At 37.4% G+C, this 210,343-nt stretch overlaps 32 protein-coding genes, 1 long non-coding RNA gene, 3 other non-coding genes and 3 pseudogenes across 47 annotated transcripts; 22 read left to right on the top strand and 17 right to left on the bottom strand.

Moving 5' to 3' along the window:
• Positions 1-6,009: 6,009 nt before the first annotated feature.
• LOC141847751 (UDP-glycosyltransferase 89B2-like) lies at positions 6,010-7,508 on the top strand. The gene has a single exon (XM_074735828.1). It carries the CDS (start codon positions 6,037-6,039, stop codon positions 7,432-7,434), a length of 1,398 nt encoding a protein of 465 aa, XP_074591929.1. The 5' UTR covers positions 6,010-6,036; the 3' UTR covers positions 7,435-7,508.
• Positions 7,509-11,837: 4,329 nt separating this feature from the next.
• On the top strand, positions 11,838-13,371 carry LOC141847769 (UDP-glycosyltransferase 89B2-like). The gene is given in 2 exon segments (XM_074735854.1): positions 11,838-12,280; positions 12,282-13,371. Coding segments are annotated over 2 exon segments (1,395 nt in total). The 5' UTR covers positions 11,838-11,842; the 3' UTR covers positions 13,239-13,371.
• A 419-nt stretch (positions 13,372-13,790) lies between these two features.
• Positions 13,791-13,863, bottom strand: TRNAR-ACG (transfer RNA arginine (anticodon ACG)). The gene has a single exon. It is a non-coding gene; the product is annotated as a tRNA-Arg (tRNA).
• Positions 13,864-17,550: 3,687 nt separating this feature from the next.
• On the bottom strand, positions 17,551-18,652 carry LOC141847739 (transcription factor MYB93-like). Its single transcript, XM_074735814.1, has 3 exons — positions 18,514-18,652; positions 18,287-18,416; positions 17,551-18,211 (listed from the first exon to the last, which is right to left on the bottom strand). Exons 1-3 carry the CDS (start codon positions 18,650-18,652, stop codon positions 17,551-17,553), a joined length of 930 nt encoding a protein of 309 aa, XP_074591915.1.
• A 4,110-nt stretch (positions 18,653-22,762) lies between these two features.
• Positions 22,763-27,067, bottom strand: LOC141847297 (O-fucosyltransferase 7-like). Its single transcript, XM_074735306.1, has 12 exons — positions 26,834-27,067; positions 26,025-26,102; positions 25,832-25,937; positions 25,684-25,751; positions 24,831-24,919; positions 24,574-24,754; positions 24,366-24,494; positions 24,136-24,269; positions 23,834-24,047; positions 23,472-23,656; positions 23,286-23,378; positions 22,763-23,209 (listed from the first exon to the last, which is right to left on the bottom strand). Exons 1-12 carry the CDS (start codon positions 26,996-26,998, stop codon positions 23,068-23,070), a joined length of 1,584 nt encoding a protein of 527 aa, XP_074591407.1. The 5' UTR covers positions 26,999-27,067; the 3' UTR covers positions 22,763-23,067.
• A 4,433-nt stretch (positions 27,068-31,500) lies between these two features.
• Positions 31,501-32,460, bottom strand: LOC141848014 (uncharacterized). The gene is made up of 2 exons (XM_074736125.1): positions 32,012-32,460; positions 31,501-31,936 (listed from the first exon to the last, which is right to left on the bottom strand). The coding sequence occupies exons 1-2, from the start codon at positions 32,263-32,265 to the stop codon at positions 31,552-31,554; spliced, it is 639 nt and encodes a 212-aa protein (XP_074592226.1). The 5' UTR covers positions 32,266-32,460; the 3' UTR covers positions 31,501-31,551.
• Positions 32,461-34,316: 1,856 nt separating this feature from the next.
• LOC141847837 (uncharacterized) lies at positions 34,317-35,396 on the bottom strand (annotated as a pseudogene).
• A 473-nt stretch (positions 35,397-35,869) lies between these two features.
• On the bottom strand, positions 35,870-37,581 carry LOC141847923 (uncharacterized). The gene is made up of 5 exons (XM_074736032.1): positions 37,357-37,581; positions 37,165-37,239; positions 36,549-36,619; positions 36,214-36,410; positions 35,870-36,115 (listed from the first exon to the last, which is right to left on the bottom strand). The coding sequence occupies exons 1-5, from the start codon at positions 37,551-37,553 to the stop codon at positions 35,999-36,001; spliced, it is 657 nt and encodes a 218-aa protein (XP_074592133.1). The 5' UTR covers positions 37,554-37,581; the 3' UTR covers positions 35,870-35,998.
• A 4,563-nt stretch (positions 37,582-42,144) lies between these two features.
• On the top strand, positions 42,145-43,540 carry LOC141846871 (E3 ubiquitin-protein ligase ATL31-like). Its single transcript, XM_074734896.1, has one exon. It carries the CDS (start codon positions 42,179-42,181, stop codon positions 43,382-43,384), a length of 1,206 nt encoding a protein of 401 aa, XP_074590997.1. The 5' UTR covers positions 42,145-42,178; the 3' UTR covers positions 43,385-43,540.
• A 614-nt stretch (positions 43,541-44,154) lies between these two features.
• LOC141847638 (cytosolic Fe-S cluster assembly factor NBP35) lies at positions 44,155-47,900 on the bottom strand. The gene is made up of 3 exons (XM_074735693.1): positions 47,648-47,900; positions 47,416-47,517; positions 44,155-45,257 (listed from the first exon to the last, which is right to left on the bottom strand). The coding sequence occupies exons 1-3, from the start codon at positions 47,688-47,690 to the stop codon at positions 44,356-44,358; spliced, it is 1,047 nt and encodes a 348-aa protein (XP_074591794.1). The 5' UTR covers positions 47,691-47,900; the 3' UTR covers positions 44,155-44,355.
• A 3,325-nt stretch (positions 47,901-51,225) lies between these two features.
• Positions 51,226-58,650, bottom strand: LOC141847263 (rhomboid-like protein 19). Its single transcript, XM_074735258.1, has 8 exons — positions 58,542-58,650; positions 54,950-55,074; positions 54,341-54,401; positions 52,672-52,838; positions 52,123-52,222; positions 51,834-52,036; positions 51,611-51,751; positions 51,226-51,435 (listed from the first exon to the last, which is right to left on the bottom strand). The coding sequence occupies exons 1-8, from the start codon at positions 58,542-58,544 to the stop codon at positions 51,345-51,347; spliced, it is 891 nt and encodes a 296-aa protein (XP_074591359.1). The 5' UTR covers positions 58,545-58,650; the 3' UTR covers positions 51,226-51,344.
• A 532-nt stretch (positions 58,651-59,182) lies between these two features.
• LOC141847258 (rho GTPase-activating protein 5-like) lies at positions 59,183-62,370 on the bottom strand. Its single transcript, XM_074735252.1, has 5 exons — positions 61,862-62,370; positions 61,291-61,411; positions 61,053-61,172; positions 60,113-60,343; positions 59,183-60,028 (listed from the first exon to the last, which is right to left on the bottom strand). Exons 1-5 carry the CDS (start codon positions 62,188-62,190, stop codon positions 59,402-59,404), a joined length of 1,428 nt encoding a protein of 475 aa, XP_074591353.1. The 5' UTR covers positions 62,191-62,370; the 3' UTR covers positions 59,183-59,401.
• A 627-nt stretch (positions 62,371-62,997) lies between these two features.
• LOC141847259 (sucrose-phosphatase 2-like) lies at positions 62,998-66,590 on the top strand. Of its 2 annotated transcripts, none has more exons than XM_074735253.1 (9): positions 62,998-63,087; positions 64,130-64,193; positions 64,281-64,580; positions 64,680-64,781; positions 64,893-65,087; positions 65,173-65,463; positions 65,781-65,967; positions 66,116-66,162; positions 66,238-66,590. In XM_074735253.1, exons 2-9 carry the CDS (start codon positions 64,134-64,136, stop codon positions 66,319-66,321), a joined length of 1,266 nt encoding a protein of 421 aa, XP_074591354.1. In that variant the 5' UTR covers positions 62,998-63,087; positions 64,130-64,133; the 3' UTR covers positions 66,322-66,590. The 2 variants fall into 2 exon arrangements, with proteins under 2 accessions (XP_074591354.1, XP_074591355.1); XM_074735254.1 differs by having other exon boundaries at positions 62,998-63,090.
• An 80-nt stretch (positions 66,591-66,670) lies between these two features.
• Positions 66,671-69,815, bottom strand: LOC141847261 (choline-phosphate cytidylyltransferase 2-like). 2 transcript variants are annotated; one of them, XM_074735257.1, is made up of 8 exons: positions 69,553-69,815; positions 69,255-69,368; positions 68,378-68,473; positions 67,808-67,850; positions 67,565-67,720; positions 67,366-67,446; positions 67,152-67,241; positions 66,671-67,083 (listed from the first exon to the last, which is right to left on the bottom strand). In XM_074735257.1, exons 1-8 carry the CDS (start codon positions 69,774-69,776, stop codon positions 66,943-66,945), a joined length of 945 nt encoding a protein of 314 aa, XP_074591358.1. In that variant the 5' UTR covers positions 69,777-69,815; the 3' UTR covers positions 66,671-66,942. The 2 variants fall into 2 exon arrangements, with proteins under 2 accessions (XP_074591358.1, XP_074591357.1); XM_074735256.1 differs by having other exon boundaries at positions 67,565-67,850.
• Positions 69,816-70,384: 569 nt separating this feature from the next.
• LOC141847038 (pentatricopeptide repeat-containing protein At3g29230-like) lies at positions 70,385-72,923 on the top strand. Its single transcript, XM_074735028.1, has one exon. It carries the CDS (start codon positions 70,385-70,387, stop codon positions 72,470-72,472), a length of 2,088 nt encoding a protein of 695 aa, XP_074591129.1. The 3' UTR covers positions 72,473-72,923.
• Positions 72,924-74,087: 1,164 nt separating this feature from the next.
• On the top strand, positions 74,088-81,845 carry LOC141847260 (choline/ethanolaminephosphotransferase 1-like). Its single transcript, XM_074735255.1, has 19 exons — positions 74,088-74,239; positions 74,521-74,657; positions 75,176-75,185; positions 75,291-75,341; positions 76,222-76,299; positions 77,626-77,701; positions 77,784-77,806; positions 77,897-77,997; positions 78,668-78,762; positions 78,910-78,978; positions 79,573-79,642; positions 80,011-80,074; positions 80,169-80,209; positions 80,292-80,376; positions 80,644-80,706; positions 80,874-80,932; positions 81,036-81,088; positions 81,279-81,351; positions 81,430-81,845. The coding sequence occupies exons 2-19, from the start codon at positions 74,521-74,523 to the stop codon at positions 81,449-81,451; spliced, it is 1,170 nt and encodes a 389-aa protein (XP_074591356.1). The 5' UTR covers positions 74,088-74,239; the 3' UTR covers positions 81,452-81,845.
• An 852-nt stretch (positions 81,846-82,697) lies between these two features.
• On the top strand, positions 82,698-86,148 carry LOC141847658 (double-stranded RNA-binding protein 2-like). 2 transcript variants are annotated; one of them, XM_074735716.1, is made up of 5 exons: positions 82,698-82,819; positions 83,218-83,473; positions 84,218-84,437; positions 84,604-85,776; positions 85,891-86,148. In XM_074735716.1, exons 2-4 carry the CDS (start codon positions 83,228-83,230, stop codon positions 85,716-85,718), a joined length of 1,581 nt encoding a protein of 526 aa, XP_074591817.1. In that variant the 5' UTR covers positions 82,698-82,819; positions 83,218-83,227; the 3' UTR covers positions 85,719-85,776; positions 85,891-86,148. The 2 variants fall into 2 exon arrangements, with proteins under 2 accessions (XP_074591817.1, XP_074591816.1); XM_074735715.1 differs by lacking the exon at positions 82,698-82,819 and adding an exon at positions 83,001-83,043.
• Positions 86,149-86,878: 730 nt separating this feature from the next.
• LOC141847207 (putative serine/threonine-protein kinase At1g54610) lies at positions 86,879-91,780 on the top strand. The gene is made up of 7 exons (XM_074735192.1): positions 86,879-87,412; positions 87,499-87,783; positions 87,869-88,186; positions 89,070-89,297; positions 89,599-89,699; positions 90,237-90,357; positions 91,208-91,780. Exons 1-7 carry the CDS (start codon positions 87,023-87,025, stop codon positions 91,511-91,513), a joined length of 1,749 nt encoding a protein of 582 aa, XP_074591293.1. The 5' UTR covers positions 86,879-87,022; the 3' UTR covers positions 91,514-91,780.
• A 716-nt stretch (positions 91,781-92,496) lies between these two features.
• LOC141847514 (acyl-CoA-binding domain-containing protein 6-like) lies at positions 92,497-103,817 on the top strand. Its single transcript, XM_074735572.1, has 18 exons — positions 92,497-92,696; positions 92,975-93,045; positions 94,544-94,607; positions 94,688-94,759; positions 94,886-95,089; positions 95,187-95,264; positions 95,936-96,046; positions 96,133-96,199; positions 96,301-96,362; positions 96,766-96,908; positions 99,195-99,321; positions 99,399-99,513; positions 100,341-100,429; positions 100,923-101,006; positions 101,085-101,270; positions 102,324-102,479; positions 102,571-102,630; positions 103,246-103,817. The coding sequence occupies exons 1-18, from the start codon at positions 92,535-92,537 to the stop codon at positions 103,432-103,434; spliced, it is 2,040 nt and encodes a 679-aa protein (XP_074591673.1). The 5' UTR covers positions 92,497-92,534; the 3' UTR covers positions 103,435-103,817.
• A 581-nt stretch (positions 103,818-104,398) lies between these two features.
• On the top strand, positions 104,399-109,121 carry LOC141847690 (CRS2-associated factor 2, chloroplastic). Of its 2 annotated transcripts, none has more exons than XM_074735754.1 (6): positions 104,399-105,092; positions 105,664-105,791; positions 106,877-107,096; positions 107,434-107,561; positions 107,707-107,860; positions 108,499-109,121. In XM_074735754.1, the coding sequence occupies exons 1-6, from the start codon at positions 104,399-104,401 to the stop codon at positions 108,957-108,959; spliced, it is 1,785 nt and encodes a 594-aa protein (XP_074591855.1). In that variant the 3' UTR covers positions 108,960-109,121. The 2 variants fall into 2 exon arrangements, with proteins under 2 accessions (XP_074591855.1, XP_074591854.1); XM_074735753.1 differs by having other exon boundaries at positions 106,871-107,096.
• Positions 109,122-110,500: 1,379 nt separating this feature from the next.
• LOC141847873 (ubiquitin-ribosomal protein eS31 fusion protein) lies at positions 110,501-111,262 on the top strand. The gene has a single exon (XM_074735966.1). It carries the CDS (start codon positions 110,574-110,576, stop codon positions 111,045-111,047), a length of 474 nt encoding a protein of 157 aa, XP_074592067.1. The 5' UTR covers positions 110,501-110,573; the 3' UTR covers positions 111,048-111,262.
• A 1,890-nt stretch (positions 111,263-113,152) lies between these two features.
• On the bottom strand, positions 113,153-116,369 carry LOC141847864 (uncharacterized). Its single transcript, XM_074735950.1, has 5 exons — positions 116,127-116,369; positions 115,419-115,598; positions 114,274-114,400; positions 113,997-114,110; positions 113,153-113,445 (listed from the first exon to the last, which is right to left on the bottom strand). Exons 1-5 carry the CDS (start codon positions 116,271-116,273, stop codon positions 113,330-113,332), a joined length of 684 nt encoding a protein of 227 aa, XP_074592051.1. The 5' UTR covers positions 116,274-116,369; the 3' UTR covers positions 113,153-113,329.
• Positions 116,370-116,773: 404 nt separating this feature from the next.
• LOC141847872 (uncharacterized) lies at positions 116,774-120,378 on the bottom strand. Of its 4 annotated transcripts, none has more exons than XM_074735961.1 (6): positions 120,238-120,378; positions 118,963-119,126; positions 118,617-118,731; positions 118,102-118,216; positions 117,623-117,830; positions 116,774-117,535 (listed from the first exon to the last, which is right to left on the bottom strand). In XM_074735961.1, exons 2-6 carry the CDS (start codon positions 119,061-119,063, stop codon positions 117,139-117,141), a joined length of 936 nt encoding a protein of 311 aa, XP_074592062.1. In that variant the 5' UTR covers positions 119,064-119,126; positions 120,238-120,378; the 3' UTR covers positions 116,774-117,138. The 4 variants fall into 4 exon arrangements, with proteins under 4 accessions (XP_074592062.1, XP_074592066.1, XP_074592064.1 ...); XM_074735965.1 differs by having other exon boundaries at positions 116,774-117,526; XM_074735963.1 differs by having other exon boundaries at positions 118,963-119,123.
• Positions 120,379-121,140: 762 nt separating this feature from the next.
• On the bottom strand, positions 121,141-125,570 carry LOC141847871 (putative protein phosphatase 2C 42). Its single transcript, XM_074735960.1, has 4 exons — positions 125,107-125,570; positions 123,709-124,076; positions 122,563-122,799; positions 121,141-121,622 (listed from the first exon to the last, which is right to left on the bottom strand). Exons 1-4 carry the CDS (start codon positions 125,411-125,413, stop codon positions 121,413-121,415), a joined length of 1,122 nt encoding a protein of 373 aa, XP_074592061.1. The 5' UTR covers positions 125,414-125,570; the 3' UTR covers positions 121,141-121,412.
• Positions 125,571-126,094: 524 nt separating this feature from the next.
• Positions 126,095-126,750, top strand: LOC141847792 (uncharacterized). Its single transcript, XR_012603427.1, has 3 exons — positions 126,095-126,261; positions 126,435-126,489; positions 126,581-126,750. It is a non-coding gene; the product is annotated as an uncharacterized LOC141847792 (long non-coding RNA).
• A 2,653-nt stretch (positions 126,751-129,403) lies between these two features.
• LOC141847660 (DNA replication licensing factor MCM7) lies at positions 129,404-136,113 on the top strand. The gene is made up of 15 exons (XM_074735719.1): positions 129,404-129,507; positions 129,599-129,666; positions 129,746-129,805; positions 129,880-130,109; positions 130,437-130,632; positions 131,321-131,443; positions 132,666-132,755; positions 132,899-133,041; positions 133,366-133,543; positions 133,862-134,053; positions 134,167-134,339; positions 134,421-134,624; positions 134,827-134,992; positions 135,118-135,339; positions 135,774-136,113. The coding sequence occupies exons 1-15, from the start codon at positions 129,468-129,470 to the stop codon at positions 135,876-135,878; spliced, it is 2,190 nt and encodes a 729-aa protein (XP_074591820.1). The 5' UTR covers positions 129,404-129,467; the 3' UTR covers positions 135,879-136,113.
• An 859-nt stretch (positions 136,114-136,972) lies between these two features.
• LOC141847255 (uncharacterized) lies at positions 136,973-143,027 on the bottom strand. Of its 2 annotated transcripts, XM_074735247.1 has the most exons (14): positions 142,763-143,027; positions 142,510-142,647; positions 142,213-142,294; positions 141,909-141,985; positions 141,063-141,169; positions 140,083-140,197; positions 139,723-139,839; positions 139,496-139,587; positions 139,221-139,287; positions 139,034-139,112; positions 138,867-138,958; positions 137,939-138,082; positions 137,110-137,235; positions 136,973-137,042 (listed from the first exon to the last, which is right to left on the bottom strand). In XM_074735247.1, the coding sequence occupies exons 1-13, from the start codon at positions 142,994-142,996 to the stop codon at positions 137,143-137,145; spliced, it is 1,437 nt and encodes a 478-aa protein (XP_074591348.1). In that variant the 5' UTR covers positions 142,997-143,027; the 3' UTR covers positions 136,973-137,042; positions 137,110-137,142. The 2 variants fall into 2 exon arrangements, with proteins under 2 accessions (XP_074591348.1, XP_074591347.1); XM_074735246.1 differs by lacking the exons at positions 136,973-137,042; positions 137,110-137,235 and adding an exon at positions 137,283-137,576.
• A 4,073-nt stretch (positions 143,028-147,100) lies between these two features.
• On the top strand, positions 147,101-152,091 carry LOC141847384 (DNA repair protein recA homolog 3, mitochondrial-like). Its single transcript, XM_074735424.1, has 8 exons — positions 147,101-147,268; positions 148,039-148,096; positions 148,368-148,585; positions 148,880-148,967; positions 149,164-149,336; positions 150,497-150,643; positions 150,873-151,007; positions 151,367-152,091. The coding sequence occupies exons 1-8, from the start codon at positions 147,215-147,217 to the stop codon at positions 151,757-151,759; spliced, it is 1,266 nt and encodes a 421-aa protein (XP_074591525.1). The 5' UTR covers positions 147,101-147,214; the 3' UTR covers positions 151,760-152,091.
• A 627-nt stretch (positions 152,092-152,718) lies between these two features.
• LOC141847887 (DNA repair protein recA homolog 3, mitochondrial-like) lies at positions 152,719-159,083 on the top strand. Its single transcript, XM_074735985.1, has 10 exons — positions 152,719-152,841; positions 153,620-153,683; positions 153,987-154,040; positions 154,333-154,386; positions 154,678-154,895; positions 155,190-155,277; positions 155,480-155,652; positions 157,082-157,228; positions 157,448-157,573; positions 158,495-159,083. The coding sequence occupies exons 1-10, from the start codon at positions 152,788-152,790 to the stop codon at positions 158,825-158,827; spliced, it is 1,311 nt and encodes a 436-aa protein (XP_074592086.1). The 5' UTR covers positions 152,719-152,787; the 3' UTR covers positions 158,828-159,083.
• A 512-nt stretch (positions 159,084-159,595) lies between these two features.
• On the bottom strand, positions 159,596-164,265 carry LOC141847551 (U1 small nuclear ribonucleoprotein A-like). 2 transcript variants are annotated; one of them, XM_074735607.1, is made up of 5 exons: positions 164,111-164,265; positions 162,836-163,008; positions 161,850-161,943; positions 161,274-161,368; positions 159,596-160,112 (listed from the first exon to the last, which is right to left on the bottom strand). In XM_074735607.1, exons 1-5 carry the CDS (start codon positions 164,214-164,216, stop codon positions 159,822-159,824), a joined length of 759 nt encoding a protein of 252 aa, XP_074591708.1. In that variant the 5' UTR covers positions 164,217-164,265; the 3' UTR covers positions 159,596-159,821. The 2 variants fall into 2 exon arrangements, with proteins under 2 accessions (XP_074591708.1, XP_074591710.1); XM_074735609.1 differs by having other exon boundaries at positions 159,596-160,103.
• Positions 164,266-164,616: 351 nt separating this feature from the next.
• TRNAI-AAU (transfer RNA isoleucine (anticodon AAU)) lies at positions 164,617-164,692 on the top strand. Its single transcript has one exon. It is a non-coding gene; the product is annotated as a tRNA-Ile (tRNA).
• A 127-nt stretch (positions 164,693-164,819) lies between these two features.
• Positions 164,820-164,893, top strand: TRNAI-AAU (transfer RNA isoleucine (anticodon AAU)). Its single transcript has one exon. It is a non-coding gene; the product is annotated as a tRNA-Ile (tRNA).
• A 768-nt stretch (positions 164,894-165,661) lies between these two features.
• On the top strand, positions 165,662-171,821 carry LOC141847296 (uncharacterized). 2 transcript variants are annotated; one of them, XM_074735303.1, is made up of 9 exons: positions 165,662-165,809; positions 166,768-166,829; positions 168,626-168,680; positions 168,944-169,042; positions 169,950-170,036; positions 170,407-170,523; positions 170,768-170,860; positions 171,266-171,296; positions 171,649-171,821. In XM_074735303.1, exons 1-9 carry the CDS (start codon positions 165,714-165,716, stop codon positions 171,819-171,821), a joined length of 813 nt encoding a protein of 270 aa, XP_074591404.1. In that variant the 5' UTR covers positions 165,662-165,713. The 2 variants fall into 2 exon arrangements, with proteins under 2 accessions (XP_074591404.1, XP_074591406.1); XM_074735305.1 differs by lacking the exon at positions 171,266-171,296 and having other exon boundaries at positions 170,768-170,874; positions 171,632-171,821.
• Positions 171,822-172,229: 408 nt separating this feature from the next.
• Positions 172,230-179,917, bottom strand: LOC141847295 (nuclear pore complex protein NUP98A-like). Of its 2 annotated transcripts, none has more exons than XM_074735301.1 (12): positions 179,834-179,917; positions 179,051-179,332; positions 177,683-178,252; positions 177,244-177,471; positions 176,155-176,774; positions 175,983-176,070; positions 175,832-175,892; positions 174,809-174,947; positions 174,596-174,712; positions 174,295-174,469; positions 173,708-173,770; positions 172,230-173,043 (listed from the first exon to the last, which is right to left on the bottom strand). In XM_074735301.1, the coding sequence occupies exons 1-12, from the start codon at positions 179,850-179,852 to the stop codon at positions 172,364-172,366; spliced, it is 3,042 nt and encodes a 1,013-aa protein (XP_074591402.1). In that variant the 5' UTR covers positions 179,853-179,917; the 3' UTR covers positions 172,230-172,363. The 2 variants fall into 2 exon arrangements, with proteins under 2 accessions (XP_074591402.1, XP_074591403.1); XM_074735302.1 differs by having other exon boundaries at positions 173,720-173,770.
• Positions 179,918-181,715: 1,798 nt separating this feature from the next.
• On the top strand, positions 181,716-184,654 carry LOC141847642 (pentatricopeptide repeat-containing protein At3g06430, chloroplastic). The gene is made up of 2 exons (XM_074735696.1): positions 181,716-182,283; positions 183,142-184,654. Exons 1-2 carry the CDS (start codon positions 181,741-181,743, stop codon positions 184,249-184,251), a joined length of 1,653 nt encoding a protein of 550 aa, XP_074591797.1. The 5' UTR covers positions 181,716-181,740; the 3' UTR covers positions 184,252-184,654.
• Positions 184,655-185,512: 858 nt separating this feature from the next.
• Positions 185,513-186,423, top strand: LOC141847037 (pentatricopeptide repeat-containing protein At5g65560-like; annotated as a pseudogene).
• A 9,308-nt stretch (positions 186,424-195,731) lies between these two features.
• Positions 195,732-199,516, top strand: LOC141847220 (gibberellin 2-beta-dioxygenase 2-like). Its single transcript, XM_074735204.1, has 3 exons — positions 195,732-196,114; positions 198,181-198,592; positions 199,159-199,516. Exons 1-3 carry the CDS (start codon positions 195,732-195,734, stop codon positions 199,435-199,437), a joined length of 1,074 nt encoding a protein of 357 aa, XP_074591305.1. The 3' UTR covers positions 199,438-199,516.
• A 572-nt stretch (positions 199,517-200,088) lies between these two features.
• LOC141847219 (neutral/alkaline invertase 1, mitochondrial-like) lies at positions 200,089-203,787 on the bottom strand. The gene is made up of 6 exons (XM_074735203.1): positions 203,012-203,787; positions 202,462-202,627; positions 202,167-202,378; positions 201,205-201,698; positions 200,761-200,809; positions 200,089-200,670 (listed from the first exon to the last, which is right to left on the bottom strand). The coding sequence occupies exons 1-6, from the start codon at positions 203,663-203,665 to the stop codon at positions 200,344-200,346; spliced, it is 1,902 nt and encodes a 633-aa protein (XP_074591304.1). The 5' UTR covers positions 203,666-203,787; the 3' UTR covers positions 200,089-200,343.
• A 4,250-nt stretch (positions 203,788-208,037) lies between these two features.
• LOC141848015 (uncharacterized) overlaps positions 208,038-210,343 on the top strand; it is a 3,598-nt pseudogene continuing 1,292 nt past the window's right edge.

Here is a 210,343-nt window from a genome sequence, read left to right as displayed (position 1 = left end):
GATGGAGAGATTGTAGAATCGAGTTGACCGGCTAGAAGGGGGGGTTGAATAGACGGTTAGAAAATTGAAGCAGAATGCACTCGTCTCTTAAAAAAACTTGGTTGCAACAGATCGTTGCTTCCAAGACAATGATGCTCAACTAATGAATACTCCTTATGGCAGAGAAGCCTTACAACTGAGAACTCAAAAACTTAGAGAGAAAGAGAGATTATAATTCAATGGTTGGGTGGTCGACCACATGTACTGTAGCCATGGCCGAGCAGTCAACCACACATGCAGCGATGTTCGGGTCATCGAGTGCGCATGGTAAATTTGATGAAAATCATTGAGGTAAATATCCTATTTTATCCATAAAGATATGTGTATTATTCAAATATTCATGGTATGATTCGACTCCAAGAATAAGTACTATACTATATTCAAATTACAATTTAGTTGAAATTCATACAAACAAGAGACTTAACAAGTTTGAACCCTTCATTTTTGAGATACAACTGGTCAAGTTACGTTTTCTATATTGAATACCCAACGAAAAGAAGAAGATTTAATGAATGGTTAGTAATTTGTCGAATGAAGGAATGCTCCACCATAGAAATGTCGAACTTAATCACGATCCAAAACCATGATGCATTTCAAAATGAGGAAGTAGAGCTACATTTAGTTTATTTATAAATTCAATCTACATTCCAGTTACTTATATATATAAATATTACTTACATGTAAATGAGGAAATAGATGATGGAGAGATTGTAGAATCGAGTTGACCGGCTAGAAGGGGGGTTGAATAGACGGTTAGAAAATTGAAGCGGAATGCACTCGTCTCTTAAAAAAAACTTGGTTGCAACAGATCGTTGCTTCCAAGACAATGATGCTCAACTAATGAATACTCCTTATGGCAGAGAAGTCTTACAACTGAGAACTCAAAAACTTAGAGAGAAAGAGAGATTATAATTCAATGAATGTCTATACTCTAAAACTCTAAGTCTATTTATAGCCCAAGATAATAAATCTAAATCGTTGATCATAGATGAACTTTTTCTTGGTCGTTGATCCGTTGATGCAATCTTAACCATTGATCAGAGATAGACTTTGATTATAACCATTGATTAAATAAAGATAAACTTTATCTTTAATAAAAGATAAAGAGAATTATCCTTAGTAATAATTAAGTATTTATCCTTTGTATAATAAAAGATAAAAACTTAATTATATTTTCTCCCTTTTTTTTTCTCTTCAAACGCCACGTCCAAGTCTAAGTCTTTTCTCTAGTCAAAGTCTTTTCTCTGGTCAAAGTCAACGGTCAAAGTCAACAGATTGACTTTTGTTAACTTTTTGTAGAATCGTCGGTTGGGTGATTTCTGGCCAACCGGAGTTAGGCTCACCCGAACCCGACTCCGGCCTTTCGCCCTTCGAGCGTGCTTCCTCCCAGCTTCTCGTCCTTCGGACGTCGCACACATCCTTCTCGCTCCACCGGCGTACTCTTCCATAGCTTTTGCGTCCCTCGGATTGCACCGAGCCCGTCGGCTCACTTCCCCGCACAATCCTTCTCGTCCGCTACGTCTTACGCTCGACTTCCTCTGTACCTAAGCTCCTGCGCTCTTAGTAGAGGGATTAGCAAAACACAGGACCTAACTTAACCTGGTCGATCACATCAAAACTAACTAGGGCACCAACAGAGATGTCAAATAGTGAAGAGCTAGCTTAATATATTAATAGAGTCTAGTGATGAAGATTTATAAAATGTTAATATTATTGATTCAAATTGTAATGATGATTAAATTTTAGAATTAATATTAATGATTCAATTATAAATATGCTTATTTTTTACCTGTAAATCTTACTAGTTCTATCATATAAGTCATTATTGTTCTAATTTGATTATTATTTAGAATGTGTATATGTTATAATGTTATTTTGTAGATATAATAATGTCAGATATTACAGCAGTATACACGGTGGTCAAATTATGTTGAGGATTGGTAAGTATTAATGTTATTAGTAATTAATATTCATCTAATCTTTTAATTATTATTTTAAAAATAAAAAAAAACTCATGTAGTTTTACTCTCGATAGTCATAATGTATCTGCTTATATAATCAAAAAAATTATACATGAAAGTTTCTTCATCTCCCGATTGTTAGACAAAGTAACATCTCTCATATGATTGACTGATCCAATGGATTAAGTTAAAAAAAATCATCTAGGATGAAGGCATGATCTCATAGAGGTCTCCCGGAAAGGATTAGTAGGGTATGTAAGGATCATTTGAACACCTAAATTATCAATAATAATAATAATAATAACACTCTAAATTCGGTCTACCACAAACTGTTTCAAAGGAATTACTTGAATGATTTATATTTGAGCAAGTTGGAAATGAAGATAAGGATCTCTTAAATAGGATTAGAGGGGCATCAACAAGGGATGAAAGGGCAATTATAAAAATAAAGGGCATCTGAATCTTAATGGATGTTTCCTCAGTGACCAAATGAAGGGTGGAGCCCTTCGCTCGATTAACCAATGCCCACTAATAAAGCATTAAGATGGATTGTCGGCCTATCATAGGACTTCAATTTGGAAGCCTAACTTAATGGTTTGTTATCACAATTAACTATCATAATTCATTTCATTCAAATATTTGACAATTCCCAACCCTATTTGAACTATCATATTAGCGCAATTTCAATTCCCTTCAAATTAGTCTCGTGCAAAGTTATATTTACACATACTCGAATTAGCACTCACATATTCATATCCATGGACTATGCTCATATACGAGTTATGCCCTCGTCCAATCATAAATCAATCTAGACCACAATAGAATTCCTAGAGTTTTCTCCGGCATTCGAGTGGTTCATAATGGATATTAATAAGGGAAGAGAAAACATTACGTGAACAGATCTTGATAACCAAAGCATCATGCTAGGGACGGAGTAGGGGAGCCCCCGGGGCATAGATGAGTTGGTTACGACGCAACAAACTTGCAGAAGAGGGCAAGGGTTCGAATCTTGGCGAAGCCAGGCAATACCCTCCTGCGTCGTAACCAACTGCACTTTCTCGATTTACCTCCTCATAGATGGTCGTGGGGCCGACCGTGTGTGGCCGCTAAGGTGGCGGATCCACCTTTTTGCAGAAGAAAAGAATAGGGACGGAGTAGGGGTATAGAAATAGAGGATAAATGAAAGATGAATAGGGGGCGAATGGACAACCATCCCCCCTCAACTTTGTAAATACTAATAAATTTTTTTTGCCTCTCCAATGTGATTTTCCTGGCTTCGTCCTTGGATATAGCCTAACATAAAACTCAATTGTTTTGGGACCATATGCCATTTTTACCTCTATAAATCATGTGTGTTTCTTTGAAAAAGATATGCTCATATTGTAGGTAGGAACATCAATCCTTGATCCATAACCATCATCTTTAAGTTGTGTTAATCTCACATGGTTGGGAAAAAAACAATGACAATTTAATCAACTTGATGCTCCTACGGCTTAGGTAATGATGTGAACACAAGGAGAAGGATGTATTATGAACCCACAACAAATTGAAGTAAAAAAAAAATTAAAGACTAAATTGATAAGATATTTCAAAAGGACCTCGATCCAATATTTAAAAAAGTACAAATCTTAGGTATTGAAAATGGAAGATGCCACAATTTTCAAATTTAAATTGATAAGTTTTTGAATGTCATAAGTAAATATCTTGATAAATTCTAGTTCAATAAAGAATGAACGAATGAAAATCTCACCATATTTTAGGTTGAAATAAACTAAAATTACATACGTGACCACCATCCCATTTATTTATAACTGTAGAATAATTTAAAAATCATAAAAGGTCGAAAGCAAATTGATTTAGAAAAGACTTAAGTACACTACATAATTAATTTGTGCTTAAATCACCATTGAATCCAAATAAAAGGTCAAAATTTGACTTACACATGAGAATTATCCCTACTACATAGAAAGAGAGTTAAGTGACTAATTAAGCTCATTTACAATTTGAATTAGATTAACTCAACCACCTAACTTGCTAATCTATTTCAATGAGCACATTAAATACTTCATCTTCAATTAACATGTTAATTAAGCAAATCTATATCAATTATAACTTTACCATTAACATCTTCCAATTAGCACGTTAAATACTTCATCTTCTTAGCCTTATCTCTTATAATTGAATATTCATTAATGCATAATGGATCATCAAAAATATCTAAAGTAAAATAGATCTTTTCTTCCATGATCTTTGTTGGGTTGTAAGGGTGCAAACATAGTCCCACATCTAAAGTACATGGAAAAGATCATGGGGTTAAAAGGATGGAAAGTATCTCCATTGGTATGAGGCCTTTTGGGGAGAGCCCAAGAACAAAGACATGAGGACTTAAGCCCAAAGTGGACAATATCATATCATTGTGGAGATATTTTGATTTCATCGGTACTAACAAGTGGTATCAAAGCGAGACCACTCTTCACCGAACTAACCGCCGGATGAGTCATGATCCAGATCTAACCATGTGGTTTGAACCTTAAACAAAGAAAGTGGGATCCAGATCTAACAATGTAGTTTGAACCTTAAACAAAGGAAATGGGTACTCCCGTATCTGAATCAAGAGGACCAGACAATAGGTAGGAAGTCCTAGTAGGTCGAGTGGACCGAGGGGCAAAAAGTCTTAGCTGCGGCTAGGTGGAAAGTCCTAGTAGGTTGGATGGACCGAGGGGCAAAAAGTCCTGGTGGGTCGAAGATTCAGACATAAAAAATGACGTTGAGGGGGGGCCTGTGGTCCTTTGTTTGAGGGGGGGATTATTGGGTTGCAAGGGTGCAAACAAAAGTACATAGAAAAGATCATGGGGTTAAAAGGATGGAAAGTATCTCCATTGATATGAGGCCTTTTAGAGAGAGCCCAAGAACAAAGTCATGAGGGCTTGGGCCCAAAGTGGACAATATCATACTATTGTGCTGGTGGGTCAAAGATTCAGACATCAAAAACGACGTTGAGGGGGGTCTGTGGTCCTTTGTTTGAGGGGGGATTGTTGGGTTGCAAGGGTGCAAACATTCCCACATCTAAAGTACATGGAAAAGATCATGGGGTTAAAAGGATGGAAAGTATTTCCATTGGTATGAGGCCTTTTGGAGAGAGCTCAAGAACAAAATCATGAGGACTTAGACCCAAAGTAGACAATATCATACCATTGTAAAGATATTTTGATTTCATCAGTATTAACAATCTTAACTTATATCTGTTGTTATATTATTGAGCTGCAACTTGTTCTCCTCTTTGACTCCATCAAGTAATAATAGAAAAAGATAAACGCTTTCCTCTAATTTTTATTCAAAGTCGGTTAGACTTTTGACGTGTTATAATAATATAGATCTTGATCTGTCTCATCTATTAAACTTAGCACGTTTTTATGACTTGAATGGGAATCAACCAAACATATGAATCAGATTATATGGGCAAAGGTTAAAAAAAGAAATTTTTTTATTATTGCAAAAAAAACCTTTCATTTTAAAAAAATATCACAAGTCACCTTATCTTATTTTTAACTTTGAAAATATCTTCATTTAATGTAATTGCTATATATTCTAATAATTTTAAACTAATATAATAGTATTAAAGTAATTTTATTCAAGTCAAGTTAAAAAGTATATTTTAATATAATAATTTAATCAAATTGAAATAATTTTTTTATCGAAATTATTAATACTATTACAATAAAGGTACTTTAAAATAAAATTTCCTTTTGATATTTTTTATAATAAAAAACGAAAACCATTTTTTTATTTTTGCCCTAACAACCGTTCCTAATCTTCTCAATTAACCATCTTAAATTAAAATTTAAAATACTTTTAATAATAAAAAAATCAATATATTTTACTAATTAATTGTTGACGTCAGTCGTGACGACACAAGAAGTCTCCCTCCACACCGAGTCTTTGGTTTCCTTTGATCACCAGTTCCACCACACAAGAAGTCTCCCACCAGAGAGAGAGAGAGAGAGAGAGAGAGAGAGAGAGGAGAGGAGAGAAAAAGATGGCGGCCGAGCGGCGAGTTCATCTCCTGTTGGTCCCGTTCCCGGCGGCGGGTCATATGCTGCCTCTTCTAGACCTCGCCCGCCTCCTCTCAGAAAGCTTCCACCCCGCCGTCATCGTCACAGTCGCCGTCACACCCAAAAACGTCTCTCTCCTCGCCGCCCGCTGCCCCGGCGCCTCCCCACTCGTCCTCCCCTTCCCCTCCGACCCAGCCATCCCTCCAGGCATCGAGAACGCTCACGAGGATCCCTGTCCCGACCTTCGCCTCTTTATGCGCGCCTTCGCCGGCCTCCATCTTCCCCTCCTCCGCTGGGCTAAGGACCATCGCCCCACCGCACTCCTCTCCGACTTCTTCTGCGGTTGGACCCACCGCCTCGCTGCTGAGCTTGGCGTTCCTCGCCTCGTATTCTCCCCCTCCGGCGCGCTGTGCCTCTCTCTTCTCCACTCGCTCTGGCGCCGGATGCCAAAGAGGAACGACCCTAATGATCCCGTCGAGCTCATACTCTTCCCCGATCTACCTGGTTCGCCGCTCTACCCGTGGCGCCACCTCAGCTCCAACTACCGTCGGTACGTCGAGGGCGACCCGCTGTCGGAGTTCGTTAAGGAAATGTACCTCGCCAACACCCGCATCTGGGGCTTTGTCTTCAACACCTTCGCCGAGCTCGAGAGGACTTACCTCCACCACCTCCGGCGTGATCTAGGGCACGCCCGCGTCTGGGCCGTGGGACCCGTCGCCCCGTTGCCAGGGCCCTCGGTCGGATTGGACGAGCGGCTGGCAGGTTGGCTCGGCGGATCCCCGGACGGATCCGTGGTATACGTAGCCTTCGGGAGCATGGCCGAGCTGTCGCCCGCGCAAGCGGAGGCGCTGGCTGCTGGGCTGGAGCGCAGCGGGGTTCGATTCGTGTGGGCGACCAGGGGGGCGGTGGCGATGCCGGTGGGGTTCGAGGATCGTGTGGCGGGGCGGGGCCTTGTGCTCCCCGGGTGGGCGCCACAGGTGGCGATCCTGAACCACGCGGCGGTGGGGGCGTTCATCAGCCACTGCGGGTGGAACTCGGTACTGGAGGCGGTGGCGGCGGGGGTCTCGCTGCTGACGTGGCCGATGGCCGCCGACCAGTTCTTCAACGCGAGGCTGCTGGAGGAGGAGATAGGCACGGGGTTGAGGGCGTGCGAGGGCGGCGAGGAAGCCGTGCCGGAACCGGACGAGCTGGCGCGCCTGGTGGCGGAGGTGGTGGGCGAAGCGGGGAGAGCGCAGAGGGAGAAGGCGCGGGAGTTAGGGAGAAAGGCGGTGGAGGCGGTGTCAGAAGGCGGCAGCTCGACCAGAGATTTGGCGGACCTGGTGGACGAGCTGTCGAAGATCAAACGATGGCAGAGCAGAGAGGCTGACAAGACAATCGTTTGAAAAACCCTTTCCATTTATTTAGCTCACAAGTATTTTACTAAGTCATGTTCTGTAGTTTTCTTTACTTCTTAAACCTGAACAATTGATGAATGAACATCAACCTCTAAGAAAAAGCTCATGAAATTGAAATAGAATGGCATGCACACAAAGTCTATGATGATCAAGAAAACCATACTGACAATAATTAGTAAACAAGTATATTACTTTCCTTCATCTGCACCCCAATTCTAGGGAGATTCATAGTGCATGACGTTAGCTCATCCATTTTGAATCTAACTCTTCGTGATTTTATTTTTTAAAATATCTGTATTTTATAATTTTAGGATTTTTTCTAATCTCATATTAATATAGATATCTCTATCTTATAATCCAACAATCTACCCCTCAAACAAAGGATCACTGGGAGCCTCTCTTTAATGGTCTCAACGGATCCCTTATTAGTTCAAATCCCAATAGATCCGTTCATTTAATGGTTCCAACGGATTTCTTACTGGTCCGAATCCCACTAGACCCACCTCCTTAACAGTCCCAATGGACTTCTTATTAGGAGCCCCTTCTTAATGGTCATAGCTAACAGACTCCTTACTGATCCGGATCCCAACGGACCTACTCCTTTAATGGTTCCAACGGATCCTTTATTGGTCCGGGTCCCAATAGTTCTGGTCCCCACATGATACTACAGCCATGAGCTCGCAAGGCCTCACGTTGAGCTCACGAGGTTGGCCATGGCCTCGCATTAAGCTCGCGAGGCTGGCTGCGATCATTACGCTGCTCTTGCAGGGAGGTTGTGCAGCTAGGCAGCTGGTCGTGCAACCGTAGGCTGCTAGGAGTCCTTGCCAGCCGGTCGAGCGCTTGCAAGCATGGTTGGGTGGTTGACCACATGTACTGTAGCCATGGCCGAGCGGTCAACCACATGTGCAGCGATGTTCGGGTCATCGAGTGCGCATGGTAAATTTGATTACTATGGTAAATTTGATGAAATCATTGAGGTAAATATCCTATTTTACCCATAAAGATACGTGTGTTATTCAAATATTCATGGTATGATTTGACTCCAAGAATAAGTACTATAATATATTCAAACTACAATTTAGTTGAAATTCATGCAAACAAGAGACTTAACAAGTTTAAACCCTTCATTTTCGAGATACAAGCTGGTCAAGTTACATTTTCTATATTGAATACCCAACGAAAAGAAGATCTAATTATGAATGGTTAGTAATTTGTCAAATAAAGGAATGCTCCACCATAGAAATGTCGAACTTAATCACGATCCAAAATCATGATGCATTTCAAAATGAAGAAGTAGAGCTACATTTAGTTTATTTATAAATTCAATCTACATTCCAATTACTTATATATATAAATATCATTTACATGTAAATGAAGAAATAGATGATGGAGAGATGTCAAATAGTGAAGAGATTAATATATTAATAGAGTCTAGTGATGAAGATTTATAAAATGTTAATGTTATTGATTCAAATTGTAATGATGATTAAATTTTAGAATTAATATTCATGATTCGATTATAAATATACTTATTTTTTACATGTAGATCTTACTAGTTTAATCAAAAAAATTATACATAAAAGTTTCTTTATCTCCCGATTGTTAAAAAGTAACACCTCTCATATGATTGACTGATCCAATGGATTAAGTTAAAAAATCATCTAGGATGAAGGCATGATCTCATAGAGGTCTCCCGGAAAGGATTAGTGGGGTATGTAAGGATTATTTGAACACCTAAATTATCAATAATAATAATAATAATAATTATTATTATTATAATAATACTAATAATAATAATAATAATAACACTCTAAATTCGGTGTACCACAAACTGTTTCAAAGGAATTACTTGAATGATTTATATTTGAGCGAGTTGGAAAAGAAGATAAGGATCTCTTAAATAGGATTAGAGGGGCATCAACAAGGGATGAAAGGTCAATTATAAAAATAAAACGGCATCTGAATCTTCGTGGGTGTTTCCTCAGTGACCAAATGAAGGGTGGAGCCTTTTGCTCGATTAACCAATGGCCACTAATAAAGCATTAAGATGGATTGTTGGCCTATCATTGGACTTCAATTTGGAAGCCTAACTTAATGGTTTGTTATCACAATTAACTATCATAATTAATTTCATTCAAATATTTGACAAATCCCTTCTGCAATATATTTGACAATTCCACTATTTGGGCTATCATATTAGCGCAATTTCAATTCCCTTCAAATTAGTCTCATGCAAAGTTATATTTACGCATACTTGAATTAGTGCTCACATATTCATATCCATGGACTATGCTCATATACGAGTTATGCCCTCGTCCAATCATAAATCAATCTAAACCACAATAGAATTCCTAGAGTTTTCTCCGGCATTCGAGTGGTTCATAATGGATATTAATAAGGGAAGAGAAAACATTACGTGAAGAGATCTTGATAACCAAAGCATCAAGCTAGGGATGGCGTAGGGGGTATAGAAATAGACAATAAATGAGGAACGAATGGGAGGCTAATGGACGACCATCCCCCCCCCCCCCCCCCCCCCCCCCCCCCCCCCCCCCTCAACTTTGTAAATACTAATAATTTTTTTTCGCCTCTCCAATGTGATTTTTCCTGGCTTCATCTTTGGATAGAGCCTAACATAAAACTCAATTGTTTTGGGACCATATGGCATTTGTACCTCTATAAATCACATGTGTTTCTTTGAAAAAGTATAGCAAACCATCAATCAATAGTTTTGAAAAAGATGCTCGTATTGTAGGAACATCAATCCTTGATCCATCACCATCATCATTAAGTTGTGTTAATCTCACATAGTTGGAAAAAAAGTGACAATTTAATTAACTTGAGGCTCCTACGACTTAGGCAATGATGTGAACACAAGGAGAAGGATGTATTATGAACACACAACAAATTGAAGTAAAAAATAATGAGATACTAAATTGATAAGATATATCAAAAGAACCTCGATTCAACATTTAAAAAAGTATAAATATTAGATATTGAATATGGAAGACGCCACAATCTTGAAATTTAAGTTGATAAGTTTTTAAATGTCATAAGTAATTGTCTTGATAAATTCTAGTTCAATGAAAAACCAACGAGCGAAAGTCTCACCATATTTTAGATTGAAATAAACTAAAATTACATATCATATGTGACCGCCACCTCATTTATTTATAACTATTGAGTAATTTAAAAATCATAAAAGGTTCAAAGGAAATTCATTTAGAAAAGACCTAAGTACACTACATAATTAGTTTGTGCTTAAATCACCATTAGAATCCAAATAAAGGTCAAAATTTGATCTACATATGAGAAGTATCCCTACTGCATAGAAAGAGAGTTAAGTGACTAATTAAGCTCATTTAAAATTTAAATTAGATTAACTAAGACACGTAACTTGCTAATCTGTTTCAATTAGCATATTAAATACTTCATCTTCAATTAACACATTAATTAAGTAAATCTATTTCAATTATAACTTTAACATTAACATATTCAATTAGCACATTAAATACTTCATCTTTTTAGTCTTATATAATTGGATATTCATTAATGCATAATGGATCATAAAAATATCTAAGGTAAAATAATCCTTTTCTTCCATGATCTTAACTTGATATCCCTTGTTATCTTGTTGAGCTGCAACTTGTTCTTCCTTTTGGACTCCATCAAGTAATAATAAAAAAAGATAAACGCTTTCCTCTAATTTTTTATTCAAAGTCGGTCATACTTTTGACGTGTTATAATGAAATAGATCTTGATCTGTCTCATCTATTAAACTTAATACTTTTTTATGACTTGAATGGGAATCAACCAAACATATGAATCGGATTATATGAGGCAAAGGTTAAAAAAATGATTTTTTTTATTGTTGCAAAATTTCATTTTAAAAAAATATCACAAGTCATCTTATCTTATTTTTAACTTTGAAAATATCTTCATATCCAATGTTAATGTAATTGCTATATATTCTAATAATTTTAAACTAATATAATAGTATTAAAGTAATTTTATGCAAGTCAACTTAAAAAGTATATTTTAATATAATAATTTAATCAAATTGAAATAATTTTTTATTTATCGAAATTATTAATACTATTACAATAAAGGTACTTTAAAATAAAATTTCCTTTTGATATTTTTTATAATAAAAAACGAAAACCATTTTTTTATTTTTGCCCTAACAACCGTTCCTAATCTTCTCAATTAACCCTCTTAAATTAAAATTTAAAATACTTTTAATAATAAAAAAATCAATATATTTTACTAATTAATTGTTGACGTCAGTCGTGACGACACAAGAAGTCTCCCTCCACACCGAGTCTTTGGTTTCCTTTTATCACCAGTTCCACCACCAGAGAAGAGAGAGAGAGAGAGAGAGAGAGGAGAGAAAAAGATGGCGGCCGAGCGGCGAGTTCATCTCCTGTTGGTCCCGTTCCCGGCGGCCGGTCATATCCTGCCTCTTCTAGACCTCGCCCGCCTCCTCTCAGAAAGCTTCCACCCCGCCGTCATCGTCACAGTCGCCGTCACACCCAAAAACGTCTCTCTCCTCGCCGCCCGCTGCCCCGCCGCCTCCCCCCTCGTCCTCCCCTTCCCCTCCGACCCAGCCATCCCTCCAGGCATCGAGAACGCTCACGAAGATCCCTGTCCCGACGTTCGCCTCCTTATACGCGCCTTCGCCGGCCTCCATCTTCCCCTCCTCCGCTGGGCCAAGGACCATCGCCCCACCGCACTCCTCTCCGACTTCTTCTGCGGTTTTACCCACAGCCTCGCTGCTGAGCTTGGCGTTCCTCGCCTCGTATTCTCCCCCTCCAGGGCGCTGTGCCTCTCTCTTCTTCCACTCGCTCTGGCGCCGGATGCCAAAGAGGAACGACCCTAATGATGCCGTCGAGCTCATACTCTTCCCCGATCTACCTGGTTCGCCGCTCTACCCGTGGCGCCACCTCAACTCCACCTACCGTCGGTACGTCGAGGGCGACCCGCTGTCGGAGTTCGTTAAGGAAATGTACCTCGCCAACACCCGCAGCTGGGGCTTTGTCTTCAACACCTTCGCCGAGCTCGAGAGGACTTACCTCCACCACCTCCGGCGTGATCTAGGGCACGCCCGCGTCTGGGCCGTGGGACCCGTCGCCCCGCCAGTGCCAGGGACCTCGATCGGATTGGACGAGCGGCTGGCAGGTTGGCTCGCCGAATCCCCGGACGGATCCGTGGTATACGTAGCCTTCGGGAGCATGGCCGAGCTGTCGCCGGCGCAAGCGGAGGCGCTGGCTGCTGGGCTGGAGCGCAGCCGGGCTCGATTCGTGTGGGCGACCAGAGGGGCGGTGGCGATGCCGGTGGGGTTCGAGGATCGTGTGGCGGGACGGGGCCTTGTGCTCGCCGGGTGGGCGCCACAGGTGGCGATCCTGAACCACGCGGCGGTGGGGGCGTTCATCAGCCACTGCGGGTGGAACTCGGTACTGGAGGCGGTGGCGGCGGGGGTCTCGCTGCTGACGTGGCCGATGACCGCCGACCAGTTCTTCAACGCGAGGCTGCTGGAGGAGGAGATAGGCACGGGGTTGAGGGCGTGCGAGGGCGGCGAGGAAGCCGTGCCGGAACCGGACGAGCTGGCGCGCCTGGTGGCGGAGGCGGTGGGCGAAGCGGGGAGAGCGCAGAGGGAGAAGGCGCGGGAGTTAGGGAGAAAGGCGGTGGAGGCGGTGTCAGAAGGCGGCAGCTCGGCCAGAGATTTGGCGGACCTGGTGGACCAGCTGTCGAAGGTTTCAATAGATCAAACAGTGGCAGAGCAGACAGGCTAACAAGACAATCGTTTGAAAAACCATTTCCTTTCCATTTAGCTTACAAGCTGTTTTACTAAGTCAATGTCTTGTAGTTTTCTTTACTTCTTCAACCTGAACAATTGATGAATCAATGAACATCCTCTAAGAAAAAGCTCGTGAAATAGAATGGCATGCACACAAGTCTATGATGATCAAGAAAACCATACTGACAATAATTAGTAAACAAGTATATTACTTTCCTTCATCTGCACTTCCTCCGAAGAACCCTACTGGTATACGTCTTTAGGGTTCCGGCTACAGAAAATAGGAAGAATCAAATAAAACAATGAACTTTCCAGCAAAAACAGCAATCTTTAACAAAATGGTGTAAGGCAGACTTCAGCTTTACGCAGCAAACTCCAATCAATCAGCAGCTCCAGCGAGTCCATCGATTTCGAGATCACTGATCTGGAAAAAGGAAGAGAAGGGAAGGGTGAAAATATAAAATATTAATTTATCTGGAGGTTTGGTTAATGTTTTAGAGATTGGGAGGATGGTAACATTAAAATATATATATATAGAAAGAATACACGACTCCACTGGGGATCGAACCCAGAATCTCTGGTTCCGTAGACCAGCGCCTTATCCATTGGGCCATGGAGTCTTGTTCGTTCACTGTTTTCCGTTTAATTTTATTATTAAGTAATTAATAAGGATTAGAAAATAATAAAAGTGTGAAAAAGAGGACGGAAAGGCATTATCGACAAACTACCCTCCTTTATTATATGTGACATATGTATTACTATATAAGTATCACTCATGAGCAAAAAAATTGATTAAATCAAATTAATCAATTGAAATTAACAGTTGGATTCCATCAGTTCAGAATATTTTTTAAAATATTAATTATTTCAGTTAAATCAATTCGATTTTGATTTTAAAAATCTAAATTCGATTTTAATAGAGTGAAAAAAGGAGTCATATATCCCTTATTCTAATCTAAAATAGGCTTAGTCCCACTTAACCTAAGATAACCTAAAACGCTTCACTTCAACTCATATATACAATCCAATCGACAAAATTATAACTAGTTAGACATATTGAAATTAACCAACATCAATTTGATGAATTCATCTCATCAATATTTCTCTAAACTCATGCAAATTTAACCATAAACCTAAACTATGTTTTGATAATAATCTTGTTACCTCCTCAGCCTTTTCGATAATCAAACCCCAATCTTTCATCTGATCAACATTGCTCCATGTGAAATTACTAAGCCTAACGACAGATTCAACATTTTTACTAAAGTTTTGACAACAATTTATATATATATATGCTTTTTTTTTTCAAAACAAATAGAATATTCTAGATTCTAGATTCTAGATTCCATACCCATCCAGATCTGCCCAAAACGAGCGTTCTTTGGGCCGCTTTCTCTCCACCTTCTTTCTCCGTTAATTGGTTCTGGCTCGGGATGAGTCTCGACTGTACCAGTTATGGCATACACTTCAGTAGATCTGAAGGAGCGCCAGCGGAGGACAAACGATTGCGGTGGGAATAGCGAGGAAGCACAGAAGTAGTAGGTCTACGAGGCTCTTCCTGCTCCGGCATTGTTCTGGCGAGAAAGGGATAGAGAGGTGAGTCTGGGAAGATCTTCATGCTTCGCTTCGAGACGTCGCCGCTGAATGATTCATCGCGCGTGCAAAGGAAATGGGTAATCTTCGGCCAACCACCGCTCTTTGGGAAAATGGTCTCACCAGTTTCATTCTTTAATTGTCTTTCAAGTCAAGCTTTCTGTTAATGACATCCTCATTTAGACATTCATGGTCCATAAAGAGAGGGAGGGATGATATCAAAAAGACAAGAAAACAAAAACGTTTGCAATTTTAGTTTTAGGAACATGACCTAGCAACTTCAACGTGATTGGATTTTGGTTCCTCTATCTTTGCCACTTCTTATCAGCAATACAGCCTGATTCCCAAATCATATGGATGTGTCATTCTGGAAACGAAGTGGTGTTTGTATTTGAGATTTGATTCAACCAACCTTTGCTCAAGAAGCCATGAAAGAGAGCTGTTGCTTTAAGAACAATTATGATGCAATCAGCAAACCTTGTGTTACCTCTCCCATTAGTGGCATGCCAGAAACAGATGCAAAAAGTATTTCACACACAATTGTTCTTTAGTGTAATCTATACAACCTAAATTGTGCCCAGGCACATCTTACTGACTTCATGGGCTGTACCTAGCATGGCCCATGACTGCCGGCCGGTGTGTCTGGAATGACACAGAAATGGACAAAAAAAGAAATCTTTGATGGATGGAATAGAGATGCAAATGCAAAACTTAAATCAAGCCATTATTGTTAATTACGATCAATACATCATTACTACTCGTAACTGATTATCCTATTGTATATTTCAGGATAGATACTTTGTTTTGCTTTTTTACATACTGTCTATTTCAGAGTTATTGAAGGAGCAAAATTTCATATTGCCTGAGGCCCTTGGCTCTATAAATGAAGTATTCAAATACCATAAAGTAATTATCTGAAAGAGATTGGAAAGATATTAACATTTCCAATGTGAATTGCAGAGAGAACTGATTTGTCTGTTAAATGCAAGCAATAATCAACATTTTCTTCAATTATAGAAACCTTAATGAAATACTAAAAGAGAGAAAACATTAGAGAGCAACAAAAACCTACTTAGACTTAAACAGAGAAAATTCATTTACAGTTCGCATAAATATTGGAAAAGTGACCGATATAGTGATGGTAAGCTAATTGATATCTTTTTTACTGAATCTTTGTTTGGAACATTAGGAATCAAGTAGCTGTTTTCCCCATTTCATTTGTGTAGTCATTGTAGAAATGCTAAATGTTTGAAATAGAATTTGACCTGCTTGACACTAAATTGTATCATTCAAAAAGGCTTATTGCCCATAGCCAAAAGAAATTGTCTTTAAAGTTCTTGCATTATGGAATTTTCATTTTAAATCTTCTTTGTGTGCACAATAAGTTGTTTGAATACGAATACCTCCTACCTTTTTAAGTTTTTTAGTCTCATATGCTTTCTTTCTTATGCTAATCACAAATATAATTCTAGATTACTCAAGAAAAGAAGAACTAATAGAAATAGCGATTAGCGAACATGACTATTGATTTTTTTTTCATATGCCTACAACTAGCTATCAATTTGTGGTGCCCTTCTGTAGCTACACATTTGTAACACTTCATGCAATATCTCATCTGGCATGTTTGAGAATCTATACAAATTCATTTTTTTTTAACCTCTGACATATGAGACTTCGTGCGGTATCCAACTGATGGGGCAGGTGATTAGGTAGTGGAAAGAGTTCCCCCTTTGATTGCTGTCATTTGCATTAATAACCATGCACCTTTTCTTTTTCTATTCTTTGCTGGACGAATTACTGAACTTAGCGAAACCTGCACACAACCTTTTACTAGACGTTACTCATACCATGGAAGTGTTCCATCAAGCAATTCAACTCTGTGACCTCTTCGTTTAGGTCCAGCAGTCAATCTCTTGTAAGAAAAGTCATCAACCCCACCTGCTCACTAATTAGATCCTGTGTCATGTCCTAATCCTTTTTAATCTAAGTTATTCAAAATGTTTGCTCATCAAATAGGAGACGATGACACATGGCCTTCAACTTTGCCTATCGCTTGAGTGAGGCTATCATTGATATCATTGTTAAGGAAATAGAAATGGCAAGCTTTAGTATTGTTCTATCTAACTGGTCCCTTCCTATCATTGTTACTAACTTGCATATGTTTTTTTACATGGCAGCCAAGTCAAAAGTTTAACTGCCTGAGATGGTATATTTCTTGCCTACTTAATCTAAAACAATCTATTTAATTTATCTAGAAGGTTATGTTAACTTTAAGATTCCACATATATATGAATGTGGAACTGACTACAAGTTTGGTTGACTAAATTATTCAGAAACATGTATTGATAACTACAGTTCTTCAAACATTGTGTCTATTCTTATGGGAATACGCATCTAATCTAATTGGGGAAGAGTTCAAAGTGACATTTTATGCGTTAGTTTTTTGCTGTTGAAGAACTGTAAAGAGAAAAAGAAGTGAAGTTAGAAACAAGAGTTGGATATATTAGCATCAAATCGCAATCCATGCATACATATGAAGGATATTAGATCAACCATGTATATATATTGCATGTTTGCATCAATGATACAAATGCAGTTCTTTGATGTCAACCAGGTACCATACAAAGGCTATTTCACAAAATTTGAACACTCCCCTCGAACAGAAGCAAAAACAAGTAAATACTGACAGAAAAATGCAAGATCATCGAAAAAGTTCAGGCAAAATCAGTTGAGAATTGTCCATCGAACAAGCTGTCAGACCATGAGGGAGGAAGGTCACTGCCAACATAGCTGTAGCTGCTACTAGCTTCCCCGAGGTTGCCAAAGTATATGTCGGTGAGTGGAGGCAGAGGTGAATGAGACAAGAACGGTGACCTGGGTGAGTTCTCTCTTTGGCTAAACTCGGTGAATATGGAAGATTGATTATCATTCTTGATGCTTACGGGTTGATCGAAGGAGCATGGAATTTGAGTCTCTGGAAATGTTTGAGGATGATTCAGATGATCGATATCTTCTTGGACAGGAATGGAGTCTGTGCCAGTGATATGGTTAATTAAGCCATTGGTATCTGCACTACTCGCGATGGAAGCCAACATCTGGAGCTGCTGCAAGTACTGGAGCTTCGTGGCCTGGTTCACATCGGCTTGGAGCCCTGCAGCAATACTGTGGCCATCCCAAGGCGACCGACCTTCAACAAAGTCACGCAGCTTGGCGAAGGCGATGAGCTGTTGCAGGGTGGCAAAAAAATTCGTTCTTGGGCGGTGCGTCATCGGATCAAACCCCATCTGGATGAGCTTCTTCTTCAGGTGAGTGTTCCAAAAGTTCTTAATCTCGTTGTCTGTTCTCCCTGGCAGCCGTGAAGCTATGGCCGACCACCTAAAGCATTCCCATTCGCATTAGAAACTCAATGCAAAGTCAATATGGGCATACCGAAGAAACACTGTATATTACTTGTTCCCGAGGACGGAGTGGAGATCAAGGATGGTTTGTTCTTCCTCTGGAGAGAACTTGCCTCTTTTGATATCTGGCCTCAAATAGTTTGTCCATCGCAATCTACAACTCTTGCCGCATCTATTTAATCCTGTTTACAACAAAAGATTTATTCATCATATTCACCAAAGTAATCATCTGTGTGTTTCTATATAATGATTCAGGAAAAGAAGAGGGAAATAGAGGACCTGCAAGTTTTGGAAGGGCTCTCCAACTGCCATGGCCGTGCTTCTCGATGTACTGCACCAGCTTGCGGTCTTCTTCAGGAGTCCAAGGACCCTTCTTGAGGCCATTGATCTTATCATCTCCGCAAGGGGATCTCCCCATTCGAGACCTGCACAGATTAAGGTACACAACTCCACCCCTTGAATTCCTAGTGTTATATTTAAAATTACATGCACGAGTTGAGTGGTGGCATGCTTGTGTCCCATATTTATACACGTTACTTCAGGTTTGTTTGCCACCCCAATAATTAAAATGATTAGTTCAAAATACAAATGTTAATTAAAAGTTGATTAATTTGATTGGCTGGAGTAGTGACGTAATTATTCACCAACATTGATGGCCCATGTACCTTGGAATTATAAGTTCAAGAAGGTTGATCACAGTGATTAAATGGCCGTGGGATGGGGATGGCCACGTGAATTGCAACGTGGGATCATTAGGCTTCTCCATGCACGCAACGTAATTTCTTTTTTTCTTCTTTTTAAATAATTGTTTGCAAGGACAATATACCTTAAATAAGACCGGTAACATGGCATATTAATTATTATCAAAAGTGTACTTCGTTATTTTGCATCCCTATTTATAGTCTAATTTATTGAAAAGTAAAAAAAATTAAAGAAAAGCAGCTGTTCATTATTTATTTATTTATTTACTTTCAGCTGCATGCTGCTCCACTTGGAAATAGACAGATTTCCTACCCTAACCAAACCCTTTCCTATTTGCTAGATTTGATACTTTCAGTACTTGTTTCTCTTCGCCTTTATTAATTCTATACATCAAAGGATCATTTGTAGATTGTAAATAAATAAATAATGCTCTTAAAATCATTCTCAGATTTTCATGTTAGTTCTCAGTTTGCCCCCTTAAGTTTTTCTTATTTTAGTCCCATAATTTCCCCCAAAATTATTGAAGACAATAATTTTCCTGGGAGCATACTGCCTTACCTATTTTTTATTCTCTCTGTTTCCCTCTTTAACATAGTTTTCTATAATGCATTTTTTTTTATAATTGCATCAAATGTTTGGGGAGTAAATTGAAAGTTGAATTGATATTATGTATAATTATCACATGGTTTACCAAAAATTATGGTTTGATGGAGAGTTATAAGGTCACTGCATATGAAATCTCAGACGCAACTGTCCTCATCTCCAACTACATAGTATATAATTGTATGGATATAATAAATGGATAATTATACTTCCATAATCTTCTCATTACCAACCATTTTGTTTCTAGATTCTAATATATTGTTGGGATTTGTTAAATTAAATAAAAAAATCTAAATTTTAAAGTACTTTCCAATCTATCTAAATGTTTCAATATAAACTTTTGTATTATTTCAATTTAACCTAATCGTTTGTCCACCTCCTATTTTAATATTTATTGATTATATAATAATGATTCAGAGTAAGAAGCATTCTTGTGCCAAAATTGAAAATATCTTGTTACAATAGGACAAGGCCAAAATAGCTTAAAAAGCCTTAGATATCAAATGAAAGTAAGTGAAACTTTTGAGTAAATTTGAAAATAACTTAAATGTTTGAGATGTTTTTATTAATTAACCCTCTTCGAAATTTGCTGATTATTCAATTGATTAAAACAATTTATTTGTGGAGGTTAACGGGAGGTTGAGAAGATGTAGGGATAGGAGATGGCTTATCTGACAATCTTAATATTTGAAGGATAAAAATTGACTGGTAGGAGAACCACTAAATATTGTAGCAGGTAAGGTTGAAGACCACATCCTCATTAAACATATATGAGCACCAAACAGAGCTTAGGTCCAGGTTAATTTTTCTCTTAGAAAAATTGTTTAATTTGAATTAAAATTTTGTTTAATTTTTCTCTAGTTTGCCATTGTTTAAACAACATTTTTAATTAGCAAGCTGAGTTTTTTTTAATAAGTAAACAACTGCTACATTATTAAGGTTAAGATCTTCTACATGACAAATCATATCATTATACCATCAATTCATATTGTTCTAACTAGGGTTCACCATGAGATTAGCTTCATGGAGTTTATTGTAAGACTAGATCATATTACAATTTTTTTTTCCAACTTCTCTTTTCTGCTTTATGATCAAGAAATTGTGTTTGTCCTAACTAGGATTGACTGTTTAAATTTGAACGTTTCATAAATTACAAATTTATGTGTTTCTCTTCGGCTTTGGATTTTGTACATAACATTGATTGAGTGACTATAAAATATAACTAGCTTCTTATCCACACTAGAAACCCAAGAAGGGTAGAGGAAGGAGATTAGGGCAATGTAAGCATAGATAGCTCTAGTAGGGGTGCAACAGAGAGGAGGCGAAGTAGAGGCGGTAGTGGCAATTCGGTTTAGCGTCAAGATGGGATGCTTGGGTCACTTGTCATGCGAAGATGGGCATACCAAGGTGATCAATCACCAGTGTTGAATGTTGATGAGTGCCACCATCCCGGCACCTATCACCGCCTATAGTGAACCTCACCTGGTCCTTCAACACTGCCGCTTGCAAACTTCGCAGCCCAAATTTGGTGATAGCAACTTCCACAATCTAAAAGTCATATATATTAAACTATAAATCTTTAATTTTCTTAAAGTATCAAATATCTTTTGCATTCAACCCAATCAGTCAAGTTTGGACAAAACATGATCAATGAGCTTTATTTCACTGCAAAACTACCCTCATAACAATAATTTGAAAGACCAACTACACCTTATAAAAAAATTAATAAATAGTTGGCACCACAGCATCACTGGCTGCAAAGAGCAAATGCAAGAGGACAATAGAAGAAAGGCTCTTCTCCTTCTTTTCTTCTACCTTTCCTTGCCTTTGCATGTTGCATAATTTGCATTGCATGACTTTAATAAACTTTTTTTTTCCACAGTTGCATCATTTGGTTTCAACTACAAGTTAAGTATTAATAAGTTACTAAAACACAATATCAGAGAATACTACTAACTCACTTTTTGAACTAAGAAGCTAGCTATTGTGTCTCATATTTTAGGGTGGTTGCTTCCTCAATTAGGGTTCCATGCTGCATGGACTATCTAAGGAATAAAAAATCATTAGGAAAAAAATATCATGCATATGCACATATATTGAAGAAATAATAATCAATCAAGTGATTAATTAACTAATCCTCTTAAGCCTATATACAATATATATGCACATGCATTTGGCAACTAGTCTGCTAAATTACAGATTTTGGTATGCTATTAATTGAAGAGGATTTTGAGATAAAGTAATAATGAGTTGACTAGGTTACAAATGAGATAATATTCCATTTGTCAGCTTCGAACCAATTGTGATGCACATGAATATATAAACAATTGTGGTGTCTATCCTGTTCTGCACAGGGTCCTGCAAATCCAATGCTAAGTTCATCAAATCTTTACCTATTCAATGAAAAGTAAAAGGCAAAAAGGTAATTGCACCTTTTTCATGGAGAAGTTCAACCCTCAAAGTTAATTAAGTTGGTGGTTATGACTTTTTAACTCTTCACTGTCATTAGTTGGATGCTAATTGCTAATACATCAGGATGTGGACAAAAGGATTAGGACATTAAATGATTCTGAATCAATTTATTTAGTAATAATAGAGACATGTAGAGACCATTAATCATTGAGATGAAAGACAATCCCTTTTTTTCCCTTCTACAAATGCTTGTGGGAATTATTGCATTGTCAATACATAAAGCAGCTTGTTTGATCTGAATAGAACATCTTGAGAGGAATAAGCTAAAGAATAAAGAAACTCTTCACTACTAATGCTAAATTACTTGAATGTGCTGTAATATTGATTTCTTCTCTGCAGAAACGTTTTCTGCATTGACATCCCAAAGTATGGTTTACTGGGGGAATGGTCTCATTCTTGTATCTTCCTTGCCCTCTAACAAGGGAAATGAACTGGAATCAAATGGAAGGCTTGCAGCTTACTTGCAAGTCATTGAACTCGTGAGGTTGATGAGTCTCTTGTGGCAATGGAGCTCGGCCGGCAAGGGCTTGAGATGGGGAGGAGGGTGGTGGGCGGTTGACTGGGGAGGGAGGTTGGTGAAGTCAGGCAACCAGCTGGGCCAAACTAGAGAGGAAGGGGCATGAGAGAAAAATTGAATTTTTTTCTCTGAATTTTAGCATGTCACTTTCAACAACATATCAAATCATCACATATTTTGCATTTTCACAAGATAATCTACGTGATCAAAACAATTTCAGAACATACCAAGAAGTTTGGCATTCAACAAGAGCCACAATCCTTCTTTCTTTCATAACATATTCATATATGTGAAATTGTCTTCTCTTATATATACACCTCCCGATCGCTTTGCTTTAGTTAAGATAAGAAAAAAAATTCCAAAAAACAAATTAAAGATATCAGGAAGGAATTGTATTACCTAAAGCCTAAAATTTTATCAGCTCTTGCATCAAAGTATATATACACAGGTAGCTTCAGCTCTGTTTGATTTTGTTCCTGCAACCATGAATCTGCTGCATTATCTACTGCTAGATAACTTACTCAAAATGCTTTTGTTGATCAGCTGTTGTTGGACCTAGATTCTGAGCGCTGGCATAAACAATCGGGTAAAGGATTCTCATAGAATGATTCCTCCGATCGAAACCTCTCCATCCCCCTTGTTCCTGAGGCAGGACCTTTTCTTTTACGAGGGGATCCTTGCCTGATGAAAGATCACAATGGTGATCAGCATCAAAGAAGGAATGTACTCCATGAAAGATTATAGTGAATCCGCATACCTCTTCTTATGGATTTCAAGAATTATACTCGGTAACTTTTCTCCTTGACGCAATCCTTGGTCGACTTTATCAAACAAACGAACAAGTGTTTTCCTGTGGGCCAAATAAATGGAAATGGAATCAAGATATTTGGAAGAGATATTGATTGGAATGTGTTAAGCAGGCAATTCAGAACATTGAACACACCTGTCAGGAGTGATGGTTCTTCGGTGGCCTAAGTATCGCCGATGACCATTAACTGCCCTTGCCATGTTTCCAGAGTAGGATGGAATGAACACATCACTCTCAACTGATACAATATAATCCAATGCTGCCATTTGAGCCGCATATGGTCTGAACGGTTCGAGCTCAGTGGCCGATGCTAGTTTATCCTGCAAAGACATGTTTAGGCTAAGATTCAAGGAAGAAGGAGAATATCTACTTATTCAAAACATTGCTTCTTCACTTATACTTAATGGGTCTTTCTTAAGTTATTCATATGAAAGGTTCTTTGCAGTTATAGTTCATGAATTTAAGGGCATGACTGTTGTAGTTTCATCCAGTTGTACCTTGCTCAATAGCACGGGGAAACGAGATCGGAGATCAGCCATGTGAGAATCACCACCATATATTTCCCCCGAAGCAATATATATCGGAGTATCGGACGGATATCCTAGAGAAGAAAGGAAAGTCCCAACCTCCTTTGGCGTCAAGGGGCAATAACCCTTGAGTCTTTGTTGAACAGGATCAATATCTTTCACCTTCCAGTAAGGCGTCGTTTCCCTAGAGTTAAAGAATAAGTAAAGAAGGATTAATGGTCCAGAGAGAAAGATTAGAAGGAAAACAGTAATTCATCGTAAAAATATTTTACCTGATTGTCGTTAGCTCTTCTGCTTCAGAAATATTCAGACCATATGAGCAACCACTAAAAGCAAGCATATCCTTCTCATAACGCAAGTGCAAAGCAATAAAAGGACCATATGATCTCATTCTCTCCACCAATGACTACAAAAATTAGGTTAAAATGTATCAGTGTGAAACAACCTACAACTTAATTTAGTACATTTACGAATATAAAGCATATGGTAGCTAAACTATTACTTTTCCTAGTGCCTGGATGCCAGGAACAAATCGAAGAGACTCGTAGAAAGCTCTACAACGAAGCTTCTGAATTTCTGCAGGCATATTATTGTTAGCGAGACGAGAATCCGATTTTGCAGATTTGATGACCTGACAAACAAGAATTTGGATTTGGCAATACTGCACCATAAAGATGTTATTCTACTTGGTTTCATGGAAGCAGCTGTACCTTGTAATCATCCCATAGTTTTGATATCTCATCCTGATAATACTCCAGTGGAGACCAACTTCTGAAATATTTCACAGATTTGGTAATCGTAGCCAGCTCCTTGGGCAGTTTTTTCACAATTCTAACATCATTCTCCAAAGAATGTATGAAGTACTCTTCGTCGAAGACATCGGAAAAATTGCTGCGATAAATAACACAGTTAAGAAAATTTACAGTTCTTGAATGATATGGAGAAATCTAACACATACAGTATGTACCTTAAGTCATGCCAAAATGAGCCCTTATCGAGCTTTGGAATCACAAGAGTGGCATTGATGATACGTGCAACCGCGACCATGTCGGCGATCTATCATGAAAAGCACAAACTTAAAGGAATCTAGGAAGCTTGATTGCACAAGAACTGGAACTTTCCGCGAGAAAAAGAATCATTTGGGATTCAAAAAGAATTTTTGTCAATTGCTGAATCATTTGAACTATTGACTGGTTTTTCTATTATTATTGTAGGTGTTGGTCTCTATGGTGTTCTGATGAACAAGTGTTTTCCACTTGTTGAAATAAGATGCCTTTTCTACTAGAAGATTTTATGGAGGAAAAGAGGCATATGCAAACGATATCTATCTTATAAAAAAAATAAAGGGAAAAAAAACATTTTCGTGGTACATGAAGACAAATCCAAAGGATAGATACAACAAAGAGTCCAAAGTTGAATTTGAAAGCCTTCGTTAGCAGTCAATTCAACAAGAACAGCTCCATTGGTCAATTGCCTATCACAAGATTCTTGAGTGCCAACCAAAGGGTAATTGGTCAGCAATTGTTATCTAATCATCCCGAACTACCTGCCATGCCTTCCATCTCCAAAACTGACTTTGACTTGTCAACCATTAACTGAGTAACTTGAAAGCGATTTAAGATATGATTTGGATTTCATCCTGCTCACTTTGTAGTAATTTCCGTATGAAAACGTTGGCTTATCTCACTAGTGTTGCATGCAAGGAGAATAAGCTTCTTCATTAGAATTAGTTGATTCTTACTATTTTCCCAATGCATCCAAATGGATTAGAATTCCAAACAACAACAATTTTTCTTTCTTGAAGAAAGAGAATTCCTTACCCCTGCTCTCATCTGGTTCAAGCCACCATTTGCGCTGACGAACAAGTAGCCTCTTGATGCCCCAGGAGCTGTAGTAGAAGAAGAGAGTTTCACAGAATGAAACGCTGAATTTTTTCATTTGCAAGTCAGTTAATGTCGATTTTCTTACGCGAAAATGTTGAGTTTGGCTTAACGCAAGGCACAAAACTGCGACTTGATGGAGCAATCCATAGCTTCGCGTAGTCCTCTCTTTTCTCCCCAGCCGAAGCATTCCACTGTCAGATTTAGAAGGGGTGATGAGAAAGGAAGAGGTGGAACGGTTGCTAAGTAATTGAGATCTTAGACTATAACCCGTCAGTGACCTTGGCGAGTTGAGGAGAAGCCTCCTCTTGGATCCATTTGAGCTCTGAAGGCCGTCTTATGTGCCCTATCCCATCCCTCTGTTTCAGGAAAGCGAGAATTACCATAATTCAGAAACTCTCGCATAAAAGTTTAACAGTGAGAATAAATTGAAAACTGAATAAGAACAGACGATCAGAAGAAATGAGAAAGAACCAGAACAGGATATGGCAAAAAGGGAAGGAAAGGATCAGCAACAAAAGCAACAAAGATCGAGATAGATTTTTTTTTTTAAAGCAAGGAAAATTTCATGCTGTTCAAACAGTTAAGAACAGCTCGAAGATTCCAAGTCTATTGAAGGAACACAATGATATATACACTTTATGTTAGCAAAATCCTAGAGCTGAAAGTCCAGGAAAGGATCGGCAATAAAAAAACATATTTAGGCAACAAAAGGTCGAGATAGATTTTACTTTTAAAAAAACAAAAAAAAAAGAGAGGAAATTTTCATTCTGTTCAAAGAGTTTAAGAACAGCTCGAAGATTCTAAGTCTATTGAAGGAACACAATGATATATACACTTTTTGAAAGGCAAGTTAGTTCCCCAAAATGTCCTACCGCTAAAACCCTACAAGCAAAATAAAGATGAGTATTTCACCATATAATCAAACCTTTGAGACATCGGGAATCGAGGAAAGTAAACGCCAAACAGTGAAACCAAAACCTCGAATGGCGAATCCACGGAAACAGACTACTGGGCTTTCGTTCCATAAACATCGATGACGATTAAGGAAAGGGGCAAAAAAAAAAGGAATCGGAAGGACAGGAGAGACCTGGGAGAGCTTGTAGAAGGAAGCGGTGGAGCGCGACGAGGGGGAAGCGGAAAAATCCACATTGGCGTCGAGCAGCGTTACGAGGAAGACGGTGGCCACGGCGAAGGCCAGCAGGATCGCAAAGATGGCCGCCATGGTGGGCCTCAACCTGCGCCTCTGCTGCATCCCTTCTCCGCCCTGCGACGACGTCGTGCGGAGAAAGGAAGGGATTCGATTCAATGCGTTGCCAGCGAGAGAGAGCGCAATAGCGTCTTCGTGTGCGTGTGAAGGCCTGCTGGGGATTTAAAAGCGAATCGGAATTGCAACTGAAACAGACGACACATAAAAAAAATAATTATTATTATATTTTTATTTTTATGTTTGCTGCATTATTACGTAGAGTGACGTGTATATATATATAACCATTTCAAAAAATAAAAAATATTCGTTTTATATTTTTAAGAGAAACAATTTATGATAATTCAAATGAGGCTTGAAACCTTGGGAGGCCGGCACTTTATTAAATTTATTCTCTTACTTTTCTAATTATTTTCTTGAATAATTGGATTTTTTTTCCCTTCGAATAATTATTTAATTGGTTTTCGTTGATCTCGTGACCGTGAACCACAAAAAGGAAAGCGAGAACGGTTGCCATTCTGCGTCTTCGCACCTCACAGCTTTCAATTCGACCGTTACGGTTGTTAAGATTAAACACTGCAATAAATGCGTTAAGGATCATTTTTAAACGGTTGTTAAGACAAATTATTGTTTAAATATTATTTAAAATTTTAATTTTTTTTAAAAAATGAAATATTTATTCAAAACAATCGTTTTTTTTCATGTGTACGTGTCTAATTTTGTATGCATCGCACGTGTCAACAGATACGTCGATTTAAATTCTAGTCTTGCCGTGCTCCATCATGCTAAGCATAACTCTCGCTTTTGGCCTAATTTGAGCATATATATATATAAAAGAAATAAAAATTTGATTGATTTATCATTTTATTTATTTACTTGTATTTTGACATTCCTAGAAGATTCGACACGTCAAATTGACCGATTGTCACTCGAAACTTCATGGAGTATTTTATATGCTAATTCTCACCTCGGCAAGAATCTTGACTTAGATTATATTCTCACGCGGTTGCAATTATTAAGATAGAATATAAAAGTTTCTTGTCTCCTTTTTTATATTTTTTTAATAACTCATTATTATGTTTTAATAAATTAAATTTTCAAATTGGAATTTTTCTTTTTATTTAAAAAAAAACGAGAATAGTAGTAAATAAACCACGGGAAATGGAGTAGGTACGAAAACATTCCACGAGCTAAGTGGAAACTCCACCTTTCCACTCCAACTAAAAGGGTTCCCGTCTTTTTAGTTCAAGGAGCAACTCCGTAATGCAAATAATTTATATGATGTTTAGTAATACATATCTATGAAATTTGAAATAATAATAGTCTCCTACTTCAGAAGTGAAATTCATCGAGTGTCGAGTTCCACACGATCAATCTCACGATCATCTATAAAAAGATAAATCAAAAAGTTATAGTTAGCTATTACGGGGAGGGCATTATCTCGACTTTGTTGAGATTCGATCTTTATTCACTTCAGCAAATCTGCTCCGTAATAACCAACTCAATCATATCTCGGGGACCAAGAGTAAAGCCACCTTATAAACTACCCGGGCTATAGCCTAGAACCAGACAACATCAAAAAAAGAGAAAAAAAGTTTGGATTTATGGGCAAAAAAAAATTTTGAAAGAATGAAGAAGATAGCCCGAGGTATGAGTCGGTGTAGTCCACAGTCCGGAATCAACCCAGCTAAATTACTCAAACTGACTCCGTCATTATCGGGGACAATAATTATAGTCTTCTAGAACTATGATGTGATGATAAAAGATGGACGAACATCCTAAGTAATAAAAGTCCAAACTTGACTTAGGATTTAAAAAGTTTGAAAAATTTAAGACGATGGACCGTCTGTTATGATCCATCAATACTATCCAATTTATCTGGCAAATGAAAAATTTTCGTAGGATCAGATTAATTATCTTCAAAATTAATTTAAATAATTAGATTATAAATAATAATAATGATTATTATTAAATTTAAAATATTTTTTAAATTATATATATATATACATATATATTGAAAGGTGGTTCATGTCGCACTTGAAGAAAGAAGGATGGATGCGTTTGTTCGCCTTGGGTCGCCATCAAAAGTGCCCTTAAACCTCTGCCCACTCATTATTATTATTATTGGGAAAATTTCCATTTCGCCCTCCTTTCAAACTTATCCTCCTTTTTAAAGACGTCCTTAAAATTTCATGAATATCATCAAAGTCCTTTTCTTAATGACCTTTAAAGTTCCTAAAATATTTTTTAAAAGGAGATAAATTTAGAGGGGGGAAATGAGAAGTGTGCTCATTGTTAATTGTTAAATTCCTAGGAAAAAAACAAAAATAAAGTTGGGAGATGAAGATCACGCGAAGCATGTCATGTTCACATCCATCTCATTGTGGATCTCCACTCCCACAATAAATAGTTGTGTACATCATTGTCTTTAGTCAAGCTTTTTTTTTTAAATGTTATATTGTATTGATAAATCATGAAAAATAATGACAAATGCTTCTCGACCAAACATAAAAAATAAAAAAATAACCGACTTTCATATATAAAAAAAAATAATTGGACGTGTTTTATTTATTTCCTTAAAAATAATATTTCTAACTTTTGGATTTTTTATTTTTCTAAACAATGGACGATGCTCAGCCTACGTTGATTTAGGTCATCTTCAATCGTTAGAACTTTAAATGAATTTTTTTTATAATCTCAATATGTCATATCAATTTTATTTTTTTCACAATAAAAAATCTCTCAATAAATTTTGTTAAAGATTCTACACTATCAAATCTTTCATTTAATATCTTATCATTAATTAATGCTTCATCAAATGGTCCCACCATATGAGAGAAAAAACAATTTTAAAATTTCACTACTAATTTCACAAACCTCTTCAAAATCTTATTTTGGAGATACCCTTACAAATTATTGTGGAACTAAAGAAAGACAAGATTAATTAAACTAAAATAAATGATGGTTTGTTGGTTGTTAAATTGTACACATTCCGAGAAAATTAATAATTTATTGATAAATAAGATAAGTCTATGATTGATGAATTATCAACTACTTAGGATCAATTATATAATAATTAAATTATATATGTTGACACTTAACTAATAGAAGGTTTTGTGTCTTGTCGATATTAAATATTTTAAAATAAAAAATAATATATTCTCAAGTAGATTAAAATCTTATATGGATGTTCACTTTGTCTTGCCATTAAATCATATTAATTTGTTTTATGAAACTTATCTTTTGATCAAATTTGAATTATATATTTATTACAAGTGTAGCATCTTGACTCTGGTTCAGATCTTAGATTTATTTTGCGGGTCAATGAAAATAAATTTTAGAAAATTTATTGAACACCAAGAGCGATAAGAAGAGAGGAGGATGAAAAAAAAATCAAGAAAAAAATATTTTAAATGAGACAATTTTAAATAACAGAAAAATTCTTTTCATATATAACATAACAAAAGAGTTCCTTTAAAAATTCTTAAGATAGAGTATTTTTCAATTCAAAAAGTTTAATAAAATTACATTTCTTAATTATTATTATTTATGTATATTCGATTTAGCATTTACTATATTTATATTGTAATTAAACTACGCTCGAATACAAGCTTTGCCCTTGTGTGATTGATATTTAAATTAATTAAATTATCTTTTATTGCAAAAGGCTGATCGTTGGGAGAGAAGTTAAAATCAAATACATAGAGACAATAAATACAAGTAGGTATCTTTCTATCAACTTATTTATGTTGATATTTCAACACACAAAAAAAGACAGAAAAACAACCAAAAAGCAAAAAATATAGAAATTAAAAAAAATCATATTTAATCCTTTTTATTATAATAACAATTAAGAACTTTAACTTTAAATCTTACAATTTCATTCCATAAGAAATTTAATTTGATTATTTAAGTTGGAAATATTTTCTAAAGATGGTCCATCCAACTTAATATCTACCTTAATTGATTGAAATATTTTATCATCGAGAACATGTAGTTAATCCATTTAGAGGAAATTACAATTTATTCATAGAGAAGATATTAAAAATGGATTCTTAGAATTCAATTTATTTATTTATATTTTTATTCTAAAATTACATCAACAAAAAAAAAATAGCCCGGCTTAAATGGGCCGGGCTTGGCCCGTGTAGCCCACGTTAATGTTGGTGGTGATTTAGATATCGCATAGAAGCTAATGTATTAATCATTTATTTATTTATTTATTTATCATAAACAATATAATTTAATTTTTTTGTTAATTAATAAATGAGAACCTCCAACACAATTTAAATCCGATCTCTCTTTCTTGTTAATATATGATAAACAAATAATAGCTCCGGAGACATAGCTGAGTTGGTTATGACGCAGCAGAGTTGTAGAATAGGATAAGTATTTGAATCCTGACGAAGTTAGGCAATACCCTCTTGTGCCGTGACCAATTGTAATTTTCTGATTTAACTCCTCACAAATGATCGTGGGACCGATCGTGTGCACTAAAATAACGAATTCTACTTTTTATAGAAAAGATAAGCAAATAATAAATCTACTATAAGCAATTATTATTATTGTTAATCAATCAATTAAGCTTACTTATACAACAACTAAAGCATGTATCGCCCCATAGCAAATCCAACTCCGGCGATCCCGATGCACAGGGCCAACGTCAGCCACCAAGCGGCCGCCGTGGCCGCCGCCACTACCTCCCCCTCCTCCTCTTCGTCATCGTCCCTCGGCTGCGGCGCTAATCCCTGTTTCCGCAGCACTGAGATCTCGGCCTCCAGCAGCATCGCCCACCGCCGGTACGACGACAGCCTGAGCGCCTCCTCGAGCAGAAGCTTGCTCAGCTCCTGCCTCCGGCGGCTCTCTTCCGCCGCCTTCTGCTCCGCCTCCCTCGCCCGCGTCTGCGACAGCTGCAGCGCTCTCAGCAGCCTCGTGCTCTCCGCCGGTCCCGATTGCCCAATATCCCACTGATCGGCAACCTCAACGCTGGCGTTCAATTAAGCGACTAAGCTCCTCGACTCATTAAAGCGCAAAATTTTCCCTATTTAATCATCAACTCACTTGATTTTGCGTTCCTCCGCCGCAGCTCTGTGACTGTGATCGCCGCCGCCATGGTCCTCGAGGGGGAAGATCAACTTGACTGGAGGGGGGAGATCGCAGTTCTGGAGGAGGTCGGAAACAGAGCGCTTGGAGAGATCGAAGCCGAGCAACATCTCGCCATCGACGTCGAGTTGCCCAGAAGAATCCCAGAACCATTTCTTGTCGTCGGACGGGGAGTGATCATGAGGGATTACTGATCGTTCGACAGCATCCATGCTCGATCGGATTGGAGATCGGAGGAGGAAATTAAAGAAGGCTGTTTAATTTGCTTGTAATCAAGCAGTTGACGGGAGGCTCAAGTGCAACAATGGCTTGGTGAAGAAGGAACGCGAGGAGGAAGCGTGCAGTGGAGGACAAACAAAATTACGAAAGGAAAGGATATGTAAAAATATTCCTTAGGGTCAATTTCTTCTCAGTTTTTTGTTTTTGTAAAACTCAAGAAGGCATTTTTTTAATCATAAAAGTAACGTCTCATTTTATTTTATTTTTATTCAACGAGTGCTCAATCCTCTTCTAAAATAATACGGTTATCCTTTTTCATTATTATCTCCTCTATATTTTTTTTATTTAAATCATAAATGGAACAAAAGTATTATAATAGTTATGATACCGTAATTATTATAATAATTATAGTTTGTAGTTGTAATAGCTTCTTATAAAAAGAAGTTTTTGAAAAGTCTTTAAATGAAATTTTTGATATAAAATTAAATCATTATGAATTATATTTGATAATAAATATAGATATATTGATTTGATTCAATTAGAAATAAAAATTATGACATCTTAAAATTTATTTAACATTTATAATTATAACATTTATGAAATTGCTAGTTATAATAGTTATAATTTCTTAACTATTGTAATATTTCTCTATAATTTCAAATTTAAATGGAAAATATAAAAGAAACTAATAATAAGAATAGTACAGTGAAGGATGATAGTTGGTTGAATAATTATGCATGGAATAAAGGACTCCTTTGATAAAAAAAAAATCGAGTTAAATAGAGCGTAGATTTCTTGATGATTTCAAAAAAATACTCACTTTTAATTTTTATCCATTTTTTAATATTTATGAGTCAGTAAAATCTAATCTATTTAAAATGACATAGCTAACCTTTTTTAATATATAAATTACAAAATCAAATTTTATATTTATTAAAATATATACTTATTTCATAGTATATATATATCTCTCTTTCTTAAGTAGTCAATTGAATCTTCATCAACATGTCGATTATTATATATCTAAGGAGCTTATGTCAAAATATTTCAAGATTACTATAAAAATTTTAAAAATTCATAACTCTTAATTTAAATAGTAGACTATAAAAGATGCGAGTGTAATTAACTTGATTTGAAGTGCTTATGAGATGCCTATAGATATCCGTGAGTTTTGAAAAAAAAATTATTGATGGACCTACGATATCCAGGTTTTAAACCAAAGGAGTCCTAAGAATCAATGGTGTTAATGAATAATTATGACAAACATAGACCCACTAATGAATTTATGTTAAATTATTTTAAAATTGTGAATATTTAAAAATTTACAATTCTCAATTTAGACGGTGGAATCTATGTCTAAAGGCATGATAATATTCAAGAAAGAGTACAATGAATTAGTTTAAAGTATTTATGAGATGTCTAAGGTCATAAGTGAGTTTTAATAAAAAACTTGATAAACCTATAATATCTAAAATTTCAGAAGCTTGATACGATTTAAACTAGAAAAGTTTTATGAATTTTTTGATGATATGGATGAATAAATTTGATAAATCTAAATTCTTTAATGAGTTTGTCTCAATATTATAAAAATTTTAAAAATACATAACTCTCAATATAGGCTATGAAATTCAAATGTTAAGCCATTGTTATACTTAAGAGACTTTCAAAAATATAATGAGCATATTTGGAAGCATTTTTTTTTTTGAGATAGTTAAGATTATAAATGAGTTTTGATCAAAATATTGATGATGACCTTATATATTTTAAAAATATTTTAAATCAAATTTATTACATTCCTCGTAGCTTCTCAAGTGTAATCATGCTATCGGATATGGATTGAAGTATTAAGATTATGATATTAAAATTTTAGACAAACATTTTAAATTAAATTTATTATACTCCTTATAATTATATATTTTTAATAGTTGATTGACCTAGTAAATTAAAATCTACACATGAAATATAAAAAATTTAGAAATCCACTAGGACAATTGTGTACACTTATAATGCGGTAGTAGGCGAATGCGAATGCGAAAACTGCGAATGCTGTAAAATAGGTAAATATGTTGATAAATATAAAATTTGAATATGTATTTTAATATTAAAAAAAGTTTGCCCGGGTCAATAAATTATCCTTGAGACAAAGAAAATGTCAACGCGAAGACTAACAGCGTACTTTCCATGTAATTTCTCGCGGGCACATGCTTTAGAACGAAACTAAGCATTACGACATTTTAAAGAAATTAACATCATTAAGGGGAAAAAAAAATAGAGCATTAATTTGGACAGAAACTAAAATTTGGGACTTAATTTATCGAAAAGAGATTGAAATCTGAAACTTATTCGGACCCCGTCGAAGTGGACCGAACCAAAATGGATCTGCAAAAATCCAAGCCGAAGGGTCAACCTCGGTTTGACTCTGTCGGGATTCTCCGGCTGTTGGATCGAGTAATGAACGCTCCGGGCCACCACCAGCCCCACGCCGGCGATGCCGACGCAAGAGGCCAGCGCCAGCCACCCGGCCATCGGCGCCGGCGTTGCTTTCTTCTTCGCCCTCGCCTTCGCCTCCTTCCGCTCGTCTTCCTCTTGCCCTTCCTCCTCCTCCTCCTCCTCCGGCCGCCGCGTGGTTAATCCCTTCAGCCGCAGCATGGAGTTCTCGGCCTCGAGAAGAGTCGCCCACCGCCGGTAGGCCGAGAGCCGGAGCTCGTCCTCCAGCAGCAGCCTGCTCAGCTCCTGGCTCTTGTCGCTCTCCGCCGCCGCCTTCTTCTCCGCCTCCCTCGCCCGCGTCTGCGACAGCTGCAGAGCTCTCAGCAAGCTCGCGTTCGCCGTCGATCCGAATCGTCCGTCCCATTCAGCAACGACGACCTCAACGCTAGAAATCGACGTCGAGCTCTGTTCTTGATATGTAACTAATTTCTTATCCTCCTCCTCCTCCTCCTCGTGGTGCTCGGAGAGATTCAGATCGAGCAACATCATCTCCTGATCTAACGCCATCCATTTCTCAGACGGCGAGCAAGGAATTAGATTCGACTCCCATCTCCATTTCCATCTCCATTTCCGATCTCCAATCCGAAGAAATCAGAAGAACATTGGCAATGGAAGGAATTCAGAGTTTTCAATCAGACAAAAGGAGCAGTAGTACCATATAATAATATTCATCTCCCATTTTAATAGGTTCCATCTCGACGTTTAATGGTGGACGAGGCGCCGTGATTGACCGGTTGCTGCGCAGAGGAAGCTGAATGGCGCAGCAGTCGACTTACAATTATTGTTTCAAAGAAGCAAAAAACACGCGTGTTTCCTTTTCCTTACACCAAGTCAATCCAAATTAAAATAATATATATTATAAATATTATGAATTATAAATGTTATTATACAATATTATTAGTATTGATTAAAATTAAAATATTCATGTTATAGTAATTTTATTATAATAATATAAAAAATAAATATATTTTTAAAACTAAAAATATGCTAAGATGGAATGCTATTTGATAATATATAAACGATTCTAATAAATTATAAATTATTTTTGCCCTTTAGATCTTTCTTATTTATATATATAAACAACACTTAATTTTCATCACATGCAGCTGGTTAATCTCTAACTCCAACATGCCTTTATTAAACACACATTAACATTCTTGTACAAACAAATTAAAATCAATTTAAACTAATCAATTAAGCTACAATGATCTGAATATCATGACTTTCACTTGTTGGCATTTAATTTGGTTGGTCGTCTTTGCTTCTCTGTTCCTGATCATCCTTCTCCATGGTCTTTTCTTCTCCATCAATTGCGGGCTTAACCAAGGCTTCTACTTCTTCTTTCACATGATCCACCTGTAGATATACATTACATTACATTACAGAATGATATCTGAATCCTTTTCAGCTACATGTGGAAACTCGATCTATAGAGTTTGTTTAGATCAATCAACCTGATGAGCAATGGCTTCCACAAGCTTTACATCTTTCTCTACTTCATGAGCTATTTTCTCAACCAGCAGGGCCTTGTCCTTGAGCCCTACTCCATCAGGAAGTGCATCGGCCACATCTGAAGCTACTCGTTCAGTCACCTCTGCAACCTTTTCCACTGCTTCCATAACATCTTCTGCTACCTTTTCTATCTCATCACCTGATATTAATATCATATCATTTTTCATTTTTTTTCAAGTTAAAAGAGATTAAAATTGTATATGAGTCCTTAGTCAATAGCTAATTAAATGAATAATATAATGAAGCAGAAAGATAATTAATTAGGTTAAGTATATACCTTTTTCGGTGAATATTCTCTTGTAGAAAGGTATGGCGAGGATGACTAGGGAACCCAAGGCCCACCCTACCCTTTGAAAAGATAAAGTACTCTATATCAAATGCAAAAACTAGGTGAAATATATAAAGTCATATTTATTTATGAGATGTTTTGACTGTGTTAATTTGTTTTCATTTTTTTTTTAAAAATTCTCATGGATAATGAATTTAACATAAGTTTTTTAGGGTTCAAATAACTCTTAGATTTGTTGATCATTGATCTGTGATGATGTACTGAAGACCAATGAATTGATCAGAATGGCACACACACACACAATTAAGAATGAATACAATTATTACACAAGCTCTGAAACCTTCATTCATCTATCACTCAATGGCCTAATAGGTATTGTTTTGACATGTATTCAGCTCTGATCATTCAGTTTAGTCTGAATGATGCAGTTCATTTACGATAAACTGGTTAGAAGAATGGTTTGATTTGCTAAACAATCTAAACTCAAAATTGAATGAACTAACTGAAATGGATCGACTTGAAATTTCAGAAGATCGAACTGAAGTTGCAATTAAAGTACAAGTTCTAGATAATCATAGGTAGTTTTCATGCAAACAAGTCCTACCATACTGGGATGTTAGCTGGAGGAACCGAAGCTCCAGAACCTCCAATCAGATCGCCAGAATAAGTTCTCCATCTCCTATAAAAAAGAAAGAAAGAAAGAAAGGAAGAAAAAAAAATCAATTAAGCACAAATTACTCTTCTATTTTCAAGCGATGTGCATGATCGATCAAGGTAAGAATCGATCCATACATACTTCACACTTGAAGCTTTGCGGCCTTCATCATTACTAGACGATTGCATTCCTCGATCGACAAAAAACCGATATCGTCCACGAGGCGATGAGCGCAGACTAATGAGCTGAAGAGGAAGAGATAGCTTTTTACAAGCCCCAAGATGGAAGAGAAAGGTGGGAGAAGAAAGGTTGCAAGAAGCAAGAGAAGGAGGAGCCATGGCTTCAGGGTGGGTCGATCTCCAATCAGCTAAGTTGCTTCCCAGGTCATTTCAGTATTTATTAATACATCAATTAAATATTAATTGTTAGGTGAGGGCGTGGCGTCCAAGTTAATCGTATCAAACTTAGGATTGAAAATTGCACTTCGTTTTGGAAAAAGGCATGGAAATTATGCACGAAAACTTAGAGTTGATAGTTATAGATGACTGATAGTTGTTCAAAGTCACAGAATGAGAACAGTTGGTCAAACATTATACAAATCTTTCATTTGACTTGGTTATTGCATTTTTATTTTTCTTATTCAACACGTTTTGCCATGGCGGTGTAAGACATTTCAATTCTAATTAACATAAAAAGTTATATTATAACAATTATAATTTATAACTACTAATCAACACTAATAAAATTGTATTATAGTAATACTTAGCTTTATTTCTGATCAACACTAATAAATATTTGTTATAACAATACTTTGATTCGGATCAATACTAATAATAATACTATATTATAACAATTATAATTTATTTATATTATAACAATTATAATTTATAATTTATAGCGCTTATAATATAGACACTTCATCTCTACAATATTAGTCAATATTAGTAAACAACGATCAACATTAATTATGTTATAACAACTATGAAGCATGACTACTATAACATAGATGTTATGGGTTAAGCATAACTTGAGCTAGAAGGTTAAGACCTGATCCGATTGGAAATGACACGTCGGATAGAAAGCTTGACTCCAGGGTTGACTAACTTGATCCCAAGGTGGTTGAACCCCGACTCCAAATAATTCGACTCTGACTCTCTACTTGACATCCCACTTGGCTCGAAATGCAATTCCCAACACTACAAAAGAATCTGGATTTACCGACCGATTTAGCCGAATAATTTTCCGTCGCTAAATTTAGCGACGGAATATCTTTCCGTCGCTAAATAGCGACGGAAATTTATTTCTGTCGCTAAATAGCGACGGAAAATTATTTCCGTCGCTAAATTTAGCGACCGAATATTAATATCCGTCGCTAAATAGCGACGGAAAATTATTTCCGTCGCTAAATAGCGACGGAAATAATTTTCCGTCGCTATTTAGCGACGAAAATAATTTTCCGTCGCTAAGGTCGCGAATTTAGGGCTCCGCCGCCCTTTTCTTTTCTTCCCGTGCGCGATTAGGGCTTCGTTCTCTCCTCTCCGGCGAAAAATCCTCCCTTCGGCGCTCTCCTCCTTCCGACACTCTCCTCCCCCGGCACTCTCCTCCCTCCGGCACTCTCCTCTCTCGCGCACTCTCCTCCGGCAGTGGGTCTTCTCGCGCGGCGATTTCTTCCCGTGCGCGTTTAGGGCTTCGTTCTCTCCGGCGAAAATCCTCCCTCCGGCGCTCTCCTCCCTCCGGCACTCTCCTGCCTCCCCCGGCACTCTCCTCTCTCGCGCACTCTCCTCCGGCAGTGGGTCTTCTCGCGCGGCGATTTCTTCCCGTGCGCGTTTAGGGCTTCGTTCTCTCCGGCGAAAAATCCTCCCTCCGGCGCTCTCCTCCCTCCGGCGTTGTTCTTCTCCGGCACAGTTTCCTCTCCGGTAATTGATGATTAGGTTAATTTTGGTATGGTTTATTGAAGATAGTTGATGATTGTTGATGGTTAATATTTTTATTATGGTTAATATTTAGGGTTAATAATGATAGTCCATGCTTCTTTTATAGTAATTGTTTCATGATGCTATAGACAGAACTCTAGATTGTTTATCATGTGTGGTAGGCACCAATCTTGCAGGTTGTTGTGTTCATGAGGATCATTCAGTGATCCTTCAGTTTTCACCAATCCATGTTTACAATACAGTTCACTCCAGAACAACGAACAATGAGATACAATGAAGATGGTACCTAACCATAAACCTTGTTGAACCAAGATCACCTTGCCTCCTTGCTCTAACCATAAAACTCAAATGACTGACAAATATAATCTTGGATAACATGTATGATGACAGAATGATAAAGGAACCTTAGGATTAGAGGAAATAGAATGCCTTCAACCCACAAAACATCCAAAGAAACCAAAATGGCACAAGGAAAGTGTATCAAGTTGAACCTATAGCGTGCCAAGTCCTTTAGTTAACTATGTGATTAGAGGAAATTTTAAGCAAATCTTTTGTTTGAGGAAGCAAGCATTTTTTCCCTCTTCTTCATTTATGATATTGCAGATAATTTTGATATGTGGTGTATTTTGATATGTTGGTGTATTTTGATATGTTGTATCTAGAGATTAATGTGATTGTAATATTGTATTTAGAGATTTTGATATATAAACAGGAAATTCAGAAAAATAAAATAAATTATACTAAAAAATAAATTAAATTAGCGACGGAATTTTAATTCCGTCGCTAATTAGCGATTTTTTTTAAATTTTTTTTCTTTAAGTTTGCGACGGAATTAAAATTCCGTCGCTAAAATGATTTTTTTTTAAATTTTTTTCCTTTAAATTAGCGACGAAAGTTTAATTCCGTCGCTAAAAATGATTTTTTTTAAAATTTTTTTCTTTAAGTTAGCGACGGAATTTTAATTCCGTCGCTAAAAATGTTTTTTTAATTTTTGTTTTCTTTAAATTAGCGACGGAAAAATTCCGTCGCTAAAAATGATTTTTTTTTAATTTTTCCCCTTTAAATTTAGCGTTCGATTTTAAATCCGTCGCTAATTAGCTCGGAACCCTAGCCGTCGCTAAATTTAGCAAACGGAATTTTAATTCCGTCGCGAATATTTAGAGACGGAATTAAAATTCCGTCTCTATTAATTAGCGACGGAAATTAATTCCGTCGCTAAGATGACGTCAGCGACCGGATTTTTTGCGACGGTCGATTTCCGTCGCTAATCGGTCGTTAACCTCGGTTAGCGACCGAATAGCGACGGAATTGGTCCGTCGCTATTTCCGTTAATTTTTGTAGTGCAACTACTCCACTTGGGTTCAACACTCAGCTCTGAGTCTGGACCTTCAACCAAACCTCCACTCGACCCCGAGCTCCATCTCAGACTGTCAAGGCTCCTAGTCTCAGGTAGCCTCGGTTCGGACTCTCTTTGCCACCTAAGCTCACTCCGCCCTGCTCAGTGTTCAATCAGTTCGATCCCTCCGAGCCCGACTCTTGACACTCCATCATTCAACTTGTCAAATCATCGCCAGAAGGACACGTGCTATGATATGATATTTGGGGTAGCTCACCTGCCCCATTAATTAATGCGCCATGATTTATGATGATATAGCCTGATACCGTATTAGGTGTGAGTGTAGAACCCTTTGTTATAGTGGCGACGATGATGAGATATTCTCTTTACCAGCGATGGGACATTTCCTCTGACAAAATCCTCCCTTATAGGATTCTTCTTTTTAATTAAGACAGGACATCTTTCTCTCTCGTGATTCTATATAACAATCCCGTCTCATAGGTGCAGGTACATACACATACGATCAAGAACCTCCTTACTTCATTTTTTTCATTTTCTCTTCTTGCTGCGTTTGACTTAAGCGTCAAAGTGGCTGAGCTAGGCATCCTTGGCTTCCGTTCTCACCTTCTTCTTTCTCCTTGCAGCTCAGCGCTTAGTGGTACGCTAGAACCCAGATCCTCCTCCTCAGCTAATCGTGGGTATCACTTTTGGTGAGTCAACATACGAGCCAGGTGTCCAGTAACTCATCTGAAGATGATCTCGAGCGGGAATAATAGATAACTTATTACTACTGATTAATATTTCATAGCAACTATGAAATCAATTATGTAATTTTAATAAATATGAAATCATAACTATTATAATTTTATAATAGTTAGAGATCTAACTGTTATAATAATATAAAAAAATAAAGATGTATAAAAGGGATGAGATGCCTAACAAATTAAAAAGAGACCCTCCTCACCAATTCCAATAAAATATTGCCCCAATGCTATTTTGTGTTGGTCAACCACTATACAAATCTTTCGTTTGACTTGCTTATTTCATTTTCCTTTCTTTCTTTATTATTCTACCCGTCTGCCACGGCGGCGAGATCTGCTGCAGGAGTGAGAGGCGTGAAGTGAGCTTGGCCGGAGTTGTGCTCGCTGCTCAATTCCTCCGCCGTCATCTGCATGCGCGCGCATGCATGCCCCATCAGTCAAATGCTGGAGTTTGATTATAAAGCGAGACTCGCAGAAGACTTCCTCAGTGCAGTGGTTCTGATCTAAACAGGTCTTCGGAGTTATTCTAAGATATCGTTAGTTGAGCACCGAATCCAAGGGCGTGTCCTCGATATGCTCAAACCCAATCATCCAACACAACGATAGCGAGGTTATTGACGAACGATCTCTTGACTGTGACGTTCCAACAACGCCGTTCCTTCCTCAATATCGACACTTCTCTCGACTCAGCAAGTGCATCACGCTGTTAATTAAATGCTTCCTTTGGCGTCTTCCTTCTGTTTCATTAGCTTGAGAAATTTGCTTTAATAATAATAATAATAATAATAATAAACGCATAGATGAGAAATTCTTCATTTGCACGCGCGTCTCACGTGCAGGAGTCGCACCGTTTTATCTTCTTCACGGTCACGGCTTCAGTGTTGATTCCGCTTGCTGTGCTCTTACTGTGCTTCTCCGGCGGGCGGTGAGTGATGGGGACGAGTCGCGGTGGCTGTCTGATTAAGATTCTGTGGCTTCTGGTCGCCGCTAGGTGCGCTTTGGCGCAGGCGCCGCCTCCCTCGACGCCGTCGGATAAGTATAACCCCTACTTCGGCTCGCCGACCTTCAACCCCACCATGGCCATCGTCATCGTGTTTCTCGTCACGGCCTTCTTCTTCGTCATCCTCCTCTCTATCTACATCCGCCGCTGCGCCGGCGGCAGCTTCGACGACCCGCGCGGCCCCTCCGGGCCGCGGCGGCTGCTGTCGCGGTTGCAGCAGAACAGGGGGCTGAGCGCTGACGTCATCGAGACGTTTCCGACGCTGCTTTACGCCGATGTGAAGGGGCTCAAGCTGGGCAAGGGCGCGCTGGAGTGCGCGGTGTGCCTCAGCGAGTTCGACGACGACGACGCGCTCCGACTCCTCCCGCCCTGCAGCCACGCCTTCCACCCGGAGTGCATCGACGCCTGGCTGGCCTCCCACGTCACCTGCCCCGTCTGCCGCTGCAACCTCGACGAAGAATCCGGCGGTGTCACCATCCACCTTTTGGATTCGCCCCCTTCCGTCGACCCCCCTGCGTCCCTCGAACCCCCTGTTTCTCCACTGGCGCCGGATCAAGTGACCGTCGTCGTCGATCCGAAGGCGGGCCCGGAGCCGATGGCCAGCTCGCTGACCGAGAGACAGAGGAGGGAGGTCGGGTCGCGGTCGTGGAGACTGCGCCCGCCGAAGCTTCTTCCGCGTTCATACTCCGCCGGGCACTCGGTGATACTTCCCGGGGAGAACGTCGACCGCTACACCCTCCGGCTTCCGGATCATATTCGAAGGGAGATCTTGGCCGCCCCTAGCAACCTCCATTTTCCGACGAGCTGCCTCGAGCTCACAGACGAAGGCACCTCCCACCGCGTCGCCGGCGGATCAACAATAGACGACGCGAGAAACCGCGCCGGGAGGGGCGTGCGTTTCGGAAGGTCAGACCGTTGGCCTTCCTTCTTCATCCGCACGTTGTCGGCGAAGGTTCCGGCGCGGGCCACGCCAAGGAAGTGGGAGGCAGAGGGGGCATCCAGCGGCAAATTCGAGGGACCCACGAGGGCTCCATTCAACTGCCCCAGCGCTGCAGTCAACGATGCGAAACGGGCAGCCGACCAGGACGAGCCGCCGCCGCCGGCCGCCGGAGGACGAGTCAAAACAGAACCAAACTGACCCTTTTTTTCTCGCCTCGATATTTCGCCAAATCTACAGATAATGAGGATCCTACAAAAATGTAGATAATATGAAAAATCAAAAAGCAATCACAAGAAAATTAAAGGAAGTGATTCCACAGACTTGTCAATGCCATGACTCGATGCGTTTCGATTATTCGATCGTCTGACCACTCGTTGAGCCAAGACAAGGTTAATTGGAAGCTTCTCAAGATGTAACCGAAGACAGCCAGTCCACCCTCCCCCACTCCATTGCAATGAGAAGATGTGTGACTGATATGATATAATAGACTACTGTACTCCATAATATCCATCCTCATCTTCATCATCAATTTTCATATATTTATTTCGGATATTCAGTTGGATATGTGTAATTTTATCAAACCTATCTACCTACTGTCTTTTTTTTTTTTTATGCACGTCATATCTTTGCTGCTAACAATGATTCCATTGACTTGTATGACAACATAAACATCAATCGCTTGTGGTTTGGAGAAGCACTGGAGAGATATCATTGAGAAGTAGTGTGCTGTGCCAGTGAGGAGCGAGCTACTAGGACACGTCGCATTGTCTTGCATGAGCAAGTTGCCTGCATGTCGTGTTTGCATCGAAACAGCAAAGAAAGTGGAGGCTTTGCTTTCACCAAGGGAACACATTCTCTTACCTTTTTTCTTGTCTATCGCGATCAAAGATTTCAACAGTTGATCATAGAAAAAGAATTCCTTAGAGATTTGCAACTGTGGCCACAATCAGTCGATACTAATCTAGATATAATGAATAAGATGAATAGGGATTTCGATTGCTGGAAATGATAAAGTCTCAAACTTATTCTATTTCTGAAAATAAATAAGGGTACAACACAAGCCACACTGCACTGGAAGAAAATACTCAAGGTTATAATCGAAAGATCCACAACAGAATAGCTAAAGTAGTTATCAGATGACTTCACGTGAAGATGTCAGTCCTTGGAACTTATTGGAAGGAAGAAACAAGATTTTGGATTATCTTCTTTAAAGCTGGAGCACTAACAGTGCATTTCTGATCAGTAAAACAGGAACGTCCTTCCTCTGCAGCCCTGCAAAGATAAGGATCCATCGGCACCTTTCCCAGAAACGGAACTCCCATTTCCATGCACATCTTCGCAGCCCCACCCCCCGTGGCATCGAACACCTCACTGCAAGAAATCACAGAAAGAAGCTCTGGTGCATTCGAGCTGATGTACCTTAACGCCCACTCAGTCACATCGTTCTCATCTCCCGTCTCATTCAACTTTAGAAACCTCATGTCTGAGATTGGCTGTCTCAAACCACTCATGTTCTCGACCACACCAAGAACCGGGATCCCTACCTTCTTGCAAAAGCTAATTTCCTTGCGCACATCGATCAAGGACACCTGCTGTGGGGTGGTCACGATGATGGCACCGTCTACGCCTGTGGCTTGCAAAAACTGTACGATAGAGATGTGCTCATCAGATGTTCCAGGAGGAGCATCCACAACAAGATAGTCCAGCTCACCCCAATCCACATCCTTCACAAACTGTTTGATGAGTCCATTTTTTCTAGGGCCTCTCCATATGACAGCTTCATCAGGGTGGGGGAGCATGAATCCAATGGACATGACACCAAGGTTCGACTCGACGTAGACAGGGGACCAGCCAAGGTTGCTCTGATGGATGTCCTGCCCTTCAAGGCCCATCATCTTTGGGATGCTGGGTCCGCATATATCTATGTCAAGAAGACCAACCTGGTTCTCCAGCTCAGCCAAAGCAAACGAGAGTTGCGCTGAGAATGTACTCTTTCCAATGCCACCCTTGCCAGACAGGATGAGTATCTTGTGCTTGATTGTTGCCATTCTTTCTGCTATAGCCACCAAGTCTGTCAAAAACATTACTTATCTGTCAGTAATTAGCAATTTGAGTTATTTGACCATATTAATGTATCTCAAGGTTTAGATGAAGTCATTAAGGATTTGACACAAACATAGTTCCTGGATGATTGGCCTGCAAAATAGGCATCAAGTATAACAAGTCAAACAAATTCTCAACTGTACACAGGTATTACTAAATTCTGAATAGAACAATGAAATAGCTCTTAATTTTTTGAGAAAATTAGCAGTTCTTCAAGTTGCTCAAGAGGGGGAAAACAGTTGTTAAACTGATATGCTTATAGGTCATGACTTTTTAACTAACACTTCTAAACCGTAAAATAGGAAATCTACAAAATGATGAAAGTGAAAATCCATGAAACTAGGAACCATTGAAAAGTCTTTAAGTATGTGGCAGCCAACAGAACTCTTCCTTAGAAATGCTTGATAAGAGTCTCTATCCTAGAAGAAACCAAATTGTAGATAACTGTAACATTGATTTGCCTCAAAACAAGCAGAATCTGATGTGGACTGGGAAAAAAAAATCAATTATCTTTATGATGAAGCTGCAGAAACTTCACCTAGTTGGCGAATTCTGTTAATAAATATGATTTTGAAAATAGTACATAGTATTCTTCATTTCTTTCTTGAAAAAATGTTGATAAAGACTTTCTAAATGATGGACGAAAATCACAAACATGGTCATTCTTCAGCTTATGTACCAAATTAAGTTCAGTTTGATGATTTGTTTAAAAGTTTACTACATGAATATCTGTGTAAATAGTATATTTAATTAAAGATTGATGGAATCAATAGTTTGGTTTAGTTAATAAAGATGGAACATATAAGGGCCATCCAATGAATCTCATTATCTGCAAATGTTACAAATTTGATCATGACTTTAAAGAGGAAGAGAGCTAGAGATCCTACCGAATGAACTCATTTTTAAATGAGCTCAAGCTCATTTTTCCTTAAGGGTTCACCTGTCAATTTAGTGAACGATAACTATCTTTTTGAATTGACTTGATTTCATACGTTTGGTGCTCCCTGATGTATCACCTCAAACACGGACTGTTTTATCGGCTCCCTTTTAAGAAGGGTCACCCTCTAACAGTTTCTGTCTGATGGTGGTTTTCCCCATCTTTGGTTGGAGATTTATGTGATCAATCAGTCCTTGTCTAGTAACCACACCAATGTAGAAAGGAAAAAAAGGTTCAATTAAAATAAACCTTGACTCATTGACAAAGTTAATACATGAAAACCACCGCACCAAAAACTTATTTTGTGTTTCACAATCACAAAAACTCTCTTTATATGAGGGAAAACAAAAACCACAAAATCCTCATTATTTGAGAAGGGCCTAGCATAATAAAAAAATTAAGATCTTTATTTGATTTGTTTCAATCTCAGCTAGTTAGAATGAGACACATTTTGATTTTGTTGGTTTCTAAATATGCTATCTGCTTAGACTGCTACCCCACTTACTAAAGCCAACAACATATAGGGACCAGTTATGCTATATGTAATGCAATTGCCTTCAACATACACATAGGAGATGATATATGCATTTGCCACTTTGCTTGGACTACTCTTTAAAACATTGATCAGATCAAGTGACAAATTTGAAGATTATTTGAAAATTCTTGCTTTAAGGAAACTATACTAATATTGGACATGTTCCCAGCATTCTAGTTGTAAAAATCTCATTGTTATTTCATTCTTTCATGGTCTTTTCTTGGTCAATTGTCTTTCCACATCATTATCTTACTAGCTCTTATGTTTGTATTGATTTATTGTCTACTCGAGCACTAGATGGATTGTCTTGAAACAACATTTTCCAATACTCAAAATGGTTTGGAAGAGTTTGTTTATATTTTCTAAGCTAGTTGCGCAATTAATCAAAGAAGACAAATACAAGGAAGATACATGGTTATCTTCGGAAATAATAATTCATCTCGTGTTGCATGAGTTCATCCAGCAAGCACATAGCAAGTACGAATTTGGAATCACATAGAAACAACAACTTGGAATCAATTTGAAAAACTTCAAAAGGAAATAATATTCTACTGCTAAACCCCATCATGTATTGCATAATCTACGATAAATATTTCTTCTTTCAGAAAGAAAACAATAGTGTCGGTGTAACTTGGAAAATTAAGAGGAAAATACCAGGGTCAGGGCCTTTGGGGGCAGTGGCACAAATTTCTTGATTAGGGCATCCAGCACAGGAATCAGCCTTCCCTGCTTCCTCGGATTGCGGGCCGGGGCAATCTGAACACATCCAAACCAAAAGGATTCATAGAAAAACAAGAAGATAGCATCAGAATATTAGCATGAATTATTATAATCTGCCAAGGATTAAAAAGGAATCTTTTCCCAAGTTTTCGAGATGAAAGCTCACGCTCGTTTGCATTCTCGGGAATGTCGTCGTTTCTGTTCTCCATATCGTCGACCCACCGCCTTTTCTTCGACGAAAAAAGGGGAACAATCGAAGATATATCTGTAGAGGGTGAGCACGAAGGTTGAAAGAAAAGCCTCGCCGAGGCAGGATGGTCTCGTCCTTCGATGAGGCAGCTGGAGAAGGAGCGCAGCGAGACTCGCAGGCTCTAGGCGGCCGGAGCTGGGCTCGCGTCAGGGAATTACAGGGGAAAACGTGCGGACGAAGGCGTTTACTTTTAAACCCTAACTTGCTCGTATTTAAAAGACCAAATCGGGTCCGAATTTAATTTGGATTTGAATGCCGAGTCATTCTATCTGGTCTAACCATTACCTAATACAGCAAGAAGGTAATTTCGTTTGTCTCAAACATCTTTCATCATCGATCCCAGGTCGAGTTGAAGAGAGATAAATTACAGGATTGAACTACCTCTTAAATAAGAAAATATAAATCCTAACCAAATGAATTTCGTAAAAATCAATCCTTACTCAATATAGTAAACCAACTCGACTACGTCGAGAAGCACTATCTAACAATTACCATATATATATATATACTAAATAAGAAGATATAAATCCTAATAGAGTGAATGCCGCAAGAATCCCTCTATCTGGTCTAACCATTACCTAATACATCAAGAAGGTAATTTCATTCGTCTCAAACATCTTTCATCATTAATCCCATGTCGAGTTGAAGAGAGATAAATTACGAGATCGAACTGCCTCTTAAATAAGAAAACATAAATCCTAACCGAATGAATTTCGTAAAAATCAATCCTTACTCAATATAGTAAACCAACTCGACTACGTCGAGAAGCACTATCTAACCATTACCATATATATATATACTAAATAAAAAGACATAAATCCTAATAGAGTGAATGTCGCAAGAATCAATTCTTGCCTAATACAGTAAATCAACTCGACTATGCCCAGCACTATCTAACGATTACCATATATATATATACTAAATAAGAAGACAAATCCTAACAGAATGAATTCTGTAGAATGAATCCTTACCCCATACAATAAACCAACTCGACTACGTCGAGAAGCACTATCTAACCATTACCATATATATATATATACTAAATAAAAAGACATAAATCCGAATAGAGTGAATTCCGCAAGAATCAATCCTTGCCCAATACAGTAAATAAACTCGACTATGTCCAGAGCACTATCTAACGATTACTATATATATATACTAAATAAGAAGACATAAATCCTAACAAAATGAATTCGGTAAGAATTAATCCTTGCCCAATACAGTAAACCAACTCGACTACGTCGAGAAGCACTATCTAACCATTACCATATATATATACACTAAATAAGAAGACATAAATCCTAACAGAATGAATTCCGTAATAATCAATCCTTGTCCAATACAGTAACCCAACTCGACTATGTCCAGGAGGACTATCTAACCATTACTATATATATATATATATATATATATACTTTTTAACCCTTATATATTTTTTAAAAAGGTATCTATTTATTAGGGAACAAAAAAAGGTGATGGGAGAAAAATAAAGAGAATTTGCTGTGTTCATAATGATCAATTCTTAATGTCAGTCAATATGCAGATTAGATTATCTTAATTGAGATAAACTTTAGTTTAGTTATAGTAGATGTTTTTATTTAATTATAGCATGACAATAAAATTAAAAGTAAACTTGTTTAATTATAATGTATGCCTTTGTGTATCTAAATAATGTAGATGCATTCATTTAGATACACCAAGTGCTTTCGTTTAATTTTTATTCGCATAGAATTTTTCACGGGATTATGCGTAAAAATATTGTTCACAAAATTTTTTTTTCTGATACAGCCGAGTCGAGTGGCTGAACCGCCGAGTGGCCGAATCGCCGAGTACCGAGTGGCCGAATCACTGAGTGCTGAGGCGAGTGGGCAAGCCAAGTGACCGAACCGCCGAGTATGAGTGGCCGAGCCGCCGAGTGCCGAGCCGAGTGGTCGAATCGCCGAGTGCCGAGTGGCCGAATCGCAGAGTGCCGAGCCAAGTGGCCGAGCCGCCGAGTGCCGAGCCGAGTGGCCGAATCGCAGAGTGCCGAGCTGAGTGGCCGAACCGCCGAGTGGCCGAACCGCCAAGTGGCGAGTGGCCGAACCGCCGAGTATGAGTAGCCGAACCGCCGAGTGCCGAGCAGAGTGGCCGAGCCGAGTGGCCGAACCACTGAGTGGCCGAACCGCCGAGTCGAGATGCCGAGAGGATGAGTGGTTGAGGCCTGCATTCAACGCAGTTTCCTTAAAATAGATTCTTCCGTCACGACGGTCGTCTATTTCCCAGGATACAACGACAATACCGGATCGTTTCCGACGAACTGACTGTTAGTACCGATAGAATCAAAATATCTCCACAATGGTATGATATTGTCCACTTTGGGCCTAAACCCTCATGACTTTGTTCTTGGGCTCTCCCCAAAATGCCTCATATTAATGGAGATACTTTCCATCATTTTAATCACATGATCTTTTTTATGTACTTTAGATGTGAGACTATGTTTGCACCCTTGCAACCCAACACTGACTACACCACAAAGCTATCACCATCAGAGAGGGGGAGCAGATGAAAAGGAAGCAGTGATCGAGAAAATGAATATCCTCCTACTGCCGTTGCTGCCTCTTTTATAACCTTGCACCGTATCTCCCATTAATTGGAGATTAATGATACAATTAATGGATTAATGACCTGACTTGATTCGAAACGTTTGTAATTACACTCAGACGTTTCAACGCCTACTGCCGTCCGTTTCACCACAGTCACGATTACAAAAAATGGAAGGAGATGCAAAAAGTTAATTAATCTGCTTGGGCAAATTTTGCCCTGGCCGGTCTGACATTCGACGTGCATAGATCGCGCTCACACACAAGTTACCTTGCAGGAAGTGAAATCCGGACCCTGGATTCACACCCCCTTGCACGCCCATGCGTGAAAGAGAGCCTCTCCCCATACATTTGTTCACAAAATCAATGCTTGTGATACAATATAAATCAACTAAATTATCTTCCAACTACCAACTAAAACTCTTCTATTTCATTGTTTCCATTCGTATTTCTAACAAATATTCCCATCTTAGCTATACGATGTGACTCTTTTGCCACTTGGATGGAACCGCCATGGTCACTCTTGTTAGTGCAATCATACTGGATTTGATTTTGAAATTTGATATTTAGATAAAAGATTTAAATTATGATTACTTTTATATGTGATATGTATATGAAATATTAACACAATAAATGATCAATAAAATTATCTAATTTATAATTTAATGAGAAAAAAGAATTACAAAACTTAACCTCTAGTTTGCTACGTAATCCTCGGGACTTGTTTTGGGCAACGAGGAATTGCCATTTGGACAGAGAAGTGTAATCTGAACATCGTAAATAGTATTTGTAAAGGTCTTCTCATGGAAACACAAAGCTAGAGTTTCAAGTACTTAGTTTAAAAACGGTTGATGAAAATTATTCTCATTTGAACTCTCATGGTTGCGACATAATTTGGTTGTAGTTCTTGAGAAATCTTGAAAGATTAAAGGATTGCCCCGACAAAAATATAACAGTCTACAAATAACAAGCACATAAAACGCATGGGATACCAAAGCCTAAATAAGTCGGCAACAGATATCTGCTTCCAGAAACTACACAGATTCGGTAGCTCCATCCGAATTTTCTACAGCAGATGCTTTCTCGGCAGCTAATCTTTGTTCGAGTGCCCGTGCTCCCCGTTCTCTGCAGCAACAAGGAGATTTGAATTCTAAACATCAAAGTTCCATTTAGTATAATACTATATAGAGATTTAATCATGAACCCGCTTGAAATAGTTGGAAAATCAACCACAGAAGTAACAAAAAAAAACAGAAAGTAACTAAATTCCCAAAAAAAAAAAACAGCACACAGAGCAAACCTCCTCCTGTTTGCTTCAATTGAATCAGAGCCCGGCAATGGAGAGCCATCAAGTTCATAACCTCTTGATTCACCAGAGCTATTGGATCTTCTTCCACAAAAAATCAAATGAAATAGAGAAGCAATAGGATCCAAAATCGGCCTGCGTGTACAATACATGGATCCTGGTTATAGATTAGAACAGATAGGGTCCAAAAATTAAACCATTGAAACACAAAGATTACCGTAAAAATTCAGGGAAAAAGCTAGAGAAAGAAAAATCATCACTTGGATCTCCCTTAAGGCTTGTCTCTACCCGCCTTTGGAAGTACCGTAGGTATATCCAACTCATATACATGCCAAACAATAAAGTTGGAAGATAAGAGACAGAGTTTGGCGTGAAGAAACTTGTGGCAACTGAGATCAAGCCAACAAGAGTTGGTATCCACTTTGGAAGTGAAGAAAAGATTAAAAAAAAAGTTAGCAATCACTAGGAAGAGCAAAGAAGTTGGTCGATTATAAAGCAGAGCTTACCTTTGCTTTGATCTTCAAAATCTCCTGATCTGGTAAAATTTGTTTAATGCCTACCAGAAAACCTGAGAGAATCCCATGGAAGCCAGAAAATGGTGTGTATCTGTAGAATAATGTTAAGTGAGGAAACTGATGATAACGAAGGACCAAGCTCAAACACAAACAAAACAAAAGCATTTAATTTACGATAAAAAATTATATTGTAGAATTACATAGCTGTTTAATATTCATCCATTCCAAATTTTCCAATCAAACATAAAACAATGACCTTTAAAGTTTTGACTGTATACCATGCTCAGCATCATCAAGATCATATGACATCAAATCCTTATGACAGAGCCATCAGCTATTATAGATTTTACTACTATAGCAATACTATATGTGGCAATTGTCATTTATGGTTTAATGGAAAAGGAACTCTAAGCTTCATTTTACTCATTGTCCTGAGGAAAGAAAAATGTTACTCATTTTCCTGAACTTAATTTTACTCTTGGTTAAAGTTAGGCATGTTGCAAATATAGCTTGCGCTAAGCCTTGAAAGTCCAGACTTACAGATAGCTTTCTTCTCTTGTTATGTAGTAGAGAGCAATAGCAGTTACAAAGACACAGATTGATGTCAGTAAATTCACCACTATGATGAACTTCAAGAATTCCTTTGAACCCCACAATGGCTCCAGTAACTTCCCAAATGAAAGAAGGCCAACTGTACTGATAGCCACCTAAAAATATAAGTCTAATCAGAACAAATGCCACATGGCAAAAATTATTAGATAACCCATAAGATTAGATTTGATGCTTATGCAGCATGCTACTTTGTGAAATTAACTATTTTAGTTATCGAAGTAAAGCCTTTCTATAGAACCTTTTTCATTTATCATGTGTTTAATTCAGAACAAATTCTGACAGTAGAATGGACAAAAATAGCTTTTTCTATGCATGGAAAGAATTGGACCTTACAAGTTGCAAGACCAGCCAAAATGCTTATGTATCATCAAGTAATAAAGTTGGTTAATACCAGTTTATTTTTCTTTCTTAAGAATGAGATCACTGGGGAATTCAATTTCCAACAATGCCCTTGAAAAAAAACTCAAAATAAAATCTAAATGGATTATCAAAAGAAACTCTAAAAAATTATTATTATTATTGCTTTGGTACAAAGGCACAATACAGAACTGAAATACAAATAGGTAATTGACCTTCGTAAAGATCAAATATGATCAGATGGAACTCAAGACAACTAGGTAGGAGGATCGAAGAAGAAAGGTAAGGTGAGATGCAGGTGAGGTAGGGGATGCAAACAAGGCGAGTGGAGGTGAAGGCAAATAATGCAACGAGGAAGGAAGAGATGGGGCGAGGCATGGAGAGGGATATAGATCACAAGATCAATGGATAAAGGGAACAAATTGACAGGAAATGTGAGTTTTGAGGAGAATTCCGACATAGACAGCAAGAGTACGGTGGGCAGAAACAAAGAGGACAACATAGCTCAAACACCAGAATGAGCAGAAATCTCTACTATTGTTATGCCCAAAAGAGATAAAATCCATGTATAATAGCCTCTAATCCTAACGAATTAATCAACAAATAAGTCACAGCCTACACCAATAGTTCTTATTATTTCTAACATACGAGGTTTCTCCCAACCATGCATTAGATGAAATTGAAATGGGTTTGCTCATTTTTATCATACTCCAATCCTAAAAAAAGTACAAAAGGATGATTAACCTTATTTGGGACAATTTGTTTCCAGAACATATCTATAACCAACTGTGATTTTTCACTCTCTTCTTCAATGAGGTTACTTCATTTTTGCCTACGATCTTATTATTTCCATGCAAAAAGCCAATGGTGCATATGGTCATATATCTCCGTATGAACACTTGTTAGCACAAGTATCCATAGAACAATTATAAATGATACCTGACATTGCTGCAGCATAAAGTTTTTTTTGTTAATTTCACAAACAGGTGCAGTTACAGTAATGCAAGTGACAAAGAAAGGCCCTAAAGTTTAGGGTATCTGATGGATGGAAAACAATGCTAGACGACATAGGCAACAAAATCACCACCATGTAATCATAACTGTATTATGGAAAGAGAAAAACATTGGTGCATGGCATGAGATAACATCACCATTCTCAAGTGCAAACAAGATTATTATGCAAAGGTAACAAATTGCAAATAAAGGCAACTAAACAGGAAAAAAGAGGAAATGCATATACCCCTAAAATTGATTGTTCAATGTAACCAGCAGTAATGAGATTCCAAGCAAATGGAATTGTCCTACAAAATGGTAATTAGTCAACATCCATAACCATGATACTTTTATAAAAGAATACACAAATTATTTGGAACAGTCTTTACGCATCAATATCTATGTTACACAAATTAGAGTTCACCGTGTAAGGGTAGGAGAAGACTAAATAAAATTCTAGTTAACATACTTAAAAGTGATGCAAAAGATATAACTAATTTGGGGACAATATCCAGAGCTGACCCAAAATAGTTGAATCAACACAGGTTAGCTGTTGTCGGTGTAGCAATCTAATGGCAAATATTTTTAAGGATATAATCACTAAACAAATATGCATCTTCCTCTTTTCCTTTTTGTAACAAAAGCAAAAGATTTCTATTCCATTTCTTTAGAATATTAGATTGTCATGTCCTGCAATGAAAAGATGGATCTCAAACATAAAAGAGCCTGGAAAAAAACAGAAATTCTGCATAATAGCATCATTATTACATTCATAAACATGTATATGTGTGTGCCCACACACATCAGTATTTACGTCATACCTGCATTTAAGCATTTCAGAGACCCCAATTTTTACCTTGAGGGAATAAGAGCAACATAAGGAAGAATTGAGGGAAATATTTGGAGTAAAACATATCCTCCAATTAGGATGACGGAAAGACCCTTGCACAATCGAGTAAACCCTGTATAAAAGCTGCTACTCTGCATGTTAGAAATGTAACATAAGTAATATGTTTGGAGACAAATTACAAAAAATTTATGCTCAAGGAATGAACAAACAGGGTAATATTAAGTTGTCAACTAAGAAATCTTTGCAGGACCACAACCAAAAAAGCTACGTATACAAAAAAGAATATTGTTGACCATAAACACCTCCTTCACTACTTACAATCAAGGTTTAAAATCTTGAGCTGCTAGAATGCTTCTAGGAATGCTTAAGAAATCACAGGGTATCATCATTAGGGATGAAGAATAAAAGGAATAAATGATAAGATATTTCATTTGAGCTTCTAGAATGCATTCACAGGGTATCATCATTAGGGATGCACTTTCGTTATAAATCATCCTTAATATTTAATTTGTAATGGAGTGCCTACCAAATCAAAATTAATCTTCATCCTAGAAGCAATATTCAATCATACTTAGCCTGTGAATGAATTCTAGAAACTCAAATGAAATATCTTACCATTTATTCTTCTCTTGCCACATACTTACCACAGACAGGCTCTTGTTATGGGATTTGCTGTGTGAAACTGGATGGATTTGGAGCCTTTTGTTTCAAGAATTACTTGAGTTGGTTAACACATTCACACAAGTTTGGATGTTTTCGTTATGAATAGTGAATGTTATCTTAGCCAACCAGCACAGCGCAGGGTATTGGATATCTACACATGCGGCTCGATTTGCTACAGGGATGGCTGTTTGGATTAACAAACACAACCAAGCTCTCAACTTGAGGTGTGTATCCAAACTGAGGCATGATATTGCTCACCACAATAGCCAACTACATATTACAGATCCAAACTAAGTGACAATAAGAAATCTGCAACTTATGTCACAGATTGAGGAGACAGTCAATGAATTGCTTACTAAATTTGTAAGTTGCTTAGAATTCATGATTTTGCAAGCTATAGTAGCAGTAGAAGTAGCAGTGACTGCGAATGATATACCGGTTTTTGTTGGTTACTGTACTCCTCTAAATCTCAAGTTGATGTTAACTAAGAAACACTAAAAAGGGGATTCCTCAGCAGTGGGTTTCAATTGGGCATTCCAACTTGCTTGGATCCTGGATCCTTAGCTGGCCACTTGGTAGTATTTTGACTGACTTGTCTGACATGCTGGTAATTGTACAAAAACTACAGACGACAAGTTCTGTATTCTCTCTTGCTCCTAGTATGTATCTTTCACTATGTCTGATATATAAATTGAAATTGAGTGAATACAAGTTCACTTGTGTATTTTTTTTTTCAAAAAAATTGAGTGCATGGTGCTCATGCACTCAAGATAATTATGTTGTAGACCTCGCATAGGTAATAGCTCATAATTGAGTTGAGTACTCTATTAATTCTATGCTAAGCCAACCAAGCCACATAAATATGGGTCTAATTTCATACACTCATGACAGAAACAGTTCGTTGTTTTTCTTTTTCCAGTATCACTGTTTGACTAAGTCCACAGTCCACCCACTTATGATACTTCTATATTGAACTTGGTAATTTCTCATGATTTAAGGTACTAAAAATGGTCTAAAGCCACTACGCTACTTGAAATAACTATAAGGAAGGCACTGTATGAAGGTAATAAATCATTGTTTAGGTCACATATAGTAATATTAAAGTGTTCAGTAACATGCACCTACAAAATTACATGGAAGAATCTATATGAAGGTTGTAACTAATTAATTATTTAAGCTGAGTGTAATTTTATCAATGATTGATCCATCTAGCTAATAGGTTGTTCATTCAATCTCAAGCTTATAGGTTGGCCCTTCAGCCTTTATTAATGCTCCTCATGTGCTTATGTTCACTCAAACTCTGGAACCTCTAACTACGTAATATTTTTATATTCACTCAAATATTGAGCTTGTAGAATGGTCCTTCAGCCTTCTCTTGTGCCCATTTGGAACCTCTAAGAAATTCATGTGCTCAGTTTCATTCCATACTATGAACCGTTCTTTGCTTCAATCAAATCTAGTTTGGGATGATCCTTTGATCTTTCTCTCGTGCTCATCTAAACTTCGAAACTCTAGGTAACTCATTTGCCTATATTCAGTCAAAATTTTGAACATTTGTATTAGTCATGTGCTTATGCTTACTCAAACCTGGAGCTTCAAGAAAGATCTTTCAACCTTCAATGGCATTCATTCAAACTTCAAACCCATATGAAAACCATGTGTTAATGTTCCATCCAAATTTATAATCTCTTAGCAAATCATGAGTTGAAGTTCACTCAAATCTCGAGCTTCAGAGATGGTCATTTGAATTTCACTGGCACCCATACAAATTATGGACCTCTAACCAAATTATTTGTATATGCTAACTCAAAATTACAAACCTCTAATGCCCAGTTTACTCCGAAGGATGGAAAACAGAGGGACAGACTATACCTAAGGATAAAGATTCAAAAAGGGAAAGAGAAAGAATTCATCTGGTTTACAAACTAGAAAGAAAGAACAAAAAGAAAAGTCTGATTTGTGGGATGAACTCCTACTACGGCTAGACAACCAAAATGCCGTGAACTCGCAGCCAGACAACTGCAGGCTAGCAGGCTGCAAGCTCGTGACCAAGCGGCCGGTGGGCTCACGAGCAGGCCACAGAATCACAGTTGAATGTTAGGCTCGCAGGCAGGATAGAGATCGTTGGGCTTGCTGGCAAGGTGGAGGGCGGTGCTCACGAGGAGGTTATGGGCGATGCTCGAGAGGTGTTCCGAAGGAGGGTGCTCTGGGGAAGAAAGAAAGAGTCTTTCCTCCCAATTTTAGGCGGATAAAATTTTGGCTAAAAATCAATCTGCAGATGCATCAACAATCCATAATTTAGCATCTACTAAACAATACCCTCCGGAGTAAATTGAGCATCAATAATCAGAAAGAAACCAGAGGGAAGGATCAGGAACGGATCAACCTCCGGGACCCAGAAGTTGAAACCAGTGGGAGCGATCCGGAGACGGGAGGATAGAATCAAAAGGAGGAGCTATGGCCAAAACTGGTGTAGGGTTAAGATTGATGATCAAAATGGCAAGAAGACGGTGTTGAGTCCGACGAGATCATTTCCGTTCCTACACGAACACGTATGGCAGACTGGAGGAACTGGGCACTGGAGAGGTGGATCCCGAAACCGGGGAGACCAGAAAGGTTGAGATCTGGAGGAGGAAGAGAAGGGACAGTAATCTTAGGCGGCCGCTGAGGTTTCAGATCGAGGATCAGGGAAGTAGGTGTCAAGGAATCGAGATTCCATTCGGGATCGTCATCGTCTTCATCTTCCTTCGCCCGCGACGCCGTCGGTACGACATCCCTGATCAATCACAGATCTACATCCAAACGGATATGTAGGTCGGAAATGCTACCGGAGAACTGGATCTCGACATCGGAGAAATCCAAGACTAGAGATCGGCGAAGAAGGACGACGTACGAATCTGACGCCTGAGATCCAAGATTGGGAGAATAAGCGTACCATTAGTATCAACCCTTGCAGTCGCCGTCGCAATCTTCCGCTTCCTCCCGCCGCTCGATCGCAGGGTTTGAGGTGGAACCGTTGTAGGCCTTACTCAGAGCAGGTGAAGTTGCCGTTGCACTCCGTTGCGACGGATGATGATTATTAAATAGGCAAGAAATTCTCAGATCGGATGAAAATATCCAATTTGAGTTTGAGTGGACACGATCCTGGTATAATTGATTTAATTATGGGATAGATTTTATTGAAATGGATAATTAAATTTTTAAAAGTATGAAATTGAGATAATATTTTTTTAGTGATCAATTGTAATTTTTCAATTTAACTTCTCATATATAATCGATTCACAATATCGAGAAAAGATTCATATGTAAGAAAGTAAATTGAGAAGAAACTACAACTGTGACCCTTGTCTATTTCAAAAATTATACTCCCAGTAAATTTGTTCACTCACTCTCTTCTATAAAAGGTTGAATCTGTCACCCCAATTGGTCCCATATGATCAATCTCATTATCATCTGAGATAAATTGAAAAGCTGCAGTTAACCATAACGACGAAAGAGAATATTGTCAGCAAATTTGTTCACTCACAAATCAATTCAAAGTCATCAATACTTCAAGATTCATTATTCATGCCTACTCACACCTTCTGCACATTAAGATTCAATAAAACTGAACATAGACAAATATAACAACACTACATGTTCAGCAAGCATGTCAAGGTGAACACAGTTCATTCAGTTTCACACAAACAAGCCACAATACTCGACTCCATGTTGATCAAGATTTCAACAAACAAATCTTAACAAGTCTTTACCATTCAAAATGCAAAGTACTACTACTCATAGAACATGATGGGATCAGGAACAAGCGAGGTTATCGTGCAACAAGATATCCACTTTGCATTCTTCCATTTCTTCCTCACGGCTTTCATTTTGTTGCTTCAATGGATCATTCTTCACCTCGACCTCAGACTCGCCATTGCTTGTGATTGAGTTTTCTTCTTTTCTTTCAATCGATGGATTCGAATCAGGACATAGCGGACTAGCAATGTCCTTCTCTACTAGAATTCCGTTGTCGGACTTCCATTCCAGTTGTCTGAGGAAGCACACTTCAATGTCAGTTAAAGCATCATATTCTTCCTCGACGAAGCTACGATTGCAATGCGGGCTACTTGTGTGCCTTTCTGAACTGCATCTTGCCGCAGAATCACTACCGTTCGCTCTCATTTCAGCTTGAAGGATACAGGTTTCTGCTGGTTCATTGTCTGATGTGATCTCACTGGAATCATCACACATATCCACATCTCTCTGGCTATTATAATCCTCATCATCATCCTCTCCTGGCTCATGAGAAGGAGAACATGAGAAGTCTGAATACCCACTTACGTCTGCTTCTTCACGTTCCCTCAGAGTTTTCAGAATCAGTGTCTTGAGAAAGTTCATAACTTGAACGGCATGCATAAGAGCTGTTAAAGGATCTGACATCTGGTAGGAAGAAATGCAACGGTATCACAGATGTTAGACTATACAGTTAATACTGGATGCATGAGTCTGTTCCATAGTTGATACCTGGGTCATGTTTGGGGCAAAGACCATGGCGATATTTCTTGCGTTCATCTTGTTTACTTCTTCTTCTTCAACGACATCAGCCATGAGCTCAATGGCCCAATTGATAAGCGAAGTCTGTGTTGGAAGAAGGCGCTTCACAAGTCGCACCGAGTCCTCCTCCGTGTTGCATTGAAGAACTTGTTCAGGTGAGAGGCTGTCCAGCACACCCTCTGGAAGTTCTCTGAACCATGCCTGAACATAGCAGGACCAAACATAAGTTTCTGATAACTTTACCTCTAATGCTCCAAATGTGTATTTATAGCACAAAATGTCTTTATGATGTTTCATGTAGAACCATGTTCTATTTCTGCAGTCATTTCATCAAAAACATAGCATTTCTAGCACATCTAATTCAGCAATATCAAAATATCATCCGCTTTGACAGACATCATATACTATTCACCTCACAGTTTATTTCATGGTAGTAGATGATCACTCATCACAAAATTGCTACATGCCAAGCATGCTTAATGATTACAAATAATCGAGACAATTCCACCAAAAGGCACCTCAATGAGAGTCACACAACACATTTAATCATACTTTCTCCACTTTGGTGCTTTTTTGGTGTACTCCTTCCCCTTGCATCCTATGTGTCTATGAAAAGCTGCACCTCAAACTGGGTTTTTACAATATTGCTCGAGTGTTCAATAATTACTACATCAGATGTAAAACTACTATGAAATCCGTGTGCTTTAGATGAACTTTTGAATCTATGCTAACAAGTTGCAAATACCAAAAAAGCAGTTTTAACTCAGTGCAAAAATCCTCAACTTCTTAAGCAGACACTGGAATAATATCAAAAAGCAAGCACAAACACATTGGTTAACTCTGTCAATGGCACAAGAGGTATTATCACTTGAAGGAAGAATAAGAATTCAGTCACCAACTAAAATCGCACCTTAATAAGGCTGGCCAAACAGTGAACATCAATGTCCTCCGGCACAATGCCTTTGTTTAGCTGCTCTCTTACATGCTCCTCCTGACTGTTCTCTGGGTTTATCCGGAATATTCCTTCAGCCTGTAAATCACACCGTGTCATACTAGCAATCTCCTGCTCTGAATAACTGAGCTGAATGCTCAATAATTTTGTCCCTACATTCTGAGAGCTTCTTCTTAATGAGAAGGGTATGATTTACCTTTAGACCTCCTTGCATGTACAGCCTCTCCTGCATTAGCAGGAGGATTGTTGGAACACTGTTGCCCTTGGAATCAAGAGAGCATTGCATGGACTCGGCTGAGACACCGAAGACACTAGCACTGGACAACAGCAGGCCAAATTGTCAGCATATGCAATCATAAACTCTATTTTACATTAATCTCTCAATGGAGCATTTGATTTTGGAAGTTAATTCCAAAATTATGAGTTCACTTCCTTTTTTGTTTTGGTAGATCAAGTAGAACTCATGGCTTAGATAATAAAAGGTTTTCAAACAAAAGCAGCATACGTTTTCACTAGAACAGAGACAAGTATGGGTTTCCTCGAACTAGAAATGTGAAAAACATAAGGAATACACAAGCATCCAGTGAAAGTAAAAAATCCAAATTTTGGTAAGTGATAATCAAATTTAATCTTTTTAGGGCAAGATTTTTTTTTTTTTAATTTTGTGTTTCCAGGTGAATAAAAAAAGTACCTCGAGAACAGAAAAAAAGGGGGAAATCCTTTTCACCTACTCGAGGTGGAAGAGGCAAGTCAGAGAAAAAATAGACCTGGCACTGGGGACTCGGCCAGGGACCTCGCGCTCGAACTCGACGGGGAGGCCGAGGAACCCATGGAAACGGTCGAAGGTGACGTGCGCGACGTGGCGGACGTCGGTCGGCCACCCGATCTCCATGCGCTGCAGCGCCGGTATCACTTCGTCCCTCTCCATCCGGCACGACGACGCCATCGACCGCCGGATCGCCGCCAGGAGCAGCTCCAGGACCGAAATCTGCTGCTGCTGCTTCCGGCACTCCTCCTCCTTCGCCCTCTTCCGTTCCTCCTCCCCTCGCCTTCCCCTGCATCCAACCGATGACGACGCGAGAACCACCCCGGCCATATCTCTATGGCCCGTCCCAAATCGAGCTCAGCTGCTCCTAGTACTGCCAAATCTAAACAGATCTATGAATGGGGGTGAAGTAAAAGCTACAGATCTGGGGAAGGCAAAGACCGTAGAGTAAGAAAAGATCAAAAAGGTAGGATTTTGGAGTTTGCCGAGCTCATAAATCCAAAAACCTGGAAGGCGTGCGAACTGTGTCGACGGGGAGATTTTAAAAAAGTGAAGGGAAGCGAAGTGAAGTGAAGTGCAGAGGGGAAGAGTTCAAATGGCCATTTCATTCAAATTCTAACTCCCACTTTATTTACTGCAGAGCACTACAAACTATTGCCCCTTCCATTCTATTTAATATCCAAAATGCCATTTACTTTCTTTAAAATTGCTTCCAAATATCATACATAACATTCTTCTAAAAAGACCCTTGAAATATTTTTGGCCGTGAAAAATCACAAAAGCTTACAAAATACTGCTATAAATTTCACTAATTTTAAAGCAACTGATTGAGGGAAATTAAATGACGAGTGCCCATTTAATTTCTTCCCTAAAAAATACGTTAATGGAAAAAAAATCACCGTTAATCTTCAAATGAACTCACATTAAAATTTATTAAAAAAATATTTTTATAGATATTCAACTTGAAATGTTTTTAAATTAAATACGAGATAAATTTATCAAATACCAAAATTTCGAATAAAATAATTTTATTTAGCAAAGAGAAGATGGGCCGAGGCCCAGAGAACTCGGATCCGATGCCTTGTTCATCGCCTTATTCCTGTATTATCTTCGTTCATCGTCATTGGGAGTCGAACCAACAAGCTTTTCCCTTCTCAAAAGATTTCCATCGCTCTTCTCCTCCGTTCATAATTCTCTCTTCAATCTGATTCCAGGCCTCTTACTCCGGTAGTAAGATTCCTTTCCTCTTCTGCTAAGCAAATTTTCTTTATGTTTATGCGCGTGATTTCCGTTCATTTCTCTTTGCCTTTTGTAGTCGATCTTTTCATCATTGTCTGCTCCCGATTGTGGCTAACTTATCTTCTATTCCTGCCTTATTTCGTATTTGCATGCTTTTAATTCGATTGATATAGTGTAGAATAACCATGGATCAGTAAGCTAGAACTGGAGAGAGGATAAAGGTTCCAAGGAAGATTGTGCCATAAAAAAGTAGAGATTTTTTTGGGGCTAGGTTCAGGAATTGGTCTCATTGCATTTCTAAGTTCCAAGGAGAATTGGACATGGACCATCCTACTGAATAGAGGTTAGGATGCTGCTAACTGCCCTTCGTAGGTCCTCCGATGCTCAAGTCGAGGATCATATAGTGATAGGAAATGCTAATTACTAGAGTTCATAGTTGCTATGCCTCTTGACGGTGTTCCTGGGATCTGTGTTACTCAGACAGGCAAGTATTTGTGTATTCTAATTGTCCAGCATGAATATTCGTAACAATTTTTACATATGATAAGTAGAGGTGTAGAGTATCCATTGGGGATGTCGATGCCAAAGTATCAGCGTGTGATATAGGTGGCGAAGGGGGTAAATGCAGAGCCCAAGTATTAGAGTCTTGGATACATATGTGGATTTTACCTTGTTATCTTCTTCTTAGATTATTGACTCAGTCTTCTTCCAATTGTGGAAGAAATCATGGTTTCATGGACCCCTTCATTTGGGAAGGTGCTTGCCCCTATTGCACATGGTGAATGTTTTAGGCTTGTAGCTACTCTGGTCAAGGATTCATAGAATGGTTTAGGCAATATCTTCTCTTATGCTGATAAGGATGTTGGATTAGTCATTAGTATTGATCGCCAACTAGTGCTTCTTCTTCCTGGGTCTTGCATAGACCTGGAGTTCTGGACCAGCTTATCAGTAATTGTTGAAATTCTTATCAGTAGTTAAACTTGGAAGGTCAATCTCTTTGGTGTTGAAGATTGAAACTGTTGCTTTGCAGGAAAATGGATTGTCTCGCTGGCCCTGCACGTCTCATGATTGTTTCTGATCTTGATCACACAATGGTGTAGTATATAATCAACCTATTGGCAATGTAATTTAGAACTTTAACATCCTGCTGCTACCAGTGTTGAATGAATTCATGCTTGCAGGTTGATCATCATGACTCAGAGAACACATCATTGCTTAGGTTCAATGCTCTGTGGGAGACACTTTATCGCCATGATTCTCTCCTGGTTTTCTCGACTGGGAGGTCACCTACACTTTACAAACAGCTGAGGAAGGAAAAACCAATGTTGACTCCTGATATAACAATCATGTCTGTTGGCACTGAGATCACTTATGGCGATTTGATGGTGCCTGACAATGGCTGGGTAGATATTCTCAATCAAAATTGGGATAAGAGCATCATTCTTGAAGAAACATCCAAGTTTCCTCAGCTGACTGCTCAGGTGATCTTCAAAATTTTCATTATGACATTAATTATCGTCATTCTGCTGTCCATGAATTACACAGATGATAGGTCCTCTTGCATATGCTGTAACATGCAGGCTGCAACTGAGCAGCGACCACACAAGATTAGCTTTTATGTTGAGAAGGAGCACGCTCAGGAAGTAATTAGGTCTCTTTCAGATGCTTTCCAGAGACGTGTGGTAAGATTAGCAACTTCAATTTGGTTTTGAATGCTTTTTGGCTTTTAACTAATCTAACCAGATCATGCCTCTATCTGATTTACCATCCTTTTTTCATACATTTTCAAACAGCTAGATGTAAAAATAATCTACAGTGGAGGTATTGATCTTGATATATTGCCACAAGGTGCTGGCAAGGGCCAAGCTCTTGCATATTTGCTCTCGAAGTTCAAGGCTGAAAACAAACTACCTGTGAATACACTTGTCTGTGGTGATTCTGGGAATGATGCAGAGCTGTTCAGCATTCCAGATGTTTATGGTGTCATGGTGAGTTTTATAATAAAGATCTGTGAATTACTTTGTATGTTGGTAGTGTTCTTAGGTAGCTTTTTTTTCCCTTCTTGAATTTCAGGTCAGCAATGCCCAGGAGGAATTACTGCAGTGGCATGCTGAAAACGCAAAAGATAACAAGAAGATAATTCATGCAACCCAAAGATGCGCAGCTGGTATCATTGAAGCTATTGGCCATTTTGGGCTTGGTCCTAATGCGTCTCCAAGAGATGGTTTGGATCTCTTATCTTGCAAGACAGACAACAGTACGCCAGCAAACATAGTAGTAAATTTTTTTATTGCATATGAAAGGTGGCGCCGAGCTGAAGTGGAAAAATGTGAATCCTTTATCCAAAGTTTGAAGGACATACTTGTAAGCACACAATCCATTCATCAGTTTTTACAGTTTACCTGACGGGTATATGAGTTTGTCTATTTAAACTTTATGACCTTTGAGATATTCTAGTTTTAATCTTATCTGTCAAAAGATAGTTGTAGAAGAATTGCAAAATTCTTGCAAATTGACATCTAAAACTCATTTTATTTTCATCTCCTAGAAAAAAAGAGGATAATATTTAATACTGCAATGATTTTGTGCATAAACATCAATGTAATTCTTTCTAATTTACATAACACATGGATACATTTTGAGTTCATATGAGCTGATTAGTTCTTTTACTGGTCTTATAGGACCCAACTGGAATTGCTGTTCATGCTTCTGGAGTTGAACATTCTCTTCATGAATGCATAGAATTACTGGGACCGTGCTATGGCGATAAGCAAGGAAAAGCTTTCCGAGTGTGGCTGGATAGAGTTTTTGCTTCAAAAATTGGATCGGATGTGTGGCTGGTAAAGTTTCATAAGCGGGAACTAACTGGTGAGTGTTTAAACATTCAACTAATATATTCTCCAATTTTAGTTTTACCCATAATGTTTCTTCTCATTTAGAGCAAATATTTTATCCCAGTTTTCTTTATTACTCAATTTCGATTAGCAATTCTCCTTCACATAGATATATTCTGCAGATGATGGACAAAATTGTTGTCTGACCAGTGTTCTACTGTACTCAAAGGTAAGTGAAAATACCAGTGTTGCCCAAATATCTTTGTAGCTTCATTTGCTGTACCTGAAATCTGCCATTTCTCAGCATGGTAGCTTCAACTTAGTTCATCTCCATCAGACTTGGCTTGAAGGATTTGCAGCAAAAACTCAAAGTCCTAGGTTATTCTAATTCATAATTTTCCTATTATAGAATATGGCTATCGATATCTTTTCGAGTTCCTGTGTTTATCCAGTGTTTATGTACCAAAGCTACCAAATATACTTGGCCTGAGAGTATCATTATCAATAATACCTTTGCAAAACTGCATTTGCCAGCACTATTTCAAGCAAAATGAAAATAATGGCAGCCATGTTTTCTTGGCCCATCACAAGACTTTGGCATATGGAATTTTGTTCAGTGACCAGTGATTATCTTGCAATTCAAACAGATTTAGTGAAGCAGATGACCCATTGATTTTCTTTGAGTGAAGCAGATGACTGCAATATTATATCATTCTGGTAGCTCATTCTTGATCGATAAGATGCTTTACTCTACGATGGACAAACTTTTAGGTCTTGTTTACTTCAGTGAATTAAGAGGAGAGAGGAAAACTATGAATTTCTTCAATCAACCACATGCAATGTTCCTATTTCATCACTATACACTTTGCTGCAGAATTCTATTTGAGGTCCCTTCCTCTCCTGCTCGACTGACGCGGTGAAGCTTATGGATGAGACATCAAGTGTGCACCATGCCAAACTTTGGTAGAAAAATACAGAAGACCAGATAATGTTGGATTCAGAGAATACATCAGCTAAAAGCTTGTTTCCTCTCTTCTTCTTCTTCCTCCTCCTCGTCATCTTCATCATACTCGCTGTCATCGTACAAAAAACCGAGTTCTTTCTGCCCCTTCAAGAGGCTCCCCTGAATTCGCTCCTTGATGACAGTTCCCTAATGATCAGAGCAACGTCAGTGCAATTGCAGCAAACATGCAGCATCTCTGCAAAAAGGATGCTCACCATCTGATGACAACCTTCTTCAAACTTTGCTAGAAAACCGACGACCCAGCGATCAGCATTCTCCACCCACTCATCATGAAGCACACTTAACTGCACAAGCCACTCAAAGTTCAATAAGCAAACAACATAACAACACTGATCATGAGAACAACAAATGCCAATATAATCAGCCTATACTTTATTAAAATTTCACCCTGCGAGGAAGACATTGTACCTTCTTTCCCACTTTTTCTTGCTTCTCTTTGACTTTGTCATAGATCTTCTCGAATTCCATATTCACCCTCAAATGTTTTTCCTGAAAGACACAACACAAATGACTACACATCAGGACAAGCACTGAGACATGAAATTGACTAGTTAGTGGGAAAAAGAAACTTTTTCATACAACATTCTACAAAAACTAATCGCGCAACCTTCATATAGCTGACACCTAGATCCTTCCTGGTATATCCCCTGGCCAAGTTACGCATCACATACTTGTTGTAATCTTTAACTATCCTCATTATAAGATCTGAGGTAGAAATTCCTTCCGTCCGCTTTGTTTCTTTAAACTTTCCAACAACTTTAACCTGGTACAATATGTTAATGAGTAGTAAACAAGATAAGAAACACAGAAAATAGTTACTGGTGAGATCACAGAATGGTTTAATGCTTACAAATTCATAGACATCATTGCCAGCTCCACTCGCATCGGCATATCTACATGGGATTTTAAAGAAAGAAGAGAGAGTTCACATTTTGTTTTAAAAAAAAACAAAGAAAATATATTTGATTCTTCCATAATATTCTTGATAAGGAATTCTCTTGCTGAAATAGCTTAAACAATAAAATCTATAGTCCAGTGAAAGCATCCAGCATCCCTGATAAGAGAGACTTTACTTCAAACTACTACTAGTGAAACAAATGATTTAAGAGGAATCCAAACAATTTCATTTGGCAAACATGTATATGTAAAAGCTCCCAACAATATGGTAAAATGCAATATAAAAAATGTTTTTTTAAAATAAATAGTATCTGTTTGCGTGTTTTGTTGTTGTTATGTTTCTAAACACCAGGATAAATACCTATATAAAAATAGAAACAAGGATGAACTCAAAAGAGGCTATAGGTAGGAGAGACTTGCAACTCGGCATATAGTTGAAATATTTGATGGTAGACAACTTTACCAACTAAGACATGTTGGAGTAGACAAAGACTAGTAATACACTTAGGTTGTGTAACCTTACGGGAGAGAATCATGTGCCACATAATCAATCTTGTGCTTGTCGAGGAACTCCTGAGTGATTACCCAAGGTGCATCAGGTATAACTTCATCAACCCATCTGTGAGAAGAACCATTTTTTAGTTACAGAATAGTTTTTTCAAAAGGTCAGTAGTAGGAAAAAGATGAACTTTGGAACATTCCATTTGAGTCAAACACTTGACAAATAGAATCACAAGACATCTTCAGAGCCAATCCAAGGACAATAACCAATCAATTAAAGCTTCTAGCTAATATCGCAGCAATACTTTTTACAACAATAAATATCATAAGTACATTTTGGAATTTCCTAACTATGTTGCTATATCAACAAACATCTGCAGAACCCAAATTAAGATACTAGTCCAAAGTAACACCAGTCAAAGAAAGCATCTAGCTACTACTACAGCAGTATCTTTTTTTATAGGAATCAATAGCATGTCAATTTTTGGAATTTCCTAGATAAGTTGGCACTGGCACAGGGACAACATCTAGGACATTTTGATATTTCTACTCAAAGTAGGATTTTGTGAACAAATCATCATCATCATCACACTTGTGTGCCTGTTCTAACTTGCATATCTGCCTTCTTTGCAATGTTACAAATAAGTGAAAGTTATAACCTTAGATGTTACATACGAATTTTTTTCTCATATGGAATTGGTATTCATTTATAACAAGAATTGGTTCTTAAAAGAAAGTTAAAACTTAGCTTATCTGTTTGCAGACCAACTTCCTGGAAGAGCACATAAAGTATTTGAATATATAGTTTAATTCATTTTCCATAACTTTCATGACCAAAAACTTTTAACATACAGAACAGTTTCAATTCTAACGATGGAGAAAGTAAAAGAACGCAATACTTGCAGTGACGCAGTGACTCATAACGTTCGTCTTCCGTCATGACAGTCTTCCCTTTGTATTTGTGCGTCACTTCGTCATTACAGCAACCCACAAGAAGATATGTGTTGGGAAACCTACAGAACAGTAAGCGACAATTGATTAATTCCCCAAATCCAAAATTTGAATAGAAAGGCAGATCTTCAGAAAATAAAGCGTAACATATGGAAGATCCACGTTTCTACAACCCTGCTAACTAAAAAGGCACACAGGCAACAGTTGAACGACCAAGAAGGAGGCGAAGAGTGCAACAAGGCTTACGCTTTCTTCGCCTGTTCCAGAGATCTGGCGTGGCCGAAGTGGAAGAGATCGTAGATTCCATCGGCATAGACCCGGATGGGGCAATCTCCTTCTCCAGCCTCCGTGGAATCTTTCTTTGCCTCGGCCTCAGTACCGTTGTCGGCATCTTTATTGTCCGCCTTCTCAGCCTCCGCCGCCTCCTGCTCGGCTTCTGCCGCCTTCAGCTTCGGATCGGCCGTTGCCATTGACTCGAGTGGGAAGCAAATCGACGGAGTTCCGGAAAATAAGCCCTTTTCTTCGCTGCTTATTATTATTATTATTATTATTATTATTATTATTATTATTTTGTTTTGCAGATTAAAAATTGGAACTAAAACTTCCAAACGTAACTGAATTATTTGTAGTTACGCGTCCATCACGCGTGATCGTGACAGTGGGATCACCGTCCATCACATATGATCGTGAAGATCTGACCGTTTAAAAGTGAAAATGTACAGTACTCCCTCGTGCTGACCCGCTGCTGTCGTCTCGTCGTCCGACCACCGCACCAGATCCGGTTGACGCGCCACTCGCCGGCGTGTCAACCGGGCCTAGGGCAGCAGTCTCTGATGGTCGGACGGCGTGGCGATGACAGCGGGAGCGGTTGAGGGTCGGGGGTGTCGCACATGGATCGCGTAAATCGTCGTCGCGCAGCATAGAAAATCTAATTTATGTGAACATTAAGTTTTAATTTTAATATATAAAAATTAATAATATATAATTTAAAATTAATTAATTTTTTATGCATAAAAGTAGTTTGTCGGTCCGTACATCGTATCGCCAACGGTTTCATGCAGTCGAATAGCAATCAGTCATGGCGGATATCGTCGTCTTATCCCATTTTGGGCCGCCGCCTTCCCCGTCGGCGGGAAGCAAGGACCTCCACCACTCCATCTCCCTCCTACTCCGTCGCAACCTCTCCGTTCTCCACCTGAAACAAATCCAAGCTCAGCTCTTCCGCCACTCCCTCCACGACGACCGCATCCTCCTCACCCAGCTCGTCTCCGGCTGTTCCTCTGCCGGAGCCCCCGCCTACGCGACGCGCCTTTTCCTCTCCCTCCCCGAACCCGACCTCGTCCTCCTCAATTCCATGCTCCGGGCTTATACCCTCAACTCTCTCCATCGCCAAGCCGTCGCCTTTTACGCTCGCCATGTCCTCGGCCGAGGATTCGCCCCCGATCGCTTTACTTTTCCTTACGTCCTCAAGGCCTGCGCCGCGCTCAGAGGTTTGAGCCTCGGACGGCAGATCCACGGAAGCTTGGTGAAGCTTCAAGAGACCTCCGCCGATGTTATCGCGCTGAATTCACTGGTCGACATGTACTTCAAGTGCCGCGAGAACGAAGCTGCTCGGAAGGTTTTCCAGGCCATCGAAGAACCTAATTCGACTTCTTGGAACATGTTGATGACGGGTCTTCTGAACTCTGGCGATGTGGGCAATGCACGCCACTTGTTTGATCAAATGCCTCGCAGAGACGTGGTTTCTTGGAACTCTCTGTTGAGTGCTTATGCCCGGGCAGGGGACATGAACACAGTTCAAGAACTATTCGATGAAATGCCTGAGAGGGATTCAGTCTCCTGGAATGTTTTGATTGCTGGATACACTGAGAATGGGCAAAATGATAAAGCATTGTCGATTTTTGAACAGATGATTACTGTTGGATTCAGACCTGATAATGCTACATTGTTGTCTGCTGCATCTGCTTGCACTGGTGCATGCTCGGTCGGTGAGAATGTGCTCAATCTGGTTATTAGCTGCTTGAAGTCTGCAAATTCGGTGTCTGTTTCAACTGCTCTGCTGAGCCTCTGTGCTAAAGTTGGCAGGGTTGATGAGGCTCGATCAGTTTTTGGGCAGATTCCGGAGAAGGATCTTGTAGCATGGAATGCGATGATAGCTGCCTATGCTCAGAATCAGAGACCAGTCGAGGCAATTGAGTTGTTTAAGTTGATGCAGGGATGCAGTTTGCAAGTTGGAGTCATGCCCGATAGTGTGACAATGATTAGTTTGATCAATTGTTGCGCCCAAATTGGCATCTTAAGTCTTGGCGAATGGATTCATGCTTACATCAGTCGGAATGGAATAGAATGCAACACCATTTTGAGCACTGCTCTGATTGATATGTATGCAAACTGCGGAGACATAAACCGATCTCGACATCTGTTTTCAGAAATGCCTGAGAAAGACTTGGCCGCATGGAATGCAATGATAAAGGGGCTCGCTATTCATGGGCAAGGTCTGGAGGCTCTCGAACTCTTCTCTTCTATGGGAAATCATGGGATAGTTCCTAATGAAGTAACCTTTATTGGCCTACTGACTGCCTGCAGTCATGGAGGACTTGTTGCAGAGGGACTGAAACTTTTTGAACTGTTACAGAAAAGGTATGATCTTGTTCCGTGCATTGAGCACTATGGTAGTGTAGTCGATTTGCTAGGTCGGGCAGGAAAATTAAGTGAAGCATATGAACTCATCAAGAACATGCCTATTGAGCCTGATATTGTTGTCTGGAGTTCCTTGTTGGCCGCGTGCCAATCATATCAAAATGTCGAACTAGCAGAAAAGGCGGCACGAAAGATTGTTGAATTAGACCCAGGAAATGAAGGCCATTATGTCCTTCTCTCTAATGTGTATGCCTCGAGAGGGAAATGGACAGAAGCCGCACAGGTGAGGGCACTGATGAAGGCATGCCGAGTGCAAAAGAAGCCAGGACGCAGTGCAGTGGAGTTGGATGGTGTCGTTCATGAATTCAAAGCAAGTGACCAGTCACACCCAAGATCCAAAGAGATATACAAAGCTTGGGACCAATTGGCAAAGCATATCAAGAAGATTATGAGAAACCTGGATGAGGAGAACAAGGAAGAGGATCTTCATCAACACATTGAGAAGTTGGCCTTGGATTTGCTATAATTAGTTCAGAAGCAAGATCACAATTGAGAATAGTTAAGAATTTGAGAATTGGCAGTGATTGTCACAGGGCTATGCAGTTGGTATCTAAGCTTGAAAAGCGAGAAATAACAGTTTGAGACCAAACATGCCTTCACCATTTCAGCACGGGGTTTGTTTGTGCGGAGATTTTCGGTGACAGGGAAGCTTGTGCACTAGGCTCCCTTCAAGAGAATTCAAGCTTTGGGTACTCCCTTGCTGTCTTCAGCAAGAAAAAGGAAAAAATAGGGAAACAATAACCATCTACCAGATTTACTTCAGGCATAAGTGACTTTGTGTTTATTGATTACTGCTTTTGTGAATCTCTTCTAACATACTGTGATATAATGTGCAGATTGAAGATTATATTACTGTGAGTACTTATGCATTCCAATACCATATTGGATGAACTGAGGTCAGTCATCCATTTACAATAACTTTTAGTCTGTGTGTTTGTTCAGATTGTTTGTTGTTGGAAACTGGATATGAATAATACAAATGATCTGTAAAGTATTGTCTGAGACAAACTCTCACAGAAAACTGATTATGTTCCCTCATTAGCTCTGGCACAAGGCAAGTAGCTTAAAAAATGAGTAGAATATGGAATAGAACAGAGAGGGAATTGAAAGCCAACAGAGAGGGAATCCAATTCCATAAAACAAAGGGCATATCCATTGAGCATCTTCCAATGTGATATTGTGGTCTCAGAAATAAAGCTGATTTAATTAATGGGAATCTGAAACCACTTTTGATCGCTTGCCATAAAGTAAACAGATACAGGGATTAAGCTTTTTCTGAGATTAAGATCAAGAATAAATATTTAGTTTAACTTTTTTTTTCTTTTTCAATTCCAGAAAAGAAACCACAGTGACTCTGAAGTTAATGTATATTTTTATTCGTTGAGTTTAATTATGATGATTAAAGTGCTAACTGAAAGTTAACCCCTGAGAATCTGTACCGTGTCTAAGCTTGACAGGGGATCCCCGACTCACTAAATATGACCTGTGTGGTCTAGAATCCTTCGCGTCTGATCTTTTTAAGCCATCTATTTTATTTGGGGAAAAAAAAAAAAAAAGAAAAAGCATTTTTCAAAATCAAAAGTTACTCTTACTTTTATTATAATAAAAAAGACATTTTATTTTTAAAAAAATATCAAAAGAAGTCCCTTATATTAAAAATACTTTTCCCCCATCATTATTATTGTAAATAATATTTGATTAGTTTTAATTAAGTTGCATCAACTTTAATTAAATTACAATATTTTTTTATCAATATTTGAGCCTTCTAACTATATTTTCATCCTTTTTATTTTTATTTTTCCTCTTGTGATGATGATAAGTGATTTTTTTCTGAGTTTGCCCTGAAATTTAGCTTATTTTTCAACATGCCCTCTAGGGTTTCGAATTTTGGCATTTAAGGGTATGAAATAATTATTTAATAAAATATGTTTGGAAATCTCTGGAGGGAATTTGAAAATTTTAAAACTCTGAGGGATATCTTTATAAAAATATAAATTTAGGGTGTAGATAAAAAATTTTCCTTATTATTTAAATCGTCACTCTCAAATAGCGTTTGTTATTTACGATTCTTTTATGTTCCATCGCCTCGCTCGTAGTTGTCGCATCGTCGTTCCCGATCTTTCTGTCGCGCCCTTTGCTAGGGCGCCGCTGCCGTCAGGGAAGCAGAAGAAAGGCGAAAGGTCGAAGCTTCGCCGCTCTTCGTCAACACCCCTGCTCGCCTGATCCGATCCCGGTGAATAAATTTCTACCATTCTCTTCTTCACCCCCGCTGTTCATCTCGTCTTCTATTTCTGTCTTCGTTCGTTGGTTAATTTTTTTCGTGGTCCCATTTTGGGTGCGATTTCGCTTTGCGCTACGCCTTTCCAAGGGATTGCGAAAAAGTTGGGAGCATGGGTTGAATCGCCTGCCATTTGAATTTTTTTTGTTAAACTCGTTTGATGATTTGGGAGTGCTACGATCTTCGTCCTGTTTTTCGTATGATAATAATTTTGTCATGCGCGGTGAATATGACAGATGGGGTACATCGGGCAACATGGAGTGGCGACGCTTCACAAGTACAAGTACAGCGGCGTGGACCACTCCCTGGTAGCGAAGTACATCTTGCAACCCTTTTGGACCCGCTGCGTGACGTTTTTCCCTCTTTGGATGCCGTAAGTTCTCTGCTTCACCTGGTAATTGCCATTTATCTGTTACGTACCTAGTTTCCAGACCAAGTACTTAGATTATAGTTTTTTTTTTCTAGATTAAGTTGTAATTATAGTTCTTCTTAGTTTGTTTGAAAATTTTCGCATCTCTTAATTCGTTAGTTTTTGTTTTAGGAAGAGAATCTTGTAATCTTTATAGTTAGTCAATCCATGATGATCCTTCCTTGGAGTCATTCGCTTGTACTATGTTACACCTTGAAAATACTGAAGCCCTTTAGCAAGGACAGATGATTAAGTAGGAAAAATTAATACTAAATTATCTGTGCAATTTACAATAATTATTCCTGTATTTTTTTAGATATTGTGAGTGTATTTTCCACGTTATTAGATTAGATTATATTTCTTTCTAATGCTTGTATTAGAAGCAATTACGTTGCTTTAAAAATTTAATTTTGTATGAATTTTCAATATTAATGTGACTTATTGCTTCTATTTTATCTTTTCATATTGGGATGCTTTTCCAGACCAAACATGGTAAGAGGACAACTGACTGTACTTGATCATTTTTTTTTATTTTGAGATTTCAGATCCTTCCTTTCTTTCTTGCTAAGGACTGTAACTCTGTTATGTGTTCTTCAGATAACTCTTACAGGATTTTTGTTTCTACTGATATCTGCACTTCTTGGTTATGTAAGTGAAAATCACCTAATTTCCCTTTTGGTCCTCATACATAATTTCAGTTTTGTTAATGTTTTAACTTTTAACAACTTGTTTTATTGGATAATTTTTTCCTATCAGAAATTTGCATCATCCAAGGAATCTGCTAACCAAACCATGACATTTTGTGAGGGCTTGAATATTGGTGTTAGAACTTAGAACTTATAATGTACAGATCATACATTTAGAGTAACTCTATGAATAATTAATACCAGTACACACAAAACTGGGTCATTGAAAAACATGAAGAAGTTGAACTGAACCTCTTTTCTAGGTATTCTTATATTCAATGGTGTTAACTTTTATCTTCCAATGCCGCATCAATTTATTTATGTTCTCTACTAAGGTTATGATGCTTTCACATAGCTATCTGAGTAAATGGAAGCTATCTGTTATTTTGTTACCTTGTCAGCTGTTTAGATAAGAGGGAAGTGGACGACCTTCCCCCTTGGTTGATCAGTTGCCTCTGCTTTTAAAGATGACAGAAAAAGAACCAGTATTTCTTTATTAGTTTAAGCTTGTAGGTAGACGTTTCACAAGAGTTTATTCTTGCAACTACTATGTTTATATTACTACATGGCATAATTATCAGTTTTCTTATCAAATTTGTTTCACATTTTTCTCATCTGGTTTTGGCTATCATTATACCTGCACCGCACCCTATGTTGATAGTTATTTGTTCATCATGTCTACTAATTATTTTCTGTGTGTGAATTCTGCTTTGCCTTTGTGCTGGACACCGTAACTACTCTGGAATCTGGACTTATGCCTATATCTTTTTCTGTATCCAGCTTATGCAATATTTTTGTTAGCCTTTGTTCAATATTTTACATGTTTGTGCTATTGTTCACAGATATATTCACCTCGTCTTGATACTGCTCCACCAAGATGGGTGCATCTTGCCCATGGCTTACTTCTATTCCTATATCAGGTATGGGGTTTTTGAGAATTATTGTGACAGTTTGCATGTGCGTGTCAAATTCTGCAATTGATCATAAAATTGTGCAAGTGATATCAGTTAAACAGCTTCTCTATGGTTACCTTATGTGCCTAATAGAAGATAAAGGCAAGGATTCTTGCTGGCATTTCTTGGTATGTCAGGCACATACTTTGCTATGTTGCTTGTGCAACAACAAAACAAAGAGTAAATAAAGAGAAAAAAATGAATAAAGTAATAAGTTAAGCATCTTTAATGTTTCTGTCATTGATGTCACCTTCATTTCCTTTAGCTGCTAGCATGGTGAGCAGTTTGATTGATTGTTTGGTCAAAGAAGAAGAAGAATTATTATGTATAAGTGTTGGTTAAGAATTTCCATATCAGTTACTTTTCACTAGCATGGTTGAACTTTGAGAATTTCATCAAGATTGTGTGCGTTGAATCTCTGTAATTATACCTTCTTTTTTTAAACTTTTGGGCCAAGTCTTTTTATTTTATCTGTCAACTGTGGAATCGATTTATGCTTGTATTTGTTTTGTCAATATCTTCTTTCTGAAGTGAATTTTGCAATTCTGTGTGCTTCTAAGATAACTGTTATTGCATCTTGTTAGTAACACTTTCATAATTATCCTCCTTTTCACTTATGCTTTGTTTACCCGAAGGATGGATTAGGGAAAGGATGGATTGCGGGAGAGTTAAGATACTTCCTCCATTTACTTGATGCAAAATTAGGGAACGAACAGATTCAAAATATGTTGGTTGATCAAATTTGGGCCAAGTTTTCATCCACTTGAAATCTGGGAAATGGAGTTCTTTTTCCTCCCAAGCAAAGCTCTCTGGTGAACCAACAGGAGCCAACAGTGAGCTTGTGGTCTGGCTGCGATGTTGCAAGTTAGCGAATGCGAGCTCGTGGCCCTGACCTAGCCGTGATCTCGTGGCCAGGTCACTGAGTTCCTTCTTTCCCTCTTTCTTTCATTTTCTTTTCCATGGTGGATCTGTTTCCACAGGTGATCTTTTTCCCTCCTCTATCCACTCTCTCCCCCTCTCCCTCTCTGGGGTAAACAGAGCATTAGATCCAATTTTTCATGCATGGTATTTTTGTGTGGTCCTATTTTGAAGATAAACTACTCCAGTTGGAGTCGCTACTGTTCTCAATTGATTCTGTCATTGTAGGACTGTTTTGCAATTGTTGTGTTGATTTGATTGTGCCTTTCACTTGATGCTTGTATGCCTACATTTATATATTTTCTTCTTCACTTGTGTCTTATAGTATTCTTGCTTTTGACTAACTTCACATGCCAAAATATATTTTGGTTCCAGACTTTTGATGCTGTTGATGGTAAACAAGCTAGGCGTACCAATTCATCTAGTCCTCTGGGAGAACTTTTTGATCATGGTATTTATTCTACCAGAATGGTTAACCTGATTAATTTATGATTTGTTCTTATTCTTAAAACTTTAAAACTATGTGATCGCAGGATGTGATGCACTTGCTTGTGCTGTATGCTCTCTCATCTTATCTTTTTATGTTAACCTATAGTCTTCGTATTATGTTATCATTTGTGATCTTCATTTTTTTTCTTTTCACTAGTTTGAAGCCTTGGCATTTGGGAGCACTATTATGTGTGGCAGGTCAACTTTCTGGTTTTGGGTGATTGCAGCTATTCCATTTTACTTTGCAACATGGGAACAGTGGGTTCTTCTTCTTAGATCTTGATATTCATTCATTTGATTTTTTTTAGAGTTAAGGTTTTTTGTACTTTCTGAAGTATCCCTTTATTTGGTCATCATCTGGTTTAATCATGCCTTACATTATGCATGGTACCTATGGTGGATTGTTTAATGAAAATGATCTCAATTTGATGTCCTTTGATACCTAATTTGCTTGTGTTTCTTTTCATAAGCAAGTTTGACCATGTTCTGGGTGTTGGGTCTAACACTGAATCCCATGAAGTGTATTCGTTTATTATGGAACTTCATGACTATCAGCCAGTTAATGTCTCAAGTTAAATCTTTGATATGACTTTATAATGCATCAGATTTTGAAATATCCAGCTTAAAACGTTCATCATGCTGCAACTATCTGAGACAAGAAAGTATCTTTTGCATTAGTAGAAGAATCAGATCTAAATATATATGGGTGTTTGTTTAAAAAAAAACAGATCTATTTTGATGCTGGTTAGCTATGTTCCATGATATGTTGGACCTCATTAAATATGTTTGGCAAATTGGCTTTTGTCATAAATGGTTGTCTAGGTTTCAGGTGATTTTTACATCTAGATATTGTAGGATATGGTTTTCTTGCTATTATTATGTTTGATAGCAGTTCAGTTATTGATGTTTTTTATTTTTATTTTACCAGCTTCTTTACAAATACACTCATCCTTCCTATACTTAATGGACCTACAGAAGGCCTCATGCTTATCTATGTTTGCCACTGGCTGACATTCTTTTTGGGTATGTGATCTTTGAATTCCATTTGCACTGTGGCAAAAAATATTAGTCTTCTGCCTTTTTCTCAGTTCATTTGTTAGCCACTTATTTTGTGTTGGACTGATCATCTTCTTACAAAATGGTGCTGTGTTCTTTTTCCCTTGTGTACAGGAGCTGAGTGGTGGGCACAGGATTTCCGAAAGTCAATTCCTCTTTTTGGTTGGGTGCCATTTCTTCCTGGTAAAGCTGACACCTTTACATTTTTAAAAGCTTTTTTTTCAAAGAATTTTCAGAAAATTTTTTCCTTGAATTCTGTAATACCATAAGGGCCTAAGTTATTACTTATTATTTAAAATTTACTCTAGTTCTTCAAACATAGGAATAAAGGCCTCTCTGTAGTTGCAATTGTTATCATCAGCAATAACTTTGAGTGATAATTTAATGAGGAAGAATCTTACCATGCAAATTATGTGCTGGTATATGTTAAAATCATCAATCTAAACAATGAATAAAACAACATAATAAATTACTAATTTTTGCTAAGGAAACCTCTCTTGCCAAGAAAGCCATTATGATAAGTATCTAAGCAGATTAAGTATTTGGCAAAAGCCATTTTTCTTGGTTGTTTCTTTCCAAACATCAAGCTGTTATGTGTGAGTTTCCTTAATAAGGCCAATTGATCTTTAAAGACTTTTACTAGGAGCTTCTTTGAGAAATTTTTTTGGGATTTTCTGATACTTTATTAAGTATGTTTTTTGCTAAAAGTTTATAATACAACTTATACCTTGTGATATCTGAATTAAGACTTATTTTGCTACTTGCTGGTATAACCAGAGATCCCAGTCTATGGCATTGTGCTAGTTCTGATGGTTGCTTTTGCTGTGATTCCTACTCTGAGTTCCAAGTAAGTATCCTTTTCTCATGTGTTTTTTCTTGTTCTTCAACCTCGGTATCTTCAGGCTTTCACTTTGCTTACAAATGTATCTTCTGCCATGATACAGGCTATTGTTTTAATTTGAGTAGCCTATTGAAACCATCTTTCTGTTTAGTTTGAGGTTCAGATACTTATTTAATTTTTTTATTTCTATTTCTGTGATGCACTTAAAACATATACAGAAAGACTTGCATGGAGAAGGTGCATATAGTTTTGGTGGTTTCCTCTTTTTTTTTTTTCAACAGAAACTATCTCTAGAAGTTTCAAGAAGCCAATTCAATTTCTCTTTTGCTATTTAAGCAAATAGCTGCAAAATTAACTTCACATCTATTTGGCAGCATTAGCAATGTCCAGAAGGTTGTCCAAGCAAAGAAAGGAAGCATGATTTTGGCCTTAGCTATGGTAATTCATTTGGTTCTAAATCTTCATGGATGTACATCAATATTTGATGAACTTGCTTTTGGGGGTTGAATAATGTGGTTTCTTTTATTGGCAGCTATTTCCTTTTGGCGTGCTCATGGCTGGAGTTCTTATCTGGTTTGTATACGTTAGCACTTAGTTGATTGTTTTATGACATGTAGTTTTAGTGTGTCATGATACCATTCTATTATGATCGCAGGTCATATTTGTCGCCTTCCGACATTATGCGTAATTATCCTCATTTGCTTGTAACTGGAACTGGATTTGCATTCGGATTTCTAGTGGTAAGCATACTAATGATTTGCAGGCTTTTGAACATAGTTGCAACTGTATGCATGTAACTTTTGCTTCCTAGGAGGTGATTGTTATGACATTAACAACGGGGTGTGATTACATCATTATTTTTGTCATATATGCTGTAAAAACTTATCATTTGTGTTGTTCTTGATTTGATTCTACTTCTTGGTAAATAATTCATTGTAAGTTTTGTGAAAGCTATGCTTCAGTTTTGTTAGCATGGAACTTGGAAACTAATATCAATGTTTTGACAGGGAAGAATGATCCTTGCTCACCTCTGCGACGAACCCAAAGGTTTAAAAACTGGAATGTGCATGGTATCTACTTATTCCACCATGCTTATTTACAGATTTTATAGATCTCGCACCTGAGCACTTGAAATCTTCACCATTGCATTCATTAACCTTGAGGAATTTGTTGGTAGCAAAAGCAAAGTAGTATAAGTTGTCCCATAATTATTAACTTGGTTTCTCTCTCTTAACAGTCCCTGCTGTTTCTTCCTCTTGCCATAGCGAATGCTCTCACTGCCAAACTCAACGATGGGTATGTATATACTTTAGGACCGCTAGATTTCAAAATTTGATCTGCTGAGCCAATTGGAATTTTTTTTTAAACATGAGTGTATTCAAATTTTTCTTGCTTGCAGAGCTCCTCTGGTCGATGAACAAGTGGTTCTTGTTTTCTACTGTCTATTCACAGGTAACTACTGTCACTGATAAATTAGTATGTGCACCTTGAAACTATGGAGTATTTTGATTTGAGTCGATTTACTCCCTTAATATCGCCTGCACATAGCCTTCCACATTCCAACTGCTAATGTTCTTAGTTTCAATATCTCTATGAACATCATCTGATGCCATAAAATTTGTTTCATTGCTTGTGCAAACAGTGGCGCTTTATCTGCACTTCGCAACATCTGTCATTCATGAGATCACAAGCGCGCTTGGCATTTACTGCTTCAGGTTCGCTACACTTCCCTTTCGATTCATCTCTCGATTCACCAACACCTGCAAGGGCACATAACTGACTTGGAACAACAGGATAACCAGGAAAGAAGCTTAAGCAATGCTACTCATGATCAACACTCGGCAGTTTCAGCTACAACCATGACACAAAACCTGACTGCACCTTGTTGTTCGTGTTCTCCGGTCGTGCCATTTTGTCAACTTGTTTCGTTTGCTTCGTGGAGATTTTGCAGCAAGTGAAGCAAGATTTCAGTTGAACTAGGGAATATTTCCACTGTTTTTGTATGTTTCCGACCGACAAAGTCTCAGGAGCTAATCTTACGATTGATCGCCCACACCTTTGATTGAGTGGGAAAATAAACTCTTTAATTTAAAAAGTATTTGAAGAACAGATAGATGCTGATGCAGAGCATAGTCATCTTAGCAAACATGGATTGGATATTGTGCAAGTAAATTATTTGATGATGATTCAATATCATAGATTTTGTCCAGTGTAGTGTTCAGATTTCGTTATTTTTGTCAACCGGGCTTGCAAGTATTTTTTGTTATTGATGAGTAATTTGAGAAGGATTTTTAGGATAAAATATAAAATGAGGGGCTTTTCTGTATTTTAAAAATAGGGTGGATTTTTCATTTTGCCTCATTATTATTATATTAAAAATGATAAATTCTAGTTAGTTCCATTGACTATCTCTGGGGTGATCGGTCAGTTCCACGGAAGTTTCTCATCGACCATCAAGATAAAACGGGAAGTGCACGTAACGGTCAACTCAGACGCTCAGCATCCTTTGATTGCGCTCTTCATTTGGAGGAAAATTTTTGTAAATACGTCGTAGTTAGAAATTGAACAACCTAGCACGTGTTTGGCCACATCTCTGAGACAACCTAGATATCTTACCGCGGCATTATTGCCCCAAGAACATTATTATTATTGTATTAGATTATGCAATATGTTGACGGCTAAGGAGATAATTTGAAATTCAAGGCTCCTTTTGAAAAAGGAGGTACATAGTGACGTACAAAATGATTTGTTTTTGAAGAATTTATCACAAAGAATATTTATTTATTTGCGCATATATTGAATCAAAAGTAGTTCGTTGATAAAAAAATTAAAATTAATTTAGTGAAACCAATGCTTTAATAAACAATAAATGGAACAAATCAATTTGATTTAATAAACAATAAATGGAATGAATGGATCAGATTAATCGGAAAAAAAATTAATTGATTTTTTTATGAATTTGAATTTTGTTTAATTTATCAATTTTAAATTATAATGCACATCGGAAAATAATGGCGACAAAACAAGGCACGGAAGCCATTAATGGTAACCAAAGCAACCAAAAGAAGCAACGCCATAGAGAAAGCGAGAGAGGCGACCGCAATCCTGCGCCCCTCCACCACCGTCATTTGTGAGCAATCGATCTACAGAAATCAGATAGGAATTCATCGGATTCGATCTGAGGTCACAGTCCTTTTCCTTAATCGCTTTCGCTGGATTATTATTATTTTTTACTATGGATCCTATTGGATGGATTTCTATCTTGCTTCGTGGTGTTGTTATGGATTTAGATTGTTTGTTTTGATCTTTATTAAGATTAAGTGCGAAAAAAACCTTCTTTCCTTTTATTTTGGCATATGTTTAACCGATTTAGGGCTCTTGATGATTGGGGAATCCATCGAAGCCATGTAGGGCACTATGATTCCTGTGTTCCTTTGTTAAAAAAAAAAAGTTTCTCTCTCTGTTTTTCCCCTCAATCGTAGAGAATAAAAAGGAGTTTGTTCAATTTTGAGAGTTCCTCAAATGGTTCTATGACTTCAGATTTCCCATCGTGGTTAGCTTATTGATGATTCTGGTTTCAGACCTTCAATCATGTTTAAGAACCAGCTTCAAGAGCTTGCGCAGAGGAGCTGCTTCAATTTGCCCTCCTATGCTTGTATAAGGGAAGGGCCGGACCATGCTCCGCGGTTCAAAGCCACTGTCAACTTTAATGGGGAAACCTTTGAAAGCCCAACCTTCTGCTCCACGCTCAGACAGGCAGAGCATGCCGCCGCCGAAGTAGCTTTGAATACCCTCTCAAAGAGAGGCCCTTCTAGGTCACTCGCTGCCAAAGTCCTGGTATGCATCCCAAATGTTGATTGATTTAGATTTACTAATTGCTACCAATAGATAGGTTTGACATCACTATAGGTTTTCAAATTTTAGTTCACATAATTTCATTTACTGATCTTGCCTTCGAGATTATTCATCTCTTGATGAACTACAAGTTCGATAACATTGTCAAATAATTTCACAAATGCTTTGTTTTCCATCTAAATATGTTGAATTAACATCTAAACTACGCTACAAACACGCCTTTCTTTTCTTTTGATTCTCTTGGTCAAGGATATTTTCACCTTACATACCTCTCATGTTTTCTATTTTGCCTTATATTTTGATTTGATAAGGATTATCATTCCATTGGTGGGATTTGGATTTGATAAATGTTATATATACCAGTGCTTCTAACTTTCTGCGAGTTTACTTATACACCAGTTGAAGTTACTTCACAGGAAAGAGCAATAAAATGAAGAGCCTTGTTGAGGAAAACAAACAACTCCTAAGAGGTGCAAGTTAAAGAGGAATTTTGAATTTGTTATAGAATTCTAATTGGGATGAAACATAATTTGTTTATGATGATGATGCTCCATCCACATCAGGCACATGAAGTTAATCAAAGAAACTTCTCACTTTCTATATTCTAGATTGCAATGATTCGAAATTTTTAATGGACATAATAATTTGTTGCTCTTATTATCAATGATCTTCATACAAAAAGTTTGATAGAATACCAAATAGGTGGCATGTTCTTTTCTCTGTCAGGATGAGACTGGAATCTACAAGAACTTACTACAAGAGTCAGCTCATAAAGCTGGACTGAAGCTGCCTGTGTATACGACTGTTCGATCTGGACTTGGTAATACACCAATTTTTACCTGCACAGTTGAGCTTGCAGGAATGAGTTTTATTGGAGAACCTGCCAAGACCAAGAAACAGGCTCAAAAGAATGCTGCTATGGTTGCCTGGTCCTCACTGAAGCACTGTGAGTAATATTTACATGTTTAGCAAACAGAACTCAGAATCTCAACCTTTTGATTTTGGTTGATATTCGATGTTTTAGTTATCTTGATTTGGTAGGGAAAAAATTCAGTTACTTTGGTTGATATTTTAGATCCTTTGGACAGTGATCCTCTCATTGATGATTGCAGTGTCACATTCAGGAACCTCTTCTCCCTCTACATCTTCACATTTAGAAACTGAAGAACAAGAACAGATGGTCGTGGCTAGAGCCCTTGCAAAACTGCCTCAATCAGAAGAAAGCAGCCCATCATCATCTCCAAAACAGCGAAGCCAGCAAAGACCTTCTTCTTGGCGAAACCCGCATCCAACTTCCAATCTGTGCTTCTACCCCATGCCTCCCCAGAACTGGGTGTACCCTAACATCGCACCTGAAGCAGCGATGTACCAAATGTGGCATCAAGCACCTCCCCTGCATGCCAGGGATCCTACTTTTATCCCAGTTCAGCAAAGTGTGTACCAGCCAAATCAAGTTTCATTCTTGCCGTCCGTCGATCAAAACCGGCTTAGTTCTCCGTATTTGCCGGTGTACTTCTCGGACTATTCTGCCTCGGTTCCATTCGGAGGTCGATATCCGGCACTCCTGGGTAAGACACACGAGAAGGATGGCCATGGAGAAAGGAAAGAAAGTGGAAATTCTCATTCATCAGATGTTGCAGATTCCTCTCTTCCATTCCGCAGTTCTGATGCATCAACTACTCAGAAGCCACTTCAAGATGAAGAAGAGAAATGTGCGTCCTGTGGTTTCAATTCTGATCAATTTGTTGTTTCATGCCCTTTCGCAGCAGCTCGAGGCTCGGACGATCTTAGAGAGCCTCAGGACATGAAAGCTGATCGAAGAAGCCAAAGGAAAACATTCGGTTTGTTGCCGAGAGATTGGTCTCCTTCAGCTCCAAGCCACTCTTTGATCTGTGACCGAGACTTGAATTCCATAATCCCTGCACTTCATGGAGTTCATCCGGTACCATCGACGAACTCTTCTTATGAAGACGGGGAATTCAGAACTCCATCATCTTTGCGTCCATCTGGTCCTAAAGGTTCAGCATCGAGAATTCAAACAGCTATTCCTGTATGTTCAGCTAGGTCTTCCCCGTGTTTTGTGCCTCCGCCTGTTACTGTGAGATCGGCCATACCAGTTTTTTCAGCTCCGCCGGCGGCGATGAAACCGGAAGCGAACCAGAAACCTTACCACGAGAAGGAGATAATATCAGATGTCGGTGCTAAATTTGTTAACCTCCGGATATGAGCCAACAGTTCGTCTATCATTCGGGAAGCAGCTTACAGAACTTGTCGAATCTGATTCGGTAGGTTGAACTCATGTTTCGGAAATGACGATTTCTTACTTGATATGGAACGAGTTCTTTCCTCTGCAAAATCTCTCCGACACCGTTTGACGATGATCTGTCTCCAAAATACAGGATCTTGAGCGAGAAACCGAGGGCGATGACGAAGTGGCGCACATCACGACGAACACCAACAAGATCATCTGCTGATTGCTTCCTTCTCGGGACATCCAGATGACATCCTCAGGTCGACAAATCTCGAGCACGGGGCGGGCGGCGGCGGCGTCGAGATCGCCGATCACTTCCTTCACCAGAAAGCGACGGATTTGACCAAACACGAGGTCGCTCTGTTTTTTTTTCCAGATAAGAACTCGACATCATACTAGTTTTTATAGCGGGGTGAAAAATTAAATTGACACCCTCGAAAATTTACTTATTCTTCAAAATGTCCTTATCCTCGACAAGTTAGTCACCGGAATAATTTAATTTTATTAAAGTATGCATATGAAAATCGAAGAATAATTTTTTGAAAAATAAATTTTTTTATATAAAGTAATAATTATATTTATTGGATTATTAATAATTTATCTTATTATAATGACTGTTTGAGCTTCGTTTTGAGCATCCTAAATTGTTTAATAAATGAGTTTAAACAAATGGCTTTTGGATCTTGGTCAAAAAGTTTTTGGATTATTCGAAACTATTATTAACTAGATCTATCTCTCCACATGATTAGTGGACAAAATAGACACTGTGAACCATCTACTTAAAATCGAAATTAAACTTAATTAATTAATAAAACTTGGTATTGTTTTTTAAAAATTTTCTTCTTGGCCTTCCACTCATCAGTTATCGTTTCGTCACTCTCACTCAATTATTATTATTATTATTATAAATAAATAAATAAATAAATAAATTGACCTTCCACAATATCACTTGTAAGATAAAAAAGGAAATTAAATATAAACATATGAAATAATTGGCCTTCTTCCACAATCGATTTCCCATCGCGGAGCAGCTTACCGCAAGGCGTCGGGTCACCTCCTTTCCGCTTATCTCTCTGTTACTTTTACCGCCTGCTCGAATCCCAACTCCCGAGTTCGCATCTTTTGCTTCACAGACACCGAGTTGAAGAAGCAGCAGCGACCAGCGAGCCGAGGAGGCCACTAGCACCAACCCTAACCCTTTCCGCCCGAGCTCCGATCCGCCTGACACCTCTGCATTTCCTACCTCCCGGGCGGCGGTGCCGCGATGAGCTGAATGAACCATGGGCTGCTTCCTCACCAAAGAGGCTTCCGCTGCCCCCACCCCGTCCTCCCTCGGTAGCCGCCGCCGTGTCCGAGATAAGGAGCGGCCTTCCGGCGCCGTCGTCTCCGAACTACAGTCCCAGGCCGCACCTTCCGGGATCGACACCGTCGCCGCTGCCGCCCCTGAGGTCGACGCCCATGACCGGAAGGATGACGCGGAACGGCCGGATGGAGATCGCCCGACGCGGCGTAGGCGACTGAGGCTTGATCCCAGGCTGAGCAACCCGCCTGGTCATGCTCACGGTGAGCAGGTGGCCGCCGGGTGGCCCTCCTGGCTCTCAAATGTTGCTGGGGAGGCCATTAAGGGCTGGACGCCTCGCCGTGCTGACACCTTCGAGAAGATCGACAAGGCAATCTTTCGTTTTCGTTCCCTATCCGTGCTTTTGGTTCGGTGAGTTTGGCTGATAAAAGTGGTGCCTTTTTCCTTTTTATTTAGATTGGCCAAGGAACCTACAGCAATGTTTACAAGGCGAAGGACATGCTGACGGGCAAAATCGTCGCTTTGAAGAAAGTCAGGTTTGACAATATGGAGCCGGAAAGTGTGAAATTCATGGCGAGAGAGATCCTTATTTTGAGGCAGTTGGATCATGCCAATGTGATTAAACTGGAAGGTTTAGTGACTTCCAGGATGACTTGCAGTTTGTATTTAGTATTCGAGTATATGGAGCATGATCTTGCTGGTCTTGCTGCGAGTCCCACTATCAAGTTTACTGAAGCTCAGGTCACACTACCATGACAGCCATTTTATGCTCTTAATAAAAGCACGACTTTTATCATGATATCTATCTGATATTGATTTCTTTCAGGTTAAGTGTTATATGCGTCAGTTATTGTCAGGGTTGGAGCACTGTCATAATAATGGTGTGTTGCATCGAGATATTAAAGGTTCCAATCTCCTAATAGATAATGAAGGGTTGTTGAAGATTGCTGATTTTGGCTTGGCTACATTCTTCGATCCAAACCGCAAGCATCCCATGACCAGCCGGGTAGTAACCCTTTGGTATCGAGCACCAGAGCTTCTCTTAGGAGCCACTGACTATGGTGTGGGTATAGACCTTTGGAGTGCTGGCTGCATTTTGGCGGAGTTGTTAGCTGGGAAGCCTATCATGCCCGGGAGGACTGAGGTACCATGTGGGTTTAGTTCACTGCAGAAAGTGTTAGTGATTCCTCCTTTATATGTAAAGTAGCTGCTGTTCTCCATAGCATTACTGACACTAGAGGATAATAATGCAAGGATTCAAGTTAGGCAGGGCAAATATATCGTTGTAGAAGTTTACTTGTATCCAAACATGAAGAGTTCAGGCTCTTTCTTGCCAGAAACATATGAATGATAGTGTAGATTGATAATACCCTATTATGAACATGTAAAAAGGGATAAAAAAAAATCAGAAGAGTATGAGGTACATTGATTTTCATCTCCTAAAGTAAGCTTTTAATATAATCTCCAAACCAAAAACTCGAATTGGCAACAGGTATGCTAGGAGCGACCATTTCTTTTATCCAAACATCATTTTCATGTTAGTTTTGAATTTTTGGACATCATTTTCAAGGTAAAAGGTGAGGTTTGTAAATATAGAAACAATGTTCTCTTTGAAAACCTGGTGATAGTAATTAACATGTCCTCACAGAAATGACTAAAATGGTTGGATTTGCTTGATCTGATGATGAAGCATCATTTTTTCAATCTTTCATATGGGCTTCACTTGCTCTTTTACATCTATAGGTGACTTTACTATGAAACAAGCAAATAAGAGGCTATTGCTTGGTATATAAGATTTACCTAATTAGGTCAATGATGCCAACTTAGTTCTTGGAAAGTCAATGTTTACTATTATATAAGCTATAAGCTATTTAAAAGGTTTGCTGAGTATCACCAAGACCTACTACACTATGCATATACTACTCAAATATACCAGTATCAAATTAAGATTTTTTTTGTTTTGTCTTAAATGTGCCAATTATCATGGCTGGTGTGCTCTGAAATCTGAATGCTTCCATCTTTATTAGGTTGAGCAGCTGCACAAGATTTTCAAGCTTTGTGGTTCCCCTTCTGAGGAGTATTGGAAGAAGTCAAAGCTGCCACATACCACTATTTTTAAACCCCAACAACCATACAAACGCTGCATAAAGGAGACATTTAAAGATTTCCCACCATCTTCGTTGCCACTGATTGAAACTCTTCTTGCAATTGATCCAATTGAACGTTTAACTGCAACAGCTGCTCTAAATAGTGAAGTAGGTGCCACATGATGTGAACTCGTTTACGCTCAATATAATGTTTCTGTTTACTTTTTTCTGCTATGAAGAATATTGCAGATTGCAATAATACTAGTGTCTTAGCTGCATTAAAGAAGGGTCTCCTAACAACTATCTTCATATAACAGCTATCTACAAATAATAATTATCTTCTAACATTTATTTTGTTGTGATATGCTTCATTCTGACCCAAATAATGTATTTGAAACTTTTGCATTTTTGTTTTCTCTGTTAATATATATTTTTATACTGTAATCATTACCTGTTTTGATTTGTGCAGTTCTTTAACACTCCACCATATGCATGTGAACCATCAAGCCTCCCAAAGTATCCACCAAGCAAGGAAATGGATGCTAAACTGAGAGATGAAGAAGCAAGAAGGTATTCACAATTATTCTTACTGATTTCTTTTGTTTATTCCCAATGGATCATGGAAAATGAATCACTTTCCTTTGCCTCCTGAAATCGCCTTTTAAAATATAGTTTCCACTATGGCTATCTCTGTTTTGTTAAAAAGAATATATGGTTTGTTTTGAATGAAATGTATGGTTTTGCTTCTGCCGTTTAAGAAAATAATACTATATTCTGCCTGCCTGTGTAGCTTTTGGAATATGTTGTTATCTTGGAACTGCTTTTCTATGGGTGGTCAATGTACTGCAAAGACACCATCATAATGACACTCGAGATAGGATCAAATGGTAAAACGGCTTAAGTAACATGGTAGCTTCTTTTTAGAAATTTCTTTCCACTCATAGTTTAAATGACTTAAACTCTACTTCAAGCTCCCTCCTCCACGGAGTCACACTGAAAACAACAATCGGTACGGATAGTTGAGACATAAATGGACTCAAGTGACTTAGGAAGCTGTAATTTTGTATTCCATATATTCCGTGTGATTAATGATGGCAATTTTTGTAGGTTGAGAGCTGGTGGTGGGAAAGCCAATGTTAGTGGAACAAAGAAGATGCGCACACGAGAGCGAACTACAAGGGCAATTCCTTCCCTTGAAGCTAATGCAGAACTTCAAGTCAACATTGATGTAAGTGAAACAGTCTTTTAGGTGTTTAATCATTTGATTGGAAAATAATTTAACATTGGTTTGCCACTGTGAACTGCTATCTTCCTACCTTTCATTTATAAGGAATAAGATTACATTCTTTTCCCAATCAGAGCCTAATTTACACAACACCCTGCAGACGACACTAACATATACTTCATGATGTTTAAATCTTGATTGGCTATAAGAATTTTTTTAAACTGTAAATAGGTTTCCTTTGGTAGTTTAACCATATCAAAATATATTTTTAAGAGTATATATCAAAGAGTGCAAGAAGGGAATAGAGAAGCCAATAATAAGATGCAGTGCTAGATTCAGTTGAGTTTTCATGTACACATTGAATCAGTAAGAGCCAACTTTGCGAACTGAAATGCCACATCCATTTTATTCACTGCCAATTGTATACACATATTATCGCACTGTGCATCTTTTGCGTTAACCTAAAGAGGGTGACAAATCCAAAGAAAAGATTCTTGTGGCTGATTCTTGCTGCTTGTTTTTCTTTTGTATTTCACTTTTAACCTATGCAAGGAAACATGAGAGTCATAATGTGCATGTTTTGAAAAGACATTTTAAGCCTCAAGCAGACTAAACACTACTAAAACCGTTGCAGCTTCTGGATCTCTAAGTTTATTTTCTCAACACTAGTTTTTCTTTGTATCTAAATGACAGCATTCATAATGGTCGGTAACCTTCTTACTCATGTTGCTGAAGCATAGTTTTCTTTCCCTCCCAAATCAAGCTACTATCTATTAACAGTTGAAGTAGAGCTATTTGTATGCAATTTGGATTTCTAGTTAAGATGTTACTTTACCCTCCTGTGTGACAACAGAGACTGCGTCTGATTACTCATGCTAATGCAAAGAGTAAGAGCGAGAAGTTCCCACCACCTCACCAGGATGGAGCACTTGGTTATCCTTCTGAGTCATCCCATCCTATGGACCCTGCCTTCGAACCGCCGGAGTCCTCTTTCAGCACGGTATTTCCCTATCAGAAAAGCGAAGTGGCAATGTGGTCTGGCCCCTTGATTGAACCAGCTGCCACTGGCGGCCCGAGGCGAAAGAAAAAATCTGCAGCAACTCAGATGCCTGCTAACATCAAGCATCTTTCGAGTGCTAATGCTACCAAGGAATCATAAAAAAGACAGAGGCCTTCACTCAAGTTACATGAGAAGCAGTCCATATGAACTGGATAGATCATCCATTACTTGAGCATTCTCAGATGCTGCTGGTTAAAACCCCCTCTAAATTAAATTGGGAGTTAAAATAGCTCCCTTCGTCCCCTTATTCGTTTTCTTCTACATCTGTTTATTTTTTTTGTATGGTTAGCCTTTTGGATAGATGGCTGCAGAGGAATTATTCTTGTCATGTATATTGTTTTTCTTCCTTTTTTTTTCTGCCTTTTTCGATGTGCTTGTTTATAACTGGATTCTGGCATTGGATTTTTTCAGTGAAATAAGTGTTTGGAATCCTGTTATTGCATCCATTTGTATATTACTCTTGCCCATGCCATTTAGAAGACCTCGTAGACCAACTTGTGAGCCCAACTGACTTTGGAAAATTGATCGACTCCTTTGTCCTCGTAGTTGATCTCAACAAGAACAAGTTCCTTTGTACGATTCATTTGATCCAACTAGCATGACTCAATCATTTGAATTTAAGTTCTTTGTCGACACATCGAACCCGTTCAATATGGACACTTGGTCCCTTTAGCTCGACTAACCTATTCAAAGTGGCTAATATGTTTAGTTCCTCAAATGCTCTATTATTATCATCTTTACTTTAGCAAAAGATGAAATTTGCTACTTTAACGGTTTTATACAGTCAATTTTATTGTAGTTGATCACGATAGAAAATGACATTGTTTTAGTTTCGTTGAGATTTGATTCTTGTCTATTTCAATAAATCTGTTCTATTATAATCAGAGTTATTATATCTTTACTTAACTACGACGATAACGCCTTTGAATTTTAGATAACGGGAAGGATTACTTGATCGTGCCGGCAAAACATATGGATACGTGATATTGAATATAACACTATCGTAACGGGAACTAATGGCGACGACAATTATAACAGCGGGATATGATGTAACGGTTTCTCCCTTTACATCGAACGCTGCACCTTCCTCCGGTCCTCTCTACCTTTTGTGGGAGGACTAATGGCGACGGCGAGAGCGAGCTCCGGCCTCGCTTACCCCGACAGATTCTACGCGGCCTCCACTTACGCCGGATTCGGAGGATCTCCTCGCTCCTCCTCCTCCCCCGCCGCCTCCAGGTTCCAGAACGACGTCGCCCTCTTGCTCTACGGCCTGTACCAGCAGGTGGGTTCCGACTCCATTCACACCCCTTGCATTTGTTTATTGATTTTGGTCGTTCTTGACCCTTCCTCGGATCTATTCCGTGTTGTTTGTGTCGGGATCGGGGCTGATCTATTGTTGCGACTTGAGATATGGTTGATCATTTCTATGAGACGTATATTTTCCACATTGGATCTTGTTTTATGATAGATCCACGTGTTTTTATGGGCGAACGTTTGTAGATTATTACATTGCATATGTAATTTAGTTGAATTCATTTCGAAATTGATTCGCTGATACAGGCAACAGTTGGACCTTGCACTGTTCCAAAACCCAGAGCATGGAATCCCGTGGAACAGAGCAAATGGACGAGGTTTGTTATTTTTCTTTGAATCTGTTATCATAATACCGGATCTGTTTAATGTGGATTGCTAATATTTTGATAACAGGAAAAAAAATTGCATTATTATGTCATCGAGATAATCTTCTGTAATTCTGCATTGTAGATTTTAAGAGTCTGAGAGATCACATTTCAAATCTAAAAGAACTAACCAATGAGTTATGAAACATATCAAGAGTGATTAGAGTCATTAGACAATGATTATAATACAAAATTCAGTTTGGTTTTAGGTTATTGATTAAAGTACTTGAGCAATAAACCATGATAAAATAAATTACAATACTCTGACTTACAGCAGTGTGTTTTAGTTTTGGAAAAGGAACATACATGTAAAAGTTATATTGATGTGAAAAAAATAATTCCATCTAGTCTTGGCAAGACTGTGTTCGTAGTTTCCAATAGTAGTATCGCCCTTCAGTATCTTTGTGTTGATTAAATGGACTCCTCTTACATATTATGGATGATCTTTTTATTTCTATATTATGCACTAACAGTAGGATTAGTGAGATGATCATAGTTAGTTCTAATAACAGAACAGAATGGTATGTTATAAACAAGATGTGATTACCTTCTCTAATGTTTGAAATGCCATTTTAGCAACATGAATTGAAATATCGAAGGCATAGTACTGATATGAAGAAGTAAGTGCCCGTTAGGTTAAAAGAAGAATTTTATATATTGGCTTTGTGGCTAGCAATGCCTGTTTCAAATATTGGTTAGTCGTGAAACATGTGAATTATTATTTTGGAGGGCATCATGAACAACTTTGTTTCAACTTGAAAATAATAGAATGTGAAAGAAATCATTTTGTATGGATTAGTCATGTGGCCATCTTTGGATAAGAGGTGGAAGAGAAAATGAAGAAACTTTATTCATCAACTTCTAGACTATCTCAAACACTGTATAAGCCCCTTGTATAGGCTTTTGCAGGCCAAATAAAGACTTAACTCTTATTAAGACTCAGATAATATGAACCAAGTCCATGACAGACTGATGCAAAATGTAATATATATTAAACTGGACTTTGAGCCAGTTTATATGAACTGGTGCACACTTCTAGTAGATTGGAAATCATTTGAAGTGAGGTAAAGGATAAAGGGAGATTCACAGTAACTGTAGGGGGGGGGGGGGGGGGGGGAGCGATGATGCACATTGTCTAAATTGTGCCAAGTAGCGGGAAACAGAAACAATAAGTTCTATTCTAAAATAGCCAGGATACTACGATTTTGGGTTGTTGTTCTAGCATTAATCTTCAAATTTATACTTTTAATATCCTTTATCTGAATATTTCTCATGCACAAAACTGTCTTTTCTTTTCATTCTTTTGCTAAGGTCCTTTGGATAAGTATATTTCTGAGAATTATCATATCAATATTCTCTTCAATCTTCTAATGGTCTGATTAAATGCTGTAATTTTTTCTTTATTTTTTGACCCTTGTATATCTGAGTCAAGCAACTTTTTTGTGCATAGTTGGCATGGACTGGGAAATATGGCTTCAACAGAAGCAATGCGTTTGTTTGTGAAGGTATTGGAGGTATGTGGATGCCTTCATTTTTTTTTTCATTTTCTTTTTGCTCACAAAGATATGATGTATTGTTGTTTTGTCTCTTCTAGGAGGAAGATCCTGCTTGGTACTCAAGGGTTCCTGAATTGGCAGGAGAGCCTGTTGTAGATGTTGAAATGCTTGTAAGTTTTTTTTTAACAGATAGTGTCAACTATCAATTTAAACCTGTACTCGAATGCATAATCATTATTTGTAGGCTATCTATGTTCAGCCTTCATTATGCATGCTTACACTGTTATCTTCCTTAGAAACCAAAAGTGGAACTGCCTACTTTATCGCCATATCAAAATGGAGATTCCTTGCCCAAGACAAAAACTGTTTCCAGTGAAAGTGGTATTGCGACTGAAACGCATGACAAGGATGTTATAAGTGAAGGCCTCGGTTTGGTTGGCATGTATGACCAGTGGATTGCACCATCAGTATCGGGAAAAATTCCCAAACCTCGTTATACGGTATTCTATTACTCTTTCATGAAACTTATATGGGAATATTGAACTTGTTCTTTAGTTGATCACTATATGTTCTCTGACATCTATTTACATTTTACAGCATGGTGCAGCTGTTCTTCATGAAAAAATGTACACTTTTGGTGGAAATCACAATGGTCGCTACCTTAATGATCTCCAGGTATGTAGTAATGTGGCTAATAGTAATGGATGTAATTTGCTTTTGATTTAGAACCTAGTATGCTGATTTTTAGCCAAAAAATTTGTCTCAAGTTTGGTACTTGGAATCTCGTTTAAGTAGTCTGAGATTTGTTTGTGATTTTCTCATCTTTATTTGCATTTTTTTCTCACCTAGGTTTTCCAAATCACTGGTGGAAGTGATTAGCAGGCAACTCAATGATGCTTTGATGTCTTCGATAGCATCTTATGGATTCACATAGTTACATAACTTGGAATTGACATATTTTTCTTCCTTAACATTTCAAGTCTTGTATATTAGTTAGTATTCCTTTCTTTAATTCTTGAATATTTCTGTTTTTTTTTACCTCTTTTGAGTAGTTATTTAATGCAGGGCATTAATCTAGCATTTTTCTTGGTCAAGATTTTACTGAATTTCCCAAAATCACATTATTATTGTAATACTATTATAGTCCTACAGGAAGTCTTTCCAACCCTGTAAATAAAGCAACTAAAACTTTTTAAATTTCCCACTTCTTTCTTTAGGAATTGTTTAATTGACTTCATTTGCTTTGATAAATAACTTCAACTTTTAATTCTCTTCTTCAATTTTCATTTTTATTTCTTTATATTAGACTAATCAAATATTAACCTGGCTGTGTTTAATTTCTGAAGGTTCTGGATTTGAAAACTTTGAAATGGTCAAGAATAGAAGCTAAAGCTCTAGATGGACCCTTGGATTCCTCTACCACCACTTATGTTGTTCCCTCTGCTGGTCATTCCTTGGTAATGAAAAAAATTCTCTTTGAAAGATTAATGATTAATAGTTACTCTATTGTAATTTAGACCTTTGAGCTGGCTTTTAACTGTAGATTCCCTGGGGAGACAAATTGTTATGTATTGGTGGGCACACCAAGAATCCATCTGAGACTATTGCAGGTCTAATTCTGTATTTATTTATTTAGTTTTTCATATACCTACTTTTACCAATTATTATGTTTTTCTTCCTCCCAAGTGACATTACTTTACCATTGTGGCAGTGAGGGAATTCAATCCTCAAACGTGTCTGTGGACAAACTTGAAGACAAATGGGAAACCACCGGTAGATTTGTGATATATATTATCAACCATTAATTCAAATCATGAAACTCAATTTTAATCTCTTCTCCTTGAGGCTAGATGTTTTTGACTTTTGATTGAACTCCAATATGCACTGTTGCCAGTTGCTTTTTCAAGAATTTCATGACAGTGGTTAGAGAATACTTTTTATATGGCATTCATAAGTATAATTGTGGAAACCTAATGTTGCCTGGGACATCATCAGATTGTTTGTATATGACTTTTGCAAGATACAGTACAACACTTATACCATTTTAAATTGGAACTGCTAAACAATTAATTCTCGTTATAAGTATTCCTTGCTTTTTGCTAGTTCAAACCTACAAATTAGGCTCCATAAAATGGAGATAATATTGCCTATTTTGTTCTTAATCTGTTTTCTGTAGATCTCACGTGGAGGCCAATCAGCTACCCTTGTTGGGAATACTTTAGTTATATTTGGTGGAGAAGATGCTAAGAGATCTCTTCTAAATGACTTGCATGTTCTTGTCTTGGAAACTATGACCTGGGAAGATGTCAATTATGCCATGTAAGCTAGCCTTATGTTAATGTTCTTTTAACATATTTTTTGTTCAACGAATAAAATTGTCAATAGATGAATTTTGATTTACATATATGAACATCATAGCACATGCGGACAAATAATAATTATACATTCATCCAAGTCAAATTTATATAGTTCATCATAGTTTAGATTAACTCAAAATAACCAAAGAACTTATTGATCATAGGCTTTTCATTTTAGCAATGTTGGTTGCACTAATCTAGATGCCTTTTCCTATAAACAGCTACTACACAACTAGAACAAGACAAATCCGAACTTATTGACATTATAGACTTGTTTATCAACTATTACAGCTACAAGATGGTGTAAGCTCCAGTAGTTTGGTGTTGTAATTAGATTTTGGTTGAAAAATATTCAGATAAGCCTAGAATCATATAGGTGGATACTTATGATACAATTGGTAATAGGAGTTTATTCTCTCACCGCTCTTCAAATAATTTTAAACAATTTTATTAATTATATTCCTACTGGTTTCTTGCTTTGGATGTTAGAACAATGGAGAGTTCATATATAAACTCCACAGTTGCCACAATGGCAGATGCATGTTGAGTTATTGATTCTCCTGCTTGAGAAAACAGACGTCCAATAAGATTGATGGAGAAGTTTCAAAAATAGAGATTCAAGCAAATTAGCTTGTATTAGTTATGTTACACTAGAAAAAGGATGGAATTAATTGATAATTGGTCAAAACAAGTGTGTAAATGGATTGAATTGGTTGAAATGTGGACTAATTGGGCAGTTTCAGAAAAGTTGGCCTGTCTAACCGGTTTCTAGTCAATCCTAGCTTAATTCCTAGCATTTGCACAAGAGACAGAGAAAGAGCATTCCTTGCTCACTTGAATCCCACCTCAATTCTCTCAGCTTTCACAAGTTGATATTTACCATGAACCCACTATTGTGTCACCCAAATTCGTCATCATTCACAAATTGTTAATTGCTAGACCCAGCCCCTCTCCCCATTTACCATGCTCATTGCTTTAGAAAACTAATTGTAGGTTAGGAGAGAACACAATAACATCTCTTTATCCACAATGGCTTGTAAACATTTTTTTTAAAAATAAAATTTAATTCATATGCAATTCATGATTCAACTAAACCGTATAATATGGAATATCGAACAATTACTTTATTAAAAATGTATTACTAATAAAATATTATTCAACAATTTTATATTAATACATGTAATAGAATCTACTTTTTTATTTATGATATTGTTGTTATTAATATATTATGTGCTATTAACCTTACCCTATTCATTCTATCATTTATTATTTTATTATCTTTTATTGATAATTTGGTATTTAGTTATACTTAATATGCATTGAATATATATTTTGTAATATCATTTACGAAATAATTTTATTTCTCTTTTGCTTTCTCATTTTATTTTACTTTTCTAGTGATTCTTATCCCATTCATCCTACCTATCCAATACCATTTTTACTCAATTTTTTGACCATCCAATTTGATGCCAATACCAATTTCGAGAACCATGATAATTTTGGAAAGTAGGATTGAATAGTACGATGATGAGATTGTATATCCTTGTAAAACTATACTTTTAAATACATAAATAGTTGAATAATTGGATTGTTCACAATATAAATATATAAATTGGTCATTCCTCTGACAATTTGAGCTTTTGAGAATAGAAGTTATCCAATTTAATATCATATCGGAGCAGGAGCAGAAGGATTAGGTTCATTAAGTCAAGTATCCCATCCACACATGAAGGGAGAATATTGACAATATAAATATATAAATTGAGGTCTCTTTCCTAACAATTTAGAGTTTTGGGGATAAGTAGTTAGTCAATCAACTCTAATAGACACAAAACAGGGAGGCTGACCAATAACAGGTGAAGCTACAAAGATGAAATAATAACAGTTGAAGCTACAAAGATGAAATGCTCTGTAAAGTTAGATAGCTATCTTTTTAAGCACAATGAGTAATCGCTAGGTTGTTGGTGCCTTCTTTGACTTTGTTTAACTTCTTGAATAACTAACATGTGAGTTGGGTTGAGTCTACTCTTGATACAAGCTGATATTCCTGTCTTCTTATCCAGTAAGTCTCAAGTATCTAGCAAGTTGTTTGCCTTTACATGACACACATATAAATCTGTGTTTGGAAAGTTGACTTACAAGTCCAACTGTTTTAAGCTCCGAGCTATCTTAGAATTTTATACATTGGAGTTTTCATGTTAAACATGAGTGGTGATCCATAAGTCATTCTCTTTTCTCGATCCTTTAGAGGCACACCTCCCTCTCCAAGGTCAGGCCATGCTGCTGCTTGCCATGCAGACCGGTATCTTTTGATTTTTGGCGGTGGGTCGCACACTACATGCTTCAATGATCTTCATGTCCTTGACTTGCAGACTGTAAGAGCTACTGTTCCTTTTTGGTTCTATAGAAGAAAGATGATGAGTAAGGTTTTATCTTTCTTTGACCTTTTCAGATGGAGTGGTCAAGACCAAAGCAGCAGGGTGTAACACCTGGTCCGCGAGCTGGCCATGCTGGTGTTACAGTGGGAGAAAACTGGTTCATAACTGGAGGTGGCAATAATGTCGGTGGTATGTTTGAACCTTTTTCATTGGAGTAAATCCCTTAAACTTATTACTGAAGTTTTAATTATTCACGTTATACTTACCGACATGCTCCTTTTTAAAAAAAAAAATGTTTTAGCATATGTGATTTCTTTCTGCAATTGCAGTCCAAACAGTTTGAGAAATATACTTAATCACCACTTAAGGAAGATTTCAATGCAAGTGTCAAATGACAACCATAGGTTCTTGAAATAAAAAAAAATCTAAGATACCCACAAGTCATCTATCAGGATGTTTGCTCTGGATTGTTCTGTTTCTAAATAAGGTTCGAGTGGTTTCATCTCCTAAATATAACTGTTTATAAGCTTTTTGCATACCAATTTATAGCGGTCTATTTATTATTTTTTATTTTCTTAGTTTCATCTCCTAAATAAAACCGTATATAAACTTTTGGAATACCAATTTTTTGGGGTCTATTTATTATTATTTATTTTTCTATCTTTCTCCCTATAATTAGAATGGGAACAGATCGCCCATTTTGATCCATACCCAGATTGCATTGTTTAGTATATTCAATTTTACTTGCTTGCACGTAAGCATCACATGGACCAGTATTGTTTTGTTTTCTGATTTAGTGTTCTTCCTCTGATTGGTTATTCTATATATTGGTGTATCAAGTAGCATATCTGCAAAGGTCAATGTGGGACTGATTTTACTTGATTGAATAGACCTTAACCAATCATAGGTTTTGAAGTGAATGATGTATGATATGTAAGCTTATTAAGTGGAATTTTTAAAAAAATTATTTACTTTGCATTTCTACTTTCTTAATTTATATTCATTCTATATCTCAGGAATCTCTGAGACTCTTGTTCTGAGCATGGCAACATTAGTCTGGTCTGTTGTTACAACTGTTGAAGGACGAGTACCACTTGCTAGTGAAGTAAGCTTAACTTCTCTATCACTCAGTTGTCAACAAATTGTCACAATAAAGCAGATGCTGTTTCCAATATTGTGTATTGGTAAATTTCTGAGAGTGAACTGAAAAGAATGAAGACTTTTCTTTTTGGCCATGTACTTTTATCAGTTAAAAAATTCACACGAAGACCCTTATGAGTTCAATTTTCAATAAAAGCTATTAGGAAATAAACTTTAGGTTTGTTGCATACTCCTCCCCCCCCCCCCCCCCCCCCCCCCCCCCCCCAAACTTGACACTTACAACCACATGCTATTTGTTAATACCTATACTCTCAAATACCATGCCATGTCATGAAACTTAATGCAGCAGAATCATTCATGAAGAAAGAAAGTTTGCATTAAGAACCTATGCACCTTATTTTAACTAATCAAATAATAATCTCCTGTTGCATCTGACTGTTTTGTTGAATAATGTGTACAAATATTAGCTCTTATTTGTATCTTTCTTTTTTTGTTAGGGTCTTAGTTTGGTCACAACCACCTACAAAGGAGAAGATTTTCTTTTGTCGTTTGGAGGTTATAATGGTCGTTATAACAACGAGGTCAATATAAATATTACTCCTGTTTTTCCTTGTATTTTGTTTCACAATTTGTTTAACGTTCTATTTCTTATTGATTAGGTTTTTGTTCTCAAACCAAGCCACTTATCAGATTTACAATCAAGGATAATCGAGGGGCCTGCATCAGATACTGTTGCTGTTGTGATACCAACAACAAAAACGAGTAGGGATATGGAACTCGAGGTTGAAGCGACTCGAGATAAAAAGATCAAAGAAATCGAGGTGGACAATGGTGACTCAGAGCTGGTAGTACTGTAACATGATTTCACAGAGTATTTGTGCAATTTAATATTTGCTTGTTATGGTGGTTTTATGACAAAGTATTTAAATCTGTCAATTGCATTAATTTGGCTAGGATCTCAATTCAGGATTTTAGACAGACAGATGTGTGAAACAAGATTGAATTCCATTGCGGTGGCATGAAGGCTGACTGAGCTGGTCCAAGTTGAAAACAATTTGGTCTCAAGGTAATCAAGAATCTGGTTCACCTAGCTTGAGTTTATCATAATCTGGCATGAAGTGGAATGAAGTTGGGAAGCAATTCTCCCTGGAGTTGTTTTTCGTGATTGGATTCGCTTGGGTTAGGAAGCAACTCAACCTAGATAGAGGAGTTTGGTTTAGGTGGACTTTTCTAACTCACTTGAGTTGGACGTAGTTTGGGCTATTAATTGGAGATGGATTGGAGTTACGCGTGTACAGGTCTTTGCAAGTTTAAATGGAAAAGGGGCGAGCTAAGCAAAGAGCCATGGTAGCACACTCCAACCCATGCCCATTTAGTGGTATGAACTGCATACAACTTGGGTCAGTGGAGTCTACCTCAACCATAGTCCTCCATCTCAGTCGAGTTGCTTTCAAACCCAATCAATACATGAACCATTTTGAGCTGAGTTTCTTCCCAATTCTTGCAGAAACTTGAGATCCACTTCAGACCAAATTATAACCCAACTCAGGCAAGGTGAACTGGACTCTAGATTACCTTTAGAACCAACTATATTCAACTCAGATGAGCTCAATCAACACTTAGGCGACCTTGATAGGATTCAACTTCTTGTATTTATCTGGCTATGATTCCCAATTGAAGTCCGAGCTAGCTTAAAATTATTTGCAGGCTTTTATGTTCTGTTATAGAATCACCATAGCATTGTTATCCATACATACAGTTGAAAATCAATTGGCAAACAATACACATAAATTTTGAGGTCAACCATTTTTTTACCATGTTTCATGCATGGGAAAATTTATATGTGAAGTTCTTAAAGCATGTCCTGAATCTCTAACATGATTCTGAAAAAAATCTAGAATGTAAGACATGAGGGAGATGTCGAAAGCCTAGTGGACGCCCTAAGGACAGAGAAAGAAGAACTGGAAGCAACACTTAAGAAGGAGCAATTACAGAATCTGCAAGTTAAGCAACAACTAGCTGAAACCGAGACCAGGAACACCGAACTCACAAAGGCAGATTTTTTGAAACTTGTTCAGCCTTTGCTGGAATATGGTTTGCTTAAACAATATAAATGAATACTTTGTGTGTTTGTGAATTTTGCAGGAACTTCAGTCAGTTCGTAGCCAGCTTGCTGCCGAACAGTCAAGGTGCTTTAAGCTTGAGGTATGGCATTGATATCTTAGTTCACTATTTAGAAGTTTAGAAAATCAAGGTGTCTCAATTTCTTGAGCTTAACAGTAAAAAAGTAATGATATGTCTGATGCACACAAACATTGAATTGGCAAAAAACTTGAAGTTGTGTCTTCATCTGATATATGATGATTTGTGAATATATTGCATTGAGCAGTGATATGCCCAATGCACATAGAGGATCAATGAATGCTCATATTTGGTGGCTTTTAGTCGATTTATAAGTGCATGATAATTTGTGAATAAATTGCATCAAGCAACCATTATGATGCCCATCTATGGTAATTTCTGACTAATTATGGATTTAATCTTTCATTCTCACTTCCATCTTATGTATGAATAAGCTAGAAAATCAGAGTAAGATCCTCACCATTCTAGTCTCGTCGTTTATTCTCTCTCTTTTTTTTTATTGCGAAACTAAATGCATGCCCACCATTCACATTCATCAGCTTTCTACTAGCTGCACACCGCGAATTGAAAACAATGATCGACACTTCTAACCATCTGTTTGTGTTCTTTTTTCAATAACTGAAAAACTACTAAAGCTGCATGTACCTAATGCATTCTATAATCATCATCAATACACAGGTGGATGTTGCGGAGTTAAGACAGAAGCTACAAACACTGGGGAGCGTAGAGAAGGAAGTGGAACTTCTTCGACGGCAGAAGGCTGCTGCCGAGCAGGAAGCTTTGAATGCAAAGCAGAGGCAAGGCTCAGGTGGGGTTTGGGGTTGGCTAGCTGGAACCCCTGGCCCTCCCTCTCCATCCCGACCCTAGTCACACTGGTAACCCAAGTAATATCCGTTACTATTTACTCATAGTATTCTTCCCTCTTGTCTGTGATTATCCTTAAGCATTCGTTTTAAGTAAATGCAATAATTTTCAGAAATGTAACTAATGATTGAACATTTATAGTGTGTATTACAACAATTCTACGCTGTTTTTTGGTTCAGTATTTCATTTGGGAAATGCTAACAGATTGGCTGGCTCACGGAATAGACTTGACTAGGAATTGATGTGGTTATGTTGCAACAGTATTCAGAGTGGTTGTCTATCCAAGCTGCCTTGAGTACAAACCCAAGGAAATTGGATTTGGGAGCTCTTCTTTGTTTGTCCTGGTTGGAGTGACTATTTACCTCAGTATTCTCAACCTAATGCACTTGATGGACTGAAATAGGTTGTCGAAATTAAGGTCATTTTCTGCAAAATGTTTCTCATAAAATATTTTAAATTTTTTAAAAATATTTGTTGCAGTATCAAATTGTGATCGAGAGAGTTTTCTATTCATCACGTTTCGGTTAGATGATTTCCTCTCAAAATTTGCAGGAACATCCGCGATTTCAAGATAATAATACACAGGCTACTCTTGTTTTAATAGTTTTTCAAAACACTCTCTTAATAGAAAAGTGTTTTTTCTATCGGCATTTATGCTATTTTTTTATTTATTAAAAATAATAAAATTTATGTTATTTTGAATCATGAGATATGGATAGATCAAGAATGGATATTCAAAAATCTGCTTTTCAAACTCGTCTAAATTTTGATTTTTGATAATAAATGGAGATGAGCGATTGGATATCGACTGAAATTGGAAAAATACATAATATTTTTTAAATAAATTTTAAAAAGAGTTGCTTTACAGGATTTTTTATTTTTTATTTAATTTTAAGAACTTCAGTAGTTTATTTGGGTTCACTGATTCACCCAGTTCGCTATCGTCTTCTTCGCCTGCACTCCGAAAATGCGGGTCTACGCCGCTGGCCCCAATCTCTTCTCATCGCCGCCTCCCAACCCCCGCATCAACGACCCCCTTCCGGCCAACTCCCCTCCCCCTCTTCCTCTCCCCGCCAAATCAAGGAGCAAACCACCACCGTCACCATCGAGACCACCACGTTTTCCGCCGCCTCCTGCGAAGAAAGCCGCACTCAAAGCCACCCACCACCGATCCCGGTACTACAAGCCAGTATCCGAGGGGGTCCTCACCGGCGATGAAATCGGCCGCTCCATCGTTGTCGGCCCCTCCGGCATCTCCTACCACCTCCCTGGCGCCCCCTTCGAGTTCCAGTTCAGCTACTCCGAGACCCCTAAGGTCAAGCCCCTCGCCATCCGCGAGCCCGCCTTCCTCCCCTTCGCCCCGCCCACCATGAACCGGCCCTGGACCGGAAAGGCGCCGCTTTTGTCCAAGAAGGAGAAGGAGAGGAAGAAAAATATCCGACTTTTTGAACCTTTGGGCCATCCGGACAAGGAGGGCGACGGAGAGAGTGGGGAGGGTGAGAAGGGTAAGGTGATGGAGATGGCTGGTATGCCTGCCAAATTGGGCTGGTATCCTAAGGATGGCAGGAGCCGAGAGGAGATACTGGGAGCCCCGTTGAAGAGGTGGGAGGTTCATGCTCTTATCAAGCCAATATTGTCTCACAACCGACAAGTGAACATTGGTAAGGATGGCTTCCCTGTTGCAGAATCAAACAAATCTAAACTTTGCTTTTGATGTTGAATTGAGTTTAGAATCACATTATTCAGCTATCCTGATTTATACCTATCCCTTGCATTTAAATCTTAACAAGGAGGTCAAGCGATTTGAAGTGCTGGAGATTGCTTGCTTAGTGTCACTTAATCGCCTAGAATGGTGGTGACATGAAATTTGCACATTGATCTTTAGGGAATTTAATTGGGTTACAGCGGAAAGTGATTGCTTTTAGTACATCAAAAAATTAATGGCCATTAGCTGGACTTATGATAGTGTTTGTATCATTTACAAGCCAAATTGCCATGCCCTTAAAGCAAGTGGATGCAACCTCTTTCTGATATTGCATGTTCACATAACTGTGAGTAATAAAAATGTTTTATAAATTCAATATCCATGTAAAAGAAATGCATTACTGAATGGTAGATCCCCACTTTCGAACTTAGTTGTCTTCTAGCAATAAACATGAGTCTTCTTTCTTATTCAGCCAATGTGATGATTTATTTTGGTTCATTCTATCGATATGTTATGAATTTATTCAGGAAGGGATGGTTTAACACACAACATGTTAGAATTGATTCATTCTCATTGGAGGCGCCAGCAAGTTTGTAAAGTTCGATGTAGAGGTGTTCCCACCGTTGATATGAACAACATCTGCTTTCATCTCGAGGTGCATGTTTTTTCATTATAATGTTTGGCAATTGTGTAACATTTTGTACAGTTGTGCACAAAATGTATGATGTATTGCACATGCTTCTCATTGTTGATATGGGCAATATCTACCTTCATCTTCATGTTCGTATTCTCAGTTAAAATATTGATTTTGTTGTAGAATATTTACAGTTCAGTCATGTAAGCCCATGTTGGACTATGCCACCATGGTCATGTGGCTGCTTCCTGACCAATAAGTTACAACTTTTCTCTTATCACACTTATTTTGGCTAACGATTCCTGCAACTAAAGAGTAGTTCTATGACTATAGAAGGTGTTCGCTGAATGTTATTAACAGGAAAGACTGTGGTTGAGACATTCAATCTTAGTGATTAGTAATAAGTTAATCTGGGGTATGTGAAATTTTATCAATATTGACTACAATGTTTGAGCTACTCATAAGGTAGAATCAGTGTTATAAGAGCATGACAAGGTTCCAACTGGGAATAACAAGAGATGGCAAGATCTTATTTGATAAGAATTCAATAAGGCAGATTCCATCAACGGGAAGTCCATGTACACAAGGTTTTGATTGATGGAAGAGCATACTTTATTTTTCAGTGAGATTGTCTAGCTTTTACCAACATAATAATGGCTAGATAACTCAGTAGTTGGTAATGGTAAGAGCCTTTGTTGTGATTGGCAAGATCTTGGGATAAAATCCCATCTTCCTCATAGGATATATGATAGTATTAATTAAAGGCTTTGCAATGTATGCTTATAAAAAGCAAATCAGGAAAAAGAAAAGCAATCCCCATATTCCCACTGCTTAGAAGTCAAGGACTGTGAGGATAGCCAATTTGTTCAAACCCTTTTCACTTGTAAAGTCACTTTTTGATCATGATGGAAGATTTTTCTAGTGAGATCTGCAATGCATTGCGCTTAAAAAAGTTTCCATTGGTTTGGTCTACTTGTGTATCTGTTGCCTTAGTGCCAACCACCTATACCAATCCCAAGCTGCAGGACTAATTGCTCTAGCAATCTATGTTTTTCTTATGTTACTTGCATGCAAATTACTGTAGTTCCTTTTGATGCTAGGAAAAGACCAGAGGGAAGATCATACATAGAATTGGAGGTGTTCTGTATTTATTTCGTGGCAGAAACTATGATTTCCAGACACGCCCAAAGTACCCTATAATGCTGTGGAAACCAGCAACTCCAGTTTATCCAAAACTTATTCAAGAGGCTCCTGAAGGACTAACGAAACTAGAAGCAGATCTGTTGAGAGAGAAAGGGAAAAAACTACTGCCAATTTGTAAGTTGGGTAAGTTCAGACTTCTCCGTACCTAATGTTTATCTTCTCTATTCTTTTTCAGGTTCATTTCTTTCATGTTGCTGCCCATTCCAATGACACAATAATATAATTTGTCCAACTAGAATAATCAATCTTGCTATATTTAAGCAGTAATATTCTTTTGCTCAAACATATTACATGTTCTGTATATAACTACAAATCGGTTCTGTAGTGTCAGCATCAAGTATAACTCACTTTGTCTTTTCTGTTCATTTTATTTTGTTCAACTCTATTAAAGATGAGTCATACTGAAGCTTTGTGTTAACTTCTCCATAAGCTGAAAAATATTATGGAATTCTACTTGCAGCCAGAAATGGAATATACATAAAACTTGTCAAGGAGGTGAGGGATGCTTTTGAAGGAAGTGAGTTGGTTAAAGTTAATTGCCAAGGGATGGAGGCAAGCGATTACAAGAAATTAGGTGCAAAGCTGAAGGTTCATGAGCAACTGCTTTCTTGCTGCTAAAGAATTAGCTTAAATTCTGAACAAAAAGAACAATTCAAATACTCGCACCTTCCTGGAGTAAGCACAGTAGTAGTGGCATCATTTAGTGACTTTGGGCTTGTGATTACTTTTACAGGAATTGGTTCCATGTGTCTTGCTGTCTTTTGAGGAAGAGCAAATATTGATGTGGAGAGGTGGGGAATGGAAATCAAGATATCAAGGTCCCTTGCGTTTGAATACAAAAATTCAGAAAATAGAGGATGGCGAGTCATCAAATCTGAATGAATCAGGTGCGTCAAAAGCTCTTTTTTTTTTTTTTTTGTTCAAATCAACCATTGGCAAGACAGTCATCATAAGCATTTTACAACTAGTCAAGGCGAAACAAAACTGATACTGATAAAAATTTAGAGATCTGAACCATAATTACCTTGCTCTTTATTTTCAGTGATGGAGTGGATAGTCGAATTACACATCTTGGCATTCAAGTGGATCTTCATTCGATGCCATAATAAGATTCATAAATGCCAATATGAAATATTACTTACTGTTTGCTCAATATGAAATTGTTTTCTACAGTTGCCCATATCAAATTAGTATCTACTTGTTAGTTCAATATGAAGTTCTTGTTTTGATATTTATTTTATATTTTTGGTTTTTCAATAACAAGAATTTGTACCCGAATGCCTTAATATATGATCACTATCTCACACCAAAACTTTGATTTTCAGTCTGTAACTAGTCCTATTCCGATACTAAACACCAGATCTTAGTTTTATCAGTTTCAGAAAGTGCCATGCACTAGGGTGTGCACACCTCCATGATTCTTTACCCCATTTCAGTGTTTTCATTGGATTTCAAAGTCGGTCCTTCCGATTAGATCCAGTACAATTTTTGTTTGACATCTGATTAGGTTTTAATTTGAACACAGGACAATCAAGTGCTTCGACTTCAGATGCTGCTCCAGGCATTGAGATTATAAGCCCAAAGATGTTTTCTTTGTGGAAACGTGCAGTTGAATCAAGCAAAGCATTGTTGCTAGATGACACTGACCTCACTCCAGATTCCCTTCTCGAGAAAATCGAACATTTTGAAGGCTTGACGCAGACAATTAACCATTCCTACGACGCTTTGATTCTTCCTACCAGTAAAGATCCCGATGGGTCCAAATATTCTTCGGAAGGAAGGTTTAGAACGGAGGCCAGTGATGTCTGCAGAAACAGCTATGATGAATTCGGGAGAGAGATCAAAAATGATGGAGAAGATGATTATGACTACGACAAGAGCGATTATGATAATGATGATGCTTATGACTACGATGAGATCGAACATAGTGTTCCTTTTGGATCATTACCTGTTGATTCAATAGCAAAGAGGCTTGGTGAGGATTGAAATGTTTTTCTTTTTTTATTTTGAAAGGCAAAGTGTAAATCATTCATCAAGTAATTCTACATATCGATATCAGCACTTGGCAGTTTGTAAATTGCATAGTTTTATAACTTTAGTCCAAAATCAGATTGGATGAGCTTTAATGGATCCACTGATTCAGATTAACTTGTGCCAACTAATTAAATCGTAATTTTATTATTTTATTCGACTACTCAATATATTGCTTTGATTATAGAATGAAGCTCAAGTTTATTTGTGATAGATTTCCACGTAAATTCTCTGCTCGTTTAAGTTCTTTACATTTTTTGAATACAAGAGTTTAAGTTTAGTGAAGGGCACAATGTCATGAAAAAAAAGTATAAAGATGAATTGGTAAAACTCAAACAAAAGTGGTTTTCTGGTGAAAAAAAATTCATTGTTAGATTTAATCTAAATTATGGCTATACGATTTTATTTTATTTTTGATAATTTAGATATTTGGGTTAAGGCGTCAATTTGATTAGGCCTGTCGGGTGGGTCCGTCTCGACGAATAATTTAAACGGATTGAGTTGAAATTTTATCAATCCATTTTAAGATGAATTCAAGTGAATCGACCTACCTAGGCCCACGACCCACATAGGTCAACCCGCGACCTGCATGGATCGGGCCTTGACCTGCGTGGATTGGCCCGCAACCCGCGTGAGTCGTCCTACCACCTGCATAGGTTAGTCCGCGGATTGAGAAAATTTATTTTTTTCTTTCAAAATTTAAAATTAAAGGAGAAAATTTAATAAATTAGTGGGCTTGATTCGTCTAAACCGTAATTTAAAGTTAAAAATTTCAACTTAGTCTGTTTAAACTACAATCCAAACTTAAAAATTTTAATATTTTTATTTTTTTTTTATTTTTTTATTTTTATGTGGGTTGGCCGCTAAATTCGTAATGAGTAATGATTCTCTGCATGAAAACCCAATAAGAAATTGTAGCAGAACAGACACAGGCATGGAAGTGGAGCCCACCTGCATGCAAGTGGGACCCAGCCGCCTGTGGGTTAGTTCTGCTGGGTTTTCATGCAAAGAATCATTACTCATTCGTAATCTGCCTTAAATTAGATTAGATTAGAAATTTTTCAACCTATCAAGTTAGTAGATCAATATTTGTCATATGATAAATTTATAATGAATTAATCTGTTCTATCATAGATTAATCCGTTTGATAGCTGACTTTGTCTTTGTAATTTTAAAACTGGACAACCTTTTTTGAATGGGCTAAGTAAATTCATGGAAAATATGCATTTATCAGTTTTAAAATATTCATTTATTTAATCCATGGAAAGGACGTGAAACTACTTTAATCAGTTTTAAAAAATAATAATAATCATGGAAAATATCTGTGATATTATTAATAAAAAATATTTTTTTTAAAGAAAAAGAAAATGGATGACGAAATAAATACATGAAAATGCGAATCGGGTCGGATTCTGAACTGCCTACCCGCAAGACGTAATGCCCATCTCTACCCCCTCCGTTGGCTATAAACTGGCTGCCTCTCAATTCTCGAGCGAACCCTAATCGATCTCCTTGCCGCCGCCCCGTTGACGGATCTCGAACCGTAGCCCTCTTGGCGGCGCCGGCAAGATGCAGATCTTCGTGAAGACGCTGACGGGGAAGACGATCACCCTCGAGGTGGAGTCGTCGGACACGATCGACAACGTGAAGGCGAAAATCCAGGACAAGGAGGGCATCCCGCCGGACCAGCAGAGGCTCATCTTCGCCGGGAAGCAGCTCGATGACGGGCGCACCCTTGCCGACTACAACATCCAGAAGGAGTCCACTCTGCACCTGGTGCTCCGCCTCCGCGGCGGCGCCAAGAAGCGCAAGAAGAAGACCTACACCAAGCCCAAGAAAATCAAGCACAAGAAGAAGAAGGTCAAGCTCGCCGTCCTCCAGTTCTACAAGGTCGACGACGCAACTGGTAAGGTCACCCGTCTCCGTAAGGAGTGCCCCAACACCGAGTGCGGCGCAGGCACCTTCATGGCCAATCACTTCGATCGCCACTACTGTGGCAAATGCGGCCTGACCTACGTCTACAATAAGGCCGGGGCTGAGTGATGAATACCATCGTACTGTTTTCTAGTTCGATAAAAGTCTGCGTTTTGCTAAGATTCTGTCGTTTTTAATGTTCATGTTTTATCGATGCAGTTTTGGTTTAAAAATTGCTCTTTGTTTAGTATCAAACGGTAGTCTTGTTTAATGCTTCAAGAATGATTGAGGTAACGCTCTATTCGAACTGTTAATTCAATTTGATAATTCTCCATGGTTGCTTATATTGTCTCATCTGAAATCCATGTGCATGTGTCACTGACTTGCTATTACAATTAGATGATGATTATTAGAACTTTTAGTTAGATCTTGGTTATTAGACGGAGAATTTCGTTCTTTGAAAAACTTAGATTTTTTTTCTAGTTTGTGAAACTTCCACTTGTGATCTTCATAATCTCTTCGTAAGGAACCTACTGTGTTTGCTAAGATTTATCAACTCTTTGCCATTTATGAACCTGTTTTTGTGATGATTAGGCCTTGCAAGATACCTTGGTGTACGATTCATTGTTTTTGTTAATTGCTTGGACAATTTTTTTTAGTAGAACAACTCTTGATTGATCCAAAATGCAATTTTTTTTTTGTCTCAATATCTGTGTTAATGTTCTTTCTAAAATCTTGATTACAATGGCACTCAATTCGTGATGGGAATGAGCTTGTTTTGTTGGGTGGTGGGTTGTTTCGCATGGGTTTAATAATGTTTAACTTGCTGGAATTCATTTTACTTTTTCTGGCACCTCAGTAATTTAGCAAAATAATTGAATTTAAGTTGCTGAAACAATTTTTTAAAAAAATTAGATGCATTGACAAAGAATCTATTTATTTTATTTTGCTATAGAACAAATCTTTCATTAAGTTCTGCTCCGAGGATTGTATGTGCTTTGCAATGTTTTCCAAAATCTGGACTCTGGAGTTAGAATTTGTGATGGCTAAATGTTCTTCCTGTTTTAATAGTTAGAATTTGTGATGGTGAATCGAGGAATAAAAAGAGGTGAAAATCATTTGAATTAAATTATTGATTTTAGTGTTAATTTTTTGCAAAATTTCTCTCAATTGCTATTAAATTTGAAAATAAAATGTATCATTCAGTAAAAATAGTCTGTCATCTTATTGGTTTCATATGTTCCGTTGTTATGTAGATAAATTTAAAAGTTGTAATTGATCATGATAATTTTACTAATTCTGTTCCTCTAGGACATAAGGATGCTCTCGCCTGATACAATTAGTTGTTGAACGATTATTTTCAGATTTATTGTCCCCTTTTAGAATTAATTGCATCCAAATATCTGAATTAATTTAAAAAAACATTAAAAATACTTTAGATTTTTTAAAGAATAATAATTATTCTTTAAAATTGGAAAATTGATAGAAGGTAACCTTCTACTTTTCAATTTTAATCGCTCACGTGTGTTCTATACTTCAATCTTTTGACTCATGTCGTGTTCATGATTAGGATCGTCTTCGGTTAAAATCGAATTAAATTAGTCTTTGATTAAAATCGAATTAAATTAATTAACATTAAACAAATTAAATTTTTTTAAATTAATGATTAAATTTTTAAATAAAAATTAAATAAGATAACGATTAATTTTTATGAAAATTAAATTAATTAAAAATTTTAAAATATTATAAAAGATTTATTAATTAATTAAAATTTTATAAATTTATTTACTTGATTATTTTTGATTTAATTGAATAAATAATTTTAAAATCAAATTAATCAATATAATTAATTTTTTTTTAAAATAAAATTTTAAAATAATATAATTAAAATTTTAAATTTGATTGATTTATTCAATTTAATTAAATTTTTATTTACCCTTAATCATGATCTTCTATAATTTACCCTTAATCATAGTCTTCTATAGTTAATAAAAGACCCTTCTTGTATTGAAGCAAATCATTATCATTATTTAAGTGTATAATTTATGGATTTTTGGTTTAATCGATTGGTTTAAGTTGGCTTTCCCACTTAATCGGGTGGTAAAGATTATGGATAAAACAGACAACTATCAGTCAGATCACACAATTAAATCATCATCTATTTGCAACAGACAGGAAAATGCTCAACGAGATCGCACACGATTTACGATCAACATGATCAAAATATAGCTATATCACAGGAGATATGTTTTTAGATGTATATAATCATTATCAATGTCAATGCCACAGACAAAACCTCTAGAGCAACCAAAAAACAAAAACAAATTACGGTAACTATTTAAGTACAAAGGAAAGAAATAGTTTGAAGTTGATTAACCAGATGAACAAGTATCATGTTGATGTGGCATTAACTACTGCTGAAAGGAGATGGAATATGAGCCTGTGTTGGGGTCTTTAACAGCTTTGAAGTTGTCAAGATTCATCCCAAAACGTCCCAACAATGAGTTGCCCATCTCTTTCAGCTTCCCTGCAATATTTTTCAGGATACTTAAAAGTTAACAACAATGCACAAAATGGATGAGACGTGGAGAGAATCTAAATGCAAAGCAGCAGGAAAATTTTGCATGATTTGAATGTTGATGTCGAATCTAAATTTATTGCAGATCACAGTTTGCTAAAAGGAACCTATTGGGAAGCTAAGTAAATCTCAATGCCAACTTATAGGCCAGTTTATCCGGCCGAAGAGGAGAGGAGAAAGAGGAAGGAGAGGACTTGATCTCCTCCAGATTTGTTCGCAGGCAAAGAGGAGGAAAGGTGGGTTAACAGACCAAAATATCCTAGATCAGGAATGGTATGAAAAAGGATTTATTGATCATTTCACCCCTTTTCTCTTCCTTCACCCCTTAAAATGATGCTGCAGAAGCCATCTCTGCTCCTTCAGCTGCTGAAGGAGCAGTGGCAAATGGCAGAGCCGAAGCCTTCTACTCCCTCTCCTCTCTCTCTCTCTCGCCAGGTAAATAAGGCCCTTCTGGTCTGAAACATATAAATACAAGCAGAGTGAAGAGGAACAATGCTGACCGATCATTTCTTCCTTCATTTTCTCCCTTTTTTCTGCTGCAATTGGTTCCAACCGTCTTATCCATCTTCTACATTGGTCATTGGAAGGATCCAACTCGATAACCTTTTTCAAATCTGGAGAAACATTTTGAGAAAGAAAGCACATTATGAATTCTCCAAATGAAAATACTCAGAGTGCATCTAGCTTCAGTAGACAACATAGAGCGAAATTGATGCAGAAAAATAGTCTAGTAAAGAAATTGAAAACCACCACCACATCTAAAATGAGATGACCTACCTGCAATAGCCTCCTCATAGTTATCAAGTTTTTCATGAGCTTCTGCTCTTCTAACTAGTGCTTTTACATAAGAAGGATTCAGTTCCAATGCTTTTGTGCATTCAGTCACAGCATCCGTATATTGATTCTGAGGCAGAAAACAATTAAACAATAGGGATCCTTAATGAATAGATATGATAAACAAATAGCTGGGGCTTGATATCTACTACAATGAAATCCTAGCAAGCTCTAAGGTATGAAGAGAAGAAAGCTAAATATAGTCAGTTTGGTAAGAGCATAATAGCAAAATATGCCAAACGGACATTAAATCAAATTGCAGTCAAATGTCTGGATATGGCAATCATATATGGTCACAAAGTGCATCATAATATGGAAATGAAACTATAGTTGCTAAATATTCTGATTGACACATATCCATAAATTTTGATCCAATAGAGGGAGGGAATCAGTGAAGCAACATATACAGTTTGTCTTAAATTTTCTTTATGGAGCCTAGAAGGACCAATTCCAATCAGCATTTTATCTATTACATCAACTTCTTTAATTCTACAAAACAATAGTCCCAAATGGTAAATCTTTATTTTATTTTTAACTCTATCAACCTCTAGTTACAATGCAAAACATTATGGAGTTTTGTAGACTCTTCAATGACCAATATAACAAAAGGAAGGAAATAAAAGCCCAAAGCATCCCTATCTGTAATATATTTTGTCAAATAATCTGTAATATGTTACTGAAACACACACACATCTACTTCTGATGACCAAGAAGAAAATCAAAACCGCCTCATAAACTCAAAACAATAAAACATAAAAACAGTCTGATAATTTCACAACAATAAAAGATAACAATGAATATCACACTAATTAGATTTTTAAGGCAAAAATATCAGAGTTGTCCTGATTCAAAAATGGAAATAGCTACCAATGATTACAAAATAAACTGAAACAAAAAAAAAGTCTGTATAAAATCATATACAATGAAGGCACTACAGTGATTGGACAACTAAAGTCATTTGAATAACTGCATTCTACCTAAAAAAATGTCCAACAGCTTTTGCCGTGGGGCAACTCTGCTAATAACGCCCACTTCCCATTAACAAACTACTGTTGAACACATTTTCTTTCACATGAAGAATGACTTACCAATTTTAAGAAGCAAGCAGCCCTGTTGCCATGAGACATAGAGCATACATCTACAGATGAAGGTAATTCAGAAGCAATCTGCAAAGCAATTTCATACTGCAAGAGAGCATCCTCATATTGACCACTTCTAAACAGCTTGTTCCCTTCCTCTTTTGCATCATTCGCTTGCTTGAGAGATTTCTGCATCATAAAGGAACAATCAACGTCCACTACGTGGAGCATGGGAGGAACAAAAAAAAAAAAAATCTTTCTACTATATATGCATGGTATCTGTAGGAAGTATACCAAAGGCATTACACAAAATGGCACAGAGATCAGGTAATTTATTTACACGTTCACAAACCCCAAAAGAGAAGATTGCATAGTAGAGTGAACAGAACTAAAATCACACAAAAGTCTCAAAAGAAAGACAATCTGATGTTCCTCAACTGTCACTGGTTTTCAATGCATTTTACCCAACTGTAAAAATTGACTTTTTTTTCTGTTCGTATTATACTCACATCTTTTTTAAGTCAAATAAAGCATATGGAACGATATAATATGTTAAACTACAGCTCCAATTCCAGGATTGAAAAGTTGAAAGTCAAATTGTAAGAGGATAAGGCGATCGATGCTACTAGAAGGAAACTACAATATCAATCGGAACGGGAGGAATTGCTCGAATTAGAAGAGATCAGCACACATGAAATAACGGATGAAAGGCCGAACCTCCCTCAACTCCTCTTCGGTCAGTGCATCCTCAAACGACTCCTCGTCGCTTTCATGCTCCCCATGCGCCGGAGCTTCCGCAGGTGGGGCGTTCGCATGGGCTTCACGGATCTCCTCGGTCTCCGGCTCTTGCTCGATGACGACCATGTTTCCTCCCCCGTTCGATCGGAGACTTGAATCGAGTCCTTCACGCGATCGTGACCGCTAGGGTTTTGTTACGTAGAGGCTTCGAGGAGAAACGAAGGCAAACCCAACCGACCTGACCCGTTTATGAATGATTCGGACCGACCGGTTCTACAGAAAAAAAAACCAGAAACTTTTCATTTTAACCCCTGTCATTTTCATCCTTATTTAGATATTCTTCAAACTGATTAATCTTAAAAATAATAAATTAAAATAAATTAATATATAACTATGCAATAAATTATCTTTCTATTAAAAATTTAATCTATAATACATCATAATTAAAAATCAATTCATGAATACACCTTGTATCATTTATCATTATATTTTTATATTATAACAACTTTAAAAAAAATAATTGTTGTTTGCGCATTTTATATTTTCTATATGAAACTTGTCGTTCTGAATTCAATAGAATTCATGATTTAAAAATTCATCAAAACCTCGCTGGCTTAACAGAAGTCTGAAAGTGTAGTATAAAGAAACATGCCATCAACACTACTAACTAGTTGAGGTACAACCACACTACAGCAGAAGGATACCAAACATAATCTTATTTTACCACATAACAGACTCATGGCATCACTGAAGCTTTCGAACGAATTTACTCTGAACCGAAGATTCCAACTTGTGGCCGATCAGGGAAATCTTTTCTTTTGATGAAAATCACAGTTACAGGATCACCTTTTTGAGCTTATGTATGTACTTAGAATCACGATGGAGAGCTTGTGCTTCAAGTGAGCATATTACTGAGATACACATACTCGAAAATGCCATACCTTAAGGCTGCAAGACACATCCAGTTACGGCACTTCTTGACTATAGTTTCTCAATTCAGTGACTTGGCATTTTTGGATGGAGATGATGGAAGTCCCAACCTCAGGGACAGACCCCATCCTTCGTTGCGGGTCTCTGAAATTGTTGAATCGCCTTTTGAGGTACCAGTGACAAATTTGCTGCCGACGAGGTTCTGCTCGAAACTGGTCTCTGCCTTGGACATGAAGCCACTCGTGGTGGCTGCTGTCATATGATACATTTGGTCCTCACTGAATTGAAGAGATTGATGGTATGCTATCCCAGGATGATTATCGCTGTAATACATGGGATATGCTCCAGCCAGATTTGGGCAGGTAAAGCTTGATACATGAACAGGTAATTTTCCTTTGAAAGTGGAGGGCTCATTCTTCTTTGAGTTTGGGCATTGGATTTTGTCGATACTGGAGTTCCTATGTCAATGGGATGGATCAGTGTTGTTGGACTCGGTCCTGGGAATCCTGCTACAAACTATATTTGTAGGTTTAAAGAAAGTGTACCAGGATGGAAACTGGGAGGTATAGTTGTTCAGGTTGCCGAAATCTGGAATCCCCTTGAGTATATGTCCGAGGCTGCTTGTGTTACTATTGGAGGTTTTCAGCGAGGACGGTCTGGCATCACTTGCGCTCGGATTAAGATAGCACATTGGGTTGCTGCGGTGCTGGCTCTTCGAAACTCTTCTCGGAACACAGCCCAGGTTAAGTGCCGCTACGATGATAAAACACAAAAACAAGATAGGTGGATATCTGTTACAATAGGATTCACTTGGATTCCTTTAATCGCATTAGTTATGAGCCATATGAATGCCTCTACACAACTTGTGGGCTATAACGTAAAGAACAGATAAAGCTACAAGCATTTTGTCCTGAGCTATATGATATGATTTGATGGCTAATAAAATGAGGCAATATTTGTTGCCGCATACTAACGTAAACAACAATGTCAATATAACAGTTGAGTAGCAGTTGGGAAGATGTACCTTCGATACAAGGCTGCAAGAAGTCTCCAATCTCAGGGGAGTCTTCCTTACGGATAATGGTGTCAATAGCATCATTCACTCGATCTACTAGTGTCTTCAAGTCCACATATTCTGCCTGCATTTTCACCCGACAAAAAGACATACAGGTATTGAAGGAAACACACACAATTATGTGGTTATGGCCTTATTATTTGCATGTCTATTCAAAAACAAAAATCTAATTTTGCCTTGTCAAATTTCTTATTTATCTAGATCTAAGATGGGCTTTCAGTAGCATTTTATAATCCAACTTCATTGATTCAATGACTAACAAGGGGGTGCCTTTCAGTCAATGTCAAGCAAACTCAATCCTAAAAAATAACATAATACCACAGAAAAAGGAATGTGAGAGACAGGTGAACAGTTTGTATGTAAAGATACACTCTTGCCAATGGAAACTTAATCATTTTGAAACGAAGAACATCCTAAAGATAGAAACAAGGTTATAATATGATAGAAAAACCGAAAATATGAACCTCGGAGTTGGCTTTAGAGTACATGATCTCTTCGACCTTCAGCACGACAATGGGGAGCTTCTCCTGCCACTCTTTATTCTTCCTAGTGGCAGCACTATGCATATCATTGGCCAATCTGCAACCAAAATGAAAATTTGACCACTTCACCCAATAAGAAAATGGAGGCAGCAGTAAATGGTAATAGCAAATCGCAGAAAAGGTAAAGGAGGAAAGGATGGATCAAACAGCATCTAATTCTTCTTGCACTGTCAGAAATAAGTGGATAGCAATGAGGAAAGGTAGAGAGAGAAATATATGTACATGTATAAATAAAAGTAGAAGCAAACAGACAAGAAAATGGCCAAACCTGAATATCTCTTGAATAAGGGATCCTCGAATTGGCTTGTGTCTATCACTGTGCCAAGCACGCTTCACACACTCATATGGCCTTGGTCCTGGTCTGGGCATTGTTTTTTTTTACCTTTTCTCACTCACTTCTTTTTCCCTCTGATTAACTGTATAAAACCCCTTCTGAGAAGCAGAAATCATAAGCCACAGTCATAATAGAAAAGGAAAATCAAAAGGGAGATTTTTTGCCTCTCCTCCCTTTAAGAAATATCAAACGTCAGTCACACCAATGGTAATGAGTCTTTATAATATTAGATCTTGATGTACGCTTGAAGATAGGCATGGAATGTCATGTTGATAAACATTTGAAATAATTAACTGGAGGTTTCTATCATATATCAAATGGAAAATTTCCCATTATTTGATGTCAAGATTGCAGGGTTTGGCATGGACCTTTCATCAATGATTCATCACTAGGACTGATGACTTCATGCAAGAAACTCGAGCTAATTATAGATATGCACAAGGATGGTGCTATCTTCGTCTCAAAATGCCACGATTCTCAACCCAATTTATAAGTAAACTATCCAAGATAGAGTTTAGCAGACACCAATAAAAAAGACAGTCCAGTGCACAAAGCTCTCGCCAATACAGATCCCAGAGAAGGGTCTATTATACATAGTCTTATCCTACTTTCATCAATGATTCATCGCTAGGACTGATGACTTCATGCAAGAAACTCGAGCTAATTTATTGATATGAGCAAGGATGGTGCCTTCTTCGTCTCAAAATGCCATAACTCTCAACCCAATTTAGGAGTAAACTATCCAAGATAGAGTTTGGCCAGCACCAATAAAAAGATAGTCCAATGCACAAAGCTCCCGCCAATGCGGGATCCCGGAGAAGGGTCTATTATACGCAGTCTTACTTGACTTTGCAAGAAGTTGTTTCTTATAATCGAACCTATGATCTCTAGATCACACAGGCAACAACTTTATCATTGCGCCAAAGCTCAGCAGACACCAATAAAGGGGAAAACAATAAATTAGAAAAACTAGCACAATCCAACGTTCCTACCTCAAGTTATCAACCCCATCACAATGTAGCAAAGATGGTTACCATAAAGCCAGAAAATCAAAGATTTTACTACCAAACGACCTAGAATGAACAATAATAGTAAAGGAAAAGCCTACAGGTCCGGTATAACTAAGAGAAAACATTTCAACCCACTACAAAAATTCCAAATCTACACAGACTACCAAAGGATTGGAGTGTAACAGCGAGTTTAGCAAACCTTGGTCCACCTACGAGGCAGCAAAGGGGAAAGACGGCAATTGCATACACCGCCACGGCGGCCGTCCTCCTAATCCTCGTCGGGCAAGGCAGCGGTCGAAGTAGCTGCTCCCTTCTTCGCGATCGGAAGGGTTTCGACTTCCGATTTCGAAGAGCTGGTTATTACCTTAATGCCGACGCAGCTCACGTGGACGGACGGATGTACGACATGGATTAGTAGGGAAGGACGTGATAACATTTTGTTTTTAAAAAAATGCCGAAAAGAAAAATAAAGGGAATAAAATGGTTTTTTTTGTATTTACTTCGGCTTTAAATTCATTTTCCAAAATTAAATCAAAATGATTTTTCTTTCTTGACAAATTATAATAAAATGAGCCCAAGTGTAGACAATGAGAATTTGTAAAGATAAAGTGAATATCCGAATAAAAAAAATAAAAATATTACAGATATAGATATTTAAAATAATAAGTATATGTACTTATGTGATAAATATCTTAATTAAGTAATATGATATCATAATAAAATATATAAGAGAGAGGGCGTTAAATGTCCCGTTAATTGCCTCACACAAGAGATCACTAGATCATGACAAAATTCTTCATGATGTACTTCTCTTTCAAATCGCTTGAGATAATACTAAAGGAGCTCCGAGTGGGAGTATTAAGTTGATTAAGATAAAAAGAAAAAAAAGAAAAAAAAACTTAATTAAGAATGATAAAATAAAATAAAATTTATTTAAATATAAATAATAATATAATAGAGGATTAAGTTTAATGATATAAAAATAATCTAAATTTAAAACCTATCAATATAATGGACTAATTGCAAGAAGGTTAAAAAACAAAGAATTAAAGCACAAAGGTCTCAGGCTCCTAACTTAACACCATTCCAATTCAAGGGAACAAAATCATGAAAGCAATTCACATTAACTTTTAGAACATTAAGAACAGATTTATTCCCATTGGCTATCTCATTTGATAAATTACATTGCTGACAGCACAATAATTTAGAACATAACATAAACATTTTTTTTCCAAAAAAGGGGGAAAACACCCTTTGTGTGGTAATCGAAACCTACACATAAGTTTCCAGATTGATATCCTCATCTTATATATCAGTCTCAGCTGCAAGTAGTCTTTACATCAAGCAACCTTGTTCCATGGCAGTGTTAACAGATCAGTGATCCAAAGCACTTCTAACCGATAAATGAGGCCCTTGTGCGGATTTGACTGCAGGATCATGATTAAGGAAAATAATGATAACACTTATGTCATCATGAAAATGTCGGCGGACCTTCTTGTCAATCCTTTTGAGGTCTGAGTATCGCATCTCTCGTTTTCTAGCTGCTTCGTGGAGAGCAGCTTTGATGAGCCTTCTTGCACTTCCCTGTGATAGGAAAAGTTGCAATGCTTAAGGTTTTGCAAATTCATGTATTTCTTAGGACTAGCAGAGGTAAGAATAATGTTTTGAAAAGTCAATGTAAAACCATAGCTCTAGTTCTCATATTTCGATCCAATGTTTATGCTGAATCTTGAAACGAAAACAATATGGGAGTATGGGGCATATGATTGGTACTGTTACCCGAACGCCTAAACCACCAGAAAAGTTTATTACAATCGCCTACAAAGTTTGTTAACTCACTTTGAGCATTGTCCCTATTTAAATAACATAAAACTAGAGTTTCTTTGCTAGGAAGAGAGAAAATGCATGTAAACTGCCTCGGATGTCATGACACAGTTAACCAGATTTGGAAGGAGCAAAACATGTACTCGTTCGAGAGAGAACAACCATTATGCAACGAGCATTAGCTATATTAAATGGAACCATCAGACCTTGACTCATAGATATCTACATAGTAAATTGAAATGGTCGGTTTGGGTTACAGAAGAATATATGTTGTTAATGGGACTGCTAATGTCTGACAGAGTATGTATATGCCAGAAATAATAAAATTCCAGTCATCCATGAGCTCCAGGATGCTACAAGCTGGACCTTCCATGACACTCCCCCATTTAGATCGTCGCTGATGAAAACCTCTGATAGTAGTCTAGTTATTTGTCAGTGCTCCTCCACAAGAATCCCATGTTTTGATGGGGTCTACCTCATCAAACATGGGATTCTTCTCATCAAATCACAAGGATCAATGCATTCAAATTAGGAGTACTTATGTGTAGGTATATCTAAGAATTAAAAGTTATGTGCAGTAACTAATTCACTACTAGTTATACTGAAAAAAGTTTGAAAAATTGTTCTCTCCAGAGAAAACATACGAAGAAAACAAATGGCAAATAGACTATGTAGACAACAGAGAAGTGGAAATGCTTACTGAACGAGGATGATTGTAAACAATCTCAACTGCCTGTTGGTCATTTAGGTGTTCCCATAAGCCATCTGAAGCAAATATGAGGAAAGAATCACTTGGTTGAAGATGATGAGAGGTAACAGATGGATTGGCAGTTAATATAGGCATGTTTGTCGGTTCAGCTATTCTGAACTTTGAATTGATTGGTTCTCTGTTATACTGCGGATGCTTCATATATGCATCGCCTATGGATCTAGAAACCTGCAATTGATCGTACATAATAAACAATAAAGAACACTTCACAGGTCAAAAAATTGTTTGTGTGCTTAAATTTAACAAAAAACAGTCTATTGATGGGGAAAGTATTATCCTTGCTCCATGAAACTAATTAAGAATGATTATTTATTACCTTCAGATATTTTGGCACAGTGGTATTAATACCACATGTCAGTGTATAATGAAACTAAACAAAGACAAAAAAAAAAAAAAACATCAATTAGTAAATGATCATGGTTCTCTAACTAAAGTGATTACACCACTTGAAACAATCAATTGGTAAATGATTCGTGGATGCTCCGAGTAAGCTGCTTATACTAATGCCACATAAAGAAAGTAGTAGATAAGCCGCATCATGATAAAACTACAAGAAATACAAATGATGAACATATAGTTGGCAAAAATCAAGTAATTGATAGAAATTCGAAAGAGGTATAAGAGGGAGAGGGAGAGGGAGAGATAAGAGAAGTATACTAAAATATTTCTTCTTGCGCACTTACACCACAAAGAACTCTTATATATATATAGTGAGATTCCATGAGTTACACAATGAAAAGATAGGCTTTTAAAAATTTCATAGGATAGAAAAAGTGATTGTATAATTCATAATTCTCTCTGATGATAAATAGTAGCCATTGAAAACTAGAGTTTGATTCCCTAATCAAGAGACCTTGCTAAGAAAAAGAAAACAATATAAACTAAGATATCGAACTGAGTAAAGTTCCATTAAGAAAATCTAGAAAATTCAACTACCACAAAATGTTTTAGGTGGGTTACATGAAATCAAGTTATGGAATAACTTACAAAGAAGATTCAAAAAACCAAAGCTGGATACAAATATTACCAAAATAAACAGTAAACAAAAATAATTTTGGAAATGTTCAGAGATATTACCTGTATGATGCCTTTAACTCTCCAAACTCCATGTTTAAGGACAACAATATTTGGATCATTTGGATGCTGGGACCTAAGCTCCTGCCTTACAGCCTCCATATTAGCATTGTGCTCAGTTGACAAAGCTATCGCAGCAATCTCGCCAGTATTACCAACTTTTTTACCAAGAACAAGACGAGAATCACCAAGATTTGCCACATAGAGAGTCCTCTGACAGACAACACCAACAAGGCAACATGATCCTGTAGTTGCTATGTCTGGCCTAGAGCTCCATAGTTGGCCAACCAATTCAATAAATTTTTCCTCTGTTGCTAGGAAAGCTCTTCGAATGCTATCACATGTTACACCTTGTGGTCCAACTGAAATTTCTGCATAAAGCACCAAATGACTCATAAAACAATCAAAAGAAAAGTTCATAATAAAGTCTAGAAAATCTTATAGATTCAAATAGAAAATTTGGCAATCTATGATAACCAAACAAAAGGGAAGAAAAATATAAAAAAAACTATTTTCACTAAATTTGAAATCCATGTATTGTGGAGGTCCATAACATCAAATTTTAGTGTAAATAACAATCTTAATTAGAATACAAATAAAGCTAGCTTAATAAAGATGTTTATTTGCAATATGACAAACACTAAAGACAAAGGTGGTTAAAGTTAAGAATTTATCTCCACAGATTTGACCAGTTGCAATTTCACTGTCTGACATCATTTTAGTAATGGAAGTGTCGCATGATATAAACTGAAAAAACTGTTTTGGAGTTGAATTCATACATCATGAGAATTGTAAAAAAGGAAATCTCATTGCATGAGACTCCCACCAATACCGGATTGTACAACACCAGAAAACACATCCTTATCTTTGCGCAGGAAAGAGGCTATTTCCATGACAAGACTATGTTCCATTGATCAAACGGGCGATGAAACCCCAGGTTCTTAAAAAAAAGATACATGGGCTGATGATCATTAAGTTTTTTTTTTTTGATCACTGCACTCAAGACCTAAACTAGTCCTAAGAGCTGAAGATATGAATTGACCATCCTAAGCACGATGAGTATATCAAATTCATCAAATTTTGATTTGGGGGCACTTGCTGCATAGTGCATTACTCATACTATATAATTTTGGTGAGAGGTTCAAGTGGAGGAAGTTGAATAAATTGAAGTGAAAATGGATTTCGAAATTAGGACTGCTCCAAACAATCAAATTTCACAAAAGGTAAGATGAGACTGTATGGGCAAGTAGTGAATGTTTTGATTTCCATATGTACGTCAAGAAATTATGGTGAAATGGAATCTTATCATAGGTAAAAATCATCAAAATTTGACACGGACAGACCATTCACACCAAGACAAGAACTACCAAGAAAAATGATCGGGAGAAGTCGGGACTCCACCTCTGAAATGGGAGAAGAGATGATCGCAGACATATCGCGCGGCGTCGGGGCCGCCATGGCCGTCGTAGATGCCAACAAAGGTGCCAAAGGGGCCCGATTCGATCTGGCTCTGGTCCTCCAGGATCTGGTTGGCCTGGACGACGGCCATGGAGAACTCGCCAGCCGAGCAGAGTCCGTGGTCGCGGTACCAAAGCAGACCCTCCTGCCCCTCCCGGCCGGCGGCCCCGTCACTGCCCCCCGCACCCTCGCCTTTCCCCGCAAACGGCCTCAACAGCGACGAAAGCAGCCTCATCGGTGGTCGAAGCATACCACATCTCCCACCCCTGTCCCAACCCTCCTCCAAAGCCCGTAAGCAATCGCTTTCGATCGAGTGCGGAGAGAGAGAGAGACAGAGACGAAAGAAGCAAGATGGGAAAGAACGGAGGAGGGAGATGGTGCGCAGGTTAGCGGCGGAGGGGACCTAGGCGGGGAGCGCAAGATCGCGTGGCCGGCGGAGGAGGCGACAAGGCGGCTTTAGGAGGGGAATTGGGTCCCTTTCCTCACTAATTGTTTAGGCAGCCAACCTTCTACTCACCCAAAACTACACTCACGAATCATCACTGCCCACGTTTCAGATAGCCAACTGATTCCCCTAAGATCATTCGGATTCGGAAACGAGGCAGTGAGAATAGCGTGAATTTAGTGGAGAAGGATTTAGATTTAATTATAATTATACGCGTACCTGGCACGACCTAACCAACATCTCGTGGTGGGGCGTGGGCCCCCCGCGGAGTCAGCTAGAATCAAAGAAGGCGGGCGGGTGTTTACTTCGGGTAGACGGAAGATGTGACACGTTATCCGCCGAGTGTGTGGGGTCATCTGTGACACGTCGATTTTGGAGCCCCGCGTTGAGCATACGTGGCGGATTGACTCGGACAGGAATCTCAGTAGTCGTCCGCCTATATATATATATATCGAGCGCGTGTGCTCGCCTCGCCGGAGTGGGTAGCCTTGGGAACCCTAGATGGCGGCAGCGGTAGAGAAGACGATCGAGGGCAGAGACGAGACAGCACGGAGGCGGTGCATTCGAAGGACTTGCAGCTGCAGTGAAAAGCCCTCGAGAAGCTCACTGATGGCGTCGAAGACCGTCAGCTTGATTCCAGTCGCGTGCAATCGGTCTCTCTCCCATTTCCTCACCTTATGAATCCTTCTTTGTATCTTTCTTGGAATGCAAAGTGTTGGCTCTCCTAATTTCATGGCCTGACTACGTGATAGAATTTTGGTTTCACTGATACTCATACGATAGAACTCGCTTGGTTGACTGTTCCTTTGGCTTATGACATTTGCAGGTCATGGAGGTCTTGCTTCAGCTAAGGAAGCTGATTGGAATACGATGAGAATGCGGTGAGTAAATGTGGGTTAATTAACCAGTTTCTGGTTTCATTTGCCTATGAAATCTGAAGTTTCTGGTTCCTTTGGCTTATGACATTTGCAGGTCATGGAGGTCTTGCTTCAGCTAAGGAAGCTGATTGGAATTCGATGAGAATGCGGTGAGTAAATGTGGGTTAAGTAACCAGTTTCTGGTTTCATTTGCCTACGAAATCTGAAGATTTTGTTTGGTTAAAATTTCACCTTCAGTAAGATTTTTTTTTTCTCTTGGACTATATTAACAAGATATTCATAACTTTAGTTGCATGTGAAACTTACGACTAGATTCATCTGTTTTTTTTTTTTTTTCTTTGAACCACAGTTTTGCAAATCATCATATATTGTGGAAACTAAGATCCATGTAAATCAATGAATTGCAGTTACTTGGAAAGTTGATGGTAAATATGACTATTGCAAGGAGTCTAGATGGTCTAGGTGATTTCTTAACTTGATCTGTGATTTGCAATCAATTGCTGTACAATTTGGAAAAGAATAAGATAGTATCTATTCCATTATGAGTGGATCTTGATTGACAAGAAGGTTGAATGGATGATTTGCTTGAAATTACATTTTTCTAGATATAGTTTCATTTCATTTGATCCAAAGTATCAAGTGAAGCAAAGTCAGTCTTTCAAAGTTGAAATCCTCCTTTTTGAGACAAATGGATGGAACTAAACAAGTCATGATGATTTGAATGAGAGTTTCAATGGATTGGGGATCTCAATAATTGTTAGTAAAATTGTTGTTGTTACAGTTTATCAAGCGGAGAAGATAAAAACTAAATTAACACCATTTATAACTTTGTTTTAGGACTTGAATCATCAAATTTGTGTCTTCTATGAAGTCAACATGCATATGCTGAATTGGAGAACTTGTTCTATCTCCTTTAATTTATTCATCAGAGTTGTTGCTAAATCTGCTTGGATAAAATCTTGTTGAAAAATGTTTTTCTCAAATGAGAATTTATTTGTTGTCTTTGTTGTCGATATACTTGTTTTTGTTACCTTTTAGATGCTAATTGGTTATAAATCACACTAAGTAAAATGGACTGTTGGATGGATAATAGTGTAAAATGCAGTAAAAAGGTCAGCTTTAGCATGAGCTTCTCCCAGATCCAAACTTACAGCAATCAAGGCAGGCAAATTTGGTGTAATAGAAAAGAGGAGCACACACCAATTGCTAAGCAACACCTAGTAAAAGGTATTGCATGAGCACTCACTCCCTGAGCCTATAAAAGGCACAAAGCTCCAACCATTTAGGGCCTTAAACCAGGAGCAAGGCAATGTATTTTCTCCATTCTGACATTTTTTGACCTCACTTTCTACCATTTTGAACAATAATCTCACTTAAATCCACCTTAACTCATTAATTAGGCCTCTCACCTACATTCCATCACTCATCTTAACCCTTCAACTCTTCTAAGCTCTCATCCCTTGTAATAATTGGATCAAAGTGTGGACAGTTCGGGCGAACTGACAAACCTACATCCCCACTCATCTAAATCATCCGAACTAGATTCAGCTGGAGTGAATCCCATTGGATCTGAACTCAACACATCCAATTTCAACTGCTACTTTACTCTTTCTGGACACCTTGCCTATTAAGGTTTTAGCCAACAGCTAGCAGACCCCCTTGTAACTGTTTACAAAAACCATAGCAAACCTATTTTTGCTGCGATGGCATTGTTTGTGTTGAGCATTTTGTATAGAATTTGTTCATTGTTGAAACATCCATATGTTCTATCAACAGTGAAAGATTCTCCTACGAACAAGTTAAATATGTTTGAGATTCTCTCATATTTAAAATTAGCATATCTTAATCTGTGGCTGATTCATCTGAACCAAAATCCTAAGAATTCCAATACAGCTGATATTCTTATTTGATGCTGATTCAGCGAATTGCCAACTTTTAGCTAATATGATCCTCTAGCAGTGAAAAAGAGTAGGCTTCTGTGAAGAAAAACAATCCAACTGATGTAGTTACGATCGCCAATGAGCTTGAAGTGAATTGAACTCGCAATAATATTTGCTACTGTATGCAGTTGGATAAGAAAAAGGCTGAGAACTCTGAGGGAGCACGAAGGGGATGCTGTCACTGCTGTTTGCCGCCTTCTCCTTTGATGAACCAGTTGAAACACAATGAAAGCTTGCATCACAGTTAAGTTCATACATTTTCAGTAGACTTTGTCTAAAACATTCTCTAGTGCTATAGTATGTTTCTCTGGTGATTTAGTATTGCTTAGCTGACGGCGTGATATATGATTCATAAATATTATTTTATGACGATAGTGTTGATTTGTTTGAAACATTCTGCAGTACTGGATTTTGAAGATGAGGAATGCTATTAAATAGCAAATCTATTAACTAATATTGTTGGAGGATTTTGAAAATCCTTTTAGTGTTTAGATTGGATTTATGTGGGTTTCCTTTTTTATATCAATTTGTCAATAGTGATAACATAATTGTTATTATTTAGATAAAAAACATTTTCAAAGAAATGGTAATATTTAGAAGCTAATAACAAACATTTTAATTTTATAAAACAATTGTTATTATTTCTGTTGTGGTTGATCAGTGTCGATTATCTGCATGAAGTGAAGCAAAGAAACCTTTCAAATTATGATCACCCAACTAGATGATATCTGATGCTAACTAGTTAATTGGAAAAATAATTAACAAAAAAAATTAAAAAATAAATTATCATAAAATAATTAAAATTGAAAATGTTAAATTAATTGTAACCATTTTTACCGAGTCCGGCCCATGCATCAAACCATCTAGCGGGCCCACATCGTCAATCCACGTTTTGCTGGCTCATCTTCCTCTTCTTTCCCGCCAAAACCACGTCTTCTACTCCCGGTTCCCGCCAAGCGACGAACCCTTTACTTCCTCTCTCCCTATCTCTCGTAAGTCTTCCCTCCTCCGCGACTCCTCGTCCTCCTCTCTCGTGAATCCATGGCCGCCTCCAAGAGCATCGATTACGACGCCGAGAAAGGTATTCCCTCTACCCCTCGTCCAAACCTCTCTTGGGCGCTTTCGCAGTTCGATCTCACTTCCCTTCCCTTTCCCCCTTGATTCCTGTTTAGCCCTCGCCAAGGATTTCCTCAGGAACTACTCCGACTCCCTAGGCGATCCCAAGTACCTCGATATACTGGTAACATCCGTCCCTTTCCTTCACTCCTCGGTGTCGATTGTCAATCCCTGAATTTTGTTCCTCTACCTGTTGCTTGCAGCAAGATGTGGCCAACCGTAAGATGCGTGCGATATATATCGACCTCGAGGACATTTATACTGTAAATATATTCTTTCTTTTCTTCATATTCGTAAGTTCAAGTTCTAGGATTTGATTGGTTGCGGTGTCGGACAGTTCTGTAAGGATTCGGATGAGGATTTCTGGAAGAGGGTAAAACATAATACGCGGCGCTACATTAACTTGTTCGCGGAGGCCATTGACGAGATCATGCCTCAACCAACGGAGGTGTTCTCAGTCGATGAGGATTGTGATGTCCTGATGACGCAAAGGGTCGATGAAGGAGCAGATAGCCAAGATAATCTAGATCCGCTTAAGAAAATGCCTGCTGAGATCAAGCGTTTCTTGTAAGTCACTGCTTGTTATGGGACTTTTTTCCCTTTAATTTTTTTTTTTTGTAAATTCTTGTCAGTGGAGATCTGTTATCTACATTTCTTATATGGGTGAAGGAGAAAGTCTTTAGTTTGAAGGAGTTGAATTAGCAAATTTACTATGATAACAAAGTTTGCTCAGAACTCTTTGTTCTCTAAAATAGATAATTATACCCTTAATTAAGGAATTTTGTTAATGGTACACTTACCAACCTTATTCTCACTCTTTAAATGATTCTTGCTTTTTTTTGCTTAATTAAATTAACTCCATATTCTCCAAAAAAATATCATTTTGAATTTCAGTGAAGTATATATAAGAATTTCCAAGGCCATGAAGAATGCATCCAAGGACACCCCATCAACCATAAGAGAAGTCAAGGCAGAACATATTGGAGAACTCGTAATGATTTCTGGCATTATAACACGATGTTCAGACGTTAAACCTCTGATGCAAGTTGCTGTTTATACTTGTGAGGACTGTGGTTTCGAGATTTATCAGGTATAATATTCTGCACATTTGGTTATTATACAAAAGAGTAAAGGAATTTGACAAGCTTTCAGTTCCTCATGTAGCTGCTGATTTTACTTTGTTTCTTACATAGAGTGATTGTTATCTAGGAAAGATGATAAGTATTAGTTCTCATTAAATACAGCAGTGTTGTGCACATTTCTTGTGGGAAGGATTATCAAAATAAGCCTAGGTGATATGTTTTCACTGGAGAGAATGCTATTGCTTTATAGGTAGAAAATTCTAGGAATTTCTAAGTTATCCTACTTTTGTATAATGAACATAGTTTATATGTCACTGATGCACTTTTTATCTTTCTAATTCTCTTTCTCTTAAAGTTTACTGATGATATTCCATCCATGCTATTGTCCCCTTTTTATTCACAAATTATTATTGTTGTAAACTGACTTCGTACCTAAATTTCCTGTCCTTCACAACATAGTTTGTGCATCCTTTTTAGAAGGATGATGCTAGAGGATGTTGTATAGAAGTCATCTACTTTGGTGAATTCATTTTTTTTTAATTTGTTGAGCAATGATTTCTGTGTGGATTTCTATTCTGATCCTGAAATATTAGTTTGAATTGCAGACAGCTTTATATGTCCTGTATAGCTACTGCCTTTAGTAATCATTTGTAATTCCATTTATTCTTCATTATTTTTCTATGTTTTCACTGTCAGGAAGTGACTGCCCGCGTTTTCATGCCTTTATTTGAATGCCCATCAACCCGCTGCCAAATAAACAAGGCTAAAGGAAATCTCATACTTCAGCTAAGAGCTTCGAAGTTTTTAAGATTCCAAGAGGTAAATTTCTTGGCTTATTATAGTAAGGAAACAACAGACAAATTAGAAGATACAAAATAATTATGCTGAACTTACACCATTCTTACTCTTATATCAATTATTTAACAGATCAGGATCTTTTTTTCTGTCTTAGGTAAGGTGAAGAATCACCATTACTGATGAAGGAAATTTAGTTAAATTTAAGTTCCTGATCTTTCATTTACTGAACTATTGGAACAGAAATGAAAAATTATCTGGGCTGAGGTGGCTAAAAAGCAGGAATGTTTATGAAATATTATTAACATTAGGCTACAAAATTTTGTATACTATCTTTTTGGAGGAAAATTATGCTTGGTTACTTTGTTATGATTTTTCTTATGGATCTTTCTTTTCGTGTCTGGTCATCTTCTACATATAGGTCTTCTTTTGCACTCATATTTGGGTCAAATAGAGTCATAGGAAGACTCTAGGATTGAAGTTTGTACTTACAAAGTAGTTTACCTTCAACTAAAAGGAAACCTTTAATGTTTTTATTATGGATTTTCCTCATAATTTGATTTCCCTTTGTTCTCACACTTCATATAATCATGTGTACAAATCACATTCTTTCTCATCTCACTACTATCTCAAGTTATTTCTTATTTCACCTTTATCATTGCCCTATAAGTATTCAATCTTAATGGTTTGTACAAATAATATTTTGACCTATGCTTGTTTCTAACAAGGATTCCTTCAAGTATTTCTTTCCTTTTGTCACTTGTGGCTTTGCTCAGGAGAGGAGGAATATTGTCATATATTCTTGTTAAAACATGAAAATTTGCATTGTCTTTTCAATCTGTTAATTTTGGAATGGAATGGGATCCACCCCAATCAACATGGTACTAGTGTTAGGCCTGTAGTGTGAGGGTCCATACTGAAGCTAGGATGATCCACACTCATTTCTCCCACATCAACAAGTGTGGTGCTCCAAAATGTCTGTTAAGAGGGTGCACTGCTTTCATTTTTGGACGGAAAGATCTCTATCTCAATCAACATAACCTGATATAGGCAGTTGCCAATATGCTTCATATGGCCTGAATTGTCCAAGATAATAGAAGTTTAACTATGGATTCATTGAATTGCTTTTTATGTTTATTGGTATGATCACATATTGTCTAGTCTTAATGTCTTGTTTTATATTCTTAGTTCATTTTTTTGTTGCATGTTCTTCATTGATGAACTAATTATTGCGTTTTACATGTAGGCAAGAATCCAAGAGTTATCAGAACATGTTCCAAAAGGCCATATTCCTCGTTCTTTGACTGTTCATCTCAGAGGTGAACTTACCAGAAAGGTTAGCATATTTTGTCTTTTAATACCTGTGATAACTATTTTTATATCCTACTTTTTATTTTTCTTCATTGAAAGGTTTTGAAATTTGTCAATACAATTTTATCTCTTCTCACATCTTTTTGGTACCTCCATTTTCCATGATAGGTTTCCCCTGGTGATGAGGTTGAGTTGTCAGGAATCTTCGTTCCAATTCCTTACACGGGTTTCAGGGCCCTTCGTGCCGGTTTGGTTGCAGATACATACTTGGAGGCTATGTCCATTTCCCACTTCAAGAAGAAATATGAAGAGTAAGTCATTGTCCCTTGAACATTATTTCATCTAACTTTCAATTTCTGAGATTTTACGCTTGCTGGGTTGTGTAGTTCTGGAGAACAAGATACATTCAATCAATCATCCCTGAACTAAGTTAGTTGAAACATGTGAACCTAGATATGCAAGGCCCTAGCTATTCATTCAATTATAAAACTTCAGGTCAATGTGTTGTTGCAATTTATAGATGCTGCAACTGGTGATGTTGTGATTAAAGCATGAAAGTCAAAAAAAAAACTCTGCCATTCTGAAAATTTTTCCTAATTTTGTTTAATTGTTTTATTATTTGATCTTTAATACAGATACGAGCTTAAAGATAATGAACAGGAAGAGATCAGAACACTAACTGAGGATGGTGATGTTTACAACAAATTGTCGAGGTCATTGGCACCAGAGATATTTGGTCATGAAGATGTTAAAAAGGCTCTTCTACTACTACTTGTCGGTGCTCCACACCGTAAACTCTGCGATGGTATGAAGGTATGTGTGGAAAGTTGGAAACTACTTATCGTAGTTGTCTTGACAGATAATCAGATAAACCTAGTGATTGGATTTCAATTCATTTTTCAGTCTGTGTAACTTTCATTTTGTTCTGATACTATATTAGCATGACTATTTTTCCTAAATATTGTGGCTTACTTAAGAATTGAAATAAACTGCTTATACATGTATCCTCCTTTTGCAATTGTATAAAAGATAATATGTTCTCTTCTATTCACTTCTATTAAAATCTGAATTCCTCATGATGTGTGATTCATTCACATGAAACCTTGGAATTACAATACCTTCTATGTGCAGATAAGAGGAGACCTCCATATCTGTTTGATGGGAGATCCTGGAGTAGCAAAAAGTCAGTTGCTCAAACACATAATCAATGTGGCACCTAGGGGAGTGTATACTACAGGCCGAGGAAGTAGTGGTGTTGGTCTAACTGCAGCTGTTCAAAAAGATCCTGTCACAAATGAAATGGTACTCGAAGGAGGAGCACTGGTAGGCATTTGAAGATATTGTAGTTAATCCTATTTTATAGGAACTTTTTATGTATTTTTTGTTTTTGTCAACTTCATTCTTCACTTCAAGGTAGTGAAATCATTGGTTGTCAGGTATTGGCTGATATGGGCATATGCGCAATTGATGAGTTTGACAAGATGGAAGAATCAGATCGAACAGCAATCCACGAAGTGATGGAGCAACAAACTGTAAGCATTGCAAAGGCTGGCATCACAACATCCCTTAATGCAAGAACAGCTGTTCTTGCTGCTGCCAATCCAGCTTGGTAAAGATTGAAAGTTCGATGTTGGTTCTGACAAAAGGTTTTGAGTTTTGACGACTTGGTACTTGAAATCTATGTTCTCAGGGGACGATATGATCTAAGGAGGACTCCAGCAGAAAATATTAATCTTCCACCTGCCCTTTTGTCTCGTTTTGATCTCTTGTGGTTGATACTGGATCGTGCAGACATGGATAGTGATCTTGAGATGGCTAGACATGTCGTTCATGTGCATCAGCATTTGGAGTCACCTTCACTTGGATTCACACCACTTGAACCATCTATGTTAAGGTAATCTTGCAAAATCTCTATCCTTGTCCTTTAATGAAGCATCAAAGATGGAAGCCTACAATATTACTCTTTTGTTATTTAAGGTTTAATTGTAGATTGTCCATCAATATATTCATGCTCAGCAATGGAATATCAAATTCTTAATCACACTTCTGAAAAGTTTCTAAACTAGATCGTAAATTGTTTCTTTCTTTGTTTGCAGATCATACATCTCTGCTGCAAGGAAAATCACTCCTTCCGTGCCCAAAGAACTGGAGGATTACATCGCCACTGCATATTCCAGCATCCGCCAAGAAGAAGCCAGATCAAATGCTCCACATTCTTACACAACCATCAGGACACTGCTCAGCATCATCCGAATATCCATTGTAAGACAACATAATAAAAAGATCTCAAACCCCCCAACTTTTTCTTTTTTCACACTTTCTGTTTTCTTTTATCTAACATTCTGGAAATTTTCGATAATAGCTGAGTCCTTGTTCGAGATTTGCAGGCTTTAGCTAGGCTTCGGTTTTCAGACACGGTAGCTCAGAGCGATGTGGATGAAGCACTACGCTTGATGCAAATGTCAAAGTTCTCATTGTATTCGGAGGATCGTCAGAGATCTGGTTTAGATGCCATCTCTGATATTTATTCAATTCTGCGAGATGAAGCTTCCAGGGCCAGCACCATGGACGTCAGCTATACCCGAGCTCTAAACTGGATTTCCAGAAAGGTTAGTTCCTATGTATGATACTCTTCAAATTTGTGTAGGAATATCTACACTTTATATCGGTTCATGGGCTGGAATTGATAGGGAACAAAATAGTTAATTTTAAGGAATTAAAATTTGATATATTTGAAAAGGGAATATCTTAAGTGGATCATATTTTCATTCATAGCTTTGGTTTGCAAGAATGTGATAGGTAATTGACAAGAGTAATATCCACAATGATACAATCAACCACCCTTTCTATTCATCCAATTGTTCATGGAATGGAAACAATGGATCATTGTTGTTCTAGGTATCATACAAGTAATAAATAAGGAATAATATCTTAATAATGAAACAAAGAAAAATAATAATTCCATGAAAATTAGTGATTTGATATGAAGAACTATTCCAGTAATAGTTTAAGCTCTTTGCTCTTGTGACAATTATACAAACAGGGCTATAGTGAAGCTCAACTGAAGCAGTGCTTGGAGGAATATGCTGCGCTCAATGTGTGGCAGATCCATCCTAATACCTTCGACGTCCACTTCATCGATGCCTAACCAATGGCTACACGAAGAGATGAACAATCCAAATTTAGTTGACTCGAAGCCCGTAAAGTGTCCTTGATTCTTCATTGTGTTTCTGAAAAAAAATATTGTTTTGATCATCTACTCGAGGTAGAATGTATTTGGATAGTGTTTGTAAGACGCCTTAGTTGAGGTAGAATGTTTGTCTATGAGAGAGATGTAAACTATTTGGATAGTATGCTAACTAGGTTTGAATTAAAATTCACTAGTCAAATCCATTTGTTAAAATGTGCACATTTTAGGGGTCAATAAAAAGAATTTTAAATAATCAATTTATTAAGATTTTCAATTTCATACTGACGGTGCTAGGCCAGGCCGGTTGCCCCAGTTGGTTCAACTGACCTGATTGGTCCAATTGGCTCAACTTAATCTGATTTAAGTGGCTTCATTGCTTTGATTGGCTCAATTTCTCAATTGTTTTGCAATTGGGCCAATTGAATTGACTGGACTATTGGACTGGACCAACGAGTAGGCCAGATCTATTGTAACGACTGGATTAGTTATGCTTACTGGGCCAGATGAATCTGTTGGGCCAATTGGGGCGACAGTGCTTCTTCAAAATTAATTTGGCATCGACATTTCACCGAACCAAAGTTTTTCATAAGTTTTAGCCTCTAGAGCAAAGGTGAGTTGATTATGACAAAACAAACTTACAGAAGAGGACAAAAATTCGAATTTCGATAAAATCGAGATAATATTCTCTTCTATTATGGTCAACTGCAGTTTCTCGATTTACCTCCTCACAAATGATCGTGAGATCAACCGTGTGGGACTGTTGGAGTGATGAATTCCACTTTTTATAGAAAAATTTAAATTCCAATAGGAACAAATTTTTTGATTTATCCGACAAGAATAATATCATCTCTAAGATTAATAGGTCAAAAATGTATATACATATACACATTTGCATGTTAATTGTTTACTTTAAACTAAATATTCTAAGGTAAAGTAACATGACTACCTTCAAGATTTGCTTCAATTGTTGTTATTCTTAACTGAAGATCTGGCTTAGCCTACTCAGAACCAGCTAGCCATCTTTGTAGCCAATCGTTCCATGGCCAAATCAAACCTACTTGATCCGAACGTAGCTTTTAGTCTGTTGATGCAGGTCGTCTGATGGCCCTGGCTTGGAATTCACTGTGCCACCATCCATGTTTAGCTTGATCTTGGTATACAAGAAGAAAATAGCGGGAAGGTCACTTACAGTTTGATGCCTTGCAAGAGATGGATTGGATCTTCACTTTTCAATGTATTTGCTTGTGATTTCAATAATCCCTTGACGACCATATAAAAGGTTTTCAACCACTTGCATCAGTAGCCTCAGTGTTTTCTTCAGTTAGGTCATTATTTCATTAGCATTAGTAGGATGAAAACCTAATTGAGGTTAGGTTAGCAAACAAAAACTTGCAATCCATACGAGGATAAACCTATTGAATCGATAACAAATGTGTTTCTTTATGGATACAATAGATTCAACCTTTTGTTACGTGTTTAAGGCTGGAACTTAGAAAAGAAGGCTTAAGTTTAAGGCTACAGTTTGATGTAAATGCCTCTCATATGAAGAAAGCCAGCAGCAAGACACCAAAATAAAATCTCCAGTAAAACAAATGCCAAAGTGCCCCATCTGTTGGACTGGAAGATGGTTTGGAACATCGACTCTGTCAGATTTACCTGTGAAGGATGTCATTTGTGCCATAAGATATCAAACACAAAGGATGGTAGCAAATTTCTCGCAAAGAAAGAGTTTCCTTCCTATCTGCTATTTTGGATAATCACAGTTGGGTCTGGGAAAGATGAACATTCACACCCTATTCTTGGAAGCGAAAAAGGAGTTTGCATCGATAAAAGTAAGAATTTTCCTAAAGAATAATCAAATTAGAATCTTGGAGAGGGAGATGATCGTGGACACGAGTAAATGAACAGATTGTTCTCAAGCGAAACAATAGAAGCAGAGATGAACAAAGTAAGTTCTCACAATGAATTTATGATATATAAAATTAGCTTAAAAGTTAAAAGAAACAGAAAAAAAATACCAGGTTGTTTTCAGGTGAATGCCAATAGAACCCTTGAATGAATGCTGGAAACAGTTCAGAGGCAGCTAAAATATAAACAACAAGTGCGTTCATTCCCATCCACTGAAACAACATAAAAGATCTTTTGAACTTCTGAACATCAACCTGTCATATACAAACTGAAATGTCAACATATGTGTTCGGAGGGATGTCTCTAAAATGTATACAATGACAAAATTACAAAGAAGCAAACTGGCATTATATCATAGAGCCATCAACATTTGGCTATTCCAGATGAGTTGACAGATCAACTAATTCAAATAAAATTGAAGCATCCCACAATAAACCACATACAGAGGGGTGGCAAAACCTATTTAATGTATGTCTCAACCCAAAATTTGGATTATTTCACAAATCCAAAAATATTTACATATTTGGATTTTAGATTGGATATGAATATTTAATTTAAAATACCAATTGATCCAACCTGAATTAATGCCATATAATTATATGTATGTCATTAGTTCAAAATCCTATGGGTTTTTGACTTTTAATATGAAAAATAAAATCTGTTACATGAAATAAGTTTTTGTATTAACATTAGTAAGTTCTTTGATGTAACCTAAAAACCAATTATAGACCCGACCCGACTGAGCTATGCTGGGTTCGGTCGAAACTACTGTATTTGTTTCCGGATATGTTTCACACCAATTTTCTTTGATCCAAAAAACTCAAGTCAGGCCAAATTTAGGTTGAGCACCAACCCAATCAGACCCACATCCTCTCCTAGTTACATAGCATATTTTATACTCAAAAGAGTACTAGTTGCATTGATGGAGATGGCAGATAATATATACATGGAACAAGATACAAAATAAACACTTACCGATAATATATACATAGTCTTGCAGATAATATATAAATAGACCAAGATACAAAAGGAACTCACAATGAAGTATATCAGAATAAAAAGGAAGCCCGAAACTCCAGTGGTCAAGAACATGTAGCTCAACGTGTACAATGGCTTGCTAAAAGGCATGCCTACAAAAAAATTATCAAAATAAATAGAGGCAATAAGATGATCTATGAATCTATCCCAATAATAGGACGTATTACCTATTAACTGCACCAAAAAACCACAGATCACTAGTAAAATTGATGTGTTGGTCCACAGCAGCATTCTTTGAGCATGGCTCTGAAAAATGTTCAGCCACACAATTATATAAAGAAAGAGTTTATATGTGTCTCACGCTGTAATCATTCCAAAGAAAGATCTCCATTGAGACAAGCAATTAGATCATGCCTTAAGATGAACTATAAGATGACCAAAATGCAATCCAGCAAAACATGTTACAGCAGCCATCAGTGAACTGAGAATGTCCAAGGAAAACAGAATAGCATTTAGTATTGATATCAAGTCACTCGCTTATACATAAAATGTGTTGTGGAAGATGTATAGTGAATAAATTTGTTCTTGCTGCTATATTAATATGACAGATACTCTATGGAAGAACCTAGTTTCTTGATTTGTTAAGGATTTAGTTTCTAGTTTCTCAGTCTGCTTACAACTTAACAAACCTTAACAGACCCTCAGGATCAAATGGAGCAAGGCACCAATTGGGTGAGTTTTCTGGGAGTGGTCCGTAATCAGGAGAATTAACACTGCACTCCTGCAGAACAAGGGGGTACAAGTTTTTGGGTAAGCAAAATATGATTATTTGTAATTGACGAATGTCAAATACAAAAAAAAAAAAGGTGAGAAAATACTGGTTACTATTTAAAATCACCATAAGTCAGGAAACTACCTTTGTCCTTTTATATACTGGATTATGATAAAGGTGACTTTGTCCAAGAAATTGTCGATCAATCAAACCAACAGCATTGCAAGGAGGGTCAAAACTACCCCTCACTCCACATTGAACCTATAGCAACACAATGCAGGTTGCATCTGTTAGTAGATTATCTCTTCAATAGTCTTGGTCAGAGAGTATGGAAACAAATGCCACTACAAGTGACTACTAGTACCAGCCAACAAGAATAGGCAAGTCCAAGAAAACCGCTAGATTAACCATATAATTTATATCAAGATGATAGATGCTTAAACTTTCTAGTAATCAGGAAGTCAAATAGCAAACTCTAAAGTTAACAGTTTTTGTTGTGGTTACATAAAAGGGAATTGGTAGAGTGGAATTGTTGCCTGGAGCTTCAAACTCCCAGCTTGGGACATAAAGACCCAAAAGCAAACTAACATAAGTGGCAGACAGTAGTATCGCAACAATCCTGTAGACAAAGAAAGAAATGAAGACATCAGCATTTGTATAGTGCACTCTTAAAATAATTGGTAGAATAATTTCCTCTAAATTATAACTCATAGTTAGCAACAAGTAGCTATGAACGAAAATATAGTAAAGATAGCACAATTTGTTTTTTTGGTTTTTGCAAATGAATAGTTTCCATCTTTAGAATACTAGGAGAACAGGCTTAAAATAAAAGGCTCTTCAACACCACATTATTCATCATAATGAGCCCATACTCCTGTAGGCATACTTCACAAAAGAGATAAAATTTGAGCATGAATTTAAATTTTGATATTTACACAATTAAAAATTTTCCCAAAATTATGCTGAATTCAGGGAAACTAGATGGTAGCATACAATACATGTAGTCTACCACTAAAAGTTGGAATCTGTAATTGTTGATGTTTCAAGTGTCATTCACAAAAGCACATCTTAATGTTATGCTGCACAGTTTATGAAAGTCAGTTAACAAATAGCATTATAGCTGATTGTGATTGGTGAACACTAGTAGCAATTAGGACAGCTGCCATGCCTATCTGCTTTAACCTGAAGTTAACTGGAGAATCTAGTAAGCACGATCAGTGTTTTCAAAAAACTCATTGCTCCTGTAACCTTGTTGGGCTCTCAATACTTCAGGACAAAGGGAAGAAAGGCCTTTGTCTGTCATGCCAAGCCAGGAGTTTCATATTATAGATATTTCTGGTTTAATTAGATTAGTATGGAGCTCAATAATGCATAGGTAAGTGTTTGAAGAAAAGGAAGCAGATGCCATCAGCTACGTTACTAAGCATCCAAAATGTCTCAGAATACAAATGTTAAGTACTATAAAAGGACTACAAATAACTGACCATTCTATGTAATATTTCTTCACATATGACACTGTGGAATCCACAGAAACGTCGCTAACCAGCCAGACCTCACACAATGCTGCTAAGAGATATGCAATAGATATCCTCTAAGAAATTTTTTAAAAAAAAAACAAAATCAGAAAGTTTGCATGCAACAAAAATGTAAAATTTGACACAAAATGCTAACAATTAACCACTAATGTAGAAAGTAACTATATCATCTCAACTGCCTACTATAAGAACATAAAAGGGCGTTCTCAAATGTGAATTTCACTTCCAGTTTGTGCAAAGGAAAGCATTAAGAACAATTTTTCTTTTAATCAAATACATTGGCTCAGCATATTCTCAACAAGGTTAAAGCACACAGATAAATTTGAAAAAAAATGCTATGGGTCTTTAACAAACTTTAAGGAACTATTACAGCATATTCCCAACTCAGCTTAACCAATTTAACCTCTAGAATCTAGAACTATTACAGGATGAAGGTGGGAACTGTATTATTTCCAGAAAAAAAAAACTGCAATGAACAATATCTTTGTGGATATTTTTTAATCGTGGTAATTGATTTTTTAAGGAAGTAACTGTATTGGCAAAACTAGCATAATCACCTTTGATAGAAAATTTCACATGTTAGCAACACATACATATGTTTGAAAAAGAAAGGTTAAAAAACTAAATAAAACAAAATATCTTAAACATTTATACCATATTCCAATAATATCTAACTAAATCATACAACTTTTGTAACTCAAATAACAAAAAAAATGTTCGAAAAAAAAAACTATTAGACACAAGCATAAGCAATCTGAAACTTAATGTAACCACAATGCCTTTCTCTGTATTTACCTGCAATATGCCCAACCAGCGTATTCGATCTAAGTCGACTCCATATGTCAAATTATTACGGCCATGGAAGTATCCACCTTAAATCAAAAGCATGTGAATAAGAAAAAAAAGTTACAAAGAAGCATATATGAGTAGTTGCTACATGAATAGGAAGGAGGAAACAGAGATGCTACAACTTGGGCAAAACTAAAAGGACTGCTACAGAAATGTAACTACGTGCGCAGTAAGCAGTAACGTGCAAATGCAATATAGGATGAAGAATGTGCATGGGAAACTGATAGTCAGATTAGGAAGTTTGATGCACCCTGCAGCAGTAAACCCAAGAGGAAGAGCTTAGTCGTCCTCAACAGAACTTTCTTCGTGGCAGCCACCTTGCTTGGAGTTCTCTGCATACATCCTTAGCACTGATTAGTAACACTTTGGAGAGAATCAAAACAATTATAATAGTCCAGCAAATGCATGAAACAAGAATTGACACCGAGAAAAGTTGAACGAGGCAATCAGGCAAGTAAAACTAGGAGGAATTAACCGAGGGTTAAACACCCGACTATAAAGAAGCAGTGAATTAGAGCATAAAAAATGCTAATTCCCCCTTGCGCACCTTAAAGACCAAAGCGACCGAAACGCCAACGCCGAATAGGAAGAAGGGCATGACAAAATCTGCCAGAGTTACTCCGAACCATGGCGCATGATTGATCGAAGGGAACGCCCCGCCGGCATCATCCACGAGAATCATCAGCTGGGGGACAGACAGACACCGCACATCATCGTCATCAAACAACGACAGAGACCGACCAAAAAAATTGGACTTCGGGAAGATGATGAAAACCCAAGATAGTGTAAGTTCATCACACCGCGACGGTGAAGCCGCGGAAGACGTCCAGAGAGTCGAGCCTCCGCTGACTGGAAGTGGCGGAAGGGTCGGCGGCGCAGTTGGGGGGAGGCGAGAGGGAACCGGAAGGGAAAGGCGATGGGCTGATCTCATCGCCACCGGCAGCGAGGGGAGCGGAGGAGGAGTCGGTGGTGGTGGGACATTGGAGGAGAGGAGTTCGGTCGGTTTGCTCGACCGCGACGACGACGGACTCCATGGCTACGCCTTTGGTGGTTGGTTGGGGTGGTCGCTTGGTCTCGAAGGAGAGAAGAAATGACTTGTGCTGCGTTTACTTGGAAGGAAGTTGGGGAGAAAAAATAAAAGGGAATTTTTTTTCACTTTGCCCCTCTAAGCTGACTTCCATTTTTCAAAATACTTCTCGAAGTTTTAAAAATAAACCAATTCGAAGATGCAAAGAATGTCTCGTGTCAAACTATGAGAGTGTTTTTTTGATTAATCAAGTGTAGTTTCTCAATTTACTTCTTTATATATGATCGTGAGGTCGATTATATGAGGCTTCTGAGATGATGAATTTCATCTTTTACTAAAATATTTTTTCATGTCAAACAATATAATGAAAACAACTGAAATAAATAAGTGACGTGGCAATTGTTTATCTAAGAGACCATAATAAACAATCTCAAAGCTTCCCTAATTTGGTGCCAAAATTATGCCTTGATATTGAATATGAAAAATAAAGTAGCATATATTCTATGAAGTTAGGACAATATGCCTTTGGCATTAGGTATAGTGCAATAGTAAAATATTTGATCGATTTACATTATCACAGTTCAAAATTCAACTGAAGCAAGAGTAGATTGTTGAGTGAATTATGATAGACGCTTTCAGATTTATCATGTGGACAAACTACTTAGATTAGTTGGGGCTGTAAATATTAGATACTTAGATTATAAAAAAATAATAAAATAATATATTTTATATTTTTTATATTTAAAAATACTTTTATTCTAATATTATTATAATAATCTTAATTAAAATTATCATTTGGTATATCAAAATATTTTTAAATAGTTAAAATTATTTCAATTTATTCAAAATCAATTTTAATAATATTATAATAATTTTAATCAACGTTGAAATAAAAATTTGATGGCTAATTAAGGATCGAATAAAATTTTGATTGTAATTAGTGATGAAATAAATTTTCCATCACTAAATTAGCGATCAAATAAAATTTTTGATCGTAAATTAGTGATTGAATAAAATTTCGATCATTATTTAACGATTGAATAAAATTTTATCGCTATTTGAAATGGAATGAATTTTTAATTACTATATTAATGATCAAATAAAATTTCGATAGCCAATTTTAACGACAGAATATATTTTCGCTCATTAATTAGCAACGAACTATGATGTGGTGGAAACTTGCACCCCACATGACCCATGGGATTCAGAATCATACTAAGCTAAGTGGGTTAGACATGTCCCAAGGGTAGCAAACTAGGCTTAAAAGGGACCTAAGTCTAGTCTAGCCAACTCGGTACACCATCCCAAGGAGCCCAAGAACAAGCCAACTATCACAACTCACCCACAGTCATCGATCTCATCTCCGATTGACTCGCAGATACTGATCCATCTCCGACTTGGTCGCATATGCTTATCTCATCTCCGACTCAGTTGCAGACACCGACCTCTTCTCTAACTCGGCCGTCATAGACGTTAACTTCATCTTTGACTTGCCCACGGTCTCCACCCTTATCTCCGACTCCGTCTTAAGCATCTCTTTCATCTACCCTCCAAGCCATTCAACATCGATCTCACCGTCCTTATCTGCCCTCGACTTGGGCCCACACCCTACGTGGCTCGATGAAGATGCGTGGGTGTGGGGATAAGGAAGTTTTATGACCGCTTCATTCATAAGTTCGTTTCTCTCGAAAAATGAGGATAATGACAGTGCATATCTCGAAACATGTAATAAACGAAAGTGGAGATTTCAGAATATGCGATAAACAGATGCGCACATTCCGAAAAACAAACACATTTATAGCTCTTTAAAAGGTCACTTGCACCCACAGGCATAGATATGTGCATCCAAAATATTAATTTCCCTTAGCCAATTCTTTTGAGAAAATTTAACTTGATTGTCGAAGTGATCTGTTAGAATCAATCCCAGTATCATTCTAATAAGAGTGTTTTTTTAGATTTTCTCATCCTCAATGATATTTGAAGAGTGTGTATGTCAGTTCATTGATCGATGACTTGACCATTCATGGTATTTAGCTGAAATAAACTATATTTTTGATCACTCAACTAGCGACCAAATAATTAACTGTCACCAATTTAATAATGAAATATAATGCAGTTGTTAATTAATGACGGAAATAAAATTTCGATCGCTAAGCGATCGATAATATATTTTGTTGTTAATTTAGCAATCAAAAATTTATTCCATTGCTAAATTAGAGACCAAATTTTATTCAGTTTTTAATTAATGATGGAAATAAAATTTTGATCGCTAAATTATTGATAAAAATAAATTTGATCGGCAACAAGTAACTTTCTCAATTTCCTTTCCCGATGCTCCTTACTTTTTCTCTCCCCCCAACTTTCCCAAATCTCTATCTCTGATAGATAGACGATCTCTCACGATAGTTGTCTGTGTTCTCATCACAAATATAGAAATATAAATTTTTGTAATGAAGTTACTATCAAAGTATATCTAGATAATATAGTTTTGTTTCAAATTATTACAACTGTACTATCATTGAGAGACTTATTTGAATGAGTCAATTGGACATTTTGTTGCTTTGTTATATGCTCTTATTGATTGAGAGGAAATATCTATGCAATCAATGATTTAATATACAATAAATGCTCTTGATCATTCAAATATAGATGAAATATCAACACAAGTTAGGTAATTAGCCTAACTTAAATATATTATTGAACATTAAAAAGGAGAAAATTATTGGTAAATACAGCTCCATTGTTTTGATGTTTGTTTGATAATATGTTTAATAGAGTCCAGTCAAGGTTAACTAAGTAATTTGGTCAATGTTGATTGAATGTTTGACAAAGAGAATGTCCAAGCAAGTTAAGGTTAATAGAATGTTTGACAAGAGAAAAGTTCAGTCAACTCAAGGTTGACTAGATAGCTAGTAAAGAGAAAGTCCAAATAGGTCAAGGTTGACTAGATGTTTGACAAGAGAAAAATTCAGACAGACCAAGGTTGATCGAATGTCTGACAAAGGAAAAAGTCTAGGCAGGTCAAGGATGATAGGATGACTGGTAAGGGAAAAGTTTAATCTGGTCAAGAATAATCAGATACTTGACAATAAGGAAAAACTCTAAGAAAGTAAACCCTAGATAGTAAAAAGTCTTAGAGTAGTCGAACAAGTGTGACCAGTAGGTCACGTAGAGGAGGTTCGGGCGACCAAAATAAGGTTTCTGGTCGACTGGAGGGCTAACACTATTTTGTACTATTATTTCTATTGTTTATTTATGCTAATTCTAATTTACAAGATTATTATATTACTTGTTGGTACTTTCGGTTAATCAAATGATTGAGACAACCAAACAAAGTTGATTAATTGACCAATAACTCAAAGATAAGATTGGTTGGGGTACAAAAGGAAAGATCAGGATCAATCAATCGTTCTGGTGGATCAGTCGATCGAAAAAGCAGATTGAGCAGGAAGCAATCCAACCTTGGAAGGAAAGCTAGAGATTGATCGACTTTTTTGGAGGATCAGTCGACCAATAAAGTCTTATAAAAGAAGGCTCAAATGCATAGGCTCAATATTATCAATTCACACTCAAAACTCTTCATTCTCGTGCTAAAATAGTCCTCCAAGTCTTGTGATCTGAAAAGCGTCAAGAGGAATGTTACGATATTCATGGCTTCAGACCAAATAACATGAGTTTATTTGTTTATTAAAGCTTTAATCTTTGTGAGTAGTACCTATGACATGACTATTTCAGCAATAAAGGTAGAATCCACTATCAATGATTTCATACGGTCGATCTCATGATTATCTATAAGGAGGTAAATTGACAAACTGCAGTTGACCACTATAAGGAAAGACATTACCTTGATTTTCTATAGCGTGACTATTATACCCTATAACGCTTTTTTGTCTAAAAATAAAATAAATTAAAATATATATATATATATATATATATAGTTTAATTTTCGCTCCTCATTTGTTTAGGTATATAACGTTCCTGCATATATCGTTTCCGTTATAGCATTTATCAGTTCGGCTGTAGCGGCCGCTTTCGTGCGCCGCGCCGCTCCGCGCCCCATATTAAGTTGTCCGGTCGCGCTTTCCAATGGCACCTCTTAAAAAGTTAAAACCCTAAACCCTTCGCTTCCTAGCTCATCGACGGCAACAAACTTGTGAGCGTCTCCGTCGGTTTCTCGTGCCACTTTTGTCTACCGCAAGTCGCCCCCTCTCAGTAGTCGACGGACATGGCGAGGCTTCTCCGGTTGGCTTCTTTAAGGCCAGCACTCTATGCTTCGCAGGTCCTGCTCCTGATTTAGATTCTTCGCTTTCTTACTTCCTTTCACAGCGAAGGTTGGATTTTTACACTTAAAGTTTGTGTGTGTGTGTGTGTGTGTGCGCGCGCGCTGAAATGGATTCCCTTTTTTTTCTACCCTGATATTACAGTACGTTAAAACAGTCATTATTAGCGACGACGATATAGATATAAGTCTTACATGTGATGGAGGGAGGGGACAAAAAATCTGTTTTTTTTTTTGTTTATTTTCTTTGGTCGACGACTTTGTTTGACGGTCTTTGACAACGCTAATCTGCACAAAAGAAAGGTTTATTTGGGGTTTGGGGTTTACAGATCCAAAGTACATGCGGCTTATTTATAACCTACCGAAACGTGCTACGTTTTTCATGTCATTTCAAAAGCATGTGCGAAAGATATAGTATTGAGTTGGGGGGTAAATTTTGTAGAACCAGAAGTTGTTTTATATATATATAAGATTCATCTCCTATTTTTTTGTTGGTTCACAAGTTTTTAGTTTTGTTCTGAAGAAAGTTTATTTGGGGAATGCTACACATAATAGGGAACATAGTTGACAGTTTTTTCTTTATTGTTTCTAGACTAAAATTAGTTCCTGGTCAGGAAGCTGAAGTTTCAGAATTTTAGATGCCTGTTTCTGAGTAATATACCAATCAAAAAGATTATTCATCTAGATTAAATAAGGACTGGCTAGTCTATCATGTTACTTTTCACATTCTTGTATCCTAACTGATATCTTTAGCGTGTTTCTTCCTTCAGAAGTATGGAGAAGGAATCATGGCACCTGCATTTCAAGTTTGTAACTTTTCTTCCAAAGGTAATACAAGCTTTTGTTGCATGTTTTATGTATCAGTTATTGCTCTTTTCATGCAATATTTAGCATGCCAAGCATCTTTCCGACAAAGCATTAATGCACAGAGAATAATTATTAGAATCGATCTCTTAGACTTCATTATTTGTCAAACATGCATTTCATCATCTTCATTTACTACGAGTATTACTCTTGTATAATCATGTGTTCTTTGATTGTCTGAATGTTTGCTGATAGTTTATGGATTGAATCTTAATTACGATGCTTGCTGTTGTAGCTAAAGGAAAGTCCAAGTCACAGGGATCTGAATCTAGTGAAGAAAATCTATCTAAGAGGGATCTTGCTTTACAACAAGCCTTGGACCAGATTACTGATGCATTTGGGAAAGGATCAATCATGTGGCTTGGTCGTGTTCAAGCTCCTAGGGAAGTCCCTGTTGTATCTACAGGATCTTTTTCGTTGGATATGGCATTGGGAATTGGTGGTCTTCCAAAGGTATTTTCACAAGTGTAATTGGATAACTGTTAAGGTTCTTCATTGATACTTGATGGGAAATGGAAAGGAATTCTTGGACATATCCTGAAGGAGTTTTAATGGTTATTTTTCTGTCAGCATTAACTTATTATTTATCTTTGTTTTTACAGTTTATTTTTATAAATTTACAAGAAGTACATATAAGAAATGATGTAGCATGCAAAAATAGTTATATTCAAATAAACCTCTATTATTCATCTTAATTTTTCTGCCGGATTAATTGTGTTATATATATATCTTTATTGTCTCTGGCAGGGGCGCATCGTGGAGATATATGGTCCAGAGGCATCAGGAAAAACTACACTTGCTCTTCATGTTATTGCAGAATCTCAAAAGAATGGAGGTACTGTTCAAGGCTAATTATCCTATCATCCATTAACATTTATAAGAATGATATCTCATGGATTGCAATTCATATTTTGGTTGTTTTCATGTCTTTATAGTTTGTTTACAATTAAATAGCTTAGATAATGAATTCTATTATTCTTGTAATTTTGCAATTTTCTCTATCATTTTCACTAATTATTTGGTTGTTACAGGTTATTGTGCTTTTGTAGACGCAGAACATGCTCTGGATCCAGCATTGGCTAAGGCTATTGGTGTAAAAAATGATAATTTACTCTTTTCACAGCCAGATTGTGGTGAGCAGGCACTTAGTCTCATTGACACTCTAATTAGGAGTGGTTCAGTAGATGTTGTGGTTGTCGACAGTGTAAGTTGAGAAGTTTTTAGTTATGCTGCAAGAATCTCTGACACTATTCTTTACCCTATGAACTTTAGGACATTGAATTCAGTGCTTTCATCATATGTGAAATTCTGTATATATTTCATCTGTTCCATTTTTGTGTGAAATTATAATTTTTCCTACTTATGTGATTCTCTACTTTACATACTTGATCACTATGTGATGAACACTTTCCTGAACCTTGTACAGATTTTCAATTGTTTGTATGACTAAGTTTATATCATCAAAAGATGTATAACCTCCTAAATTATACACGATCATACGATCTCAGACAAATGAATAAGAGGTACAGATTGTGTAGAGAAATACTATCTATCCAATAAACAAAAGTGAGCATTTGTACCTATGTTTTAGATTATCTTGTCCCCATTCAGTGCCTAAGGACATAATACTCCATGTGAGACTAATCTATATATTCTAACACTCCGTTAGCTGAAGCATACATGTTGATTGATGTCTTTCAGAAAGCAAAAGGAATCTATAAAGAGAAAATAAAATCATGAAGACACTCACAAAGATAAGGAAGATCACACACTAATGCAACATTTGAGAAACTTTGATGGCAAGCACTTCTATATGGGACTATACCTATATAGACACAATGGAAGCATGTTGTGAAAACTATGAATGTTTTTAATGTGGTGACATGTAAGGTGTGTGGGCATGATGCGGGGTAGTAGATTGGATCCTAAGTTGATTTCTGCACAGTGCAAAACACTAGAGGAAGCCTGAAACTTAGTTCATAATGTTCTTTCTAGGTTTTGGTTTTGCCACCTGATTTAAACAAGTTTAACTGTATTGAAATTGAATCAGTGTTGAAGAGAACTTAGGACATGAAATATGAACTTCAAATTCTGGATTAACTTCCTACGATTGCATTTTCAGGGTTCATGTGTTGATAATTTGATTATCTTTTGAGCACAGTTTTCAAATTTGGATAAATTCACTAGTCATATTGGAAGAATACTTGGTAATGAGGCTTGAGAAGTTAAAGTATTATCTTTGTTGAATTATCCACTAAAGTGTTCTCAACTACAAGTAATATTAAATCTTTTCTCAAAATTAATGAGTCAGATATTCCATTAGAATTGGATAATTACCCTCCTAACTTTCTTTCTACACTCTAGGTTGCTGCCCTTGTGCCTAAAAGTGAACTTGACGGCGAGATGGGCGATGCTCATGTGGCTCTTCAAGCAAGGTTGATGAGCCAAGCGTTGCGCAAGTTGACTCATTCATTGTCAATGTCACAGACAATTTTGCTGTTTATTAATCAGGTACCTTTTGCAAAGTAACATGTTGAAAGCTCTACTCGATTCATAACATCATGAATCAAAATGGAATCAGCATCTTTACAAAATAGGACCTAGATCTCCATCCCAGTGAAGATCAAATGTGATTTCATTGTTCAAGTCACTCCAGTTTTCTTTTATTTCAAAAAGTAATTAATTATTTGTGACATACTTTTTGACTATTTGCTTTCTACACATCCTGCTACTTATGCAGGTTAGAGCAAAGCTGACCACATTCGGTGGGTTTGGTGGACCTACAGAAGTGACCTCAGGCGGCAATGCCTTGAAGTTCTATGCATCTGTTCGCTTGAACATCAGACGTATTGGCTTCGTTAAAAAGGGTGAAGAGGTAAATAAATCATGCAATATTTAGTTTTAATTAATTGTTCATTACATTACTGTAGTTTTTCTATGAACATTTTACATTAAAGTGGCTCTGAAGTTTGAGTAGAGTTTTATTGCATATTTGCTATTCAAAGTTTTGAATTGTGGCTTGTGTCAATTGGGATCTGACAAGCATAGTTCTAAAACCTGGATTGAACTGGCTGTCAGATCAGAAAAACAATTATTTGACACTTCTTGGGTTTGGGATAGTTCACAAAAAAAACTGGTTTGATTGCCTAAGGACCGTCCAGTTTGAGTATGGTTATTATCATTCCTATATCACACTATAAGATCATTCCTATTAACATCATTGACATCTTGCAGCCTATAGGGAACGAAGTGTCGGTGAAAATCGTGAAGAACAAGCATGCTCCTCCATTTAGGACAGCGCAATTTGAGCTCGAGTTTGGGAAGGGGATCTGCCGGGAATCAGAGTTAATAAATCTCGGCTTGAAACACAAGCTCGTTGCAAAAGGCGGCGGTGCTATGTATAATTTCAATGGGCAAAACTTCAGAGGGAAAGATGCACTCAAGCGACATCTTGCTGATAATGAGTCAGTACGAGAAGAGCTAACAACAAAGCTGAGGAATATGCTATTATCAAACAATGGCGACGACACAAAAGCTAACTCCCAGAGTGATAACCCAAATGGCGAAGTATCTGAAGATTCAACGACGTCTGATGCAACTGATGAGGAACTCATTGCCTCTGCTTGATGTATCACTTTTTCTGCTTGAGAACCCAAAGAAACTTTTACCAGAAGCAGAAAAAGTACTATTTTGGTGAAGAAGCCTTCAAGGTTTGTGGGTGCTTTATGTACTTGGTATGTGTACCTAGCGTTCTCATCCTGATGGATCAGTGGGATTAGATTAGGGAACTTTCCCTGAATATGCAATGCACACTGCTCATTAATATGTATTCAATTTCAGTGACGCCAATATTTCTACCTTTGTTTTATTCTTGGCAATTGAAAGTAGTTTTCCTGAAATAGAAATATGGAAGAACTTGTGTGCTTTTTAGCACAACAATCCCCAATTATCTAAAATGTTCACTGTACTATTTGGACTCAATCTCTGGGAGTGGTCGGTTCGGTCTCACAGAAGTTTTCCATCGACCATCAGGGTAAATCGGGAAGCGCATAAAATTTTCAATTGTTTTTATGATGTCCAGCATCTTTTGATTGCGCTCTCATGGAAGTTTTCCATCGACCATCGGGGTAAATTTTGAAGCGCATATGGCGGTCAATCCAGATGGCTAGTATCATTTGATTGCGTTTTTCATTTGAAAGAAAATTCTTATAAATACGCCGTAGTTGGGGATCGATCACAACTCGAATGTCCTACTGTTGCACCGTTGCCTCGGGCATATCAAATTTTAATATGAAACATGAGATCGTGTTGTTATGAATGGATGAAGAAAATTTTGAATCATTTTAAATGAAAATAAATATACTCCTGTAAATGGAAATGGGATACATGATTTTGGAACTGTTTTTTGTCTGGTTTTTAAATTTTTTTCTTTAGCCCGTAACGTAACGGTCTTGCGTATGTCGTTTCGGTTGTAGCGGTCGCTTTCGTTCGCCAAATGTTAAGCCGTCCCCTTCCCGCTTTCTGATGACACCTCTTAAAGCCCTAAACCATTCCCTTCCAAGCTCATCGATGGCGACGAACTTGTGAGCATCTCCATCGGTTGCTTGCGCCTCTTTTGTCAATCGCGGAGCCCGGTCTCTCAGCGGTCGACGGACATGGCGAGGCTTCTCCTGCGGGCTTCTTTAAGAGCAGCACTTTATGCTTCACAGGTTCTATTCCTGATTTGGATTCTTCGTTTTCCTACTTCGTTTCACTGCAAAGGTTGGATTTTTTGCATTCGGAAGTTTTTTCTTGTGTGTGTGTGTGTGTGTGTGTTGAATTTGCTTCTTGTTTTTCTACCCTGATGCTACAGTAGCCTTAAAGCAGTCGTTACTAGCGACGATATGTAGATATAAGCCCTACATATAATGGACGGAGGGGACGAGAATCTTTTCTCATGTTCTTTGGTTGACGACTTTTGCCTGACGGTATTTGGCAACGGTAATCTGTACTAAAGAAATGTTTATTTGGGGTTACAGATCCAATGCACGTGCAGCTTATTTGTAACCTATCGGAATGTGCTATGTTTTTCACGTCATATCAAAAGCATGCGTGACAAATTGAATAGAGTTGGGAGTTTTCTTTTACTTTCTGGAAATGTGCATAAAATTTTGTAGAAACAGAAGTTGGTATAGATAGCATATGGACTTAAAAAACATATAAGATTCTCTCTCTCTCTCTCTCGTTTCTTTTTATTTTTATTTTTAAGAAAATTTATTTGGAGGAATGCTACGCATAATAGGAAACATAATTGACAAATTTTCATTGTCGATTCTAGAAGAAATTTAGTTCCTGATCGGGAAGCTGAGGTTTCAGAACTTAGCTATCTATTTCTGAGTAATATACCAATCAAAGGATTATTTATCTAGATTAAACAACCACTGGCTAGTCTATCATGTTACTTTTCTCATTCTTGTATCCTAACTGATATCTTTAGCTTGTTTCTAGTTTCAGAAATATGGAGAAGGAGTCCCAGCACCTGCATTTCAATTTTGTAACTTTTCTTCCAAAGGTAATGTAAGCTTTCATTCCATGTTTTATGTATACCTCAAATTTGTTCCTGTATAAGCTGTTGCTCTTTTCATGCGATATTTAGTATGCTATCCATCTTACCCACAGAGCATTAATGCATAAGAATAATCATTAGAATCAATCTCTTTGACTTTATTTGTTAAACATTCATTTCATCATCTTCATTTACTGCAAGTATTTCTCTTGTATAATTATGTGCTCTTTGATTCCATGAAAGTTTGTTGGTTTTAATGAAAGTTTGTTGGTTTTAATTGAATCTTATTTTCAATGCTTGCCATTGTAGCTAAAAGAAAGTCCAAGTCAGATGGATCTGAATCTGGTAACTTTTCTTCCAAAGGTATTATAAGCTTTCAATCCATGTTTTATGTGTACTTCAAATGTGTTCCTGTATAAACTATTGCTCTTTTCACATGATATTTAATATGCCATCCATGTGTTACCCACAGGGGATTAATGTATGGAGAATAATCCATTTGAATCAATCTCTTAGACTTCATTATTTGTTAAACATGCATGTCATCTTCATTTAGCGTGAGTATTGCTCTTGTATAAGCATGTGCTCTTTGATTGCCTTAAAGTTTGCTGATGGTTTATGGATTGAATCTTAATTTCAATGCTTGCTACTGTAGCTAAAAGAAAGTCCAAGTTAGATGGATCCGAATCGGGTAACTTTTCTTCCAAAGGTAATATATGCTTTCATTCCAAGTTTTATGTATACTTCAAATGTGTTTCTGTATAAACTATTTCTCTTTTCATGCAATATTTGATATGCCATCCATCTTACTGACAGAGGATTAGTGCATGAAGAATAATCATTCGAATCAATCTCTTGGACTTCATTATTTGTTAAACATGCATTTCATCATCTTCTTTTACTGCGAATATTACTCTTGCATAATCATTGAGCTCTTTGACTGCCTGAAAGTTTGCTGATGGTTACGGATTGTATCTTATTTTCAATGTTGCCATTGTAGCTAAAAGAAAGTCCAAGTCAGATGGATCTGAATCTGGTAAAGAAATTCTATCTAAGAAAGATCTTGCTTTACGGCAGGCCTTGGACCAGATTACTGATTCATTTGGGAAGGGCTCAATCATGTGGCTTGGTCGTGCTCATGCTCCTAGTGAAGTCCCTGTTGTATCTACAGGATCTATTGCATTGGATATGGCATTGGGAATTGGTGGCCTTCCAAAGGTATTTTCACAAGTGTAATTGGATAACATTTAAGCTTCTTTGATGATCACTGATGAAAAACTTAAAAGGAAGTTTTGATCATATTAGGGAAGGGGCTTTAATAATTATTCTGTTGTCAGCATTTACTTATTAGTTATCTTTGGTTTACCGCTTTTTTAAAAAAAAGAAATTACCAGAAATGCATATAAGAAATGATGCAGCATGCAAAAACAGTTATATTCAAGTAGACCTGTATTATTCTAATTTATTTTTCATCTGGACTAATCGATATACTTGAACTTTTGTCTCTGACAGGGGCGTGTTGTGGAGATATATGGTCCAGAGGCTTCAGGAAAAACTGCACTTGCTCTTCATGTTATTGCAGAATCTCAAAAGAATGGGGGTAATATTTAATTTGGCTAATTATTATATGGTCCATTAACATTTATAAGAATGATATCTCATGGCTTGCAATCCATATTTTGGTTGTTTTCATGTCTTTGTAATTTGTTTACAATTAAAATAGCTTAGATAATGAATTATTATTCTTGTAAAAAAATTTGTGATTTTCTCTATCATTTTCACTAATTATTTGGTTGTTACAGGTTCTTGTGCTTTTGTAGATGCAGAACATGCTCTGGATCCAGGATTGGCTGAGTCCATTGGTGTAAAAATGGATAATTTATTATTGTCACAGCCAGATAGTAGTGAGCAGGCACTTAGTCTCATTGACAATCTAATTAGGAGTGGTTCAGTTGATGTTGTGGTTGTCGACAGTGTAAGTTGAGAAGTTTTTAGTTATGATGCAAGAATCTCTGATACTATTCTTTACCCAATAAACTTTAGGACATTGAATTGAGAGCTTTCATGATATGTGAAATTCTTTGTATTTTTCATCTGTTTCATTCTTGTGCTTAATTATATTTTTCCTACTTATGTGATTCTCCGCTTCACATACTTGATCTTTATCTTTTGACACTTTCCTCAGCCTTGTACAAATTTTCAATAGTCTATATGACTAAGTTTATACCAACTAAAGATGTATAACCGCGAAAATTATAATTTTAATTGTGACATACCTGCACATGCTTGATCTTTATATGCTCACTATGATAGGATCTCAGACAAATAAATCACAGGTAGCGATTATGTGTCTGATTTATTCAAAAAAGTAATTGTGATTCCTTTCGATACAATTAAGTTGTAATAGAGAAATAGTATCCAACTAAAAAAGTCTGCATTTGCAAATATGTTTAGATTTTCTTATTCCAACTCAATGGCTAATGAAATAATATGCCATGTGGGACTAAATCTAAATATTCTAGTACTTGTTAAGCTGAAGCATAGATGTTGATCAATGTCTAACTTGTTAGTCTTACAAAAAGCAAAAAAAAATTCTACAAAGAGAATGCAATCGTGAAGATACTTACAAAGATAAGGAAGGCCACACAGTAGTACAACATTTGAGAAATTTTGATGGCAAGCGTTCCTATTTGGGACTATACCTATATAGACAAAATGGAAACATGTAAGATTTGTTGGCATAATGCATCATATGTGATTGGTTCCTATGTTTAATTCGGCACAGTGCAAAACACTAGAAGAAACAGAAACTTAATTCATAATGTTCTTTCTAGGTTGCAGTCTTGCCACTTGATTTAAACATAATTTCCTGTCCAGTTGGCTTAACTGTATTGAAATTGAATCAGTGTTGTTGAAGAGAATTTAGGGCACTTAATGTTTCTCAAATATGAACTTCCTGGATTAACTTCCTAAGATTGCCTTTCCATGGTTCATATGTGCTGATAATATGATTATGTTTTGAACACGGTTTTCATTTCTAGATCTAATTGGAAGAATACTTTGGCATTGAGAATTGGCAAACTAACTTTTGAGGGTATTCAAATCCAGTAACTGGTAACACATCCATTCATAGCCAAATAATGGTTCAGAGGATGATTCTGAAGCTATCTTTTGTGAACTTTTGACAGAGGCCATTTCAGGTCTAGTCCTGTTCTTGTACTATACCTATGACCAATTTTGTTTTGGGAACAATCTTGCAGTTGTAGGTATTATCTTTAATGAATTATCCACTAAACTGTTCTCAACTACACTTATTATTTAATCTTTTCTAAAAATTATTGTCAGATACTTCATTAGCATTAGAATTGGATAATTACCTGACTAATTGTCCTTTTACACTCTAGGTTTCTGCCCTTGTGCCTAAAAGTGAACCTGATGGTGAGATGGGAGATGCCCATATGGCTCTTCAAGCAAGGTTGATGAGCCAAGCTTTGCGCAAATTGACTCATGCATTATCAATGTCGCAGACAATTTTGCTGTTTATTAATCAGGTACCGTTTGCAAAGTAACATATTGAAAGTTCTACTTGATTCACAAAATCATGAATCAAAATGGAATCAGCATCTTTACAAAATAGGTCTTTGGTCTCCATCCATGGAAGATCAAATGTGATTTCATTGTTATGTCACTCCAGTTTTCTTTTATTCCAAAAAGTAATTGTGACATACTTTTCCACTATTTGCTATCTACACATCCTACTGCTTATGCAGGTTAGAGCAAAGCCGAGCACATCCTGTGGACCTTCAGAAGTGACCTCAGGCGGCAATGCCTTGAAGTTTTATGCATCTGTTCGCTTGAACATCAGACGAATTGGCTTCATTAAAATGGGTGAAGAGGTAAATGAATTATACAATATTTAGTTTTAGTTAATTTTTTGTTACATCACTGTTAAGTATTTCTATGAACAGTTTACATTAAAGTAGCTCTGAAGTTTGAGTAGAGTATTCTTACATATTCGCTATTCATGTTTCTAAATTTAGATCTGACAAGCTTAGTTCTAAAACCTGATTGAACTGCCACTTCGATCAGAAAAACAATTAGTGGATACTTCTGAGATTTGGGACAGTTCACGAATTGGATATGCAAAACTGGCTGGTTTTCACAAAAAAATAAAAAGGACCGGCTGGTTTTCAGAAAAACTTGGCAAGTTTTCTTTTATGACTTGAAATGTCAAAAATGCTAACTCAAAATTTGACATAATTTAATTTTGGCAGGCAAACATTTCTTTTTAATATTTTTGACATACTTTAATAATAATTACATCCATAAAAACACTCGAATCTTCCATTTAAAAAGTAACTGCAAGTTGGCTATTTTTATTCCTATAACACTACTTATTTCTTGTTTGCTAGTAAAATTGTTTTTTGTACAGTTATGATTTTTCCTAAGTATAATTTCAGCAGAATTTATCTTAAATGGACGAGATTAATATGCAACTATAAGATTAATTTGGGCGAGTCTTTCAAATTAGCTTGTCTTGGTTGATGTCTCAGTTGATTTACAATGCATTATAACTATATCAAAAAGTTGATAGAAACAATTGACTCTAGGATAGGATTGACTGATTTATCACTTGCTTTCATGTAATTGAGTTACGAGATGATCTCCTTTTCCAAGGGAATAGTTAGCAATGAGGAGAGATTCATGATGAATTATTTTGTTCTTTTTCGCTTTCTGAAGCATATTTGATCTTAACTAATGAAAATCCAAACGTGCCTAATCTGGACAACAATCTTAATATCATTGAGATCTTGCAGACTTCAGGGAATCAAGTGTCAGTGAGAATTGTGAAGAATAAGCATGCTCCTCCATTTAGGACAGTGCAATTTCGGCTTGAGCCCAGCAAGGGGATCTCCCAGGAATTTGAGCTAATAGATCTTGGCTTGAAACACAAGCTCATTACAAAAGGTGGTGGTGCTATGTATAGTTTCCATGGGCAGAGCTTCAGAGGGAAAGATGCTATCAAGCACTATCTTATTAAGAATGACTCGGTAAAAGAAGAGTTAGCAACAACGCTGAGGCAGAAGATATTATACAACAATGACGATGACAATAAAGTTGACTCCCAGAGCGACGCCACAAATGAGTAAGTATCTGAAGAGCTAATCACGTCTGATACAACTGACTAGGAACTTATTGCCTTAGTTTGATGTATCATTGCTTACCAGAAGCTGAAAAAGTACTATGGTGAAGCCCTGAAGGTTAGTTACCTAGCGTTCTATCGCGAAGCATCAATAGGATGAGGGTTCTCAAAGTTCCTCGAACATTGACCCTGAAGGTGTAACAAGTGCAATGCATTGCTCATCGATATGTATTTAATCGTTGTGACACCAATATTTCTTTTGTTTTTTTCCTGGAAATTGAAATTAGTTTGATTCATCATTTGATTCATGTACTAACTCATCATTCTATACATTTATTGAAATTAGTTTAATTCATTCTCAAAGTTGAATTTGTATATATATGCTTGCCAATGACACCAAAGTGATATATTGCAAATGTTTTAGTTGCATAATTATAAGGAGATGAGCCCGCAAAGGAACACATATATGACAATTTAGTACTACATTTCAAACATAGATATTATTTCAATAAATTTATCCCGTTATTATTATTATTATTATTAATACTACATTTCAAACATAGATAGTGGTTAATAATAATAATTATTATTATTATTTTTGCTTAATTACATGGAAGCTTGGGGAAGGGCTCAGGTTGGTTGTGCAGAAGTTCAATGGGTTGTGGGCTCAACAAATCAACTTGTTTCATTCATGGTTGTGCAGAAGTTCAAGGATGAGATAATAATTTCGAAAGGATCAATTTTTCTTAAGCCAAAAAAGGAGGAAAAAAAAAAATACAGAGTTAACAAATTTTGGTTTAAGACAGATTAACAACCCCTCTAACGGTCGGATGGTCGCATCAAGTCAATTGTACATCAGCATTAACCACGATTAAAGTTGATACAAAGTGGAAAATGTAACAAGAGTTAAACTAATCATTATGCTCAAAATGGACAACGGGCTTTCTCTGCTACAGACGATGGTGAGAACACCTCAAGTTGGTTGAAAAAAGACATGCCTACTACTTCTTGGCATACGTGATGAGCATAGGATTCTGTGTGATCTTGAAACCCTGAAGCCCTTGCATCGCCACTGTCGACTGCATCTCGTCTCCGTACTCCACAAAGGCGATCCCTGGCTTTGCTTCGACCATCCTAACCTCTTTGAAACCCGGATACTGGCAGAAGAACATCTGCAGCATCATCGGGGTAGTCTCGTGTGGAAGGTTCTGCACGAAGAGAATGTTGTTGGGCAAGGCTGGTGCTTCTGGTAGCATCGACTTGGACCCTCCGCCATAGGGCAACTGCGAAAGCTGAAAAAAGTTTGACAAGGAAAACGATGTTCCAGAGGAATCGCAAACATGACTAAATTAACAAATTCAGTTCTACGTTTCGATACATTGATAGCCAAGAGAGAATTGAAAACATGTGGGCGATACCGATGATAATGGATCAACCGTGAATATTACACAATGATTTTCATCAAGGTATATACCTTCCATGAGAAATATGAGTAAGCTTTTCACATCCAATCGCAGATTATCACCATACCATTCTTTTTTCCTTCATATTACTTTTAGTTTCATACAAATATACCTCAATAAAGAACTCCACATCTCATTAAAGGAACAACATAATTAAATCATCTAATCTACTCTATGGAATGGAGTTGGTATCAAAATCTTGCTTCCCTAGACTACACATCTTAAATTGATGGGAACTCAATCTCACACATGCATTTCGTTTACTAGCGTCTTTTACAGGCATAACAGCATGTGTCTATATACTATACTAATGTAAACATTGCATGACATTTTATTGAGCGTGGCTGAAGAATATATGGATACATAAAAACATTTGATCAGACAGGCGAGAAGGTGAATGGGATTAGTTTCCTGCTAATGCTCAGTGAAGATATTTTATGGCTGCTAATGCAAAGCTATCTCAAGAACATGAATGGGGAGGGTTTACCATCACTTGGTAAGAGAAAAAAACGTGTACTATAACCATAACACCTATCATCATAATTCATAAATGCAACTTGATTTGTGATGATTGCAGATAGCAGCAGCAGCATCTTTATTTCTCAACTTTCTAATATATACAAAACTGTGTCCTAAGCATCTTGTGTTAAAAATGAGTTGAGATTTCTCAGATACATGTTGGAACTTGGAATAACCAATTCAGCCAAACAACCATAGAGCCCATTGCGTATATGCACACACGTGCTTGGACGCACAGAGCAGGTAATAGAAAGGGCATTCTAGTAAGATGTGGGTTGATTTGGTCAAAGCCATTGTTCATCTCAAGAATGAAAAAATATTCCACTCACGTCATTCAAAATACCATCTATTGTTTAGGAGAAAAAATAGGAACAAAAATTGACGAGTCAAGTCAGTCTGATCTAGAGAACATATTTTATGTCTGGCGAAAATATTAATAACCAACAAAAATAGAAAGTTGAACAAGCTTACAGGTGGTACAGCTCCATAGGCACCAGAATAAGCAGAATTCAACCCTGCCCCAGCTTGCTTAGAATCATGGTGTGGGTCTCGCTTCTTTCTTTCAGCTGCATGACCAAATACCAAGACAAATCGAGTCTCAACCTCAAGCCTCAACATAAAAAACCATCAGAAATCATGAATAATTAATTAAATAACATCATGTTTCACATGAGTTATTAATTTAGGAACAAATTGCATGTATGATCCCTGACAAATCTGTATCTGCAGGTTAACTGATTCACTCATGCATACACGTATGATCACAATAATAAAATTTCAACATAGATTCACCCTGGCATACAAGCATATTTAAAAGTTTATTTGCAGATAACAAAAATAGGCATAGGCATACCATTGTCTGTGGATTTAAGGTGTCCACCTCTATAGAACCATTTTTAACTCAGTGGGAATGGTAGTTTTTTAATCATCTATGTTTAAAACTCTTAAAAAGCATCAACTTGGTAACTATTTTATGGAGATTTAAACTCCAGAATCAACAAACATGAAAACATGCTAAATGAAAATAGAAAATAAGAACTATCCTACCTCTGTCATCATGTCTCTTCCGTCTTTCACGAGGGACAAATGTTCCATCAGCCTTTGCGATTATGTCGGACTTGGTCTTTGCATACTGAATTCTCTGGATAACCAAAAATGTTGTAATTAATGAGGGACTATGTTGTAATTAATGAGAAAGTCATACCTTTGACATTAATAAGCTAATTCATGCCAAACTAATGAAACACACAATTAGACTGTGTAAATAAAGTATAGTCTAGTCATGCTCTATCAATTTATCCATTACAAACAAGAAAATCCTAACAAATGGTTGGTCATGGCCTTAAAAGAACTTATGCAACCGAGAACGCATGATGGCTAAAACAAACAGCAAATTCAAGAAATAGCTACCTCCAATAGTAATGCCTGGTATATAAAATGCATTACAAAAATGTCCAACTGATGTGTATGTATACACACACACATATAGTCGTGTTCTATCAATTTATCCATTACAACATAAAAATTCTAACAAATAGTCAGTCATGACCTTGAAAGAACTTATGCAACCCTTGGAGAATGCATGATGGCTAAAAAATACAGCAAATTAAAGAAATAGCTACCTCCAATACTACGATAGTTGTAAAGAAAATTCCAACTGGTGCATCTGATTATTATAACAAGTTGGAGACTTCCAATGCCACCAAAAAATGTACAGTTGCAGTCATGAAGAATCACTTGTTTTTAATCTAGAACATCAATAGCCTGCCATTCTCTTTTCAGTAATGGTTAATATATTGCAGAAATAGCATTGAATGTCTATAATACAAACATGATATCCACCACAAAAAGAGTGTCACTATGCCTGCATCATAATTTCACAACACTAATAATATGATGTTTCCAAAACTTGTGATAGAAATTGTAGATGTTGAAGCATTAGATCTAATCATTCATGAAAGATTCAGGAAATCATATAAAGCTTTCAAAGGCACTGTTTCCATGTGCAGACAGTAACCATTAAACTGTCTTACCATGGGCTTGTCATAGAATGGAAATCCTTGCATCCTTTTAAGTGCCTCAGTCGCTGACGATACATCCTCAAAGATTACCCATGCCTGTCCCTTGTGTTTCAATGTCTTAAAAGCAAGGACCTCTAATATCTTGCCAAATTGAGAAAAAACTGCACGCAAGGACTTCTTGAGTTCTAAAAAAGGAACATATGTTAGTTCTGGTGAAGCAAGTAAGCGACTAACATAAATAACAAAGAAAAAAAAATAGGAAAGACACATTTAATATTATATTCCCATGACATAGGATAAAGCTATTGTGCAACCGAGCCGAAAGAAGCAAGCTGAACAGACAAGTTATATGAGTGGAGATTTCATAATTGAAATCAAAAGGCTGTCATTGATTATACAACAATTACAGAAATATGATAAGTACTTTATAAACTATTTCTCCAGGTTATTAATAAGAATGATTACCATCTTCATTGATAAATAATATCAGAGCAAGGTTGCAAATTCAAGATCCCAAAGTACTTCCCAGAGGTGGTGTGAGATTGTTACCTTTGAGGGGATAGCAATATTCTTTGACTCAAATGTGCCTATTGTGAAAGGCGTGTATATAAGTGTTCTTGATTACCTAACAGGTCGATTGAGAAATGCCTCAAGACCACCCACAGCATGTGAGATGCATGACATGAAACAATTTTACAAGAGTGATTACAAAGCTATTACCACTGACAACATGTTGAATCAATGTCCAAATGTTCAACACATTGAACCGCATCTTCACGCTGTGGTCAATCCGACGTATGCAAACAATCACAGCAAAAAATCCCATTTGCAGCTTAAATCATACAAATCAACCAAGTAGGAAATCCTTGCCAACGAAAACACGCAAGAAAAACTATAAAGACACTACTAAAACATAGAGCTAGCATAAACTCAAGAAACGGAGAAAAATAGTGAACTTTGCATCAATTTCATTTGGGCTAATCAGCGAAGAAAAAGTAGGAAAGGAAATTCAACATGCATTTTACGTTGCGGGCATATAGAACAGAAGCATAAAGTAAAACAAGTTTTTATGCACAAACATCAAATGAAAAAAATCGAACATCAAGGTTTATAAGACGAAAACCGAAAAAAAAAAAGTGGCCAAAATCTGGACGATCTAGAATAAAAATTAGGAAAGAAGATAAAAATGAGCCAATTGGATAGCATAAGGCGAAAACTACTCCTGATCTTTCTAGGGTTTATGAGACCAGAAAGTGGAGGTCTAACACATCAGAATGAGGAGCTCACCGTCGAGCTTAATCTTCTCGTTGAGATTGTTGATGTAGATTGTCATATTGGCTGGGACTGACGGAGCGTCACTGCCGGCACCGGCGCCGCCGCCATCGGTGCTCATCTCTCTCGATCAATCTTCTCGAGCAAGAAATGATGGAGGCCGGAGCGCAACTCAGGTTTTAAACCGGTTAAGAAAGCCCGAACCGGTCGGCCACCTGATAACTCAGCCCGACCCATCACATAATTCAATATTTCTTTTTTAAATAATTGAAAATTCACCCTAAAAATAAAATCATGTGTCTTATTTTATTTTGTCAAAATCAAGCATAATCTTTTCTCTTTTTTTTCTCAAATTTTTTAGATAAAAAATTCAAAAAAAATGTAAAGGGTCAATAAACCCATTAGTTAATGATCAAATATAGATCAAAATTCTTAAAATCTAGATAAATGTAAAAAATTAACTTCAGCTACAAAATGATATTTTATATACTTTATTAAATTATTGGTGACCAAAATCAACTGGCCTATTAGCTCAGTTGGTTAGAGCGTCGTGCTAATAACGCGAAGGTCGCAGGTTCGAAACCTGCATATGGGCCATTTTTTAGTTGGTTATTTTAATGATTTTATTTTATTTAAAACAGGCCTATTAATGGTTAAGCGTCGTGCTAATAACGCCAAAATGATTTTGTTTTATTTAAAAAATTATTATTGGTAACAAAATCCTGGCCTATTAGCTCAGTTGGTTAGAGCGTCGTGCTAATAACGCGAAGGTCGCAGGTTCGAAACCTGCATGGGCCATTTTTTAATTTTTATGATTTTGTTTTATTTAAAAAAATATTAATGGTAACTAAAATCGGCTGACTTATTATCTCAGTTGGTTAGAGAGTCCTGCTAATAATGCGAAGGTCGCAGGTTCAAAACCTGCATTCGCCATTTTTTAATTTTTATGATTTTGTTTTATTTAAAAAATGATTAATGGGCCTGTTCTTGACTTTACGGTCCAGTTTTCCAAAATCTTACGTACCCGATCATTAATGGGCCTTCGAATACAGTTGATTTTAGAGCCCAATAATTTTGATTCGAGATTGACATTTATAGTGACATTTTTTGGCCAAGGCGCCGCCTCCTGTATACGTCCCTTCTCCGCCGCTTACTCGCCGGCGCCACCGTAGGCAAACATTGGCGGCGCCTTCTTTCACGGCACATTGCGGAGTAAGGAGACTGGAAAGGAAATGCCTTCTGTATTCTTCGAATGCAGAACTTGGCGACGGAAACCGATGCTTCGAGTTCGAGGTCAGTCGGAGACACGACAAGATTTTCCCATCATTTTTCGGTCTCGATTGTTCTATATAAGGAAGGTGGAATCACAATAGACAACGAAAATACAGCGCGATGATCTTTACTATCATTTGAAGAGGAGAGCCAGAGAAAAAGGCGCATCTTTTGGAATTATTTTTTATTGTTAATAATAGGTGCCAGTTGAGAGAGAGAAAGGAGGATCGATTGGTTCGGCTTGTGGCCTTCGCTTTGTGTTTTGGTGGCGAAGAAAGGGAAGATTGTGCGACAGAGGAGGAGGAGCGGCGGGATCTGAGGCAAGAGGCGGTCGCTGTCGTCATCGATGGCCGTCTCCTGGTTGTCCGCCGTCAGGATTACCCTCCTCGTGCTCCTCGCCGTTGCTACCGCTGCCGCCTTCTTCACGCTTCCTGTCGAAAAGGTAACATTTTTACCGTTGCTATCTAATATTAAAGTCGTGTTATTGATTCTTCGTGTTTAATGATCTGAATGCTCTGTGATTCGAACATTTGTTTCTCGTTGTTCTCAATTCAACTTTTTTTTGGCATACTTTGGATGGCCAAATATATTTTCAAAAACTGTTCTTTCAAGATTGCGACGGTATTTAGAAACTAGTTCGCTCCATCACAGTATTTAACAGTACCCCAGCAACAACAATTCAATAAGTCTCCTTGGTAGTCAGGAACAGTCCTGAAGCTAATTCGGGGAAGAAATTCTTTTGCCTATAGATTGAATTTAGTATCAAGCACGAACAAGGTCTCGAGAACAGTTTTAAGAGCCGGAATAAGATTAGCGCCACCATTTTCTTTCTTAAGTTTGACATTAGGTGTTGATTTCATATTAATTAACCAATACCCTTTGAAGGATTCATATCTAAACGCCTTTCACTCTGCATGTCAATTTTGGTCCAAACTAAACTTGATTATGTTAATCTCAAAAAGACTGAGATTTTCTGAAAGGTCTCTACGTGTATTGAACTAAACAACTGTGCAGAAGGACTGGAAGATGAGTTTGTTGGCGTTGATAGAACAATTTGATTAGATGATGAAGTTCTTTGAAATCTCATTCTTGATCTTGTTTGGATTGCATGTCATGCTACACAAAATATATCTCCATCACCTGTGCTGAAACCTTATTTGTAGATACATCTTTTTTCTATGCTGAAACATCCAAGCAGATCAACTTTATGATATTTGACTAAGAATTTAAAACTATTTGAAGTAGCCAATTCCAAGATGCTATTATTACTCGGCAGGCATAATATTACCTCTGCTTTTCTATGCACATCATGGCATTGTGGAAACCACAATGCAATATTTTACTATAAACCATGTTCATCTCTTCAATCCATTGACATCTGTAATTAATTATGCTGCCAGATTCTGAGGGAGTTCTTGGTCTGGATAAAGCAGAATCTTGGTCTATGGGGACCTGTTATGTTGTAAGTGCACTAATATTTAGCATTGACGTCTTCTTGATTTCGTTTTTGTTTCAACCTTTTCGTTCTTTGGCTCACATTTTTAACTAGCACAATCCTCAGTGACTAAAGTCTACAAGTTTTACATAAATATTTGATCTTCCTATGTATATCTTGTCAAATTACAACAAAGTTTTTCATGTACAGAATGGAGCAGTTGTGTATGCCGCACATTTTATTTTTGCATTCACTTGGCATGGTGGTAGGCTTGAAATATTTTTGAAGATGGTATACATATGACTGAATAAATGGTAAAATGGGAGAGACTTAGATGATTTGGACAGATTCAAAAACGTCCAATAGTTTCTGTAGTTAGGAGATTTGACTCAATTAGAGTGGAAGGTGTGAGGGGTAGAGGGAGACTAAAGAAATTTTAGTTAATGTAACAAAAAATAGACAATTTAATTAATTTGAATATTATTAGTTATATAACAACGGATATGGCTCAACTGAGACAAATAAGTTTTTTTTGACAATATGAGGAGGAGGATTTACTTGAAATGTGGTTCAAAAATTCCTGTTTATCATTGTTTGAATATTTTGATAGCAGGTTGAACATTTTTTTTTATTGTTCTTCTTTCATTCTCCTCGGCACACATGAATATTGTTGTAAGCTTAACTTTAGGCATGTGTGAATGTTACCCTATAATATACTTCATAGAACATGAGAACAACACCAAATACTTAAAATAGGTTGTTATTAAGATACTTTATGTGTCAATAATCAAATCTGAAAGTTGAGATGGTGCTTCATAGAGGCATACATATGATCATAAGACACAAAACAGGCTTATGACAAAACATAAACATATTGGATGTACTTGTATGACTTCATATGAACCATTTTTATAGACAGAATGATTAAGTGGTGCTCAAGTTGTTATGTTGTCAAGTTGAAACATAGATTAGAGAAGGACCATAAAGAAAAGAACATGATTGGAAAGAGAAGAACTAGGGAAAGAACAAGAGGCAAGAGTCAGGTATGTGAGGGAGGCTCATTGACCATATGAATGCCTAGACATATTGCAACTGGACCTGGCATAAAAGAGAATAAGAGAAAATAGGAAACAAGAAGAAAAGGCAGGATCCAGGATGTGAGGAGACTCATTAACTATATAAATTCCTAGGCATATTGCAATTGGACTAGGTTTGGGAGAGAACAAGAGAGATGTGCACTATAGAAGAGGATGGGGGATGATGATGCCAGACTTGACAACTCTGTAATTTTGGTTTTTTCAGAATCTAAAAATTAAACAATTTGTTGATAAAACTGACCTTAGTAGAGCTAAGAGAGCATGATTGTGTTTAACAGAGATGACGATCACCCAGTAGACTTATTGCTTCCTAAGGATTGGCATATCGATATATAATGATCTTGTTGTCCTCTTTAACCGGGGAGAGCAATGGTTCTTTCCTTTGGAAATTAATAGGTTGGAGGAATCTAAGTTGTTCACTTGGTGTTGAAAGCATGGAGCTGCTCTTCATTATGGTGCAAGCACTTTAATTGTTTGTAGTGGAGCATATGCATGCATAGGTTGAGTGAAGCATCACAAGACAATGTTGTTATTGCAGCATTAATAGGATAACTGCAAGTGCAAACCATGTTTTTTGTGCCTTCCTCCTTTTTTTTTTAATAAACACACATATTCTTTTGCTTGACAAGCTGGTGATAATTTGATTTTCTTTTGTGAAATTTCTATTTTATGTCATTCTCAACATTCTTTATCCTTACACTGAACTTTCTAAATTTCTGTAAGCAGGGCCGTTGCTTATATTCCTTTGACTATACTTGCTGTTCCAGCTGCAGTACTTAGTGTAAGCATAGAGTTCTCTTGATAATGTAAAGGCCTAGCTTAGATTTGTTAATTTTTGTTATAGTACATGTTCGTATGTTTGTATGGGTCTACAAGGATCTGCACCTCTAATGTAGCTAAATAATTTTCTTTATGTTCATTATTTACTCTTTTCTTTGGTAAGTACTTCATGAGAAAACATTTATGCTGACTTTTGTTTTATTTAGCTAGCATTGAATCTTGTTGGCGAGTGATGATAAAAAATAATTGGTTTCTCATTTGCAGCTTGGTGGTGGATATCTATTTGGGTTGCCAATAGGCTTTCTTGCTGATTCAATTGGAGCAACACTTGGTTCTGTGGCTGCATTTTTGCTTGGTAGAACTGTAAGTTTCCTTAGTTGCTTTTGAGATGTGCAGAAGTAATTTTGCTTTGCATTGGAGGTTCCAATTGAATAGTTGAGAGGTCTCAAGGTCCACCAGGTCATTGATAGTCTCGCTATTTTCTAAAGGAAAACCAATTATATATATATGTAAGCTTCAAAGCATTTTGCGTAAGTAGACTCTACACGGAATTGAATCTCAGACCTAAACTTTGGTTCGATGGACTAAAAATCGTTCAAACTGAACAACTTGTTCAGTGAAGTTGCCATTTACTAATTACCAGTATTTACTTTGATAATGGATCTTAAGAAATATAACAAAGCGAGGAAAGAAGAGACAGGGTTTAAAGAGAATCCATGTTATTGTTTGTGTTGCCTATGCAAGATCCAATTGAGATTTAACATAATTATAGGTTGCAAGTGGAAGGGGAACCAAAACATACTGCATGAATTTAACATAATTGAGATTTAACGTAATTCTTATCTCCGTGTCTATCCGTTGTATTTAGTTCGAATCTAATCCGATTTTAATTCAGCGTCCTCACTTCATGTTCGACGATTCAATTTGTTCCTTTATTATTATTATTATATATTTTATTTTAAAAAATTCAATACTTAACAGGTTAGATGACAAATCCAGATGAATTAAGCTGCTTTTTTTAGGATAGTGAGAGTTGAGGGAATTTAATTCACTGATGAAAATCATTGTTCTTATCAGCCAGGACTACTTGGTGGTAGGTTTACTGCTCTCATGTTCTAACTATGCATGCAATGATGCAGTCTACATTGCTGAATTCCAATGCCTATTCCACTTGCAAAGTTTTTAAATCTTAAATTTAGATGGAAACTTTGATATTTCTTATATTACTATAAAGCACTGTTAAAACATCTCTTTTGTGATCATTTCGCAGTTAGGAAGGCCCTACGTCATCTCCAAAATGAATGATTTTCCTGATTTCCAAGCTGTTGCAGTAGCAATTGAGAGATCTGGCTTTAAGGTTTTATCGAAACTCATAAAACAATTTTCACATATATCTTAATTTATTCCATATATGATAGCATTTGTTCCTTATTCACTGATCAAAAACTTGCTAAATTGCGTGAAACATAACATAAGAGAATAAAGAAGAAAGAAAAATTGTACTTGTTTCATGGATGGAAGGGGAGAGAGAGACTTGTTCTATGTTTGCAACATACTGCATCTATAGAGACTCTTTGATAGTAATATATAAGAACCTATTTTTTTCTATGAATGAAACATAGCATATCCTCATTTCAACATATTGCTGATTCGTATTGCCTATATGATAAATGACAATAGTATGACTTGCTTAACAAGGATTTTAATTCGTGTCTTTTCTTCTCCAGATTGTGTTGCTGCTTAGGCTGGCACCTTTGGTTCCATTTTGCTTGTTGAATTACTTCCTATCTGTTACACCGATTGGCCTTGCAGAATACACAATGGCTTCCTGGCTAGGAATGATGGTATAATTATCCTACTAGATCTTTTTGATCCCTCTGTTTTAATGGTGTAGAAACACCTGAACTAGTGCCTTTCTGATGGTGCTGGCCTATTTTGAGGCACTCATTCGCGCACATTGGAATTGAATTTCGAATCGTTTAGACTTTCAAATTACCAGCTTGTGTACCCCTCTTTACTTTTGATACATAGTTTTCTCTGAAATATTAAACAGTGATATGCTTTCCTTTTTTTGTTACTTATTTGCAGCCAATTACGCTTGTCCTGGTGTATGTCGGCACTACTTTGGATGACCTAGCTGATGTTACACATGGATGGAGTGAGACTTCAACTGCTCACTGGGTATGTTTATTGCTGTCTATCGCATTTATCGATTATCACGAGTTAATTCCCATCCTGTTATTGTCAATATGCAATCTGACACCAAGTTGCAACTATGAAATATCACTTCCTTTCTTTTGACAATCACTTTCTGAACCTTAGTTCTCTATTCTTACTTCAACATGCATATAATGTTAGTGCATGTGGATACATTATCGAAATCTGGATTGGAAACAACAAAAACAGAAAATAAACATCCTTCTATATCTCAAATTTACATGCTAGCTTGAATCCACATGTTAGTTTTCTTACAAGTGGTAAATAGATATAAACAAACACATAAGTGAGTGATTTGTAAATGCAGCCTGATTAAGTAATCTTGATTTCTTTCTGTTTGTGACATCTTTTGGTTTGAAATGGATGCAGGGAACTATGGTAGCTGGATTAGCGATATCTGGTAAGCAGCCTCACTCAGGCATGCCTCTAGTATTCTTTTACTGTTTGAGTCTTACGATGTAGCTGTATCAATGACTACCGATCGACACCGAGTTCACCTAGACTGACCAATCCACAGAGCTAGTGAATGTAACAATTCATTTGTCTTGGTATACACTAGACTTGGAGCCATTTTCACTGACTACTTCATGTTTGTTGACAAAGATTATTTGGTTATTGTTCAATGCACCCGACTTGGAGCCATTCCCTAACGAGAAGGATTATCAAGTCGCGCATCTCTGAAAATTATACTTTTAATTTGCATTTTCAAGATCTATAATGTCATCTCAGAGCAAGTTCTTTTCTTTTTCCAGCCATCCTTATGGTTTGTGTGACAAGAGAAGCAAAGGCTGCTCTACAAAAGGCTTTAGCTGAGAACTTAGAGGCAGAGGACATCCTAGCCATGCCGCCATCTCCTTGGCTACCATCCTTGTGGCAACCTTCTTCAGATCTAAGGCAACCTCTTATGATCAAGATCGAGACTTGAGACATCGACAAGAAAACGAGTTTCTTATTTCGATGTGTAAATAAATCCCTTGCCACCAATTTTTTTGGTCATAGATTGTTGCTGTAAATTGCATTGTTTAGGGGTGTTTTTTTGGTATGAATGTCATCTATAAATCAAGTTGCATCGATCTTTTTATTCGATGAGAAATTTAAGGAAAGGTTTTTCTTTCCTTTTTCGTATCATTTTCATGGTTTTTAAATAAAACTACATAGAACTCTAGAATTATCAAACATCATTATTTTTTTCATAAATTTTCAAACACAATATTTAAGGTCTAGCCATTGCCATAACAAATTTTAAAACTTCAAAAGAAATTTTAAAAAAAAAGGTAAACTTTATAGAGCGAAATGAATGCTTTAAAGCCATTTCAGGCACAGCCCAAAAGAATCATGAGAAGAAGAAACGAGTTTGGCATAAGAAGAACACCAACACCCAAAGTTGAAATTCTATACAAAACACAAAACTTGAAAGAATTCAAGGCGTAATTCACTATCACAAACCCCTCGAGTTTTTTAGACTTCTCAAACCACCAGATTCATGTCCACAAACCTATACCGGCTGAAGTGCTTCACCTTGAACTTCCACTCCGCCTTGACGGGATCATATGCGATGAATTCTGCGCCTTGCTCCTTCACCTTCCGCGCCAGCATCTCCTTGTACCTTTCCACCCTTGGACCCTCTGTTAACTGCTCTCCAGTCTTCTTGTCGATGCATTTGATGTTGAGGAGTGTCACCTCTGCAGGCTTGTTCAGCCCTTGCCCGACCGGAGGCTTCTTGTCGTCATCATTGTAAACGATCACTTCACGGTTGTTGAATTGTATAATCGACTCCAGGTCAAGCGCGCGGACATCAGTCTCCCCATAGAATTTGATGCTGCCGTAGCCATGCCGACCGACCACAAAATCCTTGACGCGTTTGCAAAAGCCTGGCTCTGCACGCTCTTTTGCGGCCAGCTCCTGGATTCGAGGTATAGTATAGTAGTCATCTCGGCGGAGCTTGGGCATCAATGCTTCTATGCCTGGACCGTGCTCATACACAATTGCAGCCTTCCCTGCCCTGTGTCCGGATATTTTCACGTAAGAGTCTGTAGCTTTTTGCGTATGACCATCATCGGTTGTGCCGTTCATTTTGTGTACAGTTTGAGACGGTGATGCGGTTGGGCTAGAGTGTTCCCTCGTGTGCCCATTCTCAGTAACAGGCTCTGCATAATTTTGAAAAACCACTGAATAAGAAGTTAAGAAGAGGAAAGTTCTACTGGACTACTAGAAATGCCAAATAGGAAATAAAAGTAGTTCACTATAAGTTGCATTAAATTAAACTTTATTCCTCTAAATCTTTTAAATCCAGTACATATGCAAAATCAATAATTATCTTAAGCATTAAATTCTCAAACAAAACTTGTGTTCTAATGCTATCAATTAAAAGTAGTTCATTATAAGTTGCCTTCAATTAAACTTCATTCCTCTAAATCTTTTATATCAAGTACATATGCAAACTCAATAATTAGCTTAGCAATTAAATTCTCAAACAAAACTTATGTTCTAATGCTATCAAACTAGTGGATCTAAGAGTCACATGATAGTAATCTTGCAACTAACATCGTTTTCTATTTGGAATATTTTAGCAGCGATAATTCTAGAAACAATGAAATTATCTGTATTCAATTGAGACACAAGAAAAGTTGCCAAAAAAAAAGGTCATTTGGCAGGTCAAAATGCATCATGAATGGCAATATCCAGTAATTTATAAGAAATCTGAAAAGGACATTCTGGTGCTGATTTAGTAATATGATCATGAAACTACTACTTATCCTTCTGAAGAAAGATTCAAGTTTCAGTAAATACAAACTCTTAAAAGAAGTTTACCATCATGATCACCTTCATCAAGTTCCTTATAAGCTGGAGCAGAAGGCATTCCTACAGCTTTACCTGAACAAAAGGCTATCAGGTATACTTATTATGATAAATTTAATGAATTCTAAGTCAATCAAAATCATACACAAACTTTTCCTTTTCTCTCTATATTTCACTTTTTGTGTCTATTATATAAATAGTGTTTTTGGTTGATCTTCTGGAGGCATAAAACCAGATTCATTTTCAGAATTGTTTATCTCATCTTTATTTCTTTTTTAGATGACCGATTCTTGAAATTCCAGGTAATTACTCATCAACTTAATACCTATATAATTTGAATTCAGAACAAGGATATCTCCATACCTTGTCCATCTTCTTCATCCTCGTAATTCTATTAACTAAGTGAAACCGGATTATACCTATGGCCTCCTACTAAACTCTTTCAAACTTCAATGGCATATCATCGAAATCTATACTTTTACATAAATACATTTTTGTTTAAGTTTATTTAACCTCATTACAGCCAGTTCTTAATTTTCTGTGGCTGCTGAGATTTTGACCATTTTCCAACACAATACAATAGAAAAGAATTATCTTACCATTTTCATCAGCTGACTTTGTTCCATACTTGGAGATACTACCCTTTTCCAGGGTACTTCGAGGAGGCCATTCCTCAACTGGACGTATAACCAGAGCCCTAGGATTCTCTCTGGGAATGAAAAGTGCATCTGCCTTTGGTGTAGAAGGTGTTTCATCATCAGCGAAAAAGGGCACCTGCAGATGGAAAGATATTGCAAATGAGGTGTTACCATGATGGTAACAGATTGTTTGTAAATTATGCTTCACTAACTTGCAACCAAATTACCAAAATAGCATGTGTCCCTCATATTAATTTCTCACCTTTGGACCATCAGTTTTAGGGGAGTATTTCCTTGGAGGCAGTCTAATCCTTCTCTGAGAGGAAATTCGTGGAACTAGTAATGGCGAAGTCCTTGCAGGAATAGGCTTATCAGAAACCTGTTAACAGCAAAGAAAACCATAAGGGAACATGATAATGGCATTTACAATCACAATTCATCTAATATATATCATTTTGAAGAAAGTAAGACTTACAGGTATGCTCGAAATTCCATACTGAATTGAGGGGGTAGAGCCTACACGACCAATTGACATCTGAGGCATTGCCGGAAGTGTCCCAAAAGGATTTGCAACAGGAACTGGTTGCATGACCACATTGGACTGGCCAGCAGCACTGAACCATGGACATATAGGAGAGGCTACCAATTTAATAAATAAAGAAATGAAAACAAAAAAAAAACATCCATTCTCATGAAGCCTACATTCTAGCCTTCTATTAACTTTAAACTGAAAATTCCAGCCAGGGGCTGCCTAAGAGTTAAGAAATTATGCCAGGCTCCGAACTTAACGCAAGAGCATGAAAAACTATGACATTGACAATCCTGTTCCTCGTTGACAAGTTAATATCAGATTGACCTCCAACACTGACTACAGAAGTGATATGAAAATTATTTAGTCATTGACCAGTGAATACTTTACCACAATAGGCCACCAGTTGCATTCCTTCGTAGTATTAAATATGATCATCTTGATTCACAACTAAGTGTGCAAAAATTTATTTCAAGTTGAATCACTTACAAAAACCATCAGACTAAGTTCTAACTCAATTGGTTCATTACTTCATTAACTTCCAATACATGATCCTGATCAAGAAACTTCCTTAGTAAAAAAAAACTCCTTTCCATGGAGCATGAGATGCTTCTTATTAGATCACTGCAGTTAGTATGAATACAACAAGTTTTGCCACAAGCAGAGGTTATTGTTATTTCTTCAATGCAAATACATGCCTTGTGATACAAAAAAACAGGAGAAGGAAAACATCAAGGATCTGGAATGTAACGAAATAACTAGGATAATTGGTTAGTGCATTTAGTACCTTGTTTCTTTAATAAAACTAAGCTAAGCCGTCACATGGCAGGATGACAGTGTAAGTCATCTTATAACAATTAAATTCACAGAATATTGAGAGGAACCATATAGCTCAAGCAGTAGCTTAGCAAAAATAGAAGAAACAAAAATGCTTGTGGAAAAACACAATAGCAAAGAAAAGGAACATACGGCTGTCCAAAGGTGCTTTGACTGAAGATGTTTGGCATACCACCAAAGCCACCAGAAGAGGCTGAATTTTCAATGTCAAGAAACATGAGCAATCAAGTCTGAGAAAATATTTATAAAAGCTAATAAGGGGCTGGAAATTCAACAGACAAACCTGGTTGTGCCTGTCCAAAATTTGCAAATGAGAATGTGCTTGATGTCTGGAGTGCTGGAGCAGGTTGGAAGGGTGTCTGTGCTGAAGGCTGGGCAGATGAGCCATAATTATCATTCAAATACACCTAAATAATAAAAATGCTATATGAATACATTAAGTAAGCATTACATACAATTGTATTATATCCAATTGGAGTACTTGAAGGAAAGAGTGATGAAGTTGAACTGCTGAATAAACTCCCACCAAAACCAGTAGATGGAGTACTAAATAGATTTGATCCAAAAGCAGAAGTGGTTCCGCTAGTTGGCTGTCCAAAGGGAGTTGATGTTTGCCCAAAAGGTGCAGGTGAGGACTGGAACAACCCAGAAGCTTGATTATTGCCAAATGCCAGGCCAGATCCAAAAGCAGAATTTGACCCTGCCAATGAATTGCCGAAGAGTGATGTAGAAGAGCCAAAAGCAGGTGCAGCCGGCCCACCAAAAAGTGAGGGTGATGAACTTGAACCAAATGTAGAACTACTGGAAGCACCAAATAAGGAAGCCGTAGAAGTTGAACCAAACGGACTCGATGAAGAAGCAGAGAATGGTGAGCTGAAAAGTGATGTAGATGTGGAACCAAAACCAGAAGAACCAAAACTTGGAGATTTAAGAGCAAAGGGATTGGCAGGTGTGGTCGAAGAAAAAGGGTTTGCAGAAGATTGACCAAATGTGCCTGTAGAACCAAAAGGACTGGGTTGAGATGGAGCTGAAAAATTTGTTGCTCCAGCAAGCTGTCCAGACTGATTGGACCCCCCTGATAGAATGATATTTCCATTAGTAGAAGCAGAATATTTAACGTATGAGAAAAAGAAATGATGGAAAACAAGGCTGCTAGAAAGTTATGACAGACAAAAATAGCATACACTATCTGAAACATACTTGAGAATGGAAATCAATAGTTGAACAGGATAAACAATAAACAGTGCATTATAATAAGACACCAAAGTCAATAATATGATGCTATTCTTTTACTCAGGGACATCAGTAGGAAATATTCGTCCAATTCAAAGCCATACAGGATAGCTAAGCTAAGGAACTATACTTAATGTAAAAACACTTCTCCTGCCTTTTTCAATAGCACATGCAAACATCACATGTTCAACATAATTTTGAGGTTCTGTGAGATTCTTTTAAAAACAATTGATAAATTGAAAATGCAAGTTCCAAAGGATAAGATACTTAAGAAATGAGCAAGCAGGCACCCCTAACTAGTTGGCATTTACCTTTATCGCCACGTTGATAATCCTCCCATCTTAATTCCTCATGACTCTTTTCTTTATACACAGGCATGGCACTTATGGATTCCAGCTTGCCAGCAGGCTGACTACTAGTGCCACCATCAGCCTCAGGTGTTGGGCTATATGACGCAACTCTTGTTCCTCCAGGTTGAGCCCCAAAAGCTGATTGTCCAAAACCTGGGCTACCAAAGGATGGTGTTGTTGCCTGAGCACCTGCAAGATATCAATATACAGACAGGAAAATAAAACCTCAGAAATATTATTTAATGAAAAGATCAACAAGCAGAAAGGCATGCAAAAAGTTCAAGAGCGACTTATAGCCTCCTAAGAGCACTACAATATACTAATATAGAAATATGAAAATTGACAAACAAATATTTTGTCAAGGAAAGAGATTCTGGAGAAAAAAGTTAAAATAACTTACCAAATGGGGAGCTCTGACCACCAAAAGGGGATGGTGATGCTCCAAAAGGTGTACTACCAAATGCAGATGTCGACTGACCAAAGGCTGGGGTGGAACTAAAATTGAAAGGAGTATTTGATGTGCCAAAAGCAGAAACAGTTGGAGAGCTGAACGTGGGAGCACTAGATGCACCAAATGCCGGCGTACTTGAAGAACCATAAATGGAGGTGGTTGGAGTACCAAACGATGGTGTTGCTGTTGAGCCAAATGCTGGAGAACTTGAAACCCCAAAGGAAGTTCCTGTGGAACCAAAAAGGGATGTTGCTGTTGAACCAAATGCTGGTGTAGTTGTGGCACCAAATGCTGGAGTGCTTGTGGCACCAAATGCTGGGGTGCTTGTAGCACCAAATGCTGGGGTGCTTGTAGCGCCAAATGCAGGTTGACTTGATTGACCAAATGGGGTTGTGGAACCAAAGAGGCCACTCCCAAATGCTGGTTGTGTTTGCTGAAACGTACTGCCAAATGGACTTGATTGGTTGGGAGATGAACCAAATGTTCCAAAGGCTGGCTTCTGTCCAAACAAAGAAGATCCTACAAACAAGAAAATCCTTTCAGCATCAAGTAATTTCTTGAACTACATGATGGCAGCAGTATAAAAAACCATGGAAGCACCAAAAACAACTATGAAAAAGAAAATCATATCATGTTGGAGAAGTAGTGTTTAGTAACAAAGATATACATTTGATAGTAATTGCAACATAAAACCATCATTATCACAGCATCTCATGAAAAAGGATAACCAGAACCTCAAATAAATGCAGGCTCTGTTATGCGGTAAAAGTCCAAATCAGAAAATCTTCACAGTGAAACAAGATACAATAATTCTAATGAGATATTAAAATGTCAGAAGATTTTGATTAGAATTTAAATTCCATGCAAAAAAGAATTAAGCACGATTATAATCATACAACTTGGAGGTGCATGATCTAGTTCTCACTGGAGCTACAATCCCATTCCATCCTCATCCATAATTGGATAAAACAATGATAAGATTTGAATCCTAAAAACAAATAAGGCTAATCAAATGAAATATCCTAACCAAGCAACTACTGCTAGTTGTATCAGAGTACCTTTTTTCGCAACAATAAACAAAATGAATAAATTACTCCTTAATTGTATTGCAGAAATGACTTACGTTATCCTTTCGATACTTGAGGGATACTAAAGCAGCATGTGAGAGAATGTGTAAAATATAAAAAATGATAAGACTACTTCAATTAAAAATAAACACAAAATTAGCAAAAATTGATGGGGATATGAAGTCCTTCTCCAGCTAATAACCAACCCATTTTACTGCAATCTAGCAATTAGCTATGATTAAGAGTGTACCACCGAATGAAGACGAAGCACTGCCAAATGCAGGAGTTGATGATGCCCCAAAGGCAGGCATGGAACTCCCAAAAGCCGGAGCTGATGAAGCACCAAAGGCAGGTGTTGATTGCTGTCCAAAGACACCAGTAGATGTGCCTCCAAAAATCGAACTCCCAGTCTGGGTGCCAAAAGGACTTAGACTTCCAAAGGGTTTAGGCGCAAATGGATTAGTAGCACTAGTGCTTGTTTGACCAAACATCGGCTGGGCACCAAATGGACTAGTTGAAGATTGACCGAAAGCTGCATATCCAATTAGGGAGAAGAATTACAAAAGCCAAAAACAAAAAAAAAAAAAAACGATGAAGACAGAAACTCCGGAATAAGTGAAAGAAAGCTCAAAGAAACATGATATCACTCGAGTCAAAAAAAAGGCTTTAGGCCCAGCGAAGAGCATCAATCTTCTGCATAAGTAAAAGCAAGATTCTAATTTCTAGTCAGTATACAAATCGAAAGATCAAAAAACAACCACTCATATTGTAAACAAACTAAAATCCTGCTGCCAAATAACACAAAATAAACGTCAGCTGCCCACGATATACAACATTCCAAGGCTCAATCCCACGAAAGAACTAATATAGACATCATATCCCACCCACTGAAACACCATACGATAATCCCAAATCCAAGCAAATCAAAGACGTCATTTTTATAATAAAACAAGATCACCATCAGAAACCGTCAAGCCCAAACAGAGCACGCAGAGAAAATCCTATCAACAAGCAACGAGGAGGCGAAGCTTACGACTGCTGGAACCGAACATGTCCGCCGACTGACAAGATCTCCCTGACAACCGGGATAACAATTAGGGTTCCTGCAACAGCCCGGCGCATAAAATCGCCAAGAAATTGCTCAAGTCTTCAGTTTAGCTTGCGACCAACGCAGTGAGGGTCAGAGATCAATAATACCGGAGGAAAAAAAAATCAAGGACCAAGACGAGCGAGGAACCGCGATCCGCTCCTCTCGCCCTCGCTCGATCGGATCCCGATACCGATATCCACGGGAAGTTCGCGGGCCAACGGAGCCGGTGGAGCGGTGGGATTTTTAGGGCATTCGGGGCGAGCGATTTATCAAGCCAGGCGTTTTTCTTTTTTATAATATGTCGAAGAGAGAGCGTGAGGAGGACGCGAAGCGCAACACGGCCATGTCAGCGTTGGAGTGTCGCGGGCCCACATGATGTGGCACGTAGACGATCACGTGTGGCGCAGGAGTAACTGACGTGCCAATGGGAACTCGTAGGGGGCCACTGAATGTGACACGTGGGTGAGCGTATATACCGTAGGAGTAAGTTTGGTGTCGGGTAGCGTGTAGCGGATCGAATTTCCTTGGAGAAATTATTTTTTACTATGTAAATTTTGCATGGTTCTTCACGACGTTATTGATTAGTTAGTACAGAATAAATTTATTAAAATGGATAAGGATCGAATCTTGATAAAATTAAAATAATATCCTCCTTCATAGAGCATTAGCAACGCTCCATTAATGGGGTGTTAATAACACCCCTTATATGTTAATAAACGATATGAAGGGGTGTTATAATACCCCTCTATATGAACGTGTTTAATATTTTTTTTTAATTATTAACTTTAGGGTGTTATTAATGAGTGAGCATTCGGATACTCTAATAGTTAATTTTAGTTTTCTGATTTATCTTCTTATAAATGATCGTGAAGATAATCATATGAGACCGTTTGAGTGATGGATTTCATCTTTTGTTAAAATTTACCGTGCATGCCACATTGTTATCTCTATGGGCTAAACCGGAGGGGGAAACCGTTCGATCCATGCCGCTGCCCTTGGGCATGTACTAGGCCTAGCCCATCTTCGATCCAATTCAATTGATTAATTGTCTCAATTCGATTGGTTTTTTTAATAAGATATTTATATTTTACGAGCCAATTAATTCTTAAATATATATTTTACATAATAAGTAAATTCAAAACGTAAGATAAAAAATGATTTAATTGATTGTGTCGATGGACTCAATATTGGATTTGTCGATAGATAAATTTAGAATTTGAGCAAACTTAATTTGAATTATTTATTAAATATTTTTATATAAACAATAGCAAATAAAAAACTTAAATTTAAAGGATGAGAACACTAAATTAAAATATTTTTAATTAAATTTAAAAAATATTTTAATTAAGTTAGTAAAATGTATTTTAATTAAATTGAGCCAATTTATTTTTATACATTTGAAATGATGATATTGCAGTATAAAAAATAATATGCTATTTTATTATTTTAAAAAAATACTTTTTTTTTTAAGAAATTGAGTTTTTGTCCATTTTAAAACGGTTTTATTAATTTTTAAAATTTCAGGTATAACTGAGTTAGTTACGACAGAACAGAATTACAGAAGAAAATAAGGGTTCGAATTCGTCGAGCTATACCCTCCTCTGTCTCGTGACATATGGTCAAGGGTTTGAATTCACCGAGCAATACCATCTTCCGTCTCATGACAGATGGTTGTGGGACCGAGTGTGAGACTGTTAGGGTAACGGATTTTATGGAAAAAAAAATCGGATTCGGATTAAGATAAGACGGGCATACGGAGCTGGCCCGTTAGCTATTTCTCTCCGTGCCATTGCCCGTCAAATATCATCTTCGCTTCACTGACGGCGCCAGCGCTGCGCTCGTCGTTGGTCATGGCCTTATCGTCTTCCTTCCTCTCTTCCTCTTCTCCTCCTTTCCTCCACTCGGCCTCTCCATTCGACCTCAGAAGGAATCATCGAAGGGCGTCGTGGCGGCCGGCGACCGGGACATCCGCCGACGCCGATGACTCCGCTAGGGTTTTGAGGTGTGCGCTAGGTTCACGGCCCAGGAGGGCATCGGGCACCACCCCTCGCCCTTCTTATTCTTCTTCTTCGACTTTGCCACGGACTTTTCGACGGTCTTCTGCTCCTGCTCGTTCTCCTCCCAACAAACGGCACTGGAAGGAGGGCCCTTCTTCTTCTTCGACTTTGCCACGATCTTCTGCTCCTGCTCGTTCTCCTCCCAAGAAGCGGCACTGGAAGGAGGGGGAGTTTCCTGGGGCGTCGGAGAGCTTGCCGTCGCGGCGGCCGCGGACGCCCATTAAGAACATCAAGAAGAAGATGGATGACCGCGCGGCCGCCAAGGCCTGGGTGTGCACCGTCACCGAGGCGCTCGCTGACCGGATCCAGAAGAGGCAGTGGCAGGAGGCGCTCGAGGTACCACCCTTTCTGCTACTCATTCATGTTTCACCTCCTATTTCAATAGTTGTTTCTTTCACTTCCAAATGTCTTAATTTTACTCGAAAACCAACTGAAAGAAACTTACCGAGTCGAGTTTTTTAAGAATTGCTACCACAATTCAATATGGTTTCGGGAAAACTTCCTGTTACTTAGGAAGAATTTACGAATGGTTTGGAGAACAGAAAGTTTGATAAGTACACAACTTTTTTAGTCACACGGTGAAATTTTCATGCGTTTTAAAGAGTTTGCTTTAACAATATTCTACATATTTCAGTAATTTAGCTCCTCTTATGGGCCATTTTCTGGTCTAGGTACCTTTGCTGCAGTCGTCTTGGAACTCATCTGAGCTAAGTTATTATTGTATCAGTTGTCTACAATTGTATGTACAATCAATGTTGATTAGAACATGCTAAGTTTGCTAACTTGAACATGTTATGACATTTGTGGATTGTGATGTTTATGCATGTATTATGGTATCACCTATTGTGATATGCCCATGGTTAGAAGTACTATCGATGTTTCAAAGTTTTGATTCCAGTAGATCTGTATGTACAAGCAATTTTAACTAGAACATACAAAGTTGCTAATTTGAACACATCATAACATTTGTCGATGATCTACCATGATATGCCCATGGTTAAAAGCATTATTGAAAGTTTTGGTTCAAGTAGATCGTTGTTAATTTGGTAGTTTCGCAAGAATTCTTCAGCTAGACTGCTATTCAGCTTTTAACTTTTTGCATCCTCCAAACTAAAATTTGATTATCAGTTTATTGACTTCTTTCCTTTTACAATATTATTTCTAAAAATTGCAACTTATATTATCATTTTTTAGGTTTTTGATATGTTGAAGGAACAGCCATTCTATTCTCCAAAAGAAGGCACCTACATGAAACTCCTTACCCTTCTAGGAAAATCTGGTCAAGCCATACGAGCCCATGACCTCTTTGATGATATGATGGAAGAAGGATGCCAACCCAATCCTGAATTGTACACCGCATTGTTAGCAGCTTACTGCAGAAGCGACCTCCTCGACAAAGCATTTTCCATCCTTGAGAAAATGAAGACCTTACCTCTTTGTCAACCTGATGTCTACACATACAGCACACTTCTCAAGGCTTGCACCGAAGCATCAAGATTTGATTTAGTTGATTCACTATATCAAGAGATGTCTGAGCGTACGATATCCCCGAATACTGTCACACAAAACATAGTTCTAAGTGGCTATGGAAAAGCTGGCAAATTTGACGAGATGGAGAAAGTTCTCTCAGGGATGCTGGAGAGTTCCACTTGCAAACCTGATGTCTGGACCATGAATATCATCCTAAGCCTATTTGGAAACATGGGTCAAGTTGATGCAATGGAGAAGTGGTACGAAAGGTTCCGTGCCTATGGAATTGAACCAGAAACGCGGACCTTTAACATTTTGATCGGTTCCTATGGGAAGAAACGGATGTATGACAAAATGACTGCAGTGATGGAATACATGCGAAAGTTGGAATTCCCATGGACCACCTCCACTTACAACAACATAATTGAAGCCTTTGCAGATGTCGGGGATGCAAAAAACATGGAGTATGCTTTCAATCAGATGCGAGCAGAGGGGATGAAATCTGATACCAAGACTTTCTGTTGTCTGCTCCATGGGTATAGTAATGCAGGTCAATTTCACAAGGTAATCAGCACTGTTCAGCTTGCAGAAAGACTGGAGGTACCGCAGAACACGTTCTTTTATAATGCCTTGATCTCAGCCTGTGCTAAAGCAGGCGATCTGCTGGAGATGGAGAGAGTTTTCAAGCATATGAAAGATGGGGAATGCGCTCCGGATTCCATTACATTTGGTATCTTGGTTGGAGCATACAGAAAGGAAGGGATGACCGATAAAATTTACGATTTGGAGCAAGAGAATCCAGGAAAGTTTGAAGCTAAGCTTGTGACTCCATGAAAAATGCTTCAGGGTGCAGGCAGGCTGCTGGGCATTAGAAGTGCTTTGTTGGTTGTAACCAAGTGATGACTAACTGACATTGGTCGAGAAGTTCAACACAATGAACTGATTTTCTTGGTAGAACCTCAGTTTGCCATGCCAAAGCAGAAAACCAAAAGGCAAGATGCATAAACTGTCAAAAGGGGCAGCAAATGGAATCAATGCCTGCAGCAGCCAACTAGTAAGTTTTTTGGAAAGATTATGCTTGTGTGTTGTTTGTTGTTATCTTTGGTTACAAGCTTGACAGTGTTTAGAGTAGGGATACTCTTGTTTATGTTTTGGTAAAAGAAATTTAGAGGTGATTCATTGCCCTCTAATGGAAAAGATTAAGTTTTGTATTCTGAGATAGTTTCCATTGGCTGCATACTCTTTGTATTTAGCAAATTTGAATGGATTTACCACTTCAAATTTAAATTTGCAAATGCCTTTTTGTAATTTACTTCTATTTTTCTTATAATAGTAATAAAATAATTTTAGCTAATAAAAATGTACTTCTCCACTATGGTACGATTCTTGCCCTGCCTTAAACAGCGCCACCCATATCCCCACCAGACGCCTCTCCATGTCGCCACCCTTCTGCAATCCTGCCCTCTGGACTTTTTTTTTTTTGCTGGATCGAACGACGCCCAGGTTTCCTTCACACCGTCGATTCCTGTTCTTCCCTGCTACAAATCCTCGCCTGATTCAGCCTCCACCACCCCGCTGAGGAGATCGTTGTCTCCATGATTGGCTCCGTTCTTGAAACTTTCAAATCCTTGCATCTGAGTACGGGTTTCACGCAGTTTATCCAATGCTATGATGTTATGCTGATGGCTCTTGTAGGGCTCCAGATGATCGCTAATATGAAGGACTTACAATGCAAAAAAAGATGATATCTTTCCCAGTCTTCATATCTACAATACAATGATCAATGGAAATTGCAAGGAAGGGAAAGTTATCGAGGCTATGATCTACTTGAACTACTTGTTGCAAGACGAATTAGATCCAGATACTCACAGAATACACCTCATTTATCTTGGACTGTTGTGCAGATGATGATTTGGAGCAGGGATTGGTCCCAAATGTTGTTACTTTATAATGTTTTGATTGATGGCTACTGCAAAATTAGGAAGGTTGATGACACCTTCCATTCCATGTATTGGATTTGATGAAGTCCAGAGGGTGAAAACTAAATGTGAGGACTTATACTGAATTAATTTGTGGGCTTGTTCTTCAGGGGAAGATGCACAAGGCAATGGCATTATTAACCAAGATTCTTAAGGATGCAGTGCTTCCTAACCAAGTCACTTACACTACATTGGTTCAGGAATACTATATGGAAAGTGACACAAAAAGTGAATTTAGGTTGCTGCATTTGATGGAGAAGAGAGGCTTAGTTCCCATGATAACTGAAATGAAGAGAAATAGAGTTGACAATACATATATTGATGGATTGGTAAATGTGAGTTTCTTTGATCAAGCTTTGTCTAGTTTCTATATTATGATTGAAGATGCGTGTAAGCCCAATGATGAAACTTACTCACTATTGCTCAAATCCTATTGAAAAAGAAATAGGCTGATGCTACCTTCATAGATGATGCTGATATGTGGGGAAAAGTGGGTATCGATGTACTCTGAAAGCTATTTACAAGATTCTGAACAAGGTTTCAACCCAACACTAAAATCTTACAGTTTTTTTGTCGAAGATTTTTGCAAGGTGCATCGCTTGGAGGAAGCTAAGGCTTTGCTCTTCCAGATGCAAGAAACCTCTAAACTTCCTAATGCTGATAATTGTACACCTCTAATTAATTGTTGCTGTTGACTAAACAAGTATTTAGAAGCTCTATCATTTATTGATTCCATGGTTTCATGTGGTCATCTGCCATATCTTGCATCTTATCAGCTACTGCATTGAGCATTCTGGACGTTGTGCAGAAGGAAGCTTGTTTCACTAGCTTGCTTTTGAAGGGTTATAGTTGCGATGAAATTGCATGGAAGATTCTTATTGACACTTTACTTGAGAAAGGTCGTCTTGATTTGTGCTCTGATTGTTTGACTATGATGGAGGAAATGAAGTGTTTTCCTAGTCCTGAGATATATACAGCTTTGGCCAAGAAGCATTCATATGTAATTAATGGGCTCCCTAATGATTGACATTGATTTGAAGATATCTATATATCAAAGCTTCATACGACCACATTGGATCAGTTCAAATGCACAGAGCAATTTGAAGATTACTTCAGTAATGTAAGCAGTGTTGGTGCATTTGGAACAGATTTTGATCTTTCAAGATCCCATCAAAGGTTAGTCCTCCTTCACTTCTTCTCAAAAATTCTGCAGTCCTCTTCATTTGTATGTGTGGATTGTTCTTATTTCTAAAATTTTATCCAGATGAATAAATGTTACCAGCAATTTATTTACTTTTTTTTTACATACATGATACATGTATTTTCTAAGCTAAACTTGACTAGTTTTCTGCAGTTATTCATAAGTTATATCAATCTTGTCCATCGTACTTCTAATGATCATACTTTGTTGGTAATACGCTTTGTTATGTTAACAGGGAACTTAGTATACTTGTGGGTTTGAATTCATTTTACTTTCATCTATGTCTACATGTTTTTAACATGTAAACTGGTGGTATTTAGCATAGAAGTTATGAAATCTGAAGAACTTTTCAAGTGTGTTACAATATCTTGTGTTTGTTCCCTAGGAATAGGATTTGGAGACAAATGGTTGGCTAGATGAATTTATAGAGTTCTCACTCGGATTAGGCATTTCTACTTTTACACATTTTCATGGTCTGTTGTTGTTTTCAGATCCAAGTAGCTATCTCATTGGAGTGTCAAACCATCATTGTGCAGGGATTAGAGGGAAACCAGCTTGTGGTGATGAAAATAATTAAGCATCACCTAAAAAAATGAATGGAACAATATTTTTTTGATGAGCAAGCACACAGGAAATCTCTGCACAAGGCTGATCTTTTATCAATCAATGAATCCATTAGTTAGAAGTTGAGGAGGGTCAAGTATGTTTCTCATGCTTACGAAGTTCCATACGCCTGACTATATAGAGTATTGAAATTACCTACTGACTTTTACTGTTGGATTACTAATACAGATTTAAAAATTTGTGTGGGCATGCAGGATGTGCCCAAGAACAGTTGCTTGGTCTTTTATTGGAAGACAAATTGCTAGTTCTTGGGCTTACAAGATGTATAGTAAAGGATCCTAATGGTGGTGGATAATGGGATTCTAATATTTATGTTCAGGATGACACACAAAAAATGAGATAGAAAATTTGAAGCCTAAATGTCGAGGGAAAAGTTGTTGATAGTTGATATTTGCAAAGAGATTCATGTTTCATATTATCAACCCTAAATATTCTTTTGTTCTAAATATGATATGCTGCTCATGCCTGAGGCATATATATTAATTACCACAGATTTATATGAAATCATCACCTCATCTGATGCTGCAAAAGGTTGGAACCGCCAACCTAGCGGCCCCCCCACCCCGGCCCCACAAGTATGAGGGGGAGTAAATCACGGTGAATGCGGGACTGGTCACAACATGGTGGCCGAAGGCATTTGCACATGGACAGATATTGATGTTATCGCATTTGCTGCCATGGACCTTCGAACCGCCCACCTCATGCTGCAAGCATCCATGTCGTAACCAGCTGACCCCGCCCGTGGGGGCAATCATCACCTCATCTGAGTTTGTAATTTATCACGCCAAAAACTGTAGAGCAGTACATGGAAATCCCAAATAAGATATGTTCAATTGATTAAGATTGTGCTTCATTTCCCCATTGTTTCTATTTTATTTACTTCAATGATTTTCTAAAGCCATAAACTTTATTTCATAAGAACTTTTTGCACTGTAATCACCTTAAGCTTTCCAAATCAATTTGGCAAGTAATTAGGATCATACTATAATTTGATCAATTTATTCTATGAATCTGAAATAGACCTTTTCTGAACTATGAAGTAATTTGCATATTGATTACGCACAAAACAAATATATTCATTCGAGACAAGCAGTGAGATTCTAATCATTGATTGTGGGTATTAGCACATTGCAATAAGGTTTGGAGATTAAATTGACGTATGGTCAGAATCAACCACTTTGATCATGATATTGTTGTTATGTGCATTGCTGCAAATACTTTAAACTTTTACATAGTTATGGTGGTGTCTTTTTTATTTGTTGCAACCTTTCAGGTTTAATACTTGTGTGTATATTCAAGACAGGTGCTTGCTGGATCCATGACAACAAAGATTTGGCACATTTGCAGCATTTGCAGCTTCTCTTACCTTTGCTATGCCTTACATAAGTCCAACATGAGAATGCCATCCAATTGAAGTTGTCTATTCCTTTGTAAACATGATCTAACTTCTAAAGGTTAGTAATATTGCTAAAGGTTCCTTCAAGAATACATGCAAGAGCATAAAATGATTGCATTAGCTGCCTTTTTCTCTCTGGCATATGTTTACACAAAATAGTTTGTTTAGCCTTGTTTTTATTAAGAATGTGTTAGCTTAGCTGACAAAGGCACTTAATTTGGTAGCTTAAGAGTAACATGTTTTACTAAATCTCTCCTAGGTACCAGCAGGTTAATCATATGGAGATCAAACAAATGGTGGAAGTGTGCAGTCTCTTCACAGCCTATTCATTCTGTTTGCAAAAAAAGCAAGCACTTCATCAAGAGTGTTTTTTTAGCCTATTCTTTTATAGCTGAAGTTTCATTTTCCTTTTCCAAGTTTTCCTATGTTTTGCTTGTTATTGCTATTTGGTTTTGATTTTTTTTAAACATCATTTTGCCTTCCTTGCTGTGTCAACTCTTCTCGCATTCTGGCTAAGCTGCTAGATAGTATTGAACTTCAAATCCCAAACCAAGCCATAATGGTAATTGACATTGGACAAGATTTAAGGTTTTATGAAGAACAGAATGACACTTTTCAAACGTTGGGGATAAACTGAAAAAAAAAAAAGCCAATTAGGAGCTGTAATATTTTCTTGTTTGGAAGGAATAAGCTGGCCCTTTATGCAACCAAATGTAAAAATGCATTGTCTTCAATTACATTTTCCAAAATCATTCTCAGTTGAATTTGGTTGTCCAACATAATCACTCCATTGAACAGTTGAACCAAGCAGACATTTAAGATGCAAAACCATATGTTGTGACCTCGCATGCTACAACTTAATCCTTAAATTTATTTTATATCCTCAGAGAACCATTAATTAACATTATTCAGCAGATTTCATCCTTCCTAATTTCTTGTTTTCTGTAAGTTGGTAAATCTGGAAAGTGGGAAATAAATGGCTATATGAGATCACTCTTCTTAATCAAATGATCGATCTTTAATGCACAATGATCATGCATTGGAAACTTTGCTGCTTGTAATAGCCATTAAAATGTCTTAGTATTTATCTCACGACTCTTTGTAATCATGGAACTACAGGTTGTTCTTTTATACCACTCACTGCTAAATTAGGTGTTCTATAATATTTTTTAGCTGAATCTTGAAACTCGAGGCAGAAAACAAGAGTCCACTGGAAAACTTGAGTTGTGTGATTTGCCAGCGTGATTCAAGTGCTTTCAAACTAGCAACTGTTCATTTTTAATTCTCCCATGGAAGCATTGCTGAGAAAACATATATAGCCATTTCAGAGTCGCTGTGTGGCATTACTACTATACATGTTTCAGCTCTTAGCAATTCAAAAACTCTTCTTTTCTTCTGCAAAAAGGTGGATCCGCCACCTTAACGGCCCCACACGGTCGGCCCTACGACCATCTGTGAGGAGGTAAATCGAGAAACTGTAGTTGGTCACGACGAATTCAAAAACTCTTCAACTCATGCAATGAGGTTCCTAATTTCTGCAACATATGTTCTTCCTTCACATGCATGGCTCAGGCTCAACATAACTACTTCACATGTATCTTTATAAATGCAGGAAGTCTCCTGTGCATGTACTGCTACTGTGGAGGAGCTGGCAATATGGTATTACTGGGTGAAACATAATATTTTGCAGTCTACAATTTCAAAATCATAGGGGTAAAATCATGTTTTCCTTTTTCTTCTTTTATTATTATTGAAAATTTCTTTGTTTCCCTCTTTCTTTCTTGGTTCTTAATTTTCTTCTGCTTCAATTACTAACTCTTAGATTTTGGTTCCCAACTGTTATTACTTCTAGCCTTGTCCACTGACCTCATCTTTCCTACAAATTGGGAGGAGCCTTCCATATTTCACTACTTTGCTGGATGTGCCAAGTTTTTAAATATATACAATGGAAGTAAATCAATCAAAAAATAGATGGAATTTAGATAGTTTATAGTTATAAGAACATCCGGGAATAGTACTAACTAATTTAATGACTTCAAAACTTGAGAGATGGATTTGGATTAGTGCAACCTTAAGTGTTAGTTATCTCTACAATGATTTGTGGTAAAGAGTATTCAATGCACTCATAAGTCCACAATCTCTTGCTCACCTTTAGATTTTTGAAGCGGTAGATCAAATTGTAAAATATTATTTCCCTATGTGAAGTAAATACCTTTCAACTATAAAAATATATTATTTAACCTCATTTGACATGGACACAACTATTAGTATCTCTGTGAAATTTTGATGTGTAATGAATAAGTCTGAAATTATATCCTAGTTATATTTGATACGTGTGTCTTAGTGTACAAGGACTTAAGAGTTCACACGTAATCCAGATGGTGAACCTTGGCAGAAGACGCAAGCGAGCGAAAAGAATGACACAGAAAAGGAGCTGACAAGCTCGGTGCATCCGAGGTATAAAGAGTTACGGAAGAGTACTCCAACAGAGCAAGAAGAACACATGGGAGTGTGCATCCGAGGGATGAAAGCTGGAAGGAAGACTACGCAAGGCGACCAAGGTAGAATGGAAGAGGAAAATGATCAACACAAGGTTGACCATTTTAGGCATCCGGATCCATTCCGAGCGCCATGGAGTCTGAGCATCGAATCTATTCTGAGCGTCTAGATATCCAGTCCAAGTCAAAGCAAGTCGTTGTCGAAACAGATGAGGATGGAGTCCACGTTAGCGAAATCCAAGCGCACGAATCGCAAGAAGTCATCCAAACCCATTAGTGGATCATACCAGAATGGATTGAGTTCGACTAATCCAGACGTCTGGAAGACTTCTAAACACTCGAAAGTGTCACCTCAACACAACGGTCAAATCGAAGAAAAAGCTATAAGTAATTGAAACTGAAAGAATAATGCACACACTCGATTTCGTTTGTTTTCGTTTAATTTATTTTAGGGTCTACGCTCAACCGCTGTACGAGGTTTTTTCGCCTCCAGATCATTTTCGACCAGAAAATTTTGAATAGAGCTTTCATAGTTCTTGGATTAACAACTCGAGGGTTGTAACCAAGTAAAATTATGTGCCTCGTGATTCTTGTATATTTCTGTTTTAATTAGTATGTCATTACTAAAACGTTAGCAAGAGAAAAAGATTATTTTTATTTGCAAGTTGCTATTTACTCCTCCTCTCTATAGCGATCCATGAACCACTTCTGCTGCACCAATAACTTGATTATGTTATAATAACAAATTGGTGAGTACAACCAATCACTACAAAATAAGTTAGGAAGAAAAATATATATATTGGAAAGTTGATTTAGTACAAATAAAATAGATAAATTAATATATGATGGAACAAATCATTGAATGATTATGTTCCTAGAAGACCAAGATCAAATTTAGCAACATATGGATGTCTAGATTCATTTGTTTGCTTTTGTTCACTTCAATCATGTACACAATTTTCAACTGTATGCTTATATAGAAGAATGAGATAGGATGAAAGAGATATATTTGCTTGCATAATGCAAATATAAAAGTTACATATATCTACTTAATAAATTCCACTATTGATTATTTATGATGGCATAGTCAAAATTAAAAATAATTTCTCAGTTTAGTTCACTTCAAACTCACTCCATGATAAATCCATAAAAAAACTAAAGTTTATGAAAATTTTATCTTTTTACCAACATAGCCAAACTTTAGTTTATATTAGAACTTTAGCCTTGTCTAGTTTTATAAACTAGACTTTAGCCTTGTCTAGTTTATTACAATACTACAAGATCATGTTGCTAAATTCTAGGTAAACTCTAAGGTGGATTCCATTATCATCCAACTAATTCTTTACAAGATATTCTCACTTACCATGAACATATTCTCTTTAAAACAATTTTAGCTTACCTCCACTTTACAGGCACTGCTACAACTTATGCTGCCCTTAATATTCCCTTTTTCTTCTTGTTGTTGTTCTTGTTGTTTCCTTCCTCTTTGTCCCCTTTCGGTGCCCTCGAACTAGGAGCATCAACAACTACAATCCAAATGCGATTTTGACAATGACGATATCGACGATGAGGCATGTGGAATTCAGCTACTGATGTGTATTAGACAACAAGGAGTTTCTTGTGGGCATAGGTTGAGGCCACTAGGAGATGGCTATAAAAACAAGGAGAACTTTATTGTGGTTATTTGTTTATTGTGTTGAAGTTGAAATGGTCCTTAATGTTTCATTGATATAAATTAAGTATTGGAGCCATGATTAGTTAAGTAGTTAATCAAGGAGTTGGGAGGTTGTAGGATTGTTTAATATAAAGAGGGTAAAAAGGTATCGAATGACTTATTTGTGTGCTATTTGGTCTTTTTTTTAAAAAAGAATAAATTATGGAGGGGATATCCCTAGGTCTTGTGGATATTGATAAAATTATTATGTTAAACAATCATCATTAGTGATCATTAATAATCAACAATTTATCTATTAATCTCAAGTTTACTCCTCGAGGCAAATACCAAATTTTATTGCCTTTTTATTTAATAATCATCCTCATCATCATTATCATTAATATTAATATTGTGTTTTTAGTTTATGAAGAAAATATTCTAAGTGATTCATGTTTTGTGTGGTGTAGAAAATAATTAAATAGGCATATCAACTAAATCAAGGAACATTTTCAACATGTGCCCTCTAATCAAAGCTCAAAATTCAATTTCTTTTATTAGAATAAATTAATTAGTTAATTTATTGATGAAACAAATTAAGTGGAATCTTATTAATTAATTAATAAATCAATTATTAATTTACTAATTGGGGTCTTTAGATATATATATACACCTAATCATGGATGTTTGCATGGCTTGTTAATTGGTTAACCTAATTAATTATGAGGTAATTAGGGAATCATGTTGACAAAAAGGATTGAGATTAGCACTATAATTTAATTAGAAAGTGACAAATGTCATCCACGAGTTGATGCTTGAGTATCCTAATGAGAATCTATAGATTGAGACACTTAAATCAACAAGTGCATAAGTTGTTAATTAATTAATTAATTAACTAATTTGCCCAATATTTATGGGGTAAATTAATAATAATGCAAATATCGAGATTATCTTCATACTTCTTTATGTTTTATTATAATTAAATTTATGTACTTATAATTTATTTTAGTATAATAATATATTTTTAAAAATATTGAACAATCATGAATACAAATCTTAATTCTCTTTTCAATTTATTTATTTCTATCGATTCGAAATAAAATACATATTCTGATCACGAGTATTTTAATTAAGTATATTTTCTAAAGTTAATTAGTCATGGGTTTAATCTAATTTGATTCGGCTTCTTGTCGGCCTCGTGGAATATAAATATTTAATAAATAGATATATTATTATTACTGTTATTATAATTTGTCCATTAAAAAATAGAGGAGTAAATCATTTTTTCCTTAAATGCTTAAAAAGTCATTTTTTGAAAACTAAAAAATAAACAATAAATAGTAAATAAATATTAGATTTTGTTTGTCAAAAAAAAAAATAAAAGCAGAAGAAATGGCTCGACAATTTAATTGGTAATAAATTAACAACAAGAAAAATCAAGATATTTTACTACATTGTAGTAATTAACTGAAATATAATAAATTACTTCAAAATACACATGGCTAGATTTTTTATCTTTTTATAAATCCTTTCTGAATTAAAATTAAATTGGGTTCTAGTCTTTTGCATGTTTCTTCAAAAAAAAAATGAAGAATTTTTTTTTTGAAAAAAGGGAAGTGTTTTAACAAATGCGTAACGGTCAATATGGTCAAATATTTAAGAGTTTAACAAGAAGGGGAAAATCTTATCCCCTAAAATCTTAAATCCAATAAAGTTAAATTAACAATAATAATAATAATTGATAAAGTCAAAATAAGTCAAACCTTCCCTAGCATCTCTATTTTTTCACATAATCATATATATTATTTAATCAAAAATATTTATTTATTTATTGAACAAACATCGGTGTTTTTTCAGATAGTTAAAAGAGCATCTTACTTTAGTTTTTTATTAAAAAAATATGTCACCTCTTATAAAAATTACATAATTATTGTTAATATTATTCTCATTATTATCTTATTTATATTTTTCATTTAAATCCTGAATTAGTCGGGTGCATTGTAGTAGCTACAATTTCATAATTGCTATAATATAAAAATAAATCTTAAAAAAAGATTAAAATTATTTAAAGTCTCTGAAAATATTTTAAATTATATTTTTTTAATCTGAAATCAACTTGATATAGGTTCTACTTGGTAAATCTTTGAATAAATTTTGATTTGATATACTATGCGTCATATAATTTAAATTAGTCAAAAGTTATGATTTTTCTAAATTTATCCATATGTGATGATCTCTCCTCACTCTCTAAATCTTATAATAATATAAATTTAAAATATCTAAATTATGATTTCATCACTACTATAATATAAATTTAATTTATTTATCTAATATTGATATTATAATAACTATGAAATCATATCTCCTATAATTATGTGATAGTTCGATAATTATAAAATCATATCTCCTATAATATATAGTTCGATTGTAATAGTTACATGCAGAAGAGAGTAAGGGTTCAAATCCTGACGAAGCCAAGTAACACCCTCCTGCGTCGTGACTAACTGCAGTTTTTCGATTTACCTCCTCACAAATAGTCGGGGAGGGAGGCTGATCGTGTGAGGCCACTAACTTCCACCTTTTTTTACATAAGATTGTAATAGTTACAATTTTAACTACCTGTTCCAACTATACGACAGTTACAATTTTAACTAACTGTTCCAACTATATGACGGTTACAATTTTATAATAATCTGTCATAAGCGTATCGGAGAGTGTATTTGTGTCTTTTATTAGCGATCAGGGTGCCTTTTTGATAAATGGGCGTTTTTTTTCTTAAAAAACATCGTCCGTTTGATTTTTTATCTTTGCCCATATTTATGTTTGTATATAACTCTGTATATATATAGTAAAATTATACGACATATTACAAAATAACGCTTATAAATAAGCCCCCAAAAGCCTTCACCACTTATCCTCCACCACCGCCACCACATTACCCTCCCTCCCCTCCGGCGCCGGCGCCATGGTCGTTCCCTCCGCCCGCCTCCCCGCCGCCAACAAGCTCTTCCCCTGCCGCCCCTTCCCGGTCGTCGACCTCTCGTGGCGCCGCGCGCGCGCCGCGGACCGCCTCACCCGCGCCGCCGAGGACCTCGGCTTCTTCAAAGTGATCAACCACGGCGTGGCGGTCTCGGCGGCCGCCATGGCGACCGCCGCCGCCGGCTTCTTCTCCCTCCCTCCCGGCGACAAGCTCGCCGCCGGGCCGCCGTCCCCGCTCGGCTACGGCGTGCGCAACATCGGCTTCAACGGCGACATGGGCGAGCTGGAGTACCTCCTCCTCCACTCCCACCCTGCCCACGTCGCCATGAAAGCAAACTCCATCCCCAACCTCAACGCCGCCCACTTCAGGTCCTCACTTTTCTTTTAGCTTAAATTTATTTTATTTTATTTATTTTTTTTAAAAAAAAATTGATTTAATTTACTTTATTCAATAATAACCAATTAGTTATAACTCGAATAATTGAGCCGGTTCAACCGGTTCGACCATGGATAACAAAAGGCCTTCTAGTTCCTTTTCATTCTCTAGTACAATTCTAAGAAAACTAACAACAAAAACTACAAAAACGTGATGAAGTTCATGACTAGAGCGAGAAGGATTGTCCAACTATCATCGCGGTGATGTGAAATTAGTCGATAGAGCTTCTCGCGGAAGGCGATAAGTTCTACTAAGTAAATACTTGAAATTGTGAAAGTTTTATATATATAATCTAGAGGAATGGATATATTGATGCCCATTGACATGGACATATGGATGAGAGCTACAAGTCTAATCAAAGAAAAGAAAATAGTCTAAGCATCTATGCTTGTTCTTCTCCAAAAAATACAATTCCGACAAGAAAATTAAAGTTTGAATAATATTTATGAATATTTTTATTTTATTTTATTTTTCAACAATCAAAAAGATTAATTAATTAGGTTATGTGATGCCATCTTCCTTAATTACTTGGGTTGTTGCTTGGTGAGCCTTCCATGCCTTAGCTAGCTTCATAAGTCAAACAACACCTAACTCATCTTCAAATTGAAGTGTAAATAAAACTTACTAAATATATCACACACAAATAACTGTTCTTGATTCTTAAATTTGTATTTGTAATGATTTATTAGAGAATGATTTTCAGAATTTTAATGATTTATTAATTAGAGAATGATTTAAAGCTGGTTAGTAAAGAAAATAAACAAATTTAATGGCATGAACTTCAGAATTTTAGTTTTAATTTTGACTGTTCAAGCTCCAATGTATAAAGGGTTAGTTGCTAAACTAAGAGGAGGAGGAAGAAGAAGAAGAAGAAGAGGAGGAAGAAAGGAGATTGAAAGTGGGTGAGGGAGTCTAAGAAAAGGGATGCACACACACACTGAGTTGGGGGTAAGTTGTCATATCCTGTCAGGGAGAGGACAGACAAAGAAGTGTTGAGAGGCTCAAATCCACAGCTCACAACCCTTCTCCATCCTCACTGCCAACCAAATCAATTTGGAACCCCCAACAGAAGTCTAAAGAGGTATTGAATCATTTGGATTTGGGGACCCTGTGGGCCTCAACCTCAACCTCAACCTATTCAGATAATTCACTATCAAATTAAACCCTATAAAAAGAAAAGAAATTCAGAAATAGTAATAATAATAATAATAAAGTTTCAAGGGTTAGTGGAGTTCATGCCTGGCTTGGTTGTGTGCAGATATGACCACCACTTAGTTGAGTTGAGTTGAGATGAAGTCCTTCTGCAATATCTTGTTTGTCTGTCTGTCTGTCTGTCTGTCTCTGTCTGTTTGATCCAAATGTGATCCACTGTGTGCCACACAATGCCTTTAGTTCATCGTAATGCAATTCAATGCTTTTGTGGATTTTGAGACTCACCAGGGGAAAATAGGATCTACTTTCGTGTCGCCGGTGTTTGCATTGGTTGTCAGGAAGATGGGGTTTGGTTTCCTTGTTTCTTGGAGAATTTGCTTTGACTGATACTTGAGTTAGAGTAGTGATGGAATTCCTATTCGAAAGCTGAATCGATCGACCACCCGAACTCAGATCCCAGTGAGAACTGTAACTGACCATCTTTCTTCATCACAATGTTGCAAGTCATTGGCAAAATAAACATTAGAACAGATGAGAGAATTATTCCCCTTTCAGTGAGTGCCAAACTAGGAAAAGAAGGTTGCCGAGCCAGAGCCATCATCAATCATCAATGCCTCTGAAAATGACACTGAAATAGTTGTAGAGAGGGAGCAAACAGGGCACTCTGAAAGTACACTACACCACACCTGAGTGAAAAGTTGGTTGCCATCTACACTGTTTCCCTTTTAAAAGCTAAGCATTCAAAAATACCATGACCACTATTTTTGGTTAAAAAAAAACACAAAAACAATTTCAGTTTTTTTGTTGTTCTTGTTGAAAATTTAATAAGATCTTGACTGTCTTGCAGTGAGGTGGTGAATGAATACGTGAAGCAAGTGAGGCAGTTGGCAATTGAGCTATTGGAGATGCTCGCAGAGGGACTGGGGCTGCAAGACACCCAAGTCTTCAGCGGCATGGTCGAGGACACAGACAATGACTGCTTGATCAGGTTCAACCATTATCCAACTCCCCCTTGCCTGCCCGGGACGACGACCGCCGAGCTGGACGACGACGAGGTCGCCGGTAACGGAACGGCCAGCCGCGAGCGGGTCGGGTTCGGAGAGCACTCCGACCCGCAATTGCTGAGTATTTTGTGGTCCAACGACGTCGACGGCTTGCAGATCCGACTCCCTTCCACGTCGGACGAACGTGAGGTGGAGTGGGTCCCCGTGCCTGCGGACCCCACCGCATTTTACGTCAACATTGGCGACCTTCTCCAGGTTAGTATATGCTTTTTTTTTTCTCTACCCTTTTTAACCCTAAACGCCCAATATTAAACCCTAAACCCCAATATCGTCTAACCCCTAAAACTCAAAACCCAATTTTAACCCCTAAACCCCAAAATGCTCTAAACCCTAAAACTCTAACCCCCATTCGGTGATTCAATCAAAGGACTTAATCTATCTGTCTAGCAATTTGACAGCGAACTCCATCCATGTGGGCTCAATTGTGCATGTGCATTGATTGGATTTTGGAACCCTAAAACTTTATTAGACAGTAGGGTTTGTGAGGTGGATGCTGAAATGTGACGCACCTTTTGGTGTTCTTGTCAGGATAGCAAAGTAGGGCATGTGTTGGCAGAGTACTCTTGTTCCTTGCTTGGGTGTCTTTTTGTCTGGCCTCGTAGGTTAGGGTTTAAGGTTTAAGTAAGGTTACAATCACCTAAAAAACTTTCTTTTTTTTCTTCTTCTTCTACTTAAAGAAATGTGTTTTCTTAGTTAATTTGGGTTCAAATTTTGTAATTTTAATAAAAATGAGTGATTTTGTGTGTGATTTTATTTTAAAGGTTATGACGAATGGAAGGCTAATAAGTGTTCGACATAGAGCAATGGCCAACTCCTCTAGATCGAGAATGTCGACCGTCTTCTTTGCGGCGCCATCGCTATCTACGAGAATTTCACCACTTTATGAGATGATTAATAAATCGCATCGGCCTAGGCGGTACAAATCCTTCACTTGGGGTGAGTTCAAGAGAGCCATGTACACCCTAAGGCTTGGCTATAATAGACTTGACCTCTTCATTGCAGAAGCTGATGACAACAAAGAAGATGCAAATTTCCTTTAACTCTTTGAAATCAATCCTCCCCTAAAACACAATTTATAGGACTAGATAGAATATTAGAGGGAAAAAAATTATAAGTATAATTACTATTTTGTGATTTGAGAGACTAAAAATCGAGTCACATGCCCTAAGACTCACTTTTAATATCACTCGAAATTTTGGCAATTAGAAGTAGAACAAGAGTGGTTCTTACCATGTTTTAGTGCATTTTATTTTATTTTACCCCTTGTTGTAATATTGAGTGTTGTTTATTGGTGAGTATATTTTTATCTTTTGTGGTTTATATGGTTGTATTATTTTTGTATTTTAAATGAGAAATTTGATTGCATTTTCTAAAGTGCATGATCATCAAATAAACTTTTCACTAATGCCTTTATTTGCAATGCATGGAGTAAGATCATCAATTTAAGTGATCAATAAAGCATTAATATATGTTTTGTGGGCTCATTAAATGCCTTTATTGTTGTGCAATGATTTGATGCAAAAGGGAGCAACATTACTGAAACTATTAATTTTAACATGATTTAATAGTCCATGAGTAGGCTTGAAATTTATGTTCAAGAGAAATTGTGAAATTATTAGATGTGACATGATGATAGAAATTTATGATTAACAGGGCAAAGTAAAAAAAAAGCAATATACAATATACAAAGCTTTATTGAAATTTAGTAGTATAGCAAATATGAATCAATGTGTTATCAAAATATACATATTAATTTCTTGCTACAAGGCCCAAATCTTTTGAGCATCACTAATCCACAAAGTCACCATCATGGTAGCTCAACAAAAAAGGAGCATACCTCAATGGGGAAACAATGTTGTGTGGAGGTTGATCCCTCTTACATGTATAGTTTGCTTTCTCCTATATACACTGCAAGCATCAAAGAATGGTTATGTATTTTCGACGAGTTATATGAGGACCTGCGCTTTCGGAACACGTCGCGAGCATTTGGCACGACGAGGGTTCATCAGACTGCAGGCACAGCCTTGCAGTAGCTCCATATCTTCCTCAAATGTGAATATGGAGGCCATTTCTGGATTCTGCAGTAGCAACTTTGATGCCAGAAACCCAGCAATTGTCCATGTTTGATACAGCCGCGATTGCTTTCCGATGAATCTAGCTGTTGGGGTGTCATAGTACTCAGGCCATTGATCATCTGAAAGTCTTTCCTCAGCTACATCGACAGCCTTTTGGGCTAATTCAGGCCTGCCCATTTTGATGCAAGCCAAAGTGAACTGCAACAGCACAAAAACAATGCAGTTAGAAAAATGATTGGAAGTGAAAGAGATCGAATGATAGAGAAGTGTCAATGGACACTTGAGTACCTGCCACAGTAGAGTAGGCCATGATCCACCATTATGATACGACCAAGGCCTGCAATTTATCAACTGTTATTAGATTAAGAAACCCAGAAACTACATCAATCATCTTAGGAAATTTTCTAGTATGGATGCTTCTTGTCTTTGATTTTAGATAACAAGTAGATTTGAACTTGTCATGTTGCTGAAGGATGACAGAAATTTGATTTGCATATTACTGACTGTTATTAGATTAAGATATTTGGCAATGATGATTCAATCATCAAAGAAAATTTTTGACTTTATGGATGCTTGTTATCTTTCCTTCCAGACTAACTAGTAGTATTCAATATCCTAACATCAGCAGCGTGTCTTGTAGATGAAGGATGATATTAATTCGATTCAAGTTCTAAGCCGTAAATACTGAAACTCTCATTAAATAGAAGGCGGTGTTGGGGTGTTGTAACTTACGTATTTTTCGGATCACTTCCAGTAATTATGCGCCATTCTTCGTTTTCTAATGCAGGATAGCATATCTTTAGAGGCATAGTTCCTACGAAATCCTCCCATTTGATCTCCATGAGGTTTAGAATGTCCTCAGCTTGTCTTGGAGTGGTTAAGGAAGAAATGATAGCCCATAGGTTACCCAGTGAGAAGAACCTAAAATCCATGTGACCTGGCTGAAGGTTCCCAATCAAGTAGCCGCCTTTTTCAGGAATCCAATCGACTAGCCAGCTAGGAATTTGCTCCGGATAGATGTTGAATTTGTTAGTAGCATCTTGAGAGTATTCTTCAGTCTTGTAGCGATAAATCTCATTGATCTTTTTCAGATCCACCCAATAATACTCTCTGATGTGGAATGATAGAGCAGTGAGCCTCTTGTTAACAGCAGTCAGCAAGTTCCTGGATCCATCATCGATGGCAATCATTTCGCGTGAACAACGCAAAGCGCAGTAGAACAAAGCCTGTATGATATAAAATTGTCAAATGCATATTGTCATGTAAATAAACATCACAAAATCAGCTTAACCAATACTACAACTGATTAATTAGTCTTGTATACATTAAGTTCATCCAGGTTTAGAGAAATAGTTGGTATCTAATTCTCAACTTTGGACTATTTAATTGACCTAAACTCCAGGTATCGATTAATAATTCAGCTTGTAAACTTAATCTTATTTCAGTGCCAATAAGTTTCCTGCACCTTCAAAATAAATTGCTTCCAAAACACATGTATTTCTTGTATCTAAACCTCAACGATTAGCCAGTTAATTTAATTTGGCAGTATCAGTTGGAAGAAAGCAAGAATAGGAAAGTATCTAAGGTAGAAACCATGAGTGAATTCATTTAGAGCTTTCAGTTGCAAAATGCTAGAATGACAAATGTATTAAGGATCAACTGAAAAAAAAGATACAGCATTAAAACTCATATACCTGAATCTCAAGAGGATGTCCATGGATGCCCATTCGTCGGTCTATCATGCAAGAGCCGTCAGCAACAAGTAGAGTAGGGAACATATCAAACCCATCAGATAAGCACAAGTTCAAGATCAATCGAATGCCAGTCTGCACATCCACTCTCTCTTGTAATGTATAGTCCCCTGTAATCTTTCCATAGGCTCTTAGCAATATGATCCACCACAACCCTGTAAACAAGGAATTAGTGCCTCAAAGCGATTTGCTAGCATTCATCTCTCTAGAGAGTAAAAAATCTTATTAATTGACCTACCAGAATCTACTGGAGCGACTCGTCCGATGGCTGATTCACCGAAATCGGGGTCCAGCACCTCCTTGACTTCATCCTTTCTTCCATCTATAGGCACACTTCGAACCTTGAAGCTCGCGGGCATTAACCCTTGTCCAGGGCTGTAGCAGTCCACAGTTTTCTCCCAACTCTACATATCAAGGAAATACGCAAAAAAATAAACATGGTTTGCATTCAAATCAGAAGGATACCAAAAAGATTCGTCCATGTTAATTCATTCAAATTGAAAAAGAAAAGTTTCATGGCTTTCTTAAAATCATGGAAACAGGATAGCTGAAGAATATGAGAATTTCAAGTTTCATGATTCAAGGCTGTCTCTAGGAGTCTCTTCTTGATCAACCCTAACAATTTTAAGAGTTAAAGTGCCGATTAAGGAGATAGTAACCTCAGTTTGGTGGAATAGTTGAGAAATCCTTGGAAAGGAATAAAAATCCTTGAAAAAGAATAAATTTGTACCAGATCGATAGAGGAATTAATAGATGGAAAAGCAGATGTTTTTTTTTATTGGTATTACCTGCAATTGCAAGGTGTGCAAAAGGAAATTTCGAACAATCTCGGTCTCCCCTTTGAGGAGGAAGGCGAGCGCCGAGGGGACGAAGTCCCGGATGAAGACCTGATCGTAGTTGAGAGCTTCCGCCGCCGGGTCGTTGGCGGCCACCGTCCCCACTGCGCTCCCGCAGTAGCTCACCACCGTGTCCTTCAGCAACCTCCAAGCCTCCTTCTCAGCCGCCGTCTCCTTCCGCTCCTCGGCAGCCTGCACTACCACTTTCTCATGCATCTCCTCCTCCTCCTTTTGCACCACCGCCGCTGCCAGCATCTCCTTCTCCGGCTCCACGAGCTCGATCACCAGCGGCTTCACGGCCGCGAGGCCCTGAACGAAGATCCGCTCAAAGGCCCGATCGCCGCTGGGCTGCAGCGGCCCAGTCGCAGTGGATAGCCGGCGCGAGTCCGACATCGCCGCCTCGTCCTTCGCCGGGGCGATGGCGGCGCGGATCCTGGAGGAGGCGGATCCGACGGTGCGCTTCGAGAATCGGCGCCCGTGGACTAAGAAAGCGCCGGTCGCGGCGGGGGCACGGAACCGGGGACACGAAGGCAAGATCTGGGCGGCGAGCAGACGGCCGAAGGGCCTCACGGCGACGGCGATCTCCATGGAGCCGGTTGCAGTCATCAAACAGAAGGATCCGAAGTCGAAATATCGAATACTTCAAGGACTCAAATGTATGTTCACAGGGACCAAATACAAGAACAAAGTTAGACAAATGAACTGATCTGTAAAAATGCAGGGGGCAAACGGAGAAGAAAGAGGCGTACTTTGAATTGGTTACGTCCTCGTTTTATAAGGCGAGACAAAGAGACAACGTGAGGAGAAAGGAACCACCGACCACGCAGACGAAGCACGACTGCACGAGCCCCCGAACACGATCGTAACCGTCCGATAGAGAACGGACGGCAGATGACAAAGGAAAGACTGAAAAATCTGGTAACAATGACAACCGACCACGAATTTTAAAAAGGCCATAAAGCCGCTGTCTGCCGTCAGATCGAGAACAGACGGCGGCAAGTGAAGACACGTGGATGCACAGGACGGGAAGAGGGAAATGGATAAGCATGTCGCGGCTGACGCGGCGGCTATATTCGGTAAAGAAAACGCGTCCGCCACGTGGCGTCGCGATGGGAGCGGGGAGCAATTTTTTAATATATTTTTTGCATTTTCCAGCGTGGCCATGGGCCCATTAAGGGAGGGGACTGATGAGTTGGATTGGATAAGAAGATATTGCATATTGGAAATGGATCGATTTTCAGAATTTTGCAAATTAAAATTTAATATTAGAGGAAGAAAATATGTTTTTTTCTTCACTTTTTAATTTTATTGATAAGAGTATTTATTTTTTTAAATGATTATGTCATTTTAATTTATTGTTTTCTTATTTTATAATTTAGCAATATATATGAAAAATAAATTTTATTAATTTTTTATGCATGTTCGTGAGACTTTTATCCTAACATACCAAACACCAATTAAATAAATAAATAAATTATGGAATGAAAGTCATAAATTGAGTCCTTACCAACCCATACGTCAGAAGATAGTCCACAAATTTACAATTAAATAAAAAGTATATTAAATTTTATTTTATTTTTTAAACAAATAAATTGCTCATTCTCTATTTTCTCTCCCTTAAAATTAATTTAAAAAAAAATAAATATTTAAATGGGATTTCCTTATCAAAGATAGAGAAAGAAGGAATCTTTTATTTTTTTAAAAATTGACTTTCTATTTGTGTGGTAGTTTGATACCGTATCTTTTTACACATGAAACATGTGTTCGAAACTAAATTCATTAAAAAAAATGTCTCAAATAACTTAAAATTTGTTGCAAAAAATGCTTAGTAGAATTATTGCATTTTTAAAAAAATAAATATAAATATTTAAAGACATTTTTTACTCGTTTTTCTCAATGTATTTTGGGGTTTTTTTTGGTTGTCTACGACTTTGGAGAGGACGGGGAAAAAATCTTCTATTTATTTTGTTTTTGAAAAATAGTTTTTGTAGTCTTTTGTAGATTCTTATCATCTTTATGCGGCAACCATGAATTATTTAAGGCCGTGGAATTTTCTACTAATGAACGCATAAATCACATGCTTTCCGCATTTTGTCATATGATGTACTTTTCCATCGTGTTTTTCTCATTCTTTTTTTATAAGGGAGAGAACGACTGCGCTCGCAATTTTTTTTATTTTTTTATTTGAAAAGAGAGAGAGAGAGTTGAATGAGTTAATATAATTGACTAATATATTATAATCAAATAAATAATTTAGATGAATTAAATTAAAATTTTATTAATTTATTATAAAATGAATTCGAGTCAATCAAGCTCCGTGATCCGCATTGATTGACCTATGATGGACTTGAGTTAGACTCATAGATTAAGAAAATTTATTTTTTTATTTAAAATTTAAAATTAATAGAAATGGATTTGATTTATCTAATTTAATAATTAAAATAGTAAATTACAATCTAAATTTAAAATTTTAAATATTTTTTTTAGAAATGGTTGACCCGCTAAGTGACAACCTATCTTGGATTAGATTGTATATTTTTTAACTTGTCAAGTTGATGGATCGACTGGTTCCATCCTATATGATGAATTTTTAATTAATTAATTTGTCACACTATAAATTAATTTGACAACTCTAATCAATATCGATCTAGTCATCTGTCCATCTATATATTTGAATTTACTTTCTTCTATAGCTGAACTCTAAAATTAAGATTAAACCATCCACTCTAAAATTAATCAATATAAATTAAATATTTAAGATTAAAAATATGCAAAAGCTCTATTTATTTATTTTATTCTTTACATTTATGGTATCATCCATTTCTCTTAAAGCATCGATTAATTGCAAACTTAATTTGAAAGTCATATTTTAGCTTGGACATTTTCAAGATGCCCTAATAATCAACGAATGACAAATACTTTTCTTGCACGATCCAATTTCAATAAGAACTCGACGACTCAATGCACTCGATTCGTTTATATGTTTTGTTGAATATTTTTTTCATGTCTTAGATTAAATTTTTTGATAAATTAATTAAAAAAGTAGATAGGTGATTTGATTATTTTGGAAATTTAGGGTGTGTGATTCAGTAAGGCTGCGTTTGGTTTGAGGGACACGAGAGACAGTGACAGAAATACAAAAATACAGAAGACAGTAGAGACAATGGACAGAATATAAATTGTATCTGTCTCATGTTTGGTAATACAAAATACAAAAACAGAATTTCTAACTTAAAAGACTAAGTTACCCTTCCTAACCCATAATAACTATGGCAAAATATGATTTTGTATTGGAGATTCAGCTCTGCTGGTCGATCAGCTTGCCCCCTTCCTTCCTAAGAGCAGTAAGACCAGTAGGTGCGAACGGCGGAAGGTGCGAACGGCGGCGGGTGAAGGCGTGACTTCCTGCGAACGGCGGAAGGTGCAAACGGCGTGACTTCCTGCGAACGGCGGAAGGTGCGAACGGCGGCGCGTGAAGATGCAGACGGCGGCGCCTTCCTTTGACGAGTCAGGTGCGAACGGCGGCGTGTGAAGATGCAGACCGAGGGTTTTGTCATGCCCTCGGTCTTTCTGCGAACGGCGGAAGATGCAGACCAGTAGGCGACGGCGGAAGATGCAGACTAGTAGGCAGAAGGTGCCTTTGACGGGTGCGAACAACAAAATTGCGGTGTGAAGATGCAGACCGAGGGTTTTGTGGGTAAAATGGGAATTTAATTCTTCTGTCTCCGTGTAAGTTGCGGTGTCTCCAGTTTTAGGATGGACACGATTTTTGGGTTGCATGGCGACAGAGACGGAGACAAAACTTTATTTTTTGTACCTGTCTCTCAAAATCAAACGGGGACAGAGACAAAAAATCTAATCTGTCTCTGTATTTATGTCCTGTCCCTAAAATCAAACGTAGCCTAAATTATTATAAAAATAATAAAAGTATATCAAATAATTAAAAAAATTCAAAAGACCTAAATGGGCCACAACCCAAGTGGCATGTCTAGCGTAAGTAAAAAAGAACTATAAAAATTTAAAATAATCCACATAGATAAAAAGAATGATTTGCATTTATCATTTATTTTGTACTTCCAAGTAAGTATGCTTGGTATTATATTGACTTTACCATCGAACAATTTTCTCTACCAACAAATGTGGGACTAAAATTGATCCTATATAACACTTTCAAGAGATGATGTAATTATATGATGAGCATTATACAAAATATGCAATATGCATATTTTTCTTTGTCGTGATTAATTGTAATTTTTTGATTAATCATATCACAAATAATCGTGGGACCGATCATGTAAGACCGCTGGAGTGTGGATTCCATTTTTTTTATTGAAATGTTATTATTAGACTTATTTCAAGATTTAATAGGAACTAAATCTTATGGATATGCTTCCCTTAAATATTTTCCCATTTTTTTATGAAATGGGTGCTTTGCCACCTCTAATAGATCTACTATATGTATACATTTAATGTGTAAAATAAATTTCCAAAAATTATTCACTTTTATTCAACGAAACTATAACTTTAGGCTTATATTTTTAAATTCCAAGAAACATTTTCAAAGCCTTTCTAAATCTAATCATAAATATTGAGTTTGGAATCTGACTGTTCACCTACCTATAAATTTAGAAATAAAATATATATATATATATATATATGAGGAGTGATGTGCTGCGCGACGCCCTCTGCGCGACTCCTGCACGACGCTGAGGTGGCTAGAAATTTCTCGCCGCGTCATCGCGTCCGCAGTGGCAAGCTGGCCGAAATACAAAAATCGCGCCTCCCCCTTTCGTTGCCGCCTCCCCAGAACCATCGCGATCCTCCTCCCTCCTCCCTCTACTTTGCTCTGCGCCGGTCGCCTCTCTCTCTGCTCTCTTCTCCTCTGATCTGATCGCCGCGCTCCCTTCTCCCCTGCCCGCCGCCGCGCTCTGCTCTCTTCTCCCTCTGCTCGCCGTCGCGCCCTATCGCCATCGCAGCGATGCCGAAGCATGCGGCGGACGAGGGCGGTGAAGAAGAGGAGCCATCGTAACCAGCCCTCAGGCTCGCACCGGGCTCTGACGTGTGCAAGGCTCTCATGGACCGCTGCGGCAAGTCCTCCGCCCCGCAGCACCGCCACCTCTGCGCCTCCGCCGCCGCCATCCGTTCAATTCTCCAAGAAGAGGGCCTTCCACTCACCCCTACGCCCTACTTCTCAGCCGTCATCACCGCCATGCGCGATGCTGACGCATCCGACCACGGCGCCGTCGCTACTCTCTCCGCTTTCCTCGCTATCCTTCTCCCGTTCGTGCCTTCCGAGTCCCTTCCAAGTTCCATCGCCCAAGGCGAAAGACGCCGCCGGCATTCTTTCTGCTCGCCTTCAAGATTCGGCTGCTGAGCTTCCTACTGGGGCTGTGCGGTCCATAGTCAAGTCGCTGGGTGTTTTGGTGCTTCGGATGGATTTGGAGGATTGGATCTCTTTCAAATTGCCTTTGCAAGTGCTTGTGGCTCTCACTGTCGATAAGCGGCCAAAGGTGCGGAGATCTGCCCAAGTATCTGTTGAGAAGGTATTTGAAGCTTTCAAGAGCTTTGGCATCATCAAAAAGGCGAGCAAGGTTATGTTATCTTTGTACAAGAAATACATATCTTTGATTGCAGAAATGTGTACTACTGAAATGCCTAGTGAGATTGATTTCAAAGAGTTACCCAAAAGTGAACATCCGGAAATCATCCATATGCTTATTGTCCTTAAACTTATTGTCCCGTACCTGTCTGAGAAAGTACGGATGGAGATCTTTTCTGATGCTCATAGGTTCTTGAGTTGTGCTTCCTCGTCGATTACAAGACATGTCATTGAACTTGTTGATTCTTTAGTACAACAAACAGAAGCTAAGATTCTTTTGACTGAATCAGACAAGATCATATTTGCTTTTACGTCTTATTTATCTTCTAGTGAGAAGAATCCCGACGAGACAATAGTTTCTCGATTGAAATTGTTGAGAAATTTGTTGAACAAACTCCATACTTTTCAACCCACCATATGGATCAGCAAACTTCCTGTGGTCTTATTGTCAGTTAAAGGATATCTGGATGCTGATAACGATATATCAGAAATTGTTGCTGAAATCTTGAAAGACTTGATTAATGTTCAGATTGATTTAAGCCTTTCACTGCCTACTACAAACCAATCATGTGATAATATTGAACATAGCAGTCCTGAGATGAGCGCAATTGTAAATATCATTTCAAGCATAAAAAGTTTGCTTGATGCTTGCAGTACTCCCACCGGACATATGCTTGGTGTAATTTCAGTTTTGTTTCTTAAACTTGGTAAGATGTCAAACATATTTATGAAGGATATATTGCTTAAATTATCACGGTATATAAGAAAAGCTGATGCAAGCTCACCTTCAATGGAATCTCTTTGCGAATGTATTGGATCTGCTGTGACTGCTATGGGTCACGAGGTGTTTATATTGATTCCATTATCTTTCAATGAACATAAATTTACAATTTCAAATATTTGGATGATACCTATACTAAAGAAAAATATGCGTGGAGCATCATTACATTTTTTCATGGAGCACATATTCCCACTTGTTAAATGTGTGCAACAAGCTTGTGTTGAAGTCACCAGTGCAAGATTACAACAGAGGCTCAGAACATATGTACGCCAATTGTGGGATTTGCTCCCTGCTTTTTGTCACTATCCAACTGATACTTCTGAAAGCTTTGATTCCCTTGCCAAGATACTTCTAGATCTTATAAAAAATGATTCCTCTTTGCATGAAGCCATATCAATAAGCTTGCAGACACTTGTGATGGAGAATTTAAGTGTTCTTCAGGCAAATCAAGATGTGAATCAGCATGCCATGGTGGATAGTCTTGCATTGGAAAGTTCCCACAAGTCACAAAGTTTCACTATTGAGTATACAAAGGAAACTGCATCAAAAAACATAGAGGCTTTGACATCCAATTCTATGGTTTTGATTCAGACTCTTGCAGATGCTTTCTTTGGTGCTCCTCCTGAAAAGCATGTTTTTTTGAAGGGTGCGATAGAGTCATTGTCTTCACTTGTCAAGAGCGATGATCTTCATAAAATTTTCCTATCATTGTTGAAAAAGTTTGATCTATTTAATACATTAGAGGAATCTAATAAACTATGCGAGGGTGACACTGAAAATGCTGACAAAAAGGAAGAGAATAAAGAAACAAGTACAACAGAGAAAAGCCAAGAAAGGTGTTTGGTAGTTAAACTTGTGTCCTCGTTCATTCAAGCCTGTGATGGGGATCTAGTTAACTTGATAT

The sequence above is a fragment of the Curcuma longa genome, chromosome 16 (assembly GCF_044706935.1).
Source record: "Curcuma longa cultivar G26 ecotype Majalengka, Jawa Barat chromosome 16, ITB_CL_G26_1.1, whole genome shotgun sequence".
NCBI classification, from domain to species: Eukaryota; Viridiplantae; Streptophyta; class Magnoliopsida; order Zingiberales; family Zingiberaceae; genus Curcuma; species Curcuma longa.
Note: the sequence above shows the minus strand (reverse complement) of the source record. Positions and strands in the feature narration are given on the sequence as shown.

Bases quoted from the DNA above. Each gene is read 5' to 3' on its own strand.
- LOC141847658 (XM_074735715.1), top strand. From the start codon at position 83,018: ATGATTGGGGAATCCATCGAAGCCAT. The intron at 83,044-83,217 runs GTAGGGCACTAT...TTCTGGTTTCAG, and splicing joins GGGGAATCCATCGAAGCCAT to ACCTTCAATCATGTTTAAGA. The intron at 83,474-84,217 runs GTATGCATCCCA...TTTCTCTGTCAG, and splicing joins CACTCGCTGCCAAAGTCCTG to GATGAGACTGGAATCTACAA.
- LOC141847660 (XM_074735719.1), top strand. From the start codon at position 129,468: ATGGCCGCCTCCAAGAGCATCGATTACGACGCCGAGAAAG. The intron at 129,667-129,745 runs GTAACATCCGTC...TGTTGCTTGCAG, and splicing joins CCAAGTACCTCGATATACTG to CAAGATGTGGCCAACCGTAA. The intron at 130,633-131,320 runs GTATAATATTCT...TTTCACTGTCAG, and splicing joins GTGGTTTCGAGATTTATCAG to GAAGTGACTGCCCGCGTTTT.
- LOC141847872 (XM_074735961.1), bottom strand. From the start codon at position 119,063: ATGCCCAGACCAGGACCAAGGCCATATGAGTGTGTGAAGCGTGCTTGG. The intron at 118,732-118,962 runs GTTTGGCCATTT...TTTTGGTTGCAG, and splicing joins CTTATTCAAGAGATATTCAG to ATTGGCCAATGATATGCATA. The intron at 117,536-117,622 runs GTACACTTTCTT...CCATTGACATAG, and splicing joins ACCTCCCAGTTTCCATCCTG to GAACTCCAGTATCGACAAAA.
- LOC141847638 (XM_074735693.1), bottom strand. From the start codon at position 47,690: ATGGAGAACAGAAACGACGACATTCCCGAGAATGCAAACGAGC. The intron at 47,518-47,647 runs GTGAGCTTTCAT...GGATGTGTTCAG, and splicing joins TCCCGAGAATGCAAACGAGC to ATTGCCCCGGCCCGCAATCC. The intron at 45,258-47,415 runs GTATTTTCCTCT...TGTTTTTGACAG, and splicing joins CCCCAAAGGCCCTGACCCTG to ACTTGGTGGCTATAGCAGAA.
- LOC141847219 (XM_074735203.1), bottom strand. From the start codon at position 203,665: ATGACTGCAACCGGCTCCATGGAGATCGCCGTCGCCGTGAGGCCCTTC. The intron at 202,628-203,011 runs GTAATACCAATA...CTTGATATGTAG, and splicing joins TGCACACCTTGCAATTGCAG to AGTTGGGAGAAAACTGTGGA. The intron at 200,810-201,204 runs GTAAGTTACAAC...GATAAATTGCAG, and splicing joins GGAAGTGATCCGAAAAATAC to GCCTTGGTCGTATCATAATG.
- LOC141847690 (XM_074735753.1), top strand. From the start codon at position 104,399: ATGCGGGTCTACGCCGCTGGCCCCAATCTCTTCTCATCGCCGCCTCCC. The intron at 107,562-107,706 runs GTTCATGAGCAA...TTACTTTTACAG, and splicing joins AATTAGGTGCAAAGCTGAAG to GAATTGGTTCCATGTGTCTT. The intron at 107,861-108,498 runs GTGCGTCAAAAG...ATTTGAACACAG, and splicing joins ATCAAATCTGAATGAATCAG to GACAATCAAGTGCTTCGACT.
- LOC141847384 (XM_074735424.1), top strand. From the start codon at position 147,215: ATGGCGAGGCTTCTCCGGTTGGCTTCTTTAAGGCCAGCACTCTATGCT. The intron at 148,586-148,879 runs GTATTTTCACAA...TGTCTCTGGCAG, and splicing joins GAATTGGTGGTCTTCCAAAG to GGGCGCATCGTGGAGATATA. The intron at 149,337-150,496 runs GTAAGTTGAGAA...TCTACACTCTAG, and splicing joins ATGTTGTGGTTGTCGACAGT to GTTGCTGCCCTTGTGCCTAA.
- LOC141847751 (XM_074735828.1), top strand. From the start codon at position 6,037: ATGGCGGCCGAGCGGCGAGTTCATCTCCTGTTGGTCCCGTTCCCGGCG.
- LOC141847864 (XM_074735950.1), bottom strand. From the start codon at position 116,273: ATGGTCGTCATCGAGCAAGAGCCGGAGACCGAGGAGATCCGTGAAGCC. The intron at 115,599-116,126 runs GTTCGGCCTTTC...TTTATGATGCAG, and splicing joins CCGAAGAGGAGTTGAGGGAG to AAATCTCTCAAGCAAGCGAA. The intron at 113,446-113,996 runs GTCAGCATTGTT...AAAATATTGCAG, and splicing joins AATGAAGGAAGAAATGATCG to GGAAGCTGAAAGAGATGGGC.
- LOC141847260 (XM_074735255.1), top strand. From the start codon at position 74,521: ATGGGGTACATCGGGCAACATGGAGTGGCGACGCTTCACAAGTACAAG. The intron at 79,643-80,010 runs GTAAGTATCCTT...TCTATTTGGCAG, and splicing joins ATTCCTACTCTGAGTTCCAA to CATTAGCAATGTCCAGAAGG. The intron at 80,707-80,873 runs GTATCTACTTAT...CTCTCTTAACAG, and splicing joins TAAAAACTGGAATGTGCATG to TCCCTGCTGTTTCTTCCTCT.
- LOC141847297 (XM_074735306.1), bottom strand. From the start codon at position 26,998: ATGCAGCAGAGGCGCAGGTTGAGGCCCACCATGGCGGCCATCTTTGCG. The intron at 25,752-25,831 runs GTAAGAAAATCG...CTTCTACTACAG, and splicing joins GCCAAACTCAACATTTTCGC to CTCCTGGGGCATCAAGAGGC. The intron at 24,048-24,135 runs GTAAAATATTTT...CTTTAACTCTAG, and splicing joins GAAGAGCTAACGACAATCAG to GGAAACGACGCCTTACTGGA.
- LOC141847514 (XM_074735572.1), top strand. From the start codon at position 92,535: ATGGCGACGGCGAGAGCGAGCTCCGGCCTCGCTTACCCCGACAGATTC. The intron at 94,760-94,885 runs GTAAGTTTTTTT...TATCTTCCTTAG, and splicing joins TTGTAGATGTTGAAATGCTT to AAACCAAAAGTGGAACTGCC. The intron at 95,090-95,186 runs GTATTCTATTAC...TACATTTTACAG, and splicing joins TTCCCAAACCTCGTTATACG to CATGGTGCAGCTGTTCTTCA.
- LOC141847642 (XM_074735696.1), top strand. From the start codon at position 181,741: ATGGCCTTATCGTCTTCCTTCCTCTCTTCCTCTTCTCCTCCTTTCCTC. The intron at 182,284-183,141 runs GTACCACCCTTT...ATCATTTTTTAG, and splicing joins AGTGGCAGGAGGCGCTCGAG to GTTTTTGATATGTTGAAGGA.
- LOC141846871 (XM_074734896.1), top strand. From the start codon at position 42,179: ATGGGGACGAGTCGCGGTGGCTGTCTGATTAAGATTCTGTGGCTTCTG.
- LOC141848014 (XM_074736125.1), bottom strand. From the start codon at position 32,265: ATGGATGCTGTCGAACGATCAGTAATCCCTCATGATCACTCCCCGTCC. The intron at 31,937-32,011 runs GTGAGTTGATGA...ATTGAACGCCAG, and splicing joins GCGGAGGAACGCAAAATCAA to CGTTGAGGTTGCCGATCAGT.
- LOC141847038 (XM_074735028.1), top strand. From the start codon at position 70,385: ATGGCGGATATCGTCGTCTTATCCCATTTTGGGCCGCCGCCTTCCCCG.
- LOC141847551 (XM_074735607.1), bottom strand. From the start codon at position 164,216: ATGAGCACCGATGGCGGCGGCGCCGGTGCCGGCAGTGACGCTCCGTCA. The intron at 163,009-164,110 runs GTGAGCTCCTCA...TTCCTTTTTTAG, and splicing joins CGAGAAGATTAAGCTCGACG to AACTCAAGAAGTCCTTGCGT. The intron at 161,369-161,849 runs GTAGGATAGTTC...TTGGTCATGCAG, and splicing joins GAAGAGACATGATGACAGAG to CTGAAAGAAAGAAGCGAGAC.
- LOC141847258 (XM_074735252.1), bottom strand. From the start codon at position 62,190: ATGGCCGGGGTGGTTCTCGCGTCGTCATCGGTTGGATGCAGGGGAAGG. The intron at 61,412-61,861 runs GTCTATTTTTTC...GCTGTTGTCCAG, and splicing joins GGCCGAGTCCCCAGTGCCAG to TGCTAGTGTCTTCGGTGTCT. The intron at 60,344-61,052 runs GTGCGATTTTAG...TGCTATGTTCAG, and splicing joins GTTTGGCCAGCCTTATTAAG to GCATGGTTCAGAGAACTTCC.
- LOC141847871 (XM_074735960.1), bottom strand. From the start codon at position 125,413: ATGCTTCGACCACCGATGAGGCTGCTTTCGTCGCTGTTGAGGCCGTTT. The intron at 124,077-125,106 runs GTGGAGTCCCGA...TGCTTTATGCAG, and splicing joins TCTCTTCTCCCATTTCAGAG to AAATTTCAGTTGGACCACAA. The intron at 122,800-123,708 runs GTAATATCTCTG...GATCAATTGCAG, and splicing joins GAGTTAAAGGCATCATACAG to GTTTCTAGATCCATAGGCGA.
- LOC141847923 (XM_074736032.1), bottom strand. From the start codon at position 37,553: ATGGCTCCTCCTTCTCTTGCTTCTTGCAACCTTTCTTCTCCCACCTTT. The intron at 36,620-37,164 runs GTAGGACTTGTT...ATCTTTTCAAAG, and splicing joins CCAGCTAACATCCCAGTATG to GGTAGGGTGGGCCTTGGGTT. The intron at 36,411-36,548 runs GTATATACTTAA...TATTAATATCAG, and splicing joins GAGAATATTCACCGAAAAAG to GTGATGAGATAGAAAAGGTA.
- LOC141847220 (XM_074735204.1), top strand. From the start codon at position 195,732: ATGGTCGTTCCCTCCGCCCGCCTCCCCGCCGCCAACAAGCTCTTCCCC. The intron at 196,115-198,180 runs GTCCTCACTTTT...ACTGTCTTGCAG, and splicing joins CTCAACGCCGCCCACTTCAG to TGAGGTGGTGAATGAATACG. The intron at 198,593-199,158 runs GTTAGTATATGC...TTTATTTTAAAG, and splicing joins ACATTGGCGACCTTCTCCAG to GTTATGACGAATGGAAGGCT.
- LOC141847873 (XM_074735966.1), top strand. From the start codon at position 110,574: ATGCAGATCTTCGTGAAGACGCTGACGGGGAAGACGATCACCCTCGAG.
- LOC141847207 (XM_074735192.1), top strand. From the start codon at position 87,023: ATGGGCTGCTTCCTCACCAAAGAGGCTTCCGCTGCCCCCACCCCGTCC. The intron at 89,700-90,236 runs GTATTCACAATT...CAATTTTTGTAG, and splicing joins AGAGATGAAGAAGCAAGAAG to GTTGAGAGCTGGTGGTGGGA. The intron at 90,358-91,207 runs GTAAGTGAAACA...GTGTGACAACAG, and splicing joins AACTTCAAGTCAACATTGAT to AGACTGCGTCTGATTACTCA.
- LOC141847255 (XM_074735246.1), bottom strand. From the start codon at position 142,996: ATGGAGTCCGTCGTCGTCGCGGTCGAGCAAACCGACCGAACTCCTCTC. The intron at 141,986-142,212 runs GTGCATCAAACT...TTTTGATTTAAG, and splicing joins CTTGGGTTTACTGCTGCAGG to GTGGATACTTCCATGGCCGT. The intron at 139,588-139,722 runs GTAGTTTCCTGA...CTTGTTCTGCAG, and splicing joins CAGTATATAAAAGGACAAAG to GAGTGCAGTGTTAATTCTCC.
- LOC141847261 (XM_074735256.1), bottom strand. From the start codon at position 69,776: ATGGCAACGGCCGATCCGAAGCTGAAGGCGGCAGAAGCCGAGCAGGAG. The intron at 67,242-67,365 runs GTACAATGTCTT...TGGCTTGTGCAG, and splicing joins AAGAAAAAGTGGGAAAGAAG to TTAAGTGTGCTTCATGATGA. The intron at 67,084-67,151 runs GTGAGCATCCTT...TCTGATCATTAG, and splicing joins AAGAAGGTTGTCATCAGATG to GGAACTGTCATCAAGGAGCG.
- LOC141847295 (XM_074735301.1), bottom strand. The intron at 176,775-177,243 runs GTAAATGCCAAC...TCATTCTATCAG, and splicing joins TTATCAACGTGGCGATAAAG to GGGGGTCCAATCAGTCTGGA. The intron at 174,948-175,831 runs GTATGTTCCTTT...TCCATGGTTCAG, and splicing joins CAAAGCACCTTTGGACAGCC to TGCTGCTGGCCAGTCCAATG.
- LOC141847296 (XM_074735303.1), top strand. From the start codon at position 165,714: ATGGCCGTCTCCTGGTTGTCCGCCGTCAGGATTACCCTCCTCGTGCTC. The intron at 165,810-166,767 runs GTAACATTTTTA...TTATGCTGCCAG, and splicing joins TCACGCTTCCTGTCGAAAAG to ATTCTGAGGGAGTTCTTGGT. The intron at 170,524-170,767 runs GTATAATTATCC...ACTTATTTGCAG, and splicing joins CTTCCTGGCTAGGAATGATG to CCAATTACGCTTGTCCTGGT.
- LOC141847259 (XM_074735253.1), top strand. From the start codon at position 64,134: ATGGATTGTCTCGCTGGCCCTGCACGTCTCATGATTGTTTCTGATCTT. The intron at 64,581-64,679 runs GTGATCTTCAAA...TGTAACATGCAG, and splicing joins TTCCTCAGCTGACTGCTCAG to GCTGCAACTGAGCAGCGACC. The intron at 65,464-65,780 runs GTAAGCACACAA...CTGGTCTTATAG, and splicing joins AAAGTTTGAAGGACATACTT to GACCCAACTGGAATTGCTGT.
- LOC141847887 (XM_074735985.1), top strand. From the start codon at position 152,788: ATGGCGAGGCTTCTCCTGCGGGCTTCTTTAAGAGCAGCACTTTATGCT. The intron at 154,387-154,677 runs GTAATATATGCT...TTGCCATTGTAG, and splicing joins GGGTAACTTTTCTTCCAAAG to CTAAAAGAAAGTCCAAGTCA. The intron at 155,278-155,479 runs GTAATATTTAAT...TGGTTGTTACAG, and splicing joins AGAATCTCAAAAGAATGGGG to GTTCTTGTGCTTTTGTAGAT.
- LOC141847263 (XM_074735258.1), bottom strand. The intron at 54,402-54,949 runs GTAAAAATTGGG...ACCATTTTGTAG, and splicing joins GTTGCTCTTATTCCCTCAAG to GACAATTCCATTTGCTTGGA. The intron at 52,223-52,671 runs GTAAGTCTGGAC...ATTATTCTACAG, and splicing joins ACAAGAGAAGAAAGCTATCT to ATACACACCATTTTCTGGCT.
- LOC141847739 (XM_074735814.1), bottom strand. From the start codon at position 18,652: ATGGGGAGATCCCCTTGCGGAGATGATAAGATCAATGGCCTCAAGAAG. The intron at 18,417-18,513 runs GTCCTCTATTTC...TGTTGTAAACAG, and splicing joins AGCCCTTCCAAAACTTGCAG to GATTAAATAGATGCGGCAAG. The intron at 18,212-18,286 runs GTAATATACAGT...GGAATGCTTTAG, and splicing joins CACTCCGTCCTCGGGAACAA to GTGGTCGGCCATAGCTTCAC.